The sequence below is a fragment of the Emydura macquarii genome, unplaced genomic scaffold (assembly GCF_026122565.2).
Source record: "Emydura macquarii macquarii isolate MOO-44397 ecotype Brisbane River unplaced genomic scaffold, CSIRO-AGI_Emac_v2 contig_3059, whole genome shotgun sequence".
Classification (NCBI taxonomy): Eukaryota; Metazoa; Chordata; order Testudines; family Chelidae; genus Emydura; species Emydura macquarii.
The window spans coordinates 157,052-444,047 of NW_027133196.1; the positions used below are offsets into that span (position 1 = coordinate 157,052).

The 286,996-nt window shown below is 49.6% G+C and overlaps 3 protein-coding genes, 3 long non-coding RNA genes and 1 pseudogene across 9 annotated transcripts in view; 1 reads left to right on the plus strand and 6 right to left on the minus strand.

Annotated features, from left to right (window-relative positions):
* Positions 1–4,309: 4,309 nt before the first annotated feature.
* On the minus strand, positions 4,310–107,365 carry GFRA2 (GDNF family receptor alpha 2). Of its 3 annotated transcripts, none has more exons than XM_067530264.1 (9): positions 107,028–107,365; positions 72,232–72,531; positions 61,689–61,772; positions 49,605–49,953; positions 20,921–21,030; positions 19,393–19,533; positions 14,628–14,803; positions 7,941–8,003; positions 4,310–5,905 (listed from the first exon to the last, which is right to left on the minus strand). In XM_067530264.1, exons 1-9 carry the CDS (start codon positions 107,068–107,070, stop codon positions 5,777–5,779), a joined length of 1,395 nt encoding a protein of 464 aa, XP_067386365.1. In that variant the 5' UTR covers positions 107,071–107,365; the 3' UTR covers positions 4,310–5,776. The 3 variants fall into 3 exon arrangements, with proteins under 3 accessions (XP_067386365.1, XP_067386367.1, XP_067386366.1); XM_067530266.1 differs by lacking the exon at positions 107,028–107,365 and adding an exon at positions 72,990–73,835; XM_067530265.1 differs by lacking the exon at positions 61,689–61,772.
* On the minus strand, positions 97,220–100,360 carry LOC137141402 (uncharacterized). Its single transcript, XR_010916620.1, has 2 exons — positions 100,213–100,360; positions 97,220–97,360 (listed from the first exon to the last, which is right to left on the minus strand). It is a non-coding gene; the product is annotated as an uncharacterized lncRNA (long non-coding RNA).
* A 9,196-nt stretch (positions 107,366–116,561) lies between the features above and the next one.
* Positions 116,562–135,680, minus strand: LOC137141390 (uncharacterized). The gene is made up of 3 exons (XR_010916617.1): positions 135,547–135,680; positions 118,110–119,539; positions 116,562–116,576 (listed from the first exon to the last, which is right to left on the minus strand). It is a non-coding gene; the product is annotated as an uncharacterized lncRNA (long non-coding RNA).
* A 60,102-nt stretch (positions 135,681–195,782) lies between these two features.
* LOC137141391 (uncharacterized) lies at positions 195,783–197,635 on the minus strand. Its single transcript, XR_010916618.1, has 2 exons — positions 197,235–197,635; positions 195,783–196,058 (listed from the first exon to the last, which is right to left on the minus strand). It is a non-coding gene; the product is annotated as an uncharacterized lncRNA (long non-coding RNA).
* A 9,832-nt stretch (positions 197,636–207,467) lies between these two features.
* Positions 207,468–220,789, minus strand: DOK2 (docking protein 2). The gene is made up of 5 exons (XM_067530246.1): positions 220,674–220,789; positions 216,383–216,679; positions 215,760–215,877; positions 209,322–209,503; positions 207,468–208,838 (listed from the first exon to the last, which is right to left on the minus strand). Exons 1-5 carry the CDS (start codon positions 220,734–220,736, stop codon positions 207,909–207,911), a joined length of 1,590 nt encoding a protein of 529 aa, XP_067386347.1. The 5' UTR covers positions 220,737–220,789; the 3' UTR covers positions 207,468–207,908.
* A 2,110-nt stretch (positions 220,790–222,899) lies between these two features.
* Positions 222,900–229,416, minus strand: LOC137141403 (kazal-type serine protease inhibitor domain-containing protein 1-like; annotated as a pseudogene).
* A 1,433-nt stretch (positions 229,417–230,849) lies between these two features.
* XPO7 (exportin 7) overlaps positions 230,850–286,996 on the plus strand; it is a 70,428-nt gene continuing 14,281 nt past the window's right edge. Inside the window, exons 1-17 of one of the 2 annotated variants that reach the window (XM_067530281.1) lie at positions 230,850–230,957; positions 258,740–258,886; positions 261,327–261,420; positions 264,030–264,196; positions 266,674–266,766; positions 270,405–270,509; positions 273,462–273,627; positions 274,568–274,641; positions 276,426–276,545; positions 277,600–277,746; positions 279,202–279,374; positions 280,027–280,220; positions 280,967–281,072; positions 282,572–282,707; positions 284,146–284,219; positions 285,303–285,383; positions 286,278–286,341. In XM_067530281.1, coding sequence (XP_067386382.1) covers positions 230,940–230,957; positions 258,740–258,886; positions 261,327–261,420; positions 264,030–264,196; positions 266,674–266,766; positions 270,405–270,509; positions 273,462–273,627; positions 274,568–274,641; positions 276,426–276,545; positions 277,600–277,746; positions 279,202–279,374; positions 280,027–280,220; positions 280,967–281,072; positions 282,572–282,707; positions 284,146–284,219; positions 285,303–285,383; positions 286,278–286,341 — 1,959 coding nt within the window. In that variant the 5' untranslated portion in view covers positions 230,850–230,939. The remainder of the gene's footprint in view (positions 230,958–258,739; positions 258,887–261,326; positions 261,421–264,029; positions 264,197–266,673; positions 266,767–270,404; positions 270,510–273,461; positions 273,628–274,567; positions 274,642–276,425; positions 276,546–277,599; positions 277,747–279,201; positions 279,375–280,026; positions 280,221–280,966; positions 281,073–282,571; positions 282,708–284,145; positions 284,220–285,302; positions 285,384–286,277; positions 286,342–286,996) is intronic. The other variant, XM_067530282.1, reaches the window with a different exon arrangement.

The following is a 286,996-nucleotide window of genomic DNA, read 5'->3' on the forward strand; positions in this document are numbered from 1 at the left end:
AGTGGGTACATGCCCTGAATCAGCAGGCTTGATATGCCCGTCCAAAACTTGGATATTGTTTTGAACAAGGCTTGACATTCCTAATATTTCTTGGGTTTAAAAAAAAAAAAAACCCTAGCAGAGAAGAAGTTCACCCCCACCACCCCCCCCCAAAACAAGACCCAATCCATGTTGTTTTACCTTTTGAAAATCAGCTGTAAGGGCAAAATCCTTCCGTCCTTTCTAAGATCGACGTCCTGCTGACTTCTTGGAACTTAGCCAGCAGAAGGCAGACAAACTTTGGCCTGAAACACCCCACATGCCAGACATCCAATTTCTCCCTCTCCCCGGCCCTCTGGTGTCCTGGATAGCTGTTGATATTTTTCAGCACCAAACTGCTTAGCACATCTGGCTTTCTGTTTACTGTTCCTGTCATTCCTGTAGCTATTGTAGGAGTGAATATATTAAAGAGCAGTCTGGGTTTGCAAAGTAACTCCTGCAAGAGCCATGACATATTTATCTTCCCCTTGGCAACTTCCACAACAAATTTGTTTAGTTTTACAAATTTCAAAGGGGACATTTATTTCTCCTCACTAAATTTCTGGCTCAAACCCATTCCTGGGAAGGTGAGCTGTTCTTACGCTGCTCTCTGCATCACCAATGACCAGGCAGATGAAGGTGGGGGAAGAGAATCAGAATATAGCAGGTAACTGGGTTAATGGAATTGAATCCTGCTTGCTCTGCTGGACTAAGAGAGGTAGCTAGATGACACGTAATCATCAACTAGGAAGAGGCAGTGTGGTCCAAAGACTTGGACAGTGGCCTGGGAGTCAGGCAATAGAGGTGCTGTGCCTGGCTCTGCCACTGACTTGTTGCGTGACCTTGAGCAAGTCATTTTCCACACACACCCTTGTCTTGGTTATTTAGACTGTAAGTTCTTTGAGGGCAGGCACTGGCTCTTACTATGGGTACAGAAACACTGCAGCTCGGAGGTCTGATTCCCAGTTTGGGTAGACATACAGGCTTTCGCTGTGCTCGAGCTAGTGTGCTGAAAATAGCACCATGGCAGCAGCGGCACAGGCTATCCACCAGAGCATGTACGTAGGATCTCAGATGGGGGTTACGTTTAGCCAGCTTGCCTGAGCCGCCATCTGTGCCATGGCCACACACTTGGCTTGAGCAGAGTTGGTGTGCGTACATGTAGCCATGCTGGGACTTACACCTCCCCGTGGTGGTGTGGGGATACAATGCGCATGTGCCGCTCTGAGCACAGTGGAGCCCTGCGCTGTACTGCACACCCAAAAACGGTCAGGTTCACTTTTTGCTTCTTGGAGGAAAGGCCAAGCAGAACTCGCAGGTTACTGTTCACAAGGGGAATCCTGTCATCTGGCGTCGTTCCACGCAGCGCTTCAAACCCAGCAGCCGATGCTGAGAGTCTGCACCGGCCCTTGAAGTCAATGTGCAATGTGGGCGCTCAGGGCCTTGTCAGGGCTGAAATTCACCCTGTGCAGAGCGCCAGCACAAAGCCTGGGCATCAACTAAATCCTGCTTCATAGCCTGATGCTGGGCCTAGACACAGGAATGACTTTCACCCTCCCACTACTGCTATGGCCGCACTGAGCACGGAGCTGAGAGCAGCAGTTTGCTCCTTGTCACAGAGTCCTAGGGTTGAAGGCCAGAAGAAAGCACCATGTCGCTATTCTGACCTGCTGTACATCCCAGGCCACTAAACACAACCTCTGCACCAAGCCTAACACCCAGAATTAGTCCAACGTCTTCCCATCCTCAGGAGAATAACCTGTTGTGTGCCACACACACAGGCTGGAAGGGACCAAGGTGCACCAGTGCCCGAGGCCTCTGCAATGGTAGGGATTTGCTTTAGTGAGCTATACCCAGGTGATCCCAGCAGGCGAACCACACCCTGTGCCACAGCGCCAGGCAAAAAACCCCATGATCACTGACAAGCTGACTTTGGGGACAATTCCTGCCCAACCCTGTTTCAGTTAGACCCTGAGCCTGGGAGCTAGAACCAGCCAGCCAAGCACCTGAGACAGTGAAAGAACATTTTCAGTATCACTGTAGAGCACCAGTCCACCCCGTGTCCCAGACCCATCTATATGTACAAGAGTTCCTCTGTCTTGCCAGAAAGTGTGATCAATTGAGCCTCCCTCAGTCCCACCTCCCCCTGCAAACTCTAAGGGAATCTGATGACTAGGACACAGCCCTGGCTGTGCCAAAACACCTCAGAGCTGATCGACTGCATTGTGCACACCCCAAACCGTGCTCAGTGCTGCCAAAGCTGTATCACGGCGCTGGAGGAAAGCAGGCACTGAGCTTGCCCCCCTAGGCTAGGCGCTGATGAACGTAATGCTAACGCCATCAGTAACAGGTGTCACTTCCAGCGCATGCCAAGAATCCTTCAAGGCGAACATATAAGTAGACAGGTGCGGGAGTAGCTAATCATTCAGTCATTGACAGTGGGAAACAGCTTGTTTTTTGTTCAATATTTTCATTAATGATCTGGAGAATGGGGGGGGTGGATTGCACTCTCAGCAAGTTTGCAGATGACACTAAGCTGGGGGGAGTGGTAGATACCCTGGAAGGTAGGGATAGGATACAGAGTGACCTAGACAAATTGGAGGATTGGGCCAAAAGAAATCTGATGAGGTTCAACAAGGACAAGTGCAGAGTCCTGCACTTAGGATGGAAGAATCCCATGCACAGCTACAGACTGGGGACCACCTGGGTAGGCAGCAGTTCTGCAGAAAAGGACCTGAGGGTTACAGTGGATTAAAAAGCTGGGTATGCGTCAGCAGTGTGCCCTTATTGCCAAGAAGGCTAACGGCATATTAGGCTGCATTAGTAGGAGCATTGCCAGCAGATCAAGGGATGTGATTATTCCCCTCTATTCGGTATTGGTGAGGCTGCATTTGGAGTATTGTGTCCAGTTTTGGGCCCCCCACTACAGGAAGGATGTGGACAAGTTGGAGAGAGTCCAGCGGAGGGCAACAAAAATTATTAGGGGGCTGGAGCACCTGATTTATGTGCAGAAGCTGAGGGAACTAGGTTTGTTTAGTCTGCAGAAGAGAAGAGTGAGGCAGGATTTTAGTGGCCTTCAACTACCTGAAGGGGGGTTCCAGCATGGATGGAGCTAGGCTGTTCTCAGTGGTGGCAGATGACAGGACAAGGAGCAATGGACTCAAGTTGCAGTGGGGGAGGTCTAGGTTGGACATTAGGAAAATCTTTGTCACTAGGAGGGTGGTGAAGCACTGGAACGAGTTACCTAGGGAGGTGGTGGATTCTCCATCCTTAGAGGTTTTTAAGGCCCAGCTTGACAAAGCCCCACTGGCTGGGATGATTTATCTGAGGTTAGTCCTGCTTTGAGCAGGGGGGCGGGACTAGATACCTCCTGAGGTCCCTTCCAACCCTCATCTTCTGGAAGTCTATGAAACATCTGAAGCCACTCTCACTGGCTGCGAGAAGCATCTCTACATAGCAAATGAGGAGCTGCAGGGAGAGGAAGTCGATGGAAAAAGGAGCCAACCCTGAGAGAGCAGGAGTAACTCTTCAGGGGAGGTCCACAGGGAAAGCCCAGACCCCTCCACGCAATGACTGCTGATGGGGAACCTGATGAGGTGGGATTCCACAGAGGTGGGCCAGTATGGCTTGCGGTGGGGCTATGGGACTAGAAGGCTGGACAGAAAGGCTGGGGTGGTAGTTAGGTGATGAGAGCTGCTCTCCCACAGACTCCCTAGACCAGACACTAAGGGCCAACTTTTTAAAGGGGGTTAGGTGCCTAAGGATGCAGCTAGCACCTTGTCAGTGGGAGTTAGGCACCCAGGCACTTCCAAAAACCCCACTAGGCACCTAGCTGCTTCTTTCAGGGCCTAGATACCTTTAAAAATCAGGCCGTAGGTACCTAACGGACTTAGGCACCTACATCCCATTTTCAGAAGGGACTTGCCAATGGAACTGGGGCTCTAAAGTACCTCAGTCATGTTTGAAAAGGACACCTAGGTACCTAAGTCACTTAGGAAAATGTGTGTGTTTGTTTTTTGAAAATCTTCCCCTTAGCCTCTCTGGGCCTCAGTCCCCTTAGCTGTACAATAGGGGTGTGTGTGCGCGTGAGGATAAACGCATGACTGTGAAGAGCTCAGCTACTATGGGAATGGGGGGCCACCTCAGTACCTAAGGTAGAGAGATGAGCAGATCTCACATGGTACGTGAGATACCTGACTACAGAGGATAGACACAGGCCCTGTCCCAGCACCGTGAGCCCTCTGCTCCCGCTTTCCACAAACTGTATCCCACATTGCCATTTAGGAGCCACCCTCCCCCACCGCTGCTGTACTTGGTGGCCACAGCCAGCGCACGGACATTAAGGGGGCAGCAGAGGCCAGGCGCTTTGAACTAAACAGCACGCCCGTTTGCTTCCCATTATGTTTATTTTAGCCATCGGTTCAAGGCAGTGGTCGCGCTCCCGATCCCGAAGCCCCCTCAGCGGCTGGGAGAATTCAGGTTTCGTTTGTGTTCTTGGTTTATTTTTTTCCATTATAGACATTATTAAAAAAAATAAACTTTACAATAATACATTTTTGTTGTTGCTGTTTGATCATTTTTAAAAAAGGAAGGAAAGGAATTACAAAAAAAAAAGCCACACAGTATATGTATATGGTTATGTATATACATACATATATGTAGATATAGGCGGTCTCTATATACATACACTATATATGTATATATAAAACAAAAGAAAACTGAAACAGTAACAGACATGGGTTCCCATCCAACCCAAACCCAACAGGACAAAGAAAAAGATCCCCCCTCAAAAAAGCAATTTGGAAACAGCATCAGGACAATCTTTTAATGGTGGAGGCTTTTTTCTTTGATTTTAAAATGGTCACCACTCCCAGGAAAAGAAAAGAGAGCCACCTCGGAACCGGCAAAAAAAAAAAAAAATATATCCCCTTGGTTCCAAGCTGCCTGCATTCTGATCCCGTGTTCACTTCTCCAGTCAGGGATGCAGCCTCAGAGGGGAGATTAGGGTCCACCTGTGAAACGTTCCTTGTTCTGTCCCTAGGGAGGGACATCTCCATAAGCACGCAGCATCCCCCTCCCCCCCAATCCCCACCCCACTGTGGTTTGAGTGGGCGAATGTAAAATGCTATCATGTGGCTCTCCCAGCACGCAACATATCAGACTTCAGCGGGGGTAGGAATTAAACATATAGAATTCTCAAGCAGCAAAGAGAAACTGAACAGGGGGAGAGAAAAAAAAAGGTCTCTGTCCTTCATTCCATCCGCCTGCAAAGAGCTATCGTGATCCTGGTACTACCCCAGTCCATCCAAGAAGTGGCAGGCCATTCTCTCGCCCTTGGCCTTTGCCAAAGCTTGGTAGGTCGCCGTCTGTTCCCCCTAGTTCTGTTCGCAGCTTTGGATCCATTGTGCGTGTGTGTGTGTTTGTGTGTGTGTGTGTGTTCCGGTTTGTTGCGAGTCTCAGGCTCTTGCTTCAGAAAGGAAAGAAACCCATAAATACCCATAAAAGAAAATGACCAAAGTTCCCCTGCTGGGATGCATGTCCACCCAGAGGTCGGTACTTCCAGGGCCAGCATTACTGTGCAAGAGTAAAGCGAAGTGTCTGACACAAGGATTTTCTTTTACTTAATTTCTCAAAAGCAGAAACCCTGGGAGAAAACAACTTGAGAAAGAGAATTCTTGCAAGAGTTTTTGGGTGGGTGGGCGGGCGGGCGAGTGTGGGGTTTGTTGGCATTTCCTTCACAAGGCGGTTCCTATCTCCTTTATAAGACCAGTTTCACGAGAAGAAAGGGGAGAGCAGAGAGGATGCCCCTGGCTGAATGTTGGCTGCCAGATGCCTTCTGATCCACAAAAGTCTTCTGGTCTGGTATGATGGCTGTGGTCAGCTGTGTCTGTGGGAAGAGGAATGGAAAGCAGAGGTTTGGTTTAGTTCAGCGGCAGAGCTCTGAGTTCGCATAAGGGAAAGCATCTCATCTTATCTTGGAATAATTTATCGCCTGTAATAAACACTGTTACCTCCTCTTGGTTTTAAAGACCAGGAGATACCAATTCTTGTGTCTCCTTCTGCATAACGCAGGCCAGAGAATAACAGCCAGCTATCCCTGTACCAAGCTCCATAACTCGTGTCTGTCTAAACCATATCTTCCCACAAGGGATCCAATCGTGACTTCAAGAAATGGATAATCTACCACGTCTCTTGGTAGCTTGTTCCAGTGGTTTTTCCCCTCACTGTTAAAAAATTGTGCTTCAGCTGCAGCCAGAGCTGGTTGGCTAAAGAGTTGGGGTGGGGAACTTTGGGAAATCTCTCAATTTTTTTTCCTTGGTATTTTCTAAATTTGGGTGGGGGATTCAAATAAATTGAAGAGCTTGCATTTTTTCTAACAGAAATTATGAATTTTTCCCCACATTTTAAATTTTTCAAAACAATTTTATTATTTAAAAATTTTGATTTTTTTTCCCCTCCCAAAATTTTGAGGGTCCCCCCCCCTAATTTTTTTGAGGAGGTCAGTCCTGCTCTCTAATTGACTGGGGGGGGGGGAGAAGGTGAAATGATGGGGGGAAAGGTCATGAAAAATATCCCCCTTTTTTTTGTTAAAAATTTCATCAACATTTTCAAATCTGAAGAAAAGAAAAAATCACAACAGCCAGCTCCTCACAAAGCTGCCAGGTCCCAGCTGTGCTGAGCCAACTCTGCTACAGCAGAGCTAAACAAAACACCCTTTGAGCCTCAGTTGTTATGGTGCCAGAATGGACCCAGTCCAGCGGAGCAGCAATGCCATGCCTTCCACCGCTATCCTCCAGTGCACTGAGGCTTTGGGGAATCTCCCAGAATGCACAGCCTCTAGAAGCTGAGCTGAGAACTGCGGGAGAGTTACCCAGAGGGCATTGCAGCTGCATTGCTTTAGCGTGGTTGGGAAACAAACCTGCAAGAGGTCCTCAAACCAATTCAGCCTGGCTAATGCGGACATTCTAAAGCATTTGTGCTTAACCCGGCTGAATAGAAATGCTTCAGTTCTCTAGTGTAGACAAGGCCAAAGATGCACACTCTCAATTTCCCATTGCTTCACTACCTGGACAACACCTAGATTCCAAGGTGATAATTGCTGTGTAGACGTACTCATAGCACCTAAGCACCTGTGGCTAGCCCGGATCAGCTGACTTGAGCTCGGGGTGCAGGGCTGTAAAACTGCAGTGTAGACATTCAGATCCACACTGGAGCCCCAGCTCTGGACCCTGCAAGGCGAGGAGGGTCCCAGAGCTTGGATTCCAACCCAAACCTGAACACCTGCACTGCAGTTCTTAGCCCCACAGCCTGAACACCGCGATCCCAAGTCAGCTGACCTGGGCCAGCCACAGGCCGTGTCGCAGATCTTTTCTTCCAGTATAGAAGTACCCTATAGGAACAGTTAAGATTGGACATATAGAACATTGCAGGGTCAAGCTGTAATTCGGGTTAGCACATAGTCTAGGGCCAGTAAAACACAACTGGGGTGAGTAGGTGTTAGGGATACACACATACAGAGCAACTGAGACATGTGGAAACAGAATAGGAGCAGGTTGATGGGGTTTTAAAGGCGTGGTTGTTTTCTCTAATCCCTGAAACAAAGTGCGGCCCTGTAGATACAGCCCCCGAAAACCATCTCAGCTTACAGAAACTTTGCAGCCCCAGTAGATTCATCCATTCCAAGGCCAGAAGGGATCAGCGCGATCCTCTAGTCTGACCTCCTGCATGCACAAGCCATACGGCGTCCCAAAAATAATCCCTAAGGCATATCTTAGATGTTCTGAGCCTTGTTTGTAACAGGCTGTCTCCATCCCTCGCCTCTATTGGCAAGTCCGCATGGCACAAGGCACCCCTCATGGTCACACGTTCATGCTCTCAAGCCTGCCCCTTTCTCTCTTTCCAGGAGATGCCCTGACACATACCTCCGAGAAGCAGAGACTGTGCTCTTTGGACTCTTTGGACTTGTTTAGCTTCTGTCCATTTTCCTGTGAAGGAGAGAGAACAAAACAGGAGGTTTTGCCAAAGGTCTTAGGGTTTCATGCCACCTGAAATCAGATGTGGCAGCCAGCTATCATTGCTCCCATTTTACAGATGAGGAAACTGAGGTAGAAAGTACTCAAGTGACTTGCCCAGGATCACACACAAAGTTTGTGGCAGAGGGGAACAGAACCCAGGAACCCTGACTCCCAGGCACTTTCTCGATCCACTGTATCACACTCCTTCACAGAGCTGGAACTATGACCCAGGAGTCCTGACTCCCACACATTCGCTTTAAGCGATAGGCCATCTATGCTGCATGGAACACCATTGGTCGCTCCTAATAGTCTGCTACAGAATAAAGGGGATGTATCATTGTCATTTTTCCAGATCAAGTTTCCTCCTTCCTTCACTTCTCTTTAATCTCCAGCAACAAAGCAGTAAGATCTACCTCCGGTGTGATGATCTGGATGAGACAAATTGTTCCCTGAAGCTGGTAAGACAAACGCCCTGGCCTGTGAGGTACCCTCGGTTCTAAAGGCCTGACTCATTCCACCAGGCCCACTCAAACAAGCTGTCCCTCTGGAGCACACAAAGCCAATTTCATGGGAGCTGAACTCTTGCAGTTTTCCACTGTCCTTGCAGAGCCAGCCTGCAAGGGCATTCCGAAACGTTCTCATTCTGATCACAGGCCTGCAATTACCAGGCTTCCGCATTTGCATGGGGCATTTGAAGGCAGTTCAGAGAGTGTCTGGTGTTGAAACATTAAGTCTGCTCTTCGTACGCTGGGGCTGTCAGGAAAGCTTTGAGAAAGAGAGAAGAAAAAATTCTCATCCCTCGTTCCCTGGGCTGCTTAGCGTCTCTGCTGGACTCCTGCCTAGATCTGGGCAGATAATGCAAACAAAATAATTCTGCAAATATTCATTCAAATTCTGCAAACTTCCATTGACTAAACTCACCTCTCTCATGTTCCCTGCCTGAAAGTATTCCAGCAGATGAACCCAGATATTATTTTTTGTGTTGCAATAGTGCTCGCAGGCCCCCTCCCCCCAGGTTTGGGGCCCCATTGCGCTAGGCACTGTACAAACATCTAGCAAGGAACAGTCCCTGCTCGGATAAGCTCATGGCACAGCCACTGACAATGTAAAATTTCACAGTCCACAATGCAATTAAAAACCCATGGCTGGCCCATGCCAACTGACTTAGGTTTGCAGGGCTCAATCTGTGGGGCTGTTTCATTGCGGTGTAGACGTCTGGGGTCGGACTGGAGCCCTGGCTCTAGAACCCTGTGAGGTGGGAGGGTCACAGCCCCGCAGACCACGCCCCGCAAGACCGCTGTGGGCGTCTAATTGCAGTGTAGACGTACACCTTTGAGAGGAAATTCTGAATCTTCATCAGTTATCTAAGGGCCGGTCTTCCCTGCAGTGTTATCTTGAGATATAACTCAAGTATGGCCCCAACCCAATTTCCATCCACACACAAATCTCCAGCTTAATTAAAGTGGTGCTTTAAAGTGGGGCTAGCTGGCTTGTTGGGTGGGGAAAGGGGTTGGAACTGGAGCACTGCAGATGCTGGGGCATGACCACGCTCACTCGAGAGGGGTTAACTCAACGGTAGATAACGAACGCTAACACCGCAGTGAAGAACAACCCTGAGAGCTTGCCTTGGCTTCACTGGACTGCCAGGGTATTTTAGAACACCTCTTGGCTGAGTCACATTCCTGACATGCTGTCAAACAGGACGTCGCTGAGACCATTGCGTTTAGCACGGGCTCAGCTGGTTGGAGGGGAACGCTCCTGGAACTAGAGGCTTAACCACCGAGCTGGTGTTGACTGCAAAGATGTGTTGAACATTGCGTGGGTTAACGTGGCGCCTGATGACCATGTTCGAACGCCACCTGAATGTCTAGGGAAGACAAGCCCCACAGCATCCAGCACGGAGCAGAAGCTGTTCAATGTAGCACAGTTAGCGAATGGCGCTCATTGTGTACGATAGGGGAAGGCTGGGGGACGGCTGGAAGAGCCCTGAGAAGAGTTCAGATTCTGTACCAGGTGGGTTGTCCCCAGGGCTGTCTCTAGGGCGATGCAGGGCCCGAGGCAAATCAGCTGGGCTCTCACTCTCTGGGACAGGTCGACCCAACGGTTCCCTGTCCCCACACGCGCTCACTGAGCAACCCCTCAGCTGGGTGGCTCCTGCTCCTGGGACACCGTGATGCGGGGATCAGGGCGGTCGCCCCGATTCGCCGTACCCTAGGGACAGCTCTGGTTGTCCCTACAGACTATTTTATGCCTCGTCTCCCCACAGGAAGAGCCCTGACTCAGCCATTATGGGCCAGCACAAGCTGGGGATTGTGCACAGTGAGCTAACTGGAGGTGTCCACAGCTTCTGGGAGACGAGCTAAGAACTATGGCAGAGGGACCCAGAGGCCACTGCAGCTGCTTGCACTTGGATTTGGCAGTGGTGCAGCTGCTCTGACTTCTGGCCATCAGGACTACGCCTGAATGTAGATACGCCTAATTATCCTTTCATTTTGTCACAGTCCGAATGGCACTGTGGGTTTTGCCCCCTTCCAATCACTGGTTCTAAGCCTCCAAGCTGGCCAGTCATACACAAGCCATGTTCTCCCGTGACACCCTTGTGAAAGACGGCTGAGAAGGGTGAGCTCAGGGAGGGGAATAAGGCCCTGAAAGGAGCAGGTACAGTTCAAGAACAAAAGCACTAACAAGAGGCTCTTCCAATCTAACTACAATAGGCCTTTTAGTGCTGGAGTTGGACATAAAAGCACTGAAGTCTCTCAACGTGAAGTGAGATGAGGCCATTAGACTCTCTTCCTTTCAGACTTTTGTGGCTCAAACTGAGAGTTAAAGGGGAAATGGACAGACTCAGGAAAGTGGGATTTGTACTACCTCAGTGAGTTGCTGGGGCACTGGGTTTCCATCCCCTCTTCAGAGCCCATAGTGCACCCAGGGAGACCACCACTACACAATGGCCAAACACGTGCACACACAAATACACATGCGGACACACATACGGGACTATCATGGCTCTTCCCTGAAAAATGTGTAGAGAAGTTCAAAACCCGCAGGCTAGCTTTTTCTTGTCCAGTGTCAGATAATGAGTCAATAGCAGACCTGGAGACATGAAACCCAGGAGTCCTGAGTTCTAGTCCCACTGCTCTAACCAACAGAGCACATCTTCATTGTTGACAAAATGGTCTGAACGGAAAAAAAGCTAAATGCATAGTTCTGTTCTCGCCTACACTGCTGTAAATGTCAATTTTATGCTAGCGTAACTCCACTAGGCTTGACTCTACTCTCACTTGTAGTAGTGTAAATCTGGAGTAATGCTGTTGAGGTCAGTGAAGTCGCACCAGTGTACTTGACAGGACAGTCAGGCCTATTGACTTTAAATGGAGCTACTCTTGATTTACACTGGTGTCAATGAGACGGGAATCGAACCCAGTGGGTCAAACCCAGAAGTCCTCCCTTGGGGTCAGATTCTGACTTCACACAGGTGTACATCAGGAGCGGTTCCACTGACTTTCATGGTGTTATCCCTGATTTACAAAGGAACGACTAAGCCTGATTTTGGAGTAAATCCAGTGTCATGGCACTGAAGTCAGTGGAGTTACACAGGGCCAGATTCTCCGCTAGTGTAGCTGAGGTAGCTTGACTGAAGCCAATGGAGCGGTGCCTGTTTTCACAAGTAGAGAACCTGACCCTTCTCACAGTATACGAGGTCAGAATGAGGCCTGAGGAGAGCAGACTCCCTGTGTGTTACTCAGTTTTCACTCAGGAATTGCTCCCATTTAGAGGTGTCCTAATGTGTTTCGGCTCCTTGGCAATTCTGAAAAACCAGGGAAAAAAAGGTTGAACCGAAAATGAAATTTTTTCAAAATTGTCAACAAATCGAAAAAGAAATGTCAGGTTGAATGAAATGTTCTGTTTAGACAAAGTCAGAGTGTTTTGGGTTGTGGACCATTTTTAAATAGCTGGAGGTTTTCTCCAATAAAATTAAAGGACAATTGGAAGCACAAAGTTGTTTCGAACCAAAAAAATTGAAAGATTTTGTTTCACAAAATGTCAAAACGAAACATTTTGATTTTTTTCAGATTTTTAAGGTGTTTTTCAACCAGCACAATTAGATGGATCCCACTCCACTTCCCAAAACAGTTGCTTGTCACCGAATATGCATTCTTCACTGAAAAAGAGTTTCAGTGAAAAAATGTTACCCAGCTCTCTTCACACTCAGTTCTCTCTGAGTAGCAACTTAGGTCAAGGTTTGACCCAGTGGAGTTCACTTGGTTTACTCAGAACAAAACTAGTCCACTAGTGATTGACTGCAGCAATACACCACACTACCACCCTTTCCCTCCTCAGGTGGCAAATGGAGCAGAATATGCGGTAACGCAGATAACGGCGTTGTTTTTCCCTTTCTAGCCACTTAGAAGGAGAACAACTCTGCCAAGCATGTCCCACAATGAAAAGTGAGCTGAGGTGCCCACCAAGACAGCGTCACAATTCTAGCATGAAATTGAGCTGCTGATTGTCTCACCGAGTGGTAACTAGAAAACATAAGATGTAATTACTCAAGCATGCCGGATCTAATTAGAGGCTGCCCAAGGATGACATTGCTGTCTTCACGTATGCTCGCCAGCCTGAAGGAGAAGAGACTTACTTTGTTTCTGCAGGCATGGACAGCGAATTATCCTCAAGCTAGGACTGTGAGCAGGAGATGCTCTATCTATCTATCTAGCTCTTCAGGGCAGTCACCTATTTGTTTGTACAGTGCCTAGAGCACCAGGGTCCCTTCCTGATCGTGGCACTACCATATGATAAACGTTGAAAGATAGGGGGCCAACAGATTGATTCTAATCTCTCCCTGTACACCACCCCGATCAGGGTGGTAGCTCAATGCTTCCCCTGCCTTCAAGCAGTGCAGCTTCATTCCCAGGTGGCAGTTGTTGTGGCTCTGAGGCTTCATCTAGACTAGAATTCAAGGTGATTAGACTGGGTTAGCTATCTTGATCCCCACACCTTCTCAAACTCAAGTCAAGACAAGGTATACTGTACTACAGCCTGTGCTAATCTGGTTGGGGAGTCAAAGCCTTGCTATCGTACACTAGAGTCGTCACTAGAGTTTTAGAAAGTGTTGGATCGAGCTAGCTAACGTGACCTAATACCACATCTTTCAATCCTAGGGTAAATCTATATGCCAATCGTTGGGATGAGTAGATGTACCCGCACTGGCTTTAATCTAGCTAGCTCCAGTGGAATCATAGGACTGGAAGGGACCTCAGGAGGTCATCTAGTCCAGGCCCCGGCACACATGGCAGGACCAGGCATTCTCTAGGTTACCAGAGAAGTGAAGTTGCAGCAACGCACAAGTTGTACAAGCCTGCCTGGGATCCTGGGCAATTACTTGGCTGGGTAGTCCCATGCTGAAGCACACACATGCATTGCACACGCATTGCAAGCTCAGGTATGTCTACACAGGCTGCAATCACACCCCGTGACTGCAGGATAGACATATCAGGATGAAAATAACTCCCACGCCATTGGAAGTCTGCAGGGCCAGAGGAATTATAGGAGGCCAAGGATGGAGCCATGAATTGTGGTGTGAGGTTTAATTCTAAAATCCTTGCCAACCTGTGTGGTTTGGTTTGGTTTCTCGATTAGATTCCAAAGCAGAAGGGACTTTCTTTTCCGCTTCTGGTTCCTGTTTGGTTGTGGCTGAGATCTCACGAGGGCAGCTTGGAAGATTTCAATCCAAGGTGAGGGAAATCCCACCACATCAGCTAATCTCTTTGGACCGCAGTTATTTGGGGCCAAAATCTCAACAGAACCTCTTGCCAGGGTTTCAGTGCCCTGGAACCTGAGTACTGGCCCTGATTCACCCCAGGCATAATCTTAATCGTGATCCAGATCCAACCACCGCCTCCCCAGCCCATCGCCAGCAGCATGCCGTAGCCGTCTGTGTGTGTGTGTGTGTGTGTGTGTGTGTGTGTGTGTGTGTGTGTGTGTGTGTGTGTGTGTGTGTGTGTGTGTGTGTGAGTGAGTGAGTGAGTGAGTGAGTGAGTGAGTGAGTGAGTGTGTGTGTGTATGACAGCATGCACCAGTGCAGAAAACCCACATGCGGTGCCTGGGTATTGATGGGCGCGTTCAGCTTCCAGTGCTCACCCAAAGCAGGAAGGCTAGCCTCTGTGAAAAGCCATCCTGGGCAAAACTGGCAGCCAGTGGGGCACTGTTCAAGCCTGTGAGATCTCCAGCCCATGCAACAAAAGGCTAAAAAAAGGCAAACCATCTGATGCACACGACTCTAGCACAGCACCAGGGCTGTTCAGAAGCCCTGGGAGCTTCTGGGTAATGGAGGGGCTGGGCGGGGCCCAGGGGGATTTTAGCTAACAGAAAATGCAGCACCGGGCTGAGGGCAAGAGGATTTAGAGAATTTGGTGCTGTGATGACTAAAGGGAATTACACTGGCAAACAGCAGCCTTCAGGAGACAGCCCTCACTTTCCAAGGCCATTGGCTAAGCCCCGGCAGGTACACCGGGACGCTTTGGGCAAGCGAGGCCCATGCATCAAGGTAACATGAGTCCTCTGAGAAGGGGGGTGCGGAAGCTGGGGTCCTACCTGAACAGAGGTGCAAGTGGTGATCACGCTAGTGTCGTAGATGACGTTGCTGTCGTTGATGCCATCTGACAAAGCAGTACTCTTCTCTGTCTTGGGGGGCTGGGTGATGAGCGGCGGGAGGTTCTTGGGGGACAGGTTGACGTCCGTGCCATTGCCAAAGGCCTGAATGGCGTTTCCTGGGAATGAGAGGAAAGACAGGCCTTGGGGAGTGTTGTTTCACCATCAACTTCTATGCAGACAACTCACAAGGCATATCATAATCAATGCTGAACACGCTGCCCTTCCCCCCAGATCTGAAAACCCTTTACAACCATTAGGAATGGATTAAAGGTCACAAACTCCCCGTCCCCATGAGACAGGTCAGCATAGTCCCCATTTGATAGATGGGGAAACTGAGGCACCCAGCAGGGCTGCAACTTTCCCAAGACCACCCAGCAAGTCAATGTTAGAGCCAGAATCAGAGCCCAAGGTGGGCCTGACGTCCAGGCTCTTGCTCAGACCACAACACAGCATTGCTTCCTTATTCTGGGAATGAAACCCAGGCGTCCTGACTCCCAGGCCCCTGTGCTAACTACTAGACCACAATCCCTTCCCAGGCCAAAGAGTAGAACCCGGGAGTCCTGACGGCCAGTTCCCAGCTCTAACCACTGGAAATGTTGCTTGCTATGTTTTAGGGTGGCTCCCAGCCAGTTGCATCAAACTTCATGGTCATCAAGGATTGGGGCAGGGGCTGATTTAGATGATGACTGAGAGGCAGCCACCTGACACCTCTCCCCCCCTCCCCATGCCCAGACTTTCCCACCAGCAGACCATGAGAGGAGATAGTGGGCCAGCTGGACAGCTTCCTCCTCAGGAGGGGGGTCTGCTTGTGTCTACTCAACTGCAGAAGCAAAAAGCCCCCAAGCTTTAGTTGCACACGCCCTATTTGGAGAAGCTTGCCATGGCAGAGAAAACCAGGAGTCACTGGCAGTGGGATGCTGGGGGGCAAGGAGGCATCAAACAATGTGGGCAAGTTAGTTCTCTTCCCGTCAGGCTGTCATCTCTCCTTCATACTCTTCTTGCTTCCCCACCTCGCGCTTCGTCTCTCACACACACGCTTTCCATCCACCTGTCCCCCTGCCTACTCCCTCTCTCCTCCTTGTAATTCCACACCCTCCCTCCAGCCCTCCTTTCTGCCCCGAACTCACTGCTTTGGGACCCAGCCTGTGGCGTGCTGAGGTTCTGTTTCATTAGCTGTGACAAGGCCTCTGCAGATGAAAGGGTTTTTCTCCCCTTAACCCCCAGCCTCAAGCGCATTTCTCAAAGGTAACTAAATCCCACCACGAAGGGGGACACATCTCACGAACTCTCATCTCTAGCGGGGACCCCCAGCCCTTCCTGATCCCTAGCAAGGGGCTCAAGGGGACCCTGTGTTGAGCATTTACACTGCTCAAGGATCCCCTGGGAACCTGGGCTGGTCCTTGAGTCCTCCCCCTCCAGCCCACTGCTCTACAGAGGCTGCCAGTGGCTCTCCCATGCAGAAGACTGGGGCTGGCAGTTCTGCTGCTCCAGCTGTAACTCCTCCTTCCCCATCTCTCTCTCACACACATGCACACGAGGCCCTAACCTGTGTCAAGGTGGCAGCTTGGGGTGATACTACCCAATTGCTCAAGAAATGTTTCCAAGGGTGGGGGGGCAGGAAGGGGGCAATAGGTTCCATGCACTGACCCACTACTCTGGCTGCATGGGCTCCGTGCCCAGTGCAGAGATAAATGTGCGGGTATATTGTCTCCAGCCCCACTCCATGCTGTGGCACCGTCACGGAAAACGGGGCATTTGCTGATGGAAACTACTAGAACCCTGCGTGGATACAAAATTTGTATTCGCCTCCAAGCTGCGATGCGCCAAAATGATCCCTGGATATCCACGGCTTTGCAGGGCTCTAAATATAAAATATGAATCCGCATCCATCCACAATCCATAAAAATGGTCCGTGGATATAAAGCGGATATCCGGGGATTTGCAGGGCTCCACACATTACGTCGTTTGCAGTGGGCCCCAATGCCTCTCCAGCTGTGTGCGCAGGGGAAGCACCTCGGAGGCGCAGCGTTGAGGGAAGGCAAAGAAAAAGAAAGAGCGACGGGGGTGCAGTGACTGGAAAACAGAAGTAAAAATAGCCTCTGGCAGAGTATCCTCTATCCTCTCCCTATCGTCCTTCCCCATCACCTCCACTCCCCCGCTATCTCCTTCTCTTGCTGCATCCCTCCCTCCCTACCACTTCTACACCCACCCTCGTCCCCCAAGTTCAGCACCCTTTGCCAGGTGATCTCTTCTTGTCCATAGACATTTTCATCTGCCCTAGATGCACCATGGGCAAAGCACACGAGAGGCAGAGCTTTCCAGCTTCTCCAGGCAGGGACCCTGTGTCATTGTACAGGAGGGAGAAGGCTGCAAGAGTTCAGCTGCCGGCCACATGGTTCAAAGCAATGGGGTTCGAGATGCTGTCCCTCCCCCCAACAGACCTTAAATCTTTCCTCTCTCCACCTTCCCCCCATGAATCCCCTATTGCTCGGTGCAAAGAAAAGAGAAACGGCAAATGAGCAGGGGGATAAAAGAGTTATGTAGGGTTGCTAACACTTGCGATTTGACTGAGAGTTTAATGATATTTGGTGTTTTACTTAGAACCCAGTATCTGAAATAAGTGACTACATGAGAATCTCCCTTCTTTTGAAATGAAAGCTAAGATTCTAGCCCTCCTGGTGTGACAATCATTAGCCAGCCCAGAAAGATACATTTAACATCTATAAAGTCAATGTAATAGACTTTCAATATTCCATGTATCTATAGCATCTGTCATACCCGGTTACAGGGAAAAGCTGAAAGCATGACCCAAGTGTACTTTAAAGGCTCAGAAACTAGAAGGCAAAGGGGAAAAAGCCCCCCGTTTGTGTGAGGGTGAGGGTTCATCTCATCAGTTGTAAGATTATTTCATGATTTTTTGAGCCCTGGCTCAGGAGGTTTGGGGCTGGCAGTACCGAGAAGCAGAGCTGAAATCGATGGCAGCTGTGGAACACGGAGTTCACAGAAGTGGAAGGGATTGGGATTGAGATTTAAGGACACAGGGTACAGGAAGGCACAGTGCATGTAGAGGGAAACATCTGAGTCTATCTAGAGTTTATGGCGAAACTTCAGTGGCTTAGCTGAGCTGCATGATGAGGTGGGGAACCGGTACTGGTGGGACAAGGCGATAACACCTTTGTCGCCAAGCTCTGGACTCCAATGTCTCTAGCGCTCATAAGTGAAATGAGTTTAGGCAGATCTCAATCTAAACCCTGGTAGCCATTGAGCCGCACGACAAAAAGGACACCTACATCTGACAGGACTGGTAACCTCTCCGGTCTGGAAGAGCAGAGGAAGAAACCAGTCCACAATTGACATGCGTCACGCATCTCACATGAGACTCATGCATTTGGCAGCTCTGTTGCGCCTACCTCCATAGCATGTAACCTGCCATGCAGCTCTCAGATGTGACCTAGCACGTCTCATCCGCTCTGTGTGCTGAACTAGGCTTGTCTGCGCTGTCACTGATCGTTAGATCCTACTCTGCTCCCAGAGTTAGGAATCCTGATAGCCAGCATCCCAGGGCTCTCACAAAAAGAAGTGTAACCCACGGGTGAAGTGGGTCCCCCTCTATGGACTAGTCCACATAGAGGCCAACAGCCTGCTTAGAACAACAGCTCTTCTTATGCTACAACTCAGTTGGCTGACAGCTATTCTGTGGCACTAAAGGCCCTGGGTTCAAATCCTGCTGATAACTCATGTGGTGGTGTAATTAAACACTGTGTCCTAATCAATATGCATAAAGGGGCTGTCTAGGTAACCTTAACTCTGCTCGATGCCTTTCACCAGCATGCAATCCTCATGACATTTTTGAAGGGGAAGTTTAACAGTAAATGCAAGTTATTTGTAAATATGCTGATTAGCTCATTTGCCTACAATATCCTACATGGAGCTGTAGAAAATGTGGCAGCTGGGCAGGTCTGGTCTGCAGTGCACTGGTACAGCTGGATAGGGTGAGCAGGCAGGAATAGCAGGGGAGGTCCGCAGGCCGGGGTTGAGGGGCTCTGGAAACACTGGGGTAGGGTGCAGGATGGAGCTGAGACTAGAACAGGAGGGATGCTACCGGTCAGAAGGGAGGTGAATTGGCAGAGCAGCATATGGGGAATCTTGAACTGGAAAAACAGGGTGCTGCAGGTCAGAACTGAGGTGCATTATTAATAATAATAATAATAATAATTCTTATGTCACTTATTTATTTACTATTTACATTACTACCGAGGCAGCCAGTGCTCCTACTTCCTTCTCTACCGTGCTTCCTGGTGTGAAAGCGAGCTCGGCAAGCGCGCCTTCTGCTTCAGGAGCGTGCTAAAATAATCCTGTCCATCCACCCGTAGCACCCACTGTTAAGAGAAGCTTGCAATACAGGGCTCGTCAGCCCCCGTCGCCACAATAACCATTGCTCCTGCAGCATACCGTAGAGCACTCCCTGGAGTCCCTTGCATCCGGGCTCTTATATTGCTTCCCACAGCTTCTCCTGCTGAGAGAGGCTGGGACCAGAAAAGCCAGGAGTTCCCCTGTAGCCACAACTCCTGCTTCGCTCCCTACATGCTGGGAGAGAATGCGACTGGAGACGGTCGGAGCCCCTCACAGCCAGTGCTCCCACCCCACTCCCTGGGACAGGAGAGACCCCTATCAAACAGGAAAAGCCTGATGGGCGGTGCCTTACGGAGACATGGATTTTCCGTGAAGTCTCTCAGGAACTTCTCACACTCCTCCTCCATGTTGCCACTCCCTCTGCAGGAACACCAGGGTGAGACCGTGATGCCGACGATGCTCGAATCAATGTAGTTGGGTGTCATATCAAACCCTGCTCAGGAGGAAGGAAAGCGAAAGGGAATCAGGGGCCAGGAGAACAAAGTGTGACAGAGAAACTGCTTCCGCTCCCTCCTGCCCAACAGTCCCCCCTTACAGCCGGGTGGGATTTGCACCAGCTTGGCTCCCCTCTTCCATGCCCTGTGGACTCCCTAAAGGAATCTGCAGGAGACCCACTCCTGCCCCCAGCTTTCTCCCACACACATGGCTCTGAGAAACCCTCACTAACAGGGACTCCCCCTCCAGTTGCTCACTCAGGAATCAGCTCAGGGTGGGGTCTGTAGCACAGAAGGGGAAGCGGATGAGGGGTAAAGAGAGGGAAGGCAACAATTCAGTAATGGGTGAAAGCCGCAGGTTCCCATAACTAGCCCCTGGTACTGGCCTGTCTAAGCAGACATGACTCTCGGTCCCTCTGAGCTGGCCTGGTCCCCTGCTCCTTCCTTCTCTCTGTGGGACTCTCATCTGACTCAGACATGCCACTTGCCTGCTGGACCTGCTCTTCAGGCCAGATGAGCAGAGCCTCCCTGAGAGCGTCACATGGGGGCCCGACCCACCCATCATTGCCTCTGCGTTCCTGGCATCAGGATCATAACAACACTCCCCAGTCGCCCTCTGCGGCCCCCGCGGTAATTGTGTGGGCGGGATAAGCTCTGGGTCAGAGCGGAGCCGAGAGAAGCAAAACCCAGGACTGAAGGGTGAAACCGCGTTGGAGCGACAAGCCGGCCGGATCCGCTATCCCGGAGGGAAACTCACAGCTCTCCCTCCTGCCACCTGCGCCATGGGAGCTAACCTACTGCCAAAGACTTCAGGAGCACCTCTCTTGGGAAGGGCCAAGCGGCACTGGCTGAGCATTTCAAAGGCCTCTGCCGCCTTCAGTTGTGTCTCCCTCGTGCTCCTCTTGAACCAGAGCTGTTTCCAGACATAATACATTTTGCTGCCACCATCGAGCTTGCTGTACATCGCAAGGTCAACGCCTCTGTCCCCATTTAACAGAGGGAAACCAGAGACGTGTCTAAGGCCACGCAGCCGGTGGAACTAGAGATAGAATAATACAGCTCGCCAGAGCCCTGTCCACCGGGCCACAGCCTCTCCCTGTAACCCCATCCCGCAGCAGATGGGCAAACAGGTGTGGCACCTTCGCTCTGGTGAGCGAAGAGGAAGGTCCTTGCAGATACCAGTCGGCTGCAGGAGCCTTACTGCACTCCCAGCATCTGTATCCACTCTCACCCCTCCAATACGCCCCTGCACAAAGCTAGCCTGTCTCTCAAATGCCAAGTCCCCAAAGTCACAACCCATAAACCTGCCCCCCTCCAAACCCAGACACTGATTGAGAAAGGAAATCCTGCTGTGCTCTGCATGATGAACAAGACAAACAGACTCACCTATCATCCCTGCGTAGGAGCCCAGACACGCTTGGTAATTATCCCCGGGGCAGCTGGTAAGTGACTGGAAAGAGACTTGACAATTTGTGTGAAAATCTGCCAGTCTTGACCTGGTTACAAAACACAAGAGAGAGAACAGAGTGGGTTGGTTTGTCTGTTTTTGCCTCCCAAAGAAATGGTAAATTCAGAGGTTTTAAGAGAGAGAAAGAGGAGAAAAGAGAAAGAATTAGAAAGAGAGGAGAGCAAAGGCTAGGATCTGGCAGCTGTATTTTAATGTATATTATCTCATTCTGTCATTGATCACGCTCATGCAGTGTCTATCACCGTATGTCAGCCATGGCTCAACACCATTCAGGGAGATGGTGGTATTGCATCACTGTAACAGAGCACTGATGTCATCGGGAGACAAATTTGAGTAGACACACGCACAAATAAGTTGACACAAGGTGACTTGCATCAACCTAACCTTCAATTGCCAATTCAGTTGCCAGATCGATTGCCCCCACTTAGACCAGCCAACTTGAGTGACAAGCAGCAGACTCAAGTGAGAGGTTTCGGTGTGTGGATGGCACTCTGCTTAGGGGCAAAAGATGAGTTAGAACTCGAGTTAACTTTCCATTGAAGCCAAACCTTCAGATACGAGAAACAGGATGCAGGGAAAGCACCAAGGGGGCGGCGTGGGCCTAGGTCCTAGGCCTGCCCCTCAAGAATGAGGCGGCTCCCAGATGTCTTTGCTGATTACGGCCATGCTTGCAAAATTCCCCTCCTCACGGTGCATAACATTTCTTGATGGGTGAATGAACTATTCATAGGGGTTGGGGTGTTTGGGTGGTGGCGGATTTCAGGATCATGACAAAGGTTGGGTCAATAGATTCAAAGCCAGGCCTAGTACATTTCTATGATGCTTTTGAGAGCTGGATTTACACAGATGCAGAGAAAATCCAAGCACCTAATCCAAGCAGACCCATGCAAATTTCATGTGGCTAAACAATTGCCATAGCAGATCAGACCTGGGGTCCATATCATGACAGTGGCCAGCACCAGCTGCTTCAGAGGAAGGGGAGAGAAACCTCAGTGGGCAATTATGGAATAATCTGCCCATAGGGAAGATTCTTCCCGACCCTTATCAGTTAGAGGGGCTGGTTTTTGCCCTGAAGCAGTTCACTGGGAACAGAGTGAGACAAAGCCTCCCTCTCACGTACACAAAATGTTTCAAAAAAATATTCCGCAGCGTTTCCCCATTGTTCTTTTCACCCAACTCTAACACACACAGGGAGACCCAGGCACGAAGGCCGCCACTTCCCCTGCCACCAAGAGATGCTGGTTTGGAGCAGGAAGGGCTGGGGAAAAGAGTCTATGAACCCTCAGCGCCCCATTCTCTCCTGCCCGACACCCAGCCACTGCACCATGCACGGCGCACACAGCGAAAACCCGGCTCTGCACAAGACTTCACAGCAGGCCTCTTGCAACTGCGCTCACAAGGAGGGCACGGATCAAAGCTCTCCTTCATAACCCAGCTTGTCTGCAGCCCATTTGGCATCTGTCCTTGGGGTCTCCCCCCACCTGGCTGCTGCTAGGAATGGATGACACCGCCCTCAGGCCCTGAGCTAAAGCCCACGGATGGCAGTGAGAGCCTGCCGCTCTCTTTTCCCTGCAGTTCATGGGGGTCGAGATTTCTCAGCTGTTTACAGTTTGTTCCCAAGCCAGGATGGGAACAGGCACTAAGGGCCTAATCCTGAGAGGTGCTGAGTGCAGCCAGCACACGCTGGCTCAAGTGGAAGTAGAGGGTCCCCAGCACCACACAGGATCAGGCCCTAATGCTTCCAAAGCCCGACATGCTGGACACCCCTCAAGGGGACTAGGTGACAGGCACTTCAGAGCCCCTTCCTCCTCCCCTCAGCGCAGACCCTCCCTGACTGAGTGGCTCGTGTTTGATTGATCTCGGAGAGATGCAGCTTCTGAGCAGGGCCGAGGCTGACACGTCCCTCTGGCTCGTTCTGAGTGGCTGGGTTCTGCCATCCCTCAGCCTGGAGGGTGACAAACAGAAGGCTTCAGAGCCTTGCCAGACAGAACAGCAGGGAAAAAAAAAACACCTCTCCTCGCTTCAAACCTCTCTCAAAAGCCTATCCTGCAAGCTCCAGGAGCACCAGGGATGGCAAGGAGAGAGCCGGCGGGCGTGAGAACCGCCCTGGCGCAAGGCGCAGAGCAAACTCCCCTGGTTGCAGTGGCAATTGCTGAGCTGTCACATTGTCACGGAGTCTCATGCCAGTAGCGTCGGGGTCCATGTACACTGTGAGGTGTTAGCTTTACGGAGGGGCCGAAGGAAGAGCCTCTTATGGGAACAGCTGTTATTTTTTGTCTGGCAGTAGCACCTAGGGCCCCCATGGTGCCCGGCTCTGAGACAGCATAGAGCAAGAGAAAGTCTCTGCCCTGGAGAGCTTACAAACGAAGCAGATTTAAACAGACCGAGTAACTTGTGCAGGGTCACCCAAGGGAGTCTGCAGAAGCGCCAAGAACTGAACTTGTATCTCCAAAGCGTCATGCCGATGCCCCCATGACAAGGCTATCCCCTTTCTTGCATTTGGTGCTTCGTATTAAATGCAGCCTGGATCTACATCACCCTTTGCTGGTTAACGTTGCACGGCTACCTGTGTGTGTTAGCCTGGGCCGTAGTAGCTACACAGGAAATACCAGGCGTAGCAAAGCAGTAGCTACAGCATTATACAGGTGTCAGTGCATCACTATTCGTTCCACTGCATGTACTGTGAGTAACCCTGTACTCATTTGTCCCGTCTTACTCAGGACCCCTTCCACTGAGGAAGGAGTGGTGAGCTGGGGCCATTATTTATGTTGGTGTCCATGTACTGCTCACCGACTCCTAGTTACCCTGCAAATACTAGGAGGATGGCCTACAAGACACTGCTCTAATATGCTTAGCTAATGAGCTGGGCAGCCGTGGCTCGTATGCGGGGCCATCGCTCGCTCTTTAAGTGCTACCTAAATTCAGAGCGCTCCGTAAATTTCATCTCCTTGTTTGGCCACGCCGCTGCCAGCATCGTTACATGACTGTATAATTTCACTGCTGGATTTTGGCTGCCCCCAGGAATGGCAGAGGTTGGCGTGCAGTTGAAGTGCCCGGGGTTGAGTTGGTTTTTGTGATTTACCAGAGAAATTGAAACAAAAAGTCGCAGGTTTACAAAGGGAATAATAAACGGGAGGCTCCCGCCCGCACACACTAGCACCTCTCTAGGCTCGCCCGCTCACCCCAGTGCACCCGTGTCAGCGACAGGGCGCACAGAATGAAGGTGGGTGAAAACCAGGCCAGAAGAAAGGAGGAGGAGGAGCAGCTGTGGGGGAACTAACCAGAACACCCTGTTTCTGAGCATCACATAAAGATGCAAAGAAAGCCTCTTCCCTTTCTTCCAAACTCACGTCTGCTTGGGCAAGTGGCTAAGTCAGTGCACATAGAATCTAGATCATATGATTATTATCTGCGTTGTGGTAGGACCTGGGGATCCCCACTGAGATGATTGTGTGAGGTGCTTTAAAAACACAGGAGGAGGGACAGTCCCTGCCCTGTAGGGCTTACAAGGCAGGCCAAGGGCTGGCCTTCACAAGCACAGTGAATGCGGTGATGGTCTGCAAATACCACGCCAGTGCCACCATTCCTCTTGGTGTCTTCTTTCGAGTATTTTATTTTAATTCCTTTGGAGGATGGGGTTTTCTTGGGAGTGGCGAAACAGAGAGAGAAAGGGCGGAAGAAGGGACTCTGAAGAGAGAGAGAGAAGAGGCAGATGGGTGAATTTCCTCCCAAAGCAATGCCGATAACCAGGAGCTCCATATGGAATCAAGGCGTTTGCTTACCTTATAGCCTCACAGCTGTAAGGCTTGCTACCTCCAGTGGGATTTTCTTCTCAGTTACATCCAAGCCGCACTGCAAATCATGTCATTTCAATATCAAATTGAATTGGCAGCCCTGGGTAGGGAAATTTCTACTGTTGGAAAAGCTGGCCAAGAAAAAAAAAACGTGCTTCCCTCCCAGAAACAGAACAAGAGACGAGTGAACAGAAAAACCACAGCTCCAAACATACACCAGCTTTGGGGGATCCAGGGCTGAAACCTGTCGATAAATGGATGCCTTTCTTGAGTCACTCTAGTCAATTCCCATCATCTAACTCGCGGTACCATTTTATTCTTTATATTGCAGGAGTCCAGGATGCACACACCGAGTGAGAGATGCTGCCTGCCCCAAAGAACTTACAGTCTAAATAGACAAGTAAAGGAGGGGAAACAGCATATACATGACAAGCCGCAGTCACAGATAGAACATGGAATAGATCCTAGACTCCCAGTCAGTGCCCCAATAACTAGACTATCCTGCCTCACTGTAATACTTGGAATAGTTGCCCCTTCTGCACTGTAGAAAACACCACATTGTGGAACTCAGTAACAACAACAGCACCTCCCTCATCAGGGTTTGCAACCAGGGCAAATTTTATAGTGTGGCGGCTGAGAGCCATTGAACAAAACTGTAAATCCTGTATATGAGGGAAACCACTTCCAGCCGGGGGATGCTGTTGCATCCTCAGCGTCCTTCGTTCCAGCACCTATGTTTGCAACAAAGAGAAGACTGAACTGTGACTCAGCCATGCTGGGTTGATGTAGTCCGGTTCCCTGTCTGCACATTGCTCAGTGCAGAGAAGACCTTGGCTTTCACAGGGCAGTCTCCCCTGAGCAATTTTTTCTTGTCTCTTTCCATTTTTTTTATTTTTGCTTCCTTGTTAATTAAATGTCAGCCTTCTACAACCGGTGATTGAATTATCCAATACTACCTGCCTAAAGCCATCAGAACTGATCAAAATAAAGGGTGGAAATCGTGTTATTTTCAAAATACGAATGATTTGGTTCCAGAGGTTTTTTTGATCAAATTATATGGAGGAACAAATGAAGCCATGATTGAATGAAGTGGAAGGATCTGCAATAATATCTTCCATTTATACCGTGCTTTTCATCACAACAAATATCAAAGTGCTCCACGGAATGAGTGACAGATCCTGCCGAAATGCAGCCTCCCCTGGGGTGGAACACAGCAGTTGCTTATTAGCACACAGCAGCACTGCAGAACAATTGAGGACAAGATACAAGTGGTTGGAAAACAGGTGTCAGAGGGAAAGTGGTGTAACTTGCACCAGTCTGGCATTCCGTGGTGTTCAAAAATGTGTGCGATTGGCTGTATATACCAAAGGAGTAGAAGTGAAATGTGCAACAACCTCCAGGAAGCTGGAAGATAAACAGTCGTCCCATGCGCTGTGTCTTATACCCTCCTCCTGCTGCTGATTGGGTGCAAGTTGCACTCATTTTTGCTCTGAATTAGCGCTTACACCAGTCGTGTGACCCATTAACTGCCTACTTATAGGCTGTACATTTTCCAGGGAGAGGTCGGTCCACTGCCCATCTTCATGGGATCGGGGCCTCTAGATACTAGGGTAACAAATAATTAACAGTAATAAATAATAAAATAAAATAACAATAGTAATAATAATCATGCGGATGACACCACCATTTAGTCCACTGATAAATCTGGTCCAGAGACTTCCAGGGGAGCCTCACCTACTTTAGACAGAGAGGAAAGATGGTCTTGTGGTTAAAGCACCGGCACTTGAGAGAAGGGGGTTCAACTGGCTGGCTCTGCCACAGATTCCCTCTGTAACCTTGGGTCAGTCACTTAGGGTACATCTCCGTGGCAGCTGGGAGTGCGCCTCCCAACCTGGCGAGGCAAAGTTGGGCAGGCTCTGCTTGAGCTATTGCACTAGCGTGGATGCGGCGGCACCAGCGGAGGCTCGGGGTAGCCACCCAAGTTCAAATCCACCTGAACCCCTACGTCTGGGCTTAGGGGGCTAGGCCAAGCCTCCACCAGAGCAGCAGCAGACACGCTGCTATTTTTAGTGCGAGTCTGTCTACCAGGGCTGGGAGGCACGCTGCTAGCTGCAATACAGACGTGCTCTTGATCTCTCTGTGCCTCAGTTCCCCACCTGTAGCACGGGGATAATAATCCTTCCACCTTCCTATTGTTCATCTGTTTAGACTGCCAGATCTTCAGGGCAGGGATTGTCTCTCACTGTGTCCGTACAGCGCCTAGCACAACAGGGCTCTGATCCTGCTTGAGCACCTCTAGGTGCTACTGTAATTACATGACCTGGACCCAATTTGCCAAGTCTCCCATAAACTCATGAACGTCTCTATGTGCAGAAAACATGAGCCTACACTACGGGGTATCCTGAACCTCTACTCTCTTGGCTTCAAATGTGCCTGGGACAGCCGTTCCGTAACGGAAAGAAGAGAAGCCCTGACTTCAGCATTGGGGTTAACGGTATGCACTGCTATTCAGCTGGATCATGAATTATGGAGCTGCTAAAGCTAAAAAGTCCCAGAGGATCCCCAGATTTGCAGAGCAGCTCGGGTAAAGGGCAATGAAGAGATCTTTCTCCTCCTCTGGATAAAATGTTCTCTCGCTGGAGTTAGGCAGTGTGAAAACAATAGTTTCCCTTGATTCATTACCGGCCCAGAAACAAACAGCGAGGCATGATACAGCTCTCCGGAATTAATGAGCTCAGATATCACCTCCTCTTGCATGTCTCACGCCTGGCGTTTTCAATTCTCCTAAGCAGGCGAGGCGACGCTAAAGGATGCGAGTGCTCTGGCAGGAACTTAAAAAATGTATCAGGCCTGATTCTCAGTTACTCCAAGGCCCATTCTGCACCACTTGGGAGTGGAAAAGGGCCTTAACATGGGAATAACTGGTCCCATGAGAATAACCTCTGTGCAAAGCATCCTCCCTGGCTGGCAAATAGCTGGTATAAGGTCCATACGTGGAGCCTGCTTCCAGCCCACTTAGAATCCTAGAGGGTTGGACGGGAGCTCAGGAAGTATCTAGTCCAACCCCCTGCTCAAAGCAGGGCCAACCTGCTAACTTGAGTAAGGGTATATCCAAAATGAAGTGAATTACAGCCCTTCTCTGCTTCCCAGGGCCTATGGGGGCAGCAGCTGTGGTGAAGAGAGCGGGACACACCATTTCAGCTCTGCCTTGTTCTGAGACTCCATGACCCTATGCCCTCTGTCCAGCTAGGTGCATACATGGCCTTTGTCACCACAGGACCTGAGCGCCTCTCTCCAGTAGGAAGGGACTGCCCAAGAGAAGCATTCTGAAAAACCACCAGCAGAAAATCTTGTCTTTGAAGACCAAGTGGGAAAGGGCAGGACAGAACAGTAGCGGGAGAGAGAGAGAAACGCTAAAGGAAAAGAAATTCTCTATTGCACCTTAGCCACCAAGTCCCTGGCTAACGCCTCCTGACGTTCTGCAAGCAGACGCACCAACTGAGGGTACAGGGGCAATGGCCGCTTGGGTGGACGCACCCACATTAGCATGACTAAAACGAGCAGTGGAGATGTGGCGGCGTGAGCTTTGCCGGTGCAAAGAGGTACCAGCGTTCCACGTGTGCTTGTGCAGCCCGCGCTGCTGTTTTAACCCATGCGAGCGTGGGCAAAGCTAGCGCAGAGATGTCTACCCAACCTGCAGTCCCAGCTCAGAATGCAGTGTAGACAGACCCTGAATGAGAGGCGTGCATGCTGCTTGAGTGCCAGAAGCGTTCCATTCAGGACCACCGACACTGACATGGGCTTTAATTCCCTCTTCTCCTGTGGAAAATGTGAGAACAAAAGCCAATCAGAACGTCCTGACCCCTGATCTGACTCCCCCACCCTTCAGTGAGCAAACTGTACATGTTGTCAACCCTCAGGAGGCCAGGACGTAAATGCACACACCAGCCCACCCTCTCCCCGCCCCCAGTTCAGAGCCAGTTTGGAAACAAACCTCTCCTTTGTCATTCTCAGCTCTTTTATTTTAGTGCCACTCGTAAATTCAGCGCAGATCTAACCTGAGAGCACTCCACTCCTCCTCACATTGCAGCAGATTAGGCTTCAATAAACCTGCTTGTTTATTTCACTGGGCTGTGATATCACGCTCCCAGAGGAAAAGGCGCTTTTCCACAGCCTGCGGCAGAATCAATGCAATGACAGACTCCCTGGGCTCCAGCCTACAAGACTCTGAGCACTCGATCTGATACCCAGTAAAGCATCTACACACATGCATCGTCTCAATGCAGTCAGCTGGTTTGTTTAAAGTCAGGCACGTGCGTAAGTGAATCGGCTTTGGAGCGCTCAGGACCTTGCAGGATTGAGTCCCCACAGAGTATGTCTTCACTGCGGAGTTAATCTGGGCTCTTACCAGATTCTCCCTACAGTCCACACACAAAAACTGTTTAGCCAGGTCTGGAGGTGCTTCAAGCCTGGGCTACCTGTCCCAGCTGGGGGTGCAGGTTAGAGTTGGGCTACACTTTCACTTGGGCTAGGATCTACCCACTTTGCAATGAGGAGACAGGCTAAATCATTTACGGGCTGTTAGTCCTCTGATGTTTTCCCATAACTCCCCCTGAAGGACATACAAGTTCTCCCTTTATTGACACAATTGACTGTGAAAGAATCAGACTCTCTCAGCTCAAAGAACCACGGTGAGGTCACAACAACACCGACCTAGCTTTTGCAGCGGGGCTGCTCATACCCAAGTTTGAAGACGTGAGTTAGCCTGACTGCCACGCCGATCAACTGGCCTGTGCTAACTCTGCAACGAAGACATCCCCTAACAGGGACATTGAATGCAACCAGCTGTCAGCTCTGGGTGTGAAGAGCCCTGCCTGTCTTTCCTGGAGAAAGAGCATCAACGAGGGTGAGAAAAGGGTACAGTGAAGCCCGGGAAGCCCCTTGCAGATGGGAAGGCTGGGTGCCACTCACCTCTTACATCTGGACTTACATTTCACAGATGGAACGTCCACTCTGCTCCTAGTTAGAGCAGGGGGACTATCACTCAGAGAGCTCGTGCGCCATTCTCTTCTCTGCCACTGACCTGCTGGGCGACCTTGGTTGAGACATTTCACCTCTCTGCACCTCAATCTGCCGTTCTGCACAATTGGGACACTACCACCTCCTGGGGTGGGATCGGGGGTGGGGACATTTGTGAGGCTAAATTAATTAATGTGGAGCTCGAGCACTATGGTGATGGGCACCAATACAAAAACACAGATAGCATGCTTGCACACTGCCTTGAGAGCCAGGGATGACAGGGACTACGGAAGGGCACAGAATTATTACTGATGATCCTGGAAGAGAAATCGAGATCCAAACCAGCCCCAGTGGGGTTGTGCAAAATCTGCACCCAAAACTAGAGTTCCCAAATGGCCTCTATTTTCATAATAGACCAGGCTACATCCCTGGATTTCCATTGCCACCACACTCTGAGCTGCTCAGAATCCAGGCAGCTTGAGCTCATCTTTGATGACGTAATAGGAGATGGAGACTGTGTGAATCCAGGAGACCAGGCTCCCCACATCTGCCAGCTCTCTGCTAGCACCCATTGCCCTGGGTTTTGTTACTGCCACTCCCAGACTGACCTCCATGGATTTCCAGCCGGGGCCTATTCTCCTTGTGCCCGACTCCTTTCCTCAGTGCCCGCCCTAGACACTCATGCCCCACTGCAAAGGGATAAACCACCATAGCAGAAGATATCCAAAGCTGCAGGTCAACTGCTGGGGACAGAGAGCCGCTGAGTGCTGCCTCTGGAGAATGTGCAGAGGGGTGGGGTAAGAAGCCCTAACCCCATTGCCCCACTTATGCAGGGGACAGTCCCTGTCTTTGAGCGCCCCAATCCTCCTTGCACAGGTGCTGGTGTCAATCAGGAGTGACTCCACTGAAGCGGTGCTGCATTGGTGTGGACCCGGCGCAAGCCAGCTCAGAATCAGGCTGCACAAGTGCAAGCGGCAGGAGCGTGTTGGTGCCACCAGTGCCACGAGGCGCTCCGAAGCGGCTGTGTGCCCCCCACTTCTTTTTCACACCAGCTGGCGCAGCCGAGGCATGCAGTGGAAAGCGTCCTGTCCCCACGGACAGGAGGCCACTTGGAGCATGCTCCTCCTAGGGCATTCATACACCTATAGGCTGTATTCCTCGAGGGGCTGCAGCAACGCCTCCCCATGCACAAGGCAGAGAGGTGGGAGGGAATCGAAGAACAGAGTTTGAAGTCCCGGACTAGGGACCTGATCCAACTCCCCCGGAAGTTAATGGGAACCTTTCCACGGACATCAGTGAGGTTAGATCTGGCCTTAAAACCCCCCAATCTGCAGGCAAGGGGGGGGACGGGGGGACCTGCCCCACTGCAAAAAAACTGATGCTTTCTAAACATCCTTGTGATAAGAAGGTACTTGAGCTTCTTCCCGTCCCCCACCCCCGCCTCTCTGCAGGAGAGGAATCAAGTTTATGACGATGGCATTTCCCTCTCCCCGAATTAGACACGCAGTCATGTCAATTCCCTTAAAGAACTGTGGCAAGTTCATCACCGAGTGTGATGGAAATTTGTCATCCCACTCCCCAAGGCCCTGCTCCTGGCTTATAGCAACCTCTAAGGCAAATGTTATTCTTTTCATAATACATGACAAGCCAGCTGGTAATCTTTCCATAATATCCAAGCCAGATGTCACTCTTTCCGTTATATACAATGAGTTCACAGTCATTGGATGAGATTCTAACTGCCAGGAATAAACCTTACTGGCACAGTCCCACGGCTTCTCAGATTTCTGCCTTTAAGTGCCTCGGTGAAGAGATCTGGAGCCAAGTCCATTTTAGCAGCAACACGGGTTGCTCGTGCCAAATTGCTGCTCACAAATCTAGGCAGCAGGTGGGCCTGGCCAGTCCTTGCCTAGAAATCTGAGACCTGCTTTGGAGTCAGCTTCACTGGCAGAGAAGGTCAAAGCTCAACGAAGGAGTGGGGGAGAAGAGAGAGAGCGCATGCAACCAAAAAAAACCCCAAAACAACTTAGCTGTCAAGTTATTTTCTTGAAATCCAGCCAAGAAAAAAAGGACAAAAAAAGGATTAAAATAAAAGAACAAATGAGCCCAACCCAAACGCTGATCTTCAAAGCGAAAATTCTCTAGCTTGTTTCCCCTTTGATGAATTCATCTCGGAAATGTGTTTTCCTTCTGGACGGAACGGCCAGGACAATTGAGCTTGGCCCGGATTCCCTGGCTAAGGTTTCTTTGTGTCCTTTAAAGGAACACAGGCAGAGTACTGTGAAGTTTGACCACATGAAGTTAGCTTAAGTCACCTGCAGCTGTTACAGTCATGGGAGGTGGGAGAAGTGCAGGGCCAAGATTTTACAAGTAACTAGTCACTTGGAGTGCCTCCAGTTTTCTGTGCCCAACACGGGACAGCTTGAAGAGGCTGGATCTTCAGAAAGTATGGAGCACTCAGGTCTCTCTAAAGCATCTCAAGCTCGACACCCAAAATCATTGGTCACTTTGGAAAACCTTGATGTGGGGTCAATCCAATACCAGAGACAAGGTGGTAAGAGCAAAGCACTACCAATCTGATCTGGGGAAAATTCCTTCCTGACCCCAAATCTGGTGATCAATTAAACCCTGAGTGGATGAGCAAGATCCACCAGCCAGATACCTGGGAACCTACCTTATGAGAGGAGACTTAAGGAACTTGGCTCGTTTAGCCTAACAAAACAAAAGGGCAAGGGGAGATAGGATTGCTCTCGATAAATACATCAGAGGGATAAACACCAGGGAAGGGAAGGGAAGGAGTTATTTAAGTAAAGGGTCAATGTTGGCACAAGAACAAATGAATATAAACTGGCCATCAATAAGTTAGGCTTGAAACAATAGGAAGGTTTTCAACCATCATGTGTTGGCAGTCCATCGCTGACCATCAGGTGGAACTGTATCAAATACTTTACTGAAATCCAGGTAGATTCTATCTGCTGCATTTTCTTTTGTCTAGAAAATCAATTACCTTCCCAAAGAAAGAGATCAGCTTGGTCTGGCATGATCTATCTTTAGCAAAACCATGTTGTATTTTATCCCAGTTATCATTTACCTCCGTGTATTTAATTACTCTCTCTCTCTTTCAAAATTTGTTCTAAGACCTTGCATACAATTGAGGTCAAACTAACAGGTCTGTCGTTTTCCAGTTCGTTTTTCCCCCTTTATTAAATACAGGTACTGTGTTTGCAAGTCTCCTGTCACAGGGTACAACCCCTTAGTTTACGGATTCATTAAAAACCCTTGTCCTTGGGTTTTCAGTTTCATGAGGACAGTTCCTTTAATATTCTGGGATGAAGATCCTCTTCCCCGGCCCCCCGTTGGGTCCCATTAAACTGTGTGAATTTGGCTTCCACCTCGGATGTGGTAATTTCTACTTCCATATCCTCATTCCCATTTGTTGCCCCCAAGCTCCTCATTACCCTTATGAAAAATGGAGGCCTCTCACAATCTATTATCCCCATTGCACAGAGGGGAAACAGACTCCGAGAGATTAAGACCCAGAGCCTCAAAGGTGTTTAGGAACCTAAATCCCACTGATTTCACCTGCAAAATCTTCGAGAATCTGGGCCTCAGAGACTTGCCCAGTGGCCCCCCCCCCACCAGGTCATGTTTGGAGGCAGCTCTGGTTTTTATATGGATCAGGATGCTTCAGACCTGTGATTAGGCCCCAACTGAGCTCCTAGCCCCATTGTGCTAGGTGCTGCGCACACAGTGAGAGACAGTCCTTGTTCTAAGGAGCTTACAGATGAAATAGACAAGAGGTAGGCAGGGAAAGAGAGAGGCACAGGGAAGGGAATCAGCTTGCCATAAGCCATTCAGCAGCAGAGCCAGGACTAGAGCCCACATCTGCTGAATACTGGGCGTGGTCCCCAACCACTGGCCCACACTGCTAATCCCAATGATTGCCTAGTTACCCGTGTACAATGCTCCCTCATCTCATGTAAGCATTTCAGATGCAGTTTGTCAGTGCCAGCAAGACACCCACATTCCAGCATGAAAAATCTCTTCCAAAGCATTTTTTAGCCAGCAAGGAACCCTGAGGGCTGAAATACTTTGGTCTCATTTCAGTTGCTGGGTTTAGTGTGTGGGTGCTGGGCGTGGTTTGTGACAGGCAGGGGAGCAGACTGGATGCTCTGTTTGTCCCTTAGGGCCTGAAACTCCACGACTCAGACTGGATGCCCAGATGCCTATCCGGCCCTAAGCGTGCCCGCTGCTGTGCGTCTGGCAGGGTCTCGGCCCGCCCCCCGTAACAACCGGAGGAACTCGCTGCCCCGTCCCCAGGAACAATATCCCGCACTCGAATGTTTCATGCAAAAAACGTCCACACCGGGGAAATTACTCAAGATGTGTTTTCACTGGCAATTTGCAGGGTCTAAGGAAAAAGGGCTTTAATAGGCAGAGGCGTCGGCACGCCAGCTCTGAAGCGCACCTCCCTCCACAGCGCCTGCTCCAGTAGCTGCAATGCCATGGAGCTCTCAGCCGTGCAGCAAGAGGCAGACAACCCCTGCGGTTTCAGCCACCCACTGGGAGCGGGGCGGAGGGGGCAGGATGAAAGCGCTAGAAAGAGCACTACCCCCCCCTTGCTACCTCAGACCGTCCGCGCTCGGAGCGGCCTCTGCACAGCGCACGCTGCATTACCCTGCCTTTGTTCCAGGCCCCTCGGCTATTTCAGAACATCCCAGGAGCGCGCCTCACACAGACAAGACCCGGCTCACAAAGGACTTACAAGCCCGACTGGCAGCTGCCAGGCAGGGCTGAGATTTCAGGAGGGATCAGCAGGGGGACACGCAGGACTGGGGAGGGTGAAGGTCTGGGGAGCCCTGTGCTGCTGGGCCCCGGTGCCCAAGATAGCCATGCCAGGGGAAATCTTCCCATGCAGTATCAATGCCGATACTTGCCTTCCTACTCAGCCATGACCCCTGCAATTCACAAGCCTATTCCTTCAGCATATCCTCTCCAAACCTCCACTCAGCCCCTCCATCCCCCCTGCTCACACTGCTTCCTCCTCCATCATTCCTACTCACCCCTCTCCAAGGTCCTCCAGGACACACGCCCACGATGCTTGCAGCTCGGTCTGCATTCCGCGCTCACCAGGGTGCGTGCACAGAGCAGAAGGGGCGAGTCAAAGGAAGGATGACAGAATGGGTAGAGCCCAAACCTGGCTTCTATTCCCTACTCTGCCACAGTCTGCCTGTGTAACCATGGATGAGTCACCTAGCCGCTTTGTGCCTCAGTTCCCCAACTGTAAAACACAGACAATGGCACTTGCTCCACAGCTCCCAGAGGTGTACTGAGAACAAAGGGTGTGAGGTCCTCAGATGCCAAAGTAATAGAGAAAGTCCCTAGATAGATAGGAACAGATCTGGACAGATAACTTAGGCAAAAATGAAATTTGTAGGGCAAAATTGTGTTTTTCATTGAAAACAAAAACCACGAGCGGAATGATGCCGTTCCATCAGATCCCCCTGGCAAAACTCATGACCAACAAGGAGAATGACCATGTATTTCAAATGCAGAAGTGCCTTATGTCTGAGATGTTGTTAGAACATGCGCCCAGGCATGCGTGAGTGTGACACAGAAGAGTTTGGAATTTGTGAGGACTATGGTTGTTAGCTAGAGGAACCCAAAGGAAAAGAGGGAAAACAAGGTAAAATTCCATAGGAGGAGCATTTATATGTTTCCTCTATAAAAGATAGTCAATATGCCACTGAAAAAAGTCATATGGAAAGTTCACTTAACCCAGGAAGAGTTATTAGGCCAAATTTGGAGACTAAAGTCCATCATTAAGGTGTGAAACAGGAATTTTAGTCAGCTTTCAGTGCAAATCTCAACTCAACGTTAGCTCTGGAATCCGTAGCAGAGTCATTATAACAAACTTACATACACCTGCCACTTTGTAACCTGGCATCCTGTCATAATGGAAGCTGACAAGGAATAAAAGGAAAGAGAGAGAGGGCAGAAAAGAAAAGGGAAAGAAAACTAGACCTAGTAAAAGCAGCTAAATCTAGAAGCAGTGAATTAGCTGTGCCTTTTACAATAAACTTAATTCAAGTTATTATTTAGAGTACTAGAGTTTGGGAAAGAAAGAAAAAAGAAAGGAAGAAATTAGGTCAGACAGACAATAGGCTTGCTGCAAAGATAAGTCCACTTCTTTGAATTAGGAAGTAAAGTCACCCATATTTTTTAGGACACTCCATTTTGATTCATCACAGATAAGTGCACTTGAAAGATTTTTTTTATCCCCTCGCCTATGTTCAAAACCTATTATTACCCAGTAAGAGAAGGAAAGAATTAAATGCACACATCATTTGATTTTAATTGAAGGAATGTTCTATTTCATTGAACTGCTAACTAAGCTGAACAAGAGATTATGTTTACATAAGCAAACCCTGAGTCAGTATAGACTGGCTGTCACATTAAGTCAATACTTATAAAGGGCCTCTATTTAATTATTCAGTGAGAATTGACTTATTATTGTGTTAAGAGTGTGGTTAGCCTTGAGCAAGGTAGCCACTGAGCTGAAAGATTTCTTTAAACTTTCTTTGAATGCTGATCTGGTTTCTGCTGAAGATTTGAAGACTTATCATCATCATCATCTGTCTGTCTACAGCCACCTTTCCTGTGCAAAGGTCTGTGCTATTCCTCTCTTTCTCCTCTTTCTTTAGTTCTCTTTATTCCCTCTCAGCTTTACACAGGAGGACGGATCCAACTACCTCTATGCAGAAGTCAGTATAATGGGTGAGGGAAGCACTGTGCATTTTTCTAAAGCACGTTTAGTAAATCACCACTTATTGGAAGTTTCGGAGGAGAATTTTCCCTGGGGGCAGGTTATTCCATCACTGCCGCGTTTCTTGAAGCATCACAGACAGGATATTGGGCTAGATGGAGCCCCGCTCTGATGTGGGCTGGAGATTCCTAGGTTCCTATCAGAGATTTGCACTAAGGCGTGACCAGCTGGCTCAGGGGAGTGCAATAGGCTATAGAACCATTGACCTCTAGTTTATAAATTCAAACCCAGCCTGGGTCATTAGTGACAAAACTCTGCCGCCATCTGAAAGTGGGCAGCGGTGTGCACGTGGCTGGGACTCGGTCCTGCTCCCAATAGAGAGGCATCTGCACTGCAAAAATCTCTGCAATTGTTAATCTCCTCTGAGAGGCCAAGGACGCAGTGTGCCATGGAAGAGACCCCTCAGTGAGAATGAAGTTACTGGTAGGGGCACAGCATGGAAGAAGCGTGTCACATTGTGTGTGGATGAGCAATGGGATTTTCCCTCTCCAGAGTGGTCACCCCAGTGCCAGATACACCCTACAAGACTGTAAATTGACAGTATAAATCGGGTGCCATTTTAACTGCTTTTGACTGGATAAATAGTCCTGTGGCCTGTCCCACTTGGGACCAGTTACTTTGGTGTGGTGTGAACAGCGAGGCAATGGAGAATCTAGCGCTCCATGTTTTCCATATTCTCCTCTGTGACGGGGAAGGGACAGTCCCTGCAGATGATCACAGGAGGCTCAAAAGAAGGTTGGAGGTCTCACTCATAGCAAGCATCCCTTGGTACCAAACCAGGCTGACTAATTGGAGTGATGCTGAAGGATGCCACCATCCAGGCCTCCCTAGGGATCCCTAAACCTCAAATTGGAGCCTTAACAGGAAAGGGAGGAATCCTTTATCACACACAGATTTTACACGACAACAGGCACATCCTTCATATAAAGTAGCGCAGGTGTCAGGCACAAAAGAGGGCAGGTTTGATAATGGCCTGAATCTCTTCGGATTCCCTCGTCACAGTCACCCTTTGAGACCTTGATCGAAAGGTGCTGCCCACCGGAAAAGCACACTGTGGAAATTCCAATGGACTTTTCTTCAGCTGGTCTCCACTGGTGGAGCAGTGGTCCAAGGGACCAGTAATCTGACTCAGGTATTCTGAACTCCAGTTGCCTAGAGGAAACGGTTCAAATTTGGCAACTGGAACTTCAGCTACCGTGCAACTAGACACAACGGAGCGCTGACCTGGTGGCATGACAAAGAGCAAGGGGGACTTCCCTCCCCCTTCACCATGCAGACAGAGCATCCAAAGACATGCAGCCAAATGCAAACCTACAGATCGGGAAAAGCAACCCAGTAAGATCCAGTTGAACTCAGAGGATAAAGAAACTGTGCCATAGTCTAGAAAGTCCCCCAGAGGCATCCAGCAGGAATGCCTGCTTCCCATCTCACTATATAAATAGCTCCATCTATTCCATTCATCTTTCTTTATTTTTCCAAACACTAGGAACATCCACATACATATTTTCCTCCTTCGTCTTACTGGAAGAATATCTTGACAGCTAAACTACAGCTCTGAGCCACTCTCATTACATGGTGTAATGAAAAAGTTGAGCTGCTCTGTTGCTGTTTATCAAGGAAACATCCATTATAAATGACATTTTGCCTGTACTAGCAGAGGGTATGAAGCTGGGAACACTGGTTAAAAAAAAGATATATATATATATATATATATATATATATAGCCAATGCCAGAATCGAATAATCACCCTGTTACCGTCCATAAATCACTTGTTTTAGGGAGAGAGGATTGGGTAAGGGGAAAGAAACCAAAGAAGAATTAAAAGCCACCCTGCCTTTGGATGGAAATTCAGCCTGTAGAGGATGGGAAATTCTTAAGCACCAGCATCAGTGAAGCATATAAAACCAGATTATTTGTGGCCTTAACTGCTGATGCAAGATGAAAAATACAGCAAACTGCAGCTGCTGAAATCAGCTCTTTCTTCTCCCCTTTCCTTTCCTTTCCCTTAGCTGAGGTTAGTGTTTTGCAAAAGGTTTTATATTCTGGGAGCTAAAGCTTGTCCATTGCAATCAGACACAGCACAAGGAGTTTGTCAGAACTCCCAGGGCAGGGAGGGAGGCTTCCTGGCACAAAAAGCCTCACGAATCACAACGCTCCCTTCTCCCACTCTTCAGCACTCAGAGAAAGGGAGAGGGCCAGGGCTTGGGAACCGGAGGGTTTCTCAGGGGCCTTTCAAAAGGCATCATAATATAAATGAGGAATGGTAGGATTTCATACGAAGGCACCCGAGATCAGGTCTCACCAACCTCCCCGCTCCACATCCCAAATCTCCATGAATCCAACCATCTGGTGATGAAGAACAGAGCTTCAATAAGAAATGAAGAGGCAATGGCATACTGCATTGAACAGTGTCTATTTAGGGAATAGGCTGGGACTGTCCAACTCACTTCACCTGTGTCCTGGCCAGTATTTAAAGCCAAGTATCTGCTAGAATATTAACCCTAGTGCGTGCCCAGGTACTTCAGCTTTGCAGTGCTGGATGCTCCACTGCAGTGAGGGATCAAGGATTGGACGAGTGAGGGGTGCTGAAGTTTAGGATTGATGTGCCTCATTAGAAGTAAGAGAGGCCCACAAGTGGAAGAGCAGGGGCACCTCAGGCTGACAGAGGTGCATTGGCAGAGCTACTGAGGCAGGGCAGGACGATTAGAAAAATCAATAGAGACTAGAAAACAGGAACAAGGAACAGTGACAGACTGGGCTAGTTGCACCAGGACTGCAATAGCCGTTGGGGCTGCAGATCACAATTCAGGTGCATTGGGAAAGTTGGACAGGGAGAGGCAGTGGTCTCAGATCTGGAATGGCGGCGTGGCTGCAGGTCAGCCCTGAAGTACATTAGCGGGGCTATGGAAGAGCCCAGGATTAGAATACCAGACAGTGCGCTGCAGGTGAGAATCAGAGCAATATCTAGTGTGCACGTAAAGGGGATCTGGATAACGCATGGGATGCAGGTCCGGATTGCATGGCATCAGCAGAGCAATGCCCAGGACTGGAATAGCAGGGCAGGCTGCGTATCATGGCTAAGATGCTCTGGCAGAGCAGGAAGAGGAGTGAGGAGCCCAGGCCTCGGATGTGCTATAAGTCAAGAGTGAAGGACATGAACAGCGACGGGTGGAGGGCTTGAGCGGGAAGCTTGCCCAGCAGTGACCCGCACTGGCCTGGGTCCCAGCCATGGTCTCCAGCCCGTTCTATGTGCGGGCACCGTACTAAAGAAGAGGCAGAGTGTGAATTACAGTAACCCTAAATCCAGCGGGCCGAAAGTCTTACTCCTTTAGGGTTTGGCTAGAAGGATTTGTCGCTGCTGTTGAGGGTCTTTACTTGAAAGCTGCAGGTTAAAATGATTCCAGCACTTGGTTTAGGGAGGCACGTTTGCCTCATTCTGCCAACAAGATCCCGGGACTTGAGGATTTCTTTTACCCTACATCAGACAGGAGAGTCCTGTGCCCAAGCCACTGATCCGGATCACAACCCGCAGGAGGAGAAACCAGTCCGATAGGTGTTGGCACTAGGTCACGCATCAGAACCAAGAGAACCAAAAAAATCATGGCACTAACATGGCGCTTGCTGCTCACTCCGCTTGTGTGTTACACCCCTTCCCTCACCTGGACTCTGTCCTGCCTCGCTAGTTTGTAAAGTCGTCAGGGCAGGGACTGTCTGCTCCTCTGTGTTGTGCAGTGCCTAGCACAGTGGGCCCCCACTCTTGGCTGGTCCTTAGGAACTATCATAACAAACATGATTAATGCTACTAATAACGAGGAGGGTGTTTTGCCTTTCAATAGACGTCTGGGGCCTGTACATTAAAAAAAGGTAACACAGAGGCACACAAAGCTGCCTAGAATAGAGCCCGCTCTGATATGCGGATGACCCGGGTAAGGCCTTTGCAGCTCAGAAGAATCTGTACCAGCCCGTCTGATTGAGTACAGCTGACCTGTTTGTCTTGCTAGCATCATAGTGCAAGCAAATAAACATGCTCCAGCCAGTTCAAAAGTCTAGGCTTGTTCCCAGGGGCCCTGGGAGCTTTCAGCTACCTTCCCTGCCATGGACGGGGACTTTCTGCAGCAAGCATCCATGCCGTACAGTGACGTACAGCACCTGAGCTGATGGAGAGGCCTGGCCCTGACCGAAGCCCGATGGATTCCCTAGGAACCTTTCCAAAGACACGGAGGAGGAGCGAACCGCCCCAGCAAGGCTTGTGGCAGCTGGCACGGCCTCCGATGGCCTAAAGCAGGGGAATAGCTCATCAGGCCATTGTGGGAGCGAACAGCATCCACATTGCTCTGAGACCATCGGGCTTCGCCGGTGGAGGGGTGAAGCCGTTACTGGTTCTGGGGCCCTGCCCTCTTGGCCACCGCATTTGCCCCTCTACAGTTTGGACTTTTCTACTCTTACCCTTGCCTCTTCTGGGAAGCCTGGGGCATCCGTAGCACGCAGTGGGTGCCTCTGGGTAACAGCAATTCAGCCCACAATGGAGCAACATTAGCAGAGACTGGGAGTAAAGTGCAAGCAGCGTATTGTTCATTTCACCGCCTTCTCTCATACCCGCAAGGCCGTTTATATGAGCTGGAGCCCTCCATGCCAGGATGCTGCCTGCTAGTTAAAATACCTCTATCTCAAGCATTCAGAAAATAGCTGTCTACAGTATTGCTTTCAGCTGTAATGAAAAACTGATGGCTTTTATCTCCCCAACTTTATGACTATCGATGGGACAGAGGCCAGTGTCTGACGACTGTTTAATAGTCAGCCCTGTGTACTCAGAGAGCGGGACAGAAAAGCAGTGAAATCTCCAGAACGATTGTCTGGCTGAGAATACGCCACCAATGTCCAGCAAACAAAAGGGGGGGGGGGGGGGGAAAGGAAGAAAAAGAAAAAACCTTTCCATCAGGGGCCAGATGAGGGGAATCAGAACAAAAATATCCCAATGATTGACTTCCGCAGGCGTTATTTCACCAAGGTCATTCTCAGTCCCTGGACATTAGCCCTCCTGCCTGTCCAAGCTGCATAAGGGGCGGACAGGAACTTAGGAACACCGGACTTGCTGTACTGAATCAGACCCGTGGCCCATCCAGCTCAGTCTTCAGAGTTGCCCCCTCTTGCTGTTTTATTACGAGTCTTGCAAGCTGCAGGCGTGCATCCACTGTTTTGTAGCAATGGGCTTTGAACAGCTTCCGCTGCGATTTCATTGCAGCTGCTTTCCCGCTGGCAGCTGTGCACCAAACCCTCCGCAAACACCCCAACCTCTCTGTAGCTGCAGCAGTGGCCGTAGCCAGCTCGCTGTCACAGCTTGTGTCTGTAATCTAATCTTATACGCTCCTTCTACTCGCACACAACTTACACATGCTTCATTGCCTAACACCAGCTCTGGCATCCGGCACCGTAACCAACAGCCTCACCCGCCTTTCGCCACCACATTCAGTTTGCAAACTCCTCTCCTTGCGCGGACTGGGGCCGTGCATTGCACTAAAACCCGGCCTGTGTCCAGGTCACTCGGGAGCGGAGGCAGATGAAGGGATTCAGACACACAACTTCTGTTAGTTTTAACAGGAGGAGTATACACCTAAACCCCCAAGGCAAACCGCAGAGCTGACCCCAGGCTGCACTGAGGAACAGCACTGGGTTCCCAGCTGTTCCGCTCCCGTGTACCTATTTCTGTGAATACCCACTAATCCGTTCTCAGCAGCTGAGCTGCAGCACTTTCACCAACTGCTGCATCAGTGCCTGCTCCAAACACTGGGCGGTGTTCAGCTGCACATCCCTCTCTCCCGGCTCAGCAACGCTTTGGGCATGGGGCTCCCTCACTTGCCATTTCCAATCTCCAAATTCTGGTTCTCAATCAAAGCTATAAACCCTGACTCACCTTCGAAACGGAGACCTTGAGGTAGCCGGCTGGAATCTAGCCCAGAGCAGCTGTAATTACTTCCTGACAGCAGTTGGGTTGCCTGTGAGATGAGTTGGTTGGTCTCAGCCAGGTCAATTCCATTTGGACAAGTCACAGAACCAGACATTTTAATGGATGCCTTTGGGGGCAGCCTCAGAGGTCAAAGACTGAATGGACCTTGCAGAGAATACTCCCCTCTTGACTCTTACCCTAGAAGAAACTCCCTCCAAGGCTGGGATGAATCTTGCTCTGTGGTTGTCCATGTTAGATGTGTTCTGTCAACATGACATCAGAGCCTGATCTAAAGCCCACAGAAGCCGATGGGAGACTTCACACTGACTTCAACGGGCTTTAGATCAGGCCTAATGGCCAAGATTTTCAAATGTGATTTGTGGGGCCCAACTGGAATCAGCTTAAAGGGGCCTGGTTTCCAGAGGGCTAGTGCTCAGCACGGTCTGAAAATCAGGTGAGTTGGTCATCTTAAAAAAATAGAGGCCTCCAAAATCCCTGGTCACTTTGGGACATATTCAGTCTCCAAGAAGGTGAGACGCTTCCCCGGCATGAAATTCACCACGTCTTTCATGAAAAGGATGTCTCTCCTGGTAGTTCTGCTTTTTTTTTTTTTTTTTGATTTGTTGGCTTTCCCCTCTTGCACCAACCGCTATGAGATAACAGCAGAAATCTCTGCTTAAAGGTTCTCCAATTACAGCCCATGCTGCCTTGCATTAGCAGTGAAAGCTGGAGGCTTAATTGCCTCCTATCCTGGCATGGAAGCCTTATCGCTTCCTTGCATCGCTACTCGGTAGCATTGCTGCCTGTTGATTTACTTCAGAGTTCAGTCAGCACTCGTGGTCCCGTGTAAAGATTAAAAAGATAAGCATCATGCAGAGAATCAGGACTTAAGTATAGGCACGTATCAGGCTCCCAGTGGCCCAGTCAATGAACTTACCCTCCACATTCAAGAGCAGGGGAGGGGTTTTAATTCCATTCTATACAGAAGGCAGTGGTGCACAGAAAACACTAGCCAGGTCATCACGGCCGGAATTTTCACAAGGGCTAAGTGCCCACCGCTGGGGCCAGATTTTCACAAGAGCTCAACACGCTGGGTAGCTGGGTTGGATTGAAAAGCTGGCCATGAACATCACAGCGGGAGATGCAGCATGCTGGGGAACGTGTGCCTTACTTAGATGCCCACATGGAGCTCTGCTGAAAATCTGGCATCAATGGAGGGTGCGGAGCACTTGGAAATCTGGCCCTGAGTTGTGGTCCCAAAAGACAGTGTAACTTTATTTGGTATAAGACAAAGCTAGTGCTACTTCCAGGAGAGGTTGGGGGAGGGACAGAGGACATCTACCCAGACGACAATATGCGAAGGCTGCAGCTATTGATAATACAGAAGGGGCATTCACCTCATAGACCCGTTTCTTTATCCTCCTTCCCCGACACCTCCTGGCTATGGGTGTGAAAGCCTTCTCCTCTACAGCTCCTGCCATCCAGAGCAGCCTCTCTAAACCTCTCTGACTGACTCTCCATTTCTCTTCACTTTTCTTCACGCTTGTCCCTTGTCTGTGCCTCTTAATGAGATTGGGGGATGTGGGAAGAGGTTAACCCTTTGCAGCTAGTTATGGAGTAGATAGTCTGTAGAGAAGATGTTCTACTAAACTAACTTGTGCTGCTTTATACTGCCTGGCTGGTGTGTAAGCACACCACTGCCCTCTATTGGATGGAATCCGAATTGCTCAACTGTGTGTCCCAGGCCCTGTACTACCAACAGCCGGTGGAGATTCTTTTTCAGTTCAGGCAGGCCGGCTCCGTGCTTTTTGAAACAGAAGATCTGCATCAAGTCTTAGGCGGCTTCCAGTTCGGTAGGATATCCAGAATCTAGCACAACTATCTGGCTGACAGAGTGACACCTCTGTGCTATCCACAGAGGATCTAAAACGGGGTTCTCAAACTTTTTTGCTGGGATCCCCTTTGAAAATATTTCAGGCTGTGACGCCTCCCCTCACACCATACCATGCCACCTTTACTTCTGCGCTGCTGCTGGCGACGGCGCTGCCTTCAGAGCTGGACACTTGGTCAGCAGCCACTGTTCTCCCAACCCCCCTACAACAGCCTGGCAACCCTTTTGGGTCGGGACCCCCAGTTTCAGAAACACCGACCTCAGAGGAAGCCACGCCAGCCGGTCCCGAGGACAATGAGGTTGGCATCCTCCAAAGGAATTTAGCAGAGTCTGTTACTGTGGCACAGGCTCCGAGCCGGGACTCTCCTGCCCCCCGTCACTGCATGCTGATTGCCCGGAGGGGTAACGCAGGAGCTGATAAGGGCTGCCTGAGGCTGCAGCCCAGTTGAAACAGATGCAAAGCGAGCGAGGGCAAAGCCTGCGTGCTCTATTTATACCCGCTCGCAGCACGCGCAGATTGAATTACAGCTTTGGTCAATGCCTCGTTATTTATAAATGCACAGTGCCTTGGAGACAAGCGAGGGCGAGGAGACGCCTTTCCAGCGACAAACAGAACTCGCAACAAAGGTCAGGCTCGTTCTGGTGCCCCCAGCAAAGCAACGATCCTCAATGGAGGCTGGGCAATGACTGTTAGTGACTGGGGAGGTTCCATTCAAATAGGAGCCTGGCTGCCTCGCCAGCCCCATTAGCCTAGACACGAGGCTGCACCAGGTTCCCTTGTGAGATACCCAGGCTCCAGTACATGCTGGAAAAGCAGCTTCTCTCCCCCTAGGATCCCACTGCCACTTCCATCTCGTACCAGCAGGAGCCGGGTGAAGCAGACGTTTGCAAACGGCAAAACCAAGGCTGGTCTCACCTTCGGGGGCGAAGGATCTGCAGGGTTTGTGTGTCTGAGCCTGGTCTGCCCATTGCTAACAAGAGTCTGATTTGTGCTGGATGTCAAAGCCTGGACCTGGCCTTGCTGAGATGGCCAGGGAAGCCAGGGCTGGCCTGACACGTTAGAGCTGACGTCTATCAAATGGTGCCTCCCGCAGGGAGGGCTCGGAACAGGTTTGCAATCGCAGTTAAAATAGGCTGGCAAAGGTAGGCTCGTGACGCACAGCTGTGGTGGGCACCGGCTCGCCCACTGCATTCCCAAGACGTAGCCAGCAGAAATCTGCCGCAGCAAACGCTACGGTGGAGCTGCACCCACACAGCCTGTGACGTGGAACTAGTCACACCCATTACATGGGCCGTGCTTAATTCAGTGCAACTCCAGGTAAACCGTGGACTAAACATCTGCCCGAGGGACATGAGCCCCAGTCGCTGACAGAGCGTGGACTGCCCCAGCTCCAGTCTATGGGTATGTCTGCACCGCAATAAAACAGCCACGGCTGACCCATGTCAGCTGACTTGGCGTGCAGCGCTATAAAACTGCAGTGTAGATGTCCGGCTTCAGGCTGCAAACAGGGCTCTGGGACCCCACAAGGAGGGAGGGAGCCAGACATCTACACTCTAGTTATAGACCCGCAGCCCAAGCCTCGTCAGCTGACACGGGCCAGCCGGGGGTGCTGAGCAGAGAACAGCTCTGTCCAGTGCACTGCATTGGGAAGTAGAAGTGGTATCCCCCAGGAACGCAGAAATCTGTTCTCTGCTGCTCCCAATTACCCTGCACCACCATGGGAAATGGGAATGACACCCCTAGGCAAACAGGGACCTTATCTGAGCAGCTCCGGTAGATTCCTGGATGCTCAGGACTTAGCCAGTAATGGATAAGCCTGTGCCCACCACAACCAAAGGGCTAATAGCTATGGGAATGGGCCTGTAGGCAAGCGTTCACTTTGGTCTTTCCAATAGCTGTGTGTGTGTGCTGGGGGCAGGTTTCAGTGGGAACGGCAGGTTCCCAACCCTTCTGAAAGGACAGTGCTGTAGTTAGATTCTCAGCAGCTAGACAGACAGACAGACAAAGTCATATAGACAGGGGCAGCAGGAGACTCCGATGCACTGAGACAAGTCTATCGCTAATGATGTTTTTCCTTGGCCAGCTCTCCCGTGCGCCCTTGTAACATCAATCCAGATTTGCCTCTCTCTGATCTCGGCTGACACGCTCCTCCGGACCCCAACCCAACAAAGGCGCACAGACCAAAACAACTCAGCCCCTCACACACCAACCTCAATGGTCTCATCGCCAAAGGCCCCCCCGCAAACACTCCCTTCCCCAAACTGCCTCCATAGCACAACCCGCACATTGTCCCCACCCCCAAGCACTCCAGTAGCTACACACCCCATGTTGTGCCCTAAGACATTTCTGCCAAACCCTTCGAGCCCCACAAATCATCCCAAACTGCCCCACCACGCAGAGAACCCCGACACAGCGCACCCAGCACGCACACATGTCCCTAGATTTATCTTAAGACACACACACCCCAACGCGCACACACGTAACCCTACACACACACAGACCCCGCCCCTTGGAGAGATGGGAGCCTTTTTCCGGGGATAGGAGCGCGAGGTATGGGGCTGGGGGGTGGAGGGAGCAGGACTGGACTGAGTATCATTGGCAGAGCTGCAGCAGACCCAGAATTGGACTAGCAGGGGCTGCTGCCGGTGGGATAGAGGCGCCCGGGGCAGTAGAGCCGGTGGGGAATTTTTTTTTTTTTTTTTTTTTAACACCGCTTCTTTGCATTGGAAAATGCCGATTTGTCAAAACCAAAAACTCTTCCTGGAAACGGATTCGACCGGTTCAACAAAACGTCTTCCCAGAAGCCCTCGGGATGGAATTCTGGAGCAAGAGGGAGCCCCAGTGATCAGGGAACTCGGGGGGGATGTAGGACCCCAGGTTCAGGTCCATGATTGGCCTGATTTGGAGCAGGGACATAGCCCAGGGTCTCCCACCTGACCAGTGAGCGCCCTGACGCCCAAGCTATTCTAGGCTGGGGGGCTCTGCGGCTGGAGCTGTTCCACTTCATACTGGGCGAGAACCAGAGACTGACTCTTTAGCCCCAGGTAGGGCCCCAAATCAGGCAGAGCAGGGATTTGAACCCGAGACTCTCACACCCCTGGTGAGTGCCCTGGCCACCTGGCTTTTCTGGGGCGGCACTCTGGCTACGACTACACAGCCAAAACCAAACCACCTCACCCACGCCAACGAGTCTCAGAGCACCAGGTCAACTGCATCGGACTGGGAGTAACTCCCTCGCATTTTCACGTGTTTTACAAACCTTGATTCACCAAGGCTACCTGCGGGCTGGGTCACTATCTACATTTTACCCCAGAGAGAAAACAGACAGAGAGGGTAAGGCCAAACTTTTCAAATTCCGTGTCAAAAGATAAGGATCTAAATAACATTTTAGGTGCCAGACTTCAGCCACTCAAGTTGGAAAATTTGGCCCTAAGGGACTTCAAGGCCACCCAGTTAGCCCGTGGCAGAGCCAGGGATGGAACCCAGGTGTCCTGGCTTCCAGGTGCCCTTACAGTAGACCCCACGCTATTGTCTGGGGCAGGAATAGCATCCAGCAGTCCTGGCGCCCACTCTCAGCACTAGACCCGCGCTGCCCTTCAAGCGTGTAGGACGGGACCCAGAAGTTCTGACTATCCAGCCCCTGGCCTCCAAACCCTTCTTTGCCAGGAACACGTTTCAAAGCTAAAACACACCTGGAAAACGTCACACACTTTCCTGCAGCTCTCCCTCCCCTTTCAGTCTCCACTTCATCCCACGCCGGAAGGGGTCTGCGGCAATCCATTCTCCCACCTCTTTCCTAAGGCAGGTTATTTCCTTCTGCGAGGCGGATACATCCACAGCATTTAGCGTCTGAGCTAGCGTCAGGCTTGCATACCTGCTCACAAAGAACTGCCCTTCATTGGTGCCGCACAGAGCCAGCCCGATACCATTTATTCCTGGACACTGGGTTAGTGTGTCACTTGTGGATGAAAAGCCACATTCAGAAGTTCCAAACATATTCATTCCCAATGAGGGAAGTAGATACAGCTTTATGTATTTATTTTGGCACTAACCCCCAAGAGCATGGACTACACAATCCAGCCTGTGTTCTTCTGGTATCCCATCAAGGTATCAGTCCTCAGGCTTTATAGACAGGCTGCCAGCTGCCCTGGGTGGTTACACCTAGACACAGGATTCCCCCATACACAAATCAGCAATCATTGGAAATGCTGCAGCCATTGGGGATTGTTTCCAACACCACACACTCATGCAGCAGCACAGAGGGATCCCAGAGAAGGGCCTGAGTTCATCTCCTAAGTCGCAGGCTCCTCCAGAGTGAGTTAAAACCAGCCGAGGCAATGCACAGCAGAGAGATTCAATAGGTGAAACACGGACGCACCATGTCATCACAAGCACATCAGAGACAACTGGCCCATCCTCCGTGGGTGTGAAGTGGCACAGCTCCATTGCCATCTTGGAGCTGCACCGCCCTGGTCCCAGGACACACCAGGTCCCTGGAGTCTGTGGAACGGTGCACCTGTTCACACCAGCACAAAACCTGACCCAATCGTTTAAAAACCTAGAGAAGAGCCAACCAGCCAAATGCAAGACGGAGCCAGCGAGCATCCGAACCACCGGTACCAAGATAAACCCAGCCGCCAGCCGGCTCAGCAGCTCTAGCAGAGCCTCGTGCAGGAGAAACCAGTGCAAATGTGCACGCAGCCCAGCAGCACACCCTGGGAGCCAGAGGAGGCACGCAGTCACTGCATCCTTGTCTTGATGTGGCACAGTGATTGTGCCGTGCCTCCCTCCATGCTCCAGCACGACATCCCCTCTGCCCACTCCGCAGGCTGGCTCAGGAGGGTGGGGGGTAGGGAGAGCTGGGAATGGAAGGGGAGGCTTCGCTTCCCTTGCCAACATATCCTGGCTGCTCAGAGGGAATGGGAAGGACCCAGGCTTATGGGGAGACCAGGCAGAAGGAAAAGGATTTGCCATCAGGTCTGTGGACCCCACCAAATCTACATGGAAGGCCCCAAGAGGGTCTGTGGGGCACCCCTCTGCTTATGTCCCCATCATGTCACGCAGGGGGAGAACCGAGCACAAAGCGTGACCGTGTGCATGGCGGGGGAGGGAAGGAGGATTGTTCCTACCGGCAGAGATGGTCCGTCCGGCACATGTTCCGCAGATCCAGGCAGTTGGGCTTCTCCTTATCCTCATAGGAGCAGTGGGGCACTATGGTCTGCCGGCGGCGCTCAGCGCAGGCCTGGTCCTTGCAGGAGCAGAAGAGCAGCCGGTAGGTGTATTCGCTGGGCACCCGGTCAAAGAACTGGCGCAGAGCCTTGTGGCACTTCCGGCGGCTGCAGTGCTCGGTGGCCGAGATCGCCTTGCTGCAGATGGAGATGTAGGCCGAGCGTAGCTTCTTGCAGTTGTCATTCAGGTTGCAGGCTTTGGCTGCATCTAGGCAGTGGTTGCTTTTGGAGTTGGCAGCAGGTTCCATTCCTGCCCAAGGAAGGAGAGAGGGGACAGGCGTTACTCAGAGGGAATGGCAGACTGCAGAACTCCACTGTACCACCCGAACACAGCCGTCATCAGCAAGCACCGTAGCAAACCACCTGCACCTCACAGACCTCTCCACCAAGGCAGCATCACGGAGGCCTAAACTAGACCCCCTGAGCCAGCCTGTCTCTGTAACTCCATGCCAAGGGCAAAGATCCAGGTATAGTAGGTATAATGATATTCTAATCGAGGTAGATTTAGCACTGCCCCAATGCAGGGGACCGAACTAGATAATCTCTCGCGGTCCCTTCCAGCCATGCGTTTCTAGGAGCAACCACATTGCTGTGGGCAGCTCAGACAGCGAGCCATTTCTTATTCTCTACCGAGGAAACACCAGCGGGTCGGGGCGTTTTTTTGTTTTTGTTTTTTTAAACGTGTTAATAATTAGGGAAACTTATCTGCAAACTAGGCACAGGACTCTTCTGGGCCCCCGTCGCTGCTGGCAAACTCCAGCCCTCAGCATCTCACAGGTACTCAGTTCCCCTCAAAGTCCGCACAAAAAGCAGCCTCTCTCAGGCATTGGAGTCAGAAACCGTAGGCCTTGCCAGCCGGCTGAGACACTGGCATATTCCCCCCTGTGGTTCACATTCCCAGCTCCTGTTACAAGGGACACAGACAGCTCCCATCCGAGCCGTGTGAATACCTGCAGCCGAAACAGGGCCTGTGTTTACCAAGGATTTCCCTACGGTTGGCTCGGATTAGAGGTACTTCTCTGGCATGGAAGGGGTTAACCTGAGCCAGCAGGGGGATCAGAGCTTGTCCATGTTCAGTGCATAATTTATGCCATGACTTGGCAATATTTTTCAAGTCTATTATTCAGTGAATAGATGTTAATTATTCACCCAGCACTAGAGCAGAATCACCTCCTACAATGTGCAGGGTCCCAGCCAGCTAGCACCTTCCTCCCCTTGGTTTCCCCCCACGGGCCATACATGACCTCTGCCCCATAGACACAGTCTAATACTGGGTGCTTTTGCACTGAAGCAGCTGCATCAGTGCAGCCCCTCCAGTACAGATGCACTGCCCTGGCGAGGCATATCTGGAGTACACTAGATCAGCACCAGTCCCCCCTTTTTGCCTGCATTCGACTCTCGCACTAGCATCGTCCCATTGACGCAGACAGCTGCTAGCCAAGAGCACAGAGCCAGAGACCCGGCAGGATGGCTCGCGGCCCAGCAGGGCCGAGGAGGGGAGGGGTTAAGTGAGAGAGCTGCCAGAGAAGCGGAAATGCTGGCCTGCCAAGTGCACAGCTGGATCTGCAGCATCTGCTCCCGGAACCCCAGCAATCAGCAAAAACATGTGGAGAAGGAACGCGGGCTGAAATTTTTGTCAAAATGATGAATTGCCCTCGGAGAGCCAGGTGCTATTTTAAAGTCACCTGACTGCACCAGTAATTCCTGCCTTAATTTCCCCTCCGCTGCAAACCAGCCAGGACCCTGGAGTCAGCCATTGTTCACTGGTTTCCACTGGCAGAGAAAAAGGGCAGCATCAAAGAGGGTTTCTTAACCAATATTTGCAGAGCCCTGGCAATTAGCAAACGGCAGGTACCTACCTAAGGGAAAGCCTTGGCTTCGGTTGTTTTTTGCTCCCTGCTTTGTTCCATCAATGCTCACAGGCCCACCAAGAGCTCCCCCACAGCAGCCCTCCTATGCTGTTGCCTATCAAAGCAGCTGTTAAGAGAGTGAGGACCAGTCTCTACACCACAGAATCAGGTCAACCCATGGCAGCGTCTACACTACAGCCTTGCGGTGGGCGATGCAAGTGCCCTGCCACGCTGCTATAACTACGCCCCCTCCACGGGAGGCGGGGGGCTTATGTCGCTGTAGTTAGGGTGACGCAGTGACCCTGTGAAGGCTGCATTTAGCTGGTGGCCCTCATTCTTGTCAGTTTGCTGGCTGTGAACCCCTCTGCCTGGCTCACAGCTCAGGCTGTCCCCCCCTGCGGCAGGCGGGGATCTCCGGCTAGATCTCGACTGCTCTCCCGGCAGGGAGCTCCACCTGCAGCTGAAAGCCCCATGCTCTCCGTCCCCCGCCCTGCCTTCTTAAATCAGTGGGAAAGGCTAGAACTGGTGTAGCTGTGACCTCACCAGCAGCCAGCTCTGATACACTGCGCCATATTGCACAGCCGGCTTGAAAAGGCAGGGACGGAAGTAGCTGCAATCCCATTCTTCCCCCAACACCCATCTCACACACACACCCAGACACACAGCCAGCTATTGATCCCATACCACCCCCCAAGCAGTGGCTTGGGAAGCATTCCCTGCTGGGACAGTTGCTTGCCAAGTTGTAGACAAGTGCAGAGCACTAACACAACATACACGTTAAAAACACCCTGCAAAATACAGAGCAGAAGGCAGAGTTTGCTCCGACTCCCCTCTTCCCAAACGACGTGCATTCTACCCAGCAACTTCCCTTCCCCAGATACCACAGCGAGTAGCAACAGACAGATAAGCAGGCAGACATGCCTGCAGGGGGTACATATAGTGGAAGACACATGGCAGTTGTCTCTCTCTGCAGCTCCCAGGGCCTTTTTTCACCGTGTCCCACACTGGCCGGGCATTTAAACTGGGATCGGATTGAGACCAGAAGGAATCAGACACCAGGGCAGCTGAATCATGCTCACTCTGGCCATTCCTCCTCCGAGCCCTCAGAATAATGAACAGAGCAGAGCATGGCGGCATTCTGGCACACCCGCATACGTGCGGGATCTCTGCACAGCGCTGGCTTGTGGCATTAATCCTCCCAAGCATCTGCTTCTGTCCTGCCGGAGACCTGCAAGCACCTGGATGCATTTCAATAGAGGTAGCACTTGAAAAAAGCGAGTTCCTGGGGAGCTCGTTAATTAGATACGAGCATTAACATTTCATGAGGCAGAAGGGAAACGTCTGTGGAGCTGGGGCTTTCTGAGAAAGCTCTGGGAGAATGGCACCCCCAGCCTGTCCCAACCCTCCCAACAGACGGGACAGGGCCCAGGCCCCTCCAGGGGCAGGAGACGGGGCAGAGACTTCCAGGGCAGGAAAGGAGAAGCTGCCCTGCAACCCCTGCGTATGCCGCCCACTGTGCACAGATCAGGGATACAAGAGCCCAAGCCTGCCTCAGGCTCCCCAGGACAGAAGTTAGCAGCACCCCAGATCCAGCTCCCTCCCCATCAGCCCCCGTACAAAGAGGCTTCGCGGAATCTCCAGGACAGGTGGGTCTGGGAGAACTGAGGCAAAATACTGGGTATAAAGTCTGCGTCTGGCATAAGCTGCCGCCAACTTCCATTAATGCCGTCAGAAGCCACTTCTGCACTTGGCCGTGCTGCCGCTGGCTCTAGGGACAGACGCGTCCCCATTATTCACACCTTTGCCAACAGCCAGGTGCCGCTAGCACAGTAAATGAATGAAGATTGCCACCAACCCGTGGCACTCCACTGTTCAGCCCGGATTCCCTGCTCTCCAAACACTGGGCAGAGACAGTACCAGGCAGAAGAATACTGTTCTGGGTTGAGCTAGTCTGTGTTGTTATGGGTCAGTCATGGCCATCGCCTTCCATTCAGAATAGATGGAAAGAATCCATTGCCATCAGGAGTAGCCCCCAAAACACAGGCACGTGACAAAGCTGAGTAGAAGCTGAATCATGTGGTTCAAAGGGTTCAAATGCAGGGGCTAAGGCTTTGATTGGCAGAACACTTTCTGTGGTCCGGGGGCGCACGCAAGAAGCACAGCACAAGGCGACACGAGACAGAAGCAGAGAGAAAAAGCCAAGCAGACTTAGCCTGAAAGCACAGCAACATGGTCCTGAGATAAAGCTAAGAGACAAAGCTCTGTGGGTTCAGAGTGCCGGCTGGAAAGGCAGGCGTGGAACAACCAATAAAGGAACTGCCTGGATTGGTTTGTTTTGTTCCGCCTGTGTATGGGGAAATGGGACAGAGGTGGAGGTGTCACACCCCAGCAAGAATTTCTCCTCCCAGCTAGAATAACTGGCATGGTTATTTTTTTGACCAACTGCTCAGGTCAAAAGGGGTAACAATAAAACGCAAACATATTTACTGCAAGGGAGACCTTCAGGCAAAGTATAGCGGGTTTTTAATGAAGGGGCAGGAGAGGAGGAGTCTGTGATAGAGACAGACAGAGGAAAGCTGGTCTGGTGCTTAAGGAACTGGATAGTCACCCAGCAGATTTGGGTGCAATTCCTGGCTCTGCACAGACTGTGTGATCTCTGACAAGTTATTTCATCTCTCTGTGCCTCAGTTGCCCTATCCCCATCTGTACAACGGGGAGAATAATCCTCCCTTTCTCCCAGCCTGTGTCTGCCTCCTCTGTTCAGATTGCGAGCTCTTCAGGGTGGGGACCTCCTCTCACTATCTGCAATAACAAGAGAAGAGCACCAGGGCGGTAAGGGATGGAGCTGAACAAGGGGTGGGAAAGGGAAACTGCAGGCCAGAGACAGAGCACACTTGTGGGTGGGTGGGTGTTGGACACTCAGGCTTTTAAGTCCCTGGTTCAGTCCCCAGTGTATCGGCCAACACGGTGGCAGTCACATATGCACCACTTAATCCATCAAGATAAGGCTACAGTGGGACCTGACTGGAACACGGGCCTAGCGCTGGCTCCTCTGCCTACGGCTGAATCCCACCCTATGCACAGGAGAGATGCAACAGACTTACATACAAATCCCCACGGTGCCAAACTTCCCCATGTACCCAGCCACCTTCTGCCCACATCCCCTGGAGCTGCTGGTGCTTCCAACAGGAATCCTGAGAGACGACAGAGTAGCAACATTAACCTGCTTTGCGGTGACGCTTAGCGGCTCTGACAGCCGTCCGGGGAGGAAGCTGATTTTTCTGAAATTTGAATAGCATGTTTTCCGCATTTGGCTTGGGAGACAACCTGAGGATAATCACATTATGCCCTACGCAGCCGTGAAAACACTCTCCTTTGCTGAGCATTTCCCCATCCCATATCCCAGCTTCCCTCTCTGGCTGGCAGTGCCGACCCCCAGTATCAGAAGTGTCACTGCTCCCCCCTCCAAAAAAAATTGCCAGAAACATTTCCTTTTAATCACGGGTTGTTTTTTGGAATAGTTCAGTCCACAAACCAACAATGCCTGACTCCAGACACTTCACTTTTCACATTTTCCCACCAGCTAAATATTTCCTTGATGATAATTTAATCCAGAACGTGGGGGGAGTTTGATTCAGGAACAGTATGATTTTACTTTCCATTTTTAACTCCTCCCTTTGAGCCGTCCCTCCACTGGATTGAGAACTCTTCAGGGCAGGGATCATGTCAGCCTAGGCAGTTGTACAGCACCTAGCACAACAAGGATCCCAATTCTGACTGGGCATTACTTCAGGGAAAACAATCTAGCAGCTGCCTTCGGTTAACCCTTTTGGTGCTGAATAGAGAATGACACTAATCAGAGATCTATGATCCTCTCCATCTTTGGCCTGTCTGCTGAGCCCTCCCCTCCTCCCCCTCAGTTGTGACGCTGGATGATTTTGAGAACTGGTGAACTCATTTCACACAGGCCACTGGATTGACCGACAACAACAGCTTGATCTCGCCAAGCCGGTGACCAAGGAGCATAAAGATCTGTGGTCCATGACCAACGCCCCAGAGCATCCAGTCACCCATTAGCCTCTGCCCACCTGTCAGCAGAGTCAAAAGCCATAATGCGCCGCTGCTCCGTTCCTCCACCCACCCTGAGCTAGCGTCCTGGCCATGAGCCTTCTAAGGCAGGAGCAGTCAGCTGGTCAACACAGTGCGTAACCGCTATCTGTGCACGAGCTACTTTACTGCAGTTAAGAGTATTAACCTCTCATCGGAGCGGAGCAATATGTCACTTGGCTGCTGACAAAAGCGGCCGCTTGTGCCTTTAACTGGTTTTATTTGGAAGAGTCTGAAGGGACATTTTTCTATTAGCCTACCCCATTCCAGGAACGAGCTCTTCGAGAAGCCCTAACCTTCCAGACAGTGCAATGAGCCATGTAATGTATCTCTGAAGAGTAATAAGATTCCGGCCCTTCCGCTCCTCTCCTGCCTCGTATATTACCACAGCCGAACTCCATAGCCATAGTGACACAGCTGCTGGCTAGAAGGGTTCGTGCCACGCACAAGGCATGGGCTTGGCTTTTGTCTCCAGGGTTAAAAGGAGAACGGGTGAAAAGACGTCAAGGCGTGGCAAGTCCTAATTTGAATTGGCTGGAGACGTAGGTGACTTGAGAAGAGGGAGAAGCTGCTGGAACAGTGGCATGGAGGGGTGGTCACGGAAGCGGACGGCAAAAAGTTATAAATAGACTGGGCGGAAGTTCCAAAGAAGTCCCAGTGGAGTGGCACTGAAGGCAGGACATCTAGACACAGAGAGAAATCTGAGGTTCTCAGCCTCCTCTTTTGACAGACAGACCACTGAGAATTCAGTCCAGCCAGTCAGATCTTAGTTGATTTCAGTTGCCAAGGCCAACATTTTCACGAATGATTAGAGATTTGGGGGCACCCAACTTGAGGGTTTAAAGATTTTCTAAAGATTTAAGGCTCAACCTTGTCGGGAAAAGTCAGGTCCCTTTAAGCTATCTTAAGCTGGACACGCTCCCCCAAAAATAAATATGTAACATCTTTGTTTGGTTATCTGTAGATACTGATTCTGGGACCCCTGTATCTAAGTACATGAGCTGCTACTACCTGATCTTGAGGATCAAACCTCTAAGCCTGAAACAAGTTGCAAATTCAAACCTATTTTCCAAGACAGAAATCTACATAAAGATGGAGGTAAGGCTACCAGTAGCTTAAGAGTAAAATCATTACCAGAATGTTGTGATTATCCAAAAACCAAGTATTAAATATTCCAGAAATTCAGTGTTAAGGTTAAGGACTGGACATGCACAGTGATAGCACCCAGACCACCTTAACTCCAGGTCTGCAGTGACAGACAGGCCCATTGTGTTAGTGTCGGTTACAACTAGAGGTAGGAGAAAATTTCCATCCAAAAGTTCCAGAGGGGTAGCCGTGTTAGTCTGTATGCAGCAAAAACAATGAGAGTCTTGTAGCACTTTAAAGACTAATGAATTTCTGCAGGCATAAGCTTTCGTGGGCTGCAACCCACTTCATCAGATGCAAGAAATAGAAATAAGGTAGGAGGTATATATGTACATCCAAGGGTAAGGAACAACAATGGGAAGGGGAGGTGTTAGCAAAGTCCATTCAGTTAGAGTAGATGAGGCCTATTCACAACCATTGATTAGAAGGTGAGAATGTGTGAACAGTGACAATTACTTCTTGTAATGAGAGAACCATTCCAAGTCCCTATTCAGACCCAGTTTGATTGTGTCAAGTTTGCAGATGAGTTCCAGCTCTGCAGTTTCTCGCTGAAGTCTGTTTTTTAAGTTTTTTTAATCTGTTCTAAATACAGCATAGGTTCTTTTCCTGGGAATCACAGACAAAATTGTGCGCATGGTCCATCTAGCCCAGGGGTGGCCAACCAGTCAGAGATGAAGAGCCGCAAAGAGTCACATTTGCCTTTTCAATTTCCCCTAGTCTCTTACCCTCCTCTGAAAATTTGGGCTGATCCCTCCCCATTTCAGGGGCAGCTTGTCCATTTTACTTGTCAGTTTCCCCTCCTCTCTTAACTTTCCCTGAAAAGCTTGTCAATTTCAAAGAGCAGCATGCAAAGAGCCTGAGCTGCATTTGTATGACCAAAGAGCCGCATGCGGCTCGCGAGCTGCGGGTTGGCCACCCCGATCTAGCCCATTCTCCACCTCACTGTCAGGGCAGAGAGCTCTCACTAAGCAGTAAGGTAGACCCAGGTGTATATAGATGTTTATATTCAGGGTGTACAGCTGAGCTGTCTTGGCTTTAAATCCTTTGATTGGAGCTGAGCAAAAGTTGGCATTTGCATTCCATGGGAAATTCCAACATGTCAAAAAATAATAATCATGGAATGGAAATTCAAAATCATTTGGAAGTGTAGAAACTTTTCATTTAGACATATCTGAATTAAATATTTTGACACTCCTGAGGAAGCCCCATTGCACCATGTGAGATATAGTCCTCCAGGGAGCTCTGCTTATAGGAGACAACAGGGACCCAAATTACAACGTCCATAATCAGTGAGGTAGAAAAATGCAGCTTAATGGTTTTTGTAACTGATTCAAAATAAAATGTTTCGGGTCAATCAACAAAATATTCTGATTTGTGCCAAGCTGATGCACCACAAATATTTAATTTCAATTTTTCCCATGGAAAACTGAAATGAAATATTTCCTGCAGAAAAATCTGATTTTGCCAAAACTTCATTTTCCGTTGGGAAATCATTCAACACAAGATGCCCGTCCAGCTCCACCACTCACGTTTAACATAGAAATGTAAGGCTTGGAAGGGCCATCGAGAAGTCATCAAATCCAACCCCCTGCACTGGGCAGGACCAAGTACTAGACCAGATCCAACCTGTTCTGAAAAACTTCCAGTGACGGTGATTCCACAACCGCCCTTCAAGGACTATTCTAGAGCTTAACTACCGTTGTGGTTAGAAAGCTTCTCCTAATATCTAACCTAATCTCCCTTGCTGTAGATTAAGCCCATTGCTTCTTGTCCTACCTTTGGTGGACACGGGGAACGATTGATCCCTGTCTTCTTTATAGCAGCCATTAACATGTTTGAAGACTCTTATCGGGACCCTCCTTAGTCATCTTTTCTCAAGACTAAACATGCCCAGTTTTTTTAACCTTTCCTCATGGGTCGGGGTTTCTAAACCTTTGATCATTTTTGCTGCCCTCCTCTGGACTCTCTCCAATTTGTCCACATCTTTCTTAAAGTACAGCACCCAGAACTGGACACCGCACTCCAGCTGAGGTCTCACCAGCACTGAGCTGACAGGGACAATTACTGCCCATGTCTTACATACGACACTCCAGTTCATACACCCTAGAATATCAGCCTTTTAATGTGCTGCAATTGCAAAACTCCTATGCCATTTGTGATCCACTGTAACCCCCCAGATCCCTTCAGCACTACCACCACTCCGAGTCCTTTCATGTCCATTTTAGGCATCTGGAAATCAAGATCCCGCCGATAAAAAAGCCCCACAAAACCAATTCCGCTTTGTCTTGAGACCTCTTGCTCTGAGCCTCCCAGCTGGACCTGCCCCCACCTCTGGACTCCCTCATAAATCACAGTCTGTCAAGACTGACACAAACGGCCACCTGCCCTCTCTCCCCAGGGTTGGCACAAGGTCAACCAGCATCCTGGAACTCCAGCACGGACGCCCCGTTACCCACGCCATTCACCTCCCAGAGCAAAAAAAAGGGGGTGGCGGCAGAGTCCCAGCCCCCCGGTGGGAGGTGGGAGCTGCGAGCTGCGTCTAAGTGTCTCCCTCTGGGAAAAATCTTTGCTTAATGGACACGACACTCGCTGGGTGAGAACACATTTTGTGTGTCTACGAGACAAATGAGCAAATTACGGATCTCCAGCCCACTTTATCAATTCCTTATTATCCCATGCTTGGAGGCAGCTGGGTCCAAAGGAAAAGAAACAAAACAAAAAACAAACCACAACAGCTTTGTAAAAAAAAAATCCATTCCAAGGAAGAGCCTGTGCTTCTCATGCCGAGGGTCACGCCACAGAAGACAAGGCAGCACGTTCCAGCTTCAGTTCCCTCTTGCCCGTTTCACTTCATTTGCTCCCCCAAACGCCCCCCCCCCCCCCCCCGAGCCCTAGTACAAGTAAAATTTAGATCGACCTAGCTGCATCACTAAGTTAAGCCGACCTAACCCCTGGTACAGATGTGGCTGGCTGCCATCACACAGGGAGATTACCTACATCAGTGGGGAAAACCGCTTCCCTTGATGTAGGAAGCGTCATAGCTGCAGCACCGTAGCTGTGACCCTGTAGCGTCCATAGTGTAGACGTGACCCTAGGTAAGTGACTAACAGAGGCAGACCAGAAATTGTTTTTGCTGCTCTAAACTGCTGTGCGCCACTGAAATTAACGGAGCCCTGCTAATTTACACCAGCAGGGAATTTGGCCTTGGATTCATCTGGCCATTTCCCCCAAGCTGTCCTCTCCCAGGGGCATGCCCCGAGGATTAGCTCCTTCGGTTTCCATTGACCTCAGCGGGAGCGGGAGTATATTGCTTTGCTGGATGGGTCTAGAAGATGGATTCCCATGTCAGGACACAGCTATATCCCCCCACTCCCACCGACGCCAGTGGGAATCCTGTCATTGTACTGGAGCTTTCAGTGGAATGGAGCGAGATGAGGAAGGGGAGGAGCCGCACGTGATGCCTTGATCGTTACTAAGATCCCAGCGAACAGCTGCAGCGGGGAGGCGTGTAAATCAAGGAATGCACTTCAAAGAGGGAGGAAGAAATGGCACCACGTGGAACGCGCATGTGTACATGGGTCGTCTGGCTGGGAAAGGATACCACAGGCCTGGAGACAACCCAGAGGGGGCAGAGAGAGAGAAGAAAGGGGAAGTAGAATGGAAGGCGACATGGAGAGAGAGAGAGGAAGTCCTTGAGGGCCAGGGGAAAAAGCAACGTCAAGCTGCAGATTTAGAACTGTCCTCGATCCCCAAAGGCCGAGAATAACGCCCAGAGGTCCCATGCTGCTCCCAGACTCCGTCTCTGCAAGGTCTCCAAAGACCCCAGGAGATTCATTTCGAAAGTCCTTAGGTCTCATCCAGCCCAGACAGCCCCAGGGTCTCGGTAGTGGCTCTACGTAACCAACTCCAACAACTGCTCAACGCCAGGCACCCTCCTCTTCACCTTTCCTCATCCCCCTCACCACAACGGTCGGTTACCAAAGCCATTGTGTGGCTGTAAAGAGGCCTTTTCACAGCCGAGAGAGATTAGCAGAGGGGAAGACCCACAAGATCGAGTCTGGTCTGTCCCCACCAGGGACCAGGGCAGGGTCATCCCTGCCCTACACTCTGCATTCTCCTCCTCTCGAACTCTGCAGCCGAGGGTTATTATTTCTCTCACATTGCTCCAGAAGCCAGGAGTACCCGGGGCCAGATTCTGCTCTCAATTACTTCGCTTTAAACTCCAAGGAACTCCACAGACATTTGTGCAGTGCCTCCAGATTGGCAGCAGCATAGCCAAGATTAGACACTGGCGCAACACGCACTAATCATATATCTAGACACAAACCCCAAGACCCTGCTTCTGTTGCTCTGTATTTTCTACCATCACCAGCGCCGTGTGCGCACGAACTGCTACCAGATGAGTACAGGAAGGCTGAGCTCCACTCTCCGTCACACCAGTGCAATCTCCACTGACTGGAGCGACTCTGGATTTGCACTGATGCAAGTGAACACTTAACTCGCTTGCTGCTCTATGTGAAGAGCACCTGCCCTGTTGTGTTTCACACCCGCTTTGCATCGGTGGAAATAGCAGCATGAGGTGTAGGGCAATTGAGAGGCAGGCCCAAAACATTCTCAGTTCCAGTGCTAGAGATGTCACCGTTATCCAGAGCTCCAGGCTGCAACATCTTAGTCACAGAATTATGATTTCAAGGCAACCAAGGAAAGGTGGGGTGGATATGAGATATTTCAGGGGTGGAAGGTAGGCTGGCGAGGAAGGAATTGAGGAAAGGGAAAGGAAGCTAATGTTTTATCATTCCCCTGGAGCTTGGTAGCAGGTCTATTCACGGGTGAGAGAAAGAATATAAAACAGTAAAAGCATGTTTTGTTTTGCTTTTATTACCTGAGAAAATTGAAGCGAGTCTGAATATATCAGAGAGACGAGAGGTGACTGGCTCATAAGGGGAAGCTTCATAAAATTCTTCTCCTGGAGTAGGGGAAAAAAATAAAATAAGAGAGATTGAAAACCCGCACTGAATAAACCCAACAGCCACACATGCTATTTCTGAGCTGCCTCCCCCCCAGCCTCCCTGGGGGAAGCTGGTCAAAAGGCACTAAGGGGATTAGGTGCCTAGTCCCACTGAATTTCAGCGGGATCCTGCCACGGAACTTCCTTCGACCCCTCTGCAAACCCATTCTTCCTGGAATGGTCTGATGATTCATTTCTGCAGAGCTGGTCAAAACATTTGGACCATACCCATTTCCCCCTAGGAAAATATCAGTTTCACCAAAGCTTTTCGATTTCCTGTTTCAGGGAAATTGAAACAAAAATTCATTGCAAATGGACACTTCAAAACAAAATGCATTATACAGCCCTCATCATCGTAGTATCATAGCTCCTCCCAAACATTAATGAATTAACCTTCAAAGCCCCACCGTAACTCTGTTATCCTCATTGTACAGATGGGGAAACTGAGGCACGGAGCAGTTTTGTGTGAACTGAGCAAAGTCATCTTGTAGCAGAGGTAAGAACAGAACCCAAGTCTCTCGACTCCAAGCCCTTCTTCTCACAAAAACTTGCCAACACTGCAGGAAGGTGTATATTTGTGGGGAATTTGAGTGAATATTTTAATTACCATTTCCAATGTTTTGCTTCGGGACCTTCACTGGGGTTTAATAACCCAAATCTACAGACCCAGAACAGGCTCAGCAGAATGCAGCAGCCACTTGCTAACCGCCCCGCCCTCAGGCCAAGACTCTGCCAACGACCGCAGCGCGCTAACTCTTGGAGCACGCCTAGGCAGAGAGCCGTCAGGTTTGTGGCTTTTCTCCAGGGTGACTGTGAAACTGAGCGAAGCTGCCAGTATGACCAGTATACGCAAGGCCCAATGCTAAAGGCCAAACCTTGGGAGAACTCCCATTGACTTTACTAGCGTCAGCATTTGGCCCTAAAGAGGAGAATTGGTGACCAGGGCAATGAGCCCATGACTAATTTGCTTTCAAGCATCTCCAGGAGAGATACTAAACTTAGCTCGAGAAGTTGCTTTCTCTCTTGCATTCATGCACTAATTCCTAAACCAAAACGCACCCCCAAAGAGCAGCCTTCAGCAAAGTCAAGGGTGGACTGACAAGCAGACTAGGCCATCGGAGCATTGTCCTTCCTAAGGAGAGATTCATGAAAGGACCATTAATATCAGCCTCGCCCCTGAATACTCCCATTGGGCAGGTGCTCTCCATACAGGAAGAGTCCTCCTCCGACACCATCAGCCGGAGGGGGCGGGGGTGGAAAATCAATGGAAGGCCACTCAGCACTCCCAGCAGAAGACTGACCAACAGCCTCGTGCATCGATTTCCACTGCACCTAGCAATGCTTTCAGTAAGCTCCCGACTCATCTCTGCAGATTGGGAGCGCGCCAGGGCCTGCGGATCGGGCCGGTCCATTGACATTTCCTGCCCGGAGGAAGAGCTGGCAGAGGCTGAGGTGCCCATCCTGGTGCAGCGGTTGAAATGAAGGGAATAGGAGCAGTTAATTGCCACATCACACATGGACTCTGAAACCAAGGAGGACACGGGGTCTAACCACACAGCCCACACTGGCTCCCAGGGGCTGGGCTGATGCTAGCTCCCTTCCAAGCCAGCTCTCTGCTGATCAGCAAAGGGGATTCTTCAGGAAAGGGGCAGGTGACTAAACAGAGTGGCCTTTTTCCAAACTTTTTGTCCAAAGCCTGCTCTGGGTTACACCGGGGTAGACCACGGTCTTCAGTGGCGCTGACGCCAGCGTAGCTGAGGGGAGAATCTGGTCCTGTCTGCCCACACAAGAACTAAAAGCAGTCACACTAGAGTGGGAGGCTGCCCTGCGGATAAAGCACAGTACCAGAACTCCGGGGAGCTGGGTTCAAATCCTGACATGGCCAGAGACTCCCTGTGTGACCTTGAGTGAGTCACTGAGGACCAGATGCTTAAAAGGTATTTAGGTGCCTAACTCCCATTGAAATCAAGGAGAGTTAGATGCCTAAATACCTTTAAGAATGGGGTCCTTAATCTCACCAGCATCCCATCTGTAAAGTGGGAATAATAATCCTTCCTTCGGCTGTTTAGAGTGTAAGATCCTGGGGCGGGGACTCTCTCTCGCCATGCGTGTGTGCAGCACACGGCACAGAAGGACCCTGATCTCAGCCGGGGCCTCTCGGCACTGCTGTAACACAAATGACAGCTTTACTGTGGTCATCGGCTCGCACCCGTCACAAAGCCCAGAGTGGATAATGAGGATCTTCAAGCACACTGCGACCAGGGCCGAATTTAGCCTCCCCTATCATTGCCAGGAAGGTTTGTATTATTCTTGCCTATTCTACATTCCCCCCCACCACGACGGGCAGTCTGTGGGGACCGAACCCACGACTCCCAGGGGCAAAGCAGAAGCCTCAACCACTCGGGCTAAAGGGGCAATTCTGAACTAGCCACAGTATCAGGCTCTTATCCTCTAGGAGGGCCAGCCTCTAGAATGAGAACACAACATGCTTGGTGGGGCATACAGATGGGAAGTGAGGCACGAAGGGATAGGCAGGGATGGGCAACTCTACAGCAAGCTTGAAGCCTGGAAATAAAGCAGGGTGAGAGGCTGGGATGACAAAGTGGGTCTCGGGAGTAACAGGGGGAAGGAACTCCAGATTGCACCTCCCACCTGGGTTTCAGGTTTCCAGATGTGCAAAGAACTGGCTCTTTTCAATTCAGTGGCAACTCCAAAATGTTTGTTTTGAGTTGAACCAAAACTCTGAGCAAATCAAAACATTGAATTTTATTTTGAAACATTTGAGTTTTGACTTTACCATCTTTAAACTGCTTTGATAATAAAACAAAGCATTATGAAACAGGCACTTCAACCCAAAACACACAGAGAAGTTTTTAGCAAAACAATCATCGCACTCTGTCAATATTGGTAGGCCACACAGACGGTGAAGGGAGGCCTGGAGGGTTAAATTCAGCCCTGCTATCAGCAGTTGGAACTCCCATTGATTTCCAAGAGTTGCATCTTCTCAAACCAGAGCTGAATTTGCCCAGATAGTTTAAGTGATTTGCCCACTGTTTCCAAAGGCAGAGCCAGAATCAGAACCTAGGATCCCAATATGGGTTCCCTACATGTCCCCCAACATCAACACACAGGCCTTCAGACTCTCAGATTTGCTTTTTCTTTCTCCCTCTTCAAATTCAAATTTGTGATGCTACTCTAGGGTAAGGCTACATGCAGAAAGAGAGAGGTTCCCTCACCTCCATGAGACAGCCTTTACCACCAGGTCATTGGTTCAAATCCAACCTAGGTCCATAGTGACCAAAAGCCATCACTCCCATGAGATATGTGACGTGACTTGAGTGGGATTCAGTTTCAGTTCTGGTGTTTTAAATTATTTGTAGGATAGTACCTACAATCCTCCACCAAGTTCAGGGTGCATAATGCTAGGTGCTGTACAAACACGAAGCAAAAATTAGCTCCTGCCCCAGAGAGCTTACAACGGCGTCACTAGGTAAGACAAAGGATAATTAGTGCCCATCGGCAGGATGGGCATGGGGATAAGGCACAGGGAGTCTGTGGCAGAACCAGAAAAAGACCCAGACCTCCTGAGTCCTAGCCCCGTGCCTCAACCATGAGACCATCTCCAACAGCCAGATCTTGCCACCACAAGATCGCTCATCATGCTGATTGCCCTGTCTCAGACTCAACTGCCCTCTCGCTCCTGGGGATGGTGGAGGTGTGTCTCTCTCTAGAGTGGAGGATGGGAACATGGGGGAAGCTTGATCTGACCACAGGCGATGCACCTACTCTGTGGATAAACAGATCTCACATGGTGACCCAGCAGGCAGTTCCCTTGACAGGGAAGATGCTCAGCCAGAGCAGGAGGCTTCTGCTTTTAAAACCATTTTTACAAGCCCACTAACAGACTGTGGCCCGTGCCCAGTCTTCCAGGCTCTTCCGGATCATTCAGGATATTATTAGCCTGAGGAAGGCTGTTTTTGTCCCCCATAATTGAAGCCACTCAAAACCTTCTGCTGGAAAAAAGGCCTATTAACAGGCAGGAAGCAATGAGGCACGGCCAGATCCCTGTTCAGCAGCTCCCTGACGGACAGTTATAAATGCCTTTCACTACTGGAAAGCCTTCAGAAGGCTCAGGAGGCAAAACTGGCCACCAGGGAGCTGGGATGGTTTACCAAGAGCCACCCTCCTTCCCTTCAACAAGAGGGGAGAGACGCTTTCACCTGATGGCCATTTGGTGGCCTCTGAGAAATGAATTGGTGGGTCTCAGCCCACTGCCCCCCCCCCCCCCGGGCAGGCGTGTGCACAGCACTATGGGCTTGGCTGGAGAGGCAACTTGCGTTGAGAGCGCACAGTCAACAACAGCCCAGCTGTCATGCCAGGAACTGACACACCAGCCCCCAGATTGTGTCCAGGTCGCGCTGGCCACTCCAGACCTTTCTGCAGGGTTCATTGCAACCGAGCCCAAACCAGCTCAGCTCAGCCACGAGCAGACATCACACAGCACAGACACACAAGCCCCAGTTGCAAGCTGCTTCTCTGGAGACCAGATCCTTTGGGTGCCTGATCAGTGAATCGACTCCTGACCTGCCCGCGGAAGGCACCTCGGGAGGAGTCTCGTGATTACTAGCAGCCAGCACAAAGGTACCCATCGCCTTCCAGGCAGGGGCAGCCACGCTGCAGGCCCACAAGAGAAGCCAGCAGGCGGGGGACTGGAATTCAAGACCACAGCAAAGCACACTGAGAGGCAGCCTCCGCGGGAAGCTTGCACCACCTCGGTGACGGGAGGGAACAGAATCTCGGCCTCCAGGCTAGAAAGAAGAGGAGGAGGAGACTGGTTGAGGAACACAGAGACAAGGCAGGCTACAAGGCGGCAGGGTGGCCTAATGGATAGAGCAATGGAGTGGGGAATCAGGAAACCTTAACGCTATTCCTGGCTCTGCCCCAGACCCTGCTTCGTGTCCATGGAGGAGCCACTTCTCTCTGTGCCAGGCCTTCCCTTCCCAGGTCTTCTCTAGCTAGACTGAGAGCTTTAGGGGAGAGACCGTCTCACTATCTTGGCTGAAGCCTCTGCTACTGTACTACAAATAAATATGGGAAACAATACCACCGCGCGGCCCTCCTCCTGCGTTATTCTGGCCTGTTACCACCTCTTGGTGAAACTGAAAGGCAGTTAAACGGAAAGGAAACACTTACGGTCATCCTAAGAGGCCCTCATTTAAATCCAAGGCGGCCGCCTTGCTGGGTTTGCTAACGCTCTGATGACAAATGGCAGCTTTATTAAAGTTTGTTTGGCAAACACTAACCTCTCGCTATATTGCTTTGCCAATGCAATAAATAATTAAACACCGGCTAAACCTTGCTGCTCGCTAGGAAAATTACCCAGTATTAAAAGGGCATTGAACTTCCCCTAAGCTGGCGGAGATGCAATTAACCTCTGGGAAAGCCACTGGGGTGAAGCCAGCTTGGCTTAGCGCAAGGGACCACGTTCTCACACACCAGGAGAATGCGAAATTCACTCACTTGAGAAAGGTAAGAGGAGATCAGTCTATTGGCCAGATGCATGGTGGGAGATTCTAGCCTCATGTTCTTACCCCATTCGCTCACGTGGTAAGACACGGTGAAATCTGAGCAAAGCCACGGCTGTGCAGGTCTCTCACGAGTTACCAGGTTGAGGTAAACCTAGGATCCCCCCAGAGACGCCATCTCACCCTGCCAACGTGTAAAAACTACAGCCTGCCTTGTCTTCACTAGGATTTTACCTCGTGCTAGCCAACACATGGTAAGAACACACGTTTCTTTTTCCTTCTATTCCTTAGTTTTTTTTCTGTGCCTCAGTGTTCTGCTCTGTGAAATGGGACTAGTATTCTTCCCTCCCTCTTGAAAGTGCTGTAAGACTACATTCATTCATGTGTGCAAAGCTCTCTGAAATGGCTGAAAGCACGCTGCTGAGGGGCAAAGCACCGTTCAGTAGAGATTCCTGCTCCCAGCCTGACTTTCTAGCCATCCAACAGCTGAGCCGACAGAGTCTAGAGTTCACCTCCACCAGCTGACACAGGTTAAAACTACAAATTGCCTCATCTTCACTGGCAACTTAGCACTGGAAAAAAGCGTGGACAGAGGTCTAAGGGAGCCACCAGGGGCCAAAGCTTTCAGAACTACTAGGCACCCATAATCTCGGTCAGATTTTCAGCACGTTGGGTGCTGAATGCTTTTGAAAAATCTGGTTCCAAAGTCTTGTCGGCACACAAATGTACAACACTTTAATGAAATGGATGCAGCCTCCTGTGCAGATACTCTTTTTCTAGGGTAAAAATTGGTTCTATTGCTTTAGCTTAGCCCTATAAATTTACCGACACCATCTAAAACAATCCAAGCCAGTTTTAACCGAATTTAGAAGTGTCCACACACAACATTGCACCAATTGAACTAAACTAGTTTAAAAATCACACTTATATGTAAACTGATGCAACGTTGTGGGTAGGCCACATCCTACTCCGCCACCAGGGAACAACCTAGGGAGGCGAGACTGGTGAAAGGGAAAGCTGTGGGTTACAGTTTTGGTTGCGCTGCAAAGGTTAGAAAGAGGAAATATTCCCTGCCACACTCCCTTGGCTCTTAATTGTATGAGGGGGAAAAAACTGCATTGCTTTCATTTGCAGGATGCACTCAGATGACCCTGCCGCCCCCCACCACCTCCTTTCATCCTCTCCCCCGTTCTACTCTCTCTGCTTTATCCTTCCTGTCCCCCATTTTTCCTCCCACACCCACAAGCAGGGCCAGGTTATTCATGGGACCTGCTGTGTGCTGAATTTGGTGGTTATTCCATTCAGGTGCCCAAATGGGAGCCTTCGGGTACGGAGCTCTTTTGGAGAAATCTGGCCCTGAATCTTTAACGAGGCCGCACAATCCAGCGGATGGCGCATCTGCCTAGGAGTCAGGGGACCTGCATTCTAATCTTAGCTCTGCCAATGACTTTCTGCGTCACCTCGGGCAAGTCGCTTAACTTTTATCTGCCCCAGTTTTCCCCACCCCAACTTTAAAATGGGAGCACTTGAAGAGCCAACATGCTTTGTAAGGGGCAATTATTATTTCCCGCAGACTCTTCTGAGTTCCCTACATGCTATTCACCAGTCCTGCTGGCACTAGAGCATCCTCACTCTCCAGCACCTGCTTTCTGCGTGCAAGACACCCCAGTATGCGCAAACACACCTCTCTGTTTCGAAAAAGCAACATCTGCCATTCCGTCTGGGGGTGCCGGGAGCGTTCCCAGGCATCCGATGGTCTGCAATCAGCATCGTGGGCCAACGTATTAAGGAAAAGATTCAGAGCTCGCTGTCATAGGGCTGGAAGTGTCTGGCTGGTTCGTCGTTGTGGGAGAGCAGGGATGGATGCTGCACCGCTGGTGTGAAAAGATCAGCGAGATGGCACCCAGGGGGCAGCCCAGATGGGAAAAGGGAGGGGGAAATGTGTTCGCTACCAAGAGCAGCCCAGTGGCAGCTGGTATGGCGAAGGAGACTCAGGGCTCATTCTGGTCACCAGTAAGTGAAACATTTTCCCAGTTCACAGAACCACCAACGGGGGGACACTCAGAAATGCCTGGCAGCCCCTGCTCCACACAGCCCCAGCACTGAAAGGCGGCTACAGACTCCGGACGGAGGGGCCTGGGCAGAGCTGTGTGCAGAAAGCTTGCCAGCAGCTGCCCACGCCAGCACGCCCAGCCCCTCCACTCTGCGGGGGCCACAATGCCATGCTCCAGCACGGACAGCCCGAAGAGCTAAGAAACCCCTGGTGGTGATGTATAGCGAAGGGGAAGGGAGGGCCCCGACTTGCTGCTGCCGACTAAATTGCTTGAGAGGGGTGGGGTGGGAAGAGACAGCTTCCTCCTCCTCCCTTTGATGAGGAGGAGAGAGTAGATAATCCTCTCTCCAATAAACAAACCAGCCCAGCGCTAGCAAAATCCAATTTCAATTACCTGCACTGCTCCCGCCTCTGATTTCCACCATCCCCGGCCTGCAGTCACAGCAGCATCTGGCGCATCTCAAGGCATTGCGTTTAGGGGAGCAGCCAGCTCCGAGGTCCCATCGTGCCCTTCCCGCTGCACCCACTCAACCCCACCCCCTTACCAGAGAAAGGCCAGTATTAAGGAGGTGCCTGGCTTCCTCCCAGACAGCGGGCTTGGGGTAGGGACAGACTGCACACCAGGCTGTAGTACATCCTATTCCCAGCACCACTCCACGACATGCCCCTCTGTGGCCTACATGCAGCATCGAAGGGCCGTAAGGAGCACCTTAGGAGAAAGTCAGGGAAGCCTAACGGTCAGAGCAGCAGCCTGGGCACCAGGAACTCCTGAGTTCTAGTCCCATTCTTTTTGGGGAAACTGAGGCACGGGGAGCAGACGCTCAATCCCATCCTAAACTCCAGCAGAGGCGCTGCACTCACCGGGGTTGGGGCTGGAATCATATTGTAACAGATACAGGACCACTGAAAGCTTCTTGTCCAGAACAGAGCTTTCTCCCAGAGCACAGGTCCCTGCCACTTGAGCTAAAGGAGAACCTGCATAAGCTGTGAGCAGTTCAGGGCCTGAGACACAGCGCTGCGCAGGTCCAATACCACCCTGCAGTACCGGCACAGATCACTGCTAGAACAGCCTTCTCTGCACTTACATAGCATCTTACACCGGAGGATCTCAAGATACTTTGCAGAGAAGGGGAAGGACCATTATCACTGCCTGTAAAGCAGGGGGCTGAGATAGAGAAGGGAAGGAACTTTCCCAAGGTCACTGAGTGAATCAGTGGCGAAGCCAGGAATAAGAGCCAGGGCCACAGTTTGCCCGCTTCCACTGGACACCGACAGGCAGGAGAGGGAAATGCTCTGCAAGCAAGGCCTGGGGGCAAACCGAGACTAGGTTGACAGCCAAGAGCCTGCTCTGAGAGGGGGGCAGGCAAACAGCCCCCCCGCGCGGGCACAGACTGGAGACCTGGCCCCAACGACCCCCGCTAACGCAGCCTGGAAATGAACTGCTTGGATAGGAAAGGCAGCCCGGCCAGAGAAGAGCCCAGCCCCATGCCCAGGTCACCCCATCGGCCCCTGTTCCAGCCCCAGCCCGCTTTTTGCAAGGGTGCCTCCCTCCTGAATACTCATCAGCTGCTTAACAGGGAGAGGGAGGCAGCGACACAGCCAACGGAGGCGCTGTGGCCTATGTCACTGCCCCGAGGCCAGCCAGCCTGGGAATGCTCTCTGCGCTGGGGCAGCTCATTTAGCTCTCAGCCCCGGCCGCTGGCAAGGGAGGCAGGGGTGCATGCAGGCACGAGGAAGCTTCCTGGGCTCTTCAGCTCTGGCAGCATCCCAAGGCAGGGGTGGGATGTGCCTGAGCCTAGAGGAAAAGAGAGAGTCTGGGAAAGGGGGATGGTAGGAAGAATGTAGAGGGGGAGAGCAGAGAAAAGGAAGGAGAGTCTGGAGGAGAAGGGGCGAGTTTGGTTCTCATTGACTTGGCTTCGGTTCAACAGCGAAGGAGAGGAGAGTGCGACCTGGGATTTAAGAGCGGAGACATGCCAGCCCAGGACAGCCCCACTGACACCAACCCAGCTTCGTGCCAGGTTTCTGCCAGCCAGTGCTACAAACTAACGCACAACTCCACACAATTCCATTAAGAGTCCGTGTCCCTGGCCTGCGGAACACCCCTGCTATGCCAGGCCCGGACCCCCCCAGTTCTGCTAGCGCCCCTTGGCGCTTACCTGCAACAATCCCTGCTATCCCAGTCCGTCCCCGGCTCTGCTAATGCTCTTCACTCCAGACCGGCCCACCCAGCCCGGCTATTCCCATAGTAAACCCTCCTCCCAACTACACTGAGGAAGAACCAGATTCTTCGCTGCCGGCGCGTGCGTTACCCAACATCCACCACTGCAGAGCAGGGGAGAAGAGCTCCCGACTCAGGATCCTCTGCTAACACCAGTGGGAGTGTTTTATTTCCACTTTGCGCAGGTGTAAACCGCAACAAGAGAGAGCTCGTCAGACTCTGAACCCACCTCGGAGCCCACACCTGCTTCACCAGCTCCAGTTCCTGGCCTAGCCAGCGCCCGTCAGAGCAGCTAGTGGATCAGAACTGTTCCCACGCACCGCTACCGATCTCACAAATCAGAACCGCCCGCCCACCGCCAACAAACTACCCCTCCAGCCATAGCAAACGGATCAGACCGTTTTTCCACCACATGCCCAATGAACCAGAACGGCCCCCGGCTGCTACTGAGCAGACAGACTGGAACATCGCATAAGCATCCTGATGGCTCAGGACAGTCCCTTTACCACATGCCCATGGGATCAGAACCATGAATACATCAGCACAGCTGCCTGCGGAGCCTAATGGCCTGGCCCCCCTTCCTCCCCCATGGGTCAGGACCACCCCACGCAGGATGCTTACCCTCCGTCAGCCCGAGGTGGATGCTCCAGTAGATCTGAAGGCACTGCAGCTCCTTCTTCATGCCCCGTTTGCAGCGGCAGTCGTAGAGCGGGCTCCCCTGCAGCACCTCCAGAGCTGCCTGGCACTCCTTGTTGGCCAGCATGGTATTCCTGTCCCGGCCAGCCAGGCACTGGCGCAGAGTGCGGTAACGGGAGCTGCAGCTCGACTCAGCAGCGCACAGCTCATTGGCCCGGACACAGTCCACCGGGGTACGCCAGCCATGAGGGTCATGGTCAGATGCCAGGGAATGGAGGGTCTTGTCTGGACAAAGGGCAGGGGAGGGGGAGGAAAGAAAGGCCAGAGCGCGGTGAGTCATGGCAGCCAAGTGGCAGGAACAAGAACCCCGCAGCAAAGCAAGGCACCGCCCTTGGACAGCGCCTCCAGCTGACAAAGCGCCCCAGCCGGCCAGCAGCCCACTGCTCCAGCCTGGGCCCCCCTCCCACTGCTGCTGATACAACGTGACCCTGACCTAGAGTTCCTACTGCTCCCCCCCACTGCCCTGCCAATGCAACTGCATCCTGACCTGCAATTCCCCCCCACCCCCACACATTCCTGCCATGGAACCCCCTGCTCTTCCAGTCCTGGGGCCCCACCGCCCCCAGGGCTGCTCTGTTACTCCAGCTATTCCCATCTGGGACCCCTCTTGAGCTGCACAGCCCCCCTCCTATTTCAGGCCCGGGGCTCTCCCAAGCAGGAAGTGTCCGTCGTGCCTAGCTCACCAGAGACTAAGTTGGTGCCACGCCCTCATTTCTCCTGCAGCCAGCTTCCCAGAGATAGTTCGTGGCCTCTCAAAGCACTTTGCAAAGGTGAATGGATTGGTCCTCACAACCCTAAGCCAGCCACATTTTCCAGGTGGGGAAACTGAGGCACCACACCATGAAGCAACTCAAGCAAAGTCACATAGCAAAGCGGGAGCAGAGACAGGAATAGAAGCCTGAGATTCTTGGTCCCAGTCCGTTGCTCTAGCCACTGGATAACACTGCTCCACATATGTAAAGCAGCATATTTGTAGTCAGAAAGCACATCAAAAAGGGTTTATTTAATCTCTTTTCAGTCTGAATTATCCTCAGGATATAATGAAAATCCTGCATTTGAAAAACATGGGAAGCAGCAGGCAAAGACGAGCTGCAACATGCAATAAATCTGGCTTAGCTCTTATGGTGACAGCCACAGAAGGGTTAATTTTTCACTCTCAGGAGGAGCTCGGGCAACAACCTTCCAGGGAGTGTTTGAACTCCCTGCCTTCCACACCAACCCCCGCCACTCGAGCTGGAGAAGGAAGTCCAGTAGCTGGTAGCACTAGTAAGCTGTTATCCTTTAGGGGAGCAGCCACTACAGGGGAACACAACATACTCTCTACTAGCAGGAGATAATGGGGAACATCAGCAGGTCCTCAGAGTCACTGATCAGACACACAGCTTGTTCCCACGGCTGTGAGGTCTGTCACTGACATGCCTTACTAGCGCTTGCAGAGGTGGTGGAGCAGAGCCAGTCTCTCCTGCTGAGAGGAGAGACCAGCCCCCAAGCCTGCAGTAAGTCATCACTCCCGAGACACTGGAGCAGAACTTCCACACCTCCCAAGAGTCAAACTCCAAAAGGATTCCTCAACCCCCTCCTCCTGGCTATAAGAGTTTTACTCATCCAATTAGGGGGCAGAAATAATATCATGTGACTTATGTGACCAGTCGCCACCCAGCTCAAAAAATGAAGGCTCCTGTGCTATCAGTCCATAGCATAAAACAAACCCCATTGGCTCCCTGGTGTCACTCCAGGTGTGTCTCAATGTCAGGGTCACAGAACCCAGGATGCCCCATCTGAAAGGGTCTTCTTCTCCTTGGCTTGCTGCCACCCCTTGAAATAAGGGTGGGGCAGGGATCTCTGTAAATCTGGTCATGCTTCACTTCCAGCTCTCAGCCCTTCTGTCCCTGGGCTGCACTGATCTGTCAAGGAAGGCCCAGGATGTCACCTCCCAACATGACAAGGGCCCGATTTTCAATAGAGCTCACAGCGTCGGTCGTGCATCCACGGGGCTGAGCTCTCTACCAGGCCCCTGACTCCGCGGGCTTGTTGTGCCTTTAGCGCCCCACTGGTGACTGCTCCCCCTTTCCCACCAGCGTCACTGTGAGCAGAATCCATGGTGTAAAGAGGCCCACGGAGCGATTCCCCCGCCAGCACTCCCAGAAACAGCCCCGCTCCCCGTGAGCCCATCTGTCCCGGAGGGAGCACGGCCCCTCTCCAGGTCTCCCCCAGGGAGTCAGCTCCCGCGCTCTGGGCAGGGAGAAGGCAAAGCATCCTTGCTCTCAGAGCAGGGAGCGATGGATAGGAAGTGGGGGCAGCCGGGCACAGGCTGTTTTATTACCCGTTGGGGTGGGGGGGAAGGGATATAGCCAGTTCTGCAGCCCCTCCCGCACTTTGCTGACATGGCAGCTGTACCCCGCTCCAGTGCTCCCCGCTTCCCATCGCCACTGCACACACTCACTCCGTCCCCCCTCTTCTAAGGCAGGGCCAGGCCTCGAGGCTCCCTCTTCCTCCTCCTCTCCCCGTAGAGACACCCTGGGCTCATTCCCCAGACTGAGCCCTCAGCCCGTGTTGCGTCCCATTCAGTCAGGCCAGGAGCTCGGGCCCAGACGGCAGCTGGGGCTGCTCCCTGCCCCCTCCCGCGTGAGGCTGGGATGGAGAGCACAGGCTACCGAATGAGGCAAGCAGCAGGCAAGCACAGAGAGTCAGCACGCAGGGAGGGAGCCTACCGTGCCGGAGCCAGCCCTGGGGACGAGACCTCTTGGGCATCGCTGCCCGGCCTTAGCTGGGTCTCCTCCCACAAGGTCATGGACGCAGGGTTTGGATTTCCCAGGCATGCCAGGATCCACAGGGGACGGAGAGAGGATGTCCCCTTGGGAGCAGGACTGAGACCTGTTCACAGCGTCTTTCGTCCCGCTGTGACCCCTGTTCCCAAACTATGTTCAGGGCAGCTTAGCGGGCAGGTTGTAGGCATTAGGGAGGCAGTGTGGACTAGTGGCTGGAGCACCAGACCGGGACTCAGGAGAGCTGGGCTCTATTCACTGCTCTGCTGTGTGACCGGGGGCAAGCCACAGCACTTCCCTGTGCCTCAGTTTCCCCACCTGCTTTTCATCTGTCTTTTCTATTTAAACTGCAAGCTCTTAAGGGCCGGGACTGTGTAAAGCACCTAGGCACAATGGGGGTCCCAATCTTGACTGAGGCTTCTAGGTGCTGCCATATAATAGTAATAAATAATCTGTCCTGTTTGCTGCGCATCACTATGTCCCCCAGTATGGAACAGCCTGCAGCTGAGGCTGAGGTCAGGCATACCGGGAGGGCAAGATGTTAAGCAAACCCCACAGATACGGTGAGAGTTTATTTCTCATGTTCTAGGCTGAAACCACCACACTCCTCTCGCCTATGGCCAGATCACTAGAGGTACAAGAACTCCAACAGCCCATACTTGCTTGAACTTGTCCAGGAGATAGACAGGCACATGTAAAAGGCCGACTATGACAGATGGGGAAACTGAGGCTCAGCACAGTGAAATGACATGTTCCAGCCCCTGCAGCGAGTCAAACAGAACCTAGGATTCCTGACCCTCCAGTCTGAGTTCAACCCACTAGATCACACCTCTCTTTCATTTAAGGTCTGATCCCGTGTTCCTTCCTAGCTGCAAATCCCTAGCGACTTCAATGCAGCAGGGTGGCTGAAGACTTCCTGTCTGTTAATGCTTAATTCCAAAGTCAGCAGGGGTCCGGATTGGTTCTCTGATAACCAGCCCCAGCTCAGAGACAGCCCAACACCCTGTTCCGTGAATCTGGAACGAGTCCACTGAAGTTACTCTGGATTTGCAGCATGTATCCTAGAGTAGGCTGTGACCTGCCCCCCATAGGACAGGCGGAGGAGCGGAGAGTCCTATTGGCCATAAAACATGTCTCAAAAAGCAGCAAATTCCAAAAGAAATAAGTAAAGCTGGAAGCAGCTTCTGGTGAGGATTCTGTGCTCGTGGAAGGTCCTGGCCTGGCTGTTCCTGTGCAAACAGCAGAGGAGTCATGAGCAATTCCTCCCTGCTGAGAACTGGATCACAGCCCAGAAGGCAGCGCCCCCCTTCCCCTTCCTGCAAACCCGAGTTCTGTTTCTAGAGGGAGGTCGATGACTGGAGAAATCTGATGAGTTGATTTGGGCTCATCCCCATGCACAGGGCCTCTTCTCGCCTTCTGAATCACTGAGCACAGCATATCTCACGTGGCCCATAGCTTTCAAATACAGGCCACCCACAAGCCCTGATGGACATCAGTCTCCTTGCTTCCCTAGCTTCTCTTCCTACCTGGCTGAGTAACCCCTGAGCTTTCTCAACCCTCTGGCACTAGTGGGCAAAAGCGTTCAACACCTTCTAGCTTTGAAGAGGTTCAGAACCTGGCTCTGAATCCAAATCCTGCAGCTCTGTCCCGTCTCTGTTTTAAACCAAAGCCAGGCAAAGGGTTGGGTAACCCCACTGGCTACGTGTGTGTCAAATTGCCCTCTAGGGGCTGGTCCGCATCGAAGATAAGAGTCTACTACTGCTGCCAGCTGGTGGAGTTACACCTACAACTCAAGCAGTCTGTGCTGAGCCATTGCAATGTAAAACCCTGCTGAGAACCTGTGCACTGGGTTATTCTGTTTGGGTCAAGGCACAAACATGGAGCTCTGGCTCAGTTTTCATTTCAAACCCTGACACCCCAGCCAAGTTCACGGAGGCTCATGCAGCCTCTGAGGGTATGTGCAGACTGCAGCGGGGGCGATGTAATTCCCAGCTCAGGTCGACATGCACGTGATAGCGCTGTTTGAGCAAGCATGCTGAAAATAGCAGCGTGGCCACGGCAGCGCGAGCCAGCTGTCGAGTCAGCACCGAAGATTTCAGATGGGGTGGCTAACACAAAGTGCCGCCCGTGCCAGCGCAGCCACACTGCAATGTTTTGTGTTCTAGCCGGAGCAGAGCTAGCATGTGTGGTGGGAATTACACCTCTCAGCTGCAAATGTAGACATAGCCCGAGTGAATGTGCAACTGTTTCACATCAAAATGACATGAAATTCCCCTATGGTTTTTAAAAAAAATAAAGTGAATAAAACTCGCTTGTTTCAATGAGCTCCCAGCTGCTTTTATAGCGTGATTACAGACATAGGAACTCGGAAGGTAAGTAGATACGTAATTATCCAATAAGACCAGTTGTCTGATGTGGCTTATTTGGAGCCCTAATAAAAACCAGTTAAGACCCTGTGCAAAACTCAAACAGACGGTGTAGCTGGAAAGCAAAGGAAATATTTGCACCAAAAGGGAATCACTAGAGACAGTTCCTCCATCCTTCTCCCCATGATTGAACACTCTACAGGGCTGAGAACTACATCCTTTCCTGGCCTCAGCCGCCCCTTCATCCAGCCAGTTCCCAAGCATATTCCCCTGCGGGCCCTGCAGCCCAGATTCTGGTTTGTTGTGCAAATTGGATTCAAGACAGGCCATCAGGAGTCATCAGTCAGCTGAACCATCTGGTTTTCCCCGCCACAATATCAAGTCACAGCTCTCTCCTTGTAGTAATTTTCCCTCTGTACAATTCCAGCAGACCCCAGTGAAAGACGCACACACATTCTTCATCCCTGACTAGTCCCCCTTCCGGACTGTGCGGGCGTTAAATACCTCGCTCCTCCTGCAGGTTTTTAATTGGGTCTCGCCGCTGAAGAGCAGCTGCTGCTAATTGCACCGCAAGGTCATGCTGGCTGGGGTGGTTGCAGGGGTTGGTCCGTCAGAGACGACTGCGTGGGATATGGATCCTGTCCTTCAGTGCACAGGGACATAACTCCTGGGACCAGCGACTCTGCAGTCTTTATACGCACAGATGCAAAGATGGAAAATGGTCCATCCTGATTCAAGTCATTCCAGAAATTCAGCAGCTGCAGGGCACCAGCCTTTTACCCCTGCAGAGTTAGGGGCCAGTTCCAGCTCAGGTTCCCAATACACTGAGTCTGGCCGGTTTCATTCTTAGCTCCGGTGAAGGTTTGTCCACCTCGTGCCATGAACACACCATTGGAAATGTCCACTGCCAGCACTGGAGAGGGCTGCAGGCCGGGAGCGAAGGGCATCAGCGCAGCTGCCTGTGGGGGTGCCTAGAGCTGGACTAGCAGCAGGGAGGGGGACTGTGGGTCAGCAGTGATGGCCACCAGTGGCGTTGGAATAGCAGGGCTTCTGCGGGCCACAGCTGAGCCACGTTGAGGGTGCAAGATTGATCAGTGGGGCACGCTGAAAGTCTACACGGAGGCATCCACAGAGCTTTGGAGATATAGGGCCTGATTCTCAGTTAGGCTGTTGGAACAGCATAAAGAGACAGGAAACAGCCCCTAAAGGAGCCCCCTGATTCGTGCAGGGGCGTGCAGCTGCATAAGAACACTACACTAGCCCAGTTCCCCAGGAAGGTAGGGATGGGCCAGTGGCAGGGAAGGGGCTTGGCTAGCATAATGCATTGTGGCTATTCTCTACTTTCAAGGTCCAACTTGGGGCCATAGGTAGGAGAACGTAAGTTAGAACAGCCCTGAGGCATTATTGGTTCTCAAGGGGCCTTGTCCTGGAAGGTGTTACTGAAGTGAGCAAACAGACTTGAGGCCATAGTGTTGCCAACTCCTGTGATTTTATCAGGAGTCTCACTACAATGGGTTTATTTTCTTAAAGCCCCAGCTCACAGAGTCAGGTGAATACTGGAGAATCGCAGCTTCCACTACAAGACAAGCAAACTTGGTTCTAGTCCTTCTGGCTGGGAGGAAAAGTTTCAAGATGTGACCTGGAAAGGCTCAAAAATCAAAAGCAACCAAACAAACCCCAGATGGTTTTGGTTCTTTAATCTCATGAGTTCTGGGGCATCTGACTCAGGATTCTTGAACACTTGGCATTGGCACTGCTGTAGACTGGATACAGCCATGCAGGGTATACTAGCTACAGCCTCCTCCCCCTCTCAGCGCACACACATCTATCGCCAGCTTCACATGAGCCGTCAGAAGATCTAATAAAAACCGTGCATCTTTCCCTACCACTTACCTCCTGCCCCTGAGCAGAGTCATGCCCGGACACCCAGATTCCCCCGTCTCTCTCTTCCCCATCTCCAAACTGTATCATGGGATCCAGACGTAACGAATCAGAGGCTTCACTGGATTTATTTGAGGGAGGGGGTATTTATTTATCTTACACAGCATTCCACCGCATTGAAAACCAGGCCTTTCACCAGCCGGTCAGAAATGGGACCCAGGCAGTCCCGTCAACTGGTGAGGAAGCGAAAGAGGATGGAAAATGAGGAGGGTGCTAGAATCTGATGTGTGGGTGAGGCTGGAAGAAAAACGCCTCTTTAAAAGTCCAGCCAGGAAGGCTCCCTTCTTCTCTCTCTGTGCCTGGGGTGCCATGTATTGTGGCCAGGTTCCTTCAGTCCTTCCTCATGCCCACGGGCCTGCTCCTGTCCCGCATTTTCCGGCAAACTGCTGATTTCACAGCCCTGCCTTGGGTGCACGGAAGCGATTATCCCCCCGTGCTCTGATACAAAAACCACTGGATACAAACAGAAAATGTCAGGCCGACTCTAGCCTCAGTGAACAAATTCCATTTTCTCCCCGCCGCAGGTCACGCCGGCCAGGTATGGAAGTGAGACAGTGACACCTACAGGCAGCCGGGAGGCCCATCCCAGCTTCATTCTGTGAGCAGCTGGGAACATGCAGCAAGCAGCAAAGCGAGGAGCGGGAGGGTCACTTGGCTTCGTTTGGAGTTTCTTTGGCGTCGTGTGCGCAGCCGCCCTTCACCTCCTCGCTTCGCCTCTTGGACCCCTGGCATCCTATTCCAGCTCGCGCTCTTAACAGGGCTGCATTGCCTTCCTACTGCCCTGGGAAAGAGGTTTTCATTCGCTGCGACGTCTGTTGTCTGCTCTTCTTCTCTGCCCCTAGCAGACACCTTCTGTCCTGGGAGCGCAGCAGTGCCCTAGGTTAGGCACCAAACACAGGTTTTTTCAGACACGGACCTGAAATCAAATCTTCACTTATGTTGCAAGTCAGTGATCTATCCTTTCTGCCCGGCAGAACATTAGTACACTGACCAGTGCCCGGGCAGAGAGAAGGAAAGGCTCAGGGCTGGGAATCACAGGCAACGCATCAACCAGCATTGAAGGGGACTTGATTGCAGGTCAAGACTGAGGGGCACTGGCCAAGCTAGAGGGCGAGGAAGTAGCCAGAACTAAAATAGCAGGGCGTGCGGCCAGGGCAGGATTGAGGCACCTTGGCAGAGCTGTGCATGGTGAGAGGACTGGCATGGCAGGGGGTGCTGGAGGTAAGGACTCAGGACCATTGACAGAGCCGGGGAAGGGAGCCCAGAACTGAAATAGCAGGGAGTGTTACAGGTCAGGAGCGAGATGTTTGCTGAGCTGTTTACTGGAAATCTGTCCATCACTGGTACTCAGGCCAAAGAGCAGTCCGCAGATTTACTCCTGATTTCAGCAGATGTCTGACCTTTTGGGCAATCACTGAATCTTGTTCCATTTGGGCAGACAGGAAACGTGTCCCGGTAACTGGCATTGTTGGTGTAAGAGACCATGGCTCAAAACCACATCCAGCAAAGTGATGGGAGCAAATTTACTCTTGTGCTGGAAATTCTTCTTGTCCTTCCAATACTATATTCCACGTGGGCTGGAGGAGGGATCCACAAGGCAGAACAGCGCTGGAATATTGCTGTCAGGCCTCCGGTTCCATGCACGATCTCAGCTCTGAGTGGGCTTGTTCTTCCCATCCTACAACCACAGCCGCTCGGAGCCAGACCTGCACATACGGAAAACTAAACGCTTCATCCATGGAACTAAAAATTGCAGAAAGGGCTGGTGGAGGGAGAAATGGAAGCCAGTGTCTCCAGGTTCCCATCCTTCTAGGAACCATACAAGAAGAATGAAGATTGGGAGTGCAGAGGTGCAAGTCCAGGGTTTTACGGGTTGTGGGATCCAAAGAGCTAAACAAATGACTACAACAACCCAGGAGAACCGCACCCCGTCCAAGAGAACCCACCACAACTGCCAAAGGTGCTTGCCTCCAGGGACTTAGATCCACCAAAACATCAGGGCCCCCTTCCAAATCTCCCCATCACCCCAAAGCTGACTCTTCCTCTCAGTTGCCCATCTCTGCACACACTCTTCTCCATCCCTGGTGTAAATCCATTGTTGACTCTTGCTTTCTCAAGGAGTCACTCTTTGGTTAAGTCCCCCTAGGCCTACATCCAGGCCCAGGTCTCCCCTTTCTCAGGAGACAAAGGGAAATCTATACTTCAATCCTTCCCAGCACGGCGCCACAGCTAGGTCTGAAGTGTCTTCTCCATGCCGCCATCCGCACTGGATTTCCTCCCGCCTGCTCCTCACACCCCAGCCCCCCTGCAGAGCATAGCCTCACCGCTGATTGACTGCACATGGCTCCTGGGCTGCACCCAGACACCGGTATGCAGGGGATTGGTTTATATCAGGGACTGAAGGTCAGGCATGGCAAAAGCAGAGCAGAATCCAGAGGCCACGTTACCCCCAGAAAATGCTGCCAGGGCAGATGGGAAAGGCAAAAAGCCTGGCTCTGATGTAATGAAAAGAGAGCCCAGGAAAGAGCCCATGGGGCGCAGGGTCCAGCATGCGTATGGAAAGGCATTTCTCCTGAGCTCATCCTGGCATGGGCAGAGATGCCCACCAGTGGCAGTGATGGGAAATGCAACCACAAATCTCCCAGTCGTGACACGCAGAGCTGGAGGAGGGTGTGTCCCAGTGACCCTGTCTCTGCTACCTGGCCTGCCCATTCTTAGTGCTTGGACCAGAATTGTTTCCCTCTGGTGCAGCCATCCCAAAACAGACCCCACCCCAGCCTGGCTGGCGTATTAGCTGGGACTGTCCTGGACCCAGGGCCCAGGGCCCAGGCCAGCAAAGCACCAAGCACCATAAGCCCCCACTGAGGGCACCACTGAAATGGCCCCTACACAGATGATGCCCCAGCTCCTACTTCTTATATCACAAGGAGCTTGTGCATTTAGTTCATTATAACCAGTCGGCAGAAACGGGAGGGGGAGCCCTGGGGGTGCGCTGTTCCCCAAGCCAGGTAGATTGGGGGGAGCCCCCCTCTGCTTTCAGACGAGGGCTGGAAGCTGTGTATCCCTGATTGCCTGTCTTGCTTTCACCCCGGATTACAAGCTCTCTCTTTACAACATGCCCCTTTGTCATCCCGAGCTTGTCCTCACACCATCACAACCATCAATGGCGCCTGTTTCTCTGCTCTGTGCCCCCAGCACAGGGTAACCCTTCCTGCTCAACCCATCCTGCCAGAGAGGGGGACGTCAGGGACACTCGCAGACCAAACGCACGAGACCAACCTCACTCCACTGACTTCCGTGATATACTGGACCCTACCAAGGCCGTCACTGCTGCCCGTCAGCATCCCCAGCCCACGCCTAGCTGCTGTATTAGGAAGCCTGAAGTTGTCTGCTGGTGCCTTGCGCTCTTCTCACATACATGGCATTGTGAGGAGCCCCCAGGAAGGGCAGGGTTCGTCGTTTCCCGCACCAGGCACAACTGCCATACATACGCACACACTGAACTCATATCAAGAGCACATCTGCAGAGAAATGACAGCTAATCCCCCGCCGTCTCCAGGTCATCAGAGCCCGGCCAGGGTTTGCAGCCGGATGCACAGACCCCAGTCACGGAGCTGGCAAACACTCCAACATGCCAGGGTGCTCGGTCAGAATTCCTCTCACTCCCCACAGCTGCCCCACGTCGTCACTCGGTGACACTGCCTCTTTAGCTGTAATATGGTCTATTCGTGCAGGGCTTGCCAGAGCCCATTGGCCATGGGGTGCTTTATAAACAAATATTTACTGCCCTAGCTTAACTCCGTAATGCTGCTCTCCCCTCTTGCTGCACAAGCAACCCCGGAGCCCCAGCGCTGAGGTGGTATTTGTTTCGCCCCCAACCGCAGTGGCTTTCTTTGCTCCTTGCAACGAGGAGACAGATCACCAAGGGCTCAGCTCCCACAATTGGGGCCAGGTTTTCAGAAGAACTCAGCTCCCATTTCGGTAGCTAACGAAGGGTCTGCTCAGCACCCAGCACGCGTGCAGCATTGCAATGCTGGGCCTTCCAGCCTAGAAACTATGAGCTGGAAACGTTGCCTGCCATGAGTCCATTAGTCCTTAAATTAGCAGCTCTCCCCAATTCCTATCCACGTAATTGTCTTTGCCCCGTCTGAGCCACAGCAGAGCGGGCTCATTACGCATGAACAAGAACCCAAAGGCAGAAGGAGGCAAACGGGCTCCTCGCTGAGGTGAAATAAAGAGTAATGGGGCTGCTCGGTCTGGTGGCCTGCTGCTTAGCTGGCGTGTCCGGTGTGGGAGCAGGATTCTACGACTGTTCCCTCCGACCCCAGACTCTCGTGTTTAGCTCATGGGAGGCCTCCCAACCAGCCAAGCGTGCGTGCAGATAAACAAGGGGTTAAGTCCTAACAACCAAAATAATTTGTCGGTTGATCTGTTCCTCCCCATCCCGGATCTCTTCTGTGAGCAGAGCTTAGGTCCTCACCACACCTCCTGCTCTCCGTCAGCGAGGGGCCAGTGCAGCAGGGGTATCCGTGCATTCACTTTCCGACTCCTTCCTACCACCTGCTCACCCGTGCTTGCTGCCTGCAAAACCCCCAAACCACTGGGAATGGCAACATGCCTCAAAAGCGGCTACTCCAGCTTCCATCCTCCCCAGCCCAGAGCCCTGTCATCTCCCCCTGCACCCCCCCATGGTGTCAGGCACTCCCACTTGCTGTCAAAAGAGAACCAGGCAGCAAGCTACCATGCCTTAAACCCAGGCTTGTCCCAGAGACCCTGCTATAGGGACACTGATGTGTAAAGGACTGATTGCAAAGGAGACGATCACCCCTCGCCCTAGGGAACCATTCAGCCCCTCCTAAGGCAGATGGGAAAATATCCTTCCATGCGCTTGGATCTAAAATGACATCCTTCCCTCACACCCTTCCCTAGCAGTCAGCAAAAATAGCCTTTCAAAAGCCGTGCTCTTGTCACGGACGTGTTTGCAAAATTGGGCCCGGCAGCAAGAGACCAAGAGCAGGTCATTTATTCTCCTACTAGCCGAGAACGCAGGGACCTATTGTGGAAATATGAAACCTACATATAAATCTCTTTCTGGGGGCTTCCCATGCTGTGCCCCTCCTTTCCCCCCCCCCCCCAACCAAACCAAAAGTCAGGGGAAAAGCTCCTGAAACATATCTGCTCTCCTAAATTCCAACTGTACCCCAGCCAACCTTCAAGTCTCCCTCTTCGCCCCATAATCCTGAACATCCCTCTGTCCCTCGTCTCTCTTGTCCTCCCACCCTGGTCCACTCCAGGCAGAGTTACATTTGCAAAGCCAAGGCCATTACAGCAGAGTTCCCCAGGAGTTCAGTGCTGCAGTGTTGTGTGTGTGAGACACAGAGCCAGAGCTGCAGGTGCTGTATCTCCATGCACAAGTGAAATTGTAGCAAGGGGCATTACCTGCCAGATGAGAATACTGGGGAAAACTAGGATGATAAATTCGCCAAGGTGGTAACTTGCTTTGGGGAAAAAGGGAGCCTTTTGCTTTCATTTCACCTAAAATACATTGCGACTCCTCCCTTCCCTGGGCTACACCGTCCCCATCTCTGGATGAGGCTACCCCAGAAATAGACGCTTTCCTCTGGGCAAAATAGCCTGCTAAATAGCTTCACACATGATCTAAAACAACTGGCACTTGGATTGCAACAGAGATGGCAGTTCTGCCCCAGCCCCCAACACACACACAATTCACTTTCTAAATCAGTTCTCGGTGCACACTTCACAAAGAGCCAGCAAGAATCTGCCAGACTTGCCTCCCGCCGGCCTTGGATCAAAGGGTCTTGGGAAGTGATTGAACTACGGGGGGTCTTTTAAAAATAATAATAATAAAGCCTCTACCATTAGAGCTGGTGTGGAGGGGAATTAAAACGCAGCCAGGCATCTATCTGCAACCTGCTGCGTACCAATTCGCCAGCAATACTCCTGTTCGTATGGAGGGAAAGGGTTACTTCATAATATTTGACTCAGTTCCTCCATCCCTTGGAGAGGTCAGGCTGTGCGGTAAGGAGAGGCTTTCGGGGTTTTTTTTTCCCTCGTAAGTTTGATAGTTAAAAAAAAGTTGCCCCCTAGATAAGAGCCTGATTTCTGCTTATACCCCCCCCTTCCCCGGACTCCAGTTCCGTCTCAGTAGGAATCCTTTCTGAGACACTGAGCCGAATCCTCAGCCTCTCAATCCTTTTCTCTCAATCCGGACCGTAGCTCACTTTAGAGGGAGGGTGCTGTGCCAGGCTTTGCCGTTGTGTTTTTGGGTTTTGCTTTTAATAGCAAACATGTCCGCTCTTTAACGATGTCCGAGAACCGGAGCTCCTGGGGCTTGGCCAAGGACTCACAACCACCAAACAAACCCGAGCGTAATTATTTGCATCCTAACCAGGATTACTCACCTAAAAAGAGGAGGATGCAGAAAACGTTTGCTAAAATCATGTTAGTAAATCCAATAGCTCCCCGGGTGTAAAATATAGATAGATAGAGATCCCAAAGCCAGGCAAAAAGAAAAAAAGCCGGAGATTTCTCTGATGAACTAAAAAAACAAAACAAAAAAGCCGGTTTCTTTCAGCCCCCACCCCCTAAAAAATGCACCCCAGCTCTGCGGCCGGCCAGCCAGTCCCTCTCTCTCTTTAGCTCTTCCAGGGATGAACAATTCTGGTTCTATTCCTCCAAAGCATCTTTCGGAGGGGGAAAAAAAGGGCAACCGAGAGGAGATGGCAGGGGGGGAACAGCAGAATATCCACAGCGAGATGTGAGCAGACACACAATCCGGCGGGCTCCTTCAGGCAGCGGGAACGTGGAGCACTCACGACTCCTGCCTTTTCCCTTTTGCTCGCACAGTTTTCTGCTGGAAATTCCTGCAAACTGGCTGTGTCTGCGTGTGTGTCTCTCTCTGCCTTCTGGGGGAGTGGAGAGAGGGGTTGCACTCTGCGATCCCAGGCGGTGGAAAGCAGCAGCAGCAGCAGAACAAACCAGGGCACGCCAGCAGCAGCGTCCTCCCCGCCCTGCAACTGACCAGTCCGGCTCGCCAGTGGCGCTGAAACTGACCAGAGCGAAACTCGCCAGACCTGCCCCTTCCTTCCCTTCAACTTCGCCTGCTGCCTGCCTCAGCTGGCTTCTCCTCCCCTCTCCCCCACCCCCATCCGCCGCTTCAGGCGCATTCGGAAGATGCAGGAGTCGGAGGGGTGGGGAGGCAAAGCCCGGGCTGGGAGAAGACAAAGGGGCAAAACACCCGAGCTGCCCAGCAGCCTCCTTGCAAAGCAGAGCGCGCGGGGTGAGGCAGCTTGGAGAGGCGGAGAAGGGGCTTAGAGATAAGGCAGGCTGCCCCCGTCCGACACCACACACACACACACACACTAGCGACAGAGGGGCAGGTCCCCTGGCTGGCTATCATGCAGGAAGAAGCCACCAAACTTTGCCACCACCCAGGCAGGAGCTGGTTTGCTCCCAGCCCCGCCGGGACCCGCCTCCCCCCTCTGCAGCCAGGCTCTAACGTGCTTGTCTCTCCCTTCCCCGGCACCGTGGGAGAGCCCCGCAGGGATGGACGTGGTTCCCACGCTGGCGCCTGGCCCTGCGCTCTGAGCAGGTACCAGAGACGCGGCGATCTCCTGCGCGAACGGTCCCGGCTCGCTGGGCGCGCTCTGGGCTCGGCTGAACCGGCCAGCGCCCGTGGAGCTGCTTTGAACGTCAGGATGAAGGCACGGCGGAGGAAAGCAGGGAGCGAGGGACCGGAGGGGTGCAGGAGGGGGGCATAGCACTTCGTCCCAGGGCAAATGCACGCTTCACCCTGGAAGGGGCGGTGCCTTTCCCCTCCTTGGGGTATTTTTTTTGGGGGGGAGGCGGTTTCTTTCTCTCTCTCTCTCTTTTTTTCTTTTTTTGCAGCATAAACTATAAATTACAACTTGCATTTAATCCGATTTTTAAACCTAAAATACAATAAATGTGAGCAACTTCCTTAGGGGGAAAATGACGCAAGTTACCAGCTGATCTCAGCCCCTGTGCGTGGAGGAGGACTTTCACTCTCACACACACACCCACCCACCCCTCTCTTTCTCCCCCCACGGCTGAGCGCCTCTCTCAGCCAGATCTTCCCCTGTCCAGCTCAGACTTTGCACAGGGCTTTATTTCTCTTCTCCTTCTGCAGACAGACCCAAGCCTGAAGAAAAAAGAAATGCTGGAAACAAGAATGCTCCCACCAATTGCCCCTACAGTTCTCCCCAGCTTCCTGAAATCAGTGAAAAGATTCCCAGTGCCGACCCGGGCAATACACTTTCCCGCTCTGGTGCTGCTGCCTTTACTGCCCTCTTCATCGCTTGTGGGCTAAGGCGAGAGAGACCCTGCGAGCCAGGTTCGAGCACCTAATGGTTCGCTGCTGTGGAAAGTTGAGTGTGTTGCACTCTTGGAGTCCAGCCCCTGGGGTATGTTCATGTAGAGGGGGCCCTGGCCCCTTCCTGGGGCTCAGAATGGCAGCAGGACGTAGCCACATGGGCTGGTGGCCGAAGGCTGCAGGGGCACATGAGGGCAGAGGCCATTACCCCCCTGTGTTGGAGTCACACCGAGGTTGGGACCCAGACTGCCAAGAGCAGGTGAATTTAGCACTGGTGCAAGCTGCTGGGTTGAAAGTCCAGGAGATGTCCCAGCACTTCGGCCAGAGCAGGCAGAGCACAGGAAGGTGTTGTGTCAGCCCCCTGAACAAATGCAACTCCGCTGACCCAGGGCCCCCCCCACTCTTCTACTCCTGTTCCTCTCGCAGCTGCTCTGCCAATGCCCCTGAGCATTGACCTGCAGCCAGCACCCCCTTCTCTGGTGCTCTTCCTGAGATCCCCACTTGCAGCTGTGCCGCTGCCCCTCAGCCCTGACCTGCAGCCCTTCCCTACGCCAGTCCTCAGCAGGGACCGCCAATCCTGCTGAAATACGCAGTGCCTTGTGAGATGTGGTCCAACGCCCAACAGCAAAAAGAACGATCCCTCTTCGCTAGCCTAACCAAACTCTGACCCTGGGTCTCCAGAGACAGGCAGCCAGTGCATTCAGCCACTGCATCCCTGCCCGGGGCAAGGGGAGGTGAATTTCTGGAGCCACATAATAATGGACATGCTGACATCACGGCAGCACAAGCCCTTCTGCATCAGAAGGCCTGGAACACCCAGCGCAGGGATTGAGCTGCGTTGCAGGGGGCGTTAGTCTGGCTGTCCTCATGGGCTGCCTGCCGAGGAAAATTCCACCTTAACCCTTAAAAAGCAACTGCCCAGTTCACCAACTGCCCAGTGCAGAAAGCAGGGTTAGCTTTTGTTCTGTCCTGGGTGATGACTGAGGCCTCAAGATGACTCGCCTCCCAAATCCAGCAGTGTAGATGGGTTTGTGGGTCCAGACAGGTCACTCAGGAGCCTTCTTGTAGCCACCATTGACGGAGAATGCTTGTCTGCATCTCCACCACCAGCAGCGCCCAGGAGCAAAGCAACCTGTGGGTTGAACTCTTGAAGCACTTTCTTCCCCACTGCTGCTCCCAGGAGCGGGAGGCATGGCCCCCGAAGCACACGCTTCCTGCTTTGTGTTTCTTCAGCACGCAAAGCGACTAGCACAAGCCCCCTAACACGGCTGCCCCTTCTCCCATCAGAGGCGGCTTTTCATTTTCAATTTGGCTTTGGGGCGGGATGATCTGGGAATGCTCAGAGAAGTGGGGGGATGGCAGGCTGCCTTGACAGCTAGGCACTCCCCATCCCTATCACACGTGGAAGGACTTTGAAGTGCTAGATGTGGAGCGGAAAATGCTGGGTCCCATTTCCTGGCTCTTTAATACCATGTGATTCCTCTTCTAGGTTGTGGGGGTTAAAAGCTCCCATAGAATGGCCTGTTCCACCAGCTGTTCTGCGACACTCCTGCCCTCCAGCAGAGCATTTCAGAGAACCTATTCAAATCTGCAGGTACCTGGGCCTGGATGAAGACAGAGCAAGGCTGGAAAATATAAAGGGCCCTTTAGCCACAGAGAATGAAATCCTCAGCTGATCATTTCTCGCATTTGTTCGGAGGCAGCGGGCTCAGCGGGCTTGAAATGAGATCCATTACAGGGGAAGTGAGCTCTCACAAAGGGCCCCAGTCCCGCTGGCTGCTGAGCTCCCTTTGTGTCCGATAGGATTGAAGGCACCTGTCACCCTCCAGGACGTTGAAGAGTGGAGGGCATGAAAGGAAAAGACACTGGTCAAGAGCACTGAGCATTGCACTGTCGTTCATGAGGCCTGGGTGCCACAGGTGGTGGTTCTGCTGTCCTAGGGTGAGTCTCTTTGCTCCTTAGACTATCGCAGAACCAGATTTGTTTTAAAACCAATTTACATGGTTGCCAGAAGTCTTCCAGCCAGAGCTGACCTCAATTAAAACAGGAGATTTCAAAAGCAGTTTGTTGCTGTTGGGATGGTGCTGAGTCACTCTATAGCGTCACAATGGACAAGTTGGGTGAACCTGAGGGTTAGAGGATTCTGGCGGCAGGGCCTCGTAGTGCTAGACTGCGGAAAATCACTGACAAGGCCAAACTTGCCCAACACGTCATCAACCCGTGTCGCAAATGTTTGTCCAGATCCAGTGTGAGCAGCTGTGCGGATGTGGAAGACCAACCGTCACGGTCAGCCAATGGCCAGTTCGCCAGGTGTGCACGCGGAGGCGTGTAATGGTGAAGCTGGGGCAAGCTGACCTGGGTCAGCTGACCCTATAGAATGACGTGACATCAGGTGCCTGGCGGGGAGTAATCCACGAAAAGTGACTAGCAGCCAACCCCTGCAGCCCCCTCCCAAATTATGAGTTAATTGGGATATGCCACATAATGTGCTGGCAACGCACATTTTACATATTTTGGGGACATGTGACTTCTTTGGGAAGAGGGTATAAGAACTGAGAAGATCACATGGTCTCTAGTTTTTCTACCTATATCTCATATATCTAAGAGGGCCGGTGATATGTCAGACAGAAGAAGGATTAAGACCAGAGGGCCTCGGGATAACCTAGAAGGAAGAGACAAGTGGTAGCTATCCCACTTTGCTTACCAATCAGGATACTGTGTGGGACCAGCATAGTTACTGAGGGTTTATGCTTGGGAAACTGAGGCTTACTAAGGAGAAGCATTGTACGGTCCTTTCTATTTGTCTGCGATAGCTGCTTTTCAATAAACAATAGCTCTGCACTGAAGATACTGACTGCTGACCTTCACTGGTATAGTTACTGGGTGCCCAGCTGTGGGCACATGAATTGATCTGAATTGATCTCCGTCTCAACAGATGCCTAAGTGTTTTTGCAAATCTTGCTAGGCACCTATCGTCATCGCTAGACATCTACATACGTTTAAAAACCAGACCCTAAGTCCTCCTCCTCTGAATTTGGAAAACACGGGACGTACTGTGAGCACCAGTGCAGTGTAAATAGTAACAACAGGTCACGACCAGAGGTTGGTTCACAGTCCTGCTGGCTACACAGTGCTTTTCCAATGGGATGGTCTTCTGCCAAGGGGCCATTGTTTGATTTTAGTGCCAAAACACAGCTAGCTTGAAGAACAGTAGCACTCCACTTGGGGCATCTGCAGGAATTGAACCTGGGACCCCAGGGTCTATTTAAAAAAAAAACAACTTCCACTTCTTGAGCTAAAGGATCCAGCTTACTAGCTGACCACCTGCCGCAGGCACATCATCATCTAGGCCAGTCACTAGCTAGCAACACAGAATCGTGGGGGGTTATCATGAACTCCATTGTCCTTACAGAGCACTGATTCTGTTGCATTACAGCCTTTGATTTAACATGGAGCATCAGCCATCTGCACTTCCGTCTGTAATTTACTTAACAATAATGCAGTGAGAGCTCTTTAAATCAAGGCACTGAGTCTTGAAAGGGAGGGTCCATCAATGAGACACTGTGTCTGCACTGCATTACCTAACCTCCCCGGGTCCTGACCCCGCCTGCACTGGGCTCAGAGGAAACGCCACTCTCTTCTTTGATTAGTCCGAATCCGAGCACGGAGTCAGGAATGGGGTGTCCCCAAGTTATTACTCAGATTATGGGTACATCAAACCTCAGTCCTGCTGGTTGTGAATCTTGCATGTGCAACTTTAGAAGATGCATTGGAAACTGTGGCCCTAATTGTATTCTCAAAGCCTAAATCATATGCTGAGTTTACAGGCCCGATTAATATTAATAACACCATAGGCACGGGGAGAGGCTGACGGCGCTGTTGTACTCAGGTATTTGCACCATACAGTGCAAGTAACGTAGTTAATTCCAAAAATAACTCCATTTGCACATCAACAGAGGATCTTCTTCATTAGCAGTGCTGCGTAAACTAAAACAGGCCTTTCCCACCAGGAACATTTTACATTGCACAACCCTGGATGGTAAGAGCTCGCGTGCATGGAAGCCAGCCAATGTCAGCTACTTTCATCATGTAAAAAGATGGGCCTGAACCAAAATATCAGCTCTGACTTCCCGTAAACTCTGGGGAAGTTTGTACAAACCAGGCCCTCTCTTTGCAAGGGGCTGAACCAAAAATCCTAGATCTGAGCAATCCCGCCTTTGTGATGCTTCGGCAGAGCCGAGAAAGAAGGAACTGGATCAGGAAGCAGTGAAACGAGTCAGACTGGGAGGCATCAACCGACCTGTGTCGCAGTCCCAGGCTGGCAGTAGCAGGAGGCGGTGTGGTTTGGGATTGAGCTGGGGGAGCAGGCGCGCAGGACCGGAATAGGAGACGCTGCACTGGGAGGAGGATTGCATGTGTGGGCAGAGCTGTGGGGGTCTGGAACAGCCGGGGCACTGTGGGGGCACCCTGGCGAGTGCTGTCGGCGCTGAGCAAGGGGGCTCAGACCGTGCCCGACTGCAGTCAGTGGCATCATCATCTCATGTCCTCACACAATAAATTTCCCTACTAATATTTATACATTTTTTGTAACACTTCCTTGTAAACCCTTTGTGAAAGGACAGCACTAATCAGCCAGGCTGATTGCAGAGAGAACAGAGCCTGCAGTGATGCTGCTTTCGGGATGGTGTATCCAGGCTCCCTCCTGCGTCTCACAGATACCACTGCCGAAGCCCCAAATTCAGGGGCAGCACCTGATGCTTGGCCCAGGTGGGAGGCTTACATTTGGGATCACAAGCTGCCAGTTCCTTTACCCTCCTCGAGTAACCGGCCCAGCCTTGTTCTGGTCCTACGGGCAAGCCCCATGCTGGAGGCTCTGCCACTCTCAGGAAGAGAAGGAAAGAACAAGGATAAATGGTAATTGGAAGGGACTGTTCTTAGTTCTCACTTTATTTCTTGGGTAAGTTGATAAATGTGACCAAAGGATTTCCCCCCTCCCTTCCTTTTCCGCTCTATTTAAGTCCCTTTCATAGGAGCTGAATTTGCTTACACGATCGCTTTTAGAGTCTAATTCGGTAAAGAATTACCACATTAGCTGGAGTCAAGGTTGTGAAAGTGATGGATTACTCATTAACAACGTAATCCGCGGGCGGGTGGGATTGGTCTAAGCGCTGTCCAAACCCCAAAGCCTCAGCACTGATTCCAGCATCCTCCCACCCTCTGTCTGCCTCCTCTGTTCAGATGGTAAACGCTTTAGGGCAGACGCTGTGTACGCACAGCGCCTAGCGCAACGCGTTCCTGATCTCCGCTGGGTGCTCAGTGTGCTACTGTACTGCTAACACCACCTCCAGCAGCGGTCCGATGACCGGGCCTGTGCCTCTGTTTCCCTTCCTATTCTTTTTCTATCAGCTGTTCAGACAGTGGATTTTATGGGGCGGGCACTGTGATCTCAGATGGGGCCGCCAGCCACCGCTGTGATACAAACCATGAACTCTCCCGGAAACAGGGGGCTGCAGTTCTAAGTGTGGTGGATGATGTTCTGGGCCCCCGTAGGGCCCTGGAACCACCAGCCAACCCAGGAGAACAATGCAAAAGAAATCTTGGTCCCACCCACCACTCACGCCCCAAGGCAGTGCTGTTGGAGTGGAAAAGCGAGCGAATGAAAGGATCACCGCACGCCCGGTTGTATTCTTCTGGCCAGGACCTCCTCCCAAGAGAGGCAAGGAGAAGTGCAGACCCTGGCTTTGTACTAGAAATCGGCAGCTGACGCTCCTACTCAGCCTCTCAGCATAACTGCTGCCGGGCAGGGGGGAGGGAAAGCACCCCCGGCGGCAAGCAGCAGAAATTCTCTCCCTCCCTGAGTGGACCCCAGCTTTTGATAGTGGTTTGATCTTTCCTCCCTCACATGGTCCCCTGGCTCTGTTCCTCCACTTTCTCTAGGCCTGGAGAATGATCCCTATGCCTCCTCCCCCCCCTCACTCTGGGCTGCCTTCCTTCTAGTCACCCCCTCCCACATGCTTCCCATCCCCGGGGCTCACCTTTAATGAGGCTGGCCCCCCACCAAATGCAACTAGATGTGTTAGCTGACCTCTCATCAACCCTTTCAGAGGCAGGCTGGGAAACCTTGCCCAGCACAGGGCCATAGAGATATCACAGATGGATGGCAGAGGAGGTGTGGAACGGATTCATCCCTTCAACGCTTTGATTGAAGGGGCTGCTGGGCTGCGGCGCTGCCCTCCATCAATTCGCTGGCCCTGCTCTGTGGACGGCTGCCATATTCGTCAGCCTTAGCGGCTACAGCTAAAACAACTGCCGTGGGGAACCAGATGCTCCCCCGGGGTTATGAATAACTTCATCTCTCCCCAGCCAGCATGCTGGACATGCCTTGCCAGGCTGATCATTTGTTCATTAGCCACCTAATGAATTACTTGTTAATTACAAATGTGATGAGCAGTCAGCGCTCCCCAGCTGCCTTGATGAAGAGAGTAGCTTTTGTCACAGGAGTAAGGAGGCAAAGACGTGGCTTAGTTTTACGACCACTCTATTTCTTTTGGTGTCAATGGGGAGCGAGGGAAGTATCGGGTAGTTAGAGAAAGGGGGCAGGCAGGACTCCTAGGTTCTACATCCGGCTCTGAAGGGCCCAGATCCACAAAGGGTATTTCAGTGGAAGTTAGGAGCCTTTGGGGACCTGGGCCTTCCTGCATCAGCCTGAGCGGAAAGAGCCCGCCCTCGCAGGGATTGACCTAGAGTCCACTGAAGTCACAGGGAGTTTTTCTGTTAGTTTCCATGGTTCCTGGATCAGAAGGTTTCGAGTTCTATCCCTCTTCATGACCACGCAGTCCCTCGAGCCTAAAGTTAGCCCCACTGCTGCCAGCAGTGGGACCGTGGTGGCCAGCAGATACCCCCAGGCTGCAAGATTCCCTGGCACACCCCTCCAGAGCGATACACCTCAACAGCCACCCACACGCTCAGGCTGTTTTCCAAGCCAGCTCTCCATCATCCTCCCCCTGGGGGGGAATGCACCACCCTTCCTCTCTCACATGAGCGATGTCATTGTTAGTGGAGGAAGAGACACTTGGTAATAGCACAGGCTTTACAAAAAAGCCAGCAAGCAAAGGAGCCAGGCAAATATAGCATCTCCTGCGTGGTCTGACCCCTCTGAGTAAACACTCCTCTATTTGTCGAGCGCTAAACCTCCTGCATATGAAGTTGATGGAACAGTGTCTGCCAGCGTGGTAATGTCCTTGTCTGGAGAGTTTGCTCAGACAGACATCTGACCAGGACAAGTTTCTATTAAGAAATCCTGCAGCTTTGTGTTCGCTTAGAATGATAGTAATTAAGGCAAAGTAATTCAGCTCTGATGCTGCTCATGGACCTGTCGTTCCCTCACTGTCTACCAGATGAGAAACTCTTCCAAGGTCACTCCTGCCAGTCAGTCAGTAATTCTCCTTTCCTCTCCCTTCTCCTTTCCTTTCCGAGCCTTCCACTTTTCCTCCCCAAGGGGACAAAGCATCACAAAACTTGAAGCAATCATAACAGAACCATAGAAACACGGAAACCATAGAATCCACATGGAGGCAGGATTAAGCACAATTAAGTCATGCCATGTCCTTCTCTGATAAAGCACCACCTGCCGGATTTTCAACCAGCAGCTCTCACTGACTTCACATGAGGCTAAGCTCAGCACCTCAGAAAAATCTAGCTGTGTCTTATCACCACCCCCACTCCTCCAGTGACACAACCTCTCACCTCTTCAAGACACTGACCACAAGCCTGAGAATAACAGGTGTTTGAAATCCAACCCCACAGCTGGACCTGAATTTTAGAGCGGAGACCAGCGTGGTCTGTAAATCAGAGCACGAGTCAGGACACCAGATTTCAGTTCCAGGCTCTGCCACCAATCTACAGCTTGACCTTGGCAAGTCACATCTGTGCCTCAGTTTCCCCATAAAACAGCATTTATAACCCAGACCTCCCTCTGAGGAACTTTGTGAGGCATAATTAGGTAATGTCTGTAACGTGGTCTGGACATCTAACAAGCCATAGAACCGTTTCCAAAGGACCAAAGCCAAACCCACACCGGGGAGCTGGTCCAAAATCCAGAGGCCCCGGTGCTGGGCGCTGTACTGCTACAAAGCGGTAGATGACCCTTATCCCAAAGAATTTACATTCTCCACAGACAAGGCAGACACATGCACAGAGCAGAGAGAGGAAGTGACTTTCCCAAGGGCACAGAGAGGGTCACTGAGAGAGCCAGGAATAGAATGCAGGTGCCCTCAGTCAGTGCCCTGTCCACTGGAACACGCTGTCTCCCAGTCAGCACTTATTCAAAGAACCCCCAAATCACAACTGGGACAAGTGTCCCCCCATCAACACCTACACACAAAACCAGTTCAACTGTCACCGTTGTCTCATTGTTTCCTTGCATTCCCTGTCTGTCTGTCTCCACCTTTTGCCTCTTTGATTGGAAGCTCTTTGGGGCAGGGATCATCTTTTTGTTCTGTGTTTGTACAGCACCTAGCACATTAGGTCCTGGTGTATGACAGGGGCACAATGTAAACTAACACCCGATTGTTCCCTGAAGGCTAGGCTGCGGGTTGGACTGCACACCCATACAGCGGAGCACGAATCATGATAGACCCTTCCATCGGCTTCATGGGTCTGTCTGTGCAGGAATAAGTGGGGTGTGTGAATCCTCACCTCTAGAGCACCCCCTTATGCCTGGACACAGCATTACAGGGAACTTCACCTCTCTCACCCCCACCCTGAGTGGCCATTTCCTTGGCCATTATGGCAGGTCCCAGCCAACGTCTTCTCCCAACTCTTTCTCTCCCTCTCTCTGGGTTTTCTGTGGCTCGGCCCCCTGGCCAAGCCATGTAATAATTCACTCCTCTTCCTCGGTAACCAAAGGTCCAACTTAAAGTCCAAACCAACTACATAAACTAATAGTTCTTCCAGCCCTCTCAGGCGCCATGGACATCCTCTGCTTCTCAGCCCCTTCTCCTGGCCCCTGCAAAGCATCTCTTTTCTTGCTTCTCCCCCTGCAGGCTTTTCCCCCTGTGCCAGGGACTGCAGCGGTTTGCCTCGGAGGATCTCCCTTGCTTCTTTTAGGCCCTACCTCAGGGCTTCCCCCAGAAGCCTATTCCGCTCCCTGGAGGCGTAATTCAGCCTGACTTCCTCCATCTCACCCTCGTTCCGCCCGCTGCTGAGTTCCCAGCTCTATTGAAGTAGTGCTGCCCCTGCATCACCACCACAGGGAGGGGGACAGTCTTTCTCATTAAGCCCCATTATGCCCAGTGGGGGTCACTGATTAGCCCTTACGTTGCCAGCTCACCAGGGAGGCTGAGGGACAGCTACTAAGGCCTGTACAAGACTGAGCCCCTCTGGCCTCAGTGGGTCAGCCAGCCCGCCCAGGAGATGGGGCCGTGCAGTCACTCACACCCTTGTTAGAGCAGATGGGACAGGGTGGAGCAGGGGTATCAGAAAGCAGCAGCAAGGGCAAGGTTGCTGGCGCCAGGGACGAGGGGAAGATGAGAGAGCGGGTGATTCCTTTACGCTCGTTCTTTTCGCCTTCCGTGGATAAGGGCTGGTGGACAGCAGCACAGTCAGAGCAATCGATCGGGTTCCCAAATCTGTCGTGCCACAGAGAAAGTGATCGCTCCATGAGGACATGATTCTCCCGGCTAATTGAATGCTCCAATGCTGGGCCGCATCCAAGACACTTAAGAAGATGATCAATGAGTGTGCTGCTATATACAGTGCATCTACATATGCTTCCCATGTACAGAGGATCTAGAGGCTTTTGGAAAGAGGCCAGCAGGTACCTGAGTAAGATCCCCTAGGAATCATCAGGCTGAGAGTTTGGAGTAATTTAGAGGGCCAGAGGCTGCTGATCTCTGCTCCACTCTGTCTGTGCTTCTTGGTCTGTTGTTGAGAACTTCTACTTCTCCCTCCTCCAACCCAGTGCAGGGGACAGAGAGGGGCAGGCTGGGGGCATAGCATGGTGAGCTAGCCATCTCCGTGTGGTCCCTTGGGAATTATTTCCATCTGGCACAGGTTAGAGCAGCCTCAGGGCTGCTCTCACCTGCCCCTGGGACCAGGCAGAGAATCAGGAAACGGTCACTAGGTTGGAGACAGGATGCCAGACCAAATGGTCCCTGGGCCATTCCTCTGTGGACAGACTCAGCTATTGATGTTCCTGACGCTACTAGGCCCTGCTCGGAACAAGCTTCGGCTTTGATTTTATTGATTAATTTTTCAGTGTTTATTTAAAACATGAGTGGGTCCCGGCCATCACTACCCTGGCCCTGTGCCGCCGCGTGGTCAATTAGGCCAAACAGCTCAGTGTTAGGTAAAGGATTGACGAGACCCAAAGAGCTGAGCTGTTGAGTTTTATGTTCATACACACATCAGCCTCGGCAGTCCCCAATTATATTTGACATTTAATTAAAACCCCAAGGCACCTGAGGGGAAAAAAAAAAAAAAAACTGGTTGAAAGAGCAGCGGAGGGGGATTTTCTTCCTAAGGAACGGATTTGTTTTATTCCAATCTCCGCTCATCTTTTTAATCAACCTCTCTTGCTCGAATCCAGCCGCTTTAGGAATTCTGAGCAGTGTTGGGAAGTGGACAGGGGATGCATGTGTGTGTTTGTGTGTGTGAGAGAGAGAGAGGTTTGTCTGAAGACCAAGGCCGAGCTTTGACGTGGAGCTATGATTCCTCTGCGTGACCTGGGCCGGTGCACTGTGCGCCCACCGCTGGGGAGCAGCCCCTGCCACATGTGGGCCTTGGAGCAGCTACAGCCCTGATGCCATCAGCTCTGTGCTCCCACTGGGGATGGGCTGGGAGGGGCTCAGCCGCATTGTTGGGCCTGGTTTTCCTGGATGGGGGGCCTCTGGTGTAGTAGGTAAAAGGAGAAGAAAAGGGAACTTGGGCACATTAGCATCCATTGCTGCAAGGGCGGTGGGGTTTGCTTGTGTACCCCCACAACGGCACACAGGGCTACGAAGTACCCTGCTGGCCCTCAGGCCTTAAATGGTGGGTCTCACAGGGGGGTGCCACAAAAAAAAACAAAAAAACAAAAACCCAAGTGACTCTCCTAGGGAGAGCATGGCGCAGCTGAGATCAAACAGCTCCCCTGGACCCTTACTCAGAGCATCCAGCATCAGCCCATCCTTTTGCAGCTGCGTTGGCCCATCCAAGGATTCCCTTGGGCCTGACCTGGAAAGTCCCCCGTGTGGAAGGTGGCTCCATTCCTCCATCCCAGTGGAAAAAGCCATTGGCTGCTGCGTTCAGAGAGAGCAGGGAACAGAGCCAGCTGCCAGAGGAGAGAGATGCTTTTAAAATGCCCTGTGAATGGCTAGAGGGGGAAAGGAAGAAGGTAAGGAGAGAGGCGAGGGGCCGGTTCCAGTATCAGCCACTCAGCCTTAATCAGGCAATGAAACAAATCAAGTTTCGCTAAAAGCTGCGGAGCCCGGGCTGGGCTCCTCTCAGCACTTGTGGCGGGTCCCAGGGAATGAGATTTCCATCCATTAGGTGGATGTTAGAGGCAAGTAATGGAGATGGTTTGCATCGGGGCAGGGAGCGCTTGAGTGGATATGACATAATTGAATGAAAGTTCTCGGGCCCTCGCTGTGGAAGTGAATTAGCGGCGCTGGGCCCCATGTCAGGAAACAACGTTAAATTCCTATATATCAACATTACTGCCCTTCGCTGAAAGCCTCTGCAGCCTGGGAGACGGAGACGTGGCAAAGGGCAGAGGAGCTATGGGCACGGGTGCTGGTCTAGAAACAGCGACAAGGGTCTGCAGGATTGGAACAAGCCCTGGGCGGGTGGGGGGGGTCACAGAGCTGTCTGCCGGTCATGGTCTCAGCAAGAGGGGGCTGTTGCACAGCCACGTGAAGGTGCTCAGGAAGATGTGTGCCCCCCCTCCCCCCGTGTGCAATAGCAAAGGGGCTTATCAGAATGGCAGGGAGGGCAAGAACGGAGACGCAGGCACAGAGCCGGCTTGACCGAGGACGCAGTGCCTCTGCCAGCCGCAGGAAGATTGTTACAGCTGTATTATAGGCAGGAGGCCAGAGGGGAGACTTGAACCTAGGTCCTCCACCAGCTACAGTACTAGCTCCCCCAAGGAATTACTTCTTCCTTATCCTCTGGGTCTCTTCCCTTCCCCAGGACGTGCTGCCAGCAGGGAGAGGGTGTTGAAGGGGGAAGCCACGCAAGTGCAAAGGGGCCCCGTATATAGTGCCGTGTGTATGCATGCACCCACCCAGGCTCCCCTGCTGTTGCACAGAGCCAGTCCCCTTTAAAAGCTGCAGCGCTGCACCCCATGGGGAAGCGTGGCGTCCAAAGGCTCACTGGCTGAGGTGAGCAATTGCCTGTTGGCACGAGCGCTCCGCCCGTTCCTCCACCCTAAGGCGCCAAGGCATCCTCCCTCCTGCTAGCTGCAAGTCTGTGACCAGCTGCTCTGAGCATCAGAAGGACTCACCCGCAGTGCACTTGCCATCTGGCTCCTCCAGCCAGCACAGAGCCCATAGGTTCCACTCCGTGACGGTACCTTGCCCGCCTAACAGATTGGCGAGGACAAGGGCGGACGTCGGCCGCTGCGCTGGCAGGTCGCTCGGAAGCAGCTGACTCTCTTGGCTGCTCTTACAGACGGACAGATGGGCCTGTGTCATCTGAAGTACGAAGGACAAGCTAAGCACTTAAGAGCACAGGCAATCATGGGCTGGTGCAGCCTGCAGTGGTCATACACGGCTACCTCCATCCGCCCTGCTTTCTTCCCAATGGGGAGACACCCACTGACAGGAAACCTCTTCTCCCCCCCCCCACCCCCCATGAGCTCCAGAAGACAAGTTGTGCCTATGTACAATAACCTTCTCCAAGCAGCACAGTCCTCTGATGCCTTTTGTTCCAGCTCTTACTAGACCAAAGCTGAGAGGGACTCAGGAATTTCTGATTCACCTTCATGGCCAGTAAATTTCCTGCCTGCAAAAATGGGTTTTGTGATCTTGTACTCCTGCCAGGAGCCATAATATTCCAATAAGAGGGCTGGCTTTCCAGGCCCACAGACAATTCGTCCCAGAGGGTTCAATTGTAGGAGAGCTCCGCACACAGGAAGGGGAAAGCAGAGAGATCCAGCTAGGGGAGAAAGGGGAGGGAATGAGAGAGGGGGAGAAAAAGATGTGGGGGGGCAGAGACAAAAGAAAAGAGAAAGCTGGAAGTTTAGAGTGAGACTAGAAAATAGGGGAAAAGCAATGGAAGGAAGGGAAAAAGGGAGAGATGTGTGAAAGAAGAAAAAAAACCCCATCAGTACGTGGAGAAAGGGCGGGGGGAGAGAAAGTTACAGGGATAGAGAGACAGAAGGAGGGAGGATCATGAACCTAAAACATCCCAACACCGCTCCCTTGCAGTGTCCTGTTGGCCCCCGTCACAGCTCTGCTCCAGCACCCTAGGGGAAGGGACCATTGCCGCTTTCAAAATTGAAAAAGGCTCTAAAAACCTTTAGAAGCTGACAAGCTAGTGCTGCCCACCCATCGGTCAGAGACGCAGAGGTCCTGAGTGGTCAGGAAAGATACCAATGAGGCTTGTTCTTTTGCAAGAACTGAGCGGTTAACCCCAGTGTCCCGGCCATCCCCTAACTCAGATCATCCCATTCCATCGCCTTGTCTCTCCTCTGTACTCACAATTAGATACAGGGTTCTGCTTCACAGGCTGCCCAGACTGGTGGTGCCCCGTCACCACACAGCTGTTGAACAGCTGCTGCCTTCTGCCCCAGAGATGGCGGTGTTTCAAATTGGCCAGTGAAAAGACCCTTGCATATAGTTCATAAAGGCTTTGGGGATGGGGAGAACCAGGAGCAGTGGGGGGATGAAAGCAGCTCAGAAAAAATGTTAAAGCGCTAATCAACCAACACCAGAAACTATTGAAGAAGCTGGGGCATGATGGCATGATCCCGGCGTTTCGAGAGGCAGGCTAGAATATTGCATGCCCCATTTTCATTCCAATACACCCCATCTCAGCACTAGGCACAAAGGCGGCCATACAAAGGAGGTGCTTATGAAACACTGTGCCCTTGTGAGAATAGAGGAGGGAAGAGCTTTGTCGGGGTAACTGATTGTCTGGGAACACGAGCGCTGTCTGTCAGTTCAACAGAGGCTGCTTCAAGGAAAAACATCTCACCTGGCTTTGTTACGCTGCTGCTTTTTTTAAAAAAGGGGTCTTTTAAGCAAGTGAACAAGGAGCTGAATGCCAGCATCTGTGTGGGGAGCCAAGCAATGGCTCTTGTTTCACCAACCACTGGGGCTGGAGCTGCGCAGCGCAGCCATGTATGCAAAGGCTTAGCCCCTTCACTTAGGGCAGGCTGGTCTGGTTGAGGAAGGGACGCCCTGGCTCTTGGATTACATTCAGGATGGTGCACGGGGGCACGGCTGTGCTGCAGTCGGAGGTGTGAGACCAGAATAGAAGTGGGGTTGTCTTTTAAAAGTTTCCATGCAGCTTGCAAGAAAGTGAAGGACAATCGAGATATTCAGGGACCTCTCGGGCAATTAGTAAAAGGCAGCGGCTTTCCACCTACCCTAAGGCAGAGATCTGTGAAAGGTTCGTCACATGAAGTACCTTGATCGGGAGAGCAGCAATGCAGGGACAAGGTGTGCTGCTAGGGAGCTCAGTGGGATTCCTCTGCAGCACATCAAAGGCTACTCCAGCTGCACCAACACCAGGGAGGGAGAGCTAGAGAGGTCACAGACGATCTCAGCACTCTGAATCTGGGTCAATAAGCAGACGCTGAGGCAGCATGGTGCAATGGGTAGGACACGCACCCAGGAGTCAGGTGTCCCTTGTGGCACGGACAATCTGTATCCTTCGGCAAGCCAGACGGAGCCCAAGTTTCAACAGAGCTAAGTACCCAGCCCCTCCCCCTGTGAAATGGGTGGCATGTTTCCAGAAGAGCTCTTCACCCAACGTGCTCAGCTCATTTGAAAATCTGGCCTGTAGGGTCCAATTTCCAGAGCTGCTTGAGCACGCATTAGTTCTCACTGAACTCACAGCAACCGCAGGTACTCATCGGCTCTGAACACCAGGTTCCTAGCCTTTATGTGCCTCCGTTTCCATTATATAGCAGGATGCAGTCATGGATTTTTAAAGCCAGAAGGGGCCCATGATGATAATCTAATCTGACCTCCTGCAGAGTCTAGGCCAGAGAACCTCACCCAGGGGATCCATCCAGCCCATAATTTCTGGGTGAGCTAGAGCATGGTGTTTAGAAAGACACCCAGTCTTGATTTAAAGACTAAGTGATGGAGAAGCCACCACAGCCCTTGGTAAATTGTTCCAATGGTTAATTTCCATCACTGTTAAAAACATGCACCTTATTTCTGGCCTCAATTCATCTAGCATCAGCTTCCAGCCATTGAAACCTGTTCTGCTTTTGTCTACTGCCGTCAAAAAGCTCCACCCCAGGCAGTGCATATTCACCATGATCAAGTCACCTCCTAAACGTCTCTCGGATAACCTAAATAGACTGAGCTTCCAAATACTCGCTGTACTATTTGGGGACATGGGCCGATGAAAGCCCGCCCACGGCTAACCAAACTCTCTCTGTACAGGGCAGGTTTTCCAGACCTCAAAATCATGCTTGTAGCTCCTCTCTGAACCTTTTACCCTTCAAAAAGGATGCGGAAAAAACTGGAGACACCGGAACAGGACACTTTATTCCAATGACCATCTCTCCATTGCCATATAAAGTGGTAATATCATCACAACCTTACTCCTACTCAGCATACCACTTGTTATACATCCAGAGGATTGCCTTAGCCCTCTTAACCACAACATCATACACAGCTCATGTTCAGCTGGTTATCCACCATGACCCTTGACAGGTACTCCCCTTTCTAAAGCACTCTGGAACTCCATGGATGAAAAGCACTAAATAATGACTGTATCAAATGATGAATAATTATAATTATTTAAAACTTAGGAAGCCAGACATGGAAAGAAATAAAACCTGGGCAAAGGGATCAGAACTGCAATCTCACTAAAGTCTGGGAAAACAGCGCAGGAAGAGAAATAGTACATGAAATAGATCCCAGTTCCTCTTAACCGAGGGAGGAGGCCCTCATGACTGCGCAAGGAGCAAGCAAAGGGCTTTTAAAGAGCATAAACAATGTGATCAAGGGAAGGATCCGGTGGCCCATGAAAATCCAAGGAGCACATGAAAAGGGTAATTAGAGGAGCTGAAATCACAGTAAGACGGAATATTTTAAACTCTTGGCACAGCAGAATTCTTCAGCTATATCCACATCAGACAGGGAGAAATTGGCCCATTATAAAAAATGTGACTGTGGTAAATTGGAAACAAGGGAAATAAGAAAGTAGCAGATTTGTTAATGAGCTATTTTACTGCTGGCTGCACAGAGAGAGAGGGCTGAAATAGGGTGAGATGACCTCCGGGAATGAGCGGGGAGGAGTGTGCCGAAATCAGAAGAGACATGGCCAGGGAAATATTGAAGCAAGAAATGGGAGTGAACCAACCCCCTGGAATCACAACACCCTCAAAGCGTGGGACTCCCCAGTTGCAATTAATCTGTGCCCTGAAGCCTGGCATGCGGTTCCCCTTATCTCTGTTTGCATAGATAAAAATGTTACTATTGATCATAAAATGGCAGGGCTGGATCTCTGGCTGCTGTGAATTGGGGTCGCTCCACAGAGTCTCCACTGAAATGAATGCTACGCCAATTCCTTCCGTTACTGTTATTTATAATGTGGTAGAGTCTAGAGTACTCCACCAGGGAGCAGAGCCTCGATGTGAAAGACACGGTACAAACAAGTACTACAAATACAGTCCCTGCTCTAGACAGTTCACAGGCTAAGACTGTGACAGGACATGAGATGGGCTAGACCAAGAGAACCCAGTCCCCATTCCTCTCCCAGAGCTAGGCTAAAACCCCTGAGTCCTGACTCCCACTCACCTCTGCTCTAATCCATAGACTCTACTGCCTTTCCAGATCTGGAGTAGAACCCTGGAGTCCCGTCACCTCGTTTCTTTGGCTAGATCTTTCCCCCATTAATCAAGGTGTGGGCAAAGCTTGCGGGATGTGAGGAGGAAAGCAGGGTTTACTGCCAAGCAGAGGGTCATTCTAAACCAAGTGGGAGTTCAGTAGGGTTGCCAAGAGAGTAAGACAGGTGGGCCCTAGGACAGAGCAGGTGGTGGGACTGAAATAAACCTAAAGGGTTGGAAATGGATGTAGGGGACCAAGTGGCCTTTTGTTGCCTAGGATTTGACCATCTGGGCGCTTCTCTCAGGAACCCCTTGTGAAGCGAGATCCCAGAATAGCAGGTGTGTAAACACTTTAATTCCCATTAATGCTTACTGGTGCTTCTGTGTGTTTCTTAGTTTGAATAAACAGTTTACAAATGTCTCCCGCCCCCCCGGTTTCCCAGTAATTGAAGGCTCATTAATAAAGAATGACTAGCTTGAATACAGCTCGACATTCTTGCTGACAAGAAGGGAGGGAGGGTCATGAATATTCATGGTTATTGTATTTGCCTTCTTCTGAATTTCATAAAAACGCCTAAACAAATAGCATTCCCCTCCCCACCCAGGCTCCGAAAACACAACTTGGGCACCAGCATCTCCAGTAAACTGTCCCCAAGCCTGATCTCTTCCTGTAACCCCCGCCCCCCCGGCCTCCCTCCCTGGCGCCTTCTGAAATGCATCTATGATTATTAAACACCCTCTCTGTCACAGCTGCTCAAATACGACAGTGTCCCAGCATAGGTTTCAGGAAAGGGAAGGCAAACACAAACAAGGCGCTCATTATAACGGAGTGCAGACGTGAGCATGGCGAAAAGGCGGCACCAGTTTTAATTGGCTTGGCAAGCCGGCTGTCAGGCTGAATAGCTGTGGTCACCATACACCGAAGCAGTGGTATTTCAGAGATACTGGGGTGGTGGAGTGGGAGGGGATTTTGTTCCAGGTGGTTTCATATACATTTGCAACCTCTTGAAAGTGGCTATCCTACTGTATTCTGTTCCCATGCTTATGCTGCACCCGTCACCGTGGTATCTGTGCACCTTGGGCTAAGGAGTAAACCAAGTCGAATTCAGAACTTGCCACAGATCTGGGTCCCAAGTGGGCTGGGTGCTAAAATCCAGCGATGGCCAAGGACCAAAACCTCCTGAACTTTACCGACGTTTGGTTCTGCATGCCACCGGCTCCCATGAAGCAGAACCAGATGCCCAGATCTGAATATCCCAGAACTTTGCCGCTGTGGGCCCCTCTCTGCTAAAGCCCAGATGGGCAAGTGAGTGCTCTGAACCTGCAGAGACTCCCCTCCTCCCGCTCTAAAAGAGGGTGGTGCTTGTGGGATGCCCCCTCCACAAGAGGGCATCCTGGAGCTGGCCCTCTGCGGACTGGAATTCAGCACCATGGCCAGTGCAGCGAACAGGGCCAACCAGCGCATGCAACTATTGAAAATATTTCCACTTGATTGAATAATATATTTATCACATGGCTAGGAAAACTAGTTGCCCACATTTGTGGCAGTGCTGTTAGTCAGATAATTTTCTGCTTGTGCAGACAACATTGTACTAATTTAACGCATTAGCAAAATGCATGCAGAAAAAAAGTCTATTATAAAATGAAGAATTAAATGTTATATTTTCAAAACAGTATTGTCGTAACAAGGAAGTTTCCTTTATGAGTCAGAAAGGGCCACTCTCAACTAATATTTTCATTCCAGTTTCTACTGGTATGTTAAATCTTTATTTATTTTGCAAAAACCAAGGGTCAAGTTATTCAACCTTAAGGCAAAATATTTTTACAATGACGATGCATTTAAGCTTAGATTTCCTGTGCTATTATTAAAAAGTTTTAAACATTCTTTGGGGAAAACACACTGAAATAAGAGGCACAAACATATGAAACAGTAGCAGCGGCGACGAGATGGGAAGGGGAAAGGTTCTCGCTCACCCCCTAGATCAAATCAGCATTCCAGAGCTCGACGGGTGAGGAGCCCAGCTTTTATCTGCTAGCTAGGCAGGTAGCAAAGACAACAGCAAAGGGACAAGGCGGGTAAAACTTGTCTCCCATTTGTGACAACCCAAGGGAAAGAGCTACCTACTTTTACTAGACCTGAGACCTCCCCAGCACCGAAGAAACATGGCCGTCCCTCATTCCCCTTCCTTCAATGCTGACTCGCTCCCTTTTCATTTCTGTTTCGGGCCCTTTTGCCCATAGCTGGGTGGCAGAGGATTTGGGCTGAAGCTAGGTACAGATGTGCGTCTGTAAAGGGGTTCACTCACCCATAAGCTTCCTCCTCCTGGCTGCTCTGGGAAGTAGTTCCATCCAGGTCGGACAGACTCTCCTGATGGCTGCTCACCCCACAGCCTCGCTTGCTTTCCTCTGTCCAGGACTCAGTGCTACCTCTTCAGGACTTAGCCCCTCCAGCCAGGTCACTGCACAGCTCTTCCCTGCTGGGGTAGCAGAGTCCCACCAGCTCAGCTGTCCTCATCCGCTCCTGACTATCTTCCAACCCACAGTTACATCTTGTGCCACTTTCCTAGCAGCTGGCAGGGAACCCAGGCCTGCCCCCTACTCCAGGTTCCAGTCCAGGGACCCTATGTCCAGCAACTATGGGCACCTTGCTCCCAGACCCTGTTGCTATTTCCCACCTTTCTGCTTTATCTTCTAACCTTGGTTTTGCTAACCCAAACACCCTCCACAGGGAGGGACTCCTGATGCCTGCCCTTGCTTGGCTTGATATAAGATCAGCCTTCCTCTGCCCAGCTGGGCTTTATTTTCAATCAGCCTTTCAAGCCCTGACTCTCCCCCAGGTGCAGCCGATCAGGTTAACATAGCACTTAACCTGCTCTGCCTCCTGTGGGCACCCCCATCACAGTATCCCACCTCCTGGCCTCTGCACCCTAGGGTAACAGCTTGCTATGGCCACTAGCTAATGGAGTTACTCCTTCCCTGCAAGAGGGAGATCCATCTGTGGTGGCGCTGCAGATCCTAGTTCAACCCTTGCAGTCATGGTGGGGTCATTTTCTGATCCGTTGCCATGATGCGCCCCACAGGTTCCCAGCAATATCCCTGTTTATTGCTTCTAGCTTCCTCCCAAAGCTCTTCTTTCTGTGCTGCGTCAGCAGGAATATTTCGATCATCCCTTTCTGCCAGCACAATACCCTGCCTGGCCCATATTAGCAGCCTGTTTCTGCTTGCTTCATGTGTTCCTGTCATGCTGGTCTCTTCCTTGCCTAGCTGGGCAGGTCCAATCTCCATCACTTTTCCCGATTAAACTAGATTGAAGTGTCCAGTAATATCGTCGCACTCCTCCTGGCCACCTCTCCTTGCAGTTACAAAGCACAGCTTCTGCGTGGTCTCCATTGAATGAAGCCGGGAAATATTCTCTCTGAGACAAGGGCATCGTCATGAAACGCTGGCCCTTCGGTAGTGCTTTTCACGTCAGGATCTTCAAGTGCTCCCGGGGCAATAATTTGTACCCACCAGCCCAGTGATGTAAATGCCTGTTTTAGAGATGGGACCACTGAGGCTCAGGGAGGTGCCCTCGGCCATACAGAGAGATAGTGGCAGAGCTTGGGATTGACCCCAGGTGCCTGCTTCCCAGTAGCCAGTTCTAACAAGCACACCCCACTCCCCTTCCCAGAGCTCGGCACAGAAGCCAGGACTCCTGACTCCCAGTCTCCTGCCCACGTCGCACTCCTCCCCCCAACGTAGCACCAGAACCCCACCCTCTGGCCACTAGACAACAATGACCCCCATCCAACCTCTCTCGGGGCACAGCCAGTCCAGCAGATAGACCAGCCCCAGCACGTCTCCCCCCACCTGCTCTTTCACTGTCCATCCCTTTGGATGCCCCTTCCAGCCTCTCCTCATCAGACTTGGAGAATACTCACAGCCTGGCACTAACTGCTTGGCACGGGAGTCCTGCAGCTCCCACGCGGACCAAGTTCTTAGGAGATACAAATCCTTCGATCCGACTAATGCTGCACTGGCTGGGAAGGGCCCTTTCCTCCCCAGGAACTAGCACTGGGCTGCCCCTGAACGGAGCAGGCTGCCATGGCCTCCACTGGCCCTGTCCAGCATGGAGGTGTGCTTGTTTCGGTGGGGAGCCAGCATTGACCTCGTGCTCTAATGCAGCAGGCTATCCATGCAGCAGTGCCACTGGACAGAGACGAGAGCAGGAGCGGCCGTGGGGAGCCTGCCAGGAGCATATGGAAGGGCAGGGGCCAGCAGCGGAGGTGACAGCGAGATGCATCAGCATTCCCATCCCGCTTCCTGGCAGTGGTCGCAGAGCCAGAGAGACGGCGACCCAGCTTAGTGGCTCCAGCCATCTGCTTTTCCCTCGTCTGTGATTTACCTCTTTCATTTTCCTTGGCGGTGGGAGTCGAGCTTAATTAAAGATATTTTTATGTGCATTAATAATGCGTGCAGTTTTGAAAGCTAAGACACCAGGGTGAGAGAAATCAAACCCGTGCTGCGGGGCAGAAGTTCAGCATCTGCGGAGGAATTCTTCTTTCCCAGCCCTCACACCTGGCATCGCACAACTGACAGGGGCTTTGCCTTCCTCTGCAGCCCCTGAGACTGGAGCGGGTGCAGGGTTGGCTGGACCGGTGGCCTGATGCGTGATGGTCTATGAGGGGGACCATGTCTTTGCTCCCCGCCCGGAGTGCACAGGGACGGAGAGGGGAGATCGCACTTCCCCCCGGCGAGAATGCGGTCAAATAGGAGACAGGCCAGGAGCAGCTTGTTGTGATTAAACCCTGCATTGAGGGCAAGTTTGTGCCTTGGAGAAGGCGCCCACACTTGGGCATAAGCCCGTCACGTCACACCTGCAGCAAGAGCCCATCCCGCAGCTGCTCTCCTCCAGAGGAGATCGCAGTCAAGTATCTCACTGTCTAACCCCAGAAGCAGGCCACTGCTACGCAACAGCAGGGCCTCGTCCAGCCAGCCGCGCCATGCACGCCCAGCCTGTGCTCGCAGCAGATTGAAACAGGACGGGCGCGCTCTCATTGCCTCAGCCACGCTGGACAGGTAGCTGTAGAGGGGAGTGCAGCTCATCCCAGCCAGAGATGAGGGAGGGAACCTCCCCGCTGCTTTTAGGGAAGATGGAAATGCACTGCCCACCCTCTCCCGTCCTTACCCCCTGCCCTGGCTGCATTCCCAAATCTGCTTCTCGAAGTGGCGGGAGCCGTGGGGTGTCGCTTCTCCTCCCCCTGGATGCTTCTGACTTAGAAAACACCATCAGAGGGGACGCCCCCCCGCAGCCACGGGTGTAACCGAGCCGCACGGCCCAGCAGCCCCACGTATTTCTCAGAAGGTCCTGATCTAATTTAAACCCTGTAAGTGCTGGATTCCCTCTGCACTGGGGCAGGTTGGGTTACAGTGCTCCTCGCCGTGCCAAGTCCCGTGGGGGAGCTGGGATTTGATGAAGGCAATAAACCCAGAAACACAGATACACCATAACCCGGGCGTGCTGCACAGCCAGAGGTGGGGCCACAGGGCCACGTCCTCAACTGGTGTAAATCGGCATAGCTCCACGGGCTCTGCAGGCTTACCCCAGCTGGGAATCTGGCCCATGATTTTGATTAACACATTGCTCTTCTAGCTAGGGATCTCCATGAGCTTTATTCACATCAACCCTCCTCTCTGGCAGCTCAACGTCATTATCCCATTTCACAGGGAGGAAATCAGAGGTTCAAGGGCCCCCGGGGCATCAGTGGCAGAACTGGGAACGGAGCCCAGGAGTCCTGACACCTAGACTTCTGCTATACAGGTTAGATTACACTGTCCTTCCAGAGGTGGGAATCCCAGAAATCCTACCTCCCCTCCAACCTCACTCAAACTACTAGACTGCACTCATCTCCTACAGCCAACCACAGACCCCAGCGGTCCTGATTTCCAGTCCTGGTCTTTAGCCATAAGACCAGCTTCCCCTCCTACAAGACTAAACCACTGTCCCAATATAAGCTTTTCCTCTAGAGATCTCCCTTTGTAACTGATAAATTACAGCCAGCACACCTTGAGAAAGCAGGCAGAGGACAATCCTTAGGCAGTGCTGATAAGAACCTTTGCTTTGTGGATGTGTGATCCGTGGCGGTGTCAAAGATACTGTTCTCCACATCATCCAGTGCTACTGCACCAAAGAGAGAGGAGTAGGAAGGAAGGGACAGATGCACTGTCCCTTAACCTTCATGCTTCAGGGCTTAGGCCAATCTGTCACTGACAGGGGTCAGGAAGTAACTTCCCTTACGGACAGCTTATCCCATAACTGCCCATTGCACCTTGTTCCCATGCAGCTGATGCTGGCCACTGTCACAGACAGGCTCATGGACTAAATGCACCCCCTAGTCTGATCCAGTCTGGCACTGCCTATGTATCTTTGGGAGGGGAATGCAAGCAGAAGCTCTCCCATTCGGATATCTCACTTGGTTCAGCTTGTCATTTTTATTAGAGATGGGCCCAGCTCTGAACACCTTCGGCATGGCTGGAACCTTGCCACAGACATTGTTGCTGACTCCCTTCTTTCATGGGCCAAAACAAAATCTCAGATACATCCCCACCAGCAAAACCCTGGGATAACTGAGTTCTGCACATCCAGCTCGGTTACTACTTTCCATCAGATTGACCACATGGGGTGCATCCCTCATGGGGGCAGCCTCTCAGTTACAATGGTGTAGAACAGGAGTAACCCCACTGCAGTTAATGGCATAAAAGCAGGCTGAGTGAGAGGAGAACCAGAGCAAAAGAGCCTTTGTATTGAGCTCTTCTGTCCATAGAACGGACTTTGGAGGTGCTTTTCCCCAGGAAAGAACAAAAAGGCAGAAATCTCTCACTTCCATAAAAACCAGGAGGATCCCAGACCCAAATGCAGCAGAACCATTGGGATGTGTACTTTGCGACTCAGGGCTGTCTCAGGGGAACCAAACCCACTTTGCTTCCAAAGCGGCATGTATACATTCACCAGGCAGAAGCAGAGATTCAGATCAAGGCCCTCTTTCACTGTCATTCGTTCCTGGTGCCTCTGGGAAACTCGACTGAAAAAACTGGGTGAAAATAATAATAATAGGGAGTAATCTCTCTGGGATGTAGACGCTGCAGTATCAGAGGCAAAATTCCCTTGGGCAAGACATTTCAAGCATAACAAAAAACTTCTGTCTTCTAGGAGCCCCGTGGTCTCGCAGACATAATGCAAAAGAATTCATTCATTTCTTATTTAAAGTACAAATAATAATAAGCAGCAGCTCTGGAGGTATGGAAACACCACAGCCTGAGGCTGATGTCCTCACACACACGCGCACACCCTCATGTACTATCCAAACAGCACAGAGGGGAAGTCAGCTGCAAATGTAGCATTAAAAATCACAGCATATTAAAAAAAGCACAGCCAGTCTCTGATCACAGAGGACTCAGCAGCCTACGTTAAACTAGCAGGATGAGCCCTTTTTTTTTTTCTAGGTTGCTTCAGAATGGCAACGCTCCAAATTCCTGACTAAATAGGGCACGCCAGCGCGACTGACGCGCGCAGAATAATCAGCCTGTGGATCTGGACCCGTCAGGTGAGGAGGCTGCTCTGTAGGAGGCGGGCACTGGCTCCCACATGGACACTCTTGTTCTGTATGAAGTGTCTTTTTGTGGTATGGGGTTAACTTAAGCCTAAGACAGACACTCTTGGTGCAGAATGAGCGATTGGGCTCCCATCTGGGAGCTGAGGCGAAATAGGTATTGTGCTTTAAATTCACACCCTAGCTATTTCACACTCACTTGCCTGGGTAGACAAGCCCTAAATGTCCTCACCAGAGTCTCGGAGAAAGCCTGGCTCTGTTCACAATGGTCTCATCCCTCTGACTTCAGAGGGGATTACTCCTGATTTACACCAATACATGAGAGGGCTGAATCAAGCCCGGACAGTGGGTGGCAAAGTTTGAATTAAGAACCCAGCCGATCCGACAGCCAGCCTTGGACTTTAACCATTAGCTGAGTTTCCTTCTATTACATTTGCGATAGTTTTTGTATCATCCTCACCACTGTAGTGTGTGAGCACCTCCCAGGCATGCACTAAGCGACGTGCCTGTGGTTTGTTCTCTCTCTCCTCTTCTCCCCGGCGAGACACTCCTGTGGGCAGTGGAGCATTTAGTTCTGGCAGGGTTGTTTTTGGGAGGAAGGGGGTATTTTTAATGTCCACACTGCTCTGTGTTTGTATCAGAGAAGAAGATCTTGCGGTTGGAGCAGAAGGTGGTGAACCCCTCCGAAATCTGCCTCTTGCGTAATCTCTTAACCCTGGTGGTAGAAAGGTCCAGCGCGTCTGAGGAGCAGAGTGGTTGAACAGGGTAACCTATCCCAGATCTCTAGACTCTTTCAGGTATGCTGGGCCCAGGTCGATGAGGACCTTGAAGATGAGGACCAAGTCCCCTCACTTGACTTGAAAGTCTATGGAAGCCCGTGTAGCGAGCAAAGGATGGTGGTGACCAGATTAGATGGCCCCACGTGATAAAGTCCCAGCCATCACTGTATGGGCCAAGTTCCAAGCACTGCCAAAATTACAGGTGCTATGTTCAGACCTGGGCTGCCAAGTACTGACCCATTAGAAGGTGAGTTTCAAAACAGAGCGAATCCTTGACAGCGGGCAAGTGGTGGGTGACAATGGAAATGTTGCCAGACCCTGGAGCCGCATCCTCCAGAACAAAATACCCCCCACGCACACACCACTGCTGAGCAGCAGAACTCCATGCCACAGCAAGGGCACGGGTTGGAGAGGGGCGAAGACTGCACAGTCCCAGGAAGGTGGGTAAATCTGGAACCTTTCATTCTAGTCCCTGCTAGCTGTGATGGCCTCAGGCAAGCAGGAAGATGGCTCTCCAAGATAGATAGACTGAGCACTTCATTGCAGAGTAATCTGAAGGACCATGGAGCCATTGATATTGCCCAGCCGCCAACTAGGTCAAAGTCTATTAACTGGAGCTGTAAATCTACCTTCTCCCCATTAAGCCCATCACCGGAAGGGAATATGAGGCTTCATCTTCAGCTGCCTGCCACAGTCCCATGCTTCAGCAGCTCCCTCTCCTTCCCAGCTTCCCCGAATGTGACCGTATTTCATCCTCTCTGCCACTCGAGATGCAATAATGCAAAGCACCTTCGAGGTGCCTCCTTCGCAACAGGCTAAGTAATTCACATCAACAGTCTGTCACTGTTCTCAGCAGCCGGGGCCCTGCTCGCCCAGCCAGCCACTCCATCTCTGACCTGAATAAGCAAATAGCTGGAGCCCCCAGCGGTGGCGGATCAGATCCCAAGCACTCCAGCACCATCCTGATCCGTTGAGACCACCAGTGAATGTAGTGCTCAAGAGATCACGGGGCTGTAATACTGGTGAGAGTGAGGCCCCGGAGATACAAGAGCAGGACAAGCTTTTCCCACACAGCTCTGATGATGCACCTCAGTCCTGACCTGAAGCCCCCTGCTGTTGGCGACCCCTCGAAGTCCCTTCCAGCCCACCTGTCTACGATTCTCTTATTCCAACATCTCTGACCACGCCCTGCAATGCTGACCTGCAGCCCCCCCCCCCCGGCGTTCCACTCTGGAGCTCCCCGCACACATCTCTGACAACGTCCCTCGATCCTGCTCCGCAGTCTGGCCTGCAACCCCAGCCTGGGGCTGACATCAGCTCACGCCCTGCCGGGGGCCGGGCGAACCCTTTTCGGATCATTTCCGCCACAACCACTGCACAGATGTTTCGGAGGGCTCGATGTGCTGCTTTGTTTCAGAGCTATATCATCCCCCTGTCCGCGAGCTAACCCGCAGGAGCTGGAGCTGCCCATCCTGGCTCTGGGCAACCCTGTGGCCACAAGGCCAATTGAGAGACATCTCCTCCCCCCACGCCATGCCATGGAACAAGCCAGCTTGGTGGGGGAGTCAGAGCAAAAGGACTCGTGGGGCAAATGACCTCACTCTTCCAGGTCTGGTTAAGCAGCACCGGGGGGCCAGGCCAGCAGAGGAATATTTGGAGATCTCTGCGAACAAAGAAGCTGACGGGACTGCTAATGCACATGCGTTATTGCCGGCCGGAGTTCTCCACTGGCAGTCAGCCTTTTTCCCGCACCAGGGTTCTGGAGGCATTTCCTCTCCTGGCTGGGAGAGGCGCAGACACGTTGCTCCACTGTCCCCTTCAAGGCAGACTGTGGTTGGCGGGTGCGGGCTGCGAGCCGTCAGTACCAGCCAGAGCAGGGCTCCTTGCTTGTGTTCTGGTGTGCAGCGTCTAGGAGCCGCTGGATTTCCGAGATTTCTCATGCATAGACTCTGCTTGTTTGTCTCTTGCTGGGGGGAAAAATCCGTAAGGACTGAGCATTAAAGACATAAACCGACATCTTCCCCCAGCACCACGCAGCAAAGGGAACAGGGTGCATGGAACTTGACTTTCTAAACCAAGCGTGGCCCCTCCCCAGCAGAAACACATATCTACTCACATTGTCTTCAGTGGCTCCACGCCCCGGGCCATGTCAGGAAAAACAAAAAGAGCGTGCATGCAAAAAGCAGGTCAGCTTCCCAATGGAGACACTGTAACGTGGGCAGTGGCAGGAGTGGGGCCTAGTGATTAGAGCAGGAGCCTAGACCTCAGCATGGACTAGCATTTAGATCAAAGGGGCTGGAAATCAGGACTCCTGTGATCTATTCTGGACTACGAAAGAAAGAACGAACGAACGTGCCTTAGAGACAACGTTAATGGCCAGGGAAGCTGCATTCTGATGTGTATGCCTGATCAGTGTACGCTTCCCACAGTTCCCACACCAGGCCAACGTGCAGAACGAAAAGCAGGCTGTTCTCTCTATGGCCCTGTCTCTCTCCTGCCGCCACCTTCGCCCTCTTATCCACACCCCCACCTCTGTGCCCATTCAGCCTGAACTGAGCATCCCCTGGCAGTCGATGCAGGGCACTCACTCTTTAAGGACACAGTGTTTTGGAGTAAAACTTCCTGGCTGGCAGGTTCCTCTGTAACTGCGATGCTTGCTTGGAAGGATTCCGTCAAGGAACCTTGCTGACTCCAGACTCCTTTGCCTTTGACAGCTTCCCCTCCACCCCGAGTCCCCGCCGACATGCTCGCTTGCCAGCCGCTGCCACGACTGCCTGGCTGGCGGAGCAGCTGCTCAGGGGGGTTTTCTGAGTAGCTTTGCCTTGTTCCGTAATCTCCCCAGTACCCTTTAAAGGCGTCTGACCGGGGGCTGGGTTCCCCAGCAGTGGGCTTGCGCTCGTGCAGAGCGAACAATTTGGGGACCGAATCAGAACACAAATCAGCAAAACCCAGGCCAGGAGCAGCATGGCTTCCCAGCCTCCCAGAATTGTGTACAGAACCCAGGCGTCCTGACTCCCAGTCCCCCCTATTCTAACCACTGAACCACACTCCCCTCCTACAGCTGTGAACGGAGCCCAGGAGTCCTGACTGCTGCCACTAGTGCAGTGCCTACAATCATAGCGATTTCGCTTAATAGCGCAGTTGGGCCCAGAGTCCTCAATCAGGATGGAGGGCTGCAAAACGCTGGGGACTGTAGAAACACATAGGAAGACACAGTCCCTGCCCCAAAGACCTTGCAATCAGAGGTGGTAGCTGAGGTACGAAGGGTGAGTGGACAGAATCATGTCTCAAGAACTCCCTCTCGCCATAGATCTACAGCCAAGCATAAAAGGATCTGTCAGTCTGTGCGTCTACAAGGGGCCGGTCCAAACTCTTGGCTCCAGACAGCTCCTAACTGCATGGCTAACTTGCTCCTGTTCCGAGCCCTGCCTCTCCAGCCCATCTCTCACATACGAAGGGAGAGAGATTTCAATTACGAAACTTCATCCTGCAAGAAAGGGAGAGGGAAGGACAGATAAAAACCTCAAGCCCATGTAGCTGCTGAGCTGGGCGTTCCAGGAGCCATGCAAGTTCTTTAGTGGAGTTTGCCTAGGAATAAATCAGCCTATCAAACGCTAATCTCCCCTCCCTCCTCAGACAGGCGCAGGGCATGTGCCGGCAACGGCGCTGCAGTGTTGCCTTCAGAAGTCAGCAGCCCTGCTGTCTCCAGGGCCACCGTGATCTCCTCCTTTGCCCCCCGCCTCCCTCTGCTGCCTTCATCTCCTATCTAAAGCCAAGAGCACACGATGATGGTGGATTCGATTAGAAAAGCCAGAGCCGGCAGAGACAAATTGGAAGCGCCCGGCTCCGAAAGCAGGCTGTCCCCCAGCTCCTCTGATGCATACTAAATCTTAATTTAGCCAACCGCCCACGCCAATTAACTCGGGGCCTCTAGTTAGAGGCTTGGCATTGATTGGCCTCTCCGGCCTCCCTCAGGAGCCTGAGTAGCAGTAATTGAGCCTGGTGTCCAATTCCGCTGCTCGCTCCTCGGCAGACAGCAAAGGGGCGGCTGGGAAGCGGCGGGGGACCAAGCTGGGGTTCTCCCAGCTGTGCTGCAGGAAGAGACGTAGGTCTGAAGGAAGCCTGAGGTGGGAAGCAAAACCTCATCCACTCAGCTCTCTCCCTTTCACCTCTGGTTGCCTTTTCCACCACTCCAAAGGTATATGCTGCCTGCCCGGGAGAACTCTCCACTGCCATTCCCAGCCCAGCCCAGCCCATTTGAAGGTGACTCCGAGGGGCTGAAATTCCAAATTTTTAAATCGATCATGTTTTTCTAAAACCCCTTGGTGCTGTTATCCGGCCGGTCATTGTTCTTGTCTCATGTCTCAGGGCTTTAAACTAAACACACTGTGCACTTCGAGGCCCCCTCTCTACGCAGCCTCGAGTATCATGTGCAGAGGATACTTTGGCTCACGTCTACAAGCAGGCTCTGAAATCCTTTATCTATCGCTCAGACAGAGCAATCCTCAGAACTCCATGTTCATTTTTTCATAGATTTTAAGGCCAGAAGAGACCACTATGATCGTCTAGTCTGACCTCATGACAGCCCAGAGAATCATAGAAATGCTGGGCCTTGAAAAGAATTTCAGCCACTGATTCCTGCAGTCACGTCTGATTAAGCTAGAGAATTTCTTTTCGAAAGTGACGCTCAGTCTGAATGTAAAGACATCAGGTGAAGGAGAATCCATAACCCTTGCTAAGTTGCTCGAATGATTAATCATCCTCACTGTTAAAAATTTGCACCTTATTTCCAGTCTGAGTTTGTCTAGCTTCAATTTCCATCCACTGGATCTCATTCTGCCTTTGCCTGCTACGTTAAAGAGCCCTCTATTATCTGAAATCTCCTCCCCATCTAGGTATTTCTAGACAGTGATCAAGTCACCTCTCACCTTCTCTTGGATAAACTGAAAAGATTGAGCTTCTTTACTCTCACACCATAAGGCAGGATTTCCAGACCTCAGCTCATTCTTGTAGCTCTTACCTGAACCAACGTTCCCATTACCATGTCTTCAGTTCAGTGGAACAGAACTGGGCAGGCTCCAAGAGGTTCCTTGGACACTAGGATCAGTGTAACATGCTGGCTAAGTGCACTGCAGCTGCTCTTTAGTGGCTGCCCCACGAAGAGGATAAGAACCTGCTATAGTTAAGTAGTAACAGAGGTACTCCTTTAGCTCGAGTGATAGACGCCCCTGTCTTTAGTGCTGGAAGGCCCACGTTCAAACCCACTGATGATCTAAAAGCAGGTTGTTACACAAGCTGTGTGTGTTCTCTTTGTGATGCTATTTGGGGTTACCTAAGACGTCTGGGGTGAATCACTATCAGCTGCTGACATCTGGGAAAACGCTGCTGGCAACGTACAGGTTCTGCTGCAGGCTCTGTGAGTGCAGTGCAGGCTAGCCACTTGGTTACACACCAGTGCCCTCTCTTCTGGACCCCTGCAGTGCGTACACTGACCTGCAGCCTCTGTGGAAGCAGTGCACCCCAGTAAACTGGTTTCACTTCAGTTCAACACTCTCCTTAGCACAAGGCACTTAGACACTAAAACCAAAGTGAAGTTTATTTCACAGAGCTTGAGGTAAAGATTCACTTATAAGCAAGGATAAGGATTTGGAAACATGAGGCCATCTATAGCTTATACTTATTAACAAGTGACTTTCCTGTCTAAGAAGGTGTTTCTTACCCAAAGGTTAGTCCCCACAGCCCTTGTCCAGTCCAAATTGCTGGGACACACTTTCCATGAAACCGTATCCTCCCGTAACGCATAGCTCCTTGTCCTCTTCCTTCTTCTCTTATACAGTCACAGACCTTCGACCCGGGTCCTCTCTTCAGACACTTTTCTTGGCATCCTTTCGTCTTCGCAAACGCTGCAGCCTGCGTCTCGCCCAAACCGTAAAAACAAATTGGCTCATTCTTCTCTCATTCAGTTACAGACCATGGTCCTTCGACCCAGAGGTCCCCTCTTCAGAGATTTTTCCTGACGTTCTTTTGTCTTCGCAAACGCTGCAGCCTGCGTCTGGCCCAAACTGTAAAAACAAATCGGCGCGTTCAAGGGCTGTCCATTTTTCTCGTGTTGGTTGGGGCCGCCCCAAGATCCCCCTCCTCAGCTGACATCGGGTTTACTCCCAGCCGATGTGGGACAGAATATCCCACATGTCCCAGAGCTCTAAAATGGTTTCTCATCTCCCCGTAACAGCGACCAGCAGCTAATTCATGGCTCTCGGCAGACACCACGCATGACCCCCTTCGATGAAATACTGAGACGATGGTTGGACACGGGGGTAATGGGCCTGCCTGTGTCTCACTCTTCTGCTGCCAGAGGTTACAAGACGATACCATCCTCTGCGAAGGCCCTCATTGTGTGCTTATTGCCAACATAATTCTCCTGCGAGGCTGAAGAGTTTCAGGACCTGGCTGCAAAATAAAACCAAATAAAAACAAAGGTTTAATGTGGCGGCTAGTGCAAGATATTAGGGAAAGCAAAGGTCAGGGGAAAAGAAATGGTTTCATTTTGCTGGGGTTGACCCTCTGCACATGCACTGAGAGCTGCTCCCGGATCCAGGCTCCCTAAAGGGACCCCCACATCTGGCTAATCAAAACCAACACAAATCCCGGGCCTGATCCAGTTTCCAGCCAGAAGAAAGGCCCCCACGCTCTCTGCCTGTGTACGGACAGCAGCATATGCCCCATTGATAATACCTTCAAGCTCCCCAGCTGGATGACATGCCCGTGTGTGTCAAAATGACCATGGAGGCGGACACTCAAGCTTTGTCCTTCAACCTGGGCTGACACAGTGACACATACCCCAAGGGAGAGAGATTTGACAGTGGTATATTGCAGAATAGGGAGAGCACGTAGGCTACTGAGTAGGATGGATGGATGGACGGACAGATAGATCTACATTTGTTTGGCAATCCCAAGATCTAGTCCTTCCAGCAGCCTTTTAACATCCACTCTATTAACCCCAGCGCTGCACCTTTCTTTTGATCAGGAGGGTGCTATAGAAGACGTGTGGGGAAGGGGTCATTACCCCGGGGCTACATGTATGCACCAATGTCGTCAATCATCACGGAGGAAGGTGAGCTGAGCAGAGCTCTGATGGGAGAGCAAGCTGCAGGGAGAAGCAGCTGTAAATGTGGATCCAGTTGGCTTGCTCTGGGTAATATTTCCTGATTATTTCACTGCAGCAATGCCGAGGCTGCAGAGTAATCGAATTAGGCAAATATTATGGGGAAGAAAATGGGCAGATAAGTAGCTTAAAGTGATCCAAATGACCTGAAGGTAGCCGTGCAAATGGTCTGTATAATATTCTGTAATAACCTTGTCCAGGCAACAGCTCGGAGGCTGGATTCCAGTAACAAGGTGTCTGAGTAGAATAAGAGGAGAGAGAAGAGGCTGTAAAAATCAGGGGTGGAAAGGCTCACCAAGGAGCCACTCGCCAAATGGGAAGCCGAGCTGAGCCAGGAGGGAAGGCCTGGCAGAACGTGAGGGAGAGGAGTTTGATGATTCCCCGGGGGGAAGATTTTCGGGCTTTGTATTTCCCCCATATGGTTTTCATCCATGTTTCCCATGCACATTCAGGACTCACGGCCCAGCAGACAGGTTTTACAGCCCTGCAGGGGGCTCAGCTGAGCATCCTCCCCTTAATCCACAGGGAAAGGGCCATCTCAACCGCTCCCCTGCTTTACGGCTCACTAAATACAAAGACAGAATTGCCGGCGCTGGTGCCGGAACCCTCGCCCCTGCAGCTGCAGCCTCCCATTCTCTCTCCACCTCGGTGATTCACCGTCCCCCCTTTCCCAATCATTCGGCATGCATCTCTTCAATTTTCTTATCGCCTCTTAAATTCCTTCGTCCCTCTGCTTCTTTCGAGCTGTGTTGACTAGAGCTGTGCCTATCATCCAGGCAGAGACCCTCTGATGTAGCTTTGGCACAAAAGGAGGGCGTGGGGAAGGGGTGTCAGGGAACTGCCTATGGCTCCCTAATTAGTTCCTTCCAAGCCCCAGTCCCAGCTTAGGTTAGAGCAGCTCCAACCTATTCCCTCTGGCACTGGTCCCCTTGATAGGAGATGTGGCCTGAAGCTTTTTAACAGCTCTCTCTGTGGATGAGGGTTTAAGAGCCAGGGAATGCCCCATGCTCCCCAGGAGATGAAGGGCACCATAACCTGCACATGCGGGAAGAGAAGCACCCCGTCCCCGACGGCAAGTCACGCCGTCTCCCCTTGCTGTGCAGCAAATGGCACTTTTGGCCAATGCCATCTTTTCCTTCGCATCCTCCCAAAGCAGCTCAGGCAGTCTCTACTCGGGCATCAAAATCACTGGGATCCTTCCCTGTAAAGTGGCGTCTCCCCACAATGACCCTTCCCCGATCAGCAGATCTGCCCCATCGCCGTTTGTCACGGTGAGCCCCGAGGAGCCAGGCTGCTCTCACAACTGCTTGTGGGAGATGGGCTGCATCATAAAAAGGCCTGTCCCCTGCCCCTCACCACCACCTTCTCCCCTGCCGCCTCCCAGCTCTGCGCCTCTCCTGCTGTCTCCACAAAACCTCCCTGGGCACACTAACGAGGGTGAGGCTCGACAAGAGACACTTCATTCTCTTCCCTGAACAAGCCAGATAAATCACGGGGACAAAGACTCAGACAAGGGCAGGCGGGATCGATATGGGACAGCACAACTACAGAGCCAGGAAAAAACACAAAACATACACAATAGCTGGGAGGGACGGGGAGACGGACGTTGGCACAGCTGGGGAGGGGGAACCCCAGAGTTCTTGCTGTGGGTCAAGAACATGGGGGTGTCAGCAGAATTATAGGGGCTGGGACAGCCCAAGTTTGGGATGTGGGAGGATCAGAATTGAGAGCCATTGACAGAGCTGTGGGGATGGTAGGAGCCCAGGGTTGGGATAGAAGGGGTGGTGCTGGGGCAGGATTGAGGTACATCAACAAAACTGGGAAGGGGAGCCTTGTCCTCATCTAGCAGGGAAACTGTGAGGCATGACAGTGGCACTAGCAGAGCTGTGCATGGTCGGGAACCCTGGACTGGAACCAATGCTGGAGCTGCAGCCCAAGATTGAGGAGACTTTGGAAGAGCTGTGAAGCCAGGAAAGGAATAGGATGGGGGCAGGGGGCTGCAACGCTGTACATAGGGGTGTTGCTGTTCTAGCTGTAAAGGGGAGCAGCAGAGTCTCAGTCAACTCTGAATAAGGCCAGCCCCCAGCCCCAAGGTGAATTCAAGGCTGCCTGTTTAAAATGCACGTGCATCCTTTCCCACCCTGCCCGTCCCTTTAGACATGGCAGGGAGCCGAGGGAAAAGCAAGGGATATGATAAAAATAATTCTTCTCCAGGCACTGAACAAGGAAACAAGATTGAGCTGTCAATCTGGCTGGATTTCCCTTCGGAGGCTGACAGCGTTCACGCGTTAGCAGGGTGAGGAAAGTGAAAGTTCTCTGGGACACCAGCAGCTGCCAGTGAAAATCAAAGGTATTTTCAAATACATTGCAAGAGCTCAAGAGAAAATTATGCCCCCAGCCATACCTCACAGCTCCATGCCGCTGGGGAGGGGCAAGCAGAGGGCCCTGTAGCTGTTGGGGGGAGGCGGGGGGGGGGGGGGAGACGTGACAGCAGTTCTGGGTGGAAATCATATTACTATACAAGAATTACTAATTGAGAATTGTTCAACAAAACATTTTCCATCAGAAAACCGCTGATTCATCAAAACCAGAACGGTCCAAGGACAAAGATGTCACAAGTTTCCCGTTTCAAAAATATTTTGAAAAAAGAAAAAAAAAAGGTTTCAAAATTACCAAGACGACCCATTTTCACACGTTCAAAATAAACTTATGTGGGCCAAATGACTTTTCGTTTTGAAATGTGTAGTTTAAAAAAGTAACAATTTTAAAAGAACAAATTTGAAATAAACTTTCAAAATGATCTAAACAAAATGTTTCAACTGAATTTTTTTTTTTTTTTTTGGATGGTCAGTAAACAACATTTTTCAGGATTTCAATTTTTCATCCAATTCATGGCAGAAATATCATATCCTGCCCAGCTCTAACAAAGTTTTCTGTCTCCTAGCCACTGTGGATCCCCCCTGACACATAATGTATCTGAGGTGGCTCCAGCCCATGTTATGATCTTTGAAACTGCTGTCATATTATTCATTTATATTACATATTACCTAGAGGCCTCATGCAAGATTAGGACCATATTGTTCTAGATGCTGTAGACATACATCACAAGACACAATCCCTCCCTTGGAAAGCTAAAAATATGAATAGACAGAGAAAAGAGAAATATCTTAAAGTTTACCTCGGTGTTTGGTACTGGTGCAACCATTATGTGAGAATAATTAAAGGACTGGCAAACTTGCTTTACTATGATAGACTCCAGGAGTTCAATCTACTTAGTTTAACAAAGAAAAGGTTAAGGGGTGACGATCACAGTCTGTAAGTACCTACACGGGGAGCAAATATTTGATAAAGGCTCTTCAGTCTAGCCGAGAAAGAGATAACAAGGGCTAATGGCTAGAATTTGAAGCTAGACAAATTTAGACTAGAATAAAAAGTGTGAGTTTTAACCATAAGGTAAATTAACTACATACCAATTTACCAAAGATTCCTCCATCACCAGCAATTTTTAAATCGAGACTGGATTTTTTCTAAAAGATCTGCTCTAGTTCAAAACAGAGAAGTCCTGTAGTCTGGGATACACAGGAGGTCAGACTAGATCATCACAATGGTCCTTTCTGGCTTAAAAAATCATTATTTTAGGCACAGAGAGAAATGACTTGTCCAAGGTAAGACAGGGAGTCTGTGGCAGAGCATGGAATTGACCCAGGTATCCTGAATTCCAGACCCTTAATCATAAACTCATGTTACCCCTAACAATCCCACTGCCAGGACACACATCAGGGATGCTTTGATTTCAAAACAGCTGGGCATATCCTGCTAGTGCAGCATGCCACCCCTGGGTGGTCAATGATGATCTTCAGGCAGACCAGGGCATGCATCCTGCAGCCCAAGCCATGGATGTTGGGTGAGCAGACCTTCCTCACCACATGGAATAGTGGCCTAGGCAAGGGTAAACTAGGATGAGTCTTGTAGCTAGTTGGAAGCTGTGGAGAAATGACTAAGCACCCTAGGTGTCCACAGGTGCCCTTCCAGTATCTCTGTTTCAACAGGTAAGCCACCTGCTACCCAAAAACACATGGTGGGCAGTATCTAGTGCCTGTGAAAACTCAGCCCAGCGAGAACTGCCCTGGAGTGTGCGGCGTAATTCAGTGGAAGGGTGGAGCAGAGGACGAGGAGGCTGATAAAGTGGGCATTAGAAAGAAACAAGTTGCTCATCTGTGCCCAGGGCCTCTCTCCCACTTTGCTAATGGCTGCTTCAGCCCCTGCCCTTTCCCCTGTCCCCCCACTCCAAAGAGGAGTCACGGGCACAGGGCGCTCCCTGCAGCAGCAGGAAGTGGGCATGCCTGGCACCCGGGTGATTCCAAGTCGTGGCTGCTCAGCCCGCGGCAGGCTCTAGTCATGCACTTTGAAACCTGGTCATCAGGAGAAGGGCGTGTCGAGGAGAGGCAACATCTCGCCGGGCTGTGGCTGGGGACGGTCAGGGACCGATCACTGCCTCCCGCAGTGGGAATTTAACACAGCTCCAGATGACTGGCCGCAGGTCTCTGGCAGCGGCCAGGCACAGGCAAGGGGAGACGGGTCTCTCATCACAGGGTTATGTTGTCCGACTCAGATCCCACTCAATACTAATCCCTGCCCCTCCTGGGATGCCTTTGGGTAACAAGGCTGCTTCCAGGCCCAAGGGTGTGAGCAGAGAGCCTGCACAGCACCTGGAACATGCTTTGCTTTTACTTCAGGCTGACCTGAGGCCTTGGCAATTTATTCCTTCCTCCTCATCTGCTTTCTGAGCAGAGAGAGTGGCGGAAATCTAAGTTTTCTACAGTTCAGCCAGCATCTCTCCCCTTCTCTCCAAGCCAAGAACCGCTCCCGCCTGCCTGCCGCCCTCTTAACAACAGCCCCGTGCGGAAAATGGGACTGCAACTTGCGTGTGACACCCAAGAACGGGTTAGTGTGCGGTGAGAAACCGAGTCCCGCCCTCGGGGTCAGATCAGCCAATAAGAGTCTGTTCTGATGAGGTCATGCTTGTAACTTGATACCCGGCTGGGGTTTCTGGGCAACAGAATGAACCAGGAGATCAGTTCATGGAGGGCAGGTCCATCAATGGCCATTAGCCAAGATGGCCAGGGATTCAACCCCATGCTCTGGGCGTCCCTAGCCTTCGACTAGCTAGAAGCCTTCGACTAGCGCTCGAGAAGCGGAGAGCTGACAACGGGATGGATCATTTGATAGTTGCCCTGTTCTGTTCTTTCCCTCTGAGGCACCACTGTCAGAAGACAGGACACTGGGCCAGATGGACCAATTGTCTGACCCAGCATGGCCATTCTGATGATTCTTGTACTCCTACCGTTTGCACCGAACTCAATGAAACTCATCGTGTACACTCATCCAAGTTATTTTTCTGATTTTCTTCTGGACTCCTAAATGTCATCTCTCCGGCAGATGGACTGCTGGATGGGAAGGCTGGGAGATGGACAGGCAGACAGATAGCTACTCTTTAAACCAATCACCTTGCCTGGCACAGTTCAAATTGTTGTTGTTTGTATTACAGTAGCACCTGGAAGTCCCATTGTGCTGGGCATTGTTCAGACACATTTTGTGAGACCGATCTCAAAGTAGAAAAAACAGTTAAAGGATGGATTATTATCCCCATTTTACAGATGGGAAACCGAGGCAGAGAAAGAGTAAATGATTTGCCCAAGGTCACAGTGAGTCTGTGGCAGAGCAAAGAACTGAATGCAGGTCTCCCAACCCATGGTCTGGTACCTTAATTATAAGACCATCCCTTTCTTGAGTCAGGATGAAACAATTAACATTCGATATAAAACGTAAAGCCATGTCACCTATAGCATCACTGCTTGCATCTCCTTGGGCTTTTTGCAGAATCTTTCATCCCACACTCACCCTGCTTGGCTGGTAAGTTTTCAGTGCCCTCCTTGCTTTGGCTTTGGAACATCCTCCTGCCGTTTCTTGTCTGTCTGCAACTGACTGAGTGGGGCATACTGCCAGCTCACCACCTCACAGGAGGTTCCCTGCATCCCTGCAGGCCTTCAGATCGTATCAAGTGGTAAATCCACCAGGAATTTGGCAAAACAGCTGTTTAGCTGAGTGCCCTGTCTCTACCAGACTTGCAAACATTCTTCAGCATCTTAGAGCTTTCAGCGCTTCATGCTGACCACAACGCAAGGGTGGGGGCCAGTCTGACTCTGTCACTGGCTAACAAATGAAAAGCAAAGAATTCTTAATCCTATCCCTCGTTCCTTGCTGAGGTCCCCCAGTTGTTCCTGGGAGGAAGCCTTCAGCACTCAGAAGTCATTCTCTTTCATGCATCAGAGATGAGCTCCGCATCTCCTGAGCGATTTAGCCCAGACTCGCTTTCTTCTTCATTCTATTTTATTTATAAGCAGACAAGATCTGGTGCCTCCAAGACACTCACTGTCATTCCTGCCAAAGATCACTCCCCTTTCACCATCTGTTCATTTCTTGGTCCCTTTGAGAGGCGATTTTCTTTCTTTTTTCGGAGTCATGCAAACAACTCACCTCCAATAATGATTTCATGAGCGTGACCTCCTTCTCCACTCACGGCAGAGCAGGGAACAGATCAAGGGGGGCCTCGAAAGGACGTGCTATTGAATGGAGGTTATTTTCCACTATTTGAAAACACTGCAAGCACTTGACGTTCACAACTCGAGCTGAGGTGCCTAACCGCGATTAGTCATGCTAATCACATGGTCTCCTTTATGTTGCCCAGTTGGATTAAGGAGAAGTCGGTAAACAGGTCTGCCTTAGACAAAGGAGTATGTATTTGATTCTCTGACCAACCCGATCTTCAGCCAAGGTCCACTTATATATACGAGGTAAACAAAGCTAACAAGTGGGGGAAGAGAGACTTTGAAGCTTCCTTCATCATCAGATTCCATATCACCTTCCTCAGACCTTGAATAAACTTCACGTTGAGGGGTGACCCTGAGAAGGCTCCATTTCAAATGTTTACTCATCTCTAAAGACAGAGGGGCTGAACCTCAAGTGGTAATCAATTGCATCAACTGCTTGCATACAACGTAATATTATAAAAGCGTACAGACTGAGGTCTTTTTTGAAAGCTAATGACACACCGGTGATCAATATCATTGTGACGTCTGTGTTAACACTGTATGGGGAAATATGGATACTTAATGATATTATGCATCCAGTGTGCGACCAAACAAAGGAAGAAACAGGCTTTCCCAGGCGGCAGTCTACCTGCCTCCACTGAAAGTATGCAAGGTGTGACCAGAAACAATGGAAGCTCCATTTACACTGAAATCAGCCAGGGGATGGGAAAAGAGCACCAAGTCATCCTACCTCTTGATACAAAGTCATTGAACTGGGAAGATATAAGCAAAGACAGAAGTCATTTTACGTCATCCATCACTAGACAGACACAAGGGAACAGAGCTCTGGAAGATGAGTACTTCCACCAAGGGGAGGGGAGAATGAAGTCTCTGTACACAGGATGAAGGTGAGAAACCATCTTGAACAAAGCCTGTGCCTTGCTAGTGTAAATTTTAGACTTTACATGTGTGTTTTCTCTTTTATTTGCTCATAAGCCTTACTAACTTTATTCCTTTTACTTGGCATCACTTAACCTAGGTCCTACTGGTAAGAAATGTATTTTATTTTTACTATAAATCAACTCATTGCTGTGTTTAAATGGAAAGACATATTTACCCCCATTTAATAAGCTGTGATGTGCTTTGGTCTCTCGAGAAACAAAGGAACCATAATATTTCTCTGATCTGTCCAGGAGAGGACATCGCGGAGCACACTGTTTTGGAGAAACTTGGGACTGGGAGTGGATTGGGGTCATCTCGCTGAAACCACAGCTGGTGGAAGCCAGAGTGGAGCTGTAGATAGGCTGCTGGGGTCAGAGCTGCAGCCAGATGGGAGAGAGTTCTGGTGCCATGTGGTGTCTCGTTTCCCACACTAGCTATTCATTGATCACCTCACTTACTTCCCACCACTAGTTGTGTTCCCTTCGCCACATCAACAGAAACTACTGGGTTTTGCCTACCACCTCTTTCACCATTTAGCTTCATCCATCAGATCTATTGGTAGAGCAGTCAGGAAAGGAAGGTTTTGTTCATGGAAAAATATCATTTTTGTCATCATTTTGAATACTGAAAAATTTTGGCTGGAATGGACATATTTCAATTCAGAAATGCTGCTGCAGTGTTTCATGGGAGTTGTAATGGAGATGCCTCATTCTCCCATTCTCCTCTACAGACCAGGTTCCCTAGTCAGACTACATTCCCCATGATGCACCATGGTCTCCCTTCTTGGAGAGAAGGTGGTGCATCATGGGATGTGTAGTCTGGCTGGGAAGCCCAGCCCATAGAACCAAACACCCTGTATTCTGGGCATCCAGAAAGCAGATACTTTCTGTGAAAAAATTCATTTAGTCAAAAAAATAGCTGGGCAAGAAATGCTTTTCCAGTCCCAGGAGAATTTTTGAGATTTTGAAATTTTTTCTCATCTCAAATTGGAACAAAAAGTCAAAATCTCAAAAATTTTTGCAAACTAAGAATCTGAAAAAACATTTGGATCAAGTTAATCGAAACATTTAATTTCAATAATGTCTAGTTTAGATTTCAACTTTTTTGGTTTATATTTTGAAAATATAAATTAATGTCAATTTCAAAACAAGGTTGTTTTGACCCCAAAAAAGCTGAACTTTTGCATTTAAAAAAAAAAAAAAAGTAAAAAAGGGACAATTCTGACCATTTTAAAACTTGTTTTCCAAAAGTTTTTCAAAACAGAAATTTGCTGAAACCAACCCTTTCCCACAAAAAGCTTCACTTTTGTTAAATCAGTGTTTTCTGACAGAACATTTGGTCAAAAACTTCCTGCCCAGCTCTAGTCAAAAACCCAATTTTCTATCTCTAAATAGTTTCAAATAAAACGTTTCAAGCACTTCTTTCTACTAGCCATTAACTCAAGATTTTGCTCTGCCTTCAAGCCCCTCCATGCTTTTTCCCCACACCACCCCCAACACATGGGACAAATTCCTCATCAAAATTCACAAAACTGCAGCCTTATCTTCTTTAAACCCTTCCTTTAAACCGATCTCTACTGTGTTGCCTATAAATCACTCCCATCTGGCATTGGTCAGGCAAGTGATGAGTTGAATCTTCTGCTTTTCCACTGTATCCAGTTCATTTTGTTGTAGTCTCATCCTTCCAACCTACCTCACACCCTCATTTGTGTGTCTGACATTTGGATCGTAAGCTCTCTGGCACAAGGTCTGCCTACTTTGCTATGTGTCTGTACACCATCAAGCACCATGGGGCCTGATCCTTGACTGCATTTCCTATGTGCAGCAATCATAACAATTAATAATAAACAGCCATCCAAAAATAAAACCATTTTGTGCAACTGGATGCATTTCCCTTAAAGAAGAAGAGAGTGCCCCCAAAAAAGAAAAAGAACCCAGCAATGAAATATAATCTGGATGTTTGGGGAAGACGCTCTTGAAGGAAATTGACTTTGACGTTCTAATAAATGTCAATTTCAGACAGCAGCTAAGTTTGAAGATGAATCCTCCAAACTTTAATTGGAGACATGATGCTTCCATTACCCCGGACAGAAATCCCGCCTGCCTGCTTCAGATATGGCTATTGATACTATTACCCTTTTATGCCTCTTAATTGATTAGAATGTCGCCCTGCCTGGTAGAATTTGTTCAAGGAGATTGAGATGAGGCTTCCGACTTAGCCTGAGACAAGGACAGGTCAGGGGAACGTGCTGCAATGGATGTTAGCTTGGGGAGGGGCACAGCTCTTATGAAACTAAGGGCAAGTGGAGAAGAGCAGGGTCTCGAGATGGGGACGGGGGAGAGATTGGGGATCTAGAGGCTTTATTTCAAAACCCACACTTCTGCCGGCCGAGAGCTCCTGAGGTGGCCTAGCGCAGACAATCTATGTGAGAGAAACAGAAGCATGGGTGTGTATATTTGGAGTGAGAGCAGATGGAGGCAGCATGGCCTAGCAGACAGGTCTGCAAGGCGACCAGCGCATCTCAGGAGCCCTTTGAAGATCAGAGCCGAACGCCAGGCACCACAGGCCACTTCATGAGCGGCGGGGATCTCGCTAGCAGCTACTTCGGGGGTTCGATTACTCACAGCCATTGACATTTCAATTAGAGCCGTCTGCTGTGGCGGAGAGGGAGACTGAGATTGCCAGGAAGACGCAGTGATAGTGGGGGGAGGGGGTGGGAGGTATCACAAAATTAGCTGACAGGCATCTCCCTACCTGCTTTTAATGATCCTGTTGGCTTTAGCAGGCAGATTTCAGCTCCTCTCACCAGCAGGCAGCTGACAGGACTTGACCACGCCGACAAGCAGAGAGACTAGTCCGCTATGCTGGAGAAGGGGGCACTATCTGGAGGTGCCCCTCCCATGGACTCCAAGGTCCCCTCACGCTGGCCCTTTAACACGCCTGCCACCTATCATGCAACGTTTCTCCCTGGGTGCAACGGGTGGGGAGAACCAGGCGGAAAGCCAGTATGTTTTTATTTCCCTGGCTCAGTCCAGCCCTGCGGGTCCCTGTTCTTTGCTCCCCCAGCTCAGCCCAGCCTACAATATTACACGGGCTCCCTTCCTGCCCCCCTCTGCCTCTGTGCTCTGCTCCCCCAAGCACAGCTCAGCCCTGAACCATTGCAGGGGCCTCTGCTCCCCCATCTCCGCCTGTGCCCCATTGCCCCTGCGGAGTCAAATCCCCCCGTGCATGCACCAGGTGGGGAACGCTGATTTGCACAGCAGATTTGCCTGGATGGCAGAACACAGGCGCTGGGAGCCGAGTGGAGAGTACTCTCTCATCTGCTCGGATGGACTATTTTAAGGTGTGCCTTCACACCAAGAAACCAGCCCACCTCCCTTGGGTACCAAATGAGGCCCTTTGAACTCCCATCCTCAAGTATCAAGGTTATTTCCACACAGCCTCGCTTCCTAAGGCATCTCGCTGACTGCAGAAAATGGCTCCTATGGGGCCAACGAGCAGCATGACAGCTCTCGGTACACACCAGCACAGCCGCCATCAGTGTCCAGATAGATTATTTCACTGGTGTTTTTATCCGCGAACATACATACTAAATACGAGTCAACAATGTAATGCTGTTGCAAAAAAAAGCAAACATAATTCTGGGCTGTATTAGCAGGAGTGTTGTAAGACAGACACAAGTAGTAATTTTTCCACACTGATGAGGCCTCAACTGGAGTATTGTGTCCAGTTCTGGGCGCCACATTTCAGGAAAGATGTGGACAAATAGGAGGAAGTCCAAAGAAGAGCAACACAAATGATTAAAGTTCTAGAAAACATGACCTATGAGGCAAGACTGAAAGAACTGGGTTTGTTCAGTCTGGAGAAGAGAAGACCGAGAGGGGACAGGATAACAGCTTTCAAGTACATAAAAGGTTGTTACAAGGTGGAGGGAAAAAAATTGTTCTCATTAACCTCTGAGGACAGGACAAGATGCAATGGGCTTAAACTGCAGCAAGGTTGGACATTAGGAAAAACTTCCTAACTGTCAGGGTGGTTAATTGTCTAAAACATACACACCTGCTTCCTATGAAATCAAAGGGACCATTCTCAGTGCATAAGTCTTTGCCAAATCAGGGCTTAAATAGACGAAGATCATTGTTCTCATTTTACAGAGGAGAGCGCGAGGCCCAGTGATTAATGGCTTGTTTACACCCAGCACGTTTATGGCTTTGACTAGACCAGGCTAGTTATACCAGTACAAACCCTAGAGTTATATGTTATAAGGGGGCCTTATACTGGTATAGCTATTACTGTACAGGAAGAGGAATAAGCTATGCTGGTGTAAGGCACCGTCACACCAGTAGAACTATGACTCTGCTAGGGCTTGTACCAGTAAAATGATACTGGTAAAAAGTCCCACCTCTAACCAAAATAGTTAAACCAAGATAAAAGCTTTTTGTGGCTCAGGCCTAAGATTAAGAGACTTGCCCAAGGTCACACAGGGAACCTGTGGCAGAGCCAGGAACTGAATCCAGAGCACCTGAGTTCAAGTTCAGTGCTTTAGCCATAAGACCATCTCTGCCTCTTTGTCACAGGACACGGAGAACTTACTGCACCACCCATCCATCTAATCTCTGGGCATTTCTAGGACATCCTTGGTTATATCTGACAGAGGTGGGGCTCTCTCACCTTGGCTTCTACAGGTAAATACCCAGGGGCATTATGTGCCCGATCCAGTGCAATGCTGAGCTCCCACTAACTCCACAGCTGAGAACACTTGGCACCTTGCAGATTCAAGTGCTTACTAGAGGAGCAGCAAAGATCTACAGAATGACAGAGTACTTTGTCTTGCAGCCAGCAGGAGGTGCTGGTGCAGCCAATACCCCTTCCCCTCTCTCACTAGGCAGCGTCCTGACCCCAAGAAGAGCACAGAAGCTGTGCCAATTTTTATCAGGAGGAGGGTAAGGGGGGGTTCCTGGGACCCAACCCTGCCATTGGGGACTCTCCAAACAAAAGGTTTTAATAAAATAAATACCATCCCTTTCTTCTGCTCCTTTCCAACACCAGCAAAGAAGAAACCCGAGCCAGGCACAAGTCAGCCAGGCCACCCATCTTGCTAGCTGTGTTAGGCATTAGGTGGAGGGAAAATGGCCATTATTACTGCTGGCTAATGGTCCATATTTTGTTTACACTTTCCGCTTTCCCCTCTAATAGCTGCTTCTGCGCTCACTGTCATTTTTCTCCCTCCCCGGCTATTGCCGGCAATTACTCCAGAGTATTTGCATTTAATGATAAAGCCAAGGCACTGCTCACGGGGTGTTTTGAATAGATGTCACACGACTGGAGCTGTAATAGAAATGCTGCACCTTGCGCTGGGGCCGAGAGAGTGAGGGAGAGATGAGGGAAAAAGGAGGGAGAGAGAGAGGGATGGAGGGAGGGAGAGAAAAGACAGTGCCACAGAACAGAGGGACTGAGAAACCCCTCGGGCACCCCTTTGCAGCTGTTAATTTGCCCCAATCGGTTTGCTGGCTGTTTGGATGTTCCCTCTCCTTCACTCCACTGCTTTCTGCCTCTCGGGCTGTCTCTCTTGACCAACCTCTTCCCTTTCTCTGCGAGAGGATGCAAGGTGAGTGCAGGGGAACAAAGCAGCAGAGAGAGAAACTGTCTTGCTGTGTTACTCAGTTCAGCTCCCCTATACCTCAGTTTTCCCCTCTGTAAAATGGGGCTAATGATGGGATCGACGGATGAACAGTTCCTATGCAAGTGCTAAGCATCCTTAACCTCCCTGGTTTCTATCTTGCCAGAGATAGATGTCTGAGAGGCCCACACCCTAGGCCCTTAATAGTGGCCAGGAGACAATCTCCTCTGCAGGATTGCACAGTAATGTATGCAAATCGCACCGAAACAAGAAAAATGAGACACTGCTGCAAAGCAACACACCAGCAGAGAGGCACGGATCCATCCATCTGCAATTGGACCCGCGTCCTCCGCTGCGTGGGGAGAGCCACCCCACTTGTTTCACAGATGGCCGGAGCTTTCAAGCACTGCCTCGATTTCCACTAGCTCACCTGGCTCTTTATCGGCTGCTGGCTCATTGCCTCCATGCGGGGAGCTCAGGTAAACGTCATTAACCAGTGCGGAAGCAAGGAGGAAGCCTGTCTTGTACCCCCTGCCCCGCCCCCACCCACCCTTCCTGCGGTGGGCCCAGATGGTCAGACAAGACCACGTGTGCACTTAGCCAGAGACAGCTGAGAGAGTAGCCCTTCACTCATGGCTGCTGTGACTTTGCACGGGACGGGGTGCAGCCCCTGCGTTCCCTCTGCATCAAGAAGTGAGGCTGATTCAGACCATGAGCTCCATGTGGAAAGGGAGCTGCGTGGCCAGGCATGGGCATCCCAACACAGACACACGACATGCGTTTGCCATTCTCAGCCACGCTGTCTCCCTCTCTTCTGGTTCACTCTCAGAGCACGCAAGGTAAATAGACTCAGTGGCCTGCCAAGCCATTTAATCAATCTGCCAGGGGCACAATGCCAGTTTGTTCTGTCCCATCTAATCTACCTGCCTCTCCACCGCACCAGGCAGTATATAGCGTCTAGGCACCACTCGGATATTGTTAGCAGTGCTACAGTAGAAAGTAGGGGCACACCCACGCAGTACATAGACACAGTCAGTGACGGTTCTCGCCCCCCAAATTTACACCCTAAACACACAATGGAAAGCTAATTTAGCCCCATTTTACAGAAGGGGAACTGAGGCACAAGAGATGAAGTGACTTGCCCAAGGTCACACAGGTAGAGCCAGGAATTAAAACCAGCTCTTGTGAATGCCAGCCCAGTACTTTACGCACAACACCATCCTTCCTCCTCTCTCCTAGTCTCCATTTTCTAGCATTTTGCCAACTCTAGTTTTAAGTGTCCTAAGCATATGAGGCTCCTACTGCTCCCTTTGGGAGATTATTCCACAAACAGCTGCCTAGCCACCAAACATTGGTTTGCCAAGCCATTTCCTGCATTGCAACCCTTCTAAAATATACAGATCCCGTTCCTAGGGGCAAGTCCTAATGCCAGCGTGGTCAGGGCAGAACTGCCATTAACCTCATTGCAACCAGGGTTTCCTCCTGTGCAATGAATTGGTAACTCACTACACAAACGGACAGTGCAGTCACCATCCATGCTTCTCCTTACCTACAATGGGGACAGAAGGTAACAGACCGAACGGACAGATTAGGGAACGGGCAGCCAGGAGCTGCTTAATTTCAGCCCTGTACTTCTTCAGGGCAGTCACAGAAGCTCTCTGAGCCAGATCCCCAGTTGAAGTAAATGCACATGGCTGCAGGGACATCAATGAAGCTACACTGATGTCACACCGCTGGAGCAGCTGGCTTTGGTGGGTGTTGGGCTACTGGGTAATTGCCCTTGGCAATTGTGGGAATAAATCCACCTGTGGTGATAGAACACCAGTGGATCAACTTGGCTCAGTGCCCCAAAAGCCACCTTTTCCCTGCCACAAAATCAGGTGCTCTTACCCCTCCCAGCTGCGCATTTTCTTTGGCGGGTCACGGTCAGATGGTCTAGCAGTACTGGGCCCTCACCCTCCCCTGCCCCAGGACAAAGCCAAGTGGGAGATTCTCCAATAAGGCATTTGAATGACCATTAAAATAACAACATTTTCTGCAAAGAGAAGTGAAACTCCTGGGGGATGGAAAAGCAGAGGCTCAGAGAATTGGTAAGAAACTAATTTTTAGTGGGGGCTCGCAGGCCAAGAAAAAGACTCACCCCAGCCCAGGTAATGCACTGGAACAGTGTCTGGAATTCACTCGCTCAGATCTGACCCAGGCCTTGGAGAGCAAGGCCTTTGTATGCTCCTGAGAACATGCAAAGAGGCAGCAAATCCCCCCACACGTGCTCAGATGATCTGGTAGATTAGGGGCATGGGTGAGTCTCCAAATCCAGGTGAGCTGCATTGTCAATTTCCATCTCCAGCGGAGCTCGCTCTGAATGCTGCTCCATGAGCAGTTGCTCCAGGTGAGGGCCTGGCCTGAAGGCACCTGCCTTCCCAGCGGAGCAGCGCTCCTTATTAATTATTTGTTATTAATTAGTGCACTAGGTGCTCTGGCTTCTTTGGCACCAGGTTGTCTGGAGAAAATAATTATATTGCTAGAAACTGAAATGATCTAGCTAATGCTTAGGTAGTGTTTGAAATAATTACATAGCAACTAGGTGAGCTCAGATTTCCTTAAGCTCTTTTGTTCACCCAAGTGCATAATCCCAAAAGCACTGAGTAATAGATATGGCAAACACGCACAAGACACGCACACAAACCCTGTCTCCTTGTCATCCAGAAGCACACACAGACAGACACTTCACACAAACTCCCACCCCCAAACACACTCAAATATCCTTGCAGCGTCATGCTCACCCATACCCAAACACTCTTGTACATACACACACTCCCACGCACAGGGAGATACTTCTCACACATACAGTCACACGCACACGGATATATGCTTGCTCATTCCTGCTCCACAGACACACGTGCGCACGCACGCACGCACACACACACACACACACACACACACCAGTGAATAACTGCATGTGACACACCTATGAATACTCATTTGCACACCTTTCCACACACAGGCACATGGGCACTCTCCCATACACAGGCACAACCCTTCTTATATAGACACCCACACTCTCACCCACATACACACAGACCCACCCATACACTACATCTTTCACCCAAATCCTCATGCACACACACACACACACACGAACCTTTCAACACACACATCCTATATACATCACACCCATGCCTGCACACCCCTCCTCACACACACACACACACACACACACACACACACACCCTTCCCTACCTGCCAGGAGAGCTCCCGCCACCAGCCAAGCCGTGTCTGTGGTTAGTAAGCAAAGCCGGGCCCGTCTCACCTTCCTGCTCCTCCTCCTCGTGCTCCTTTTTCAGGCTCAGTTTCCCTTTCCCTCCATTTAAAGGGCTGGGAGCCAGGCCGGGGGTGTCCTTGTCAAGGAGCTGGGCTTTATGTGAGCAAGCGTTCCGCATGGCGCCCGCTGTGCGCACACTAAAGGTTGCTTGCAGGGAAGGAGGTGTTGGCGGGTGGGGGCTGCCCTTGATCTCTGTCTCTCTCTCTGTCCCTCTCTCTGCTTGCTCTGGAAATCCGGATAGATCAGCTTCAAACCCCAAGGGCCTGAGAGTCTGTTAAAGGGCAGCTGAGCTTCCCCTGCTCTTTAACGTGAGACAATCCCAGGGCAATGCTCAAGACTCTTCCTTTGCATCACCCCTCAGGGATGCTGAGACAGCCTGGGACAGAGGGCTCACTTGGAGCAGGGAAAGGCCAGCCTTCACCTTGAGACCGAAGAGACCGTGGGACTTTTGCCCTGGACATTCATGCCATAGGAATGTCCTCAGCCCAGCTGGTCAGTCTCCAGTGGCTAATGCATTAGCCTGAGATTTGGGCGCCCTGGATTCGAGTCCCTGATCTGCCACAGATGGCCTGCGTGACCTTAGGAGAGTCACTTAGAAATCACTGTATTTAGGAGCCTAAGTGCCTTGCAGGGTCTTGTGCCCCAGGTCCCACTGCCCTCTCTCTCTGGGGTGCCGGGAGGATAGGGGCATTAAAGATTGCAAGGTGCTGAGTTGCTATGGCACTGTGCGGCGGAGATGGGGGGCTAAGCGTACCACTGATAGGAGGCGTGTCAGGGAAGCCAATGCGCAGTGGGGTTTCAAGGCTGACACGGGGGGAGGGGGGTATCAAAGCCAGATCCTCAGCTGGTTTAAATTAGCATGGCTCCATTGTCATTATACGGAGGTTTGCACCAGCGCAGCATCTAGCTCTGACTCCTTATCCATGATCATGACTGAGGTTATGTCTACACTGCAGATTGAAGTCGATTTACTTTAAATCGACATCCCCCCACTGAATTGTGGAAGCCGCAGGAGTGTCATCATGCCGGGCTCTTGCGTCCCCACTCGCCACACTTGGGTTGACGTTCAAAGCAGTGCACCATGGGTAGCTATCCCACCGTGCAACTAGCTGCAGAGGCTTTTGGGACGCTTGTCGTCCTCCCATGATGCAACGTGCTCCCTCCCCCTCCCTTCTTGTCCCAAACAAACTGCAAACGCTTTTTCACGCCGTTTTTCTAAGCCACACACACGCCGTTGCCGGAGAGGCATGGAGCCCACTCAGATCTGCACTATCATTGTGAGCATCACAAATACCTCACGGCCTATCCTGCAGTATTTTCAAAGAAGAGAGAGGAGCCGCAGCCCGGAAAATAGCGATGTTCCTGAGGCCACCTTGGTACAAGCCATAGAGTGGAACAATTCCCGTTTGCTGCAGGCTGTCACGCACAGTTTTCAGTCCGTGGAGCGCCCTTTCTGGTCCTGGGAAACAAGCACAGACTGGTGGGATCGCATCTTTATGAAGGTGTGGGATGATGATTAGTGGCTGCAGAATTTTTGTATGTGACAGGCCACTTTCTTTTATCTTTGTGTGGAGCTGTCTCCAGCCCTGAAGCGCATGAATACTCACTTGAGACCAGCTCTGACAATGAAGAAGCGAGTGGCCATCACTCCGTGGAAGCTGGCAACCCCAGATTGCTATCAGTCAGTTAGGAATCAATTTGGAGTCGATAAATCCACCGTTAGACCTGCTGTGATGCAAGCGTTCAGGGCCATCAATAGGCTTCTGCTAAGAAGGTAGTGAGTTTGGGAAACGTGCAGGACATAGTGGATGGGTTTGCCGCAATGCGGTTCCCAAACTGTGGTGGGGTGATAGATGGCACACATATCCCTATCCTAGCACCTGACCAGCTTGCCACAGAGTACATAAACTGGAAGGGACACTTCTCAATGGTGTTGCAGGCCCTTGTGGATCACAAGGGACGTTTCTCCAACATCATTGTGGGGTGGTCTGGAAAGGTGCATGACGTACGCATCTTTAGGAACTCGGGTCTGTTCAATAAGTTGCAGACAAGCACTTTCTTCCCTGACCAAAAAATAAACACGGGGGATGTGGAAATGCCAATAGTGATCCTGGGGGACCCTGCCTACCCCTTGCTCCCTTGGCTAATGAAGCCCTACACCAGGCACCTGGACAGCGAGAAGGAGCATTTCAACAACAGGCTCAGGAAGTGCATAATGGTGGTGGAATGTACATGTGGCCGTTTAAAAGACAGATGGAGATGTCTGCTTATGAGGCTTGACATCAGTGAAAAGAACATCCCATCAGTTATATTCGCGTGCTGTGTGCTCCATAATTTGTGTGAAACAAAGGGGGGGGAGTTCCCTAGGGTTGGGCCATGGAAGCTGATAGGATGGCTGCAAATTCTGAGCAGCCAAATTCCAGTGCCACGCTCAGAGACAGCCATGGAGCTCTTCAGCTTCAGGAAACATTGAGAAACCAGTTTTGCAATGAACTGCAGTAATGTATTGTTTGTGCTGTGCCTTTGTTTCCCATCCCTCTCCCTTGCTCCAGCAGCCCTCTCCCCTTCTATCCCCACACAAGCTATGAATGAATAAAGACAGATGTTCTTTAATGCTCCAAAGTTTTATTTGTGACCCATTTCAATGGGGGGGGAAAGGAGGATAAGTTAACATTGTAAAGTGTCACTGTACAAGCAATTGTGGTCGCGTGCAGTTCTTAAAGGGGCTGTCATGTCCTTCTGCTTGCCTCCACCGGTGTGGAGTGCAGCCCGTACTGCACCCTCCTCAGTCTCCTCCTAGAGCGCTTGGGGGCTGGGGGCTGATAAAGCGGTAGGCGGTGGAGCGTTTTGGAGGGGCTGCAGAGGAAGTCTGTCCTGCTGCTGCTCTTCCTGGAGCTCTCCCAGACGCCTCAGCGTGTTGGATTGATCCCTCATAATATGCAACATCTACTGTTGTGTATCACACTCCTGCTCCTGTGCAGATCTTCTGTGTTCCATGTCCATGTCTAGATTTTCAGACAAGGACATCCACTAGGCTCTGAGCTCTGTGTCAGCAGAGGTGGAGGCATTAATTAGTTTGCTGAACATGTCAGCCCGCATTTTTTTTTCTGCCTCCTAATCTGGGAAAGTCTTTCAGCTGGAGTTTGGCAAAGAGGGCCAAAGGCCGAGGCGTCTACTGTAAGATAAGCAAAGCGCAAAGTTGCCATTGTTAGCTGACTCAAAGTGGTAAAGGAAATGTTCCAATGTAAAAAGTACTCCCCTTCATGTTCACAAGGCTAAGCCAGACCCGCATTCCATTCTGGACATCTCGGAAGGGTGGGACTGGCTCTCCAGACATGGTAAGCAAGCGGCCCTTGCATCTGTTATAGAGAGGCTTCGTTACCACTAAAATCCACAATCCACACTTGAGCAAGGAGAGGGATCACCGGGTTCTCCTGTAAGATGCCAAAGACCGGTTTGGGAGGAGGTGGGCAGAACAGATTAGAGGACACTGTAGTTGAATTGTAGCGGCAGAAAGCATAAGACAACCAGTGTCCCATAATGCCCGTTGCAACAGTACTAGGACTAGTTTTGGAGAGGCGCCCAGGGACTTGATCCACAGCAGGTACTTCAAACTTGCACCATCTTCCCTAGGTGACCATGTGTGATATCAGTCTCCTGAGGGTAACGCAGGCGGAAAGGGAAGATTTGCTGTACGCATCGGGGTACAGGCCTGGCCCTTATGCTGCTGTGCTGTGTTCCACGATGATGCCTGCTCATTTAAGAGCAGAGTGGTGGGGAAAAGTATCCTACCATGGTGGAAGAAATAAGGCTGCCCTTCCCAGAAACCTTCTGCAAAGGTTAACAGATTACCTACATGAAAGCTTCCTTGAGATATCCACAGAGGATACCTCTGCACATAAATAGTCTGTTCCAGGAGTAACCCTCCACTGAAGTTTGTCACCATCCAGTAAGACCCTCCCCTCAAAAACACAAACTCCTTTTTTAAGAAGGTGGGCTGGAGACATAACTACAAAAGATTTGCCCCACACACTCACCAGATGTGCCTTCCCCTGCATCTCGATCAGTCCCGCTGTCTTGTGTGTGGCTGGACTACTCTGGGGTAATGAACAGGCTCTCAGGGAGAATGGATACCCCATTCTCCTGCACCCTGCTCTCCTCATCCTCTTCATCCACAGAGTCCTCCTCATCCATCCTGGACTGGGATTCTTCGGAGGTATCAATGCTGCACGGTGGCACAGTGGTTAGGTCCCCGCCGAGAATTTCATGCAGCTCCTCTTAAAAGCGGCATGTTCTGGGCGAGGAGCCAGAACGGCTGTTAGCTTCCCTAGTTTTCTGATAAGCCTGCCTCAGCTCTTTGATCTTAATGCGGCACTGCTGCTGTGTGTCCCTGTTGTGCCCCTTCTCCAACATGCCGCCAGATATCTTCTCGTATATATCTACATTTCTTTTGCTGGCTCGGAGCTGAGCCAGAACAGACTCTTCGCCCCACAGACCGATGAGATCCAAGACCTCTGGAGCGCGTTTGTGGCGTGCAGTCGCCATGAGCAATTCAGCTACAAAGCTCTTTCCACACTATCTAAACCGGAAATGGGAATTCAAAATTTCCTGGGGCTTGAGGGGAGGAGCTATTTCCTATGTACGTGGCCACGTTACAGCAGAGCGTAAACGTCCAGAGCGGTCACAACAGGGCATTATGGGATACCTCCCGGAGGCCAATGGCATTGATTTACGTTGCGCTCTGCCTACACTGACACACATTCAACCCATAGAATTCGAATTCAGCGCAACGCCACTTGCAGAGGTGGTTTTATTAGGTTGACTTTGACTGTGCTTTACATCGACGGAACTTACGTGCCAGTGGAGACGCATACTTTAGGGGGTTGACATAAGCGCCGTTAGGTTGACCTCCACTGCCAGTGTAGAGCAGCCGCTGTGCATGAGGCTTTGCAGCAGATACACCACATGAAATCCTTGCCCTGGAGAGCTCAGGGTAAAGGCACCAGCAGGCATGATACAGGTTAGAAACAGTGACATATGGGCATCTGTGCCACTGAGCCTTGGAGTGGCGCTGAGGGCATGGGAATGGTCTGCAAAATATTCTGTGTTTCATACTCTGAACCACTGAGATACCCCCTTCAGAGTCAGAATCGAGGCGGGGGAAGTAAAGGGAATTTTATTCTGGCTCCACAGAGGCAGAAGTTTCTGAAATAAATCAGTTTCAGAATAAATCTCTGGTGGGAATGCAAGCTAGTGGTTAGAGGAGAAGACTGGGGGTAAAGATGCCTGGGTTGTATTCCCATTTGACTCTTTGCTTGACATCATGCAAGTTACTCTCTCAGTCAGTGCCTCAATTTCCCCAGCCTGAATATGGAACTAGTGATCCTCACCTCCTATTCATTCATTAATGTTTATACAGTGCTTTGAGATACTGGGATGAAGAGAGCTAGGCCAGCACCAAGGATTATCACCGGTATTCCTGCTTGAGCATTTCTATGGTACTCATTAGCGTTCAAGGACTGAAAAATCTAAGGGGAGTACCACAAAGTGACGAGTAATTCACCTGCTGGAGTCTGGTGTGTGTGACGTTGTTCCGGGACAGGATGCTCACCCCAACACAACTCCACCCCTTCCCTCCTGCAGGTACCTCCTCTGCCCCAGCTTTCCAGTAGGAGCCAGATGTCAGCCGCTACATGCTCCGACATGTAACAAGTTGCTCCCACATCACATCTGGGGTGATTTCAGCACCTCAAGTCTTGCAAGCCGCTAGCTGCACGCTTTGTATTCAGAGAGCAGAGCTCGCAGAGAGGAAAAATTGATCCTGCTGGATCTCAGAGGGCGAAATTCTTCACAGCTGCGGCCTCCTTAGGAAGAGAGGGAAAATAATTCAAAGATTGCTAGCTAGCCCCTTATGTGCCCTTGAAGACTCATCCCCAGCAGTTGTGGCAGCAGCAGGGGAATCACACTGACCAGCTAGGATGCCGGCGAGGAGATGAACAAATCCCTGTCTGTAAAGGCGTATAATGCTGAGCTGTTACTTGGAAATAAAAAGCCCTCGCTCGGCCCCTGCTCCAGAGACCTCCAGAGACCGGTGTTGTGGGGACAGCAAGAGCAGAGCGGATGTGCGGGGGAAGACATGCCCAGCAAATAGAAATGCAGCTGGCTACTCTGGAAATACTGACTGGGCAGCTGAGTTCTCTGGCGAGGTTGGTGACCAGAAGCATCATGGACTAGGAAATAGCCGCCTTGCAAGGAGGAGGCGTAACCGCACTGGCACTGACCATGGCAATCTACAGCTAACCCATCCTCAACACGCTAAGCTGGACCAACGGGGCTGTTTCCAAGTGTAGAGCAGGCCTCAGGGATGGAGAGCAGGGAGCTGGAAGGTGAGGGATAGAGAAGTTCCCAGGATGGAAGTACCACCCAGAGCTTTGGTTAACTCTGAGCCTGTATTAGCGTGCTTTCACCTCTGATAACCTGGGCAATGTGGCCAAGGTCACCAACAGCTATGAGTCTGCTAGGGCTCAGCCCGTTCCTTTGCAAACTAGTTGGGATTTGCCAAAGCGCCTGTGAAAGCGAGGTGCCAAGATCCCAGTCAACTTCAGTGCCTTTGGGCTGTATCAGGTCCCACCGCTTTTCAGCGCTGCACTAGCAGAGTTCTGTCGTGGGACCCAGGGCTCGCTGCAGGGCAGGACTGAGATGCACTGACAGAGCCACAGACGGGGGTTCTAGAAGTGCAATAGCATTGGCAGCTACAGGGCTGATAGACTGGGGTGCTGCTGGCCAAGACTGAGGTGCATCAGCAGAGACAGGTTAGGGGACTCCAGGATTGGAAGAGCAGGACAAAATTGGGGTGCACTGACAGAGCGTCTGGAATAGCTTGAGCAGCGCTTAATCAGGATGTGCCCAAGTCTAACCAGCACCGCCCAGTATTCTTGCTCAGTAACACTAGGCAACATCCATACCTGAAAAACTCCGTGAGGTTGATCACATCTACCAGTAGCTTAAGGGTAAAAATCCTTCTGAGAACACTGCAGTTAGAAGAATACTACTCACTATGAGGGGAGGAAATTCAGAGTTACACTCAGACTAAACTCAAAACATCTGAAAGAAAGAAACAGCCACTAGATAAATCCAAGACACCTCATTTTAATTGTCTGCCACTTTCCATTCTCCAGCTCGTGTCTGGCAAACAGAATATTAGACACATTTTCGAACTGATGAGCAATGCTTGTCTTAATTCACAAATAGCTTCTCTGACTAATTGCAGCAGAGATGGAAAATTTCTCCTTTCCCCATTGACAAAGCCTTTATGGAGATCGTGGTCACATTGTGAGTTCTATTTCTGCACGGAAAGGGGCTAGAACAGTGGTTTTCAGCCGGCGGCCCACGGACCCCTGGTGGTCCGCAGACTTAGACTGTGTCTAAGATTTCCATAGGGGCCCGGCACCTCCATTCACAATTTTTTAGGAGTCCACCAATGAAAAAAGGTTGAAAACCATTGGGCTAGAGAGATATAAAGCCAGATTTACAAAGGTACCTAAAGATGCAGCTGGCTGCTTGCTGTGATTGACAAAAACACCTAAACAGGTTACGTATCTAATTCCCATTGAAGTCAACGTGAGTTAGGCACCTAATTTGCTTCAGCCTGTTTGTAAATACCACTAGGTGTCTTTCCCTATCTTTTGATTCCTAAATACCTCAGGCATTAAACTAAGTAGCTTCTGATCATAACCAGATGCACCCCCACACCAGTATGACCCTAGTGTGGAACAGCAGATCTGGTCAAAAACTAATGGATGAAAAATGGAAGTTAGGGTTTTCTGTAAAAATGTTTGGGTTTTCAAAAAATGGTTACTTTTTTTAAACAGAAAGCCAAAAGTTTTTACTCAAAGAAAACTTCTGGGTTGGTTTGGTCTTGCATCGTTGGTATTGCTGTAGTTGCTGCTGTTGGGGGAAAAAAATGTCAAGGGAAGGACAAATAAAATTCATTTCCCATCAAAAATTAATTGGCATTTTCTGACTGGCTTTAGCAGACAGTCAATGGGGCCGCAAGCCGTGATTTGCTCTGGTTCAACTGGCCTTGGTTTCAATCAGTGCACATAAAGAATAGTTACTTATCTGTAACTGATGTCCTTCGAGATGTGTTGCTCATGTCCATTCCCAAATTAAGTACGTGTGCACACCACATGCACCGGTGCCAGACAATGTTTTCCCTTAGTGGTACCCATAGGAGCCAACTCTAGCAGCTCCTGCAGCAGTGCACCCAGGCGCCCGCATATAGGCACCGTCAGCTCCCCCTCCCTCTCAGTTCCTTCTTGCTGGAACTACGACTGAGAGGAAAGTGGGCAGGTGTGGAACAGACATGAGCAACACCATCTCGAAGAACAGTTACAGGTAAGTAACCTTGAGTGCTTGCCCATCTCCATTCCCAAATTAGGGGACACACCAGCCGTGCCTCTGGTGGTGGGTGGGAGTTCATGGACGTGACACTTGAAGCACCGTTCTACTGAAGCCAGCGTCATCCTGAGCTTGCTGCGTTAAGGCATAGTGGGACGCGAAGGTATGTACCGATGACCAGGAATCGGCCCTACATATGTCCTGAATAGGGATATGAGCTTGGAAGGCCGCAGATGAGGCTTGAGCTCTCATTGAGTGGGCTGTCAAGGGCCCCGGAGGCATGACTCCGGCCCGCTCATAACAGGTTTGGATGCACGCCGTAATCCTTTTCCAGATTCGCTGTGAAGAAACCGGCAGCCCCTTCGTTCGGTCTGCAACAGCCACGAAGAGTTGTGTCGAACAACAAAAAGGTTTGGTCCTGTCAATGTAAAACGCCAGAGCCCGTCTCACATCAAGAGATTGCAGGAGACTCTCTTCGCTGGAGCTGTGAGGTTTGGGACAAAAAACAGGTAGAAAGTCCCTGTTCGCCTGGTTAAAGTGAAAGTGCAAGACTATCTTAGGCGAAGATAGTGCAGGTGCGGGCACAGTTGGACTTTGTCCTTAAAGAACACCGTGTCCGGTGTCTCTGATGTCAATGCCCTGATCTCCAAAACTCATCTGGTGGACATAATAGCCACAGGAAGGCAACCTTCCAGGACAGATGTGCAAGGGAGCACGAGGCCATGGGTTCGAAGGGTGGACTGGTGAGTCTAGAATGGACCAAGTTTATGTTCCACTGAGGAGAAAGCTCCTTTATTGGTGGGAAAAGCCTTTCTGAGCCCTTAAAGAACCTGGCTGTCATCTCGTGCGAAACGACTTTTCTACCTTCTACTAAGAGGTGGAAAGCAGATATGGCCACTACATGGACCTTAACAGATGAGAAGGCCAATCCCCCTTACTTTAGGTGGAGCAGATACTCCAGAATTGTCGGGATCAATGCCTCTGTCGGGGACACACCACGTTCAGTTGCCCAGCAGGTGAAGCACTTCCACATAGCCCTACAGGCCAATCTGGTTGACGGCTTTCTGCTTTCCAGGAGCACACGCTGAACTTCAGCTGAGCAGGCCTGTTCCTACTGACTCAACCATGGAGCATCCAAGCTTTCAGATGTGGGCAGCTCAGCTCCAGGTGGAGCAGGCGACCTTGATCCTGAGACAGGAGAGCCATCCGCAGTGGCAGGGTCCAATGCCTGGGACCCACTGACTCCAGAAGCATCCTGAACCAATGTTGCCGGGGCCACGCTGGTGCTACAAGGATGACCCGTGCCCTGTCCCTCCTCACCTTCAGGAGAATTTTGTAGATTAGAGGTATTGGCAGGAAGGCATACAAGAGACTCTCTGACCAGAAGAGGAGAAAGGCGTCTGTGATGAACCCTGCACTGAGACCTTGACGGGAGCAGAATCGAGGGCACTTCTTGTTGTCCCTGGTGGCAAAGAGGCAAACGGTGCCGAGATGAGGTGGGGGGTACCAGAGGAGCATTGTGCGCCAAGGCCATCGTTTTTGGGGCCAAGCCAGATCCACCAGGCTCAGACACCGGTCTAAGTGCCGACTCCATTGGGATGGCCTCAAGATGGATGCCTCGTTCTTCTTTAGTCGGAGGGCGAAAACTGCCACAGATTTTGCACCTCTCACTGACGTGCGCTTCCCCCAGACACTTTAAACAACTCGGATGCAGGTCGCTCCTTGGCATAGGCTTCTTAAACAAAGCTCAGAGTTTAAACGCCGGCGAATGGGGCATGCCCCGACCCTGGGATTCCAACCACTAAAACTGGAACCAACTACTCAAGTAATAACTGTTAACTAACAAGTAGAACAATGAAACCACTAGATATAGTGAGAGGACTTGCAAAGGCCAGAGACATTCCAGCACCGTCACTGGTAGCAAGAAAGAGCTGAGAGGGAGCCGACGGCTTGCGCGGCTTGACTTGCGCAGCTGCAAGGGGCACTAGACTTGGCTCCTGTGAGTACTACTCGGAGAAAAAGTTGTCCGGCACCAGTGCATGTGGCGTGCACACACCTAATTTGGGAACGGACATGAGCAAGCATTCGAAGAAGAACAGCTTTGTTTATCTGCATGAGGGTTTCCACTGGGACACCTATATGGCTGATTGAAACCAGGCTAATCATGGAATGCAAGCTGCAGCCTTAACAGTGGAGATGCTACCGTCACTCCTTCATGTCTTTTAATGCTAACTGGGGTTTGGGAGGTGTATCTACGCCCTGGGCATGGCTTTGAGTTCACAATATATGGGGATGATCTACTGCGGCTTGATGTCATACAACACCTTCTGCCGATGGTCCCTGAGAGCCGAATAAGTTGAGTTCTCATTTTAGGTGCCGGAATAGGCAGCCAGCTTGTCCAAAAAGCTCAGGGCCATGGGTGACAGCTGGGCGCTGCTGAGCACTTTTGAAAATTCAGCCCCATTTGTGGGTGCTGAGCCTTTGAAAATCTGGCCCTGAGCTCCTTGGATAGAGCTGGCCACCGGAGGAAGGTGAGCATTGCCCGTGGTCTTTCATGGACTGCACGGAAGAGGAATCATTGCCAAGACTAGCAGGCGCAGCATTAGAATCACCACGCGAATCAGCCGAGCGCTCCTGCCCTGTGCAATGGGTTCTTCTTCAGATCCCACCACCCTGGGTCCAGCCAGGTCCACAGTTAGCAAATGCAGCAGTTCTGGCTGCAGGACTTTGCACTTGGCCAGCTAATGCGGGATGTGAGCTCCTTGCAGACTCAGCCCCCACTGCACCCCCACACAATGCTCCCCATTTAGCAAGTCCAGACTGGAATAATAGGCGCTGGGGCTCAGAGCACGGGACCTGGACACCGGCTGGGAGTGACATGCTCGGAAGGAAATGGTTAACCCCGCCAGCTCCTTCTAGCAGCATTTGCAACTCTAGCTGTCCAGAGCAATCAGGGCTGGCTCCTGGAAGACCCACATCAGATCTGAGAAGATCTTTTGGCTGGAGGACATGTTCATGCAGGAGTGACAAGAATCCCCATGCAAGCGGTTGGGCATGGCGGACAGGGGCCTTCAGGCAGCTTTTGACTTTGTAACTGGAAACACGGACTCCCTTCTCTTCAGGGGATGGATGTCCCAGGCTGTCTCTTTAGACTAATTTGGGCTGTTCTTTCACTAGCACAAAAGAGGGTCTGGGTGGGCATGAGGGTGAGTGTGTGGGTGGGGCTGGGCCATGTGAAGGAGCAAGGGTGAAAGTACATGCGCAAGAAGCGGTGCGTGTCCCTGAGTATATGCACATGTGCATACATCAGTGGGTGTGCACGCGAGTCTGGGTGTCTATGTTAGTGCATATGTGTGTGTGAGAATCCATGAGAGCATGCAGGTATGCAAACATGGGAGGTCTCGGTGTGCAGGTGGGGAGTTCTGAGTGCGGGCATGTGCGTGAGTGTGTGAGTGTAGGAAAGTAAGCAAGGGGTGTAATGTTGGGTGTAGGTGGAGGGGCATGTGTGTAGCTGAGTGCTGGGGGGATTCATGCGTGTGTGCATGTGTAAGAGCGTGAATCAGAGGGTCGTGGGTTTGTGTCGGGTGTTTGTGTGAGCGTGTGGACACGTATGGAGGCTTATGTGGGATTGAGGGTGGGTATTTGTGAGTGTGGGGAGACAGGCATGCTTGTGTGATGCTGGACACACACACACACACACACACACACACACACACACACACACACACACACACACACACACACACACACACACACACACACACACACACCTGCAATTGAACGAAATGGCTAAGCACTTTCCCAAACACACCTGTCGGAGGGGGAGACAGCCAAAGCCAGAAAAGCTCCACTCTCCCTAAGAGAAGGACGACGCCAAAGCTCCAGCCCAACCCTTGTAATTGACTAATACCGGCTTCTAGGCAGAGGCAGAAATCCTCTTATTTCTACGTATTAAACGACGGAATCCAAAGGCCTGCATGGTGGACGGAGGTGGCTTGTGGCAGGCGGGAGACACCTTGCCAGCTGTCGGAGCAAAGAACCCTATCGTGCAATTACAAATAGTTATGGCTTGTCCGTATAGCTGCTGGCCACAGGTCTGCCTCTTCTGCACACACCCCAGCCCAATGCCTGTGCCTCCTGGTCTCAGGCACGCTGCAGAGAGATGGGAACACAGGCACTGCCATGGCAGTGAGCATAGCTGGCAGTGACAGGGCTGAGGAGGCTCCTACACCCTGGGCAGCCTCCAGGCTGTAATAATCTTTCCATCTGACTCAGAGCAGCGGAGAGCAGGCAAGGCACATCCTGAAGTATTCAATCAGGCACCACATCGCACCAAACCAGAGGCTGAGCTGTACAATGCAGCACCAGAGAAATACAAAATCACAGCAAGGGAAAGGGAGAGGCTTTCTGAATAGCAAAGGAGAACCAATGAGATGGAGATTGCAGAGGAGAAGGCTTCTGCCCCAATCAATTAGCAGTCAGAGTGTCCTTGGGTTAAAACAGTACCTTCAAGCACACGGTGACAGAGAAAAAGACAGCACAATCTCAGGACACTTTTAACAACTCAGAAGTATTTTATCGCTATTGCCTTCCTATCTGCCCATATTTCACACCAGCTGAGGATCTGGCGCATATTAAGTATATTTGTGCATTTTAATAATCATGTTTCAGTGGTGGAAATTAGTGGCATCTCGACTGCAAAAGCTTCCAAGGCTCACATCAGTTCAGCTTAGAAGAGGAAGCCTGACACAGGAGAGGAAAGAGGATCCTGCAGTTCCGGTAATGGGCTGGGATGAAGGAGAACCGGGGTCAATTTCCAGTTCTGTCACTGACCCCGTCATGTAATTGTGGAGAAGCCTCTGTGCTTCAGATCCCCTCTGTAAAATGAGGATAATCCTGCTTTTCTCCCACACTTTTGTCTCATCTATTTAGACTGTAAGATCTTCTAGGCATGGACTGACTCTCCCTACGTGTACATACAGCGCCTAGCGCAACTGGGCCCTGATCTCAGCTGTAGGTGCAGACAAATAATCATAAAACCCCAAATGTGTTCCTCCCTTCCCCACCTAGGCTCCATATCATCCCCTCTGCCATCCCTCTCACTGCTCCTCCCAGCATGCAGTTCTCCTCTCCCATTTGCCTGAACAATCCCCCCAACCCCCCCATCTCCCACCTTTAGGGTAGTTTTTGCAGAATTTGTCAGTGAGTTACACGAGTCCCTTCCCAGGAATCCTGCAGCTGATTTGTTAAGGTTCATTCAGGTGCTAGGCAGTTACCAAAAGCCTTGTGTTGCCCTCTGATTCGTTTCCATGTTTAGAAGAAACAGCTGGGGCAGCAGGTGGCTAGGGGGTGTTATTTCTGCTCCGCTTTTGTAAAGAGATAAGCTTCACACAAAGACACCCCGAGTCAAGATCTCCCATTTCCTCCAGAAGGCATCACAGCAACAACACTGGGCCATCTCCGGCAGCTTCCCGCCGAGGATCTCAAAGCATGCCACTGAAACGAGCCTCACACTTAAAGCTGGGTGACATTTTTCACATGAAATGATTTTTCTTTCCAGTGAAAAATGCAGAGTCGGTAACACTGACATGTTTTGTGAATTCTTGTCAATGTCAGCAAGCTGTTTCAGCAAAAAATAAAAAATAAAAACCATTAGAATCATAGAAATGTAGAACTGGAAGGGACCTCACAAGGTCATCTAGTCCAGTCCCCTGTACTCAAGACAGGACCTAGACCATCCCTGACAGCTGTTTGTCTAAACTGCTCTTAAAAATCTCCAATGATGGAAATCCCACAACCTCCCTAGGCAACTTATACCAGTGCTTAAGTTTTTCCTAATGTCCAACCTAAACCTCCCTTACTGCAGTTTAAGCCCATTGCGTCTTGTCCTGTCCTCAGAGGTTAAAAACAATTTTTCTCCCTCCTCCTTGTAACAAACTCTTATGTACTTGAAGACAGTTATGTCCCCCCTCGGTCTTCTCTTCTCCAGACTAAAACCCAGTTTTTTCAATCGTCCCTCACAGGTCGTGTTTTCTAGCCCTTTCATCATTTTTGTTGCTTTTCTCTGGACTTTCTTCAATTTGTCCACATCTTTCCTGAAATGTGGCACCCAGAACTAGCCACAATACTCCAGCTGAGGAATAGAGCAGAGTAATTACTTATCATCTCTTCCTTACAATACTTCTGCTAATACATCCCAGAATGATGTTTGCTTTTTTTTGCAACAGTTGACTCATATTTAGCTTGTGATCCACTATGATTTCCAGATCCCTTTCCACAGTACTCCTTTCTAGGCAATCATTTCCCATTTTGTATGTGTGCAACTGCTTGTCCCTTCCTAAGTGGAGTATTTTGCATTTATCCTTATTGAATTTCATCCTATTTACTTCAGATCATTTCTCCAGTTTGTCTAGATCATTTTGAATTTTCATCCTATCCTTCAAAGCACCAAAAACCCCTCCCAGCTTGGTATCATCCGCAAACTTTATGAGTGTACTCTCTATGCCATTATCTAAATCATTGATGAAGATATTGAACAGACCCAGAACTGATCCCTCTGGGGCCCCACTTGTTATGCCCTTCCACTGATATCTATTATCTGGGAACGGTTTTCCAACCAGTTTTGTACCCACCTTATAGTAGCTCCATCTAGGCTGTATTTCCCTAGTTTGTTTATGAGAAGGTCATGCGAGACAGTATCAAAAGCCTTACTGAAGTCAAGATATACCACATCTACTGCATCCCCCTTATCCACAAGGCTGGTCACCCTGTCAAAGAAATTATCAGGTTGGTTTGACACAATTTGTTCCTGACAAATCCATGCTGTTATTTATCATCATCTTATTCTCTTCTAAATGTTTTGCCACTTCTTGATTTGAAACGACTTTTTGTTTCAAAGGTTCCTTTTTTTTTTTTTTTTAAATACAATTAAAGGATAAAAAGCTAAATGAAATGTTTCATTTGACCCAAAATGAATTTTTTTTCCAACTTTTTGATTCACTAAGAATTTCAAATAATTTGTTTTCATTTCAACCTGGAACACATTTATTATTATTTTTTATTTCCAGCAAACCCCAAAATCCCTTATTTGCACAGCTCTATTTACAGGTCCAGGGCAGGTAGGTCAATACATCTCCATTTTATCTATGGGGAAACTGAGGCACTCCTGGGGGGGGGGGGAGGGCAGTGCTGATATCCCCACTGTGCAGATGGGGAGCTGAGGCACAGAGAGACTAAGTGACTTGTCTAAGGTCACACGGGAAGTCTGTGTCACACCTTTCGCCATAGCAATGGACCACCAAGGAAATGCAAAGCAACGGCAGAGTCAGCTCTCCTTGTGGCCGACACCACGCCCCGAGTGAAGGGAAGAGGAGATGAAGAAAGGTGAGCTGCGGGAACAGGGGAAGGAAAACGTTAAAAGTTCCTCCATCACCAGAGACAGAGCGAGACAAGAAAGTGAAAGGAGAGGACATGTTCAAGGGCACGCACATCTCGGCATTTGGAACAGACGTTCTCAGAAAACACAAATGGAGTTAACAGTAAATAAAAAGAGGTTGTGTGTGTGTGTGTGCGCGCATGTGTGTGTGCGCCTCTCTTTGTGTCATGTGGGTTGAAAGATACGCTTTGAAACTGATCAAGAGGGCAGGCAACAGCTCCCGGGTGAAGCAGAAAGCCGGATGCTTTCTCCTTGCAGCTCTGCGATTTGGCCATGAAGTGGGATGAAGGGACCTGATTTCAGAGAGGCTGCCAAAACCAAACAGCACAGAGATGCTGACTCCTCTCTCTCTCTCTCTCACATGCACATGCCCTCGTGGGAAAGGCCTGCAGAATGTCACAGAAAATGATCTCCCTTCCATACGGATTTGGAGGCACCCAATAGAATTTAATGAAGCATCCTGCCCCTGCTAATGAACTTCTGCAAGGTGGCCCAAACAATCTGTTGAAAAGGGGCTCCCTCTCTACTGAAATATGTATGGTCTGATTTTCAGAGGTGCTCGGATCACGTTACACCACTCTGGCAGTGTAAAAAGGCCTTAAAATGAGCATAAAGTACATCAACCCTCACTTTCAAGCCCCTTTACACTGCCAGGGTGGGGTGAAGTGACCTTAGCACGCATGAGAGTCAGGCCCACAGGATTTCTAAAGCATCCTATTAGGTTCATCCCCATTACATTCGACGGGGCTTTCCCGAGGGGGCTTGCTCTCTGGTTCCAAAAGGTGGGAACTGAAAGGTGTTGAGAGTTGTCAATGGCTCAGGCCAAAAGAAACCGGTGCAATCGTCTGGAAGGACCGCCTGCCTCAGCTGGGCCCAGGAATGGCATCCCCTTTGCTGAGGTGATTTAGGGAGCTGTGATTGCAGCTGGATCTCGCACAGAGTCTGAAGGGGAAGAGCCTCATGGCCAGGGGCTCGTTCTTCCCTTGGCAAGGGCAACATATTTAAACTTGTGTGTTTAAAGCCAGGGGCTGGCCAGCTGCGGAAGTCACTGGTAGGGGCAGTAACAGAATGGCCTGCCCCCTTGAGGGCCAGAGGCCTGGAGCTGGCCAGCCCTGTTCGTTAGAGTGTTCCCTGTACAGAGCCTGGCTGTTACGAAGGAGAGGGAATCGGGAGCGGCAGAGGGGTTTCTGGGAGGGGAGGTAGTTGGAGCTGTTGGCAGGGTTGGGCCCAATGGTTGTCCTCTTCCCCCACATGGAGCCCAGCCGCCTCCTGGCCCTGTCCATGGTGCTGAATGATGAAGCTGGGCCCAGCCCTGGTCCAGACCCAGGTTTTATTTCATGCAACTCTCTCCAGCCCTAGGTTCTCTTCCGGTCAACTTTCAAGATACCCAAGGGGGTGGGGTCATCCCGTCCCCATCAGATATTTCACTGTCATAGCAAGACACGGGTTCAAGCCCCCACGTCCCTGTCTCTAACTGGACAAGACACTGGACAAGACACTGGAGGGCTAGCAGAGCTGCAAATGAAATAGGATCCAAGCTCAGAACCATGAGAGGAGGGGAGGGTGTAGCGATGTCTGGGTGGACAGGTATGGCAGAGGGGCAGAGAGAGGAAGCAGGAGCCATCTATCTCCCACATTTAGCATGCACTGAGTTTCACAGGGAGGAACAGCTCGTGTTGGTGACAGGTTTATGCAAGATGAGTTATATAAGCCGTGCAGAACCAGAGTCAGCAGTAATAAGATGCTTGTGAAATCTTGCACCGATCTGTGTCGGTGCCCTAATCACAGGCGACAGCTGGGCTCTGCGGCTGGTTTGAGATGATAATATTAATGTCAGTAAGCATCAAGCAGAGGATGCGCCTTTCAAAGGGGGGATTACACTCCTCGTGGCAAAAAGGAAACAGCCCTAATCTCTGCTTTTCCACGTTGTGTTTGCATAGGATCCTGGGTGCTGTGTAGGGAAAGCCCCATAGAAGCAGCTTCAGATGGCTTGTTGTTTGTGCAGCAGTGACCTGGAAGTAGTCAGCACCGTACATGCACGTGTGTCATACAGAAGGTCATACACGTATATACGCAGGCATGAAACATTTCCATACATATGCACACACAAACCCATTTATACACGCATGCACACCGAAACAGCCTTCTACACCCATACCCTTTTATCCATACACACACAAACATGCATATCCATAGACACACGCACATACACTGATGAACAAGTGTGTACATTTACACACCCTCATGCTCATGAACACATCCATATACATGCACATGGCTGTATATTCCCACAGCCATGCACAAACACATCCATTCCCACATACAGCACTGACTTGCATGTATGAATACAGCCATATGCATCCAGAAAGGCCCCTCCACACTCACTCAAACCCATCTGTATGCATGCACAGATGCTTGAATACAGCTATGCACTCACTCATCCATGCACTTAAGTACTCGTGAACATGAACCCATAAACCCCCATCTGAGACTACCCTATACACCCATTAACAACTACATGGCATGGTGGGGGAGGCTGAGAGATAGATGCACACCCAAACACACAGCCCCCTACACCCTTATGCTCAAACACCATCTCTCTCTCACACACACACACACACACACACACACACACACACACACACACACACACACACACACACACACAATCTCTCTCTCTCTCTCCCTCCCCCCCCCCCCCAGTCAAGCACCAAAGGGGCAATCTGTCCTCAGAATAATGAAGGACAACAGCTGACTTTGAGTGCCCCATTGCCTGCTGCTCTTTTATCCCAGTCCCTGAATTCTGTTATTTCACCTCCCCTAACCCACCCTCATTCCACCTCTCAGGCAATGCCTAGGAAAACCACAGTACCCATCACACTGGCCTTGGAACAGTTATGCAAAGCTGGATCCCTTGGGGATCAGACAGGCAAGGAGCGGGTGGAGACTTGGGCTGCGAAGAAAGACTGGGTGTGGGATTGAAGCTCCCTTTATAATTCAGGCTGCTGGCTCCTTTCCCTGGGAGCGGCTGCCAATCCAGCATTTATGAGGGTGCAATCTGTTCTCACCTGGTGAAGGGGGGAGCCAGCAGACAACAAACAAACAACAAAAGCGGGGGACTGGGATGCTGTAGATCAGGAGGCAGGTTTGCATCGCTGGGAGGAGGGATAGCAGAGGCTGAGCAAGAGAAAAGAAAATGCCAATCGGCTCTTCGGGGGTCACATTTATTCCTGAAGGAGTTGTCCTTGCTGCATGGGGCACAGCCCACGTGCAACCACTGGTCCTTCTGGCCCAGGTGGATTCCACAGAAAAGTAACACCCAGCCCCAGGACAATTCTGGCCTCGTGGTTCTGCCCCCACTCAGAAAAAGGAGGAAAATTCAGAGGAAAACGTGTTGCTATTAACATGCAACATTCCAGTAGTGCCTAGAGCCCTCAGTCAGGCCAGGATCTCATTGTGCTAGGTGCTGGACCTGGGGGGACTGACTCCTTAAGGGCGATGGGTCAAGCCTCACCTGTGATGTATCCGCTACCTCTCAGCGGTGATGGATCGGCTAGGGATCACGTGATTATAAAAGCCAGCAAGCTGGCCAGATGGGGAGAGAGATGCCAGCAATAGGAGGCCTCGACAGGTACATCTACACGGTGATAAAAACCCCGTGGCCCGGCTGTGGCTGGCCCGCATCAGGGAAGAGCTTCGCTGCAGGATGGAGATGCAGGCGTGTTTGGGATCAATAACCCAGGAGAGTGCAGTGACTATGAAATTTGCTGATGACAATAAGCTGGGGGGAGCAGCCAGCACAAAGGAGAAAGGGTCATAAAATTGAGGCAGAGCCAGCGTGGGAGGTGGGTAAGAGGCAATGGATAATAGGGCTTTGGAGGATCAAAAATAGATGATGGCTGCAGAAATGCTCAGTAGACTACGGGTTTGAGGGAGAGCTGGGAGAAAGGCACTTAGTGGCTAGGACAGGCAATCAAATCCTTGGTAATGGATATGAAACAGAGAGAAGGGACGCCAGCCCTTTATGAGAGGCCAGAGAACGTGACCCGGTTGGGGACGCTAGCCAGGGGTCAGATGCAGGATTGGTTTTCTGGGAAAGAGAAGTCCCAGAAGGGGCTTATTGAAATAATCGCGTCCCTCTACAGCCCTTTATATCCTGTAGGGACCCATAGGGCTGCATCAACCAAGGACCAAATACAAAGCTGGCATAAGCCCACCAAATCATACTGCTTGTATGTGTACAGGGATCACAGCACACACCCCACAGTGAAAATAGCCGCCTCTGGTGCAGGAGAGGGCAGCTGTTCGATTTGACTGAAACTACAGGAACAAGGGGTCTAAGGAGGCAGAACGTGTTACCCAGCAGCACATTCAGAGGGGACTAGAGAAGAGTTATCTGAGATGGTGTCAAACACTGACAAAAGGGCCAGGTTCTTAAACCACAGAAGGTGTGCGTGTCTACAAGGCGAGGGGGTGTACACAGCCAGCTCTGAACAGAGACTATTTTCAAACGAGAGAAATAAGATCCGATCGAATTCTGAACAGAACTGAGGCCCATAAAAAACACAGCACCGTAACAGGCTCTAATCCTGAAGACTCAGAAAGGGACTGGACAGTTACACAGATATCAAGAGTAGCCAGTTATAACTAACGACACTGAACACTTTGGAAGGGACATTAAACCTCGTGAGGTTTATTAGAGATCAGGAGGAGAATTATGTGGTGGGAGGGAATAACTGTGCCACATCTGTTCTTGCAGGATTCTTACACCTTCCTCTAATACCTCTGGTGCTGGCTTCGGTCTAACCCAGTCTGGCAAGTCCCGTGTTCCAAATTGCCCTCTCTTGCTGCCAGTCAGAGCAGGGAGGCCCAGAACTGAATGGAGACCGACTGCCCCTGGTCTCTCCAGGTCAGGGTGAGAGCAACGTGTGTGTGTGTGTGTGTGTGTGTGAGGGGTGTGCCCTGGTGCTGCCTGGATAGTGGGCTGCAATCTGCAATCTGTCAGGAGAGCAGCAGCAGCATTTGTCACCAGAACACAGTCTCCCTGGGGGTCACCAGGAACTGGAGATGGCTGTGCAGCTGAGGACGGGGTTCTGTGCCTCCCCCACGCTGCTGGAACCACAGCCGTCCCTCGAGTGAGGGCCATCACGCACTCCGCAGCCTCCTAATCTGCTGCACCGCATGCAAGCCGGCTCTCCCCATCTGCAGCACGCCCTCGGGTTTATGCTAATCCCACCCGCCAGCCGCTCTGGCAGTGTGTACAGAGAGATTGTGCAGCAGACGCATGGAGAACCATTCAGGGGACGGCTGGGCGAGCAGTCACAAGGTGTGAGCAAAGGGCTTAGTGCCACCTGGCCCCGCTGAGCCCCTGGGGCGGAGAAGGAGCACACAGGACGCCCACCTCTCCTCTCGCTGAGCCTGGCGAGGTCTACAGATGTGGGCGGAGACTGAGGCTGGCGCAATCACCTCAGGGCCCAAAGCAGAGGCAGCTGTGAAGTTTCCGGAGAAAGACTCAGCAAAAGATTGGCCGTGTTTCAGATGTCTCACAGGGTCCCTCCAGGGAAGCATCACTCTATTACCCAGAATCCCCTGCCCAGCCCCAGCACTGCATTCTCTATTACCCAGAAGCCCTCACAGCCCTACCCCGCCCAGAGCCACGTTCTCTGTTTGTACAGCACCTTGCACAATGGGGTCCTGATCACTGACTAGGGCTCCTAGGCGCTATGGTAATAAATAATAAAACAACAGTACCCAGAATCTCCTGAGCCCTTGCCCAGCACCAGAGCCTCTGTTACACCCAAGAAGTATTTGATATCTCCTAAGCCCTGCTACGCACAGAGGGAGGAGATGGGATGCTGAAAGGAGCGTGGGCAAGAACTGCATTTAGATCATCCCTGGCCTGCCGTGCCGGCTGAGGGCAGCAGCTCAGTTGGGATCTCCCCCACAGTTGCCCTTCAGGAACGGCTGGGTAAATCCAGAGATCAGCTTTAGAACGACAGCACGGAGGCGATGGATTCATCTCCCAGGGGGCGAAGGCAGTGGGGAGGGTGACTAGCTCCTAGGAGCAAAGCTCACTGGAAGAACAATTCCACAGAGCGTTGGCAGAGGAGAGCTTGAGGGGGTCCCCGCATCTCATCAGCCATCACTTAGCAAACACGACACAATTGGGCATGATCCAGACGGGGATGAGACCTCATGCAGGGAAAGGGGAGGCAACTGGAGACCATGGGCCAGAGCCAGAGCTGGTATACATTAGCTGAGCTCTACTGAAATTTGTCACCTGATGTGAGCTGAGATAGAGTCACACAGGGCCTGGGGGAGGCGAGTTTCCATGTCCTACACCTGGAAAAGAGGAAGCAGGGGAGGGGTCTGAGGAGGGCAGGGATGTGGTTTCATCAAAAGGCAGCTGCATTTCGGACAGCTAGGAAGGAAGCAGTAAAGAGTCAGGGCAGCAAGGAGAGAAGGTCCCCAAGGACGCTCCTGTTACAGCATTGCACAAGGCAGAGGCAGAACGGATCCCTGGGGCTGCAGGCGGTCAGAGGTCATTGACGGGCTAGTACTCAGCCGTAATACCCAAAAGGTCAGGCCAGCCCCACTCCACTCCACAAATCCAGCAGAGTGCTCGCTAAGAGGACAGCTTTGCTTCACCTCCATTATTACTTCCTTACGCATAAATACACTGTATTGATAAAGCCATGAATCAAACTTCCCGGCTGGGTCAGCAGGAAAAAGGAACTGCTGTCAGCTCTCATTCATAGCAGGGGCCCAGGCATCAGCGCGCCGGCAGGGGCTCTTAAAGGGACAGGCTGATGCCTCACCACTCAGACTACAGGGGACTTTTTGTCCCCTTCTCAGCCCATTTTCCCTCCTGCTCTTGCCCCAAGCAATCCAATCCAATCTCTGTATCCCCCACTCCCTCCCACTCCGCTTCCCTTTGCTCCTTACTGCCTCTCCCCCTTCTACTGCATTTCTCCATCTCCCACTCCATCCCCTTCTCCCCCCATTTCCCTTCCTTGCTCCCCTTTCACCCACTGTCAGAGCAGCTCTCGGTGTCCATCACCCTCCCCGATGCCAAGGAAGCAGAGGCCGTCCCCTACCCTGACAGGCCATCATCATTCAAACCTGCTATCCTCTCTCTTCCACTAACATACAGCTGGATGACAGCCCGTGGCTCTGGGTGGAAAAGGTCACCAGGGCTGCCACAGACTCGGTGTCCATCGCCCCCTCCTCCCACCACGCTCACCGTCCATCGCCTCCCAATTAGCTCATCACACTGACATTTTCCCTCCTCCCGTGCACTGCCCAGAGAACCAAAGGTCAAAAAAAAATTCACAGCGCCCACACAGCAGCGAAAAACTCCAGTGTGCCAGAGAAGGGGGCAATGGAGGGGGAAGAGGAGGTGAAATGAGGGATTATCCGATTAACGCCAGGAACAGAGCGTGAATCAGTCAGTGGAGCCACCCCCCGATTGTCCAGCCTGTTGGAATCTCCGGGTTTTTCACATTCCCAGGCAGCCTTCAGGCTGCTCTGCAGGGAAGGATTTCTGAATCCCTGCGGCTCTCCATCCCTCCCCATGCACCCAGCCCAACGTGGTGTCGTCCTACTGACAGGAGCGGCTCGGAAAGCAGTGTCTGGCACACGTCCCCTCCCTGACCTCCTGGATTCAGTGCGGTTTCTCAGCCGGAAAAGCAATTTAATGCCTGGTGACACCAAGGGGATTTGAAACCCTCTTCGACCGCAGCACTGAGTCAATGGATAAGCTCCCCCAGCACCATTCCCACAGCACACCAAATCAGAGGTGCGTCAGACCTTGGTGGGGATTCCAGGACTGGAGCAGCAGAGAGGGCTGCAGGCTGAGATTGAAGGGCCTGGGTAGAACTGGGTGGGGGACCAGGAGTTAGGGGCATTGGCAAAGGTATGGTAAAAGCACTGACGTAGCAGGGAGAGCTATAGAGCAGGACTGATGTGCATTAGTAGAACCAGGGCAACTTAAACAGTTCTTGCATAAAGTACTCAATATATTGACAAACGTTTAGAGAAAGGCATATATTGATCTCTCCCTACTGCTGCAGCTCCGTCTGCTGGGAAAGGAACAGGCATTGGCAATGCCCCGTAAGGCCAGCTGGAAACATACTAACTAGCCCCTCCTCTGCAGATTAGGACCAGCACCACGTCACGAGGAGGTAAGACCACTCTGTCCAGCTGGGCTACGAGCTCTGTCCAGCTGCTAGTCAAAATGAACTCTCACTAGCTAGTGTGATTGCAGTGTGTTTGGGTTGTGAGAACTGGTCACTAGAAGGACGCCTACACTGCATTAAAAGACCTGCAGCACGGCAGTGTAGACATCTGGGTTTGGGCTGGAGCCTGGGCTCTGAGATGCCATAAGGGGGCTGGGTGTCAGAGTCCAGAATCCAGCCTGAGCCTGAGAGTCCAAGTCAACTGCCCCAGGCTCTGAGACTCGGTGCTGTGGGTTTTTTATTGCGGTGTAGTCAATATACCCTCGGAGAGTCAGGAGACCCAGCTTCTAATTCACGAATCCGCCACCGACGCACTGCAGAACCTTGGGCAAGCCCTCTCCTGTCTCTGTGTCTCAGTTTCCCCATCTGTGCAAGGATCTGATACCGCCCCACTTTGTTAAAAGCCTTGTGGGATGCTTGGCTGAAAGTTGCTAATGAAATGTGCCAAGTGGTGCCAGCGATGGACTTCCCACCACTCCGGCTGCCCGGGGCTTGTTGCTGGGTCCCACTATGCCCTTGCCTCCCTCCAGGTGTTAATTAGGAATCAGGATGAGTTCACACTCTTCTTCATCTGCTGCCTCTATTTTAGGGAGCATTACCCACTCCGATTTATTATTCTTTGACTTTTTCCTTCCTCTTTTTTTTTTTTGCCTCCATGATGGAAGGGCCAATTTCCCCCATAACCTCCACGCTGCACTCTCTGGCGCCTGTTCTCCTTGGCGGGTCATGACCATTAATACTGAGGGACCCACAGGCTGGAAATGATAGCGAGGGAAAGAGATGAGCAGCTAATGATGAGTGCAAATTCAAAACACAAACCAAGCGGCACTTCTCCCCTCCCCCCGTTGACAATGACACGCTGTGTGTATGTCCAAAAGCAGACAGCACGCAGACAGAGCAGAGCCGTGCTGGATTAATCTATTCCTGGAGCATTGTGGCTGCTAGAGCTGAAGGCAGTTATGAATTCTATCGAGGAGACAAGTTTCATTACAGTTATTCGTATTACAATAGTGCCTGGGGAACCCATCCAAGATCAGCACCCCACTGTTCTAGGCACTGCACAGATACATAGCAAGAGAGGGTTCCTGCCCCAAAGAGCTTCTAAATAGACAAGGGAGGGGAAACTGAGGCATAGAGCAGGATGGCCACTTGTCCAAGGTTACCCAGCCAGTAGTGGAGGAGTTGAGAATTGAACCCAGGTCTTTGATTCCCAGTCTAGGGCCCTTCCACCGGGCCACATCACCTCCCATTTATCATCTTAATCTAATAAATTACTCTGAATTATTCGCCAATTTTTTTCCCAAACTGGGTGCCTAAACTGGGCCACCTGCATCCACATTCAGCAGCCTAAATTAAAGCAGCCTGATTTTCAGGTGTGCTGAGCACCCACCATTCACACCAGCTTCAAGAGGCGCTCAGGGCCTCTGCAAAAATCACGTGCCCAAATCTGAATGCAGGTGCCAAAACTTAAACCCCCAACAGGGCTGAAAATGTTGACGATTGTTTTTAAGAGAATTTAAATACATACAATGGGCTGCGGGAGGGAAATGATTTAAAAATAAAAATCCCCCTGAGGGATTGGAAACTGGCCCATCTTATATGCTGATCAAAGTCCCAGAAAGCCAAAGGAAACCACCTCAGTGTGGAAAAACACACCAAGGCCCCAGTCCTGCGATCAGATCAGCAGGCAGGATCAGGGTCTCGGATTTTATTGCATTAAATCCTCTCAGTTCTCAGAGTTTAAGTCCAGAAGGGACCAACAGATCATGTAGTCTGACCTCCTATATACCACACCACTCAGCCCCCACACAGCAAACCCAACAGCTGAAATTAGACCAAAGTAAATGAGACCAACGGGAGACTAGACTACAACGCATCAGACAGAGAATAGGAGGGGCCGAGGTGCACCAATATCCAAGGCCTCTGCACTGACAGGGAAATGATGAAGTGAGATATACCCAGATCATCCTGGCAAGCGACCCGCACCCACACGCTGCAGAGGAAGGCAAAAAACAGCCTTTCTGGGATGGGAGGGCTGCCACTAGAGCATGGGAGGGACCCTTGGGTGGCCCTCACCCAGCCCTGATGATGAGTATGGTATAAAACCTTCCATCAGCTGACTAGGCTGCCCTTTCCACTGTAGAAATATAGAGCTGTCTGGCACAGCTGGTGCCAACGCTGACTCTGTAGATGACAGAGCCGGCAGCTGGTTGGATGATGCAACCTCCACTGCCCTCCCAGCTTCCCTACCAAGACCATGCTACACAGGAGTAAATGACCTGCTATGTGCCTAGTGTCCACAAAGTCATGCAGCATCTCACCCAGAATGATCCTGGATCTCCCTGCTGCTCCCATGCCATCTGGAAGGCTGGTCACCTCGCCTGGTTCAGCATTTGTCTTTTCCCAGAAAAAAAAATTAGTTTCCACTCCAGGAGAGTGTGGGATGCAGAGAAAGACTCCCCAACTCCTGCTGGACCAGCTGACAAGCCTGGCATTGATCAACAGGCTTCTCAAAGCCTTTTCGGGAGCCAGCCGGGGTTAGAGGCAGGAGAGGACAACGTCTGCCAGGCTGCCATCCACCCGTAAGTTGCACCCCAGATGCATAAGGGGGATGCAGAGATGCCACAATCTACCCCTGCTGGGCACCCCACCACAAACAGCTTTGCAGAGCCAGTCCTGGGATTCACGCCATGACAGACCATCTCAGTGTGGTGCTGACAGACCAGCTCAAATCAAAGCCATCGGCCAATTCGCTTGTGTGTGAATATCACAAAAATGTTAAGTGGGCTAGCAGGCACTGGGCCAATTCACTTGTTAGAATAGAACAAAGGGGGATGTCATCACATTACATTTAGATAGCATAGGACCTGGTAATTACATCTACACTAAATGTACCTGTGGGTTGCTATTGCCTTACATTATGCATATCCCTGTGCTTAATTAAGCCTTAATTAATTAATAAATTAACTTAAACATCAAGTAAAACTAATGAAAGAGCATTTGGTTTGCTATAACTAAATGCATGATGTGGGTATCTGTAACTGGATTGCACACCACACGGGACTGGAGCCTTGGATCTGTAAATGAAGCAGCACGCTAACTTCAAAGCAAGGGTCACTGTGTTCGACAATGGGAAATCCACACACCCAGTCTGCATTTAGTCAACAGAGGAAAAACTCATGCTGTGATGGAGACACTAGCCACATTGCTTTCCGGGGAAGTGTGAATCCAGGGAGTGATCCTGTATCTCTAAACTGTTTTGGATTCTAACTAAGTGAAATACTGAATAAATAGACAGAGATCCCCAGAACGACACTAGGTAACCATGCTAGATTTCCAAAAGTTCCTCAGATTACTACAACTCTGTTAACATTTTGAATTTACAAACTTGGACTCACCTGTTAATGTATTTTAGAAGTAAAGCTTTAACCTCCCAATCACTCATTTCTTTTTCTTCGCTAATAAACCTTCAGTCACTTTACTAGAGAAACTGGCTTCAGTGTTATCTTTGGTGAGATGCAGAGTGCCAGTCTGACCTGGGTTAAATGATCAATCCTTCGGGATTGGGAATAACCCCATGTCAAGTGGCTTCTGTTTTTAATCATCTTTCATCACAAAGTCCAGTTTGCCTGGGTGGCAAGATTGGCTGGAGAACCTCAGGGGCTCTCTGTGACTCCCGGTAAAACTAACAGTAATCCAGAAGTACACACGTTACTGGCTGGGTGAAATCTAATGATAGAATATACCACCAGTTTGGGGTGCCTACCCTGCTCTCTGACAATCTGACCTGAAATTGGCATGCTCAGTTGTGAGCTGCTCTACACAGTGTGACACACCCTCACACAAGACTCTTGCTCTGCCATTCCTAAAATCTATTTACGTTCTTATCGGGCTCCCATCACCATATTATCTGAGCATCTCCCAATCTGTGATGTATTTCTCTCCCGCAGGCCCGTGAGGCCAGGCAGTGGTATTCTCCCCATTTTACAGATGGGGAAATGGAGGCCCACCTCCACAAAAGCATATAGGCTCCTAACTTCCATTGACTTGGACCTGGGCCTCTGTGACTCGCCCATGATGGTGGAGCAGGGAATCAAACCAGCTCTGCCAGCACCTAATCACTGGGCCATCCTGCCTCACCGAGGCCTCTAAGCCCTAACTTCACCACAAGGGATCCCAGGGACCTGGGAAGCCACTCTTCTGTCCATAGCAGTTGCCTTACACCCTAGACGCCACCTCACTTGGGAAGCAAGGCCTGAGCCGGCCCTATAACTGGTTCCCTGACCTGCCTCCTCCTACCAGCTTAGTCCAGGGGTCTCCTCCCTTCCTCTGACCCCTAGGAAATAGAATGGTGATGGAAGACACTGAAAATGCCATCTATACAGGACCGCGGTGAGCAAATGGTTAAAGAATCCCTCCCGAGGACAAGAGAGCCATAGAAAAGAAGCATTATGAAGCCAGGCCGTGGACAGCTCCCTCCTGCTTCTACCCCAAACCCACAGGGCTCTCCTTGCTCTCAGCAACCCCCTCAATCATCTCAGCGGTTCACCTTCATGCGGAGGGGAAGGGGGAAATTTATGGCAGGAGAGCCAGCTGCTGGGGAAAAGGGCTCCGCTACTGCAATCTTTTAAACAGCTGTAACAGCTTCTGCTATCTTTTAATGCACCAATATTTCTTCGAGATTATGCTCAGTCGCTTCTCGCCCCATTATCACTCAACTGTATATTTTATGTGACGGCAACAAAGACGGGTCGCTTCCGCCACAGCACGGAGGCAGCGCGGGTTCTGCCCACAGCCATGGGAAGCCAGGGTCTGTCAAGGTGGTGTGCTGGGAGGAGGAGAGCGGTGTGGGAGAAGGAAGCAAGGGGAACGGGAGAGGGTGGGAGGGCAAGGGGACCAGGCAACAGAACAGCCTTTCAGTAAAAGTCAGTGAAGGGAAATCCCGAGTTCCAGGGGATCCAAGCAGTTCCGGATCAGTGCTGATGCAACGCCTTCTTCTGGCCCGTCTAGGTTCTTCCATGGCACCACCACCTCGGTCTGCCGCCAACGTCTCCTTTTCCTCTCACATTCATTCCTCTTTTTTTCCTGGCCTTGTTCTTTCATCCTCTCCTCTGTCTCCTCCCCTTCCTCATCTCCAGTGCCCCAGTCTCTTGCCTTTCATTCTGCCCTCCTGGCCTTTTGTTCTCTCACGCCATCCTTCTCATTCTCTCCCTCCCTCCCTTGCTCTCTCTCGCACACTCATTCATGCTCTGTGCCTTCTTTCAGTCCCCCCCCCCCGACTCTTCTCCCCTCTCCTTCCCTCTGCCATTGACCCTCTTGAGTACCTGTGTAACGCCACCCAGGCGAAACTGGCTTGGACAGCAGGTGGCCCTACACGTGCTGCCATCTTGTCTCTCTTCCCTCCTGAAGTGGGATATGATCCTCACAGCCAGCACCTGACAGCTCCTTTCACTACTCAGTGGGGCCCGGTGCAGGCTCTCTCTGCTGAGAAGTCCCACCCCGCTTCCCACCGCCAGCAGGAAGCAGAAACGCCCTTGGTGGTTTCCATCCCTGTGGATGCTTATCCACCTCTGCAAAGGACAGAAGTAGACGTAGAAGAGCAGGGGGTGCTATGGGTCAACAGAGATGGGAGGCAGCCAGGACAGGACTGCGGTGAGTTCGGACAGAAGCGTGTTTGGCGGAGGTGTGCACCTGAAGGACTGGAATAGTACGGGGTGGCCCAGAGCAGGATTGTGGGGCACAAGCAGAGCTTGTACAAGGGAAGTTCGTACAGCACCAGCCTGGCTGTAGCTAGCACTATCCATCCTTGTATTCAGCCAGAAAGACAGGAGGGGCTGGGACAAGACAAAAAGCACTTCTGCCCCTTTCCCCTGAGACTCAGGCACCTGGATTCACCTGGTCTCTCCCCAGCTGGAGGAGAACAAAAGCAGTGTGGGAAGGGGAGAATGGGTTATGATTACGCTGTCCCCTCACACAGACGATGGCAGAAAAGCCTGCAAGAGAACAGGCCAGTGGTAGTGGATTCAGTTCTCTGGAGCAAGGTCCCCTTCCCCCTCTCCAACCAGCGTGATTGAGCTACAGGGGAACACACCAGGGAAAGAGAAGATAAAAGTAGCCGCAGCAGCAAGGGCTAAATAAAGACACACGGCTCTGCAGCTTTACCAGGCTGCTCGCGGTGTCGGCACAGTCACAAGCGACCAGCTCGACGATGACAAAGGGAGAGCCTGCACAGCGGACTGCAGACAGGTACTGGCTGGGCGCTCGTCAGCCTGTCACACCATCACGCAGGGAAGGAGTGGAGTCTATTAGTGCCGTGGTGTTTCGCATGGGGTCTGTGGCCCACTTAGCGGTGGCCACGTCAGCACGCCTGCGGTGGCGGGTGAGCCTCTTCCCTCCCTCCCCGCCGAGCATCAATCGAGCGCTTGTCGGAGGCATCTCCCAGCATCGAAACAAGACAAGCGCCTTTGATCTGAAATCAATGGAGGGTGGCATGTCTGATGTGAAGGAACATCCGTCAGAGGCTCACCTCACTGTAGATCACAGCAGAGAAGCAGCCTTCCCACAGTCTCAGCTTGCTAATGGCTTCCCGGCCCCTTCCTGGGGGAAAGCGCCAGGATTACAGGATCTGGTGCTGACTCAAGAGGGGCGAGGGTGGGAACACAGGGCCAGCGAGGAGGGCCCTGGAGAGAGAAGCCTCCTGTTTAGTGAAGGGCATCCCAGGGCCCGTTCTCCCCTCCACTCCCTGCTCCACTGACATGCCTCTCTCACGACGTGCCCCCGAGACCTGGGTTTCTGTTCTCTGCTCCACCACAGCTTCCCTGCGGGACCTTGGTCTGCCCTGTGCCTTACTCCTCACCTGTACAGCGCAGATAACAGCACTCCCCTGCCTCAGCAGGGTGCTGGGAGGACAGATCGTGAGGGGCTCCGATACCGCAGCGATGGGGCCCAGCTTGCTCTCCTACCAGCACAGGTCACGGTGGACATGGCTACATCCTAGTATAGATCCCCACCTTCCACAGACCTCAGCCACCCCCAGGCAAAACTCCCAGTGCTTTACTCCTCCGGCCAGGCATCCAGCAGGCCAAGACCCTGCACAGGCCTGATAGCAAGAACTCCTGCCCACTACCAACCTGGATTGGATATACGCCAGCAACCTAGGAATTTGGGATCCTATGTCTCAATTACACTCCCTGATCCCCCCCGGGCTATCCCAGCCCCCATGCTTTGTGCATTTGTCAGGGAGAAGCCCCATCTCCCCAGACCTCTCACTCACTCAGGCAAAACATGACATTTTTTAATGCAGAAAATAGACAGTCATGGCCACATATTTTAATTAAAATTAACTGGTGCCAGAGACTCCTGGACAACATTATTAAGTCACCAGATATCAGCTCTGCTGACAGGGACTCTAATTAAGACCTGGATATTTCTCCTTCTGCAGCCCCCCGCCTGGGCCATGGCAGAAAGCAAAGGTTCTCTTTGGAATGCTAATGCCCACACCGGAGCAGCAGGACCCAGGGCCTGGGGGATCAAATACCAGGCACCGGCTCATGTGCTAAACCCAAGTAGATCCCTGCAGAAGTTTACAGGATCTCAGCATCTCTCTGGGGCACACGCTGGGCGGCTTTTGCAGGAGTACATTAGCTGCAGGATCTTTACCCTGGTGTTGGAGGGGCTCAGGAAATGGGGAGCCTAGGGCTAGATTGGGGGCGTGGGGGCAGGTCAGGATTTCGCACAGATGGCTGGTGGGGAGGGGTGGTCCAGCACTGGAACAGCGGTCAAGGGCATATTTGACAACACCAGTGTGCTGAGAAGATTGTTTGAACCACATCTCCCACTCCAGAGGAGTGGAGCTTGGGCACAGTTAACCAGCCAGCCCTCCAACCGCCTAGCCCCAGTTCCTGGAGATGCATGAACTGAGCAGGGCGTGGAGGCCAGCTCTCCCCACTGGGCCTGGTTTGGGGCAGCAGAGGGTCTTTGCTGCCGGACAGAAACCAACACAATTCCCCAGGCCGGTCCTACTGCCCACAGTCGGCCTGGAAAGGAGCAGCAGGGGGAGGCACGGGCTCTGCTTCTTGTGACCCTTTAACAGCAGTGAAGCCTCTTCTCTATCTTCCAAGCAGGGCAACTCCTCTCTGCCTGGAAACGTCAGAGCTCACAATCCCAGGGCTCACTGCCAGAGCCTGCCTCTCAATAGCTTCACCCTCATGCACACGGGACCCTGACACAGGCTCAGCCATCAACAGGCCACGTCACTACACCAGCGACAATGGCAGAGAACCACCGAGCCATTTCCAGGCCAGCCCCTCTCACTGACATCATGGCCTTTTTGCTTCTTGGAAACCACAGCGCAGTGGAGGGCTTGGACAACGGGAAGGGGGCCCCGGCTACTGCCGCGACGCAAACTAGCACAGTGAGAACCCGGTCACATTTCTGTAGGACTCTGCTGGCTCCAGCCTTGCTACAGTCCCTGCCACTTTCCCATAAGGCTCTAGCCTTGATGCACAAACAGATCTTACACCTATGCCGGGAAGCAGCACGAAACCACAATGCCAGTGTGACCTGAAACCCCTTATTAAGCTGCATGCCCCCACTACGGTAATTACTCCTATTTATAGCGAAGTATTTGCAGCTCACCCTCACTGAAACTGCAGTCTGCTCCACCTCCCCCGTTAGAGTCATGACACAGAGAGCAGCTGCTATTTATGCCCCCAAAGAGATTCATCTGACTTGATTTGAGCCATGGGATTTAAACAGGCTCCAGAATCTCCTCTCCCCATCCCCAGACTTTCCCCACCTTAAACTAAGCTAAAACAAGCAGCATCAGAAGAACACAGCAGCCAGGCAATGCGTGAGCCATTGTGATCGCTAACGCTCCAAACGGGAGGTACTTGAAAGCAGGGCTTGGGACCAGCCTATGGGAGAGGATGACTTGCCTTGTGATTAAAGAACAGGGGGGGCCCTGGGCTCAATTCCCAGCTCTGCCACAGACTCTCTACGTGACCTTGGGCACATCACTGAGGGGGGATTTCAGAAATGCTCAGCCCAGGCGTAACTCCTCTCCCTGGAAAGTTCCACCATTCCTCTCTGTGCACGCATCTCTCGAACAAGAATAATGCTGCCTCCTCTATTGAGATGGTAAATGCTAGTCCCAGGGACTGCCTGTCATTACATGTTGGTACATCACCCCGTGCTACGGGGCTGTGACCTCAGTACTCAAACACCAGTGGGTGAGGTCTGTACCCGGGTCGGAATTCCCCCGAAGCAGCCGTCCCTGCAAGTGTGTGAGTCAGCCAGCGACCCACGTAGCCGTTTGGTATCTGCAATGGCCCAGTGCAGCGAGAAGGATGGTCTGTGGGCAGCCGGACTCCAAAGACAGGGGTACAGTCTTCTGCGTACACAACCAGCTATTTCGGGAGCAATGGCAAAGAGGAAACAGTTTCAGACCCATATTAATACCCATCCAAGTAATTTCACGGGGTAAGTTAAGGCAGCAGAGAGGCGCTCTGGGCTCCCTGCCTTTCGTAACCGTGTGCGCCAAAGTGCTTGCAGATGGCTCAGGCCCACACAAATACCCTGGCAGCAGCCAAAGCAAGGAGGAAAATGCCTTGCCTTCTCTCTGCACAACCAGCCCCGTCTTGAACTAAAAGGGAACAGAGAAAGAATCATGCTGCTTCTGCTCACGCACAAATCCACTGGGGAGAAACAGCGCCCTGGAGTCACTGGGACCCTTGCCGGCATGACAACTGGCTAAGAAGCTCAAAATTTTACCCTTAGACTATAAGCTTGTTGGGTCCACGAGATCCCCTCTTCTTATTTGTGAACGATGGTGCTCTGTACATAGTGCCGTAGCTGTGGTGGTGGCATGTCCTTCATGTGAAGGGTATCTTCAAAATATTGACAGGGTTAATGGGTGGAAAAGATTGAAAAATGCAAAGGAACAGCGGCGGGAGAGACAGCGTCATAAATATCGGCACAGCCACCTCACTCACCTTCAAATCCCTCCCAAAGACTCCTTTGCTGGGATGCCTACAAGAATCTTGACAATGGTTAGGCAATTGGTGTGCTGTGACCATTACCCATCATTGTCTCATTCTCTCTAAGGAACTATCTGGCCTCTGTCCCGTGCTATTTGAGCCCCTCACCATCTTCAAAGCACATGTCCTCACAACACCCCCATGAGGTAGGGCATCCCCTTTGACTAGAGGGGGAGCTGAGGCACCGGCAGACTAAATGACTTTCCCAAGGCCACACAGGTAGCCTCTGGTAAAGCAAAGAATTGAACCCAGGTTGCTGGAGTCTGAGGCAGCACCTAAACACTGGACCATCCTTCCTTTGTGTCATTTCCTTCTGCTCCCCCATCTGTCTGTAGCCACCTGTTGTCTCGTCTTAGATTGTCAGCTGTGCGGGGCAGGGACCATCCTGTTTGTACAGTGCCTAGCACAATGGGGGCCTGGTCCATGCTGCAGGCTCCTGGGCCCTAGTGCAATACAAATACTAAGCAGTAACAACTGCAGAGGCCAGGGATTTCAAAAACCCCCAGAAGACAGGGATGTTTGGATCAAGCTCATCCTTCGCGCTGAGCTGAGATTTGGAAAGAGAGTTGAGGAGGTGGAGGAGCAGGGGGGGTCGGACCAGTCAGCTGGAACCTTAGAGAAGGCTCTTGCACCAGCCATGGGAGAATCACATTTGTAGGTAACATGCTGAAAGGCAGCAAGTGGAAGGAACAAGAGACAGCAGCCGACCCAGGAATAGCATTCACTGGAAGGGCAAGGGACTATTACGGCAGCTCTTTTGCACCAGCTCGTGGTGCGGGGAGTGACAGCGAAGGCACAAACAAGAGCCTCACAGATTGTGCAATCATGGGCTAATCAGGAGAGCCCCCACTCTGCTAATCAGCCTCTATGATTGCCCTTTCGCCTTGCCAGGAAGCGTGATGGGAGAGACACAGCTGCCGCTGCCTCTCTACCTTCCTGCAGCTCTCATGCAGCACCTGTGTGCAGCAACATTCAGATGCTGGCTTCCCAGGGGGACTGGAACCCAGGGTTGGGGAGACGGAATCAATCTGGTTAAGCCTTTGCTGGTTCAAGGCCAGCCATGGCGTTTAGAGGGGTGATGCTGGTTGTGAAAGCTGCCAAATGCCCCTCCACCGCAGGCTCAGATCTCATCCCACCCCTCAGCCTGGGGTGTGGAACTGTGCAGCAGCCCCCAGGCTGACGCATTGCTTGGGATATTTATAGCTGGACAGGACACAGCAGAGAAATATGTGCTTGGGGAGGCAATCCTATGCTGGCCCCAGGGAGAGAGGCAGGGTGTTCTTCTGGGTCCTTTCTATCTCGGACGCCTCGAATTCTTAGACACACATGCAGCCACATTCCAGTGCACGGACAGCCACAAAAAACAGGACATCCTCCTACACCGCTGACAACATCTGCTTCCTACATTACGGGACAACTCAGGCCATGAGCGAGCCACCCAGCACCAGGCAAAGACCAGACTCGCGTGGCCAGTCACCCTACCAGGACTGGAGGAACGCAAAGGTCCTGTCCCCTCCCTACTGCAGCTTGCATGCCTCTGCTGCTGAGAATCGGCGCACTTTACCTGTGCTCAGCAACTCCCGCCTGTCCATCTCCCCAATCACTTGTTGATGCATGAGAAGGACAGGAGTGCAAGCTCTTTTTTATATAAATATGCAATCATTGCTTATTACACTGAGCAGGCTGAAAACCCTGTGCAGTAATTACAACTAATTGCTTCTCCTCTATGGAAAGTCTCTCTCTCCTGTCTGATGGCTGGAGACAGTTTCTCTGATGATACCCAATTGCCAATCTATTCAGACTGACGTTTTGACAGTGCCCGCAACATCAAAAATAGACCAGATGAAGACCAGAGATCTGCTCTCCCCTCCCTCCACACTGAGATACATAAGCCATGCCCAGCCCTGCAGCTCCCATATCCACTTCGGATAGATTCAAGAGGCTGCCTTTGGTATTCCTGTGCCTGCTGCTGTTCAGAGTCCCTGCCTCATGCACCCAACCCACGCCAGCCTGAGTTACCTCCCATCCACGCCTCTGGAGAGGATAGCCTTTGGATTGGGCTGTTTACATTGAGAGTTCTTTAGGGCAGGGACTCCCTTGTTATGTGCAGCACCTAGCACAGTCGGGACCCAGTGTCAGCAGGAGGTCTAGGTTCTACCACTACCACTTCTTTCCCAGACAGGATGGAGACTGAGCAGCCAATACCAAATCACAGGACTCCCCAGAGAACCACGCACTCCCTTGGTTGAACGACAGGAAGCTGACGGCTTTTTCACAGTGGGGCACGTGCGGAGAACAACGCAGGCCATTGGGGACTCCTAAGTTCTAGTCCTGGTTCACACTGATGCCAAGTGGCTTACCCGCATTAAACTAGCTCAGATGCTGAGCAGCTACTGAAACAGGGGACTGGTATTCAGGAGACCTGGTCTCTATTCCAGGCTTTGCCTTGGTCAGGTCACCTCTCTGTGCCTCGGTTCCCCCATCTGTAAAACAGGGTTAATGTTGCTCACCTACCTCACTGTGGGAGGAGAGGGTTCTGTGAGACAGGAGTAATTAGTGTTTGTAAAACTCAGATCCCCAGTTACAGGCACCATAGAAGTAGTAATAATTTAGGCTATAGCCACCATTTCCTATTAGCAGCTCCCACCCAGGTATCTCGAGAGAAGCACATGCTGCTGTTAGACCCACATCTACAACAGGAAGCAAACCCCTTTCTGAGAGCCTCTCATCACAGAGGCACCTTGGGATACTCATCAAGCATTAGTTCTCGAGCCGCCCCTGGCCCCAGTTTCTCCCTTGCTAAGAGCGAATAGGAAAGGGGCGATTAAAGATTTCTCATCGTTTTTCCTGGAAGGAAAAACAGAACACTTCAGAGAATCGCAGCATTTCCTGACTGTACCTAAAGCATTCTCCTAAGCCAGCTGGCCGGTCGCCTGTTTCTAGCGCAGTGCTTTCCCTCGTGGTGAGACAGCACACAGAACCCTTTCCAAAAGACACCGAAATCCCGTTCTGGTAATTGCTTCCCAGGATCCGCACCCAGACACCATGCCCACGGGGCACAGAATTCAGTTCCCGTCCCCCTGCCAGGTCCCAGGTTCAACGCAGAAATCCACGGATGAAATGGCTGAGCTGGCTGCAGTTAAAGGACACACGCCTTTGCACACTCACCCACATTGATTCTCTTCCCTTGTATGTATTACTGATCAAGAAGGGGCAAATGCATCCCTGGTGCACGTGCCCTGAAGTCTTTAGAGTAATACCTGAGACGGCGTTGACGCTATGAGTTCCATGTCACTCCCTGCTCTGAGCCATCCCTTCATACCAGAAGCAGAGCCCAGCATTTCCCCAAATTCTCCCTCCCCACCCTCAAGCAGATGGGTTCAGTTAGCTGGTTTGCCTGGATTTCCTCCAGGCCCAGTTCACGTCCCCTCTGATGCGGAGTCAAGCACCAAAAAACAACCCGCAGACTGATTCTCTGGGTTATCCAAGTGGGGTTAATGAAAAGAGGCGGCTGGTCCTATTTCCCTATTGAGAATCTTACGTGGCCTTTATCCCAGTAATATCTGAGCACGTCACAATCTCTTCAGTGTAGTTATCCTCTTATCCCCATTGTACAGATGGAGAACTGAGGCACGGAGAGGCTAAGTGATTTGCCTAAGGTCACACCCAGAGTCAGTGGCAGAGATTAGAATCCAGGTTTCCTGAGTCCCAGTCCACATCCCCTCAATCTGGAAGTAGTTGTGGGGGGGAGGGGGGAGACACTGAGAAGGAGGGATGAAAGGTAGCAAAGGCTAAGACACCTACGTCTTGTAGCAGTTCTTCTTGGACATGACAGTGACTTCCCACCTCCTCCAGGAGCAAGAAATGATGTGTCACTGTCATGTACAAAATACCGTGTCTTGTCTTTTTAAATACTTGGGAACCTCTATAGCGACTTCTAGCCAAGCATCTCAGAGAGATGTGTACGGTTAAGGTGCAAGCCTGAGGCTGGAGGCCTGGATTCTATCCCCACAGTCCCACCATCCCACAGTCCCACTGTCATTGAGGGACAGATTTTCCAAAGAGCTCCATACTCAGCATCTCATTAGGACTTCTGAAAACCGGGCCCTAAAGGCCAAACTGAAGTCAATGGGGTTTCATGGGGCATAAACCAAGGCAGGATCCGGCCCTTAGCCTCTCTGTGCCACTACTTCCAGTGAACTGATCAGGGCATTCATGAGGCTCAGTTCATTGTTTGCAAATGATCCAGAGATCCTCAGCTGGAAGGGACTAGAGAAGAGCCGATGCCCAGCACTTACATCCGAGAGTGCTGGGCCGTAGAGGGAAAACCTAAGATGGGTCACTGGACTGGTTCAATCTCACAACACAACTGGGACTTAAGTGTCCCTGTGGGGAAACTGAGGCGCAAGACACAGAAGTGACTTGCCCTCAAGGTCACACAGCAAGTCAGCAGCAGGGCCAGAATAGATCTCAGGGGCCTGGATCCCCGGCACCCAGTGCTAGCCACTAGAACCCACCGCCCGCCCTGCGACGCCAGGTCCCGTTCCCATCGCTGTCTGGGAGGCTCTGCGCTGCCCCGGAAGGGATCCAGGTCTGATTCAGTTCTTCGCTCGCTGCCTGAGAGCCTGGCTGAGGCCCAGCACTGGGAGACAAGGCAGCCCCTACGGGCCAGCAGGGATCCGGCACTGCCCTGCTCACGGCAGTCCATCCCAGCCCTGGGGGCGATGCCAAGGGCAGGGAGGGGAATTCATGAAGCCAGCCAGGAAGCCAGCCCGCTGCCTCTCCCCATCCCTTAGCAAATTGCACCAGACGAGAAACAGAGATTCTTACTAAGCAAGTTTGCGCAGCGCCCTTGCAATGGCGGAACAGGGCCCTTCCGCCGCTCACCTCTCATGGCCTCTCAGCTCCCCTCTTCCTCCCACCCCTGCCCTCCAGTCCCCTGCAAGAGCTCCCTGATTAGGCGGCAGCGCGATGCATTAATCATTCCCACTGCATGTTGAGCCATCTGGCTGATATTGGCCCTCCTGCCACACCACAGAGGATTGTTAACACAAAGCATATGCTTTGTTTGAAATTAATAATAATTTTAGGCTCTCACCAGCTGCTGGTAATTGGCTCCCCTTTCACACAGATAACTGAGAGCAGCAGGGTGGAAACTCAGCCTCGTCCTGGCTCCTTTTCTAATGAGATGAGTGTGCAGCTCTGGGACGGAGGCTGTTCTACAGAGGGAAGTACGAGAGAGACCGGGTAATAGGTTTTTAATAACTGTATACAGGCATCCAGCGCGCCGACGGGCGAGAGGAACAGGGCGCCGGGAGCGGCTTGCAGGCCGGCGGTGTGCAGGGGAATTTTAATGCTGAATTAGAACGGCTGTTTCCACCGCTCCCACCCCATGTTTATCTGCTCGCCTGCTACCTTCAGAGAGTGGAGAATTGGGAGGGGGGGGAAGGGAGCAGCAGAAGGGCTGGGGACGATTAATGACAGAACACAGGTCTAAGATCCCCAATTGTTTTTAAAGGGATACAGGGCAGGCTCCACGTTTGCTAGTTGTCAGAGACTTTCTAGCCCTCTCCACCTCTCCCCCAAACCGCTGTGTGCAAAGGCCCACGCACAGGGTCAGCTGGTGGTTCGGGAGACACGCAACCTCTTGAGAAGTTCAGTGAAAGGCAGAATCGTGGCTGCAATCTCCCCCTCCACATGCGGAAAACCCTGACACGAGCCTGTGCTTCACGCTGAGTAGCCAGGTTTGGTCCTATTTGTGCTGGCTCAGAGGCTGCATTTTGCAAAGGGTGACCTCAGAGTGCCATGGCTACATTTATTCCCACTGCGTGGGCAAGATCTGCCTTTGCGTAGCCCCGCCACCCCTTGTGCACACGATTCCCCTGTTGCATGTGCAATGAGGCAGATGCGCAAGTGCAAACGTGGCCTTTTCAGTCACAGTCGTGGCAGCATTTGAGAACACTGCTCTGTCAGAGTACAGTTAAAAACCGACGAGGGGAAAAATCAGCTCCTCCTTTTACTCCCTGCTCTTGTCAAGTCCTGAGCCCATGGGTCCATGTTGTACCTGCAAAAACGAACAGGCCTGATTCTCCCCTCACTGGTGTCAATCTGGACTCGCCCCATTGAAGAGAACAACAGTGGCGCAGACCCAGTGAGAAGAGGAGAATCACACACAACGACCCTAGGACTGACCTGCCACATCTGGCTTCGCTAAAGGGACGTCTCCCTTAGAGTTAATTGACTTTAAAGGGAAAGACTTTAAGCAGCGAGGATTTTGCTGTGCATCTCACAATGAGACACTCAAAATCTCATTCGTACCGATTTGGAAACCTCCCTTGTATAAATTGCCACGGCTCGACAGCCCTGCTGACATCACAGTGATGGATGCATTAGAAATAACTAGCTAGATGGCTAGAACCCCGCGCACAGCTGGGGGCACACCCATCATTTCACTCCATCGATTTGGTTACTTGCATTATCATTAGCTCCCATAAAGGAAACAGAACCTTCACTGGGTTCGGAAATGGATGCATTTTAGAAGCCTCATTTACTGTGTAATTATTGCTGTCAGCAGCGGATGAACACGGAGGATATATTTTTACTTTCTCTGGCTTACACATCATGGTCTAGGCAGGTGGGTGTAAATGGAGGCTGTTAGAGATATTTATATTACATTGCTGACAAGTTCTGAACAAGGGGGAATCTCTTTAAACTATACACTATATTATTTTTGTAAAAACAGTGCACATGAAACTCATGGAAACATACCCACCCCAGCATATCTGCTGCAATAGGGCCACACACGAGCCAGGTTTTCCAAAGAGCTCAGTCATTTAGGCACCTAAAGAAGGGCCAAATTTTCCAGTGTGCTCAGCACCCAACACGCGTTGCAGGGGCGCTCGCCACCTCTATAGATGTAAATAGTTACCAGATAACGGTGCCCGTGGTTAATCCCATCCCCTTAATCCCATCCCTGCACAATCCCCCCTTGTTGGTGTATACACCCCTCTAATGCTTGTAGATGCTTATTGTATTTCTCCCTTAGTCATCATTAGGGTTAGGCTTATACGTTTAAAGGTATTTCCATAATGAAAGTGTAGGAGGTTTGAGCAATATCCCAAGAGCTAAAATACTCTCCCGGGCTCCTTCCAGCACTGCTTTAATACGGTTTAGTGTTATTTTATCCTTCGTCAAATATTCAGCATTACAACGACGACTCGAAAGGAATTCCAGGCTAACAGAGCAGTGAAATATGGAAACAATTAGCCGCAAACTCCCATTATCCCCAAATGATGTTAAATCCAGGCAAGACCACTGACACTGCAGTCAATCTCCATTCCCACGCCTTCGTAGGTTTAAAACTAACTGGACCGGAACCAGGAAGAATGTGGCTTCCCAGAACGGGTGTAACATAACGCAGACCAAAATTCTGCTTTCCTTCTTCAGGCAAGCATTCCCACTGACTGCAGGGAGAGTTCAGGCAAGCAAGAGCTGCCTTTCATTCTGAGCATTTCAGATGAGGTCCCCCTGCAGTTTCTTGCATTCCTAGGGCAGGCTGGGCTCTCAGTTACAGGCGGAGTAACTCCACCGAAGTCAGGGAAGCTATCGCAGATCTACAACAGCGCAACAGGGATCAGAATCCGGTCCCTTCCTTCAGCTGCTTTGCACTGCTGCCATGCACTGTTGGACAGCGAGGGCTCTGATCTAGCCCAGGGCTGTAAATCAGGACTAGCTCGAGCAAAGCAGTGTAAGACAAGGGGGTGTGAGGGCAGAAACCGGCCCCCAGTGTATTTCACCCTCCAAGATGGCTGCAGCTCAGCGGTGAGCAAAGCAATCTCTTTATCTATTGTAAACTGCAAGCCTGTAAATACCTTCAAGACTTTAGGTCTGTTCACTTATGTTATTGCTTTTCATTATCCCCATTTCAGGCTTCTGGACGGGGGGAGAGGGTGCATAAGCCTGGAGAGACTCCGCTAGAAACATGCTGTAATAAACCACACGTTCCTCAGCTGGGTCACACTGGGAGCATGTAGAAGATTCCCTGATTTAGCTGACTTCTAGTCTTTTTCCTCCCTTTCTCTTCTCGTTGAAAAATAAAAATGGGGTTTTTCTGTCTGAGCTGCTTCTGCTCTGCAATCCCATAGCGAAAGCACTAGGAATCTTACAGGGTCAGAGTGCAACTGGCCTACACTGCACACAGGGCTGGAGGGTCTTTTCCTTGAAACAGACTTCAACAGACAGGAGCAAAAGGACGTGTGTGAAGCAGCTGCCAGTAGAATATCAGAGGATGGCGAGGAGATGGCAGGGTATGAAATAACCCTGGGGTATTCACTCACTCATCAGTAGCCAGGGAAGCTGAGGCCTGAATCAGCGCCACAGTTTTGCCCACTCTTGCAATTTCATCTCCCAATACCTGGTTGGTACCTTTCTTAAAGTCATGTGATCCCACAAGACCATCAGCTTGCTCCCCCTGCCCAAAGGAGGTTTCTAGCCCACCGCAATCCTGGAAGCAATATGTCTACACTGCACCTCGGAGCAAGCCTCCCACCACGGGTCCACAAACTTGTGCTGGCAGGGCTTGTGCCAGCATGCTAACAAGAGTGGTGTAGACTTTGTGGCTCCGGCTGGAGCTCAGGGTCTCAAGCCTAGCAGGGCGTAAGCTGGAGAGCCCCCACTCCAGCCTGAACCACACCTTCTACACAGCTCTTTTTAGCAAGCCAGCATGAGCCCCCCAGCACACGCCTGCATTCAAACTCGGAAGCCCTCGTGTATGTTTTTATTTTTAAAACTCTTACTGTTTGACTTCTTTTTTGAGGCGTGGGGGGGAGGGGGACGTGCTAATGCATCAGTTCTGAATACCTGAGGTTGGGGCTACGGCCGGCTGCCTGCCTGTGGAGGGGGAGGATTTTGAATCTGTGCTAGGATTTCTCTGGCTCCCCCCCGTTCCACTTGAGCTGGTTATTTTGCAGGAGAAGGTTTAGTTCCTCGGGGGATGATCTGCCAGGGATACTGCCGCACGTGCACAAGAGAAGGAGATGTGAAGGGACAGTTCTCAGAGGTGGAAGAAGCGAAAGGCCGATAGGTTACAGGATTAGATCAAACGCAGCGAAGAACTCCTATAGGTCGTGTCTCATCCCTACCCAGACCTGGTGACAGAGACCCACTTTATACCCAGCACCCTAGGGGCACAGACGTCCTTTATACCCCACAGTTGTCATAGGAGATGCATACACAGGCTGAGATCTCCAAGGATGACTAGTGGTTTGACTGCCCGATCCAAGCCACATCTTGGGGCCTGCTTTTCAGAGGGCAGGTGGTCAGCACCCCTTCACAGCTTCACATTTGAGCAGATGCCCCCACAGCACCCAAAATCATGAGTGTCTTGATAATCTTGGCCTTCGCTTTTCTAACTTGGGGGTTCAGGCCCCCGAGTCCTCAGGAAGGCAATTCCCTCACCGACAGCCATGAATACTTTAAGTTTCCATAGCGCCTCCCAAAAGTCTCAGAGCAATTCACAGACATGCACTAATTACATTGCACACATTCCGTGAGGGTAGGAAGGGACCCCGTCACCCACTGCTGGGGTGGAACACAGCAGTCCATTGAACAGAGCACAGCAACGCCGCAGGGGAGGAAGCCGAAAAGAATCCCATCTCCCATTAAAACTGCAGGGGGGAGTTGAAGTCATAGTATAACCACCCTCAGTGGAATCTGGCCAGAACCACAGTACTACCACCACCAAGAAGCACCATGACCCTCAAATGATCAGGACCTCTGGTTTATGTCTCGCATCAAAAGGGAACAATTCCAGCCCCTCCCCAAACACCATGTTGGGGGAACTAATTTGATACCAGACCAGAGGGCAGACCTGAAGTAGGTGCCTGTCCACATCCTTGCTAAGGTCTCACCCTGCTTAGCTAGCAGGAGCTGCTAGCAATCGCAGCACATCTACAGAGGTCAGATGCCTCTGAACTAGACTGTAAAGACAGAGCCGTGCCAGCCTTGGCACACAGCCAGCACCCTGTGGGAAAGCGATAAATGAGCACACATGAAAAGCAAAACTTCCCTGCACATTCTTCTACATATAAATCAAAGCTGGGGGGGGGGGGAGGGAGGATGCTCTTCACACAGCATAATTAGCCTGCGGGACTCACTGACCACAAGACATCAGTGAGGCCAGGAGCTTGGTAGCATTGAAGAAAGAATGAAATGCTTGTGAGGATAATAAGTTCACCTGCAACTACACCAGTGATGATACACGTTTATAAAGGGCGTAAAGCTTCCTGCTTCAGGGCCAGAGGTGGCCTCTGACTGGCCGAGGTCAGGAAGAAACTGCCCCTGGGGCCAGGTTATTCCAGAACTATTAGGTGAGGTTTCTTGACCTTTCCTTGGAAGCAGCTGGGAGCGGCCCCTGTCAGAGACTGAATACTGGATTAGATGGAGCCTGCTCGGATCCACTCTGGCAGCTCCTATGTCCCTGTGCTTTTGTACCTCTAACCGGGACTGGGGAGAGGAGCTCATTCCCGCACTGGGGTGAAGAGCTGTGTTCTACCTGACTTGGCTGTAGCAAGTGCTGCGGCGTTTCCGAAGAACCGACTTCTTCCAGAATCGGTGCATGTGGCAAAAGGCACCTTAGCAACAGCAGCCAGACATGTTTAACCCCGATACAGCTGGACGTCTCCCACCATTAATTCCCTCTCCTTGTGCCCTTCATCTGTGGCTCCAGATCTCCTGGTTATCCCCCCTCCGCCTTGCTGCAGCTTCGCTGATTACCAACCTTTCTATTTCCAGCACTGACCTCACTCCCCTTAATTGATTCCCAAAGAGCTGATTGCATTGATTACCAGCTATCCACATATCAATCAGAGCGCTACTTAGTGTTCTCTCATCAGTCCCGGGGCCCTGATCTTATCCGACTTCAGCCCCACTGATTGGCAGCTTTGGGGGCTCCAGTAATCAGGAGGTATAGATCTTCAGGAGAGGAGTGTTTCTTTCTCATTGACAGAGGAACGTCTCCCTTTCAAGAATCAATCTGGCCAGGTAACAGAGTCTGCCGAGTCCGCCTGTCTCACAAAGCCTGGTCACCCTTCTGGCAAGGAACTGGGAAGAGGGTGGATTCTCAGGAGGAGGCATGGTTCTTAAAAGGACACAGCCAGCCCAAACGGGGAAAATCCAGCCACCTAGTGACAGAGCCACCGCAGCAGGGCAGGTGGACAGCTCCTGAGTGACCATGGTCACTCCTTTTAAATGACAAAAATGGCAAGAGCTGTTATCTCCCATCTAATCCAGCCCTTGCCCCAGCTCCTGGAGGGCCAGCACAGGCTTGTTGTCCAGGGAGAAGCTCAGACCACTCTCAAAGCATGCAAAAGATAAATTTTCCATCCCATTTATGTTACAGTAACCCCCAGAGACCCCAACGAAGATCAGGGCCCCACTGTGCCACATAGCAAGAAGGGGTCCCTGCCCCAGTCCAAATAGACAAGAGAGGCAAAGGATTATAAGCCCCACTCGGCTGATGGGAAACTGAGGAACAGATATGTGAAGAGTCCTGCTTCAGGTCACACAGGGAGCCCTTCCCTTGTGCCCTAGCCACTCCGCTGCATGCTCTAGAAACATCTGTAATGCAAAGCATGCTACTCCTTGGGGAAAACAGTGGAGGTGCATTTCCAAGCACAGCCAGCGCCTTATCTCGGGCCCCCAGCAATGACCCCAATGAGATATGGCAGCAGGTGACAGCGTGAAGAACTCCTTCCATCCAGAGGCTGAGTAGTGGATGCAGGGGAAGATGCCTACATCACCACCCCTGGATCAATAGGTGTCTGTTAGAGATGGGCTAATCACACCTCCCAGAGACTGCTAAGTGACCAGAGGAGGCTGAGGGATCAATGCGGAGTGAAGGAAATATGGCTGAGGACGCAGCCTCCTTTCCAAGGAAACACTTGGCCAGGTTTTTATGGACCTCTGGTAATTGCCAATTAATTTCACTGAAGCCACTGTAAACCAGGGGTGGGAAATCAGACAGCCAACAGCGCAGGTCGCTGGATGCTGAATTAGTATGTCGGGGAAGATTACACTGGGCACTGCCAGCCTGATTGACAGGAGACTGGCTTTGCGTAGGCAAGAGAATTCACCCCTCACAGCACGAGGACCACACTCCATTTCACACCCCCGAGAGCTGAAAAGGGACATACATGGTGCGTGGGCCAGGAGAGAGCTCTGCGGCCTCCTGGAAGTTGGCACAGTGCCCTGAAGGCAAATCCAGCGCTTTGCTTTTATGGTTCGTCTCAAAATTGGCGCCTGCCTCCATCATGAACTGTCACCCCGCGAAGCACCTCCTCACCTCACTCCCACTGCTCTGGCACATACGTTTCCAAGGTACAGGGGAGAGGAAAACCCCATGGGGAAAGAGCCCAAGCACACACAGGGAAGTCAGGTGTATTGTTGTTCAGACAGAATGCAGTCTGCCTCTGCCCAGCACATCTTGCTCCCTCCCATCACCCCTCATATCCCGCCCTCATTCCATCTCCGCATCGTCCTTTTCCTATCATCCCGTCTTCTCTCCATCCAGTCTGGTACTTCTCCCCATTTCACTGGGCTCAGAAGCAGCCGCACTCAGGAGACAATCCTCTAGCAAACAGCACTTGCTGGCCAAGGGAAGTACGGGGCAGGGCGGTGGGGGGGGTCAAAGCACCGGCCTTTCACTTCAAAGAGGCCCAGCGACAAACACAATCAGCTTCATGGACATTTTCACAGTATTGGATTCCCACTTCACAAAGCCAGGACACCGTTTGCCACGATTCCTGCACGAGGCCGCAGTAGCCCCCAGCAGACATACTGGGGGTGGGTGGTAGAGAAACGCATAGCTAAACCAGACTAGCTAGAAAGAAGAGCAGGATGAGGGGCGTCAGTAGAGCTGGAAGGCTGGGGACGGATTGCCCAAGGCTTGAATAGCAAGGTCAGGTTTTGCACGCACCGAAGGAGCTGTATATGGGGAGCCCAGAATTAAAACAGTGGACGGTGCTGCAGGATTGAGCTTGATCAGCAGCTACACATGGGAGGCCCTGAGCTGGATTGGCCAGAGGTGCAGCAAATCCAGAAGGAGATCCATGCTCCAAGCTCTGTGGGTGGCCACAGCGTGGGCAGGAAGCCTGGCCGTTTGCTGAATGGCAGGACCCCAGTGGAGGCCTCCCCGGAGCACCGGGAGCGGCTGTGCCTTCCCTAACAAGGCTCTGATTGAGCTGCTGCCCTCGCCTTCCCGCACGCCATCATCAGCGCCAAATCCCAACAGGAACTCATTAAGATGTGTCTATTAAAGGGCGCAGCAAGCAGAAAATGCCTCCCCACAGGTTTCCCGGCCCCAAAAAGCCGTCTCTAATAGGCTCGCATGCTACTGTCAGGCCATTTGTCAGAGCACAGCTGAGTTTGCTTGGGCGTCACAGGCTTCTGGGTGAGAGGGGAGTCGCCGTATATCGCCAGAGCTACTCCCTCTCATTCCTGGACTCACCTGCTCCCCTTCTGTCTCACTTCTCTCAGATTCCTTCTCCCCCAGCCATCCCTGGATTTCTTTTCCACCATCCTCCGCCCTTGGCTGCCCCTTCTCCCTGCTCACACTGACAGCATGGCCCCCTGGGAGAGGGAGGGGGTCAGCCAGATGAAAGAGCACGTGTGTTCCTAGGGGCCAGTTCCCACCACTGGATAAGGCCGATGGTGGTTACTGGTTTCCTGCAGCAGGAGAGCCAACGCCCTGCAGTGTGCTAGGCTAGCAATTTAGTTGGGGTTGGTCCTGCTGTGAGCAGGGGGTGACCCTAGATGACCTCCTGGGGCCCCTTCCTACCCTCATCTTCTACGATCCTATAACCCTGTGGGAGAGTTTAATACCAAGTCACTTGGATGCAAATATAGGAGCTTCCCTAGAGCACTGCTTCTTCTGACTGGTATCTGGGACTTGTTCCTTAGGAACGGGGAGGCTGCCTCCTCCCCTCTTCTATAGGATGTGTCCGTTAGAAGTCAGGGGCCAGGCCCCACACTGCGCTGAGTGATGAACCTAGGGCTGCTCTGGTGGTGTGGGTGCTAGTTGTGCAAACATCCCGTGTGACTACCCTGAGGAGAGCCAGATCAGGGGTGGGATAGATCGCTCGTGATCTGAGAGAGTGGGCGGCTCTCTTCTTGGTTTGGTGGGGTTGAATTAGGGATGAATTTGGTGCTTAAGGGCATCTGAGAAAGGCTTCTGCCACCGTAACTTCAAGCCAGGCACTTCCTGAGCCAGTGCTGTTAAAATCCCCTTGCACTTACCCAACGGGAGCCCCCTGCAACGTCACCCTAGTTTCCCCTCACACTAGCCGAGCTGGCGTGAAGGGAGCAGAGGGCAGGCCTTGCCCCTCCCTGCCCCAGGGACACCTCTACTGCCGCAAGACCACTAGGGCCAGGTGCACAGGTGGCTCTGGGCTGCTTCTCCGGAACCCGCAGGGACAGGACATTCCAGGGTGAGCTCCGGACCATCCTAGCCGCCAGAGTCCCTGAGTAGGGGAGGCACCGCGCCCTCCCCTCTCCCTGCGATGTGCCTGGCTAAAGGCGGCGGTGGGGTGGAGAAGATGGTGTACTAGCCTGAGAGGCAGAAGACCTGGGTTCTGTTGGTGGATCTGCTCTTGCCCTGTGAGAGGTGCTTCCCCCTCACTCTCCTGGGATAGAAAACACTAGATATACACGAAGGGTGGCCCTTAGACTCACCCAAAATTTCGGAGGCTTTTCCAGCCTTCACTTCCCCCAGGAAAGTAGGAAGGGACTCTTACCAGGACAGAGCCCTCATGCACGATTTCCAGCACTTCCCCCGTTAGCAGAGTCTGGGCCAGGTTGGTGCAAAGGCTGCTGAGCCGCTAGGAGCTGGTCTTGCCTCGTGCAGACCTTACGGAGGACAGAGAGGAGGAAGCCAAACTGCAGAGCCCTGGGATTTAGCCCAGAAGCACACCGCTGGCATGTGTTTGTTGTTAGCTTCTCCCCCTCACTCCCAGCCAAACTTCTGGCAAGGACACCAGCGTGGGGCAGAACGCAATGAGCCTACCTGCAGAGGCTTCCCCGCGGGATCCCTCGCTTACACAGGGGTAAGCTTCCCCGCAGCAAATCACAGGACTAACTTTGCTCTCACGGGAGTCCCCTGTGGTGAGGGCAGGTTGCACAGACCATTACAAAAGCTGGGGACACCACTTAAAGCACAGGAGCCCCTGGCTTCCACGCCAGACTCTGCTTCTATTTTGGGGCAGTCGCATTGCTGCTCTGTGCCTCGGTTTCCCCATCTTTAAAATGAGAGGATCACAACACTTGCCCAGCCCACAGAGATGTTGTGAAGCTTGTTACATCTGTGCAGCTCTTGGCCATCCATTGAGGGAAGGGGACAGAAAAGGGGTGGCATTAGCGTTTGTCTCCTCCCGTGGAGAGACCTAGACTCCAGGGTCAACCTGCAATGGGCTCAGAGTGCAAACTCTGGGAGGAGGTGTTGTAGACACAGACACTTTAAGGCCCAAAGGGACCAGCTTGTCTGACCTCCTGTAGATCACAGACCATTCAATTCACACATCTACCATTCACCCATCTACCCCGGTATCAAGCCCAGTAACTTGTGTCTGGCTTCCGCATCTCTTCCCGAGAGGCACCCAGTCTTGATATGAAGCCATCAAGATCTGGAGCAGCCACCAGCTCCCTTGGTAGCTTCTCCCAATGGCTAAATCACCCTCCCTGTTGAACGTGCGCCTTATTTCCAGTATGCATGTGGCTGGCTTCAGCCTCCAGCCATTGATTTCTGCTCTGCCTTATTCTGCTCCATTAAAGAGCCCTACGGTAGCTGGTATTAGCTTCCCATGAAGGTATTTACACACTAATCAAATCACCAGTCAATCTTCCTTTGGATAAGCTAAACAGATCAAGCTCTTTAGGTCTCTCATGGTCAGGCATTTTCTCCAGCCCTCACATTTTTTTGTGGCTCTTTCCTGCACCCTCTCCAATTTCTTACCATCCTTTTAAAAACATGGACCCCACCATTGCAGGATGTGTCTCACCAGCGCTGTATAGAGCAATAAAATCACCTCCCTCCTGCTGAACAGCGAGACTCCTGTGGCACCTTAAAGACTAACAAATGCATTTGGACATAAGCTTTCGTGGGCAGAAACCCACTTTGTCGGATGCTGTTCGCTACTCCAAGAACCTTTTTGCCGTCGCGTTGCACTGGGTGCTCATTTAGAGTGACTTGTCCACTGTGACCCCTGGGTCCTTTCCAGAATCACTGCTTCCCCATATAAAGACCCCCCTTCTGCAGGTACAGCTTGCATTTCTTAGTCCTAGATATCTTGCTTTGCATATGTCTATTAAAAAACCACATTTTGCATGATGGTCCTGTCCTCATCATTATTTACCATTCCGCCAGTCTTTGTGTCATCTGCAAATTTTATCAGCAGCAATTTTATGTTTACTTCCAGCTCATTGATGAAAATGTTGAATAGCCTCCAGTCTAGTATCAATCCCTGAGGCAGCCCAGGGATAGCCAGATAACCTGGGCTGGATTTCTGTGCCCACCTGGAATGGGGTCAGGTTGCAGCCCAGGGGAGGAGGAGAACCTGGACTGGACGGGTATAGAGGAGTCTGGCAAGAGGCTGAGAAGGGTGAAATAGCCCTGGGAAGCAGAGGAATCTCCAGAAGCAAAGCAGATGTAGGCCAGGAGATAGAGAGGGGGGATAGGAGGATCCCAGGAAAATAACGGGGGATGAGAATGAGCAGACTTAGGCTGCAAGTCATAGGGTCCCTGGGCTGGAAGGGAGAGCGGGCCCTGGGCAGGAAGGTGGACCTGGAGATATGGAGCAGCCTGAGACAGCATCCAGCCAGCTTGTTACCCTGGAAGGTGGGGGTAATGCTCTAGGGACCTGGCTGGAGGGCTGACTCCACAGTCCTGGAGGGGGGCACAGCATAAGCAACTGACAGAAGGGGTTGCCAGGTGGGGCAAAAGCCAATTCCCAGACCCCGCCATAACGTAGCAACCTGCTGTGCATGGACCCCTTGACATCCACTCTCAGTCTGGGCTTGGCCCATGGCTTGCCCGCTGTCCCCTCCTTCTCTCACGGGAAGAGGGGGGCTTCAGGGGCACCTGGCAATGGGGCCCGACGAGAGAAGGCATGCCCTTCCAGGTCAGCAACATTTCTCACTGGAGCGCTCCAACCCGCCCCCGTTGACATCAATCGCAGGAGTTTTAGGGGCTGGTCGTTTAACACCCATCACGCCTCCCGCTTAATAGCGTTACGGCCTCCTTGGCAGGCCGCTAATGCGGTTTGCAGCCGCGCCGTGGTGCCTGGGATTCAGCCGCTGTCCGGGGAGCACGTTGTAAATGAGGGGATTCCTAATGCAAGGAGACAGCAATGAAAAGAGCGGCTACCAAGAGGAGGTAGCTGGGCTGCCCGAGGGGAAGGGAAACATGCTAACATCTAGCCCCCTCCGGCCTGGCACTCAGGGGCAAGTGATGGGAGGTGACAGCTCCCACGGAGCCATGTTCCCACTTCCTCAAAGCCTCGTGTCCAGGGGGGTGATGCCTGGAGGAGCCTCTTCTCCCCCAAGCCACATGCTGGAGACTTGGCCCCTGGATCTCGTGCTGCCTCCCAGCATCCTGCCCCGCTTCCCCATCTCAGCCCAGGCTTACAACATTACAGGAGACCCCCCCTATGTTCTGCCCTGCCCTATTACGGGAGCGCTGAGCAGGGATGTCCTACCATACTTCACAATACAAAGGGAGAACGTCAGCAGGGCCCCTGGGGATTCGTCCTCCGTGTTTCTTTGCACCGAGGGCCCTTTCCAAAGGAAGTGACCCTTACAGCTTAGAACAAATCTCTGTTTTGATTAGCTGAGCTCCTAAATGATTTATAATCAGCATAATACAATAACAGAGAACTCCCTAATCAGATTAAGCCTCTCTGCTCTGTCTGGGGCTTGGGCTTTAATCTCTTCCTCTTCTCTGCCATCGATTTTATTTGCAGGCTCACATTCCTCCCAGTCCCTTGCCCTGGCCTCAATTAAAGAGCTATCTGGCCAGCAAGAACCCCCTACGTGGCTTTATCAATCGCACTGCAGGGGAGCCGGCCAGATGCGAACAGCACGTTTAATTGAGTGGTGAGGGTGGCTCTGGTTGCTTCTTAATAGCTGAAGGAGCAATGGACTGAAATATAAACCTTTGTGCTTCAGGTCATACGGCACCGTCTCACGGATGGGGCGACAGGACACTTCCCCCTGATTTGCAGCCCCCACTATCCAGCCCTACCATCTGCCTCCCCCTCCTCTGCCAACCCACAGCAATCCAGACCTGGGCTCCTCAGTCCTTGGCTGCAGCATCCCCTGCCCTTCTCTCTGTCTAAACCAGGTGCTTCCACGCTGCCCAGCCATATATCTGGGCATTATTCCAACCTAACGCAGAAACTGCTCATCAGCCCTCATTGTGTTGCGACTTTATGATGTGGGGGAACAGATGAGGCAGTTCAGGGCTGCTTATTCCATAACCACCCGCTCTGGGGGGCCTGCACCTTCTTCTGAAGCAGCCCGTGCCAGCCAGCTGCTGAAGACAGCATGCTGAGCTAGCTGGGAATTATCCCAGTCCGGCAGTCCCAGGGAAACCTCAGGGAGGCTCAATGGACAGTCAGTGTCTCAATCCAGCTGCGTCCATGTCTCCCCCGCAGCAGAATGGGCAGTCCAGCTGCTGAACTCTCTCCTTAGAGCACTCCGCTCTAGACAGACGGTTGCCTAGTGACTAGGGCACTGCACTGGAACTCCAGGCATGGCTTTTATTCCGGACTCTGCCACTGGCCTGCCTAGGTGAGCTTGGGCAATTAATGTCACCCCCCTGTGCCTCGGTTTCCCCACCTGACAAAATGGAGGTCATGATACTGACCTCCTTGGTAAAGCACTGTGAGGTTTGTGGAGGAAAAGTGCTAGAGAAGAGCTAGGTAAGATGATGCAACAGCCTCGGGCCTCAAAGCACTTCACTGAGACCCATTTCCAAGTGGAGAAACTAAGGCCGGGAGGTGGTGGGACTCGCCCAAGCTCAGGGGCAGGGCCAAGAATATACAACAGGACCCCCCTCGACTCCCAGTTCAGAGCCCCCTCCCCTGGACCACCCTGCCTTTCCATTGTTACAGGCTGCTAGCCACTTTACAGAGCAATTAGACGCAAAGCCAGATTCACTATTGCCCTCCATCCGGGGGGGGGCCATATTTTCCCACAGGGAAAATGTGACACCACACAGGGCTGGCCTGAGCCCACCCCAGCCCTCTCTGCCACCCGCGGCCAGTCTCAGTCCCAGCACTCCCTGCTGCCCGCTCACACGGAGGCAGCCCAAGCTACTTGCCCCCTCCCCACGCCACACGTTCCTCCATGCCCCGTTAGGGGTCACACCCACTTTTTTTGGCAAACTAGACATTGTTTTGCTAGTGCAAATGGGACAAATGCCTAGTTTCACAAGGGCAGGGAGTTGGGACAGCCAGGAGAGGACTTAAAACAGAGACTAACAGGTTACAAGAGGGGCAGAGCAGTGATGGCTGGGGCCCCTGGCCTGACTGTCCACGGCTCAGCTGTGGCTCAAGGTCTGTGTTCAGGAATGTGCACATCTTGCTGGCCGGTTAGTATTAGTCATCTGCATTAGTGTAGTGTCCAGGGCCCCCTGGCATTAACCATTCTACAAACAGAACAAAAAGATGGTCTCTGCCCCACAGAGCTTACAATCTAAGACAAGACATTGGGCGGGTATAGGCAGAGAGGGGAGTCCAAGCAAACAAAGAGATTGGTCGTCAGCATGCTATGCAATGGCATGTGAGTATCTGTCTGGATGTAGCTAAGGTATTATTCAAAACACTTGCAAATTTCCTCATAAAATTCCCACATCCTCTCCCCCTGGGGGAAATGTATCCCAGGACAAGCACAAGACTCCTGTCCATTGCTGAAATCCTCCTTATGCCTTCCTCAGGAACGTAAGCAGGTCAGAGGTCCTGCGCCAGCTCCTCCACGCACAGGGGAATCTCCCCATCTGGGAATGAATTGCAATCAGCTTGCTGTGAATATTTAAAACGCGGACTGCCGTGGTGGTTACATGTCAAACGGTATCTTTTTTTCCCCGTCTCCTGACTGGAGGATTTAGGTAGCTAAGCAACAGCCTGCAAACGGTGAATTCTGAATAGGACAATCAAATGTACAATTCACAACTCGCTGTTGGTGAAGATCAAGGGCTTACAATGTGCCGCTCATGAGAATTCTAACCACAGATGCACAGGGACTCGTACATCGGACGACTTCTGCAGGACCCTTCCAACCCTACATTTGGAAGATTCTAGGATTGCCATCTGGTCCATGGATTTTATCCTGCTGCCCATCACCATGGTATCTGAGCACCTGCCATGGAAAAGCAGGAGCAATAGCAAAGTCCCCAGGGGATTTCATGGAGCTTTTGGCACTTCTCTCTTGGGGGAAGTAAAAATCCCTCTGCTTGGGCTATTATTGGGTTGGCTGAATGGTTTGTTATAAATGTCACTGTTTATGAACTGTATTTGTTGTTTGGAGGTGAGGGGTACAGAGGGTGTCAAAGGTGAGTTGCTATGGTGGAAAGCTTTTCCAAAGAGAAAGGTTTCAATTAAAAAAAATAGCTAGAGAACGTGTTCACCATTTACTCAGATGCTCTTGCATGACAGGGAAAACCTGCCTTTCGCCCCTGCACAGGGGACCTGCTTCCCGCAGCAGGGCCTACACTTGAGCCCAACTTCCAGTTACACAATCGCTCATGAGAAACAGTGCCTTGAAGATCCCCCCAGCCATCGTAGAGCCCTGAAGTTGCTCCAGCTAGCACTGATATTGCACCCAGCACCAGAATGTGGAGAATGCAAAGGTAACTTAAAACTCCTCTCCCCCCTCCCCACCCTTTTCCCTGCTCCAAGCAGAAGCACAGAATCACTGGGAATTAGACCCTTCATTTCCTATCTTTTCTAGGGCAACTCCCAAAGAGGGGATTAGAGTGATGGGGAAGATCAATGCAATCAGCTGAAAACACATCCCTCGGAGCAACTATAGAAACAGTGAGCTGGGCCCATTGCCCAGGGAGCTAGCACTGACAGCTATCTTTGTGACATAAATATATGGCTTTCACTCTGGCTCAGTCATGCTCTTAAATAATTAAGCCAAGGAGTTGTGAATTAAGCATGAATTCCACCCCTCCCCGGCCAACAAAGAAGCCATGCAGCTGACTGATTTTAAGTTGGGATTTTTCTTGGGTAGATTGCACAGGAGCTACATGCCCAGAAGAGATTTTGCTAGCTTTCTTTGCTGGAGAGAACAACTTATGAGTCAGCCACAGAGGTGGGACGGGGGTGAAATGGAATCCCAGAGCTGTTTAATCTGTATTGTACATATATAGGCTATCCACAGACGCTCACTCACACATTGCTTATATGAGCCTGCAGCTTAGAACTGCAGGACTTCCACCCCACAGCCAGAGCCAAGAGAGCTGGGTTCCAGTCACAGCTCTGTGACCTTGGACATCTTCTCCCCCCAACCCCATCTTGTCTACATAGACTAAACTCTTTGGAGCAGGCACTGCCATTTACTGGGGGTACAGCACAGAGGACCCCTGACTCGGGCTGGGCCCTCTGGGTACCCCTGTAATATAAGAAGGCGAGAGCTGTGGTGCTCGCTGCAAAATCAGGCCCCACATGACAGTTTTCTTAGCCTTGTGCTAAGCCTTTCAAGTGCCTCACCTGGACTCTGGCCACCACTCCATTTCCCTTCTTGTAACACTCCACGCTCAGAAGCAGCTTCAAGCACCTGCCTTCCCCCCTTTGCCCCCCACCAAAGCCATGTGTTTCCTCCTCCTTCCAGTTGTGGAATTTTCCCAAGAGAACATTAACCTGATCTGAGCTTCAGAGCAGATAAGAAAAGAACTTGCCCCTTTAGCATCTCCTTCAGCTTCAGACCCAGCCCCGTGACCGCTTTCCTCAATGCCCAAACATCACAGCTTTGACACCTCAGGGCCAAATCCTCAGATGGTGTAAATTAGCATAGCTCCACTGACGTGAGCTTACACCAGCAGAGGATCTGACCCTTGAGATATCAGGGCTCTGCCTGGCTGAAGATGGGAGTTCTATCCCACTGGAAAAGATTCCCCGCTTCCACTGGGATGCAGCTTCTGGCCCTGGGAGAACTCAAGTCTATAAATCTGACATTTAGAAATTGAAAAGCTAAGGACGCAACTGAATGGTCTAATTACCAGCCTCTCCCCTTACCCCCATTGTCAGCACCCCAACTACAAGTGTTGTGCCCAGAACTTGTGCAAACATCTCACCCATTTCACAAGAAGGGCACCCCTGGTCAGGCAAGGTCCGTCTCTGCCTATCACTTTGCGAGAGGGGGGCTGGATCCAGGGGGAGTCCAGGCCCTGGTTCCTATTTTAGGACAGCAGAGGTGCCAGATACGGGAGTTGGTGGGCAGCATTCCTATAGGAAATCCCAGGCCCTGGCAAAACATTGTTTGTGGTTGGTCTGGATTCCTGCCACATCAGGCTCTGTGAAAAGTTTATTTCAGGTTTTTTAAATTGCTGGTTTGTGTCCTGTGCTCTTTCCACTCTGAACCTGGCTGAGGGCACGCCCAATGTTGCCGGCCATCTCATGTCCTCTGTGCCATCTGGTGAGATGCGCAGGGGGAAGACGACATGGCTCAGAGGGCTGAAGACTCCCCCTTTTCCCTGCACAGATAATGCAGTCAGCAGAGGACAGTCAATGGGCGTTCGCTCCCCACTGCTCTCTGAGGCGCTCGACCAATTCCTTGCAAGGGCACGCTGACCTGCTCTGCTGATGAGACAACTCGCTGCCAGACTAGTTCCCTTTCTACGTGCAGAAGGATAGCTGGACACAGGCTCGCCTCACAATGTGCGTCAGGTTCTAATCCATTTCCCTGCTGCAGAGCCATCAGGGCACCCCCAGCCGTGTCCTCTAGCCACTGGAGGCTGGCGTCACATAACAGGCGAGATAAGAGCATTGGGGCTCTCCTGCTGCATGCAACAGGAAGCTGTCTGCAGCCGGGATTGTCTTCGTGCTGTGTGTGTACAGGTGAGATCCCGATCCATGTCAGGAGCTCCCACATGCTACTGCAATGCACATGCAGCACGTATTCTAACGCAGGCAGCACCTCCTACCACTCAGTGGGTAACCTGCAACATCCCTTCTTATTGCTGTATGGGTCCCGTACACATGCCCCGCAGTCCTGGTCCACAGCCCAGCCTGCTATTCCAACACTTGGCCTCTACACAGCTCTGATAATCAACATCAATCTTCGCTTGTCCCCCCCGGGGTATTCCACACCTGGCATCCCCATACATACACGGCCAGCTCTCTGTGGCAGGGTGGGAGGGCATGGAGGCGGAACAACCGAGCAGGTGAGGGTGAAAAGAGCGTGCGGCAGTGAGCATGAGCGTGCAGGCACTTGATGCAGGACTGAGTGTGTAAGGTGTGAGCAGATGAGCAAAACTGGCCCAGCAAGTGAAAGCCACGGTTCCACCCAGCCCCGTGTAGTTACCTCTGCTCTATTTGAGGAGTGGATTCCCACTGGCTCTGTTAATAGCCTGACTGGCAGCATACAGATCTCATTAGGTGCACAGGATCTTTATGGCTTTGGACCAAGCAAAGTCCAGAAGGGGTTTCCATTTCTTCTGTTAATGAACAACAACAGCGGAAACTCAGAGGAGAAGGGCAGTCTGTACATTACACCTGCTAGGAATACACTGGGGAGAGGACGAAGCTGTGAGATGGGCAAAGAGAAGGCTCTGTTAATAGCAATTAATTAATACTAAGTGCTAATAGAATGTGCTTGGGAGGTTAATCACTGATTAAAGGTTAATAGCGTAACCCCATCCCCGTCACCTAGTCTTACAAACAGTTGTCTGACGCCTCTTGTTATTTATTTGTATTGCAGGGCCTAGGGACCCCAGCTGTGGACTGGAACCTTGTGCTAGGTGCCGCACCAACACAGAACATAAACAGTCCCTGCCCCCAAGAGCTTACACTACAAGACGAGACAACCAACAGACTGGGGCAGCATTGGCCAGCATGGAAAGCTGTGGCCACAGCACACCAGCTGCTTACCCATTGGCCTCCTCGTGCAATGCAGCTGCCCACAAGGAGGTTGGTAGACAGACTTCACCATGGAGCCATCTCTGTTAGGAAATGGAGTGGTTGGGCTCAGTCTGTCTACACAGGTCACCTGCTCAGGTTTCACTGCCAGCCTGCTGCTGGATTTGAGCAGGTGACTGCCCTTCCCCAGACCCTCCACAATCTAATTGGTTTTTGCCCATACAGCTCGCTGGAGCAAGGATCTCCTCTTGCTTGGTTTCCCACCACCCACTGCCCCCACACGAGATATCTGGTTTATGAAGCAAGAGCTCAGATAACATGGCCTCTGTCCCCCAGGCCCACCCTTGTCACTTGACATCCCCAATCTCAGGAATGGCCATGAATCCACAGCCAGAACCCATGTGGTAATTACCACCAATTATTCCTTGTCACCATAGAAACAGAACCATGGGGGGGGGGGGGGAGGATCCATCAGAAGAAAGAGCATTTCCTAAATTCACCCTGTCCCCACCTCAGCCTAGATGCCATGTGTCTGCCCCCAAGCACCCCCCCCCCCTCCCCCCATGGCTTGAATCAGCCTTTCCAAGGTGAGGAGTACCCAGCCACTGTGTCTGATGTTGCCAAGTGACTCTCAGAGTCCTGAGGCCTCATCACTTGAGTGTTTTTCTGCAATGCTTAGATACCAGTCTTGGCGATACCTTAGACAGATAGCTAGCCTCATGGATAGATGGCAGGCAGATATATAGGTTGCTTAGAGCCGGGGACTGAGAGGTAGGGCTTCAGGGATCTATCCTAATTCAGAGGCCAATTCAATGTGTAAACTTGGCAGAGATTTTTTTTACTGAGGCTCTAAATTCTCTGGCTGAGGGACCCTCTTGTTCTGTGTTTGCACAGCGTCAAGCACACTGGAAGCCTGGTCCCACCTGGGGGGCCTAGGTGTGTTGGCAAGGCAAATAATATATCATGTACTCCTAGGCCGGTTTGAAGAGTCTGACATTTGCCTCAGTTTCTCAATCTGAGAAGGACCCATTTCACAGCAAGGTTGGCAGGCTTCAGTGGCACAAAGTGTGTGGAGAGCCTCAGGGGCACAGTCCTAGAGAAGGACAAAGGATGATCTCAGTCTCTGCCTCAGCTAGGACTCCCAGGATTTAGCCTGAGTCTGACCCTGGGGGGATGCTAGGCAGGGGAAATTAGAGGTGACATCTCTTTATTCTGTTGCCAATGTCTGAGTTAAGGAGACTAATTGCCATTGTCCACGAGTTTGTTAGTTCACTAATCAACAAGGTGAGTTATCCCATCCAACACACCAGGCACCACAGGACACAGAACTCCAGTGGGTTCCACACGAGGGGTGAAACCCTGACCCCATTGCAATCAATGGGAGATTTGCCTTTGACTTCATGGGGCAAGGATTTCACAGTGGAAGGAACTAGAGGGCCATTCACAAGTCAGTTTTAAACTCCCTTCCCTGCGCTCTGATTATTAATCATACCTGAGCGCACTAACCCTGACAGACAGTTTGATTTTCTTCTTGCTTACACCAGATTTACACCTGGATAACTCTGTGGGGCCAGGTTTGCAATTGCCCTGCCCCTCAGCTAGTCCTTTAACCAGTGCAGAGTAATTGTAAAGTACTAACCTACCAGCCGAGGCGTTTCACCCACACTGCACACTGGTGTAAATGACTGCATTATGTGCAACTCAGTGGAGAATTCAGCCCATTCATTTCAGTGGCGTTACACTGGTGTAAGAAAGGGATAAGTAGAGCAGAATCCTGGCCCATGTCTAAAGTCACTTTTTATCTGCGACATTGTGTTTTGTTCAGCTGGGTCAATGAAGCTAGAGTGGTCAGCTTCATTTCCCTGATTCTCTGACACTAGCCAGCTAGGATTATTGGGGTTTCCCACACAGCAGGGGAAGGCTGCTAAATCCTCTAAAAGATTGTTTTCATTGCCCCTTCAAACATTTCTATTGGCCTTGATAAAATATTTCCTTTTAATAAAAAAATTGGGGTCTGAACTGACCCTACTTCTACAGCCCTGTGCACCTTCAGACATTAACCTAATGAAGCCTCACAACCCCATCCCTCTGCCTAGACTGGAGCTGTGGCTGGGTTTGACTGATTGCTATTGAACTTATTTGCAAGGACCTTTGTAAACACCCATTTAGACATTCCACAAACACTAGTTCCTGGCACACACAAGTTCACAGAGTATCTAGGCTCGTATTTACACTCACACAGCTAAGTCAATGTAAGAGTCCACCTCACCATCTCCTGCTGGTTATCCAGGGAATCAGCTCTCAGCCAGGCAGACGCCCCTCTCCGGTGTGTCTTGCCCTCCGTCCTGTCTTTGCCAGGCCCTCCTTCTCATGACTCAGCCCTCCTTCCAGGGGATTCTGCCATCCATCCTTACCACTTCCCACTGGGGCCCCTGCAGTCCTGCCACCAGACCGATGATGACCAGCAGAGCAGAGGGGTCCTGACCCAGGGACCCTATGTGTGTGGTAGCCTCACACAGTATCTCCAGCACAACCCCTCTGTAGATTTCCCTGGGCCACTTCCCCTCAGCCCCAAGACCATCTCTGCCCTTGAGTCAGGGCATTCAGCCCTGCTAAATCCTCTCAGCCAACCACTGCTCTATCCAGGGTGCAGACAACCCTTCCCTTTCAAACCCCTGGAAAGCACTGCATAAGTGGCCCTACAGCTCCCCTATATACTGGCCTCCTGGGCCCTGATTGGCTGCCACGCAGCCCCATCCTATTGGCTACTTCTCATGCAGCCTCTCGAAGGGCCCTCTTAACCCTTTCCTGGCCAGTGAGGGCCAGGCGCCCCATCACACTCAAGCTAGCCATCAATTAACTGGACTTACAACAGGACCCTGGACTCCAGTCTAGACAAATCTAGGTGCCACCATGCTGTGGGCCATATAAGCAAATATTTGGCAGGGGGGTAAACAGAGGCACCAATGGGGGTACAGGGATTTGCCTAAGGTACCACAGCAAATGGGTGGCAGGGAGTCGAACTCAAGCTCCTGGGCATATTCCTCCAGGCCAAGCTGCTTCTCAAGCTACGTAGCAGTCTCATAATTAATGAGCAGTGTCCCCAGTGGGGCACCTGCGGAGAGACAGAGGGTGACACATGGTCGCTTTCATGCTCCGGCAGCTAAAACTCCAACTGAGACCCTGGCAATCCATAGGCAGCAGCTCCACCAGTGGAGTCAAAAAGCCGAGGAGGTGCTGGTTTCAACCGGACATTGTTCTCTGCCCAACTTGCATGTCCCATGAAGCGGGCAAGGGCTTCATCTCATTCTCTGGGCACAGCCAGATCCATGGAAGCGCTGACAGGCCTCCCTGTAGGCTGGTGAGTGCTGGGCAATGACCTGCTCTGGGGATCAGCTCTCAGGGGTACGCGTATTGGATGGTGGAGGGGGGGTGGCAGAGCAGGCTTTGGTGTCACCTCCTGCCATAGGAATGTGCTGAGCTGCATGGAGGAGACCCAGTGGAAGAATTATCACAGAGAAATGAGCGTGCGTGTCAGGTGGAACATGGTACCTTCTCCATGCCCCATGCTACTCCTGTCTGTGGGTGTGGTTGGAATCCCCAGGCCCTCTCTACCTGCTGGATATAGGGAAAAGGCCTCCATTCCGACCCCAGGAAGCTCTCTTCTCCTCCCGTCTCTGTGGAGACCTCCTTAAGCCCCCACAGATCCCTTGGTGCCTGCTGCATGTTTGGGAGGAAGCCCTGGCTGCTCTCTGGTCCCTTCCGTAACTCATGGACATTTCTGAGTATTTACTAATATAACCCTGGGTATTCTCCATAGCCCTATAAGAGACCAAGAAAGGGTCCCTTTTCTGCAGAAGGAAACCAGGCCAACCTGGAGGGGTTGGAGAGGACTTCCAGGCCACAAGATCCTGCTGTCTGCAGGATGCAGGTTGGAAAATCTGGCCTTTGTTTAGGTAGCTAGACGGGAGCCAGGCTCCTTTGAAACTCTGGCCCTTACTAGATATTAAGAGGGTTCATTTCCTTGTTCTGATCTGGGCTGTTTTCCGCCATCAGCCACACTGGTTTCTGCTTTACAAGAACACCATTGCTGGGGCTATATTTGTTTTCCAGCCCATTCGATTCAGCTTTGGATAGACTGATATGACGTTTTAATCAGCGTAATATATAAAGCACTTAATTTGCCTTATTAAAACTCTGCACTCTGGATTCTCAGGATCTAGGAAATTAACTCGAGCACCTCAAAGTTTATTTGATTGAAAGAGATTATAAATAATTCATGCCTTTTTTTTTTTAAGTCCTGGCCAGGGGTTGGGGGAGGGGTCCCACAAGGATATGCATTTCGCTTTCATTACTACCCACTGGCTGATATCGACTTGGGCAGATTCTTGTGAATCATTGGCAATGCTCCCTTTAATTACTGTCGACTGGCTTATGAGGCAGCGTGGCCTAGCATTCGGAGAGCAATGATGAGCACCAAAAGCGACGGAAGGCTCTAATACCAACACGCCGCGGGCACACGCGTTAACTCTCTCCATGCCTTAGATTAGTCTTGTGCTGCTCGGATCAGGATTCAGGAGCCTGGGTCTCAATTTCCTGCTCTGCTACAGACTCCCTGGATGTAGGGGAAGGGCCTCATTCACCGGGGGCAAGTCGCTACATCTCTCTGGGTCTCGGTTCCCCATCGGTAAAGCAGGAGTAATCATCTCGGTCATCTTCAGAGTGTGAGCGCTTGGAGGGCAGGGCTGTCTCTGACTATGTGTTTGTACAGTGGCTAGCACAACAGGTCCCTGAGCTCCAGTAATGGAATACAAATAATTGTTAAAAATTCTCTCCCCTCTGTGCCTCAGCTTCCCCACAAGTACAATGGGGATTATGTTACTCACACTCCTTCGGAAAGTACTTTGAGATCCACCACTGAGCACCAAGTGTCATTACTTATTCCCTCCCCTATGGGACAAGGCACCAGCTGCTCATCAGAGGATCAGCTGCAGAATCTGTTTTTCTCTCCTGGGAAGATACTGGCTCCTGCCATTCTCCAAACTTCATGGCTGCTGCCCTTCCTCACCTCCTCTTCCCAGTTTGGGCTTTTCAACCCAAGTGGCCACACCCAGAAAAATGCTATAAATCAGCCAGCCTGACTCACTGGGTCCTTGAAAGAGTGTAGGCCAAGGAAATTGACTCCCTAAGGCTGGACAAAGCATTGAGTTATTAGTATTCAGCACCACGGCCAGCTCACAAATGCTGCCACCTCGGGGTGGGGGGGTGATGCTATTGAATTTCCTTGTGGGGATAGGGGTCAAGAGGAATCACTCATTAGTGTCTGGAAAGCCTTTGAGATCATCAGATGGAAGGAGCTATAGAAATGCAGTGAATTATTACCGACCCACCAGCCCTACACCAGGGCTTGATTCCTCCACCTCCCATCCTTATTGAGAGTAGCCTGGGCTGATATAAGCTGGCAGTTGAACTTCTCGGAGCCAGCCAAGCCTCTCGCTCTTTCATGCAGCCGGGAGCTCTGCTCTCACTACCGCTGTATAGGAGCCATGCTGCCAGGCAAGCGCTGAGAATCCCTTTAGAGACCCCCATTGACCATCAGAGCCTGAAAGGGGGAGACTGTCCCCTACAGCCCATTGGCAGGAACTCCAGGCCCTGTGCGTGGGGTCCTGCTGTTTCTGTTATGAATCTGGAACTGGTGGGGAGAGATAAGGGAGTGTGTAAGAAAGGTGTAGGGCTGAATGGAGAGTGAGCCCACGGAACAGAATGGAAAATTGGGAACCTGCTGATTTCTATAGTTTTACCAAATAAACAAAAATAACCTTTGAGTGGGGATAACTGGCAGGAAATGGGCATGCTGCCGCCAGGCTCATCAGGCAGCGTGAAGAGCTGGGGCCTGGGTCTGGAGTAAAGAGGGAAGGGGCCGAGGACACAGCTTCCCTAGCTGTTCGGAGACCTCGGAGGAGGAACAGCAGTGAAATCCAGCAGCAAGGCTGGTGCAGCCGCCATGGGTTAAAGTCTAGATGTGTCCCGAAAAGAGACTGTCCCAATGGCCTCTTTATATGCTGCTTCTCGGATGCCTGCGCGGTCTCAGCCATGCAGATTGCTGGGCACGCAGAACTCGCCCCTGCCTCTCCCGCCATCAGCGCCGTCACTCAGGCCAAGCCCTCGAATCTTTAGTACCGGTGAGGATGTAAGAGGCAGAAGGAACCTTATTAGATTTTCAGAATCCAGCTTATTGGGTAGTTAGAAATAATCCCCTTTTAATTTGTACAGTGGCACTGAGAGAGTGAAACAGGGAGCGTTTCAGCGTTTCTGCTGGGTGCACCCCCAGCCCCATATAGCTGGGCACTGAAATCCAGTCCCTACTCTTCTCTTTAGCTGGAAGGGATGAGCTGAAAGCCAGTGCTTTTCTCCCTGTCTGCTGTTAGCATGCTCTGGCTTTACATGTTGAAAGCTCGGAACTTAGCGTGCCCATTTTGTGCGCCACGGGTCACGAGTTCAATTTGCAGCGAGACCTGATTATTGTACGTGCTTAAATTCTACCACGATGGACATCACCGTAAGGGTCTGGACAGATGGCCATTCATTGTCAGTTATAGAGGCAGCGTGGAGTTGTGGCTAGCTAAAACCCCGGTGCAGGACTCAGAATACCCGGGTTCAGTTCCCTCTGCTACTGACTGCCTGCATTGCTTTGGGCACCTCACTTAGGCCTGGTCTACACTAGAGCTTTAACTATACCAGTAGAGCTAACATGGGATCAGTCGAGAGGTGCTTTATAGTGGTATAGCTATTCCCGTAGAGGGAGGGGGATAGTAGGGCTAGTACCCATATAACCCTATTGGTTAAAAAAGAAATCACACCCCTGCCTAACATCGTTATACTGGTATCATTTTCGAGTGTAGACCAGGTCTTAGTCTTTCCGTGCCTTGCTTCCACATCTGCAAATGGAGATAATCATCCTTCCTTTGTCCCTCGTCTACTTAATCTGCCAGGGCCGGATCATCAAAGTCATTCAGGCATCTAGCTTCCACTGATTTCAATGGGAACCCAGGCACCTACAAACCTCTGAGATCTGGGCTCAAGCTCTTCGAGGCAGGGACTGTCTCTTATTATCTGTACGTTCAGCCCAGCACGATGGGACCCTAATCTCAGATGAGGCTTCCAGGAGCTGCCGCAACACAAACCATGATGAAGGCTCAATCCCCGTTGCCAGTTCCAGGCCAATCCCAGGTGAGATCATTTTCCCTGATGGAAATGGATTCAGGCCATGACTCTGTCCTGAGATGAGATTAGAGACAGGCCGTGAAGCAAACCCAAGCACGTTACTGCTCCTCCAATTGGTTAACAACAAAAACCACCCAAAAACATTTTTTTTTTCAACTTGAATTTAAAGGGAAAAAAATGTGTTTTTTTCCCACCCAAAGTGCCTTGAAGTTGTGGCGCTTGGACGGAAGCTGGGACTCCTGCTGCTGTGCTCATGCACCTGTGAAGCAAGCTACTAAAATAACCATGGCAATAAAGCAGAGTATTTCATTTATAATTCAGAGGCAGCTGGAAAGTGGTTTTTAAAAAAAAAAAAAAACTGGCTGAGACAGTAAAAATTGCGTCTCTTTATGTGAATGTGCTTACAACACGAGGTCTCTGTGTAACAAGCATGACCTTCACTCAGCCACCATCGCAGGCCCCGCCAGAGGCATCTGCTCATGAGAAAAGACCCACCTCCAAACGGGATTTTAAAAATACTCTGCTATGTTCTCTCGGGCCCTGACCCAAGAGCCCTTGAAGTCAAAGGGGAGAAAAAACCGATGAAGTGGTGCTGATTTACACCAGCTGAGGATGGGGCCTTGAATGCAGTGTAGAATGGCTCAATAACTAGGGCACTAACTGCTCATTCAGAAAGCCTGGCTCAGTTCCCTAGCTTTGCCACTGACGTGCCGAGTGACCTTAGGCCAGTCACTTCAACCAAGAGCCTTAAAGGTATTTAGACACTTCACTCCTGCTGTTCAGTGGAGGTCAGGTGCCTAAATACCTTTGAGGATCTGGGCCTTCCCTTCTCTGTGCTTCTATTTCCTCCCCCACCTTTTGTCTGTTTAGACTGCAAGCTCTTCATGGACTGGCTCTTGCTATGTGTATGTGCAGCACCTAACGCAATGGAGCCCTGCTCCCAGCAGGAGCCTCTGGGCGCTACTAGAATAGAAAATGTAACATTGGGAGTCTTTCAGCAGGCTTTGGATCAAACAGGCCCTTAATCAAATTATATAAAAAGCTAACGTTGTTTGCGGTGGTGGCACAGCCATGTGGGTCCCAGGAGATGAGACCAGTGGGTGAAGTAATATCTTCTCCAAACTGCAGAAGAGCTCTGTGTAAGCTCAAAAGTTTGTCCCTTGCACCAATGGAAGTTGGTCCAATAAAAGATATTATCTCACCCACCTTGTCTCTCTCATACAAGCAAAGTCTTTTGGACTAGGCTAAGCACTGACTATGATAAGGAGATGAGAAAAAGCTACCAAGAGCTGAAGGGTAGGAATACCCCAGAGGGAGAGGAGTTATTTAGGGCAGGGGAGGGGGAACGGGAAGAGAGATGTTATTAGGGGTCATGGGAGAGGGAAAAGTTAGACTGAATATCCGGGAAAATCTTTTGCCGGTGAGATCAGTTGTGACAGCTGGGCCTACAAATTTGCACTCCTTGTTAGCTCAGTGGTGAGAAGTGAGTGAAAGTTCATGGAATGTCACAGTGACCTATAGCGACAAATGGTGACGGAAAAAGTGGCAAAGCGAGAAAGAGCGAATTAGGCCAAACAAAAAGGCTTCCTGCTATAATTCAAGGACAGTGTTACTCGGATCCTGCCTGGTGAACAAGAACAGTCTGACACCGAAAAGCAATTAACCAAAATCGGTGTGTTGGAAATTAGCCCTACTGGTGGTGGACAAAATAATGAGAGGATGGGCTGTTCCACCCACCATTCCCTACTGGGGTTCTTCTAAAAAAAAAAAAAGAGAGAGAGAGACTTTGCGGGGGATCCAGAACAGTCACCGGAGCTACATGACATCACCACCTCCACTAGTTCCAGCAAAATCCTGAGTACCCCCGGGAGGACAGCTCTTATTGCCTTTCATACCGTCTAAGGCTATGTCTACACTGCCAGCGGCACCGCCGGCAGTGCAGGATCGATTCTGCAGGTTCGACTGAGCGGCAGTGAAGACTCGCTCAACCCAACCCGGAGATCGACTCTGTAAATCCACCCCAGCGAGAAGCGTAGCACCTGCGTCGACAGGAGGGCATTTCCCATCGGCGCAGCACCGTGGGGACGCCATGGTAAGTAGACATTAGGAAGTCGAGGGGAGATACGCAAGTTACTGTACATCGCTTGCGTATCTCCTGTCAACTGCCACCGAAATCCACGGCCAGTGTAGACCAGGCCTAAGAGATTGTCAAACAAGGGGGGGAGGTCTTTCTAAAAACTCTCTCCAGCTACCAGGAAAGGGAACAAGGGACATGGTTAAAATGAAAGCCTGATTCATTTCAAACGCTTTAACGTTGAAATGCAGGCTTCATTTATTTCAAATGCTTTAATGCTTTTGCCTTCTTTCCTAGATCTTTAATCGAAGGTTAATGTGTGTTTGCCATGGTAATAAGCAGGCTGAGGTCTCTGTACACTGAACCTTGAACCTCCTTTAAAACTGTTTAATGTTGGACAGTGACTGGGTTAAGTTAACACCTTTGAGCCTATATATCCCACCTAAATTAAGACACCAGCTCTCTCAGGTTGCAGGGTCTTCTTCCCAGGGAAGGGATGGGACAATAGGGCTAGAACATACTGTAGGGGCTCCAGGGAGATGGATCGGGTGATCATTCCATCTAGCCTGTGCTAGGTATTTCTAAGCAAGCCTCTAAAGGCCACTTGGATAGAAAGGCCTCGATGGTCTCTCCCTTTGCTGATCCTATAGTGAAGGCCCAAAGCACTTTGAACCCTACCGATGTCAACATAGCTGAACTGATTCACAGCAGCAGAGAATCTGACCCTACCACTTACTACCACGGCAATGCTGCAACGGTTGGGTTTGTTACTGTAGAACACAGAGTACATCAAACCCCATTGCAATGGAAGGGCGCATGTGACCCCAAGGACTGAGAGATGCGAACTCCTGCTTTTGAAGGCTCTGCCAGTGAGTCAGTGCCTGACTACGGGCAAGTCATGTCTCGGCTCTGTGCCTCAGTTTCCCCATGAGTAGAATGGGGGTAATAAAACTGACATAGGTCCCAGATGAATCAGTTAAGGTGTGTGCAATACACAATGCCATACCTGTGATGTATACTATTAGTGCATTTTTCTAACGGGATCTGTTAACTGCGCAAGAGCTGAATTCACCAGAGGCCTTTCCCTCATGGCGTACAGCCAGCTGGGCTGAAGCACATCACAAATCCTGGGAAGAGAAGATTTGGTTGAATAATGAATCCAAACAAACAAACAAACAAAAAACTTTAGTAGAAAAAACCAAAAAGCAAATTGCCGGGGGATCAAAGGACAAACTCGAAGGGCAGGGGGTGGGGAAGCTGAGTGAACAACACATACAGTGGGGTGGAAATAGGAAGGTAGGGAGGCATCCCTTGGGAGCACATAACACAATCAGCTCTGAGCACTGCTGACTTAAAAACCGGTGTTTTGTCATTCACTTATTTGGGGAAGGTGGAGGCAGCGACAGTCCTGAGCTCAGAAGGGGTGAGCTGGGAAGCTCAGGTTAGTGATTAGATGACAGGTGGTTAGAGCGGGGCGGTCTGGGAGTCAGAACTCCTGGGTTCTATTTCCCTATCTCTGTCCTCCCCGCCATTGTTTGACAATCTCTTAGGCCTGGTCTACACTGGCCGTGGATTTCGGTGGCAGTTGACAGGAGATACGCAAGCGACGTACAGTAACTTGCGTATCTCCCCTCGACTTCCTAATGTCTACTTACCATGGCGTTCCCATGGTGCTGCGCTGCTGGGAAATGCCCTCTCTCTGTCTCTATAACCGTTTCCCCTCGCTGATCAGGATTAGGGACCCCTTTGCACTTGACTGGTTGCTGAGACCCTTGTGTCCTCCCTCTCCCGATCTCCCCTCATCGGGCACTCAGAGAAGGTGCTGTCTGTCACCTTTCAGCCCCTCCCAATATGCCCGTTCCACATAGGAAGTGGAGGAGTTCTGGTGGAGAGGGGGTCAGTCCTGGAGTTCCAGCCCACAGCTGGCCATGCCCCCGGCTCACCTCCAGGGCCTGGGGTTGCACCTGTCCCATCCAGCACTGAGTTGCAATGGCGGCTGACCACTAAAGCTCTTCTCACCCCACTGGCCCAGCACCATAGTCCCCTGCTGCCCCTTTAAAGGGAATTCATCCGTAGACTGACAGAAATACCCATTCCAATCGGCTTTCACGGATTTTTTTCCCCCTTCCCTCCTTTCTTTTCTCCTGCACGGACTTTTTCAGCAGCTCATGTTTAATCATGTTATCTGAAGCCCTGCTGCAGAGGGAGTTTCAGCCCGGCTCCCCTTCCAGTGGACGTGGGCTGATCACCGTCGCACGGGCCAACACTGCCCTCCAGTGGGGGAGAGTCAGGCTGGCTGCCCACATGCTGCCAGCTCAAAAGGGAACTGCGGAGGAGGGTTGGAGACAGAGGGATGAGTGCCAAAGTCCCTCCCTGTTTGCTTTGTCTTGCTCTTTGCTTTCAGAGGCCGTGAGACAGTATGCACCCTCTGGGAGCTGGGGGGAGGGCAGGAATGCACCCACTGGGGAAGCTGGCTATCGGGGGCACAGTTATAATGTCACTGATGAGTTATGCGTGGCCCCGCCTGGGCCAATGACTTGCCCGGGCAGCTCTATGCTGCCTGACCCCTCCCCAGCTGTCCGTGTCCTGGCAGAGCCGGGCCTGCTGGCCTGCGCCAGCTGAGTCAGTGCCTCAGCCAAACTGCCCTGCCGGCGGCGATGCCACGCGTCAGACGTGCGCTTGGAATTGCTCCCCGGAGACCAGTGTCACACCTGCACCTCTGCAGCATGGCCAGCGACGCCCCTGGGCTATCCTTCCCGAAGCCCTGTCTCTGCCTGACGTCCCACTGCAGCCAGCGTGACACCTGACCCAGTCCCCTGGCCGGCTGCCCACCTGGGCCCAAGTCACACTTGGATCTCCTGCTTGGCCCTAAGCGCTCACCTCCACCAGGCAGCGCCCTTCTATGCAGCCCAGGTCACAGGAAGACGGGATCAGATGTGCCGGCGGGGGGGGGAGGGAATGTTCGTAGATTCAGAATTTAAGGCCAGAAGGGCCCATAGATCGTCTCTGACCTCTGCTATATGCTATTTCACCCGCTGAGCCCTGTAGCGGCCCAGTAACTCACGGCTGCCCAAAGCGTATCTTGCAGAAAGGCAGCCAGTCGGGACGTGACAACCTCAAGAGACAGAGGATCCTCCACTGGTAACGCTGGGCCACAGAAACCGATGTCATGGGGAAAGATGCCCCGGAGGGGAGGGAGTGGGGGGGGCATGCAACACACGCAGCCGGTTTAAAACCATTTTTAATAGCGATGCCCCAAAATATCTTCCAGAGAGGGGGCGGTACCAAGATGCAGTGAGAGAGCATTATCAGTACTGTATATCGTAACCACCATCGCCATGCTGAATGCTGTACCCAATACACAGCACTACCTGGTCCCTGTCCTATCTATATACAGTTCAGGCTAGGGTAGGGGCACTTGGACTCTGTCGTTCTCCCGTGCTGGACAGCCAGGCCCAGACAGGCTTTCAGTCACGAGGGAGGAGACTCTGGCAGAGTCAGCTTTCGCTCGAAGGGATATATGAAGAGCAAAGGTTCCTGGAAATTTCCGCTCTGGCCAGCTCCCCAGATAGAGTGATGGCACAGCCAGCTGGCAAGTGGAGGGGCAGCACAGAGACTCCTTCCTCCTCTTCTCTCTCCTCCCTTCTACTGCACATTCTTCTTCTTCTTCGTGAACCTCAGGGCCACATTGTCATACTCAGTCTCCCCGAGCCAGTCTTTCCCCTGCCCTGCGAGCGGGCACCGGATGGGCATGGCCATCTTGGGCACGGAGTAGTCATCCCGCTGCGGGTTGTAGGGGTACTCGTGACCCACGGGATCCCCTGCAGTGGCCTGCAGCTTCCAGGCCTCCCCTTTGACCTCTTCAGGCTCGTCATACACGGTGTGCTCGGACAGCCCCTCGGGCTCATCATAAATGTGATCCGGCTTGGTGTGAGCGGGCGGCTGGATCTGCTTCTTCCCGCCCGCTTCATCGATGCTGTCGTACAGCGGGTACGGGGCCTCTGGCTCCTCAAAGCCGCAGAGGAAGCTGCCAAACTCTGTGCCCAGCAGGGACTTGGCGATGGTGTCGAAGGGCACGGCATAATCGGACTCAGGTGCCCCTTTCGCCTGAGCCGCTGCCTTCTTCGCCCGCTCCATGCTCTTGACTCTGCCCTGCAGGTCCAGCCGGAGGGAGTCGCGTGGCTCCGCGTAGGGCAACTCGGAGTCAGCAGGCGTGCGCTCCCCGGACAGGGGGCAGCTGTTGGTGGGCTTCACCGATTTGCCCTTGCTTAGCTTCCCCTCCAAGCTGGACTCCAAGGAGAGGCATTTGGTGCTGGCTGTGTGGTGCAGCAGAGAACCCCCAGTTGACACCTTCTCCTCACCATTCTTGGCTCGGCTCAGGGTCCTAGCAGGAACGGGAACCCTGAGGGCATCGTCAGCAGGGCCACCCCACCGCGGCTCATCGGCCCCAAGACCCCTCTGCACATTGATGGCCGACTCGATGACCTGGAAGATCTCATTGCCCTGCCTGGTCTCAAACTCAAAGTTGCCTTCCCCAGAGGCACATCTTCGACCGGCTTCGAAGGAGAAGGTCACCTGGCAGGGGTGCAAAGCCAAGCAGGGTCAGATCCCTAGCCCTGTGTGGGTACAGAAGCCCCCTCCACATTGAGGATAACAACCTACTACAGCTGCCAACTAACACATTTCATTCTCAAGTGAGAAAGGCCTGTGCGATGGCTCAGAAGGCTCTAGGTTCAGACTGAGCCGACGACTTAGACTGGCGGCCATTACACCTGCTTTTTTACCTAGCTATCTGATGTGTTCGTTCCCAAGAAAACACTCCCAGTTGCTGTGACCAATGCAAGAGGGACAAGGATATCCTGACACCAAAGGGGGCCCAGTCTACCTGCCGGAGCGCTGGCTTGTGCAAGGGGGATGTTCCAGCTACTCCAGGCCCAGTCATCCTGACAGGAGGACCTTTGACTTTTAACAGACTTCCTGCTTAGCTTCCTGATTGGATAGCACCCATCCCCACCCTGCACCTCAGCCAAGTTCTTCCCCCTCCCCGCCTGCGGTTACCTTATCCCGTCCAAATCTCCGCAGGAATTTATATGGCCAGGTGTACAGCACCTCCTCCGTCTGCAGGTCCCGCAGCTCCAGAGCGTCGTCTTCGGCGCAGAGGATGAAGCTGCCCCAGAGGCGGCAGCGCTCGGTGGACTCCGTGGCCCGCACTGTCACTCGGAACTCCTTCGTGGCCACCGCTGCAAAGAAACACGGGCTAGAGGTGATCCTGCCAGCCGCGCTGCAGCTCCCGGCCCTTCTACATGGCACCTCGTGAATTTTGCATGAATACACGAGCTCCCCGCCTCCCCGTCACACTGTCAGCCCTGCTGCTGGGAGCCTGCGAGTCCAACGGCACATCGCCAGGCAGTCCTTTCGTCTGCTAATATAGCAATAGAGGGGCGGGGGGGAGCGCAGTCACCACCCAGCCTGGCTGTGTCCTACATAACCAGCCCAGAGCACGACATGCCACAGGCGGTGCAGCTGGGTTCTCAGACTGATGAGAGGGTACAACCCGGCTCCCAAAGGAACCAGTACGGCCCCATACGAGTCTATATGGGCCGGTGGCACCGTCATGCAACGGTTAGACTGGGAGTAGGTGGCTTACCCCACAAGAAGAAAGGGGGCAGGCCAGAGGCTAAAGATCAAGGAATCTCCAGCCTTCTTGAGAGTTGGTGGGTATTAGTGAGGTGCTGCCAGGAGCTGCCCTCCGACTGAAGGGGGCTTTGGGGCCAATTCATCTGCCCCTGGCTCATCCCTGGAGTTTTTCAAAACACTCCTAAGGGGCCAACGCTTTTCCCTGGGGATGCACAGCAGCTGTGTTCCAGAAACGTCCCGGGGTGGAGAACCCCCAAAGCCCCTGCTTCCCCCTGAAACATGCAGCGTCACCCGGCTGCAGATACACACTCGTGCGCTCCCAGTCACGGACACAGGCTCATGGTCGCGCACAGACAGACACGTGTGCGCACACACACCCACTCCCCTCATCTCGAGCAGCCCCAGCTGAACGTAACGCCGTGCTCTCACTCCTACGAGCCACGTGCCCTTCAAGGCCCCCAGCGCAGTAGTTTGCTGGCCCGGCAGCGCAGCTCTGCCCTGTGCCTGTGGGTAGGAGACAGCATTGGCATTTCGGTGGGAAATCAGCCGACTAGATTCCTCTCCCCCTGTAGCACCCAGGACCTTGGGATGTTGGCATGGGGAGAGGGCTTTCTAAGAGCACTTGGTTAAGACACCAACAGTGCATCGGTGACAGGATGTGACCCCAGTCTGAGTTCTCTCTGAACTCCATCTTGCAGCACGCAGGCCCGCCTCAGGCTGCTTAGTCACAATTCGCCCACGGATGTAAATTCCTGCCTGCCTCCTGCCGCGTCCCTTCCCCCCGGCGTGACGCAGCTGGCCCAATGCAAGGTGAACTTTCCTCGAAATGCACCCACCACATCCTTCCTGTTCTTGCCAGGGTTCCCTCAACTTGGCGAGTGGGGAGAAGAAACGCAAAGGCTCCCGCTGCCACGCTGCAGCCCCCTCCTTCTCGGCGCAGGTGCTGTAACGACGGCGAGGCCTCGCTGGGGATCTCACGTCCCCCCGGCTCTGCCGAAGGCGGAACGTGGCGCTTGTCACGTCAGCCCCCTGAAAGGGCCAGGGAGCTGGGATCTGCAAGGGCTCTGCCCAGCCCTGCTCTCACTGAGAGCTTCGCGGAGCCACCATGGATCCTGTGGGAGCCAAACTCGGAGCCAAACTAAGCTCAGAGTCAGAGCGTGCTTTCAGCCATGCTGCGGAGGCGTAGGATGGGCACGTGGACGGAAGACTTCCCACAACCTCACGGTGCTGTGATAAGGGGCGTGGGTGACTCTCCCTGTCATAAGGGCTGTCTGTGGGTGACACTCTCAGGGTCTGAGTGCCCCAAGACCTAGTGGGATGACCGGAGGTTCAGTGCTGCAGAGAACAATGCAGGGGACTTAGAAGGGGGCTCTCCTCTTGGAGTCATTACCCCAGGGTGATGGGACAGGGAGCTGCCCAATCCGTCTGGACTGCGCTTATCACCTTAGCAAGGGATTTGTTCGAGAGAAGGGGGCTGATTCGCCCCTTCCCCTGGCACCTTGCGCCGTGGTTCACAGCTGTGCACAGCGGGTGTAAAACACGGCCATGCTGGAATCCTCCGCTCACGCCACAGGTAGCATTTGGCACTCGCTTTGCCCAAGTTTAAAGGACGCCGCCAGGCCAGGAAAGACAGAGGAGAAGCAGAGCCATCTCCCACCTTTCAGAGGTACAGAAACCCCAGGTCCTGAGCCCAGGGCACTTCCCCCAAGAACAGGGGTGTTTGACCCAATGTCCTGCCGAATTCCGGCGTGGCCAGTCGTATCTTCCATCTCCCTCAATCCCCCCTGCAGTTTCCCTGCTTCTTCTTCCCTTCCCACCCTAAGCTGCTGGACCATGTCGCCGGGCCTCCAGTCACCAGTTGCCAGGTTCCACCTCTCCAAGGTGAGGCAGACGGTTCTTCGGTGATCGATTTGGAAAGAGCTTTGTGGGGGGAAATCATGGGTGTGGATTTTTATTCTTCTTACCAGGCAGCGTCGCCACTGAGAACGCAGGGCAGGCTCTCCCCAGAGCCATGTCGGATGCCGTCAGCCTCGGGACACAACCTGCATCCCCACTCCATGTTAAACAGCCCTCTTTAGCCGGGGGCAGGTCCTCAAAGTGCCGGGAAAAGCAGCCCAGCAGGAAGCGGAGCTGAGCTCTCCCCCTCCCTGCCAAACCAGCCAGACCATTCCCACTTCCCTAGCTCCTCACTTGCCCTGAGTTGACCCCAGTGCAGGCCTGGCTCCTGCCGCAGTTTGCCAAGTGCTATGTTGTAGCCCAGCGCAATCGCATTGTGGCTTATCTGTTCCCTGCAATGTGCCTGCTTGGCCCTCTCTGGGGGCGGGAGGGGAGCGTGCTGCCCTCTCACTGGCTGATAGCATAGCAGATCAGCACCTTCCAGCTGCAGGCCGTTCCCCTTTTGAGGGTGGATAAAAAAAAGTGACTCATCATCTGAGGGAGCCTGAGAGAGACACAGGGTGGAGCTGAGAGGAAGAGAGAGTGCAGGCTGGATCAAGAAAAACACTGGGCCAGACTCGCCCCCCTGGGTTCCCACCAAGCATGGAGTTAGCTCTTTGCTCTCAATTCTCTGCCGATGCTGCTGTTTAATCCTGCAGACAAGGGGCTTGCATTGCATGAGTGTGTGTGTGTGTGTGTGTGTGACTGTGCCTGCTCACGCCTGTGTGCATGCAGGTGTGTGTGCCCATGCAAGCGGGTCTGTGTGTGCATTTGTGCCCTGGCGTGTGAGTCCGTGTGTGTGCATGCATGTGAGTGTCCCCAGGTATATGTTTCCAGATAGGCAAGGATGCAAATATGCAACTGTGTGCAGACACCCGGGTGAGTGAGGTGGCAAGTGGCATGTGGGCTTGGCATGCCTGTTCTCATGGGTTCAGCCAGTGAGCCGAGAGCAACGCCCTGGAGTGGGGGTGATTTTCCTCTGGGTACCTGTAAGGCAGGGGCTGTGCTCTGGGAGGGTTAGTCTTTGCTCCTTCCCCAGCAGCCCTTGTGGCCCTTCCCCATCCCTGAGAGGGTCCCGGCTCTTTCGCTCAGGCTGCCTTTGACCTGGGGATGTTGCTATGTTGATCATCGGGCAGGACGTTTGCAACAGGCCAACGTCTGCCTGTCTGTGGATAAACTGAACCCTAGCCAAGTGTGTGTGACACTCCTGCTGTGTATGTGGACACCCGCACGCCTTCTGAGCAGCACTCGGGAGGCGGAAAGACGCAGAGATGGAGGCAGAGGGAGAAAGTGTCCTTTCTGGCCACTGCATTTCAACCCTTTTCCTGTACACACATTCCCATTCAGAGCACTTTGCCCTCATACAGGCCCTTTCCTCTGAGGATCCCGGAGCTTTCTGCAGCACTGACTCAGCAATGTTCCCCTCATTGCAACAGTGAGGCAAGCGAGCCATAGAGAAGTGACTGGTCCTGCCTCACACCCACAACTCAGCAGCGTATCCAGAACCTCAATTTCCCTTTCCATGTGACTGCTGGCTGGCTCATGCCCCACCCCATGCTTCTCTCCCACCTCTCAAATCACTCCACCCAAAGGGGCTGGGCTCCTGGACAGGCAGAGTTACTAGTCCGTACGTGGACGTTCCCATGGCGTCGGAGGTTTGGGAGCTCGGGCTCTTTGCTTTCCGTCACACCTCAGCCCAGGAATGCAAGGTCACGGGGCTGCCCTGGGAAGCAGTTCGAGATGGAGGAGGGTTCTAAGAACGCTGGACAGTCGCGCGCGGCCGGTTATCAGGGCGAGGCACAGTTCTGCCAAACCACAAAGCAGGAAGAGCACGAGGGCTATTTGTGAAGCTGATTTTCCATTACACTTCTTGCAAATAGCAGGGCTGAGCTGCTGCAGGCGGCCATGTTCAGATGCAAAATTAGCAGCATTGCTTAAGTGGGACGTGGGCTAAGGCTGCAGGTTTAATCTTTAGCTTAGTGCAGTGGGGTCCTGGTTCTTGACGAGGGCTCCTCGGCACCAAGGTAACACAAATAATAATAGACAAGAGAACATTATACTCCCTTCCTTCCCACGTGGGTACAGTGCAGTTCTGCAGTGAGACCGGGATGGTGGGCCAGAGAATCACTCCTTCCTGATGTCTGTTGCGACAGTTCATCTATCTGTCAGTACTCAGCAATGCACGCAAGTTTAGCATCAGCCCGTTAGATACACCAGTGCAATTTTGGGGCCTTGGAAAACTCCCTTTGCTCTCAGACCCCTAGCAGCTCATGGCTCAGAGTGGCTGGGACCAATCACCCTGCATGCAACGAGATACACGATGCAGAGTGGGTGTGAATATTTCCCACTCTGACTGCGTAGGACCAGCCCACCATCTGGCAGAGAAGATGAAGTCAAGGGAACTATGCTGACTGACGCTGTCTGAAGTTCTGTCTCTGTGGCCTGAAAAGTGCTAGCAGTAACTGTGATCAGGAAGATCAATGTGTGCTAATGGGTCTCCAGCACCACTGTTGCGAAAATGCTTCAAACACAGTCTCCCCAGCCTGGGTAAATCCCGGCACTGTGTTCTGAGAACCATGCTACGTATTCTCGGACCATCGTTGTAACATGGCTTGTAATGTGGACGCAACCCTGGCGTGCTGTAACTATGTTTGCAACAGTTTCAGGTGCGTTCCCAGTTCCCTGCCCCGCCTGAAGGGCACTTGAATCCAGAGGCTGACTGCAGGCTGCCGATGTGTAATGAAGTCACGTAGCCCCAGTGAAGAGAGTTACGAGCAAAAGTTTGATGACCAAGTGAAGGGGGTGAAGTAGGAGACAGAAGCAGGTTAGCAGAACAAGGGTCCTTGAGGCAATTGCTGAGGGTCTCTGGGTCTCTAGAACGCTAGTTCTAGCCCCGGTGAGGTCGGCTACTCCAGTGATTTTACTTAGATGTGGGACCTGGTGGGTTTGAAAGGTAAAATGCACCCAGGTATGCATTGGAGGAAAGGCCTGGATGCCAACAGCCTGGGAGCGAGGGGTTAATGTGAAGCAACACGGCTGAGGCTGGCAACAGAGTGGGGAGAGCAAGGAACAAAGATGCACGCGGCAGCCAAGCTGGGTCTGGTGGCGAGAGGTAATAGGCATCAAGGGGCTGATCCAAAGCTCATAAAAATCAGTGAGGATCTTTCCACCGACTTCTATGGGCTTTGGATCAAAGCCCCAGGGCTCTGGGATATTCAGCTCCCACCTGTGCGTACAAGCGCCGCCCCAAGTAAGCAGGGAACTGGCAGGCTGAGGCTCGGGAGAGGGCACGTCTTCTTTTGCAAAGAGGAAGCATCCCTATGCCAGGGTCCTACATTCTCAGCAGCTCCAACAAGAGCTAGCGAGAGCTCTGCTCTTCTGTGAGCACCCTGCAGGGTTCCGGGGTCACCACTCTGTCACACTCCACTGTGGTTGCGGGTTCCACCAGGGCAAAGTGTTCGGACTCCATCGTCCCCGCTGCCCCCCGCTCCCCCCCTTTTCCTCACTTCCTCGCAGAAAGAAGAAAGCAAACCACTTGAATCACTCTGTGAGGGGCTCTCATCTTTGCTCTGCCCGCTCAGCTCATCCGGCTGGCTGGCTGCCTTTCGCCACACATACCCCATCACCTATTTATCTGTGTACATACAAATTCATCCTTCTGCCCATCACCAGGCACATTCGGCTAGCAGATTTCTCTCTCTCTCTCTCACACACACACACACACGTATCTATTTATCTGCACATTCAGAGTGGCTCACTCCATGTCTCTGGATATCTCATCTTGCCAGTGAGTTCTATGGAGAGGAACAGACAGCTCCAGTCTCCATCGCCTGCTGGCCCAGCGCCTTCCACCAGAACGAAATGCACTTCGAACACACACGCACACCCACCCCGCAGAGCGAGGGTCTCTCGTTCCCACCTTACCTTTGGCCACGGAGCTGTACAGGGAGTTCTTCTCCATGGATAGCGAGCCGGCCTGGGATGTCAGTGAGCCCAGGGGACTCTCCTTCCCCCCTGCTGCCTTCCGCTCATCCTTGTTCCTCTGGAAGTCCAAGGGCAGAGCAGTAGGTGAGTGCGGGGCAGCCCAGGCCCAGCCGCACTGAGTTGAGGCCATGTGGTGTCCCCTCCCCAACACTGAGATCCAGTTGCCAGAGCTAATATAGAGGGTGTCCCCCTTCCTGCAACCTCATCTCCCAGTGCCTGGGGCTCATTGCTCAGCTGCTATGGTTCCTCCCGCTACCCAGACCAACAGGGGCTTGGAGACCATCTGAAGGACACAGGTGACACCACAGCTGGCCTGAGAGACCACGACGGTGACCCTGCAATACTTCAGCATAGGCCAAAGCTCAGTACTGATGGGCAAAGGGAGGGGGGAACGGGCACCCAAGGGACCCCTCTGGGCCATCCATCCTCCCTGGCACCCCCTAACACCCACTCCATGGGAGCCCCAGCTCTTGGAGCCCCCTCTCTCCCAGGGGCCCCTCCCCCCAGATCCTTGGCATCCCTCTTGTTCCCCACCACCACAGGCAGCACGCCACCGCTCTCACCGCGAAGGCCAGATCGCAGAGGGTGAGGATCCAGTTGGCCACCTCGGTGCCGTCAGCTGCCAGCAGGTAGCGCTTGTCCGTGGTCTCCAGGATGAAGGGGACCGTTTCTTTGGGGCTGCTTGTGTCTCCATTAGCCTCAGCCACATGCACACAGTCACTCAACTTAATGAGCTTTTTGCCACTCTCGGCCTTCTTGGGCTTCTCAGAGGTGGGAGGCCCGGAGCCCTCGAAGAGCTCCAGGTGGGCACAGGAGCAGGCGCTCTCCTGGTGCAGCACGCCCCAGAACTTCCTCCATTTCTGACCGAAGGGAAGGAAGCAAAAGAGACAGAAACATGTGGGTGTCAGTCAGCTCGACCTTTGGCTTCCCGGGCCGTTTCCTGGCTCTCATGCGCTAGCCCCAGGCTGCACTGACTGGGCTGTAAATGCTCTCCCGGGGACAGCTGGTTTGTTTAGCATGGAAAACGAAAGCTAGCCCCACGTCTTCACGGCAAAACCCAGGTGTGTTTTGACATCCAGACAGACACAGCCCCCTGGCCTGTATTTTCACTGCAAAAAGAGGTGTGCTTGCATTGGTCACGAGCTCAGTGCAAACCTGAGTGGAGACAAGACACGGGCAGTTTTTACCTTGGTGTAACTAGTGGAGTTTACCTGTATATCAGCATAGCTGGGTTTAAGCTTGCCTAGCTACACTACAATAAAAACGACAGTGCCTTCTCTCCACTGGGCTTTCCATGGAGCTAGCTATCAATGTAAACACATCTCTTTTTGCAGGGAAGAGAGGGCCCATGTCTCCACCCTGGGCCTTGAGGGTAACAATTTCAAAAGCACCTGTGACTTGGAAGTCCAAGTTCCACTGAAAGTCAATGGGATTTGGGCTCCTAAGTTACTTAGATCCAGATCCTCAAAGGTCTTTAGACACTTAATTCCCATTCTGTGTCTTTGATGCTTCTGAAAATGTTCCCTTCCGTGTTTACTTTTAATTGGCACCAGTAAACAACCCAGAAAACCCACAAAGACCCTCTGCACTCCAGGTACATCTACACAGCTGTTGGCAATGGGCTGGCAGACAGGCTTCCGCAGCTCATGCTTCCACGCTAAAAACACCTGTGTAGACGTTGCAGCTTGGTTCTGAAATCTAAGGAGAGAGGTAGGCTGCAGAGCCCCGGCTCCAGCCCCAACCGGCAACTTCAAAGCACTAACACCGTTATTTTTAGCATCGTAGCACAAGACCTGCCAGCCTCAGTCTATTGGCTTCCGCGGTTGGCTGCTGACTGTTTAGACGTTCCCTCAAAGGGCTGCCCTAAGCACACACACACTGAAGAAGAGACACCAACGCTGGTTTTCATTCAGACCTTTAGTTATGCTGATGCAAGTTAAGTTAGCTTGAAGTGCCAGAAACTCCACAAAGTCTGCTAGAGACTTCACTAGTGCTCTTGATTTTATGTGGAAGCTGCTCAGATACTACGGTGATGGGCAGCAGGATACAATCCAGAGATAGCCAGATAGATTGCTAGATAGACGGGGTATATGGGGATAGATAGATAGGTAGATAGATAGATAGATAGATAGATAGTCAGTCTTAGCCTGGACTCACAGCATCTACCCAGACTTGCATCAAAATTACAGGCAATTGCCCTGAAAACCCCAGTACCATTGTGGCTATACAGATATCTATGTGTACATGACCTGAAACGGCTCTGTCAGAAATAATGCTGCCAAGACAGATGGACAACCATTTTGTTTGTCGTGCAAATGACATCTTTGTGGCCTCTTCCTCGCTTAGGGTCCAGTTATGCCCTAAGTGCATGATCTGAAGGATCCTGAAATGGACTCTTGCCATTGACTACAGTGTGCTTTGGATCAGGCCCTAAATTGTTTCCGATTCTGCCAATGCAGGCAGACATCTCTGCATCCGGGCCACTCGGGTAACGTTTTTGAAGCTATCTCAGCAACGAGAACAGCTGGAGACTTACTTTGTGTTATATAATGAAAGTTTAGATTCTGGCGAATAAGTAGGTAGCAGAAATTAGGGTCCAATACACCTCAGCGCTGTGCACCAACTGAATCTCTTTAACTGAGCAGAATCTGACCTTCATGTATACATATCTCTAGACTGATGCCAAAGACAATCTGCACCCCATATATGTCAGGCACCAAACAGCTTCCCCATCTGCCTGCACTTTGCATGGGTTGCATTTTCATGGGGGAATAACTGCATTGTTGATACCTCCTCCACCGGATGAGGAAGATGGTTATCTGGTATCCTGCCTGCTCTGCTCTAATGTGCTATACAACACCCATCTGCCCTGGGCGGGGAGGGCAGCACACTGTCTAGCATAGCCTTGGAGGGTGGTTTGGTGGGGTGGCCGGGGAGTGACTGAATGACAGAAATAGCAAGGGCTGCAAACTCATTCATTTGGGGACCTGCCAAGAGGATATGCTCCTTCCTGATACTTCCCTGCACTGGTTGCCTCAGTCAAGTTCTCACACACAGATCACACATGCGGTGCTGACGTGCAAACAGAGGGGTCAATTTCACATGTATATCTAGCACCAGCGAACAGAATCTGCTGCCTAGCCAAGGAACTGAAGCAGCAGCCAGGCAACCTCCACCACCCGTAGGGTTGCCCCTTTTGGTTGGACGTATTCCTGGAGGTTGCATCACATGACATCATCTTTAATTAAAGATTAATCTTCAATTCCTGGAGACTCCAGGACAGCCCTGGGTCCTCCAGGACAGTCTTGTGACAGATCTGGCCCTGTGTCTGGCTTTGAAAGCTAGACGTTGGCCCAGGATCCAACGCCTGCATCCGGTTCTCACCTTCCCAGAGTCTATGGGGATGTTGGACCCAAGAGTCTAGTGAGGGCCCATCTCTATTAACAGTGCACCCCTGCATCCCAGAGCTCATGCCCAGGTGTCTAAGGGTACGTCTACACTGCAGTAAAAGACTGTGGCATGGCTCAGGCTTCGGAGCTATGAAATTGCAGTGTAGAGATTCCCGCCCCACAAGGGGGGAGGGTCTCAGACGCTAGGCTCCAGCCTGACAGCTCAATTCCCACAGGACATGGCAGGTAGTGCTTTGGGGTCTGAACTCTCCATGCGGTCTGGCGGCTGCATTTCCAGAGGAGCCTTTCTATGAACTAATATGAGCTGGAAGGAGGTGAAAGTTAGCTGTGTAGACATCTGCTTTCAAGTGAGCTCTTTGCAATGAGAGCCCGGCCCAGATCCTTGCAACTGGATCATCTGGTGACCTGCCCAGAAACTCGGCCGGAAGTAGGAAAGCTCCTGAAATGCGGCAAAGAAGCAGGGGAACAGATCCAGGGTCGGGGGTGATCCTGGAGCACGGCAGGCAGGAGTGAGCGGGAGTGCAGCACACGGGGAGGTCCTGTGACACTGTACAGCAGAACTGAGCTGGGGAAGCAGGGGTCTCCGGTAACACAGCAGGCTGGAGTGAGTGGGGAGCTTGCTGTGTCGGGGAGGGGGAGCTCCTGCTGCACTTGCAAAAAGAAGCCAGTGGGGTTGTTTTTTAAAGCCCAGCCCACGTTTATGCCAACCACTGTCAGGCCCCTGGCAAGTTGCCCATGTCGGTGCCATGAAGATAAAGCCCCCTGCCCCCGGCAGGCGTAGATTGTCCCTGTCTCTGTGAGTCTCAGGCCCTGTCTGTCAGGAGTTGAGGGATAATGAAACCCAGAGACATCAGTTTCTGCCTAGACCATGGCTCTCGCCTGGAGGGCTGTGACTCATTCCCAAGAGTCACAGGACATGGTGAGGGCTTCCTACAAGTGGGAGGAAGTTCTAGTGAGCTGCAGTTTGTACCCAGCTGAGTTCCCAGGGCAGCAGACAGGTAGCAGGAGTTGGGATGCTGCAGGGGGCACGTCACAGTAGGATCCGTGGGGTGAAACTGGGCAAGGGACCATTTAGGCAGAACATCTGGGGGGCTGCTAATGAGATGGAGAGTGTAAAGTGGGGACTCAGCTGCCAAGAGAGGCTCGTGCATGGGGTATTTAACCCCGTAGGAAAGCAGCCTGGCTTTGTGACCTGAGTGCCGCTCCCAGCCCAGATACAGCCCAGCGACTGAGCCCCACCAGCGATGAGGGGTCAGCACTGCAAACTATCCCGCTTTGCAATAGGGAAAGATGGTGAACTAAGGGCACAGAGGCAGACGCCATCTGAGTCCAGGATAGAGGAAGCCCAGGCCCCAGGCAGGGCATGGGTGTCCCCACCCAAGAGCAGCTAGAGGCTTCAGCAACCAACCTCCGCCCCCGGCATAGACGCCAGTATTGGTCTTACCTTCCCGAAGGTCTGCTGCTGCTGGAGGTAGAGCAAACCCCGCTTCACAACCACATCGTCCATCTTCTAGCAGCGAGCATCCTCCCTCGCTGTCCCCCGGCCACACACACTTTTCTGTCCCTGCCCTCCCCTTTATCTCTCTCGATCTGTCACCCGCCCCATCTCTCACACGTTCACCACCTCTCCCTCCCTTGGCCTACACCCCACTTCAAGCTCTGGCTCCCTACCCTGCAGTTTAACTCTTTCTCTCCCCAGACGCCTGCCTGCTTCTGCCTTCAGGGTTGGGTTTGCTCCCGATCTCATTTCAGGAGCACGTGATGTGTGGTTGGGTTTTTTTTCCCCTAAACATATACAGTTCACGCTTCAGCTTCCTGTATTTGTGATCTTACCAAAAAGGGCAGCTACAGACGCTGTTGCTGAGTGCTGCTATATCCCCAGACAGACTGCCTACAACACACTGACATACATTCAGACTGTACCCACAGCGTGTACACACTGACACACAGAGACTGTACGCACTGACACACAAACACACACACTGACACACAGAGACTGTACGCACTGACACACAAACACACACACTGACACACCGAGGCTGTACATACTGACACACAAACACACACACACACTGACACACACACACACACACATCCCCCGATTGTGCTCCCTGACACACAGGCTGCACATGCACACACATGCACAGATTGTACACACTGACACAGACACTTTCAGTCTTTATACAGCAATAACAATGTGAAGACACCACAGCGAGCACAGCGGGCTCCCAAATGGCTATATTTACTAACTCTACACAAACCCACCAGGCCTCGCCGCACAGTATGGGTTACAATAGCACTCTGTATCTGTATCTGTAATATTTCTGAGCCATACTGATTCTCTGGGAGCATAGGAAACTGGGAAGTATGTGGTCCACATTCCCTCACCATCCAGGTGGATATCCAAGGGCTAGCAGACCAGAACCGCTCCATCAGTATGTTGGTAAATCCCAGGAATATCTGATCTCTACTCCCTTCGGTGGGACACGGGGCATTCGGATGGGCTTAGTCCCTATTTGCACGTGGATGCTAGGCTTTCTGCTTGCATGAATATCTTTGAAACCCCAGCAGTCTGTCCCAGTGTGAGCCAAGGGAAGGGATGCTGGAAGAGGAATGTTACCGCTATCTGTGCAGCTCCTTGCATCACTTGCATATTGTCACAGTATAAGGCACGTAGCCACTTTCAGCCAGTCAGGAGGCCTGAATACTGAACTTTCCAACCCTATCATTGGCTATCCGTGGGGACGGCTGGGGGCAGGATTTGCACTGCAGACCTCCGGATTCTTTGGCATATTTCATTTTATTGCAAAGACCTTTTGCACGCGAGCATTCACATGCTCTTGCGATTAGAGCAGGGAACTGGGACCCAGGATGCCTAGGTTCATAGAAATTATCCAGTCCCTTTTCCCAGCGAACACAAGATTCTTCCATGCTGCCTTTTTCTAGTGCTTTGTCCTAAATGTCCCAAGCCATGGGGCTCCCAGACCACCTGATGGAGCTGTCCTGATATTCCCTTTCTTAGCACCATTACTTAGATTCCAAGCTCTTCGGGGCAGGGATTGTCTCTGTTATATATTTGTACAGGGCCTATCACAATGGGCCTGTGGGCTTTCGGCTAGTGCAATACAAATAATAACTATAATCCCATTCCTCCTAGTTAATCCCCTGTATCACAGTAAGTAACCCCCCCTCCTTTCTGGAAGTTCACATCCTACTGATATTTTCAAGCTGTTACCATGTCCTCTTTCAGTCATTGCCGACCTAACTCAGATTTAGCTCCTTTAATCTTTCCAGTTTGTTGATATGTGTCTGGGAATGTGGTGCCTAGGACTGAATACAACATTCCAGATGTGGTTGCCCCAGAGACATCAGAAGCCAGAATTCTCAGCAAGGTTCAGCATCCACAACTGAGTCCAGGTTTTCAGAAGAGTGTCAGCACCTCTTGAGGCACCAGATTAAAGGGAGAGCTTTTCTGACAATGACACCTGGCCTACAGAGAGGGACCATTGCCTCTCTGCTCATGACTGCATGACCTTGGGCACGTTGCTTGCTCTCTCTGTGTCTGAGTTTCCCCATCTGTAAAATGGGGATAATGATATGCTTCTGTGTGGCTGAATCGGCTAACGTTTGCAATGGGCCCTGATGGAAGGCACCGGAGCCAGGCAAAGTATTACCACTGCAAGAAACCACAGGGAGATCACATTCCCTCGCCAGCTGGACACAGCTAGGAATGAAGTTCTTTGGAATCTTTTAAAATATACATGAGACCCAGGCTCTTCTCTACCCAGAGACAGGCTGTTATTTATACCCACGCAGCAGATAGGATATAAACCGTTACAGGTCTCGTAGGAAGCATCTTTAACAGCTAATCATCTTTTTCTGTGTGAGCCAGAGGCAGGGGCCAGCCTCATGTCTGCTGCATGGCATTCAGTGGGAAAAGGCCTGGGTCAGAAACACCCTCCCAGGAAGCTACGCCAGGGGCAGGGATGGCTCCATTTTAGTAATAATCATTGTAATTCTTCTCTTCCTAGCCTGTGGGAGCCTCTTCTCCTGGGTTCACTAGGGAGCTAAACAGGGCAAGGGGGAGCAGCTTCTGCAGCAGGATGGAGAGAAAGAGGGTGGGGGCAGGGAGGGGGATAAAGAAAGGGGAGAGGCAGGATCAGTGAGAGGGATAAGGGAAGCCCATGTAGGCTCTGTAACAATTGTTCCAGTTTCTGGCCCTGCCCCTGGTGTAGGAAAAGAGTTCGGGCAAATGACTCCCACAATTGATGGCCACGCTGGCCGTTCAGGAAAACACACAAAGCCTGGCGGCCTCCAGACGACGAAGCATGGAGGTGACTCGCCTGGATGGAGATAAGTGGGCGATGCACCTGGGCAGAGGTACATGCCAAGGTCACTCACCAGGGCAGAGCTGAGCTGGGATCATTCACCTGCATGGAGCTGCCTCAAGGACCCTCACCTGGGAGGAGCAGAACTGGGGGACCTAGGCAGGGCTGTGACAGGGTCACTCACCGGGACGGAGATGTGAGGATCATCTCGAGGCAGAGCAAATTCCTCTTCATCCTTCTTCTGCTCCACAAGGGCCATGGAGTAGGCAAAGACTTCACACATGAAGATCACATTGTAGCCCCACAAGTTCAACTGGTCTTGGGGATGGTGCTTGATCTGGGGAACTGCACAAAATCCAGACAAAGGGCGAGGATTTTAGAAGCTCTGTAGGTCAGAACCTAACTCTTTTCCATCACCAGACAGAAATGAACCAACCCTAGCCAGAATCATATTGGCTGCTGCAGGAAGTATGGCAGAGACTTAAACAATCAAAGCATCTTACTAAGCAGCAAATCCGATCCTATCTAGCCACTCACTCTGCCGGGCTACATGGCTAGGAGATAACACAAGTTACCTTATATTGTAACGAGTGTGGCGATGAACCCTGCCATCTGTCTGATCCCAGGCCACGGTATCAGTGGAAACAGACCATGTGAGAAATACACTAAATTCATTGTTGATGGACCTGAGCCACAGAGTTCTGATTCGGATCCAGGTTGGAATTTCCCTGAAATTCAGGAGAGATCAGCTCTGCGATTTGACTGCAGGCCCATCTCTAGCCATTAATAATAATCATTACCATTCGCTTGTGTTTCTCTAGAGACTGTCATCCCAGGCATCCGCCCTGTGCTACAGGCAACTCTTCCACACAGTGGAGTCAGTGGGAAAACTCACATGAGTAAGAGCTACTATGTGTACGAGTAAGGGTGGCGGGATTGGGCCTTCTGCCTCTAACCCCCACACAGGATGCATACAATACATATGGTGCAAATATACATGCGGTGCATACATAGCTACATTTTAAAGGGCCGGATCCCTAGCTGGGGCAAATCAGCACAGCTCCATTGACTTTACTGCAGCAGAGGATCTGACCACATGTACATGTATATGTTATACACTTACGGTACATGCAGATATACACAGTACATGCAGTCACATATGGTACATACAGATAGGATGAACACAATACACCTGTAGCACATGTACATATGCACTAACATGGTACGTAATACACTGTGTACATATCTACATATGGTACTTGCATAGCGTATATATATACAAACAATACCTGTGGAACATACACACAGTACATACAGAAATCAGTACTGCAGTGCAGCTGCCTGCGGATGGGAGGTGAATGGGTTTGTTTGATGTACATGAACACATGCACGTGAATATTCTCTTTGCCCAAACTTCTTTCATTATAAATCAGCCCCTGAAGGAACCCGGCTCTGGCTTTTACGCCACACGTTGAGGGGCCTAGCTCACAGGGGAGCCCAGCACACAAGGAAACCCGATATGCAGGACAGCTCTTAAAGCCCTTTAGGACAGCCAAGTCCTTTGCTCTCTTGTGTGGGCTGATCACGGAAGGAGAAGAAAGGGTTTGATGGCAGAAGAAGTGATTGAGAGGCTCCATCTCCCCAGTAACAGCCTTGCTGAGTGGCTGAGAATGCTAAAGACATCCCTGAAGGGCTCTCCCAGCCACCCGAGCTGTCTGATGATGGACACCCGGCAGATGGAATCTGGCCATAGCTTGGAGGATTAGCTACCTCCTGTGCCTTTGCTTCACCTCAGCCCAGGTATGCTGGAAAAGTACCTTGTGGCTGGATCCTTCATCTATCCCTCGGCCACTTTCCCCATCCCAGCGTCTCCCCAACCAGCAGAGGACCAGGGCTGGGCAAACAAGAAGGTGGGCCATTACCTGCCTGGCAGAGCCCATCAGTGGTGATGCTGAGGTTCTGCCCCTTGCTCTCATGCACAACCTCCTGGAACTTGCAGATGTTCTGGTAGGTGATGTGATCAGAGCCACACACGGCCCCCTGGGACCTGCACACGCACTGCGGCTCGATGATCCCCACATAGCCCAGCTCCTGGATGTCCAGCTGGCACTCTAGGTTCTCCCCACACCGCCTATAGAAGGTGCCACTGCCATCCAGGTCGCTGGGCTGCCCCTCTGCATTCCCACGCTCCAGGCAGCAGCCGCAGTGGTCACGCCCCAAGCCTGCTGGGCAGGCTGTGGCTCTGGGGCCGAGCCGTAGCACGCACTGGCACTGCCCTTCAGCAGCTTCTTCTGCCCACATGAGTCTGGTGGGATGTGGCAAGCAGGCCAAGGAAGGACCAAGCCAGACCCATCACCGGCAGCAGCAAGGTCCTCCCGGCCATCTCTGGGAGCCTCCTCTCCCCTGCAAGAAATGTGGCACCACGTCTTCTCTGACCCACTGGGAAGCATGAGCTAGGTGTAGATGGAGCACGTCCTGATCCTCTGCTTTCCACTCACATGGGAACACTCCAGCAACAGGAGCAACCCTCCTCTCCCCGCCCCCTTCCCAGACCCCCAGAGCCGGCAGGCTCTGGTTTCAATCAACAGGGACAGGACAGGCACAAGAGGAAAGAGAATGTTTTTGGAGGGATCCAATCCAGCCCTGTCCCACAGATGCTTCCCATTAGGAGTTTTATTGCAAAGCGAGAGAAATGCAAAGGATCTTGCCTTGTCTTTGTAGCTGGCTGGCTGGGTTTGCAAGGAGGAAGCATGTGGAGCAGCCTGCTTTCTTCTCAGTCTCTCCGCCTTGCGCGTACTTTGCATTTGTCTTTTTGCTCCTTCCCCCTCCCTCTTATCTTCTCGTCTCCTTTATCTATATTTGGCAATAAGAGCCTATATAGTCAAAGCAGCTTGTAGAGTTTGTTTGGGTTTGTTAGACATCCTATAGACCTGTATAGCAGGGACAGAATTCGCTATTCAGTCCCATCGGAGGGATTCCCAGTACCTCTAGAAAGGTGATCTATTCAGTTCGGTGGGCTTTCCCCTAAGGGGACGCCTACACTTGGAGCTGGGGGTGCAATTCGCAGCCCAAGGAGACATGCTCACGCTAGCTCTGATTGAGCTGGTGCACTGAAAATAGAGTGCAGCCAACGTGGCACAAGCGGTGGGATGGGCCAGCTGCCCCAAGTACAGGCCTATGGTCTGGGATGGGTTTGTATTCAGGGCAGTTAATCCATCCTGCCGCCCATGCTGTCGTGGCTACACTTGATTTTTAGCATCCTAGCTAGATGAAAACTCACCCAGGTGTGTCTCCTTGAGCTGGGAATCACACCCCCAGCTCCAAGAGTAGCCAGACCCTGAAAGCCTTGCCACATTCTCCTTGTATGTCCCAAACGCTATGAATCTGCTACTTTTCTCATTCTGGTATAAATCAGGAGCAATGCCATGGGCATCAAGAGAGTTACACAGGTGTAAGGAAGATCAGGATTAGGCCTCATCCTTTGCATTAATAACAGAGAAACACAGTGGGTGAAATACTGGAGTACTTTAAAGAGGTGGTGGAATTTTCTCTTTCTATCTCCTCTCTTTATCTTTCCTCCTCTCACCCTCCTCTCTTTCCTTCAGACCCCTTCCTCTCCCTCACAATCCCGATGGCCTGATTGTGATAATGTTTAAAGAAATGATCAGGTACAGAGTTTAAACAAGAGAGTTTCTGGACATCCGGGCATAATGTACAGATTATCAGCGGATACAGAGTTTGGTTGGAATGAGGAGAGTACAAGGAAAGCATAATCTGTGGCATCCCAGATGGAGGGTAATAGGTTTGACGACTTAAAATACAAGCAGTCGAGTAAGAGGGTACAATGTTCATACAAAAGCTACGTTTAAGCGCGGTTTGTAGGAAGCAGACACGGCAATGAAAGAGGGTTGACCCTCATTGAGTGAGAATTATGGTATAGATAATCCTTCAGTCCATAAGATCTATCAGAGAAAGGCTTTCATTTTCCATCTGGCTGCCGATTCACAATGGTGCTCCGGCCTGTACTACTACACTGATTAGTACTGTACTGCACAAGCAGTCACTGGCTCCAGAGGGACAATTCCTGGCACAAGATACTTTTCTGTGTGCATAAGGGCAGCCTGGCTCCTTTCTTTTCTCTGACCTCCCTTCACCACTGATTCTTCCTTTCTCAGCTTTTCCTACTTTGCTGAGATCTCCCCCAGCCCCAGGAGTCTCCGCCGCCCATCTTGTCTTTGCAGATGCTCAGCCCAAGTTTGATCCATGGTTGCATGCAGCCACGGAGCAATCCTGGACCTTCCATCTTCAACCACAGTTCAGTACAATCCCTGCGGAGAAGGGAGAGAAATCCTCCCTCTGCTTGTATTTATCTCTGCTGATCAGTTGTGCAGGTGGCACCCACGGAACAGCAGGTGTGACTGTGACAGCTTGCCTAACACCTCAGCAAACAGCTGTTCTTCCTTTCCATGAGGCAGCATTGTGTGTTTGGTTCCTGGCTTCCATTCTAGGCTTTGTTTGGAATGGGACTTAATAATTGAGGCCAGCCTCCTTCCTGCTGAGCTGCTCAGATTAGAGGGGAAATTTACTTGCGCTTCACTTTGCTTTGACTTTCCCAGATTCCTTTTCAAGTTCCTGCTGGCCCCAGATCAAGGTTACTTGGGCAATCTGAGTGACCAAAGAGCTCTTTCAAGAAAGAAAGACAAGTGGATGTGGGGCTGCTCTGTTCTTTGGCGAATTTTCCAGGAAGAAAGGGTAGGGAAAGGAGATAAGAAATTGGTGGAACTATTATCTGTGTCAGTTGAGGCAAAGACTGTAGGCAGAGCAGGCTGCGTAGTACAGGAGTTAAAAGTTCTGAGGTCTTTCATCACTGGCAGGCTATGTTCAGAGCTAGGAAGACTCCTGGCAAGAATGCAAAAGGTCAGAGCTTATTGCTGGGGGTGCTACAGAGCAGATATCAGATCTACAAGCTCTGATGATCAAAATCTTCATCTCACCTTTGCCCATGTAAATAACATACCTGTGCTCACAGCTTCCAAGCACCTATTCTGCCCACGCAAGCCGGGCAAACCTGATATAAGGCGAAAAAGAGCTATCAAGAAGAAAGTTAAAATCAAGATGCAGCTACTGCTGTCTATTTGCAGGGTGCCTTCCGTGGTATGTCCATAAATGCTGTGCGATGAAGAGCAAACACAAAGCATTTCAAACCTAAAAGAACCAGTCAGACAAATAAAACACAAGGCTGGAGAGCATAAACATGCCACAACCCAGCAACAAAAGGACTGACTCCAAACTCATTAGAGGGAGGGAAAAACGAAAAAGGGAGGAGATACACTTACAAGAGTGGCATTATACAAGGGAGGGGTGAAAGTCTGATCCTTTGCTGTGCCTCTGAGTTGTCTACATGGCATCTGGATGGATGGATGGATGGATAGATAGATAGATAGATATGTTCCTAAGGCATGAGGCTAGGATATGTTTTGTTTGCCCTTTGCTTTATAAATTTGAGACTTAGCTAAAGCAACATGCAGCTCAGAGTTGGGGGCTACAAAGCCATACTATAGGATAAAGCCAACATTTTCAGCACTGGCCTCTGATTTGGAGTGCCCAACCACAGTCTTGGACTTTCAGTGATGATGAGTACCCACAGTTCTGACATAAATGATTGTGGGTTGTAAATGCTCAGCACCTCTACAGCTCAGGCCCGAGATGTATCAGATTAGGCACCCAGAATTAGAGTCACCTAAAATTAGAGGCTGTGTGTGAAAATTTGGCTGCAAGCAGCCACTTCCCAACACCTCCCAGAGACTCTTTCCCCGTGAGTCCTGTCCTGGCAGCATGGGCTTCTGTGCTCTTGAACATGGTTGCCTGGAAGTTGCCAGTATTTATTCCTTTATCAGGGGCCGTATAATTCTCTATCTACTGGTGCATCTTGGTCACTGCATCAGACAGGGCATCTACTGCTGTCATCTAGTCCTTCCCCAGGTGAGAGCATTGACTGAATAATACAGACATCTTGCATTGTAGCCGATAATCAGAGGAACCATGAGGGGGCACCAAAGTTTGCATGATCCTTGTCTGTAGAGTCATGATTTGGTTGAAACTAAGGGGAGAGGGAGAGAGAGAGTGTGTGTGTGTGTGTGTGTGTGTGAGTGTTGGGGAAGAGGGAAGAAAATAGGGCCCATTAAAAAGTAAAAATCCCCTCTCTTTCCATGCATTCTCTCTGTTGCTGATAAGGATCCTGAAATGCTCGGCATGGCAATGCCAGGTGCCTCAATGAATAGACATGGAGATGGTGCCAGGCTAGGCCCAGAACCAACGTGGCAGAGTTGAAGTCTCTTGGATGTATAATGACTTCACAGACAAAACAGCCAGCTGACCACAGCTGATTTTAGGTAGAGGAAAGGTACTAAAGCGGTGTAGATGTATGGTACCATAGAAATAAACAGCAACCAGCAAAACAACAACAACAGGGATTTTTTCCATATAAACCAATGTGCAGTTTGGGCTGGACGTTGCCAGTCACTATTCAGCTGTCTCATCAGAGCCGTGTAGGGCCCCAGATCTGAAAAAGAAGCTGGGTCCTGCAGCTCAGGCTACAGGAGCAATGTAGTGCTGGATAGCCAGGGTATGGTAGGGCTTGGTCAGGTGCAGGACTGGAATAGCGGGAAGGCAGGGGATGCAAATATTTCAGTGTTGCTGGGTGAGGAGGCAAGGAAACAGGATAGCAGGCAGGTGAGAACTGAGGCCCACTGCAGGAGCTGTGTGGGTGAGGAGGGTGTCTCAGCTCTGTCTCAGGTGGGGGTGCAGGGTGAGGTCAGATGCAGTGGCAGGACAGCACCCCGGCACAGAGATGGTGAGGGGTGCAGTGTGCAGCTGGGTGCAGTGGCAGGGCAGCACCCCCGGCACAGAAATGGTGGGGTGCAGTGTGCAGCCGGGTGCAGTGGAAGGGCAGCCCCCCTGGCAGGGTGCAGAGCACGATGCGATGTAGTGGCAGGGCAGTGCCCGGACTCTGGGCTGGCTGGGGGTGCAGATGCACGGCAGGGCAGTGCCCCCGGCACGGGGCAGGCTGCCCCTTTGCTCCACAGCCCGCTCCCCGGCCTGTTGCTCCGGCTCTGCCTTTTGCAGTGCGCGGCCCCTTTAAGAGCCATGTAAACAAAGCCGAGTCCCCCGCCGCTCCTCTCCCGCCCCTCGCTTCCCCGCCGACGTCGCGGCGTCGCTTACGCCGCCGCAGCGGGCTGCGCCATTCTCTAAACCCAGCCGCCCAGGGCCGGCGCTCGGCCTCTTTACGCAAAGTGCGTGAGTGGGGAGGCGCAGTGCGCAGGCGCGGCTGCCCGGCCCCGGGCCGGGGCGGGGGGAGGAGAGAGGAGCATGAATGGAGCAAAATGGCGGATCATGTGCAGGTGAGGAGGGAGCGCGCGCGGGGGGCGGCCGGGGGCGGCGGGGCTGCTGGGGCCGGGGGCGGCTCTCCGCTCCTCCCCCGCCGCGGGCCTGCGGGGCGCGGGGCCGCGGGCATCTCCCGGGGGGTTGGGATCTGGGGGCGCGCGGCTCCCCTCCCCCCCGCGATCTGAGGGGGACCCCGAGGCGCGGCGCCCCGGCACCAGGGGGCAGGGCCCAGCTCTGGGCGGCTGATGGGCTCCGGGCCCCTCGGCCCGGGTCGCTTCCCCCTGCGGGCGGCGGGGCGGGATCGCGCCCCTGGCAAAAAGGGGGGGCCCCGGCCGTTTCCCCTCCCCCAAATGCTGGTGGCGCGGGGGGCAAAGGGGGCGGGAGCCCCGCGCAGCCGGAGTGTGGTGCTCGAGCATTGATACACACACACACACACACACACCACACAACGCAACACAACACACGTGCCGGGGGGGAGCCAGGAGAGAGGCCTTCCAGAGCAAGGGGCACCGGGGTGCTGGGCCCGCCTGCAGCGCGGGGTGCCTGGGCACGGCCCGCAGCCCGGGCAGCAGCTGGTGAGGGCAGGGGCTGCATCCTGTGACCTGCAGGCAGCCTCTGCTCACCTGAGCTCCCCAATGCCAGCAGTTGGCAGCAGCCGGTCACAGGCCCTGGGGGGCGGCAGCAGCAGCTGGGGGATCTAGACCCTCAAAGCTGGTAGCAAGAGAGGGAACTTTGCGCAGTTGCCCGGGATTGGCGTCCTCAGTCTGCTGTCAGTGACTGCAACTGGGCCCTTTGCTCCAGGAAAAAATGCCTGAAAGCACCCTAGAGTCAGCGTTCCCCAGAGCAGCAGGTCGCTTTTCGTGTCAGAAGGCCTTGAAGGTCTTCCTCGGTTATTTTGTAGGCAGAGAAGACTGGAAACTTGCCTGTCCTCTGTTAGGCTCTTTGGCATTCACACCCTGTCCAGTTAAAAGTAGTAAGGGGTTGCTAACTCCAAAGTGAGGAGAGCTGAGAGAGCTTCAAATTTGACATGGCGGAAGTCTTGGCTTTGGGTCTGACACCATGGCCTGGATTATCTGTCACCCATAATAAATGTCTGCTGATATGAAGTTCATAGGGTTTTGAGAATGAGGTGATCAATACGCCTAAGGGTTGGATTCTGGGCCTTATTACCAGGAACCATGGGGTGAAATTAAGAAAGTGAAAATGTAGCTTAATAGCAGGAAGAAACTTTCTGCCTTTGACATGTCATACTGTGGCATAGTCTCACAAGGGAAGCAATGGAAATATCGTCATTTGTATTTTGTATAGATTGGATTGGTCTTAGATGTGTCAGCAGTGAGGAACAATGGCTGGGGGTTGAAGGAGCTGACCTGATAGTTAACTTTCCATCTTGAACTTCACTGCTACTTTATTGAAGAGCATAGCAGTGGTTGATGATGTTAGTGTTAACTAAGAGATCAAAGGGTTTTTTTAATTAGATGGTATTGGTGATCTTTTTTGTGAAGGTTTTCCAAGCAAGCTTTAAAGTGGCTCTTAAACATTTTATTAAGAAACATTGTCAAATTAAAAATCATATGTAAACTATTATCTATCACTATAACAGCATAAGTTATTAAAAAGGAAAGCTTCAAAATACCAATTTACATGATAATATGTGTGGTGTTCATTTAATTTTGTTAATTTCTTTTAGCTTGGACATCTAAAATCAGTGTAGTCAGTTTCACTTTTGTGCTATAGTCAATTTCCTTTCCAAGTTCTTTCTTTTGCAGTGTTTACATTTCAAACACCAAATAGGAACTATTTATTTATAAACAACTGTTTCAGTTGGATTCAAAATAAAAACTTGTGGAGGCATATTTAGAGATCTTACAAAAGTTAAATTTTGAGCCAAATCTAAGCTGACGGAGCCTCTTTTAACAATTTACACAACCACACTTCCATAAAAAAGGTTGTAAAGAACTTGTCCTGGAATTAGAAGTATTGTAGCATGAATGGTAGAAATAGGTTCATTGGAGGAAATAACGTGTTTTTCCATAATAGTGACAATTGAACTTGTGGTATATGCATGATATCAGACACAGTTAAAAAAAAAACTTGTAAGTTACTTATTATTCATATAGCTGTTAAATAAATATATTCTGTATCTGGTACCTCTGTGAACCACAAGGGTGAGTAGTTTATTAACTCAGAATATAGCCCGTGTAATTCTCAGGTTGTCTGGGGGGATTGAAATGATCTTCTCAAATGCACCCTAAATAAATTGTTTGGGATTGCTGTGTTATTAAACAATTTACATGCCATAAGACACTGGAGAAAAGCTGTATTCTTTGGTTTGTCATTAGTGACACATCAGGTTCGCAACTTACCCACAGGATTTGGTGACAGTATCTCTTGTTGTTCTTGTCAGTTTAAAACAGACTATTTCTTTTTTAAATATTGGGTCAAGTAAATGGAAATTTGGGCCATCAGAACATAATATTGCTAGCTTCAAGAGCACTAGTTAAACTTTAACATAAGAAGCTTGGAGATCTTCCACTCTAATGAAAATTTATTTGCAAGTACTCTTAACCAGTCACCAAGCTACAGGGGACTTATCAGAAGGCAGAAGTACAACTCTTTACAACTAGTGCTAACGGACAAATTACATATCTATAACTATATGATTTTATTAATTTTTCATTTCCTTTTCGTCGTTTTATTTTGCTTTGGGGCAAAAAAGTAAAGCACTAGTTCAGAAGAGATTCTTCTAGCTTCCCTCAGAGCTGCCTCAGGATTTCTGAATTTTTATGACTAGGGGAAATCATGGATTAGATGATGGATTCAATTTCTGTTTGTTAGTGTTTAAAAAAACAAAAACAAAAAACCCACACTATTTCTAATGCTGATAGGTTGTGTTGGGCTGTTATAAACTATGCTTGTTTAATGCTATGCATTGATGGATTATCCAGATGTCAGGGGGAGACATTGAATATAAGTTTGTATGACTGAGATCATTTTCTCTGTAGTATATAACTTGAGACTTGATTCTGTTTTGAATAATAAGGAATTTCAGATAACTGATATCTGAATAATACAAGATATAATATATAAGCAGAGTGGCCATATTTTATCAAACTGCCATTCCAGTTATTAAATTTTGACTCCTCAGAGTTACGCTGTCATTAGAACTAGCATGTTAATACTTAAAGTGAAAAAGTGTGGATTTATTTATAATTATTGCTGGAGTTACTGATTTTACAATATGATACAAGTTGATGAACAGGGGAGTACAGTTGGGTTCTTTGCAAAACCACGCTTGCAGAATTGTAGCATCATGTTCTGTAGGTGTTAAAAAAATGGAACCCTGTAAATGTAGAAAATCCTACCTCTTTTCTGTCAACAGTCCACATGCTCAGAGCCAGTTGGGATAGTTTTCTGTTGGACAGCTCTTCAGAATTACTGTTCAGGGTCTAGGAATGAAAAGAACTATAATGATACACTAGCAGAGAATTCTCTATCACTCTTGTGTGTGGCTGTGGAAAGCTGTGCAGTGTTAGAGAAGTGGTATAGATGCTTTTTCCATCCTGCCTTCGGTTGGTTAATGTTTTTTCTGCCTGCTCTTTTCAGTCTGTGAATGTCATTCCAACTCCTGTGTATGTGATGGAAACAGGAGATAGAAGATATCATTAGAATTAACTTTGGGGGAAAGTAGTGATAAGAGAACAATTTTTTCTTTTTCCTTAAAAGCAGAATTGCTGTATTTCTCTTTTTCTTACTTAGATCTGGGATTTGATGTCCTACTGTAACCTAAAATGGGTGAAACTTATTGGGAGATACCTGATGAGTTAAAATATGCCTTTAGGATATTGTTGATTTTTGGACAATGGTAACAACTGCTTCTGTGGCTTTGTGTACTAACTTATACCTGATGATTCCCTTGGACCTGAATATAAGACCTAATTACACCAATTAAAAATTGTTGCCTCACTTTTATCAGTGATCATATTATCTTTACCTACTATGAGTAACCTGACTTGTTTGAAGTGAAAGATCTTTTGCTCTTGAAATGTAGCAGGTCAGGTGCTGTGGGGTACTTTCATAGGTACAGGAGGTGGTCTGGGCATTTGATAGAACAGAAAACTTAACTGACTCTTCCGTATGAAAACCTCAGTTCAAGTGATGTGGACAAAAGTAAAGGGATGTTAGCCATCTGATTGTAACTTCTAATTGAACTGGCAGCAGTTAGTTCAAATCTGCAATGCAAACTTCCAGACACAGAAGAAGCCTATATTTTTGCCTTAAGATGGATTCAGATGTGGAGCCAAGTCCTTGAAGTGCATTGGAAAGCAAATGAAGAGGCAGGATGAAATACTTTATTTCATTGTGAGTTATAGCCCTCTCATCTCCGAGCTGTTGTATTGGAAAAATGTGGTTGGAGACATTCTGATAACATCTGTCATTCAGATGAACAGAGGAGCAGAGTTAAGAGGGGAAAACTTGTGAGACTGAAATCAAGAAAAATGATGTTTCCCATAGAAATATGGCCTGTAGTGCATATAACCTGAAGCATGAAATTGGAGTTAGTGTAAAAAACTGTATGCGTGCACGCTAATAGCCTCTTATGTGTGATTCTTAAAGTACTGGCTCTTGTGTTGGTATTTTTTATGAATGTCTTGCTGGGCCAATCCTCTCCCACCCCCAAACCCTAATTTTGTTGGTGTATTTCTGTATTCCAAAAGGACTTTGTCTTGGATCAAACACAGAATCTAATTTGGCTCTGGAAACGTGTAACACAGTTTGCCCCAGAGGAAACCCAGGAGGCTAGACTTGAATTTCCTATTTGCTATCACTGTAACCTCATGCTTGCTTGGTAAAAGAATCACGAGTTAGCCCAGTGCCCAACTACAAATTGCTTAGATTACTGTTTTTGTTTGGTTTTAGTCTGTGCTTTTACCTTCAGCATGTCATTGGATTGTCTGAGAGCTCTTGTGAAGGATTTATCTCAGAATAGTCTGAGACCTGCTCAGGGGCTAGGGTGAAAAAACACAGTGCAACCTAAAATAGTGTTAGCAGCTTTTCTTTTGCAAATTAGATTTTTATTTGACTGTATTTTACTGTCCAGTCACTGAGCATCAGAATTACTGGATAACTTTGTGACAAGTGGATCAGAAGGGCATTTTAAATGGAACTCAGGAATTCATGGATTCAGATGCACAACTTTTTGGTGCTGAGATTATCATTATTTCAATGTTAAAAGTCATGTAAGTAAAACCCAGCTCCTTTTCAGCTTTAGGGGACCAAATTACTAACAATTGGTGAGCTGTTTCCATTCTGTCTCTTAGCCCGCTGGGGTGGCTTGTCCTATAGAATGTGCTACTCTCCAAGGAAGAGGTAAAAACAGCTGACTTCAGAGGCATCATATCTGAAGGCATGTACTCCCTCTATCCTCTGTTCAGTTGGTTGTGTCATGAAACAGTTATCTCTGAGAGGAGAGTGGAGGAAAATGTGTTGGTGTCTTCAATTTTTTCACACTCATTAGTTACCTGTTGAGAAGAGAAGAACTCAGTGAAATCCTGTCCCCATCAAAATCAGTAGGAGGTTTTTACCATTGATTTCAATAGGTCCCGAATCCTGCCTTCAGTTTCTAGGTAGGAATACCTTCTATAATTCATCTAAAGATTTTAAAGCACTTTACAACATTAAGTCTTGCCTCCCCATGTGACACTGAGACCCATGTAACAGACAAAAAAGGCACAGTGTAGTGAAATGACAAGGTCATTCAGTGAGTGAGTGTCAGAGCTGAGTCTAGACCTCAGGAGCCTGGACTCCTACCCCCTCTTCTAACAGGCTGTGTTTCCTCTAATATTCAACACTAACACAATTAGGGAAGTAGTAAGAGAACACTGAATCCTCTGTAACTCAGCACATCACTTTATTTACTGTTGATATTGTCCTGTTGCTCTTGGTTTTGGGCTATGTGTCACTATGAACTGCAGTTGGTTTTTGAGAGTCTGATGCTCAGACCTATTATAGGAAAGTGCAAAAGAGACCTGTTTTTGCTGGCAGATTTAAGAGGTAAAAATGTATTTGTCTGTTTTTGATTCAACTGTGTGCTTCAGGGAGACACTTGTAAGTCATCTGTGGTGCTCTTTGAGACAGAATTGTTTGTTGGACTTAGTTGCATGCATTTCCTTTTTCCAGGCAATAAAAGGGGAATACTTAAACTTAGAGCTTTAAATTCAGCAGTGTATGCTGTGAGCAGAGACTGTCCAATCCCCAGCTTTGCCAGTACAAGTCTAGAGCATCTATACAGTTCTCAGTGTACTTCAAGCTTGACTTCCAGCAGGCTCTCTGCCTTTTCCCATGCCATCTTCCTGTAACACTTAGATTTTTTTGTGTGTAGTGGTGATTTTGTGCTTTGAGGAAAACGATGCATCAAGAGTTGCATAATTGTGACCCAAATCAGACTTGAATAAGATCTTTAGAGGAGCTACAGCCTAGCAGGGCCATTGCATAAAGTACTAAGCGCATCCAGAAAGTGTGGCTGTACAGGGCAGCCATAAGTATTTGCTCCCTGTACTGGCTTTCAATGAATCATGCAAAATGAACCCATATACTGTAATGATACTATAGTGGTGGGTGCCACAAATGCTTATAATAATACTACTACATTCTGAGGTTTGGTTGTTTTGAATGGACGTCTAATATGCAGGTGCTTTCTGGTTAAATTGTTGTTTGCTAATGCTTACCATGTTCTTGATTGCTTACCACAGTTAAGCAAGCATGTTATGGAGAAAATATTACTCATAATATTTTGACATTAGGAGCTGGAGTAGAGTACAAGGATAACAACTCCACCTGCTGTGTTTGTTGGCTTCCATTATTCTGAGTGCATGTGGTGAGAGATCCTCAGATTTGCATCAGTGTAGGTGATGGTTAAGAATTCTGTGGTTTTTGTCTCCCCCTCCTCTCCACCCCAAACTAAATGCACACTAGCGCCTACTAGCTATGATACTGTCTTAGAACTTTTCATGAAGGATAGGTGGTAACCACTCACCTAGAAAGCATCTCTGCTAAAGTCAAGGCCGCAGCTTGAAATTTTGCTTTTGCTTTAATCTCGATATAGAAGCAAACATAATATCGAATGAAGTGTGTCCCATGCTCTCTATAACCAAAGCGGTAATTTTGTGAAATGTTGTGGGGCTGTTTGTGTCATTTCCTTACCAGAATAGGATATCATCCCCATATTTAAATAGTCTGTTCCAAAACTTGAATCTTTCACGTGAATTGACAGTGGGCTTGATTTTTTGGGGAAACTGAGCATCCTGAAGTCCCACTGACCCCAGTGGGAACTGAAGGTGCTCCGCACCTTGCTGGAGGCATTCAGTATCTTGCAGGATTGGGCTCAACAAAATATCTTTTTTGTCCGTGGTAGATTTTGAAAGTCAAAAGCATTTTGGAAAGTAGGGTTCTGCATCTGCTCTTTAATTAAGGCAATCGGACCCTCACTATCCTCTGATGGCATCTATAGAATAGGTATAGTGAATGTACCTCTTCAGTTACTCATCTTTTTCTAAACAGTTACTACACTCTAGAAAAGGTGTAGACTTTGAAGCACTAAGCAATCAGAAACATGCAGAGTTGCAGACCATCTGTCCAGGTTCATTTGGCCACACAGCATTCTGTAATAGAAGACCAATTTTGATGTAGTGGATAGACCGAGCCTATTCCTTATTTTTCAGTGGAAGTATCCAAAGTTTGAAAAGATTCATTCTATGCTTGCTGAACTTGGTGTACATTGATGTAATTGTTTCCCAGTTTTCCTGTGTAAACAAGTATTTACCAGTGCCCTGTCTTAAACTAGTTTTTCCTAGGAAATTGCCACCTACGTATATTGTCGTAACTTTCCAACAAATCACTCCTATGAGTGGATAAGGTCATAAAAATGACTTATCAAAGAAGATAAATGTATCCTTTTAATAACTTTATCTTATTGTGGTCATCAGTGGACCACACACTTCCACTTGTTAGTAAGATCACTATAAAAACAGCAGCTGCCATTTTCCTGTTAGTGAAAGGATTTTTTTCTCCTGCAGTGGCATTTTCTGCGCTTAATGCACGGTTCTTAAATATACCCCTCTGCTGGTCTATCCAGTCACCTGTCACTTTGAATTAATAGTTTTGTTTTCTATGTTCACATGAGGTAGACGTGAAGTGTTATTTCTATACCATCCAAGCGTTTTGGCTTAATTTCCTGTTTGAAGGCTCTGTGCTCTTGTATCATTAGTGGAGTGTGTTTGTGAACTTGGTGACTGCAGGAGTTATAGTCCAAGGACATTGTACTTGAGAACACTGCTAAAGAAGAAATATCCGTAGAGGATAATGTTCTGAAGTGCCTCTAGTTCAATCAGTAAGTTAAAGATAAGTTTGCAATCTTTGCTGAGCTTCTGCAGTTTTATGGATGAAGAGATACAGCAGTCCCATAGAGGCTTACACTGAGGTACCTTTAGGGTGTTCATTGGCTATGGAACTCAACACACATTTTAGGAGTGGAGATTTTTGAGGGGTTGGGGGACAAATAATCCTCCCTTTTTTGGGGGGGAGGGGGAAATAACCCTCCCTAACTCTTGATTATTTGGGACACTTTACATATATATACACACACATAAATCTGTATCAACCAAGATAACCATTGTTGCAAACTGTTCCTTGTGCTTACATGTAGATGGTGGTGATTCTGTCCAAGCTTCTGATGTGTTAAAGAATCTATAGTAAAGACACCTTGAGAAGTGAAGAACCACAAAGAGCATTGCTATATTTGTCCAATTTTGACTTCTGAAAACAATGGTTGAATATCTTCTTCCAATCCAACCACTCAAGGTGTCTAAAAAGCAATACGTATTTGGATTTTTCTAAAAATCAAACTGATTTTCTAAAATGCTTTTCACAGCTAAATGTCTCAGGAATCGATTTCTTTTGAGTAGTAGGAAAATCTAAAGTGTTTCCAAACACTTTACAAATTTGTGTAGTTAAATATTGGTGATAACCGTGTAGAATTAGTTTCTGTGCTTAGCGATGTCTTATGAATAGCTTGGATTTTAGCACCTGATTTATTGAAATGGGGAATGTTTACTTGGATTATAGGATTAGATGCCCTTTTTCATAAAATGCTATGGGGTTATTAACTTGTGGTTAAACAGACACCAAAGGCTTGTGAAAAGGAGCCTGACTTGTCCTGATGATGGCGTCTCTCATCTGTTCACCCTAAAATCCAGCAAAGTGGTTTCCCTCTTGCATGAACGTATGTTGCTCACAACAGCCGCACTCCTTGCCTTGTCCCAGTTCAGTTGGAAATGGTGGTTGACCTTTATCAAATGTAGTGGGCAGGAACAGAGAGGAAGCGCTCACTCCTACTGGAATGAATTGGTTACAATCAGTTTTATTGAATAAGGCAGTATATTAACTGCGCTTCAAAAAAATAAAGGAAAACAAAACAACTTGACTCTTTCCTCCTTCCAGTGCAGTGGCTACAGTGTCGAAATGACTACTCCAAATCTTCTCATTGTTCCCAGAAGTCAGGTAAAAGGTAGTCATACTGATCAGAGCAGTAGGTTTAAAAACATTGTGCATTATATCAGACTCTGCAAGTCTCTCACTTTCACCTGATGTGCCGCACCAAAAGGCTTCTTAAAGTGGGGAAAATAACAAGATCCTGGACAAAGGCTGTTCTTGTAAAGCAGTTTACTGCTGTCTCAACATCTAAGTGCCTTGCAATGAGGTATGTTTTACATTTTGTTATGAATTATTTGGATTGATAATCTAAATCTGAGTTAACTACCTGCAAGAGCCAGGACTGTCAGACTTGCTTCATGTAAAACTTTTAGCCAGATTAAGCTCCTAGACTATATACCTGTGACTAAGAACTGCGCACATTGTAGGTAGTTCTCTTACTTTGTAAGTTTCTGAAACAGATGGTAAATTGCAAAGGCTGCTTTTCCTCTTACAAGTTCTGGGGTACTTATGCAATGGGTCAGGTTACTGCTCCATTAAAGCACTATGATTTGAGTCAGGTTTGCAGAGTCTCTGCTGTGTTTATTTGGATCTTGCTATTTTTGAATGTTTCACAAAACTGCAAACCCAGAACAAAACAGGCTGAAATACATGTCTCCAGCTGGTCAGACAGAACTGGAAGTCAGTTGATCTACTCCTTCATTGCAGGGTTTATTTTTATCCATTCTGTGGGACTAAATTGGTCTTTGCCATACCTCTTTTTTAATTCATAATTGTTTGCACTTGCAAATTGGGATGCAATTTGCTACCTATATAAATGCCACTAGCATAAGCATCACACACTCACTGAAGACACACTTATTTATTTTACTAAACTAAGCACATGATTATCATTCCTCCTTTTAATACGCTATAGCAAATTGTCGTCATTATTGGAAAAACCAAGCCGAGCCTCTGAATTTATGCTGTGATATTTGTTTGCATCCAACTAGTTTATTGGATAGTTTCTACTGTTGCATGTCAGCAATTTCACCTCCTACTTAGACTGTCACATTCTTGTTCTTTAGATTATAAAATCCCTGGGGCAGGGATTGTCTCTGTTTATGAGGAATGTAGAGTGTTAAGTGTCTTTTTGGCCCTAAAGAAGTGATAAAATATGGTAGCTCATTTATGGTAAGTGTGGGTGAGGAAGGACAGCTCTTTCAATATATCTAACACCAGATATGTATCTTTTGTAGGTTCTTGTGGGTGCCCTGCCCTGAAAACACTAGCATATTTTACCACTCTTAAGGAAATGCATCCCCGGAGCTTGTGTGTGAGGAAAATCTGTGCACAGCACAATCCTGTGCTAAATCAGAAATGATGCTGCAAATCATTGTTGGATTCCCACGTCTGGGTCAGCAAGTGGTGGGAGTTTTGCATAGGCAATATGTTCATCATCTTGTAACAGGTGCCTTGAGTTGCTCCACAGTACCAGTGTAGGAGTGGCATTGCTAGACTCTAAAATAAATCCCATCCAGCCCACCTTGGTTAGAAGAATGGTTGTTTGCTTTAGGGGAGAAAATGAGGGATTATTACTGATGCCCTGAAAGATTCAAGGAGATCCCTATGGATACTACTGCAATAAATAATTGTGATTGTTGGAAGTGCATAAATAGGCTTACCCATGCTGCCATATGTATGGCTAGATTGAAATGGATGACTTTTTCCAATTCTCTAACGACAGAGAAGGAGCACAAATTTTACCATGACATCTATGTTCTATCATGATGGGTACTAACGAAATGCATAATTAATGATAACCTGTTTTTCCCGCTCTTCTGAGTCTTGGTAGAAAATAGTTGCATTATTCATCTTAAAACCTTTTTTTATTGTTGGTCGAATTACGTAAGATTGACCTAAAGTCAACCTTGACCTAAACTCATGCTCTAAACTTCAGTCATTTTCAACCCAAGTTCTTTGACTGTTGATGTTTTATCTTGGGTTCTTTAAGACACAAGTTTCCTCAGAGTGCCTGTTGGTTTCTGCTATCCCTGTTTTTCTGAGCAGTAAGCAAGCTCTTGAAGAAAGCTGTCTTGTGGTTTCAGGACTCTGAATACCGGAGGTTGTTGATCAGGAGTGAGGTGCGTTGGCAGGACAGAATTGGAGCCCAAGATTGGAACATGCTGCAAGCAAGGATTGGGGTGCATTAGCAAAGATGCTTGCATGCACCTGAAACCTGCATGGCTAATGTCAGTTCCATGAGTACTAAATGTGTCCGTTATTTTCAGATAAAGAAATTCGTACTGTGTCAGCATCAGTACAGTGCCCATTTACTGATACTATGACGTTCCTTTCCCCTTAAACACAAACTCATATATGAGTGGGTCCCTGTCCTTTTTACTTTGAAATGCCAGCTATACTTTCCTGTTTGAGGAATCCAACTCTATAAAACTGGTAGTGTAGTGACTAGTTTTCTACACACAATTGATTACTCTGCTCCATTTTTTTCTCACTTTCCTGCCTTGGCATTAATACTTCCAAGGCATGCTGTCTGATCATACAGATTGAACCACAAGTATAAAGAAAATCCCATTGTACACTCTGCACTTCCTATAACGTTTGCCAACTGTGACTTTGATTACAGCACACATGGAAATCTGAGAATGGATGTTAAAACATACTAAAGGACTTCAGCCAGAAATAACAGCACTAAACTTATTAGATTCTTGAGTCAAAGATTCGGTGTTTATTAGGCAGGAGGGGGGCGGTGCCTTGGAAGCAGTGTATGTCTGGAGCAATTTACCATCTCTCGCTACTGCAGTGTAAATATCTGAGGGAGAATCTGAAAGGCATCAGGAGGATTTGTGTTGACCTTGCATTAAAACAAAATAGTCCATTTTAGGTGCCTAAATCAGTGGGTGTATTGCCTGCCTTTCCTAAAATCATTTGGTTCCATACACTCTTGCTTGCTTTCTGGCTCTGCCCTCTTGGTGTCAAATGCAGCATCCATTTCCTCAATTATCTGAAACGGGAACGGTCAGCATGGCTAAGTCAGACTCCATTGAACTAAACCTGCTTAAAGCTTATTGCAGCCCTTTTATGCAAAGAGTGTTGCTTAAGCAACCATGTAATATAGGATCAATTCCACAACCATTTCCTGGGGCCTCCTTTTAAGGGTATTTTATCATTTGAAGATGATCATACATTGTATATATTTGATGTGTGGAAAACGCTGGTGACAATTTTACTTTTAAGCTTTCTGTTTTGTAGTGTAAAGAGGAGATTGAAAAAAATTACCAGTCTGTGAGCGCCACAGATATTCATTCTCATTGGGAAAGCACTAAGGCCAAGACTTTAAACAATGGGCACCCAAAGTTAGGCATCCAAGTCGATGGCTGATATTGCAAAAGATAGCAATGAAGTCAACAGAGACTGCTGGATACTCATAATTTTTGATGATCAGGCTATTGACTTGGGCACCTAACTTTAGACCTCTGAGTAAGGGGTTTTAAAAAAAAAAAAAAAACTTGACCTAAATCTTTTCGCTTTTCATCAGTACTGAGGCAATTTTCATTGAGTCTATGTCAGCAACTCCATATTTTTAAAAAGACCAACAAACAAAAATAGCACCATGCTCTTCAGAAATGGATGACCTGGGTCGAAAAACCTAGAAACTGTCTGCCTAAAATTTGCTTAGGGCGAAAACTCTATATGCAGTTCTAAGCAGACACCTTTCCCTAACTGTTATAAAGCAAAGGTCACAAACTGTAGGATCAAAAGCTCATTCCCTTCATGGAGTTTTTGGCGTATTAACAAAGAAATAAACAATTAAATAACACAACGTTCATCCCAGACCTTTAAATATTTGGTGTTTCCTACCTGAGGAATGCTCAGCCCACACTCTAGATTCCCCAGTGGAAGCCTTCCCATATATCCAGTTAAGATATGAGCCACCTGCCTCTGTCAGTCAACAATATCCACTACGCTATTTCCCCAAAAAGATCCCCACCTGCTTAAGCGGTTGGGGTGTTTCAAAACAAGCATGTTACAGTGGTCTTGGCCCAAGAGAGAACTTCCATACTACTGGGGAGTCGGGGGAGGAGGGGTGAATGTAGCTGTTCATTTGTTTCTCAAGTTTGTTGGTTTCAGATGTGTTTCTTTCTCCGTGAGAGGACTTTTCCAGATGGAATGATGTCTTTGAATCAAGAAATTGGCTATTTCAAACATGGCCATGGTATTTTGCTCTTGTATAATGCCTTTCATCAGAGGATTTCACAGCACTTTGCATCCCTGGTGGGGATCCTGTCAGTTAAAACTCAACACTTAAATTTTATTTAGCTTGATGGGGGCAGAGGAGAGAAAAGCAAAGAAGTTTCTTCTTTTATCTCTATATATTTTTAAGGTTTTTAGGTACACAAACAAACTTACTAAATTTGTATGACTCGTACAGAGTCCCATGTGACTTCTATTTATATCAGGGTGATGAATTAGTAAGGAATAGGTACAGTCAAATGGGAGAAGGTGCTATAGTCAACTTTCTTTACAGCTGATTCTGCTCTTTTTATTTTTCTTTAGATGTAGGTCAGGACTGAGGAGTGCGAATAGCTACTGACTGGATACCCTATTGTTAAATGCCACTTATGAGTCTTAGAATGATCAGTTTCACCGCAAGTTTAGAAAACACCATCTGCCTAAGGTGGAAATTCTTCAGCATGTATCCATTATGTGCAGTAAAATGCTTGTTTATAAATAAATTGTAATCCTGGTCATTTGTGTGTGGCAAAGATAACAAGAAGACTAGGGGAGAAAAACTTTTTAAACAATATTTACTAGAAAATGGAAATGCTAACTGAGTGAAGTAGTTCCCTCAGAGAAACTGAGTGAGCAGAATTGTGTTAGCAAGTGCATGTGTGGTAGTGGTTTGCTTTTTCATCTAGTGTCCGATGTCATGGCGTGTGGTTATATGAAAAATTCATCCCTAGATCAGATACTCTAAAACATGAGATTATAATACTCCATCTAAGAAATGACTGAAGTTTCAGGCTATCTTATGGTCTTACTTAACATAGTGTGAAATATAAGATAAATTTGACATTTTACTAGGATACTTCAAGCTTCTAACTAACTAGTGTGTTTACAACAGAGTATGTTACACTACTCATGTACTAGGATTTCAATATTAACATGCTGGGTGTGCAAAATAACTTTGGGAACAATCGTCCATTGGCAAGGGAGAAGTTGATGAAATCCTCATTACTTTCAGTGATTCAATTTCTCTTCCTTGTGTCCAAATTGGCAACCTAAGTTGCTGTGATATTGTTGCAAAATAGTATGTGGCTGAGAAGAAGTGTCATCTAGTGGCTAGAACAGATGACTGGCAACCAGGAGTCCTGCGTTCTCTTCCATTTGGCAACGTCATTTAATTGTCTGCCTCTGTTTCCATACATGTTAAATGGATAGTTTCCAATCTCAGGTGTGTTGAGGCTTAATGTTCATAAAGAGCATTTCTTGGATGAAAAGTGCAATGGATATAAGTGTAGTTTTTGTAACTTTTTGACATCCTCTCTCCTTTGGTGTCCCTTCTACTTAGTCAAGAGCTTTCCACTCTTTTTAGTGCTATTTGTGTTTAAATTGTAGAACTCAGCTAGCATTTCAGTATTTGAATACTCTGCTGTCTCATGCTTTTAGCCCTTATCTAATATATACAGGGTTCCTGCTCTACATAATCACTATACTACATGGTATTTTTATCTTGGTAAAAACAGTAGATATTGCCCAGTCCCTGCAGTTAAATAATCCCCACCCATGTTACCCCTAACTGCAGATCATGTGCCATTTAGAAAGCAAAACGAGTCTGCTTTCTCGCTTTCTCTTGGTCTCTGTTGGAGAAAGGAGAAGAAACTCCTGTATTCTGTCCCTGGAACTTTGGTAGAGTATGTTGAAGGCTTAGCCTTGCAAACCTGGAATACAGCATTGGAATAGTTGAAATATTCGGCTTATTAATGTAATAGGTGATCTAGTTAAAGCATGCAAGGAGAGACGTATCCATGAGTGAGGATCTCCCTAAAATAGCACCTAAAGGATTTTCATCAGAGGAAGTCCTCTGTTTGGATTATAGTGTACTGTGAATGTTTTCTGGCTGTTTGAACACATTAAATTAAAAAATAATATTGCCATTCACAGGCTGAATCTGACAAATACAAGGAAATTCCAAGTTCCAAATTCCATCCTTCTGTTTCCCTGCTTTGCTTTGGTATTTCTGCATATGTGCTGTAAAGAATCCCCCTTCATGACGTCCCTGCTGCAGCTGGATACTTTGGGCAAGCTACGGGAATGTCAGGCTAATTTTAATGTGAGGCATGTCTACGTGGGGATGGATACTCAAAGTTAAGATGAACTAACTAAAGATGTGCATTAAACTCTCATGTGGAGGCTGTAGTTTGGAAGTAAAGTGGCCATAGTCCGGTATAGTTTACTCAGGTTAAACTAATGTGCATTAAATTCACATCGGTAGTTAAATCACTTTCCACAGGGGCACTCAGGAAAGTTAGAGAAGCCCTGAGACTTAATGGCAGTGCATTTTAATGTTGTATACCATATATGATGATGAAACCCAACCAGAACATTGTTGTGACTTAAATTAAAATAAAGCTCTCCAGAGGAGTGGGCAGGTATGTTTCAGTATTGTTTCAATGTGGTGCTTGTGAAAGTAATGAATTGATGATGCTTCCAAGATCATAGACATAGGAACTTTGTGCGCCAGCTTACATGCTTTTCTGAATTGGGGCCATCGGGAATTGAGGCTGTGTAAGCTCCCCATCCCATGCAATTCTACCAGGGCTCCGCATGTGTGATTTTTAGGAATATGGACCTATTGCCCTTCAGAGGATAAAACAACTCACTTTGTGACTTACGCCACAGTTTGAACCTAGGCTTCCCAAGTGGAAAGGAAGGCTTGTGGGTTAACACACTGTCCAGTTAATTTCTATCCCCAAAGAGGAGAGGTTTTTGCTAACTCTTCTGGCGTTGGATAGCGGTAATGTTTCTGCCTGTTGATCTAGTTTTTATAAAATTTTCATCTTTCTTTGCTCTATCCCCCTCTGCTTGTATATTTGTTCTGCATCGCAACATATGCTCGGGTTGTTGTAGAGCGATTATGAGTATGTCTCCACTAAACCTGGAAGGTGCAATTTCCAGCTCCAGTAGACCTACACACACTAGCTCAATCAGAGTTAACACGCTAACCACAGAAGTGTAGCTGTGGTAGCACAAGCAGCAGGAGGGGTGTAAGCACCCAGAATACGTTCCTAGGGTCTCAGCTGGGATCATACTCCGGCAGCTAGCCCCTTGCACCACTACATCTACAATTCTGTTTTTAGTGCACTAGTGGGATCAGAACTAATCCAGATGTGTCTGGTTGAACTGGAACTCTCACCTTCCATTTCCAGTGTAGACATACCCAAAGTCTTTTCCCTCTTAGCTTTAGCTGGCCCACATTTCAGCCCACAAAGCAGCGAACAATCTGTTGACTAGCTATGGTACGCAGTCACTAAAAACAGGCATGTCAGTACGACTGCCTTACAGAGTTGGTGCTAGTAATTGCTAGCCAGGCCGTTGTTGTGCTTTAATTCAAGGGATATTGGCGATATTACCTCAAAGTTTAAGATCGTAGAGGTCCTGATTCCATATCTTTTTCTCTTCTGTTTCATTGCTGAGAAATTTTTTAAAGAATGAAAACAGATGAAATAACTGATTTTTCTCAACACCTCGTGTGTTTCGTTATGGCTTTGAAGCAGTTAACCTTACTCTGAGTGCTAGGCTGACAGTCATCATGTTTTGTGTACAAACAAGGATGTTTTGTCTTGACAAGTGGAAGCTGGTGTTAAACAAAAGGAGCCATGTTTATTTCCACAAATTCAGAACACTAAAGAAGAAGAATCAATGTTTGCCAGAAGGCAGAGAGGCCATTCATTAGGAGGGAACTGTTATAACCAAGCCTCTAACAAAATATTAAATAATGGACAGTAGTGTGAACATATATACAGTTGGTTGTCCACTTTTTTTTTAAAAGTGCTTTTTGGTTTTTAACTTTGGAAGTACAATATTAGATCAATGTTTTAATAGTTCATACATAGTCTGTCCTTTAGATTAATGGTTCCCAACCTGGGGGGCGAGACTCCTTCGGGGTCACCAAAGATTACAGAGGGTCTGTGAGGCTTCAGTAATATTGAGGTCATTTAGTGCCCCCGCCTCCCCCAAGCTCTGCGCCAGTCAGGCGCAGCCCCCCTGAGCTCCATGCCAGCCAGAGCGGAGCAGCAACCCTGAACTCTACTCCAGCCAGAGCGGAGGAGCAGCCTCCCCTGGCCCTGCACCGGCCCGGCACATGGCCAGAGAGGAGCAGCCCCATGCCGGTGGGGGCCTGGAGCAGCCCCGGCCAACCTGCCAGAGCCTGCCTCCATTTCCCTCAGTTCATGAGGGATGGGAAGAGGCAGGGCCACATGGGGCGTGTGGTAGTGGCTACACCACGGCAGGCTTAGCTTCTTAGTCAGGTAAGAGTCATTTATTATGAATTGTTGTTGTTCTGTAATTTAGTGTTGTTATATGTTTGTTTATGGCTGGTGGGGTTGGGTGGGGCACGTGTTTTATCTAGTGTTAACTAGTGGGGCTTTCACTCAAATAGATTGGGAACCACTGCTTTGGATGGTGGACATTGTCATAGCTCTGAAACCAATGGAGCTGTGCTGATTTACAGCAGCTGAGAATCTGGTTCATTGTCTGTTGTGACAATAACTGGTGTTTTATTAAGATCTTGCAGAAAAGCCAAGGCCCAGAAATGAGTTAAACCTAGCTAGGGACATAAAAGGTAATACGAAGGGATTATTTAAATACATTAGGACCGAGAGAAAAATGAAGGAAAATGTAGGTCCTCTACTTAGCGAATGGATGACATTGACAATTCTGAGGTGTTTCATGCCTATTTTGGTTCCATCTTCACCAAAAGGGTTAATGGTGATCAGGTGCTCAACACGATTAATATTAACAACAAGGGGGAAGGAACGCATGCCAACATAGAGAAAGAAACAGTTAAAGAATACATCAGCAGGGGCTGATGAAATTCATCCTAGGGTACTTAAGGAACTAGCTGAAGCTAACTCAGAACCGTTAGCAATTGTCTTTGGGAACTCCTGGTGGTCCCAGAGCCTGGAGAAAGGCAAACTTATTACCTAACTTTAAAAGGGGGAACAAACAGGAGCTGGCAATTCTAGACCAGTCAGCCTAACTTGGATACCTGGAAAAATACTGGAACAAATTAAACAATCAATTTGTAAGCATCTGGAGGATAATAGCATTATAAGGAATAGTTAGCATGGCTTTGTCAAGAATAAATCATACCAAACCAAACCAGCCTAATTTCCTTCTTAGACAGGGTTACTGGCCTAGTGGATAGTGGGAAGTAGTAGATGTGTGAAATATCTTGGTTTTAGTAAGGTTTTGACACACTCTCACCTGACAGCCTCATAAGCAAATTAGGAAAATGTGGTCTAGATGAAATTACTATAAAATGAGTGCAGAGCTGGATGAAAGACCATACTCAATGGTTCACTGTCAAACTGTGAGGATGTATCTAGTGGGGCCCACATGGGTAAATCTTTAATCCAGTACTAGTCAATATTTTCACTGATGACTTGGGTAATGGAGTGGAGAGTATGCTTATAAAATTTGCAGGGGACACCAAGCGGGAAGGGGTTGCAAGCACTTTGGAAGACAGGATACACATTCAAAACAATCTTTAGAAATTGGAGAATTTATCTGAAATCACGAAGATGAAATTCAATAAAGACAAGTGAAAAGTACTTAGTTAGGAAAAAAACAAACACACAACTACAAAATGGGGAATAACTGGCTATATGATAGTACTGCTGAAAAAGATTGGGGTTTATAGTGGTTCACAAATTGAGTATGAGTCAAGAATGTGATGCAGCTGCAAAACAAGTTAATATCATTCTGGGATGTATTAACAGGAGAGTTTTATGTATGACATAGAAGGTAACTGCACCACTCTATTTGGCACTGGAGAGGCCTCAGCAGAAGTTCTGTGTCCAATTCTGGGCAGGAGAACAGAATTACCACTTCATAGTTAGTACCTCTTGCAATTTTACAATCAGCTTGATCATTTATACACAGTGTTTGCTTCTGGATTAAGAATCTACATGGCCAGACTTCTCTATTAAGTCAGTTTTGTCAGGGCAGTTATAAATGACTGAAAATTAGGCTTGTAGTAAAAAATAACAGATGCGGACAGATTCTTAACACCATGGTGGTGTGAACAGCATTACTGGAATAAACCTGGAATAAAGCTCATCTGAAGAACTAGCGGAACCGATGAATCAGGCATTAAGGAGAGCTGTACAGATAACTTGCTGCACTTAAGTAACATAGTTGTTTTGGGAATTTCTGTCCCTGTTGCTAATTTAGTGACATCTTTAATCCATTCTGCTTTCAGACTAGTGAGGGAGGAAAAAGTGATATCACCACAGCAATGGCTCAGATCTGAGGGATTAAAACTATTTGTTTTTGGGAGTTGAAGTGTAAATCTTAACTTTAAATTCTAATTGGAGCCTTGTTTGAGGAACTCAAGCCTTGGGGTTTTCAGCTTTAGGAAAATAAAACTGTATCCTGGACAGATAAAGCAATCTTCTGTATAATCCATTAGTTGGCAAGAAGTGTACGGATAGTTGTCTAACTAAAACTCACTAGTGGTCTAAGATTCCACTTGACCTAGAGTAAGATCTCTGGATTCAGGTTTCTGGCCAGTATTCCACAACTCCCTACCCCACCATTGTATGCTGCCTTTCCTGCTCTCCAAGCAGTTTGCCTGAATTACAGAGGATTGTAGCTAAACCACTGAAATTTATTATGGAAACTTATCTTCTGGACTGTAGCTTCCCAAAACAAGGGACCAGACCTGGTTTGAAAGGTGAGTCCTTCTATTGCAGAGGATAGGTGTAATACACACTTAGAAATCAGAGGGCAAGCTCCTGCTAGACAGCACTTTATCTCCTGGCATGGGGGCATTCTATGAGGGTATAGCACCTGTACAGACACTGACCTTAACCAGTTTGTTTTGCATTCCATGTAGTAAGGTCCACTTTGCTGTGTTGATTGCAAGTAGATTTAGTGTAGACCAGCTCAGTACCTTTCAGCCACTTCCACATTTCCATTTTTTTGGAATTAGCCCAAAGATGGAAGTGCAGGGCCTTGTTTTGAAGTCCTCCTCCTTTTTGTCTAAAGTTTCTTTTGCGCTTTGATTATTTTGTCAGTTTCTAAAGAAGCTGAATTGAGGAAACACTTGTAATGCAGCAAAATTTCCAAAAAACATAATGTGGGACAGGGAAGAACAATTTGCCCAGAGTTTCTCCCTCTGTGTTACTGGTAGTGACATCCTAATGGCTTATTAGTTAACCATTTCAACAACAGAGCATCAAAAATGTCTGTTGTGACTGTTGTATGGAAGTGCTGTATTTGTTCATGAGAACATATCCACAACCACTTGTGCTCTATTATGATGACTGAACTAGCTAACAGTGTGTCTCAGCAATCACTAGGCTAACATTAATTTTGCATTACAATCTATTCTCTCCAAAACAAGTTAGATAAATAATATGTCTTCATTTTACAAATGAGGAAACTAAGGCACAAAGATTGAGGTTCACTTAAGATTCATCACTGCAAATCTAGAATGCAGCTCAAGGGTTGTTGAAAGAGTTCATTTATTAATGTAATTATTTTACCAGTGCAAGGGGATAAATATGCATCAGAGAAACGCTTCTAAAATTAGAGCCAATAAGATTTTCATCAAAAAAAGATGATCTGATTGGAGTACTGCTTTCTGTGGATGTTTTCTGGGTGTTAGAGCGTACTTTAAAATAAAACTACTATTTAGGCTTTGATTCTAACGGACAAATCCAAGGAAATGCCAAGTAAAAGCATCCCCTCCATCCTTCACTTGCCTTATTCTGCCTTGATTATTTGGTGCACATTAATGTGCAATATCTAATATGAGATCCCTCCAATACCTGTATATGTTGAAGTAAGTTACAGGTGATCTTAAAAAAGCACGAAAAAATTGGCTGCCTTATAATGTGTATGCAATAGGCCGGAAAGCTATCTCTTTAAAATGGGGGGTGGGGACGGCAAGGTTTTGGGGCTGTCTAGACACAAGGCAAGCTGCACTTTAGATCCCTTTAGATCCTCTCTAGTGCACCCCTTTGACAGGATTCACTGCTTTCACGCCTGTCTGGGTGGAACCATGCAGTCCTCCCACTCCTAGGCTGGGTCTTTGAACTGCAATCCCTTCTTCACCAACTTTACATCAGGTCCAGCTGTGCTTGGCACCTGTAAGCCCTTTCCCTCTGGGAGCCTGGGACCAGCATCTGATTAAAGTGACTCATACAGCTTCTTCAGAGCCAAGCGTTTATTCACCCAAAGGTACACAGCAGTCAGAGAGAAAGGTTAAAGAAAAGGCTTGTGCAAATATTTCCTCTGACCCATGTCTTAATTTTTCTTGCAAGCTTTGGTAAACTCCACTCACTCCTATTACCTCCATCTCTGAGGATAGTCAGTATGCTTGCTGCAGTTTCTCTGCTAGCACCCCGCACCCAGGTACCCCCAGGTACAATCAGTACCCCCATGCTTGTTCCAGATGGTCTTTTTAACTGTTTGTAGCCTTTTTTCCCATCTATAGGCTTTGAGCATTAGCAACCCATCTGGAAAATAGCATCTTCTCACTTAATGGCCAGCCATTGTTGTCTTAACTACCTTGTAGATGATTACCGTAGGTATCTTATCTCATTGTTTAGGGTCCTGCGTGGTTCTCTCTAACAATCTCCTTTGACTTCGATACACACAGAGAGGTAGTCAGATATCAAAGAGAGAAACTGAGGTACATAGGAGATTCTTAATAAATAATACAGCCATCTCCCTCATTCTCCACAGGATATTTTTGTTTAGTGTTTTTGGAACTCTGGTCCTGCCTGGGCTAAAAGACTTATGCAGAGTTAGTGCAAATGATATCACAAGAGTCAAGAGTTAAAATGGAACAGTGAAGAGGGAAAAGCTTTTTAGTGAGGGGATCAAAACTCTTTGGTGGATAGCATCTGTTTTAACTTCATTGACTTATTAACAGGTTGAATAAAGGAAGCCTGTGTTTAAAGACTGAACATCCCTACCCCTAAAACTAAGATATTAAGAACGCAAAAATAAATCTTTTCTTACTCCCACTGCGACTCCAGCAAAACTAGGGAAGACCAGACTCTGCATTCCTGATGCGTCTAAATTTTAAAGAGGATGTAACTTTCAGATCTGCCTCATTCATCATAAACAAAGGCCCTCACCAGTGATGTGATTCTGTCTCCGTAGAAGTCGCTGGCAAAACTCTGATTTTAATGGGGCTAGAATTGCACCCCAGATCTTTAAGTCTTTGGCAAGTCACATTTAAGGAGAAGTGGCAGCCTGATGATTTTCTTTCCATTTAAATCAGACCTTTAATTTAACAGTAATGTTTTCTAATGCTGCATGGTTTTATTTACTTGTAAGTCATCGCATAGATGGACACCTAAACAACATTACTATGACTTACAAGTAAATACAACCACCTTTGGAAGTTGCCATTGCAGGGGCCTCAAGAATTGGTGCAGCCTCCATCTCTCCTGTTCTCTGCCTATGGCACATGATAGTTTAGTCTTCTGAGGGCTGTGGTATCTTGGCCTCACTCCAGTGACTGGGTTTTGGCGGGGGGTTAGTGGCCTGTGCTGTATAGGAGTTCAGACTAGATATGATGGTCCCTTCTGGTCTTGAACTCTAACCTGTTGCTCATGAAAGTAGTGTATTGAGTGCTCACAAAGGCAAGGCATAGTATGAACAGGAGCTTGGCAAGCTGTCCCCATACAACTCTACTGAGGCGCAGTAATATTACTCTGCAGCACCCCCTGCTACTCCATTGCTGTGTTCCTCTTGAGTAGAGATTACTGATTGTTCTGCGTTGTTCCGAAGTGCCCTGTGGATTCATTGATATGAGACCAATGACCTAACTCATTGCACTTGTGACTTTCGCCACTACCTGAACCCAGGTTTCCACAGTGGGAAGGTGGGCTTGTGTGTTAATCCAGTCTAATATCCTTTAATGCTCATCCCCAGAAAGGAGAGGTTGTTACCGGCCTATTTTGGGTTTGAACATTAGTGATATTAGTGATCTGCCTAAAGTCACGCTGTAAGATCATTTTGCTGTAAAACTGTAATGCTGTGGACATTACTTATTTATAAAGCAATTCATGGAAATATGGGAACATCGTCCAGAATGACACATTCCCATTGAGCCTTATATTGCTTAATTGGTACTTTTTTTTTTCCCCATTGGGATATGCCAGTTGGATTGTACTGTAGTAAATCTCTCTTCATTGCTACTGCCTTATCTTTTATTGCAATATGTTCTCACTGAGCACAGCAGTGCTTGTCTTTAAACTCTATACCAATATATCCTTGGCTTCTCATTTGGTGAGGGGCCTGAGATTTGTGTGAGTCTCTTGTTCAGTAGACCCTGCGGCAGAACTGTGTCTCTGGAGTTAAACCTCTTGATCTGAGAGGTCTGGGGAGGAGGTAAAAAAGAGCCTTAAAACTTGAAAGCAAAGTAGATGTTACAAGATTCAAGGTACTTTCTGGGATTTGATTAGTGGAAATTTCCTGTTGATTATTTGAGAAGATGGTGAAACAGAGCTCCAAGGCTGTGGGAGAACATGCCTGTGAAGGAAGCCAGGGTTCTCCTACCAGATCAGAGCAGCCTCAAATCTGAATCTGAGACATAGGAGTGAGGTAAGCGATTTTACAACAGACACAGCATTGCACATGCCCATGTATTTGAGAGCACAGTGGCAACTTTTGTTTCACAGGAACTAAACTCTAGACTTAAATTAAACTACAATGTTTTACTCAGCTACAGATAATAAACACAGACAGACCTTTTAAAACAAAAGGTCACCACTTACAAATACAAACTGAAGTCAGTGTAGGTAGGGCTAAGGTGTATTAGACACGTTGCACCAGTAGAATTCAGTGGATTTAAAATTAATTTAATTACATCAATGCAAACCTCTATAGATGCACTCAAACCAGTTTAAACCTTCCTTACACTAAATCAGTATAAATTAGTAAATTAAGATCAATCAATTTAAGTATGGTTTAAACTGGTATAAATACTGGTATGTTAGGGGTATGCATTGATGGATTTTAAAAATTGATTTAGTCACACTAATGCAACTTTTCTAAAGTAGACCAGTTTATAGACTTAAATTCTCAAGCATGTAGCTGATTTGAGACAAAGTCCTCCAACAAACAAGTTTGTCCCTGCATTTGCATAACACTGCAGGGTAACAGTGACAAATGTAGTTAGGAGTGGAAAAGGAATTAGATTCTTCAGAAATTTGAAGTGATAATATGAGCAGTCGGAGGCCACCTTCAGAAAAAAACTATATTGAAATATATATCCCATATGAGCTCTGGATGGCTTTTATTTAAATTAAAAGTCACATAATTGATTTTTAAAAAATCATCTCCTCTAGAAGCAGAGAGAAAATCAAACTTTAACACCCCATTTCACCCACAAATGCCAGCTGTTATGCCTTTCCTTCCATGGGAACTTGAATAAATAGATGGGACTTGCACAGATGTTATCCATTTTGGATTATGGGGTATGGGGAGGAGGAATAAATTCTTAAATTTGAGGGCCTTTCATAAAGAATATCCTGCTGGCAACTCTTTCTTAAATAGAGGAAGATGTACTCCAGTTGGAGTGCCTCTGCTGACCATAGTTTGTGTCCGTATTGAATGGGAAGAGAACGTCTCTCCAGCAAGCAGGTCTCAAGCCAGATAGGGCTGTCATAGGTCAAAACGAAGACTTTAAACTGTAGCTGATACTCATGCAGCTCAGAGATTTATTGCTTAACAATGGCTTCTAGGACTGTCCTTGATGAGTGTGATTTCTTTAGATTGAAGATTAGAAATCTTAAGGGAATGTCTATACTGGGAAATTAATTCAGATTAAGGTAGGGTATGAATTTGAAATGGAATAACTATTCTGTTAACTCTTTTTCCAGAATTAGCTTAACCCAGTTCTGGAATCAGAGTATGCGCACAGAGTTAGCCAGGAATCATTAATTTGCTTTCAATTCACATCCTACCTTATTTCAGATTAACGTTGATGTGCAGACAAACCCTCTGAGACAGGGGCCCCATTTCACAGATGCTACTTCAGTCAGTAGATGAGAATTGTGAATGGTTGGGGGCTGAAAAACAGCCCTGCATCTTTGATAGCCTTGATCAGTGCTTGGACCATTGGTACACTATAGTTTCTAAAGTGGTGCTTATGTAATGTACCTATGTACTTATAATATGCAGCTTTTATGAATAGAGGGGAACAGTTTGCAATTTTGAAGATCTGTTTCCCCCCCCAAAAATAATTGTCATGGTGGTAAGTATCTGGGGTGAGAGGGGGAGGAGTTGGGAGACACACCGCCAAAGGCTACATAAATATACTTGGAATAACACACTGGGTTTTCATTCCCAAGCATTCAGTCTTTTTTTACTGATTCCATCTCATCTCTCACCCCTCAAGAAGTTTTCTCTCTTCCCCTATCCTATTGACTTCTTCTCCTGATAAAACATCTCTGTAATGCAGTGTTCTGTATTCCTGGTCCTTCAGCCCCAGGCACAAACACTTGCTTGGAACTTAAGGGAGGAAAACAAGTTGAAATTTTAATATTAGAAATCCTTTGGTAGCAAATAAATTAAAAATGTTTACGAACCGCAGAATGTTTCCAATCCTACCCTGGAGAAGGAGGACGTGTCAGGGGGGAAAGCTGTGCTAATGAAAAACTGTACTGTTAAATAACTTCAGCGTAATTCTAAGCACTTTAGTATAGATGATTTAGTATGTGTGCGCAGAGAGTAATTTGTTCTGAGATCAAAGACCGAAGTTTAATTTCTAAGAGAGGCAAGAATGACAGTAAAGAGTAGGGGGGACAGGAAGGGCACCAGCTCAAAAGGTACATTCTGATGTATGTTTAGGTTGGCAAGCTGTCTTGGCAGCACTACATGATGCTGTACATGGTAGCCATCTGTTCAACAAGACACCTAGTTACTACTGCTCCCTAGCCAGTAGAGGATTGGGTGTAATGGAAAGCTTGATGTGCATGGTCTGAAAGCAGAAGCAGCAGCAAAAATGATTGTGTAACTGCCCTTGAGACAGCTGATATTTGGAACTATATTAATGATTCTCCTGGAGGAAGCTCTCTGCAAGATGTTGTATCTTGAAGGGCTGATGTGATGGGAGCATCAGTAACTGAAGGAATTGGTGGGGTTTTTGGGGTGGAAAGGAGAAGGAATGTTGGCCACAGAAAAGCAATTACTATCCAATAGTGGTACAGGCTTCTTCCCTTTTCAAGATAGAATATTGCAGAATTGGTTCAGATTCCATCCATCCATCGATATCCTACTTTTATTATAATAGAGAACCATAGAGGTGCATGGTGATTGCTTTACACTCTCATAACTCCTTCTACAAAAAGATCTGTGACTTACAAGCTAATGGCTTTAGCATCTTGGTAATCCTGCCTCATAGGTAAGTATTATCCCCATTTTACAGGTGAGGAAACTAGGGCCCTGATCCTATCATTGCTAGGTGGGCAGACCCCACTGAAGTCAGTGGGGTTCCATGTAGGCATACGACTCCATCTGCATGAAGTTTATTGTAGGACTGGGGCCAAAGATACAAAGGTGTGATTTACTCAAGTTCACTCAAGAAGGATGTGGTAGAGTTGGGGGAGAACCCAGGCTCCTGACTGTCCTCAATAAATGAAGAAAAAAGCCACACTCTGGATAAAAGTTCAACTCATAGGAATGAGTGGCAGAGCCTTAGAATTAGCTCTCTTGCAGTATGCCACAGAGGGGTAGGCAGACAGTGCAGGACACATCCTTAGGTAGCGTGTCTGGCAGGATATCTGTTATTCTTGGACACGGTGGCGGTGCAGGGAGATTTCTCATGTGCCCAGTTGTTATATCTTGAAGGACTAGCAGCAATTGTTTTGTGTCTAATTCTGGTGAAGATGGCCATGAAACTTCTAAAAAGGTAGCACAGGCTGAAAAGACGGGTATGATTTCAACATCTTCATTCTTTCAAAAGTGTAAGATGGGTTCCAGGGCTGAGTTGCTACCTGACAAAATGGCAAAAAGAAATATTGTTTTCACTTAATTTTGTCCTGTGGTCTTTCCATTACAGAGCCTAGCCCAGCTAGAGAACCTGTGCAAGCAGCTCTATGAAACTACAGACACCGCAACACGGCTCCAGGCAGAAAAAGCCTTGGTCGAGTTCACCAACAGCCCGGACTGCCTGAGCAAGTGCCAGCTCCTCCTCGAAAGAGGAAGTGTACGTAGAAAATAATAGTCCGAGTCAAACCGACTGGCATTCAAACTTGGCATTGTGGGTGATTGCTCTGAATGAAACAGGGAAGCACTGGAGTGCAGTAGGTGCACTGCATACCCAGTGAGCTAGACTGTTATATTTATGAACATCATCTGCATACCAGAACTAAACCTTAAATGGGTATTTACAGTGCTGCATTTTCTATTGATTTAGAAAAAATTGGAGTGTACCCCCTAAGAGAATCCTTTGAAGAATCCTGCTTAGACCTTAAAGCCCCATCTACACTACAAAAATAAGCATGCTTAAACACACATGAAATGTGGGTTGGACTTGATATAGCATAGTTGTTAGTTTTCGGAGGAAGGTGGGAAGGACTTATTGTGAGTAGGGACACAAAATATGGCTCTATAACCATGCTAGGAAACTCTGTGACCTTGGGCTGAAGTGTCCCTGACACTTCCAGCGGGAGAGAGAATGTTGCACAGTCATTCCAGTTTTGTCCATTTCTGTTTACACCAGTAGTGTGAAACACATGAAAATAAACTGTTTTGATAGGTTGGTTCTTGATTAATCTTATGGGCCAGTCCATTATGCAGCCTGATCTAAGAATACAACATTAATTCTGAAAGGCAAGTTCTCTTATTTCCATTGCTTTAGGAGTTCTAAAATAGCTTGGAAGACATGATCAAAGGTTAAAATCCCAGCATGAGATCTGAGACTCAGCTGGGATTAAAACAGCAGTCTTTTTTGGGCCATTTTAGCTTACTACTAAGAATCTCTTAAAGCAAAGGTTAGCCTCTCCAATAGTGTCCTCTGAGCAATCTAGCAACAATTTCAAGCATGGAAAATAAGAACATGAGCTTCAGAATTGATGTTATGTTAGGATTTACTGTTTTTCATCCCTGTCTAACTTTTATCTTTACAGTACATTTTTTTTCTTTTGAGTGGTCACTTGATTCACTTTGTGGCAGGATAAATCATGCTTAAAATTACTTGATCACAAGACCTTTTAAGGTTTGACTTATGGCCCAATATGCACCCAGCCCTACGAGTCTATTAGATCAGTGCCTTGCTCACAAAAGTCAGGAAACATTAGCCACCCTGTCTCAAAGGATCAGTGAACCAGAATGAGATGGGGCACTGTGCAGTGCAGTCCCGGCAAATGCACACAAGCCCAATTACTTACCTCTTTGTATTGTGAGAGTTTTTTGTGTGTGGGCTCCTTAATTTCTTTGGAATAGAAAATAAATTAATCTCTGGGTTTGAAATTGCATTTGTGTTTTCCATGGAGAAACCAGCAGCTAGCACAGGGAAAAGGGGAGGGGTCAATTTCAATGGAAAGCCTCTAATGCCCAGTTTTATAAGTTTTGAATATAACCCATTATGTATCTGTAGTCTGTGACAGATTGCTATTTTGTAAAGCTAGTGCATAAATTGGATGATCTGACTTACTTACATTAAACTCTTTGGGCACATTACTATAAATGGGTTTGCAGTCTCTCGGATTTTTGTATAGGTTATAGAGGCAAATCCTTTTTATAATACTGGATATTATTTAACACAAGAAACACTTGCAATCATAGTGCCTGCAATTGCTAGAATCTCATACAGGCCAGAGTTCACTCACATTATCTTGCATCGTATTCCCTGGATTAAATTTGTTAGTAATGTCCATTGGCCTGAGTGCTGTTCTGTATGATATCTTTAGAGGACCTGTTTTGTAATCAATCGAAGCGTTTTAAGTGCTTGTTTAAAATCTAGGACTGAACATGCAGTAACACTTTCCTGTGGCTCAGAGAGAGAATTTATGTAAAGGAAAACAATGCGAATCCGATGCTGATTGACACACCCAGTCCCCAGAACTGGGGCTAACTGACAGCTGTGGTAATGGAAAGATGCAGTTTCAGAGAGAATTATGCTGTGAATCTGTTTTTTTGATATTTGAGATGGAAGCTCTTTATAACTAAGCTTCCTCACCTCCCAAATGGGACTGTCCTTTGTGTCGGTACTGGTCTTCCCCATCACACTGTGATCTCATCGGGATAGCCCACTTGCTCTCCTTCCCTTACTTGGGTGCATCACACTAGAGCCATAGCAGCATATTGCTGTTGGCACTTGTTCCTTCCTGCTTGTGTCATAATTGTCTCCACCTCTAGGGGAGGGCATGCAGGTGGGGGGATATGTTGTGCTGCTGCTGTCACCTGTTCTCTTTTTCTTCCTAGATGGGTTTTTTAACATTTTGGGTGAACTTGATGTGTACAGACACAAGAAACTAATGTAGTCCAGAGAATTTAGACGTGAACTAAGCTAATATTAAAACCCAAGTTTCCAGAGCTGAAAGCTATTGGCTTAACATAGTGCACAACCACCTTGTCTTCCGATGTGACTTCTTTTATACTGAAACTTACATTCAACCGCTGCTCGTTGTGTTTTTTCTTTACAGTCATCCTACTCCCAATTATTGGCAGCTACATGTCTTACAAAACTTGTGTCACGCACAAACAACCCTCTGCCATTGGAACAGCGAATAGACATTCGTAAGTAGAGCCACTGGCATAGCACGCAAATACTATGGATAATGACAGTTTTAACAGTAATGCATTGTGACAGGGAGACTTTCTGCAAGCTTACAAATATTTATGGACATTGTTAACCTAAAACGTGTAGTGAAAAGGCAACTTTGCCTTCAGACAATATCTTTTCCTAGCCCAGAGACTACTGGATTTGAAAGCCAAATAGATAGGAGTTACCTAGGTCCAAAGTCAGCATGGATTTGTGGCCTTGTGAATGAACAAGTTTTAAGATAGAAACTCAGTTCTTTCTGAAATAAGCTATTCATCTCATAATTCTTCTCTCTCTTCCCTACTTGTTCCTTGATTTCAGGGGGGATCTTAATCCAGTTATTAGGAAAGATGATTATGTGGTATCTACCCTTCTTTGTTCTTCTACTTTACCAGTTCTCTGCCTGTGTGGTGGGGGTGGGTTTCTTACTGTTCATTGTCTCTCAGGCATAAGTTATTGAAGACAGATACTGGCTAAGGTCAGCTTGGTGCCTGTGACCCAGTAAAGGGATAACTTTCATGTTTTACTGTCTATATAAAATTGCCTTGAACTGAGACTGGTCAGTTCCACAGCTCTGCTACTATAAAAGGGACAAAGGAGCTCAGCCACAACTCCAATCCTAGCCCTCTCTAAAGAGTGGGCAAATGTGGAAAGAAACTTGGAAAACCTAGGATTCTAGTGATTCAAGGTTGAAACTAAACTCTTATTTATGACTTCAGATTTCTGTATGTTCTGTCTTTCCAGGCAGTGATATGCATGCTAAGGGGTGATAGAGTAAGAGCAAGTCTGATTGCATTGATGCACTTCTCTTAGGGAAGGCAGAGAGAATGAATAGGACACTTGGGCAGGCTTTTCAAAGGATATGGTTTCAGATTTGAGAATGCTTTGTGGGACTCTACTTGTCACTTGGTAGTTCCTGTATGAAAGTCATACTAATGGGATAGGGTAGAAGCCTATCTCTCTCTACTGTCTTGTTGGGAGAGGAGCTGTGGCATCTCCTTTTCTTTGTGTGTCTGTGACCCTAAGACCCTTGCAGTGCCAACTGGCAAAGGGTTCACTGTTCTGTAACAGCAACTCCTAACACATGGCTTTCATAGTATTTACCCAAAAAGGGTTGTGTAAGGTAGCCAATGGATGCTCACCTCATATGGATCCTCATAATAGTTGTGTGATATATGTACGGGTGATATTCAAGAAGTTGTATATATGTACATACTGAAAACGTTTTAGAATCTGTGAATCAGACAGGGTTGACAGGTTGGTTTTGCCAGACAAAGGGATGTAGAATCACCTGCCTCATTTATATGTAACCAAGCATTGTAAAGCCAGCACAAAGGAAGCACCATTTACATATGAGAGTTCACATGAGAAACAGGTCGAAGGGGGGGATGCGAAATAAACTTGTGTGGGGAGACAACTTGGAGCCAGCACACCAGGAAGGAAACCACATGGAGTCATCCTGACTCTGGGGATAAAAACAGCGGACTTGGGGTATAACAGAAAGGCACAAGGATTCCTCTTTTATCCTGCACTTGAGCGAGTGACCAGGCAGTGCGGTTATATCAATGAAAACAGGATCTCAACCAACCTTGGTTGAAATGTTGCAAGAAAGTGCTTAGGTGAAAGAGTGCTTTAGACAAGCGTAGCCTGTTAAAGTTCAGTCTTAGTTAAGTATGTCATACTTTTTGTTTTACTTGTAACCTGTTGTTCTTGTCACCTGTGCTCACTATGTCTTAAATCTTTCCTTCGTTAATTAACTTACATTTGTTTTTACTAGAAATAGATTACAGTGCTGTATCATTATATTAGAGCTGATACTCAGCTGAATCAAACAAGCTGCTGTGTATATATACTATTCCCTTGGGAGTCGTGAACCTGGTAATTACTGTGAGTGTCCGGTGACGGGCTGAACACTAAAAAGGGATGCTTTCAGGGTGGTCCGTCAGCTGGGGTTAACCTGCAAGGCCAGGTAGGGTCTGGAAGAACCCTAAGGAAAATGCTTGAGTGGCCGAAGGGCTGACATCCAGCTACCACACAAGACTGTCACAGTGGATGCAGGGGGGTAACACAGTGACAGAAGTCACCGAGGGTCCCTGAGAAAGTGTCCCAGGGTGCTTTAACAAGCCAGAGTTAGTCAGCTTTTTCTTTTGTCCAGTGAGGAAGGAGTGCCTTGGTGTTGGGTGGCCTGTCCTGGGGAATGGTCCTTAAACCTTTCAGCAGTTCTTGCCAGACAGGTGTTTTTACAAAGGACCGAACTCATCTTCTAATACAAAATAACACATTTTGTGTGGGAAGAAATTGTTCTACATAAATCTTCACCCACAATTTCATATCACTAGAACCTCCAAACCCTTGGTGTATTGTATTATGACTAGTCTGTCAAAAAAGACCTGAATAAAAGGTCAGAGTTATGGATGTGTGGATACCTTAACTGCATTTCCATACTTTCAGGGTGACCATTTCCTGTGTTTTGTGTAGCTTTTTAAAGATATTTTTCCTAATACAGATTCACAACCTTATGTCCATCTTAAAAGTCTTTTTGTCTAGGAATTTCCTTGTTTTTATTTTTATTTTTGTCTTTCAGGGAACTATGTGCTCAACTACCTTGCCACCAGGCCAAAGTTGGCAACTTTTGTAACGCAAGCACTAATTCAGTTATATGCCAGGATCACAAAGTTGGGCTGGTTTGACTGTCAGAAGGATGAATATGTCTTCAGAAATGTGATCACAGATGTCACAAGGTTTTTACAGGTCAGGGACACTTTTAAAAAACAAAGGGGTGGAGGGAGAACCAAAAACCAGGTGTGGTCGGAGTGTTCTTGTGATGCATGAGTTGCCATATAATGCCTTGTGAACCAGGGCAACTGTGAAGCTAATCTTCCATTTCCACTGTATTAGCTATTGCTACTCAAGAGCTCTAGTATTTATGACTTGTCAAAGTTAATAAATCCAAAAATTGACCTGTCTTGACAACTGTCCCATAGGAGATTATAAATTCTTCAGGGTAGGAACTGTCATTTTGATTTCTGTGACGTGCCTGGCATTCATGGTGCACTATAATAAGTATTTAATAATATGAAAGAACTTTAGAATTCCAAGTACGTCATTCCTCTCTCAAAGCCCCAAACCGTTACCTCCCGATCAGCTGAGGGGATACGTGCACCTTGCCTCACCTGCAGCTGTGTTACTGTGAGCGTGACAAATTGGTTTTGGTTAAAACACAAATCTTTTCGTATTAAGCCAGGACCATCAGGGCCTCCAATACCTGCTGTTCTTAAAGTGGACCCTTTGCTGTGGGAAAACTGTCAGTCATTCAGTTTGGGTGTATCTGTTTTTTAGGTTATTAATTTTGGCCATACCAACCTTGATCCTTTAAAATCATAATGTGCCGTGCCAGAGGCATTCTTTTCATGATCTGCCTGGGATTCCCTAGGCAGCCATCAGTGTTGTACTGCTAAGAAAAGAGACTGAGCTTGGGGGAACCTCTCATTGCTCTGGCTGGCCAAGATCGCTTCAGTGAAGAAGTGGAAAAGACGGGCTTCAACTCGTTGGCTGCAGACGCAAGATATTAGTTGCGGTGTGACGGGAAGGTTTTAAAAGTATGGGTCTGACGTGGGGGGTTGGTTATAGAACATCTTCAGGGGTCTTATCTGGGACCTGGTGACTAGACATAGCTGCAGAAACATCCCATAACATGATTATTAGTAAATATTTAAGCTGGGGCCTCAGGGTGCTATTGCAATCAGAAGCAGGGACTCATTGGTCTAAAGCTGTATAAACACAGTATCCAGAGACCGTCACTACCCACGGTCCCTGCCTTGGCTTCCAGGGGAGGCTAGCGTGGCATAAAAACTCAGTTACCACAACACTCTCAACACTGATTTTTTTTTTTTCAAGTTAACTTTTTAACCATTTAACTTCCACAAATGAGAGGAAGATGTAAGAGTAGCAGTAAATAACCCCAGTGTCCGTGGCTGTATTGGGAGGAGAACTGGAGTGGAACTTCTATATTGTGATGGTGGGATTTATTTATTTATCTGGATAGGCAGTCAGGTAGTATGATGAATGTGGGGATCTCAGCACTTACAGAAAAGTAACATTTAAGAAGTGATATCTAGAAAATGTGCTGAAGGATTATACTTTTGCATAAACATTGAGCTCAGACTTTCAAGCTTTCTGAGACAATCCTATTTCTTTTCATTCAATTCTCAACTCTGGCTCCTCAGGCATGTTGAAGGCTGTATTTGGGTAAAGGCCATGGGTTGAGCAAAGGTTTTTGGTTACAGCCACGTAGTGTTGGGTTAATGCTTGAGACCATTGTTCAAAACAGAGGCCTGTGATTGTAGCCTCTTCCTCCTTGACTACAGCGTGGTTGGGCTCCTGCAAAGGGGATGAATTTAGCAATCTCTTGGCTCAGAGAAGAAATTGGGACAATTAGGACAAGAGGGTGCTAACCAGAGTGGAGCTGGAGAAAGGAACCCCATCCAGTTTCAGGAAAGGAACTGCTGGTGGCAAAAAAAGACTTACATGAAGCTAGTTAATAGATGAAATCCCATTCCCAGTGAGCAGGTGTTTGTATCAAGACTGCTGACAAGAGCTCCGTCTGTAAAAGAGAAGGCAAAGATTGTGAGGGCCATGGAGAATGTACTCTTGACTGCTAGAGGTGGGCCCTTGTTATCAAGAGTAAGTTACTGACTGAGTGGGGAAACTTTAACTGCCACTTCCCAAGCTGTTACCAGTTCTGTGGCTCTAAGACTTCAGTTCTCAGAGCAGTCAGTTCATGGTCACTTATGTCCCAGTCCTGCAAAGATGCAGTGGAACTAATTACTTAAAATTAAGCACGGATGTAAATCTTTTGAAGAATCGGGGGTAAATAGGCACCACAAATGTGATTTCGAAGAGATAGATAGATAAGACATTAAATAACAGATATATTTTTGTTTGAGCGCTCCATAAAGATTGTTAGCTGCTGAGAAGTCTAGCAAACTTATCAAATTGTAAATAACATGAATAGGTTTTTTAATGCATCTAAATATAGAACTGTTTAAAAAAATATATATATATAGTGCTTAAGCATTTTCCAATTACTGTTCTATGAGGACCTGGTATATCTAGCCATACAGGGTGCTACTACTTCCTTTTGGATGACAGAAGGATTTCTGAATTACAATGAAAGCTGGTGAGAATAACTTGACATTGCTAATTCCTCCTCTTCTACCCTCCTCTAGGATAGTGTAGAACACTGCATTATAGGAGTGACAATCCTGTCTCAGCTAACGAATGAAATTAATCAAGTAAGTGCTACAGCCTTCTTCAGTGAAGTAAGTGTCCAATTTTCTCATTTGTATCGTTCTGCTTTGTGTGTGTTTGTGTGCTGATTTTTATTTTTTTATGCAAGCGTGCGCTTTTGCGGTAAGATATTGCTATTTCCTCTGATCTAAGGCTCACTTTGCCATCTTCTGCTCTTTTAGCATCTCTCATCTTCTGCAGTACCTGGATGCAATGCTTCATGATAAACATGAAACAACAATAAAATAGCAAATGGGTTCATGCTCAGTACTATCTTGCCTATGAGGATAAAGCCCCACACCCTGAATTAGCAAAGCATCATTAGCATCTTCTGTCCTCCATTCCTATGCATTCTTTTAACTTCATGCATTCTCATTTTTAAAAAATTTCACAACCCTTCTTTGCACTGCCAGTCATTCCAATAACTTCTTCATGGGGGATATAAATATATGATATGAATGTCACAAATCTGGTAAATATTTTTCGTTTCCTTTCCTAATACTTAGCATGTTGCATGTTCAGTACTCCTTAGGTAGTTATATCTATTTCACACAGTTTTGGGGGGGGGACGGAGAGAGGGCTGGCAAGGCGAGAATGTATATAGAGGTTAAGTAACTTGACCAAGCCTACATTTGAATCAGTGGCATAAGAAGGATTAGGCCTTTGGAGTTCTTGTCTTTCAGTCCCATGGTCAGATCTTTGCTAGATCATGCTTCCTCTTTATTATTTATTTGAAAACTGGGACTACAGACATTAATTGGTCCCATCTAATCATGAAAGAAATAGTCATAAGCGCCTGAAGCCCTATTTATTTTCTAGCCAATGCTCCTTCAGACAGATTTTACCAGTGCATTGCAGACTTCTGCCAGTCACCCCAAGAAGCAATTTTCCCTGGGGACCTTGGAGTGTAAATGATAGATTATCTAGACTCTGGCTGAAAGAATCAATACTGATTAGTTTTGTTTTAGCCTTTTAAGTTCTCATTAATATGGAAACTAACTTTGCTTTTGCTGATACATGTGCAAACACTTGAAAATAACCCTGGCTTTGAAACTGAGAAATTCTAACATGGAGTTGAATAACTTGATTAAAAATGATTGTTTGTAGTCTTAGGTACTGGGAATATAGACCAGAACTTTCCCGTTTTGGTGTCTAGAGCTGTGCAAAACACCCACAGCTCACATTGAAGTCAGTGAGGTTCAGCTTCTCTAAAAATCAGGACACTTCTTGTTCAGGAGCCTGTCAGCTCCCACCCTGCTCTGAAGAGAATCTATTCCCACCCACTATATTTAGTCCTAACTTACCTCACTTCTGGGGATTTGGCTTCATTGGTTACTCATACAACAAAGTAACTGTAAACCTGTGGCTAAACTTTCTCCTCAGCCTTGGTTGCTCATACAGTTTCTCTGCAGAGACCTTTCTGTCTCAGACCCTAGTTCCCTGTGCCCAGAGAACCATTCCCACCTCCCTAATCAAGGGTGAAAATAAGAAGCCAGCATGACACAGTGAATCAGTAGTATATATTGATCGGCATCCCCTTGCAGGTTCTAACACCTAACAGGAGAGAGGATCAACAGAAAAGCTCTGTTACAAGTTGTTTCCTAAATCCATGTTTAAGTGCCTAACTGTGGGCAACAGAGTTAGAACATTTTGTCCATAATTCATCAGTCTCCTGTTTAAATATGTGAAAGAATAATTCTACCACAAAATACTATCTCAATGCACTTTGTGTTAAAGACCCCCTTCTAAACTGGCACCACTTGCATTGCTAAAAGCACACTTACATGCTAGCATCACTGTGTTTGGTATGTGGTAAATACCGTGTATAGTGATTTACTTGGGGGTTTCATAACTATGTGAACTTCAGATTCATTACCATATAACTTGTATGGGTCTTTTTCTTAAAGTGAATGTTTTTGTAACTTTTTTGCATATAAAAAACGCAGTGGTAATATCTACACTGATATATTATACTGTATTCCAAAGAGCTGTAAAAACAATACACATACTGAAATACAGTCTTCTGTAGCAGGGAAAGAGTAGCAGACAACTGGGTTTAGCATGTGGCACTACCCTGGAGCGCTGGGAAACTTACCAGCAACAATGGAGCAAATCCTGACGCTTACAAGAAGTACATGAGATCAATAATAGGCATGTAGAGAATACAGAATGCCTGTTTTCAAAGCCTCATCTGATAGATAACTGATGAGTTCAGTGGCTAGGGTGCTGCCCTGGGACAAGGAGAGCTAGCTTCAATTCCCTTCTCTGCCACAAACTGCGTGACCTTGTGCAAGCAACTTAGTTTCTCTATGCTTCCATTCCTCATCTGTACAATGAGGATAATGACACTGCCCTGCCTCACAGGGGCGTTGTGAGGATAAATACGCGAAAGATTGAGTTGGTTGGTTCCTACAGTAACGGGGGCCATGGAAGATGATAAACGAGTAGTGTATAGAAATGAGGGTAACAAGCAGTAATCTAGCAGTGACATTATGAGTGGAGAGGAGGTTTCAGGTTGTGTGTGTCTATGCAGGCATTTAAGCCTTCTTTCCCAATGTACCATGAGTGATTGTGAGGTGGGGGGGAATGAATCTTTTACTTGCATGCCAAAATGTAATTCACCCCAGGCCACTGAAGGAATAGATAGTTTATTTTAACACAGCTTTACAAAATTCAGAATTTAAAAAAAAAATGAAAACTTCTCTGATGCTCAGACTGTAGTTTACAAGTTGATAGTATAGTAAACTGTCTACATAACCTGGATTATATTCAGTGTTTAGAGCATATTTCTGGAATTAATGTGGTTGTGGTATCCTATATCAAGCAACATCCACTGACCACTTCTCCTAACACACGTGGCATACTCAATTGTCATACGGCTACAAGTCACATGAATGAATTTAAAACGAACGTGGCCAAGTCCAAAGTGACACTCACCAAGGCGAAGGACTTCTTGTAATTATCTGTTCATCCGTGTATCTTGTCACTTGGCTGTCACTGGTGACTGGGTTCTGGAGAGCATGTGTATATGGCTTTATAACTGGTGGCAGTGGACGTTGCATTTGGCCAGCACTTTCACATATGGGAGTGGAAAGAGTAATGCACTATCGGGAGTTATTTAGTGAATCTAGTTAAGAGGGTCAAGAACTGTTACCCAAACTAGATGATGTGTAAAATTTTCAGAAGTACTTGCATTCCATTTTCAAAAATGATGTAGACAATAGCTTAAGCTGTTTTTGAAAATGGGTTTTATGCTCCTAAATCACTTAGGTGCTGTTGAAAATGTTACGCTTAATCCTGCTTTAAAAGTAGCTCAAGTAAACTTGGTTTAAAAACAACTTTGCTTGAGGTGAAACTGTTGAAGCATTTTAGGAACATTGTACTAACCTACCTCCCTAGCCAGGTAATATAGTTTTATGAGCAGTTCAATAGAAAAAGTTAATGGCAGTCCAGGAAGCATTATTTTATATTAATGGAATGTAATACAATTGAGAACATCCCTTCAGTTTAATCAGCTGATGCACTGTAATTATGGGGGAGGAATACCTTGGTGTGTCAGTAATATTTTATTAGCAGCATTCCTGTGAGTTGTACTTGCAACCTGTGAGTTGTACTTGCTTTGATTTCTTCCTGTAAATGAATTTTAAACATTGCTTGTCTCCCTATCCAGGCGGACACCACCCATCCCCTGACCAAGCACAGGAAAATAGCCTCTTCGTTCCGAGACTCGTCCTTATTTGATATCTTCACACTTTCGTGCAATTTACTGAAACAGGTAGGGAGACAGCAGTTCTTGTCAAATCCTTAAAGCAAACTTAGGGGTAAACTCTTCTCTGCTGTCCTTTCTAGATTTGGCAGTTTTTCCACACGTCTGTCTTTAGGGACATTTTCAGATTAGATTCCTACTTCTCACTTCATAGCATATCTATATTGCAGAAGTACTTAGCTGTTCATTAATAGGCAAGGTCACAGGACAGTCTGATTTCCCTATCAGGTAAGTCAGGCTCTAATTTAGGTTTTGTGTGTTCACTTTGTTTAATACAAACCTAAAATAGACGTGTCATGACCTTTTTAAAATTTTCAAATGAAAACATCTTGGATCATACGGGTTGGGTTCAAACATTGTTCTGACAAAAGGTGCTAAGGACTTGTCCAGTAAGGGTCATTGCTGTACAAACACCCAGGATGCAACTCTTCATAGAAAAAATTAAGAGCTTTGTCTTCACTCGGATAAAAGGTGTGTTCTTGCCTCAAGTTAGCTAACATGGTAACTCACACGAGGTAAAATCCAAGTGAAGACAAGCCAGTTTGTATTTTTCACGCATGAGAAGACCGAGGTAAATATTTTGGAAGAGTCTAGAGTTTACCTTGATCTTCTAACATATGAGAACTACAAACTGCCTCATGTTCACTAGGATTTTAATTCAAGTGAGTTACATGTTAGCGAACTCAAGGTAAGAACACATCTCTTCTCCTTCTTAAGACACCCAAAGAGATCATGCAAAAAGTGCATGCAGAGTCTCGTTAAGGATTTTGTGTGGATTAAAGCACTCTTGTCTTTGGCTTGGTCTAGCCACATTTTTTGTACCTATATAATTTATGATGGCTGGGGTTACCAATAAGGTTATACAGGTACTGCCCCTACCATGGATGCACATTCGCTGGCATGACAGTGCTTTACACCAGTACAGCTTATTTCCCCATCCCGTACAGGAATAGATGTAGTATGAAGTACTTTTATAGTGATATAGTTGCATCCCCACTAGCGGAATTGTACCACTTTTACTATACAGGTATAATTAAAGCAGGTCTGTATGACATTCTAGCGTAGATACGGCCTTTGTCTGGAATAGCTGCACAAAAGGCAGGTTAATGGCCCTGCCAGACCATGCAGTCCAACAGGAGCCTTGAACTAGTGGTTTCCCAGGTGTAAAGTGAGGGAGGAAAAGGTGCACAGATGTGTGCAGTTTGGTGTGAATTCTAGAGGCAGAGGCCCAAGGTAACTGCTTCTTGAGATAGGGCATCAGTGCCTTATCAAAGGTTTTTCTGCAAGAGAGAGTTGCCTTATGCAGTTACTTACCACCTCTGATCAAGAATACAGCACTGGTGTATGTTTTTGTAAGAAAAGAAATTCCACTGATAAAATCCTGGCTCCACATCTGATTTCTGTTCCAAACAAGAAATGGACCTACAAGGTCCCAAGATCCACTCAAAGTGGCTACATCATGTTGGAATGTCAACACAACCAGTGTTGTGCCAGTGTGTGAAAATGGAGAAATGAAACTGAATAGAAACAGCATGAAATGACCTGTTCAGTTTCACCCTTCAAACTGAGTGAAGTATCAAAGTAAACAAATTGCATAAATGGTGAAAAGCAAGTTTCACTTGGAAAAACCTTTGATTGAATAATCTCTGGTTCTGCTAGTCATAGAGGTAAAGAGTTTGGGTTTAATGAGATTTGTCTGTCTTGTCTTTGTCCTTTTTAATGTTACCATGGGTTTATAACTAAAACTAAAATGTTACCTAGAAAGAACTCTCTTGCATGTGCCATATGCCTGCATGATTTATTTGTGATTTCATCCCTCAAGGTGAAATGAAACTTGGAGGTTCGACTGACATGACTCATTGGGATACAGCCTCCAGTTTTATCTGTCTTTATCTTTCAATCATCCTGCTTTTGTTTCCCGGGATGCCCCAATTTGAAGGACAAATTCTGATTTTTCTGTTGTCCCATTTTAATGTCCTTATTTTCCTGTGACTAATGTCCGCTATCCCAGTTATTCCTTCATCTGTTTGGCAGTTTGCACAAGCTTCTGTGTATAAAACCAGATGTTTCCAAGGTGATCTTCCAGTGACTCTCGTTGTTTTCCCTTGGAGGGGGCAAGGGATTGAGCTGCTAGGAGCTAATGATTATGTCTACATCACGGTCATAAAATAGTGCAATTAGGCGGTCATTGAAGAACAACTCTGTCTGGTGCACATTCTGGAGGGGATGTAGCAGACAATTCCAGCAGTCAGTGAAGCTGTATATTGGGTCCCATTGCAACTTCCCAGATGAGTTTGTGGGAGATTCAGTGTAGAAGTAGTTCAGTTTCTCTATGAAAACCACAGAGCAACTGTGCAAAGCACAAGCCTTCTGGTTTGTCCCCAGACTCCAGACCCATGCGCAGCAATAAAACAGCTATGAGCTGATCTAGCATCATGAACCCACTAATCACCTTGTGTTGCTTCAGAAACCTCATGTCTGCTACGGTCACAACAAAGCTTTGAATCTGGAGCAGAGTTTATCCAGATCATTTGTGCAACAAAGTGAATGCACTTGTTTCCTTACCAGAGGGTGTGGTGGAGTAACAGGATCCCTTGCTGCTAAATACATGTCAAGCAGATAGTGTTGTCCTGTGTTCTACCAAATGAGAATGTCCTAATCTGATAGATCTCCAGAATAATTACTGTCTGGCAAGCATTGCTGCTCTTCTGTTGCACAGGGAGAACTGAGTGAAAAAGAAGCACTGTCCACCCTCTATATGTAAAGACTAAAAACCCAAATACAGATTCTTTGTTGTAAAAGTGTGGGGCACCAGGGATATTTAGGATGTTGTGTGTGGTGGTCTCCCAGCCTTGACATGAAGATGGCACGTGCCACTTACAGATGTCACATCCTATTGAAATGGAATTCTGCTCCAAGCTCAGCCATCGCCTTGTTCTTTTTCTCCAATGTGTTCTGTAGGCTTCAGGGAAGAACCTGAACTTGAATGATGAAAGCCAGCACGGCCTGCTCATGCAGCTACTCAAGCTTACACACAATTGCCTGAACTTTGATTTCATTGGCACATCAACAGATGAGTCCTCAGATGATCTTTGTACGGTGCAGATCCCAACCAGCTGGAGATCAGGTAATGCTCCTGGGGAGGTTGAGGGGGGAACAGGCTAATCGTTACTGTGCCAAATGAAAATTCGCTGGCTGGCCAGGGCTCTGTCTACAGTATATAAATAGACCATTGTGTCAGGGAAGCAGATGGACAGCCCCGTTGGCCCCTAACCTGATTACAGATGTGATGCATGTTGGTAGTATAGTACAGGTGGTCCTAAGCCACACAAGCACCTTTCCTCCTGCCCCTTCAACCCTGCACTATGTGAACTTCAGAAATCACAAATTTGGCTAGTCTGGAAAGCTGGATTTTAGTACACTTCCAATAAAACAGAGGAAACTAAGCCGGAAAGGAGCCCTGTCAATTCTGAAATCCAGAGTTTCTCTCTCACCACTCACCTTAAAAATGGGATTCCCTAATGAGGCAATTTTTATAAGACAACATTGCACTATTTGGTAGCACTTGTGCACTGATCACTTAAGAACACAACGGTCGAACTGCCTGAGACCACTGATCTATCTAGCCCAGGAACCTATCTCTGATAGTGGCCAGTGCCAGATGCTTCAAGAGGAATGAAAAGAACAGGGCAACTTTGAGTGATACATACCCTGTTGTCCAGCCCCAGCTTCTGGCAGTTGGAGGCTTAGGGACACCTGGAGGTACTTCACAGTGCCCATCCTTGTGTCCCTCAGCAGTCATTGTGCAGTCACAGATTGCTTCCTTTAAACGCCCTGCTCTATTTCTCTAGCTTAATATGTGTATTTCTGGAAGAGGGGGCTCTAGAGTATAGCACTATAATTCTTTGAAAACGTTTCCATGATGTAGTCCTTTCTAGCGTAAAGAGTGTGTATGCCCTTGTAGTTTTGGGCAGACAAGCATAAAAGTGTCTATGAGCAAAGTACTCCACGGAATGCAATAATAATGCAGATGTCCACGGTAAGGTGCTCCTTTCTGTCTGTTTCAGCATTCTTGGATTCCTCGACCCTACAGTTGTTTTTTGACCTGTATCATTCCATCCCTCCATCGTTTTCACCTCTGGTGAGTTCAGAGTTCATGGTTCTTGTGAAATCTAATAGCGGAAAGCATTTACAGGACCATCAGAGCCTATCTAGGGACTTCATTGATATATGGGCCTCAGTTACTGGGCTTTTGATTAAATGCTGCTTATTTTGATGATGTATAAAGACCAAAGAGAGGCTGTGCCACATTCCTTAGTGCTGATAGTTTTGGTTCATCCAGTGGTTTTTGGAGGGGGTTACAGAGCAGCCCCCATTTGTTTGACATATTGTTACTCTGCCTTACTCTTGCCCCTTCCATTTGAGAATCTGAAAATGCTCTTAGTGAATGAAGCCTCCTAACCCCCTGTGAGGGAGCTAAGTGATGATATTCCCATTTTGTAGGTGGGGAAATCTACGTGGAGAGTTGAAATTACTTGCCCACAATCACACAGGAAGTTGGTGGCAAATGTGGGAGCAGAGCCCAGGAGCATGACACCTAGTACCATTCTCGATCCACTAGACAAGACTGTGTTCCCACATGGTGAAAGGGCAATAGCATCAGCCCAAGTAACGGATTCACGTGATTGGATGTCTTTCTTTTAAAATACCATCTTCCAGCTAGCAGCCAGTACAGGCAAAGAGAGGGAGGGGAGCAACTTCATAGTTTCCCTGTTGATAGATTGTTTCCCTTAAAAGCACTAAATATTTCAGAATGGGGTAGAACTGGACCAATTGCTTATACAGGCACTTGAATACTATGGGCTAAATATTTTTCCTAGTTAATGTAAACACATGCTGCAATGGAAACACTTCTTAACTCTGGCTGGAGAATGGAGGATATTTCTTCAAAAGTATGTTTCTAGGAGAAGCAGGACAGAGCTGGCCGCATCATTATATAGTGCTAACCAAGTCTGAGATTTGAGCCTCAAATATCCGACAAGATTTAAAAAAAAAATCATACTATTAAGCAAAAATCTAAAACAAGTAAGCCAGTAATTGCTGTGAGCTTTGATCGTTAAAAGTGTGAGCTAGCGAGAATCAGAGGGGCTTTAACAGGTAGCTCTTAGGCTGGTCAGGGGAAATCAGAGCTTGCCTCAGTGTAAAGAGTCTATATTTAATTTGCTTCTGATGTTCATGAAGTTCATAACCCCATTCAGCAGCCTGATTTATGGATTCACTTGCACAACTGCATCCTTGGAATCTGCCTTCAGTTTAAATATAAGAGAGGTTGATATGGGAGCACTTTTTAAACAAATGTGCATCTTGCCATTCTTTCTTCTCATATTTTCCCTAGCCCATGTTAAACTCTTCTATGGAGCAGCTGGCAGGCTTTTCTCCCACTGCCAGTATTTTTCAAGTCAGCCTTTGTTTACACACAATGACAGATGACACAAATCAGATGAGAGGACACAACCTGTGCTTTTCACCATTTGGGGAAATCCTTTATTTCACTCTTCACATGGCAACACAGTAGGGACTATAACAAAGTCATAGAGTTTAAGGTTAGAAGGGCCTTCCTAAAGTTGGACGTTCATTGAGCCATCAAGATGGAGAGATGATCCCTGTATAGTGTAGTCTCTTAATCCCTGCAGTGTGTTTCCATGGGATTTCTCCTATTTTTCTCTTCTCAGAGAGAGAGAATGTTTGGAAGTGGTTACTTAGTTTTAAAACCATCCTTAAAATTATAGCAACTGACTTTGATTGCTAAGGAGTATGGAGAACACTTGAATGAACTACCCTCTCTGGAAAGGGGAAACAACAACTCAGACCATCCCCTTCAGTTTGAATCAAGTCTTTTCATTTTATTCCCTTTGCTTCCTTTAGGTCTTGTCTTGCTTAGTCCAGATAGCTTCTGTACGCAGATCCCTTTTTAACAATGCAGAAAGAGCAAAGTTCCTGTCTCATCTTGTTGACGGTGTTAAACGAATACTGGAAAACCCACAGGTGAGCAGACCAGAAGCCAGGTGTGGAACCTGCTTGTAATATTTCCTCTAAGGACACATTTCTTAGGGTACTCTTTTTCCAGTTTATTGCATTTGCCACATGTGCTTCCCTAAAGTACTCTTGTGTCCTGGGACTCTCGTTACAAGAAAAATGTAGAAGAATATGAAGGGAGATCAGAGGAGAGCATCGAAAATGTTTAAGGATCTAACTACGTATAGTTCATTGAAGTGGAAGACTAAAAGGTAGAGGAGAGAATAACTGTCAGAGGTGAAGGTTTTTAAAGAGTGTAAACCTCAGGGATGGAAGAGAGTTGTTTAGTGTGGTATGTTGGGCTGGAACCAGACACAGTGGGATGACATTTAGGCTAAATACATGGTAAGCTTCACAGCATTGAGATCAGTAAGGCTTGGGAGGCTTACCCCACTGTAGAACAGAGAAGTAAGAGTTTCACTGGACAAAACTCTTGAAAATATGCTTAAGGGAACAATGTTGCACTGGCTAAGGAAGAAAGACTAGAAGATTTTCATGTCTGCCTCCTTTAATTTCTTTTATCCAGTCTCCTGCTCCTAATCAGAAGTTCTAAAATATCACTTATTTGTGTTGGAAGAAAATAACCTTTCATTTTATCAAGAATGATGCTTGAGTCTCATGGTTTAAACCTTGTGTAGTTTGCCATTGTGAATTAAGTCTGTTGCAGGCTGGTGTTTTGGATGCCAGATATTAGACATGTTCCAAGGCGTGCCATAAACTCTAGAATGCGTTTTAACTGGTGATCTGTATTATGTGGCTTTGAGAGATCATACTTTGCACTTGCACAACACATTTCATGTAAGGATCTCCAAGCAGTTTAGATGTGGGCAAGCACTATCCCTTTTTTAGAAATGGGGGAGCTGAGGCACGGAGTGATGAAATGACTTGCCAAATCACACACTGAGTCAGTGGCAGAGTTGGGAATTAAAACCAGGTCTCCTAACTCCCATTCCTACACTCTACCCCACTAGACAATGATACCTGTCTCATGATTTGACATACTGTTTGTTCTCTTCCTCCCCAGAGTTTGTCAGACCCGAACAACTACCATGAGTTCTGCAGATTGCTGGCTAGATTAAAAAGCAACTATCAACTGGGAGAGCTGGTGAAGGTGGAAAACTATCCTGAGGTCATCCGACTCATTGCCAACTTCACTGTGACCAGCCTACAGGTGGGACTCATTGCATTTGCCATTCTTTTCTGTCGATGCCTCTCAAAGTGGAGGAGTTCCCCTCCTTGCATTTATCTTGCAGTAGCTGTGCCAATTGTCAGGCCAAGTGGCAACAAGCCTGCAGCTTCCACGCAGGTTTTGTAACAGGAGAGTCCAGCAGTGCTGTATTGATCATGCTCTGAACTCTGGCTGAAAAGTACACGAGGGGAGGTTTGTAGTTACAGCTATGGAGTCTTTCCTTGTCCCATCAATAGCAACTGCTGATTGAGGGTTATTTTAGCATAACGCATCAATCCATTATTAAACTGTAGTTCAGAGGGTGGTTCTGCTGCTAATACCATTGATACCATGCAGAGGTTCTCTCTGTGTTTCCTGCCGTTGTGCAGCATAATCTACACTTGTGTACAAAATAAAATGGTATTTTAAAAATTATTTCATGGTAACTGCTGCAAACTGGCAGCCTTAATCTCTGGACTATTGAGATGTAGGTAGCTTTTTACCATATGAAGTGTTAAGATGGCTTGTGAAATCAGAGGTTTAGTGGGAGACAAACAGGAGCATTTGAATTTTACAGCTTCAGTTTGGATTCAGCGTGTTTCACAGAATAATAGAGATGTCAAAGAGATCTGAACAGAACAGTTTAGGATATTAAAAAGCAGGAAAGCTGTGTGTGCATGGCCCCAGGTGAGGGACTAAATTGTATTACTGGTGCTCCATCAAACCAGTCCTATGTGTTTCAGTATTGCTTTTATGAAATGTAAATGTCAGTAATTATGCATATTACTGTGCAGCTGTGTAACTTCCCTTTAGGACAGAATTGGTTTTCATTTTCTTATGTAGGAGTCCAGCAGCAGTAGCTGGACCAGGCCACGAAAATGATTTCAAGAAAAACCTGTTTTAACCCAGGTCTCCAAAATTGAAAGTCTAGTGCACCTGAGTTTGACAGTCCTTCTCTTGGGCCTTTCCCTGAGCTTTGGAACGGGTAGAAGAGCTGTGCGTGGTGAGCCATACTAGAGATGGAGCTCAGCAGATGATGATTCTTGGATGGCCAGTACCCTGGCAGTACCAGCGTGTTTTCCTTCCTGCGCTGCAATGCGGAGGAAAAGCAGCAAGACTCTTGTTAGGGTTGAGGGAGGGCACCAAGATTGCCTAGCCAATCCTGCAAGCTTGCACTTTCAGACCCAGATTGGCAGCTGAAGGCTTCAGCTCAGCTGCATCTCATGAGAGCTTGTTTTGGAGTATCTCTGGCTCTCTTGCTAGAAAGCGCTCTTCCTCAGGCACGCTTTGGAATTTCGATGCTGACTTAAATGCAGTGCTATATAGGAAAACGAAGCATCCTGTGAAAGCGTCTCAATGTTTGCTCTCCTGCTGGCAAACTGTTCGAGACAAATGTGACATACTGCAAGATCCTAAATTCACTGGCTTCCTTTCCTTTCTCTGTCTTGCTACCTGTAGCATTGGGAGTTTGCGCCGAACAGTGTACATTATCTCCTAAGCCTATGGCAGCGGCTGGCAGCCTCAGTGCCATACGTTAAAGCCACAGAGCCTCATATGCTAGAAACATACACTCCAGAGGTCACGAAAGCTTACATCACATCCAGGCTGGAGTCTGTGCACATCATATTGAGGTAAGGGAAGCCTAGAGATGCACAAACACTTCTACCACAGTGCATGCAGCACATAGGGAAAATCTTGCAAGGGTCCTTGGCATGACAGGGATAGGCAAATTGCATACTGGCTCTGGCCCTAGGATGTTTTGCTTTGGTTGTCAATGGAATGTCTAAGGGGAGGGATCTCAGAATCAGATGTGCCAGCCTTGTATGTTGTGGTGTATTTTAATTAAAGCTAATTTATTAGATGGAAGAAAACCAAAATATGGAAGATGGAAAACACTGAAGCACAACAACCAGATGCCTTAATACTTGGCACTTCTTAAACACGCCAAGTGCTATGTTTAAAGCCCTGGACAAACACAGTGTCTTAAGCCTGCACTAAAGGCTTACTCATCGCAGGTTCTAATGGCCCTTCCAGTTCTATTTGTTGTTGCTGTGGCCATAAAACAAGAGGACACTAGAGATGATCCCTTGGTTTTATTACATCAGTCTGTGCACTGCTGCACCATGACAGCTACCAGAGGCGAAGGTTCAGATGATGATCGGGTTTAAAAAATAGTCATGGGTGTAGGAGAGGTGTCCTCCAGGATGGAAATAAGCTTGTGTTGTGGGTTAGGCTACCACTGATATTAAAGTTCCTTTATAATGCTGCTTTCTCCCCATGCAGAGACGGGTTGGAAGATCCGCTAGACGACACTGGCCTTGTGCAACAGCAGTTAGATCAGCTGTCTACCATTGGCCGGTGTGAGTATGAAAAGACCTGCGCTCTCCTCGTACAGCTCTTTGACCAGTCAGCCCAGACTTACCAGGAGCTGCTGCAGAGCGCCACTGCCAGCCCCATGGACATTGCGGTACAGGAAGGTGAGTGCACTCCAAGAACAGTGGCCAGGGAGCCTTGATCAGTTTGCCTCTTCCAAAAACTACAGCTCCAGAATCCCACTTTCCTGCTAGAATCCATAACAGGAGAGATCCAGTCCTGCAAATATTCCCTTGAGGAGATGGGCATGTGAGGTGGAGTACTCATCAGCCTGGTCGGCGCACCGATTTTGTATCAGTACAATGATTTCAGTTAGAGGTTTTTACCTATTACAGTTACATGGTTTAGCCCCTCTTTCCATTTGGGATTAAGTTCACCAGTACAAATGGATCCACACTGGGTGGGCGTTGTGCTGTTTTATTACACTGCTGCAATTAAAGCCGTACAATTTCAGGTGGTTAGGACTTGTGTCTTTTTCATATCAGCCTTGTGTGCTTTCAAGGAATGAGCACTCCTCTTTGCACATACAATAATGTTTCCAAAAGTCTGGTGTTTTATTGAAGGAATTTCATGTGGTCAGGGTGATCGTATGTAGTGAACACACTGCAGCTAGAAATAATGCTTTGAAGTAAACAACTACAGTTCTGATCATGGAAATTGTACATAACTTCCATTAAGTGGAGAAATAAGTAATACTGGTGTAACTTCTTGATCAGAGGAATAAAGTATGCTCTTTCAAGAAATTCTTCATGAACCCTGGCTTTGCCAGAGAAAAACCCGAAAAATCCTTTTCTCTCTTTATCATTTGGCCTGTGAAGTGTTTGTTTCTGATGTCCTCTTTTGGCTTCAGGGCGCCTGACGTGGCTTGTCTATATTATCGGAGCAGTGATTGGTGGCAGGGTTTCATTCGCCAGCACAGATGAGCAGGATGCGATGGACGGCGAGTTGGTTTGTCGGTAGGCATTCTGAATGCTTTCTACCTGCACTATGCACTGTTCTATTCTTGTAGCTGCATGTTAGTAATTCTCTTTTTGGCTTTAAGTGTTCTCCCCCCATTCTTCTCTTCTCCTCACTAAAAATAACTGGATGGAATTAGCCTTCAGAGACATTGATAGCACTGGCTAGACCCACTGAGCAAACTTCTGTTGGGATTTGTCTAAACCTGGACGTCTGCATAGATGTTTGGCAAGGGCTCTAAATAAATATGAGAGGGAGGGCGTGTAAGAATGGAATTTTCCTCATTTTTTAAATGTCCACCGCAGAGTAGAACCCACTGCATGCTTGTTTTTTTGTTGGTTTTTTTTAGGGAAAAGATGTTTTTTTATGATATGAACCAAAGTGGCTTTGACCATAAATATCTTGTGATTATCTCAGTACTCTACAGCATATGGAATTCTTATACAGGGTGGCACTTGGTACATTTTTATAGCATGTTTCAGAACTGTAAGCCTTCTGTTAGCACAGTTGCTGATTTATTTGGTATAGGTATTTAATGTTCAGTTTATGGCTCTTAAACAACCCTAAGCTGAGCAAAATTCTGTGTAGAACACAGGTTAATTCTGCTTCTTAGGGATCAAGGGGAAGAAAGGACTGACTGAGAATTTATGGAAGTTGGCCATGTGATAATTGTGGTTAATGAGGAACCATAAATCAAGTACTAGCTCCTCTTGCAGTTGGTGCATTACTGGTGGGAAAATAGGAGACCTCAAACATTGTGAGCTGCTCTCAGTTATATTATACACAAGAGACTCACTCATGTTAGTCTGTTTACTCTGATCTTTTCTCTCCCTGCTATTAGGTTTGGGCCACCTCCCAAAAAAAAAAGTTGTCCTTTGCTTTGCCCCCCCACCATGTGTTTATAACATGAGTCAGTGAAACCCTTTCTTACCTTAATGGATCATTCATGGGCATTATCCACAAGCCTCACATTGTCTTTATGGTGGCCACAACAAAAATCAATGTAGGGTGGAGATGCGCCCTTAAATGCCTCTTCGGTCTTGTCTTGAGAACCAGAGGCTTCTACTCAAGGTGTATCTCAGAGAACATACTGGACCTTGAGATTTGATAAGTTCTGTGGGGGGTGAAAGTTCCCCTGTATGGAGGGCTGGCACCAAGGCCTGTGCCTCCCCTCCCTTTCCCCTCTCTTCTCCCCTCCTCCCGGCCATAGCTTAAGTGGGACTTAAATGGTGCATAGGCCTTCTGCTGGCCCTTCTGATTGGGTAGGGGGACTTCACTCTTGGTCATCTTTAGTTTAATGTAATGTCCCTGCTGTGCTTCGATCACTTGTGACCCACCATGCCACTTCCTAGAGAGCAAAAAAGGGTTCTCAACCATACGCAGGTTTGAAATGGTACCGGGTGCTTGAAATCACTTGTCAGTGTTCAGGCAGGCTGTATTTCTTGTCTCCTGGAGTGGTTGGTAGATCTGTTGCTTCTTCCTCTTTTCCTCCCTTCAGGGTACTGCAGTTGATGAACCTGACAGACTCTCGCCTGGCACAGGCTGGGAACGAGAAGCTGGAACTTGCCATGCTGAGCTTCTTTGAGCAGTTCCGGAAGATCTATATTGGAGACCAGGTGCAGAAATCCTCCAAGGTAATTCCCTCTGCCACGCAGCCTAGATGCACTGCTTGCTACAAGAATTTCTTAACTTCTTTTGGTATATGAGCTGCTAGAACTTAATCTGCTCTAGTCTTATAAGAAAAAACTGATTAGAAGCCCCCATCCTCCCTCTTCCCACATATCCAGTCTTAAAACTGTAGCTTCAGCAATGCAGCTTTGGCACTGCTTTTCATTAAAATAATGTTCTCTGTGTGTGTATGAGGAAGAGTCTGATTAGGGCACTAACTTAGGACTTGGGAGTCCTGGGTTCATATCCCTGTCCTACCACAGTCTTCCTGTGTGACCTTGGCCAAGTCACTTAGCTTCTCTGTGCCTCAGTTCCCCATGAGTACAATGGGGGCTAATAGCCATGGCCTACTTCCCAGGAGTGTTGTGAGGGGGAAATGCTTTGGGATCCAAGTGCCTCAAAGTGTTAGAGGTAATGGGGACCATATAAGTACCTAAGAGAGGGGTGGGGTGGGTGGGATTCAGACCTTGGTTAAAACTTACTGCATTTTTTTCCAGACATCCTGAAAAGTCCCTGAGATGAGACATGTCATGTCTGCTGCCTAAAAGGGCAGTTTTTGCAGACAAGGAAAGGTTTATGAAAGTGGGCCTTTCTCAGTTTTCCTGCTACGTTATCTCTCTTGCAAGATATGTGGGAAGTTAACGGTGGTGTATATGGAGCTTAAAGGAGACCAGGAAAAGGGACTTAAGAGAAACTAGGCCATGTTTATTCCAAAAATTGACTCTTAGCCATTCTGATAACCCATAATGCACTATCCCCCAGGGACATGGGTCAAAGCACCAGTGAGACACTCTTGCTTCTTAAGGTGCAGAGGGCTTCGAAGTATTTCAAAGTGGAGCTCAGTCACAGGAATATGAGGTGCAGTGCTCATTGCTTGTTTGTACTCAGACCTATGAGTGGCGGAGCTATGGGAATTCCTTGTCTCAGAAAAAAAGTGAATGCCCAGATTTTGTATGCGGCATCTGTAGCTGCTTTGAGCCCAGCTGGGGATGGACCTGACTAGAATGAAAAGGAGAATAACAATCTTGTAGGTCAACATCATTTTCTTCTCGTTTGACCTGTTACCCCACGTGTCGTATCAGTCTGAGTAAGAATGTGAGCGCCTCAGGGCAGGAACCTTCTCTTCGTGGTTTTGAAAAGCATGGACTAGACACACATCATGGGGTCAGTGCTGCAGGGAGCAGGGAAGAAAAAAAGTCAGAGCTATCATGCCACTTCATAAATGTGGGCAGTGGATCAAACACGCTCCGTGCTTAATTGCTCGGAGGCCCTAGTACACAGGGAAATGAAATAGCTATTTTTAAACTCAGGCTGTGTCCCCAGTAGAGTCCCATCTTTTACAGCAAAAGTATCACTAATTCCATTGGCTTCTTTTTAACTTGTGTTGCTCTCTTTTCCTTCCAGCTGTACCGCCGTCTCTCTGAGGTCCTGGGATTGAATGACGAGACCATGGTCCTGAGCGTCTTCATAGGGAAAATGTAAGTATTCCTGCTTGCAGTCATCAGGGATCCCGGGGTTCCGCTTGAAGGTGTAACTGGGACAACCTCAGTACAAGAGAACGTTGTTCAGACTGAGAAAGTGACTTCTCCTGTTTGAGAGAATTATAGACTGTGGCCAGGGGTTTAGGTCCTGTGCGGCTGCAGCATCCGGGAATCTAGCCTGGGAATCTAGCCTGGGCCCTGGAGGCGCACACATGTAATCCCCTGCCACCGACATGGGGGGATTCTCTTTTCAGGACTCACTCAATCCATTGTTACAAGGGTTAGTCTCTGCCGTTGTGCACCGCCACGTCATTATTGCTGATCACAAGCCAAGAAAGCACTATGGGGAGAGGCTGTTCTCTCAGAGGTGTTCTTGTCAGATAGCAGTGCTCAGCACAAAAGTAGTGCCAGTCCCATTCTTAAAACTCTTCCACTTCAGTGGACTACTCCCTACTTTGCCTGCTGCTTGGCAGCCTGCTCTGGGTTGAACATGTCACCTGAGTTTTGTCGTGTCCTTTTGGCAGTCCCAGTTAGCATGCTAAGCCTTTCAGTAGCTCTAAGGCTGAAGCCCAGTGCCGTGCGCCTGGATGCACATGGCCACCGGCTTTCTGCTCTTCTCTTTGTTGTCTCGGTGTGCGCGGTGCTTGTCCACTCTTGCGCCCCTGAGCTGCACGTCCACAAGGGGTTAAATGGCTCTCCTGGAAAAAGCAAGGGCTACTAGAATTCTGCAGCTGACAGTGGATGGTGCAGGTGCAGAATTGCAGACGTCTGCATGTTGTCACTGCCGCAGAATTCTCTTACCCTTGCTGCAGAAATCAGCCCTGGAGTGCCACAGAATTCAAGGGCCTGGGTATGGGCCAGTGTAGCTTGGGACCCAAGTAGTGAAGATTATCTGAAGGATAATTTTCTAGTCAACCAAATGTAAGTACAGTGATTTTATACCAATATTTTGTGGCGTGTGGTGTCTGACTTTTTGGAGGGTGGAGATGGTATTGGGAGACGTGTGATGGAAGATTCCATCTTGCAATATAGGAAAGGCAAGCCATCCCTCTGACCTGTTCTCATTCTCCTCTCCTGTAGCATCACCAACTTGAAGTACTGGGGTCGATGCGAACCTATCACCTCCAAGACACTGCAGCTTCTCAATGACCTCTCCATCGGATATCCTTTTCTGTAGAGAGCCCCGGGTGTGTAGAACACACTTATATGGTGGAGTTTGGGAAGCATTAAACCAGTGTGTTCAGATGAAATGGGAGCATTTTGCATATGTCCATTAGTTATTGCCATCCACTGAGCTAAACTCAATGCATCTTTTGTGGATGCTCTGGGAGGTCTGTAAATTCACCAGGCATCTCCAAACACAAGAATTCTAACCACATAATATCGGGCATGCTCATCATCCACACTGCCAGTTCCTGGCTGTGACTCCATGTGCCCTTGGTTTATCTAACCTCCCCCCGCCCTCCTCCTGATGTGCAATTTCCTACATCCATGACAACATGAGTAGCCAAGAGAGGACAGACACTTGGTGCCCTTTTCACCTGGTTACAAAGAATCCCAGTAGATGGCTGTAGTCTAGTAGGCTTTGTAACTGTGGACCATGGCTATTTCACAGCTCATTGGCCCCTGCCTTCATCTGTGTGCTGCTGAGGTGTCGAAGATTGGGGTTACTGCTTCCTTCCAAAATAAGATGAAAACGGAGTCCACGTAGAATTCTGCATTAGGGTGAAATGTGCTGCTTCCTGTTTCAAAACCGAGTAGATCCCAACTTGTAATGCATGATAGCAGGGTACACGTACTGTGCGGAAGGCTGGTGTGCTGTAGATTTACACCTCAGCTTGCTGCACGCTAACTGTTCATATGGACAAGTCCTTGATAATAGGAGTTGGTCAGAAAAAACGTGGTTGAGAAGGGAAACAATTCACAAAACCAGAAACCATTATGTAAAACTTGGACATATTGTGGAAAGTATTCCCTTGTATGTGCTTTGCAGGCACTTGGAACCGTCCAGTGACTGACTGGTTCTGCTTGCTGTTTCCTTAACACCCTTTCTACATACAGTAGTGTTAGGAAATTGGTGAAACTGAGCGCAGTACAGTTCATGCTGAACAATCACACGGTAAGTCTGTCATTCCCCTTCCAGCCTCTCGTGTAGCAAACCCTCACACGCAGGTGCCTGCATGCAGGCTAAAGAAAGAGCCAGTCCTGTTTGTTTTCACAAGCAGACACACTTACGAAATGTACCTGTAGATCTCCCGAATACTTCCCTCATGAGAGACTGCCTTATGATTATGATCTCCATTCTCTTTGCCTCTTTCCAAAGCCTGCCCTTTAATTCTGATGTACTGGATTTATATAGTCCCTTTCATCCAAAACATTCCTGCTTCTTTACAAACAATACAAGAATCTCTCTTTCACTCACTCCCCTCACTGAAATGCAGCCAATTCTGGGGTGAAACGTGTGGAGTTGTTGTGTGCTGCTACAACACAAAGGGCAGAAAGTGAAGAACACTGTATCCAGTTGAAACTGCCTTGGGAATTTAGGGAGGCAGAATATAATAGCATTGTAGCATCTTGGCCACATTGCTATCTAATAGACTCTCCTATTGTTGGGGAAAAGTGCCAAGGGATATTTAGCTGCCATGGAGTCAAGGCAATCCTTCAGCAATGCAGTATGTTCTCATGCTGTTCTGTGGTGTTGACTTGAAGACCATTTTCAGAGTCAACACCAGTTACAACAGCACTCAAGGGTTGACCTTGGAGGTTTCCTCTAC

Coding starts and splice junctions, on each gene's coding strand:
- GFRA2 (XM_067530264.1), bottom strand. CDS start 107,070: ATGGAACTACTTCCCAGAGCAGCCAGGAGGAGGAAGCTTATGG. Junction 72,532..107,027: donor CAGGAGGAGGAAGCTTATGG/GTGAGTGAACCC, acceptor CCCTTTGTCCAG/ACAAGACCCTCCATTCCCTG. Junction 61,773..72,231: donor CCACCTCGGGCTGACGGAGG/GTAAGCATCCTG, acceptor CCCCTACTCCAG/GAGAAGAATTTTATGAAGCT.
- DOK2 (XM_067530246.1), bottom strand. CDS start 220,736: ATGGACGATGTGGTTGTGAAGCGGGGTTTGCTCTACCTCCAGCAGCAG. Junction 209,504..215,759: donor GTACAGCTCCGTGGCCAAAG/GTAAGGTGGGAA, acceptor GTTTCTTTGCAG/CGGTGGCCACGAAGGAGTTC. Junction 208,839..209,321: donor GGAGATTTGGACGGGATAAG/GTAACCGCAGGC, acceptor CACCCCTGCCAG/GTGACCTTCTCCTTCGAAGC.